At 41.8% G+C, this 288,358-nt stretch overlaps 5 protein-coding genes and 5 pseudogenes across 8 annotated transcripts in view; 2 read left to right on the top strand and 8 right to left on the bottom strand.

Moving 5' to 3' along the window:
* Positions 1–14,063, bottom strand: part of LOC148101104 (uncharacterized) — a 164,441-nt pseudogene extending 150,378 nt beyond the window's left edge. The window contains exons 1-2 of the transcript XR_015719593.1: positions 13,908–14,063; positions 12,703–12,808 (exon numbers count right to left, since the gene is read on the bottom strand). The product of XR_015719593.1 is annotated as an uncharacterized LOC148101104 (transcript). The remainder of the gene's footprint in view (positions 1–12,702; positions 12,809–13,907) is intronic.
* On the bottom strand, positions 9,111–10,687 carry LOC148101105 (uncharacterized). The gene is made up of 2 exons (XM_087845696.1): positions 9,871–10,687; positions 9,111–9,262 (listed from the first exon to the last, which is right to left on the bottom strand). Exon 1 carries the CDS (start codon positions 10,685–10,687, stop codon positions 9,872–9,874), a length of 816 nt encoding a protein of 271 aa, XP_087701822.1. The 3' UTR covers positions 9,111–9,262; position 9,871.
* Positions 14,064–22,692: 8,629 nt separating the features above from the next.
* On the bottom strand, positions 22,693–31,106 carry LOC148101103 (V-set domain-containing T-cell activation inhibitor 1-like; annotated as a pseudogene). The gene is made up of 6 exons (XR_015719594.1): positions 31,024–31,106; positions 29,791–30,105; positions 29,390–29,656; positions 26,350–26,645; positions 25,045–25,138; positions 22,693–23,589 (listed from the first exon to the last, which is right to left on the bottom strand). The product of XR_015719594.1 is annotated as a V-set domain-containing T-cell activation inhibitor 1-like (transcript).
* Positions 31,107–33,072: 1,966 nt separating this feature from the next.
* On the bottom strand, positions 33,073–40,235 carry LOC148101102 (uncharacterized). Its single transcript, XM_087845730.1, has 5 exons — positions 40,133–40,235; positions 39,108–39,168; positions 38,438–38,765; positions 34,940–35,951; positions 33,073–34,574 (listed from the first exon to the last, which is right to left on the bottom strand). Exons 1-4 carry the CDS (start codon positions 40,233–40,235, stop codon positions 34,941–34,943), a joined length of 1,503 nt encoding a protein of 500 aa, XP_087701856.1. The 3' UTR covers positions 33,073–34,574; position 34,940.
* A 14,020-nt stretch (positions 40,236–54,255) lies between these two features.
* On the bottom strand, positions 54,256–72,913 carry LOC148101100 (uncharacterized; annotated as a pseudogene). The gene is made up of 4 exons (XR_015719592.1): positions 72,757–72,913; positions 71,544–71,649; positions 56,217–57,387; positions 54,256–55,851 (listed from the first exon to the last, which is right to left on the bottom strand). The product of XR_015719592.1 is annotated as an uncharacterized LOC148101100 (transcript).
* On the bottom strand, positions 67,952–69,528 carry LOC148101101 (uncharacterized). Its single transcript, XM_087845695.1, has 2 exons — positions 68,712–69,528; positions 67,952–68,103 (listed from the first exon to the last, which is right to left on the bottom strand). The coding sequence occupies exon 1, from the start codon at positions 69,526–69,528 to the stop codon at positions 68,713–68,715; it is 816 nt and encodes a 271-aa protein (XP_087701821.1). The 3' UTR covers positions 67,952–68,103; position 68,712.
* Positions 72,914–93,384: 20,471 nt separating the features above from the next.
* On the top strand, positions 93,385–96,850 carry LOC148101099 (zinc finger MYM-type protein 1-like; annotated as a pseudogene).
* Positions 96,851–100,861: 4,011 nt separating this feature from the next.
* plppr4b (phospholipid phosphatase related 4b) lies at positions 100,862–156,947 on the bottom strand. The gene is made up of 7 exons (XM_006805164.3): positions 156,622–156,947; positions 131,233–131,418; positions 120,041–120,170; positions 119,058–119,253; positions 107,316–107,373; positions 105,113–105,286; positions 100,862–104,561 (listed from the first exon to the last, which is right to left on the bottom strand). The coding sequence occupies exons 1-7, from the start codon at positions 156,691–156,693 to the stop codon at positions 102,864–102,866; spliced, it is 2,514 nt and encodes an 837-aa protein (XP_006805227.1). The 5' UTR covers positions 156,694–156,947; the 3' UTR covers positions 100,862–102,863.
* Positions 156,948–163,779: 6,832 nt separating this feature from the next.
* Positions 163,780–165,702, bottom strand: LOC148101098 (uncharacterized; annotated as a pseudogene).
* A 4,852-nt stretch (positions 165,703–170,554) lies between these two features.
* Positions 170,555–274,944, top strand: plppr5b (phospholipid phosphatase related 5b). Its single transcript, XM_087845808.1, has 9 exons — positions 170,555–170,739; positions 172,057–172,145; positions 177,797–177,985; positions 192,348–192,480; positions 216,827–217,077; positions 251,142–251,318; positions 253,324–253,458; positions 261,914–262,020; positions 271,805–274,944. Exons 2-9 carry the CDS (start codon positions 172,083–172,085, stop codon positions 271,899–271,901), a joined length of 1,152 nt encoding a protein of 383 aa, XP_087701934.1. The 5' UTR covers positions 170,555–170,739; positions 172,057–172,082; the 3' UTR covers positions 271,902–274,944.
* Positions 274,945–288,358: the final 13,414 nt, after the last annotated feature.

Genomic DNA, 288,358 nt, shown 5'->3' with positions numbered 1-288,358 from the left:
CTCGCTTGCAAGAGCGAGTTAGTAGTCTGGCTGCTGCGTTTTGTACAGAGATGATTTATCCAAGCTGGTAAACAGGGAATTACAACAGTCTAAACGTGATGACACACATGCATGGACAATTTTTTCCAGTTCAGCTAAGGAGACCATATGTCGCAGTTTAGAAATGTTCCTTAAATGAAAGAAACAGGAACGAGACAGAGATTTTATGTGTGAGTCAATGCCCACAGAAGAGTCAAATATTACTCCAAGATTTTGAATATTTGGCTTAGCAGAAGAACAGAAAGGGGCAAGAACCTGACTGATTTTAGAATATAGATCAGGAGATGCTATGATCATGGTCTCTGTCTTGTTCATGTTTAAAACAATGTAATTGTTAGAAAGCCAATCAGAAACCTGGGTTGAGCACTGGACTGGGGTGGACAGCGTATCCAGCTGATTAGGCTTAAAGGACATATACAGCTGAATGTCATCAGCATAGAAATGATAAGACAGGTCACTAAAAGACTGAATAATGCAGCTAAAGGAAGCATGTAAAAGAAAATACTAATGGACCCAAAACTGAACCCTGTGGAACTCCGCAGGTTAGGGCAACAGTGTTAGAGGAGAACCTATCAGTCCTAACAGAAAAGGTCCTGTCTGACAAATAGAGATTGAAAATGTGACGTCATTCCGGGGTAAAACCGCAAAGGATTGTGGGTATGAGTGGCAAGCGGTACTAGCGCACGCAGGCTTTCACATGAAAACAGTCACACAGCGATAAAAAGAAACACAAAAAATGGCAAGAAGCTGTTGTATTATTAACTGCAATAGCCAGTCACATGACAGCCACGGGAGGCCGACGGGTAGAGAGATCGGTTTTTATCGGATTACATCGTGGAAGAGAAATTGTTTAAGCCATGTTTCTGAAGTAACAAAGAGCCGACGGATGGCCTGGATTGCAGCCATTCAAAGATCAAATATAACGTCCCAGAACACTCCACCTCACATGTTAGTCTGCTCCAAGCATTCCTTCAAAGGTACGTCTTCAGTTGTACTTATTACGTAATTTATCATAACATAATTGTTGATGTAGGTTACAAATAAGTCTTATATTGATTTGAATCGAATTCATTGTGCTATGCTGCTTTGTTCCCAGGCTAATGTTTGTTGTGTTTTGTAGGAAAACCAGCCTACAAAATGCAGGAATGCATCCAGATGGGCCCCCTCAATCAACCTGGACCGAGTTTAAAGCTGCTACCACAGCCAGATTTGATCGGTTAAGAGAGAGAGCGAGATCAAAACAGCCACAAAAAGTCCCGCATATATGTGTCCAAGTGTTGTATTGATGCAATTAATCTGCCTTCCTGGAAAGCATCATGACCTTCTCCATCACCTGCTGGTTCCACTCCCTCAGCCTTCAGAACAGGAACAGACTGCAGCACACTGCATCAGTGTGCTCTAAAATCATTGGACTGCCTGTCAGAGCTCTGGCACAGGTTTTCAGCCAACAGGCCCTTAGACAAGCAGCCAGAATCATCTATGACCCCTCTCACATTCTTCACCCAGCATTTCAGTGGTTCCCCTCTGGGCAACGCCTCCCTGAATTACGAAACACTTATTTTATTTCTATTAGATCTGAAAAATGTTGTGTAACACTACAACCTGAAATGACAAATAGATTGTGTTTGCCTGTACAGGATCACCTGTTGAGAGAAAAAGAAGAGAAAACAAGCAAAAAACACAAAGCAACATACTAAACACAACACCATCGCATTAATCTAGCTAATTGTAAACAGCAGTAAATACTAAATATTGAATGTTGTTGTGCAGCACGCAGGACCGACAGCGCACAATGTGCTTTGAGGTAGCAGCCAAGAAAGGTGTAGTTTATGTCTATGAACAGTGAACACCTGTGTGCACACCTGTGTGGATCAGCGCGCTTGTATTCAAAAGGTTTCCCCATGTAATGGTCTGCTAGCCGATGTAGAGAGCCATAGCCCTGTCCCACAGGGCATGAAACAGGCATGGAGGAGATCCAGGCTCCAGACATCCAGAGGCCCCAGAGTGCGAGAGCCCAAGGAAGACCACCGGAGGGGCATCCGTGCCACCCTCCTGGGAAGAGCTGAGGAGATCCCCAGACGAGGGGTCACCCAGTAGCCACAGAGCAGAAGCCAGAGGGGGCTGCACTGGCGTGCCCGCCGGCTCTGCCGGCAGCCAGCTGGGCCAGAGTAAGCCGAGCCGCAGGCCCAGAGGCCGGAGGCCTGAGGGCCCCCTTTGCCCCGGAAGAGGCCTGACTGGGCAACAGGCGCCAGGCCCCGCCAAGTAGTCACCGGGAGTGAGCTGGTACATACCTGAGTGCCCAGCCCTGGACACCAAGAACCACCAACGCACCGACCCCTGAGGGCACCAGTCACCGGCAGGGATTGTGGTGAGGGAAGATAGGCCTCCATACTTTGGAGGGCCTGGGAGTTCCCAGAGAGGTGGAGACTAAGACCCGACCTGACATATAGACACAGACAAACAGGCACACACAGACACAAACATGCATTCCCACCCTCATGCACACATATACAAACACTCAGCACTCACCCAACATAAGAATAGACATAAATGAACATGTACACACAATCACACTCCCCAAACATACTCTATACCCCGGGTCCAGGTACCCTCTCCCCCAAAGGGGGAAACGGCACCCAGACCCAAGAGATGTTACCCTTTCCCCCAGGGTGGAGGCAAGCAGACCGCCCCAGGCTCCGCAGCAGTAGGGAGGCCAATTGGACGGCCAACACCTCCTCCCAGCCCTCCTGCCCCGATGGCCAGCAGAGAACGGGGGTGTGTGAAGACCCCATACCTCCCTCCTCCCGCTCATGTGTAGTGTTGCTGCATGTTGTTCTAAAGTGCATTCAAAACAAGGGAGAGCATGGTGCTGCTGCCAGAGAGCAGCAGGTGTTAGCACGGCCCCTCCCGAGAACCCTCAATGTCTACATGGATTTAAAATTGAGAGGTGGGTACCGGCGCCAGAGGTGGGGTTGAATACACAGACCGTCTGGACGCCGTTAACGTGCCCACCCTGAAGGCCCTATATATATATGTGTGTTATTAGAGTGTGAGTAATGCGGATGTCTAAGTTGTGGAATAAAATTGAGGTACAGGTGGCTAGAAGGGGACAGAGGGGAGGGTGGGGGGGAATTCCTCCCCTGCTCCCTGGTGACACACCCGCACCCCAAGGCCCTACTTGTATGGGTGGGTGTGTTGGAGCGGGAAGAGGGAGGCAGCTGGGGATGGGGAGGAAAAGAAGGGAGGGGCAAGATGCCCCTCCCTAGGGCCAGCTGCCACGCTGACCCCAGTAGGCACCCCCGTCCTCTGGCACCCACCAAGGCAAGGGAGCCAGGCCCATCCAGACCGGGGCCTATGGCAGCAGCACCGCCCAGCCCCTCAGGACCCGGGGCAGCCCACCTGACCCCACCGCAGAGGAAACTGTACCCACCCCAACATTCAATCATCTCCCAGACTACACAAGACAATAGACACCCGGGTTAAGTTTATTCTCCACCTCTCCTATGTCTCTCCCCCACCTGCAGAGTGGACTCCTGCAAGGATGGAACAACCTCCATGCCAGTTGAAGAGCCCTTTAGTTAGGCCAATGCACCAGAGGACCCCTGTGCCAGGGCTGAGCCCCGTGCACCCAGCCGCCCACAACCTCTGTGACACACCAACAAGGACCGAAGCCCCCAAGGCCCTGCCAGAGCCCTAGCATGGAGGCGAAGCACCCCCGAACCCCAAGCCCCCACGCCTGCCCCGGATCCACTCAGGGGCAGCCAGGCTACCAGGCCAGTAACCTACGTCCGCTAGCACAGACCCTCCCCCAGCCCTGCTGCACACAGCCACAAGGAGAACACCCTCTAAGAGCAACCAGAGCCACTAACCAGGTTATGACCACAACTCCTGGGTTAAGCCCTCCAGGCATAACTCCAGGGATGATGTTTGAGCTGATAAATGGTAGGTTTGAAATTTCTAGATTATTGCATAGTGCCTGTTCAACATCTAGCAAGGGCTCATCTAAGAAGGTACATTTTAACCATCCTGAGATGAACTGAAGCCTGTTGGCTAAGAAATATTGTTGAAAATTGGGCAGATCTAATCCTCCTTTATCCTTGGTTCTTTGAAGGTTTTTTAAGCTTATACGCGGGGGTTTCTCTTTCCAAAGGAATTTAGAAACAAGATCATCATTTTTATAGTGGCGACCCTTTCCATGGTTGATATGGGTAGAGATTTCCATCTAGTCAGATCGCCTTCTACTTTCTTTAGAAGTGGGATGTGGTTTAATTTAGTTAAGTCTGAAAGCTTAGGAGAGACATTAATACCTAAATATTTAATATTTCCAGATTATAGTGGGGCAGAAGAAGAATTATGGAAGGAGCAGTTAATTGGAAGAACTGTAGATTTTGACCAGTTAATTGAATAATCTGAAACTCTTGAAAACCAGTTTATTAAAGTAATTACCTCAGAAAGGTTGGTTTGTGAGTTTTGGAGACAAAGCAACACATCATCAGCATAGTGACTGATTTTATGTTCTACATTCTTGCATTGTATGCCCTTAATTGTTGTAGCCGTTCTAATTGCTGCTGCTAGTGGTTCAATAAAAATTGCAAACAGTGAAGGGGAGAGTGGGCATCCCTGCCTGGTGCCCCTCAGGAGACAGAAGCTGGAGGATGTTTGGTCATTTGTTCTGATACGAGCTGTTGGGGAATTATATAATATTCTTAGCCAGTTTATGAAAGAGTTTCCAAAACCAAGTCTTTGATGGTGGTGATGGCTCTGTGCTGGTGGGAGTGGGTTGGTGAGGGGATGATGGACCAAAGTGTCTCTATTGTTGGGGAAGGTGGAGGTGTCAAGGCAGTTTGATGGCTCATGAAACCAGCAGTAAAAGTCGTTGAGGGTGTTGGCCAACAGCAAGTCGTCAGTGGAGTGGGGCTGTGTGCTTCCTGAAGCGAAAATCTGCAATTTAAAGATGAATGGGAAAAAAATTGCTCACAGCTGACTAATGAACATTTGCATGCTTAAGAGTTGCACCGACCCCATTTCACCCAAAGTTTAAAATTCTTGCTTCAAATGTCTATGAAACTGTCTCCCACTGAAATGAGAGCCAGCTCTGTCTTGCTGTATGATTTAAGTTACATTGTGTTAAGTTTGTCAAACCTGTTTACTGCACAGTTCAAAGATCTTCTTAATTTTCCTGGATATTTAGTCTTTTTGTGGTGAATTGTTTGTACCTAAATATTCTCCCAAAATAGTTGATTCTGTACCATTCACAGAGAGTTGGGGAATGGCTGCAATCCCAGCATTGTAAGATGGTGAATGATGTACGCTTAGACCCCCTCCTCGATTCAGAGATGGTTCTTCTATTTTCACGTACTTCTTCAGAAGTCACTTGGATGAGTGACGAAGTGTTACCTCCAGATGAATAGAATCAACATTTTGGGATTTACTTACGTGGATGACTGACCATGCATCAAGACACCTTAATGTTGCATGTGCAACAGATGTGGTAAAAAGTATTGCATAATGTTATTGTTAAATTGTATTCTGCTTATAGTTAGTACTTGAAGTGGATTGTCTGTTCAGCAGATGATTTAATGGGTAAATGAATAATTGATCAGGAGTTTCCAGACAAAAATATATATTGCTAAATAAATGTTATATAAAAATGAAAGAAGATATTTCTGTTGGTTCATTTAAACTGTTCAGACCCCAGATTTATTGGATCATGGAGGTAGTGGACCTCCTGCTACTTTAGTTGGGGACCCCTGCCCTACTATAATACATACAAATAAATCCAACAATCCCTTTGGTGACAACGGGAAAGAAAATCTCCCTTTTAACAGGTGACTGAAAGGTGACTGAGGAAGGAATACTCAATGCATCATGGGAAACCCCCAGCAGCCTACACCTATTACAGCATAACTAAGGGAAGATTCAGGGTCACCTGTCTAGTCATAACTATATGTTTTAGTAAAAGGGAAAGTTTTAAGTCTAATCTTAAAAGTAGACACAGGGTCTGCCTCACCAATCCCAACTGGAAGACAGAGGGGCCTAAAAAAGCAGAGGGGCTTGGGAAATCTTTTTGTAGTGTAAGCCTGCTTTAAATTTCTCAATAACTTTATCCCTGACCTGTCTGGTGTGTTCTTTGGGCTTCATGGTGTTTTTGCTCCCAATATTCTCTCAGACAACCTCTGAGGCCGTCACAGAGCAGCTGTATTTGTACTGACATTAGATTACACACAGGTGCACTCTATTTAGTCATTAGCACTCATCAGGCAACGTCTATGGGCAACTGACTGCACTCAGACCAAAGGGGCTGAATAATTATGCACACCCCACTTTGCAGTTATTTATTTGTAACAAATGTTTGGAATTATGTATGATTTTCGTTCCACTTCTCACGTGTACACCACTTTGTGTTGGTCTTTCACGTGGACTTCCAATACAATTGATTCATGTTTGTGGCTGTAATGTGACAAAATGTGGGAAAGTTCAAGGGGGCCGAATACTTTTGCAAGACACTGTATTAGCAAAAGAGAAGAGTGGGTTTACAGGAAACACTGTTAAATGTTCAGTTTCTATGCCATATGCTAAAACAAGTTCTAGAGTGTGATTAACGTGATGGGTGGGTTCTTTTACATTCAAGATCAACGAAAGTGGTCAAGAAAAGATTGAGACCCATCAGACCAGGCAACATTTTTCAATCTCTGCAACATTCAGATTTTAGGGGCAGAATTTGTCTTAAACAACATAAAGCATGGATCCATCCTGCTGCTGGTGTAATAGCGTGGAGATATTTGGTTGGCACAATGTGGGTCCCTTAGTACCAACGGACATCATTTACAGGCCACAGCCTACCTGAGTCTCAGTTAGGGCTGTGCGATATATCGAGTTTTTTAAAAATATCGATATATTTTATACAAGATATAAGATGTGACAATATCCTTTATATCGATATAGTCTATGTTACGTTATAATTATAGTTGTGGAGCCACAAGTTTGCCTCTCTTTCGTCCACTTTTGTCTCTACGCAACGTTACTCGACCTCGCCTCTCTCCTTAACTGAACACAACTCCCCCTCCTCCCCCATCGCTTCACCTGCAGACAGCGACAAGATGGACACGGCAAATCTCCTTTAACGAGTTACTGTGCATCGCCCTGTACAGCGTCAACGTATTAACGAGCTAACCACGCTAACGCCATGCAGCCCAGAGCGGCTGCACAGCCTAAAATCCTTTCATTCTCTTAAAAGTTGACAGCGCGCCTTTTGTATGAATTCTGGTTTTGCTTGATGACCGCGAACCGATTTTATGTGGAACACAGCGCTCAGCAATCTGTCAAAAAATGTTTTAGTACGACTTTGGTAAGCTACGGAGCTGCACCGCTTGATGGATTGTTGGAGCATTAAGGCTACCGATGAGCCTCGCGTAGTAATACGTACTCTGCTTCAATGTAATATTACCGTATTGTGTGTGTATAAGGACCATAAATGGCACCTGTTAAGAAACATGGTTACGAAGATGATTTCAAACTCCAGCCTGTCAGTCACACAGTAGAAGTTGGGAACAGAGCAGCTGTGAAATCTGTCTTTGTTATTATGCTCAGCGTCTGCTAGTTTACATTTTGACTGCACAATTGTGAGCTCTTTGTTATGCCCAAAAACAACAGTTTTCTTTTATTTATGGAGCATTATTATTTAATAAATGCTCTTAATTCATTTTTGAGTAGTTTTTTTCATGTACATCTATGCTGTATGTTGATAAAAGTGCCTGTGTGACATCTGGGACACAGCTTTGACTAAGAACTCTTTTTGTTCTTACTTTAAAAAAAATATTGCGATATATCGAGATATGAATTTTGGGTCATATCGCCCAGCCCTAGTCTCAGTCCAATAGAGCACCTTTGGGATGTGGTGAAATAAGATTCACATCATGGATGTCCAGCTGAAAAATCTGCTGTCATGTCAATATAGACCAACAACTTCTGAAGAGAGGCAGTGCCAACAAAGGAAGCAGTGATAAACGGAGCAAGTCAAACCACAACTTTAAATGATTATTTTCCAAAACTAATCTTTTTTATATCTCAAACACAAATCAGAATTTTTAATACCTACAGCAACTTTGTTAAAATCTAAAAGATTTTAAAGATCTTATTTTTTCATAAATTTCAGGTCAGGATTTTCAGTAAGCTGCAGGAACCCTGTTCAGTGTGAGAACAGCCAAGTCTCCTCCTCTGATAAACCTCCATCTGTGTCACTGAGAACATTTGTCACTTCAGTTTTTGGTTTGATATACAGGAAATGACATCATGGATCACACTTGTAGTCATTAAACTATTTCTTTATTTAACATTTAAAAGTTTGGTTTAACTGTTAAAGGATTTCATAACACAAACAACCTGAACAAAAAAAACCCAACAAAAAATATCTGCAGAACACATGGATCAAAATACATTCAATAAAAACATAATAAGAGGAAACAGATTTTTTGATTCAACTACAGTAGAACAGTTTAGGAAGCTTAAAATGTAACAAGGCACATTTTCATTCATAGCTGCCTCATTAGATGTTTTCAGGAGACTCCACCTGAACTCTGTGGAGCCTGATCTCAAGGGTTTAAGTCTGACCCTGAAACCAGAAGAGGATCTTTCTGTCTCTTCAGATTCACCGTGATCCAGAGATGGGAGTGATTTCAGTCCTGGATGATCACGCTGATGTTTGCATAGAGCAGACAATGAGGTGAATGTTTTGGCACATTGGTAACAGTGAAACAGTTTATTAGTAACGTGGGATTGTTTGTGTTCGGAGTATGAACTGAAATTCCTGAAGCTCTTGCCACACTGGTCACAGCTGTAGTTTCCTTTCATGTGTGTACGTTCATGATAGTTACGATTACCTGATTGTGAGAAGCTTTTGTCACAGTGTCTGCACTTGTATGGTTTCTCTCCTGTGTGGACTAATTTGTGTTTTTTAAGCTGATTTGCAGTAGTGAAGGATGACCCACACTGATCACAGAGATGCTTTTTGACCCCACTGTGAATAAGTTCATGTTGTTTTAACTCACTTGTTGTGGGGAAGCCTCTCCCATATTCTTTGCAGTAGTTCGTGTGTCTACGTTGATGTCTTTTTAGGGTGATTTGATATCTGAAACTTTTCCCACAAAAGGTCACAATGAAAGTGTTTCCCACCACCACAGCGATGACAGGGTTGAGAACTGGATCCAACTGTGTCGCTCTGCTTCTAAACAAAGACACAAAGACAGCGTAAGTCAGTCCTTCAACATTTTTATTGCGAACGTCGCCTGAAAAACAAAAAACAAAACATCATCTGTGTCAACATCCAGGACTAAGAAAAGACAAGACATAAAATAACATCCATTTACTGTTTGCTTTATAATACTCAGCTTAATGTGTTGCAAAAACTATAATAGGCAAGGCAAGGCAAGTTTATTTGTATAGCACAATTCAACAACAAGGTGATTCAAAGTGCTTTACAGAGACATTAGAAACAAAAACAAATAAAAAGCATGATTTAAAATTGATTAAAACAAGCAAACAAACTAACTAATTAACAAACAAACAAACAAAACAGTATATAAAATCAAAACAGATAAAATCAGAACAGTAGATAAAATCAGTAGTTAAAGTGTAAGTTTTGAGTGCGGATTTGGTGCTTTAGAAACAATTAATAGAAACAATACTACAGTAACACTAATGTAATTCTCAACTGCTACCACTAAAATACTGTAATTCAAATCTGAATAATCACTCAGAGCTGCTTTTCCATGCAGCAAACAGTTGTTTCTGACAGTCAGAGTAAAATCACAAGATAAAATACAAAATACATACCTCACAGTAACTGCACTTGGAAAGTCTTTCTGGTGTGGATCTGTTGGTGTCGTCTCAGGTAATGTGGCGTTTTAAAAGTCTTCTCACACAGGTCACATTTATAAGGTCTCTCCTCAGAGTGGGTAAACATGTGATGTTGTAACTCTGAGCCTGTTAAACATAGTTTATCACACTGATCACAGCAGTATACATCATGTCTGGTGTGAATGCGTCGGTGAGTATTTCTGTACCATACATGGCTGAAAGTTTTTCCACAAATGTCACAGCTGTATGCCTTAATTCCAGAGTGGGTAACTAAATGACTCCTTAAGCTGTTACTGTGAGCAAAAGCTCTGCCACACTGATCACAGCTGTACGCTTTAACTCCACTGTGGATGAGTTGGTGTCTTTTTAGGGCTTTCTTCCAGGAAAAAGACTTTCCACACAAGTCACAGCTGAACGGTCTCTCTCCAGTGTGGATGACCTGATGGATTTGTAGTGAATACTTCTTAAGAAAATCCTTCCCACACTCTTCACAGCTGTATGGTTTAACTCCACCGTGGAGGAATTGGTGTATTTTTAAGCTTCCAGACTGTGTAAAAGACTTCCCACAGTCGTCACAGCTGAATGGTCTCTCTCCACTGTGGATGAGTTGGTGTCTTTTTAGGGAAATCGCCCAGGGAAAATCTTTCCCACACTCGTCACAGGTGTATTTCTTCTTCCCCTTTGTTCTGTGAGGTTTGTCGGCCTCCTGAGAGCACCGACTTCTCACTCCATATTGGTCCTGCAGTGACAGATATACAAACACAGGCAGTGAGTGAAATGTAGGGCTGGGCATCGTCACTGATTTCGATTCGGGGAAATTTTGCCCCAGACAATCAGAAATATTAGAATTCTGATCACTACCTATCAGTACATATCCATATTTTATATTTCTAAAACGAAAGCTGACTCTTGTGAGACTGAGAGAGAAATATTCTGCAGTGGATCAAACACGAAAGAAAACCATGAATCAACATATGAACATTACCTGATGCTGCTGAAGTGAAGCAGAGCAAAGTTACAGAGGGTTTATCAGAGGCACAGCTAAACGTTTTGCATAATTTTAAAAAGTTTACATTTGTTCTGTATTGAACAGCAGAAATGAGGTTTTGTTGCTGGAAGGGAAAAAAAGGAAGAAAGAAACAAAACCAAAAAAGAAACAGCGCCCGACAGCGCTGTAAACAACAGTCTTCTTTTGCTGCTGGTTCAGTCAATTATGTTTGGAGAGTGACAAAACCTGCAGCTTCAGAATCTAGCGCCAAAAAAGATGTAAACATAAGAGGCGGACCCGCCGACACATCAGAATCAGTGAGCTGCTGGCTTTCAGCCCCGACGTCTTTGTTTACGTCTTTGTGCAGAATCCGTGTAACTGCTCTCATTTACTGTTTTAGCTGTTTGGTGGTTGTTGAAATTTTGAGACTCTGGCGTTTCGGGTAAAATTTATTCATATTTAAAAATCGTTTCAGGATTTTAATAAATCAATATCACGTTATCCAACCTAGAATCGATTTTAATCGATAATCAAAACCTTCCCCCAGTGAAATGCAGTCGTGGAACAAACTGTCATTACTTTTCAACACAGTTCTCTTTGGTGACATCTGCTGGTCAAAATATGAAGCGCAGCTTGAATCTACAAATTATAATGAAGCGCTTCATTATGTTTAATATCATGTGACAGTTCTGTCTGATATATCGGGCTGCTGTTGTGGTGCTTTGCACATGTATTTTTTGTGTGATTAAAAAGGTTTTGAAATTTGATGAATAAATAATTTTGATGAATATCCTTATGGTGGTAGACTTCTGCAGGCACAAGCATTCTCCACTGCAACCACTGAACATCCAAGGTATGGACATTGAGGCTGTGGACAGCTACAGGTACCTTGGTGTTCATCTGAACAACAGACTGGACTGGACTCATAATTCAGACGCCCTCTACAGGAAAGGGCAGAGAAGGCTGTACCTGCTGCAGAGACTCAGGTCTTTTGGAGTGGAGGGCCCACTCCTGAAGACCTTCTATGACTCTGTGGTGGCCTCTGCTATCTCTTATGGTGTGGTCTGCTGGGGCGGCAGCATCTCTGCTGGGGACAGGAAGAGACTGAACAGGCTGATCCGAAGGGCCAGCTCTGTTCTTGGATGCCCTCTGGACCCAGTGGAGTTGGTGAGTGACAGGAGAATGGCGGCTAAGCTGTCATCACTTTTGGACAACATCTCCCACCCCATGCAGGAGACTCTTGACAGCACTGAGCAGCTCCTTCAGTGGGAGACTGCGGCACCCACGGTGTGGGACGGAGAGATTTCACAGGTCTTTCCTCCCCACTGCTGTCAGACTCCACAACAAAGACTTTAACTGATCAAACACATCCACAAACGTGCAATAATCTTTTCTGGCATCGTTGTATTTTTACTCAGTTGTATACAGCATTTGTATTCTATTTTTATCTTATTGTATATTTTATTCTATTTTATTCTACTGTATATAGTATTTTATTTTATTCTATTCTGTACAGTTGTGTACTGTATTTATTCTTATTGTATTCTAATTTTTGCTTCATAACTTTTGCACTGTCCACTTCCTGCTGTGACAAAACAAATTTCCCACGTGTGGGACTAATAAAGGTTATCTTATCTTATGTCAACATGTGCTATGGTGTGGTCTCCCTTTGCTTGTGACTTCTTGATGTTTGTAAACATAATAGGTATAAAATAAAATCATAGCATACAATAAAATACAACACAGTCATATAACAGGTTGGGAGGATGAGAGTTTTAGACGTGACTGATTATTTGGTGAAACTGTGATATTTTCCTCACCTTCTGTGTTGAGCTCATTGTTTCCTCTGTAGTGACTCAGCTGAGTCCAGATGGCTGAAAATGTTCCTCTGCTGCTCCGTCAGACTCTTCTCCTCCTGCTGATCAGCTGGGACACAAAACAGATCTTTGTTAGGCTCCACACTGCACTGAAGAGTCAAAGTGTCTCATATGTTCATCTGACAACACAAAGTACAAATTTCACTCTGATTGGTTGCAGAAATCTTGTGAGACGTGTTGTGCTGCAAAGTGAGGAAACTCTCAGTCACTTATACTTCAGGAGGAACTTTGTGACATTGGCTCTAATATTGTAAGCAGCCCTTTACTATGACAGGGCTAGGAAGTCCTATTTGAAGGTTTGGGAGAAGGACCATGTTAAAGGTGGATTGGGGTTTATACACTTTGTTATGATACAGGTAAGGCTGTGAGAGCCTGAGAAGGTGTCCTGAATGAACCTCTAAAACCAGTTTTCAGCTAACGACTCTGCTTCAGTCTGGAAAACAGCAACTACGAGTTTAAAGACTCCATCAACAATTCACACCCAGCAACAGCCTGAACAGCTCCTCCTGTGGTTACCCCCCCACCCCCCCACCCCACACTTTCAACTGCTTCAGCCCCCCACCATTCATAATAACAGGGGCCCATACCTGATCACCACTTCACAAGTCTCTCCAGCCCCAATGATGCCTCTCTCCAAACTCCACCATCCCCCAAAGTTTGATTCTGTTCATCTGGAAGTTTTCAGTGGGAGAAATTTTTATCACTGATCCAGGTGACTTCTTCAGTCTCAGCTGACTCCAACCTTATAAACACCACATTTACATAATGACTGAAACTAGCACCACTGAAGGAACAATGGCCTGGGAGGTCAGTTCCTTCGTCATTAATATGCAAATTCTCATGACCATTGATCAACAACCAGCTATTTGACAAATGCTGTGATTGCAGCCATTCCCCAAACTGTTCGTGAAAGGTACTCATGGTCATTGATCAATGAGCTTTTATCAGTGAAAAGACTTTTCTGCTCCAACTTCTCCCAGCATGCTGAGCTAATGATTAGTTGGTGTTTTTCTCCAAACACTCTCTCACTCTTCTCTCAACGTGTTCACAATAAACTGTGAACAGACAGAGGAGAGCAGCAGAAGACCTCATTCAGGAGCTAAACTCAGCACGAACTGAACTCACAGTAAAGTTAGCTCGGTGCTTACCTTTAGATGAGCCCACAAACCGAGAGAAACTCCGTGATGAAGCTGGAACTCTTTCCAAACACAGGAAACAGATCAGGGAGCAGAGACCCACGTGGTTCACGCTGATCTCAGCTACGATCCAGGAGACAAGGGTGGGCGGATCGATGCAGATATCGATCCAGACATTGGTAGTGGTTTATTCTTTACTCGCTGTGGATGAAAAAGCAGCTCTGTCTGTGCGAACACCTCCTCTCATGTGGTAGACGCACTTTGCCCCGCCCCCTTCTTCCTGCCCTGCTGGGATTTGTTACTGTGAGGTCACGTGACTCGGCTGCGCACAGAAAATGCATTTTTGCTGCAGAGAGAGTGGTGATGGGATTTCTGGCTCTTTTTAGAGAACCGGCTCTTTCGGCTCGACTCACTAAAAAGAACCGACTCTTTCGACTCCGAACCGGCTCTTCAGGTTGTTTTGTTGCCTTAATTAATTTATTATTAACAATAATATAAAATTATGCTGAAAAGTAATTACTAATGTAAAAACAAGTAGTTTTATTTATATATGTTTTTATATAAATATATGTGGTGGCCCCTAGAGACAAAGCACGTACAAACTCCAAAACACATAATACAAAAAACAAATATTTACATTTCGACTTTTAACTATTTAAATGTTCAGCTTTTTCCTTTTAAAGAAATTTAAAGTGAAACAACACAAAACACTGCAAACCACAACACAATTAAATATAAATTAAAATATGAAAACAAAAAGAAGATGCATATTCTCTGTCATATGGACCTGCATGAATAAACTTTCTGAATCCTTTATCATCTGCAACTGAAAATAGTTGTGGATGATTACTATACCTTTCTAATGTGACGTTGTTGTCCCTGGCTCTCTCTCTCTCTCTCTCCCTCCCGCTCTGTTCCTGTGCTACTGCGACTGTAACTACCGCCCCTCCCCCCTCTGCCCAGCGCAAAGCACAAGGCTCGTGAGAGAAAGAAAAAACAAACAAACCACGGCTCGCAATAAGTAGCCGGCTCGCGTCGTTCACGTCAAAGATCGGGCTCTAAGAGCCATTTCGTTCGCGACCGACACATCACTAAGACAGAGAGAAAGAGGAGCAATGTGTGGAGATATTTTATGGATGTAAATGAAAATGCTGGAGAACAGCTGGAAGGCATGTCAGCGCCTAAAGCCAGAGGGGACCACAACAAGCTGTAGAGTTCAACTTTCAGCTCGTTTGTTTGCAGGGTTGTAAAATGGGCAGCATAGTGGCTCAGGCCTGACAGGAGGAATGAGCCACTCAGCCTCTTCCTGTGAGCAGTTTGCATGTTCTCCTTATATTTCTCAGTTTTCTGTGGGTACTTTTTCAGCTATCCAAAAACATGCACCTGAACTGGAAACTCAAAGTGAAAAGCTGACTTAGTTTGAAAATAAAAGAGATCATTTAAAGATTTAACCAATGCTAATTTTTGATTTTATCCAAAACATGTCTAGTTGATGGTAAAGGACTGAACAGGTCTCCAGTAAATCTAATCAACTTCTACATGGATGTTTTACTGGATAGATTTGACACAAAGGAGCACAGTAGTTCCATAACCCAGTTGTCCTCCAATAATTTCCACCTACACTGATATGATTTTTAGGTTGATTCCACATCCTTTCTGTCACTCCTCAGCGTGCTGAAAACGTAAAGATAGCAACAAAAAAAAAAAGATCCCTGCTGGGATTTGAAACTAGGATCGCTCTCAATCATTTTAACGAGTTTGTTTGCAGAGAGTGTCAGGAATTCATCAGAGGTGGCGATGACATCCTCGAAATGGTTCAGTATGAAGAGGAAGGCCTTAGCTGTGGGTTGTAGTAGAGGTCTGTAAACCCCCAGATGCCGATGCAGTTCTGTGGGGCCATTTGCTTCTCCCAGAAGTCGCTGCAGGCTTGTGCGATACCTGTTATTCCAAACCTGTCTGCTGCTATTAAAAGCTCTTGCACATTATCTGTTCTCACAGGAAGAACCCCAGTGTAGACACATTCAATGATGAGCTCTATGGTACCAGGTGTCATATCGGCAATGTCAACGACCCGACAGTCTGGGGCTGAGCAGTTCACAAAGAGAGCTCTGTGAGATGAGGGGAAAAAGTATTAATATGATATCTTCCCTTATTTACTTCCCTGCGCAAAGACCACAGCATCACTGTTTTACCAGCTGATAAGGGAAGATGCACCGTGGTCCTAAACACTACAGATTACCACACAAAGATCACTACTCTCCTCAGTGACAACAATACCTACGAAGCCTTAAAGCGAGACCCCACAAGCAGCTACAAAAAGAAAGTTATAGCTTGCCTTCAAGACTTGGAAAAGGACAAAATCATTGACCGCCTTACTTATCACCGCCTTTACCCAGGGGATGCCATACCCTGCATTTACGGACTTCCAAAAATCCACAAGGAAGCTGTCCCACTCAGACCCATAGTCAGTAGCATAAACTCAGCCACTTATAACATTGCAAAACATCTTGCTACCATCCTTGCTCCTCTCGTGGGGAACACCCCACACCACATCAAGAACTCCACCGACTTCACTGACAAGGTCCAGAAACTTACCCTGGATCCAGATGAAACCATGGTGTCCTTTGATGTAGTCTCTCTCTTCACGTGCATACCCACCACGGAGGCCGTGGAGACTGTCAGAAAACGACTACAAGAAGACAACTCCTTGGAGGACATGACCAACTTCACACCCGATCAGATCTGCACACTGTTAGACCTCTGCCTCACCACTACATATTTCAAATACAACGAAGGCTATTACAGACAAAAACATGGCTGTGCTATGGGCTCCCCCGTGTCACCTATTGTAGCCAACCTTTACATGGAGGAAGTGGAAAGGAAGGCTCTTGGCTCTTTCAAAGGAAGAGTACCCAGCCACTGGTACAGATATGTAGACGACACCTGGGTCAAAATCAAGACACAAGAAGTGGAATCCTTCACTGCGCACATCAACGCTGTGGATAAAAACATCAAGTTCACCAGGGAAGACACAAAGGACGACTGTTTGCCTTTCCTGGACTGCGCTGTGCACATTGAAGAGAATGGCAACCTCAACATCGAAGTTTACCGGAAGCCCACACATGGACCAGTACCTCCTGTTTGACTCCCATCACCCTCTGGAACACAAACTTGGAGTAATTAGGACCCTACACCACCGGGCAGAACATGTTCCCTCTAAGCCTGAAGGGAAAAAGAAGGAACACACACATGTAAAGGAAGCACTCAAAACGTGCGGCTATCCTAAATGGGCGTTCTTAAAGTCAGCAAAGAGGCACAGAAAAGAAGATCAGACACCAGCGAGGGAGGATAAGAAGGACAGACGCAACAACATTGTCATCCCCTATGTAGCCGGTGTATCAGAGAAACTCAGGAGGGTTTTCTCCAAGCATGACATCCCGGTGTACTTCAGACCCAGCAACACACTCAGACAAAAACTGGTTCACCCGAAAGACAAAACGCCAAAACACAGACTTAACAATGTGGTGTATGCTGTACAGCAGCGAGGAATGCCCAGACCTTTACATTGGAGAGACCAAACAGCCACTTCACAAGTGCATGGCACAACACAGAAGAGTCACCTCCACAGGACAAGACTCAGCAGTTCATCTGCATCTTAAGGTCAAAGGTCACTCTTTCGAGGATGCCAATGTTCACATTTTGGACAGAGAGGACAGATGGTTTGAAAGAGGAGTGAAAGAAGCATCTATATCCACTGTGAGCGACCATCTTTGAACAGAGGCGGTGGTTTACGACACCAACTCTCTGCCATCTATAATCCAGTTTTGAGATCCCTCCCCAGACGCCTTAAGGCCCACTCACATCCTGGGCCATCTGACCTCAGGAATTCGCATGATAAGGTGGGGCCAGGTTTCACAATGAACTCATCCAAAACTCTGGCTGATTGGGACCCACACCCAGTTTCATAATAAGAATAAGGTTGAAAATGGTTTATCTTTTCATTCTTTCCCAACCTGGAAGCAACATGAGGCAGCTCGTGTATCGATGTTAGCAAACAAAGGCGTCTAGCAGCTGTGAGACGAGCTGATATCCAGTTCTCTTCCATCTCCAAATATCTGTTGGTGCTCCAGACATTTTCATTCCGGTAAGTTCTAAATATGTTCATATCACTCTGTATAGCCAATTAGTTTTATTTACGATGCGCTCTGAGCTCATAGCAAATTAGAACAAACATCCTACTGAGGGATTTTGCAGAACTACCTTCTATTTATAGAGATGTTAATTATTTGGCATTATTGCAGCAAACCAGCCTATGAAATGGATGAAACATCATGACTGAGTTCCAGCGCTACACAAGGGACCTGCTTCAAACAAACCACCATGCAATCAGATTACTACTTCCATGTGAGGGTGAAGAGGTGACCCTTCTGGATAAGATGGTGAAGGTTTGCTGCATTTGGTGAACAGTGTGATAATAAAACCAGGGAAAATGAAACCTGCTCCTGTTGGCTAAATGATCTTTGCCTTCTTGCAGATTTTAAGGTTGACCGGTGCCTTAAACCTTCTAATTTTGGAGATGTTGCTTCTGCTCAGTTACATCACTTCGCAGATGCAAGCGAGGAGGGTTATGGCACAGTCACTTATCTGTTGTTGCGCAGCACCCAGAATCAAGTGCATTGTGCGTTTATAATGGGTAAAGCAAGAGTGGCTCCATTGAAACAAACTTCCATTCCTCGCATGGAGTTGACAGCTGCCTTAGTTGTGAGTAGAATGGATAAGATGTGGAGAAAAGAGCTGCAAATGCATTTGCAGGAGTCAGTATTTTGGACTGATAGTACCTCGGTGTTAAAGTATATCAGAAATGAAACCTCAAGGTTTAAAGTATTTGTAGCAAACCGGGTGACCGAGATACTTAAAGTGTCCAAACCTTCTCAGTGGAGATATGTTAATACATCATGCAATCCTGCTGATCTAGCTTCTAGGGGAGTTAAGGTGCAATCCTTTTTGAAGAATGATTCCTGGTTGACAGGGCCAAAGTTTCTTGTTGAGCCAGAAATTAATTGGCCAGTGAACCTTGATTTTGGGAAGATCTCTTTAAATGATCCAGAGATTAAAATGGCCGTTTTAGTTAATGCTGTTGATGCAAATGAACACAAGAGTGCATCAATCAGGGACATCAAGAAGGCCTACAGAAAGCTGGCTTTGCAGTTACACCCCGACAGAAACCACAACGACCCGCAAGCCCTGGACAAGTTCGCAGACTTGGGGGCAGCCTATGAGGTCCTCTCAGATAAGGAGAAAAGGAAACAGTATGACATGTATGGAGAGTACGGGCTCAAAGAGGGTCACCACAGCTTTCACAGCGATATCTTCTCCAGTTTCTTTGGTGACTTTGGGTTCATGTTCGGTGGCAACCGACAGCAACAGGACAGGAATATTCCCAGAGGAAATGACGTAATACTGGACCAGGAGGTTACACTGGAAGAAGTGTGCTCTGTGAACTTTGTGGGTGGTGAACGTGAGTTGAAAGAGGCAGTGGAAGGATGGAATTGGGCACAGATTCATGAGATGCTGCTGCAAAAGGGCATAAAGTGGATTTTTAATCCTCCTGCTGGTTCCCATCATAGCGGTGTTTGGGAACGTCTCATAAGGTCTGTCAGGAAGGTGTTAAATTCCATCTTGAAAGTGCAGAATTTGGACGAAGAAGACCTTTGGTTATTGGTCTACTGTTCACAATAGCCTCTGCCTCACAAAGAACTGTACAAAGCCTCTAATGATTTGGAGGCCTTGACTCCTAACCATCTGTTGCTGCTTAAGACCAAGCCATTGATACCACCAGGAGTGTTTCAGAAGGGGGACGTGTATGAACGACGTCGATGGAGGCAAGTACAGTACATGTCTGACCTGTTCTGGAAGCGCTGGGTTAAGGAGTACCTGCCCCAGCTTCAAGAGCGTCAGAAGTGGCAGAGAATCAGACGGAACTTCATCCCTGGGGATGTGGTTATCGCTGTCGATGATACTGCGCCTCCTAACTCTTGGGTGACTGGAAGGATTGTGGAAGCAATTTCTGACGGTAAAGGACTTGTACGTCAGGTTCGTGTTAAAACAAAGACTGGTTGTTTGGACAGGCCGATCACTAAAGTGTCTTCTACAGGAAGCAGAAGAGTCATAAAGATTGACTTTTTCAAATGTCTTAATGTATTAATGTGTATTTCATTATTTTGAATTAAAAATTGTATCTTTGAATGTTTGATAAAGGATAGATCATGTTTCTCAATATGTCTCCTACATGGTAAGCATGATGTAATTATTGCTTTAAAATAATTAGGGGCCGGTATGTAGGAGCCATATGAGTTGTTCCTTTTTGATTAAGTGGGTTGGTTTAAATGGACTCACTGTATTGGTGCACGGGTGTGGGGTGTGTCTCATGGGTGTGGTAGATAATAAATGTGGTTGCACTCACCTGTTCACAGCACCTGATGTTGATGAGCAGAAAGGTAGGGTGAGCATGAGGCAGAACTTTCTGTTGATCGCAGCTTGAGCACAGCTTGAATTATTTTGATGTATTTTAACTGGAACTTGATGGTTTTGTATATTTGTGCACTAATTGATGCCATAGGCCAATGTTGTAATTTGGCATAGTAGTCAGTGCAGTTATTGGTGAGTTGCAGTTATTTGTTTGTGGTCTGTGCATTTGTTTAATAAGTTAATCCCAGGCACTGATTTGTATATTGGACAGTTGCATGTGGAATAAAAGGAGCAAATGGTACAGAAGTGTATCTTGTGTTCATTGTTGTGCGTCATCTGTGTCATGTTTAGCCTGCCGCGGCCATAGGTTGGAGGAGCCGCAACAACTATCTTCCTGATAGACGGGCAGCAGCAGGTGAGGCTGAAGCGCATCACATCCCACACATGGACCATTAACACCGGCCTCCCACAGGGGTGCACTCTCTACCCGCTGCTCTTCTCCAGCAGAATCATCTGCAAAACCATCAACGGCACCACCATCATGGTTCTGATCTAGGATGATGATGAGGATGCCTGCAGACAGGAGGTGGACCAGCTGGTGCAGTCAGAACCACCTGGAGCTGAACCCGCTGTGGACTTGGAGAACCTGCCCCCTTCCATATTTTTTTTTTTTTTTTTTTTTTTTTTTTTTAAAAGCAAAACCATAATTTTTTCCCCCACACACTTTATTTTTTACCGGCTATACCACAAACATTTTTGATATATGTGGAAAACTTGCTGGAACTAAAACACAAGAAGAGATGACGTTTCTGGACTGGACTGTGTCAGCCCTTTAACGCCTGAACCAGGAAATAATTGCCAAAAAATTCAAAGGTTTTTAAAGTGGAATGTTTATTAAACCACCAGACAGATATGACAGTGATGATGTAATGTGATGAAAAAATAAAGTCTCAGTTCTTCACTTACATATACATTATGACAGAAATCTTTATTGGCTTGCGACCACTGTTTTTTAATTAAGACATTTACAGAAATTCACATTTTCATTCAAATCAACTGTGCAAATATCAGCAAATTACAAACATACCAATCGAAAAGGCGTTTTTGAAGTTTTTTTTTAAAGGGGAAACATTTCAGTGTTAAACATTAGGCCAGAAAAACGTCAGCCCCTCGTCAGAGCGTGACGTCCCCCCGCTCTATAGAGGTCTGCATCAGCAGTTTAGATGCTGAACCTGATCTGTTTAGCTGTGTTGTGATCATAGTGATCATAATACTGTCAGAGTATTGGCCAAAAATGTTTTCTAGACTAAACAACATAAAAAAACTAAGCGCTGAAAACTAATAATTAACATTATTTTAGCTGTTAGCTTACACACACAAACTAACAGCTAAACTGACAGTTGGTCACATTTTCACTGGGATGTTTTCACTTCAGGTAAGAATAAAACTGGAGACAATTCTTGAAAGAAAAGGAATAAATTGAAGCATAAACACATTCAGCACATCCTTTAAACACAACAGATTGTCAAAGGCAAGACTGCTGCTTTACAAACGGTGTTTTCAAGAGTTCTCAGTGATGGTCCTTCATCAAACATCTTTGAACAGACAGAGATGCTTATGGTCCATTTCCCCACCTCTAATAATACTGATACAGCATGTTTATCACTTGTTTCGTAGACTAAACAAGTACGAGTCAAGTTGAACTAGTTCTTGTAATTAAGACCTTGTCCACCAGGGGTCAGCATTTTTCAAATCACAGCAGCGTCTGATCTGAGCTGACTGCATACAGAGACTGTTGGTGAAAACAGCCTAATGGTTAACTCTACGTCACTATGTTTTTACTTTGTTCTTCATCAGGTAGTAAAATAAGGTTTCTGTTTGTTGGGACTCTGAACAAAACAGACTCCATCCTGGTTTGTGACGACCAGAGATGGGCTTGTAACGCGTTACTGTAACCCGATTACTTTTTTCAAGTAACGAGTAAAGTAAGGGATTACTATTGCAAAAACGGTAATTAGATCACCGTTACTTTCCTGTAGGAACACTGCGTTACTAAAACCGTGATTTTTTGCGAGAATGTCTCATGACAGTGACGTAAGCGAGTGCGACGTTCGTGACAACAGCTGTGTGTAGATCAACAATGGATCATATATCGAGTGTGGAGAGAGTATGAGCGTGCAGCGTTTAAAGCGTGGAAGTACTGACCTTACTTTGAGTTTGATTCCATAAAAAGTGACAAAAACATTAGTGTCCGTTGTGCGTGGGAAGAAAACTTCTTTTTACAGCGAAAAAAAACTCCCCTAAACTTCCAAACAAGCACCAAGTAGCTACGACGTAATGGGAAACTCACAGAGAAACTCGCGGATTCTTCCACTGACCGCTGCACACCTGCACCAGGGTAAACCTCCGCCTACCCTACTCCTGCTTTACAGGTGAAAATAGAGCAACAGGACCGCTAGTCTTTGACTTTATTTATTTTCTGCTGTGTTTTACTTGCATCTATTTGAAAGACTGAGTGTAAACACACAAAAAAATATATTTTATGTGCTGGAATGTGCAGAAAATAGGTTTAAATATTAAACAAATTTCTTCCAGTCAGAGAATGTTGCAGATAATTAAATTTTTGCTTGATGCATAAAGTTAAAAGATTAAAACTAATAAAACAAGTTTTAAAAAGAGACTTTTCCATTTGATTACATTTTGTATGATGATTATGCAGAAAAAGTAGAATTGGCTGAAAGATCTGTTTTTAAAAAGTAACAAGTAATTAATTACTTTTGAAAATAAGTAATCAGTAAAGTAACGGGATTACTTTTTTGGGGAAGTAATCAGTAATTAGTTACTGATTATGTTTTTCAACTAACTTGACCAACAGCCGCGTGTCTGTAGCGCGTTAGCAGCAGTGGGTAGCTGTATATTGTAATACACAGAAAAAGAAGGCTCATGTGATTATTGCTGTTCTAACTGTCCTGCAGATGACTGAATCCTTTCTTAACTTCCTGATTATTACATTTAGTACAATTAATGAAGCAATGTAATATTACATTACAGCGTCCCACAAAAAAGTAATGTGATTATAGTGTTACTAGCTGATATGGAATTGGATTATTTAAAATCAGAAAACAAAGGTTAACTATGTATTAGAGACGTTGGCAATGATGAGGTAAACTCAACTGATGCCATGAACAAAGGTTATAGATGAGGCTCGGCTTCATTACACGGTCACCTGCAAAATAAAAAGTCAGTAAGACACCGATTCGTCCTCAGAATAAGAAGGTCAGAAAGTCATTCATGTCTAATCTACAGTAGCTGTTACATCATATCAAGTAGAAAAATTATTTAGATTTTTTAAAATCTATTTATAGGATCCGTTAGTTTAGTATTAATTTTTCTGTATCCACAATGGATTCGTTTATTTCCTGTTTCATTAAGTTGTTTGTTTCTTGTTATATTTGTTATACATTTTTATTGTTTTTGTACTTCACTGATGTTTTTGGTGCTTTCTTTTCACTCTATTGTAAAAAACCCTGAGAGTGTCATCGTCTTGATGCATGCTCAATCATCCAGGTAAGTAAATCTCCAAAAGTTGATTCTGCTCGTAGCGTTTTGTGGGAGCAGACGTGCACCGTAAACCTACACATACGGATCAGTATTTAAGGTTTGACTCTCATCATCCACTGGAGCACAAACTGGGTGTCATCAGGACGCTACAACACAGAGCGAACACCATCCCCACTGACACAGCAGCCAGGGAGGCAGAAGAAAGCACATCAAGAAGGCCCTGAGTAGATGTGGTTATCCCAGCTGGACTTTTGTCAAAGCAGGGAAGGCGCCAAAAAAAAACAAACAGAGAATGACAACCGCTGCGTAAGCAAAAACTTGTAGTGATCCCATATATGTCAGGAGCATTGGAGCAGTTGAGACGCATTTTTTCTAAACAACGCGTCTCTGTGGCTTTTAAACCCCAAAACACGCTGCGCCAAAAATTGATGGACAGAGTAACATAGTTCCTGAGTTCCTTCATCTAAACCATAGGTGTCAAACTCTGGCCCGCGGGCCAAATTTGGCCCGCAGCCTAATTACATTTGGTCCGCGAAGCCATACCAAATTATTATTAGAGCTGGCCTACTGGTATTATACAGCTAATATATATATATTGTTTAGTATTAAGCTTTGCTTGTTCCATATTCAGTTTTTCAGCAAAACGTGTTTGAGTCCATAAGAAAAGATTCATTCTTATATGCCCCCTGATCTAAACTCTCTGATTAAGATTAAGGAACTGACCTCACAGCCCTTTGTTCCTTCAGTGGGCTGGTTTCAGTCATTATGCAAATGTACTGTTTATAAGATTGAAACCTGCAGTCAGCTGAGACTGAAGACGTCACTTGGATGAGTGACGAAACGTTTCTCCCACAAAACGCTACGTCCAGATGAACAGAATCAACTTTTGGAGATTTCTCTGAGATCTTTTCTTTTCTTTTTTACTTGAACAAAAGTACCAGCTGTTCAATATTTATCAGCTCAAAGTGTGACATGAACAGATTCGTTTCCCTCATGATGGCAGAACGATGCAGCACAAACAAATGCCATCACACTCTATGGTGTGTAGACACTGCAGTGATTCAACCCTGGACTATAAACAACTCAAAGTCAAACAAAGTAATCAAAGTGTAGCACAGACCTCCTGATGGAGATTAGGGCAGCGATCGACAGGCCGATCAATACCAGTCCACACATAACAGCTGTAGTAATGACTGCAGTGTTAGAGCGAGCCCCTGTGGAAAAATGTGTAATGAAAGTACAGTTACTACTCATAATGTTGGCGATTATCAAAGAATGTACATGATCTTTATAAGTACAAACACAGCTGACTTAATACTTCATATTTGCTGGTTTGCGCACCAGAATATTACTGTAATCCTGACAGGCTTGTTTTACTGCTGAATTATTCAAAAACTGAAGTGCATGATGACTAAGTGACAGTAAAACTTGCTGCTGCATCAGGATTAGTTATGTTTTCTATTTTGGTTCAACTGACAGATTCACTTCCTCAATAAGCTTCAACTCGTTAACTGAACCATGAAGAGAGAAACCTGTAAAAAAGAAAAAGGTCCATTTCCCCTCCAATTGTTCTCCTCACAGTCGCTCACATGTCTTATTTTAGGAAATTATGAGTAAAGCTCACATGCAGTAATAACACGAGGTCATAGCTGCAGAAACACTGATAGGTTCACTTCTGATACGGTTACACTGAATCTTTACTTTTACGTTATTGGTCTGTGTAGTTATGTTTCAGCAGCAAACATCTGATGAGTAGAATAAGTCTTTGTCTGGCTGAATGTCCCCACTTTACAAATGCAATAATAAAAGCTCTGGCAGGTGCACGGCTACACATTTAGTCAGGACTCTACAGGTAAGAAGTTATTTGTTATGAGAAGTTGAGATTTTGGGTCATGTTTCACTTTTTAAATCAATGCAAAGAAAATGTCCAAAATACACATTTAGTAGTTTATTTTATGCTTTTGTCCAATTATCCAAATTTATTTGCATTTTGCGATTGAAAACTGATTAATTATATCAATGGTAAATGGCCTGTATTTGTAAAGCGCTTTTCTAGTCCCTAAGGACCCCAAAGCGCTTTACACAACCAGTCATCCACACATTCACACACTGGTGATGGCAGCTACATTGTAGCCACAGCCACCCTGGGGCACACTGACAGAGGCGAGGCTGCCGGACACTGGTGCCACCGGGCCCTCTGACCACCACCAGTAGGCGGTAAGTGAAGTGTCTTGCCCAAGGACACAACGACCGAGACTGTCCAAGCCGGGGCTCGAACCAGCAACCTTCCGATTACAAGGCGAACTCCCAACTCTTGAGCCACGATCGCCCCAATCATTAATTAATTTCTTTAGAAATCTGGCTTTATCTGGTCATCAGCTGGGCAAGTTTCTCCCTGCAGTGTTTTATATCAGCTCGATCTTACCTTCAGTTATTCTCAGGTGGATGTGGGTAATGTGCGTCTCCTCAGCATTACTGAGCTTACAGGTGTACATCCCCTCCTGCTTGTGGATAAGTCCTTTAGCATGAGGCTGCCTGACTTGGACACATTCTCCACCTTCTGCCTCCACCCGTCTGACACCGAGTAGGTGACGTCGGTCCAGGACTGGCTCAGGATGGTCTGAGTGTGGTTGAACCTCCAGAGGAGGGTGAAGTTGGTGAGTGAAGTGTTTGAGGGGGTGCAGGGGATTGTCACACCAGTGCTGGGACCACTGATATCAGCTGAAGGCATACAATGTAAATGATTAACAACAATATTAAAAACTACAGTCTTGGGAAATTACTAGGAGGTCCACGCAGCCCCAAGCAACACCGAGCCGAGGCGAGCACTCCCACACAGAGCATCATGTATCCATGGTAACCACATAGTGAACCCTCACCAGCCAAAAGACCCCAGCAAAGAGTGTTGTCCAGTACTCATCAGTGATGTGATATTTGCTTGAGTTTTCAGGTTCTGTTGCCACAGCATCTTACTGGACGCGGCAATGCAGAGAAGACAGAACGCAATTGGACGAGAAGCGAAACTTAAACTCACCGACAAAAGTTAAGGATACAAAGTTTGTGTTTGGTGATTTTAATTCTGTAACAAAAAGCAGGAAAAATGGTAAAGAAGAGGAGTCCTGACTCTGAGGGACTCTCAGACAGCCATCAATTCGTAGACATGACATGTCATCACACACCCACTGTTGTGCTTCACTTCTAGAACAAAAGTCAATATCCTCAGATATTTGCAACAGGGTATCAGACTGATCCATGCTGCACTGTTCCTCCTGAAGCTTTGAGTCTTCCTAAAAGTATCGTAGCACGGATCTTCCCTGGATGGCTGAGAAATGTGAACCCTCTGGTTCCTCTGTGGATCCAGAGCACCAATCCGAAGGAGCTGTCCCCAAACCCCCACTGATGTCACCCAGGAGAAGCCTACAAGACCCAAAGCCTAAAAGAACTTGGGTTGAAGTCAAAGGAGCTTGCAAAGAAAAGCGTCTGGACTTCTTTAAGTTACTTGAAGACGTTTCACCTCTCATCCGAGAGGCTTCTTCAGTTCTAAGGTCAAATGGTGGGGAGTCCCAGATATAAACCTGGTGGGAGTGTCCCCCCACAGAGGGACAAAAGGACCCCCTGATGTTCCTCTAATCGCCTGAGCCAAGGTGTGGAACTGGGTGTGGGTCCCAATCAGCCAGAGTTTCGGGTGAGTTCATTGTGAAACCTGGCCCCACCTTATCATGCGAATTCCTGAAGTCAGATGGCCCAGGGTGTGAGTGGGCCTTAAGGCGTCTGGGAAGGGATCTCAAAACTGGATTATAGATGGCAGAGAGTTGGTGTCGTAAACCACCGCCTCTGTTCAAAGATGGTCGCTCACAGTGGACATAGATGCTTCTTTCACTCCTCTTTCAAACCATCTGTCCTCTCTGTCCAAAATGTGAACATTGGCATCCTCGAAAGAGTGTCCTTTATCCTTAAGATGCAGATGGACAGCTGAATCTTGTCCTGTGGAGGTCGCTCTTCTGTGTTGCGCCATGCGCTTGTGAAGTGGCTGTTTGGTCTCTCCAATGTAGAGGTCTGGGCATTCCTCGCTGCACTGTACAGCATACACCACATTGTTAAGTCTGTGTTTTGGCGTTTTGTCTTTCGGGTGAACCAGTTTTTGTCTGAGTGTGTTGCTGGGTCTGAAGTACACCGGGATGTCATGCTTGGAGAAAACCCTCCTGAGTTTCTCTGATACACCGGCTACATAGGGGATGACAATGTTGTTGCGTCTGTCCTTCTTATCCTCCCTCGCTGGTGTCTGATCTTCTTTTCTGCGCCTCTTTGCTGACTTTAAGAACGCCCATTTAGGATAGCCGCACGTTTTGAGTGCTTCCTTTACATGTGTGTGTTCCTTCTTTTTCCCTTCAGGCTTAGAGGGAACATGTTCTGCCCGGTGGTGTAGGGTCCTAATTACTCCAAGTTTGTGTTCCAAAGGGTGATGGGAGTCAAACAGGAGGTACTGGTCTGTGTGTGTGGGCTTCCGGTAAACTTCGATGTTGAGGTTTCCATTCTCTTCAATGTGCACAGCGCAGTCCAGGAAAGGCAAACAGTCGTCCTTTGTGTCTTCCCTGGCCAGGTTTCACAATGAACTCACCCGAAACTCTGGCTGATTGGGACCCACACCCAGTTCCACACCTTGGCTCAGGTGATTAGAGGAACATCAGGGGGTCCTTTTGTCCCTCTGTGGGGGGACACTCCCACCAGGTTTATATCTGTGACTCCCCACCATTTGACCTTAGAACTGAAGAAGCCTCTCGGATGAGAGGTGAAACGTCTTCAAGTAACTTAAAGAAGTCCAGACGCTTTTCTTTGCAAGCTCCTTTGACTACAATGACCTGGATGACTGAGAACCTTCACAGACAACTTGGGTTGAATTTCATCCACCTCAGTGCACCAACCACCTAACAGCTTAATAAATCCCTCAGTGACCTCTGCCCCGCTGGCAGGCCAATCTTCCTTGCACTGCCCATGTTCTCACTGAGCTCATATATACCTCTGCAGCTGAGCCCCAAACCGCACCCCTCCACATACTGATATATGCATGTTATTACTGATATTTAAAGAAATTCACGCATTTTCTTACAGTGTTTTGATGAGAGAGAGCTCAACAGTTTTTTCTTCTTTTTTGCATAAACCACATCCAAAGTCCGCCTTTAACTTTTCTGCTTTTTGATCATTCTGGTGCACCTTGTTCATCTTGACACATTTTAAAGATCCACAGTCTTTGTGTGGATGCTGCATTTTATCTGAAAGTGCAAGGTGACGAAGATACATCACGGATAGAGATTTCCTTGCATTGTTTCATAGTTAAACAGGTTTTGTGTTTTTTGTTTGTTTGTTTTAATTTTACAGAAAACATATTTAATGCAGTTTTCCTTCATATTTTTCTCCAGTTATCTACGTCCCATCTGCAGTTCTCCTAGTTTGGTTGAAATACTCACATAGTCTCTGCAGCGTGGCTCTCCTCCTGTTCCTGCGAGCGCTGATGGTGCAGATAAAGAGCAGGTCATAAACACCGGCTGAAAGCATCTGAGAGCTGCTGATGTTGTAAAGCAGCTGCTCAGTCCGCTCGACTGTGGTGGTGTTTGTGAAGGTGATGTTGGATGGAGGGCTGGTGGACCAGGTGAGCTGAGGTTCAGGGTAGATCCCCTCTGACCTGCAGCTGATCCTGTTTTCAACCTGATTCATTTTGACCTTATTAACTGGAGCTGCAACAAAAGAAAATCACGGATCAAAAACTCATCATTAATCTGATGAAAAAAATGAAGACAAAATCTTTAAAATCCATTCATTTGACAGTGCACGGAGAACTGAGCTGATGTTTACTGCAAGTTTCTCCTACCGTCCACTTTTAGGTTGACAAATGACTCCTGGTTTCCCTTGATGGTGCTGGTGTGGCACTTATATCTGCCCTCATCCTGAACCTCCACACTTGTCAGCTGGAGTGAGGCATTTCCACTGGAGATCTGGTCCTTGAACAGTGAAGTCCTGTTTCTGTAGTACTGGTCCTGGTTTCCAAGCTGGTCTCTGCTGTAGTAGAATGAGTGGACATGAAGGTCTCTTGGTGTCTTAAACCAGTGGATGACGATTTCATTCCCAATCTTGAAACTGCACGGTAAGACGCATCTCTCCATAAAAACACAGGAAACCTCAGTATCTGAAACATCAGAACAGACAAACACTAAAACTAAACACATACAGTGGTTTGCAAAAGTATTTGTCCCCTTGAACTTTCCCACATTTTGTCACATTACAGCCACAAACGTGAATCAATTTTATTGGAATTCCACGTGAAAGAGCAACACAAAGTGGTGAACACGTGAGAAATGGAACGAAAATCAGACATGATTCCAAACATTTTTTACAAATAAATAAATGCAAAGTGGGCTGTGCGTAATTTGATTTGATTTGAACATCCGTTTGATGTGCCGTCCAGACTTTGGCTACGAATAAAAGCCGAGATTTGCTTTTGCTGCTGTCCCATTGTAGTCGCTCAGGAAGAGGACGTCTCCCACCCAGCCCGACCGTTAACTTCTCCACTTTAAAAGCATTTCCAGTCCCACTGATAAATACGACGCATTACCCAAATCCTGACTGCGACATCATGTCTACGTTTAGGTTTTTGTTCAGCCTGCTGAGATTTTCAGGGCTTTCCCTCCGTCGCAGGAAATCCCGTGTAGTCGGACTGAGTTTGTTTCCTGATTTTTAATTTTTTTAATTATAAAGTTTATGCATCTTTTGAAGAACACAGACGTCAAAAACATTTGTTGGATAGACCTGAGTGTGAGCTTATTATCACAGCCTGTACTCTGTTAAGATGGTTATTGTAGATCTTTATTTTCGTTACTTCTGAGCAAAAGTTCGTTGGTTCAGTTCCAGCCAGGGATAATAAATAAATAGATAAATGAACAAACCCCGCCTTGTCACGAGGGAGCAGTAAGTGCCTTCACGAAACGTCCAAAGAAGTCCAAAGAGTCGCAGAGCCAAAGCGTAAAAACTGAATACAGTGAAAAGTTTCGACCAAGTTCCCTAAAATGTTTTTTACAGATCAACTGACAGCAAACATCTCCCTCACCTCCATCTACAATCGTCAGAAAGATCCAGATCAACAAATACGAGCTCCGTTTACCCACCATTACTGTTACATTCTCCGCTGTGTCCCGCCTCCTCCTCACCGCAGGGACCTACTGTCCACAGTTTGAATAAACGCTTTTACATGAGGTGGATAAAGTCAAACACAAAGCTGCCTGTAGTCAAAGTTTTTTTCATTAATGTTTTCATTAAAATCATTAAAGTTATGGTGCAGTGAGTTTTTTTATGTTTCTTTTTTAAATTCAGAACCATAATTCCTGCTGCAAAGGTTAAAAAAGGGGCGTGTTTACACGTGAAAGTGAAGTTACGGGCATGAAATACACTTCAGACTGTGTTACAGGTCAAAATGAATAATATGTGATATTCAACTCAAAAACAAACTTATAAAATCTGCGGGGGTTTTTTGTAACTTGTGGTGTATATTGTTATTTTCTGTTGAACACCCATTTGCATATTTTGTCACCAAAAACTCTCCCAAACAAACCTGAAAATGTTGCAGGATCATCGGATCAAACATGTAACTGGTTTTCAAAGCTGTGGGACAAATGTGCAACAGAAACAAGAAAAATGATTTAATGTGATGGGTCCTGCAACACTGACGCACCGACGCACGTATCAAGCTCACACAGCAAAGCCTGCGTGCGTCGCTTTAAGAAAAGGTCACGTGATCGACACAGCTGCTGTATCGCTCATTGCCAACGCGCCAAACTGTGTTTAAAAGGTACCGCATCCGCATCTGTCAACGGAATGAGTCGCCACCAAAAAAACACAAAATTACTCTCGCAAAGATAAAAAACAACAACAACACATCTCTCTCCATAACAAAATGGAGCCCGAAAGAAAAAGAAATGTTTCTGCTGTGTGGGATCATTTTGATCTTTTAACTGCAAATAAGGTAACTGTTTGTCTGTCTTTGTTTCAGTGTAACCTATCAGAATAGGAAAAACAGCAATGTGACTTGAAGTGTAAATTATTTATTTCATTTTATGCAGGTTAAATGTCGCATCTGTTCTGCGGAGCTTTATTTCTTACACAAACAAAAGCACCTCCTCAGTGTTTAGGCATTACAGAGCCAAACGTGAAAATGAGGAGACAAACACACCGAGGATGAACACTGGTAGGCCTATATTGACACTGAACAGCTTTATCATCTTTTTTTTTTAATTAATATGTGTTTTATTATTTTGAAATCAAGCATCTAGGAAGACTGTTCTGGACCAGGCAGTCCTGGATTTTATTATAAAGGACTGCCAACCCCTTAGTGTTGTGGAGAGTGTCGGAGAGAAAAATTCCAAGATCAGAGGATCGTTTAACGTACTGGGGGAAAAGGAAGACATCTTATCAGAACCTTTTCCACCTGCTTTACAGCTTTTGTGTACCCCAGCTTCATCTGTGCCTGTGAGTTTTCCAAAGCTGGGGAAATGGTGTAAAAAATGCAATAGACTGAATGCAAAAACATTGGATAAACTTATTTTTCTGAATAGAAATTTATAATAAACTCTGAGTCAAATGGGTGATATTACATTCACAATACTTTCATTTTAATTTTCACTTAATGTCATTCACAATATATTTGTAGAGTATAAAATAAAGATGTCTAAAATATTTGTATGTAAAAGATATAAAATGATTCCATGGAAAGTACAACACCTTACAGTGTACAAGTATGACTTGGTCATTGAATCAGTGTCTGTTGTGAGTCTCAAGTAAGTTGCCTGCAATGATATTTAAGGTCCAGCAGGTGTCAGCATGGAGCAAAACAGCAACACTGTGTCGACACAGCATGGATACAGTTTGTGCTGAAACGCTTCACGAGGCCTCATCTAGCCATCGCTACACGAAACCGAACATGACCGTATTCAGTCATAGTCCCCTGACCTGTAAAGCATCATCGATGCAAGCAGCACGTAAATTCAAAAGAGGGCATAATATCATTTTACCTCTTTTCTTCGTCCAGTGCAGAACCACACCAGCTGCTGTCACTGATAATGCAATGACCAAAATGTGCTTTTGGTACATAGGTTTTGCCTTCTGCACTCAAGATGCGTTTAGATGAGGCCTGCTGGCTTTTAATTCAATAACCATTTTCTGCACAGCTGTCACATGACTACACTCAGACATCACGCAGACTTCATTACAGGGAGATAAAAGATTAAAGATCTGCTTAAATCTTCTTTGGCTCTCAGAGGAGGCGGACGCACTTTTTCTCCTCTCCCTTATCTTCCCTGCTTATGTCCTTGTCTAGTCTCGTGTTTTTTTTGTATCGTCCCTGGAACCTTTTCTCACAGTCTGTTCTCTAAAACCTAAAAGAGGAATTATGGATTTGATCAACTGGTCCCTAAATGCAATTGACACCCCTTTCTCAACGAGAAGTCTGGGCTCGGGTGAGCCTGAGTGCTGAAGATATCTACCTATTCGGAACCATGACATCACGGCTCAAACTCTTTGTCACTAAACCATTTCTTTATTTAACATATAAAATTTTGGTTTAACTGTTGTAGGATTTCATAACAAACAAGCTGAAAAAAACCCTGCAGAAAACATGGATTGATGCATTCAATAAAAACATGATAACAGGAAACAAGATTGAGCTAACCACTCAACACAAACACTACAGTAGAACAGTTTAGAAAGCTTAAAATGTAACGAGGCACATTTTCATTAATAGTTGCCTCATCAGATCAGGAGACTCTACCTGAACTCTGTGGAGCCTGATCTCAAGGGTTTAAGTCTGACCCTGAAACCAGAAGAGGATCTTTCTGTCTCTTCAGATTCACTGTGATCCAGGGATGCCAATGATTTCAGTCCTGCATCACGCTGATGTTTGCACAGAGGAGATCATTTAGTAAATGTTTTTGAACATTGGTAACAGTAAAACAAGTTCCTTCATAATCATTATGCAAATTTTTACTCTGTGAATGGTACTCATGGCCATTGACCAGTGGTTGTTGATCAATGGTCATAAGAATTTGCTTATTAATGTTCAAGAAATTGACCTCACAGCCCATTGTTCATTCATTGGACTGGTTTCAGGTGTTATGCAAATGTACTGTTTACAAGATATACTTAAAAGCAGGAATCGAGACGTAACAGGTTATTCGTAACATGGAATTGTTTGTGAGTGGAGTATGAACTGAGATTACTCAAACTCTTTCACAGATGAAGTTCTCTTTCATGCTTAGTATGATCACATGATTGTGAAAAAGTTTTGTCACAGTGTCTGCACTTGTATGGTTTCTCCCATGTGTGGACTCGCTTTTGAAGCTGATGTGCACGGATGAAGGATGACCCACACTGATCGCAGACATGCTTTTTAACCCCACTGTGAAGGAGTTCATATTGTTTGAAGTCCTTTGAAGTGGTGAAGCGTCTCCCACATTCTTTACAGTAGTTGATTTTGTCTCCAGTGTGTCTACGTTGATGTATTTTCAGAGTCCTGCGATGACTGAAAGTTTTTCCACAAAGGTCACAACAAAAGTCTTTCTCACAGCGATGACAGGGTTGAGAACTGGATCCATCTGTGTCGCTCTGCTTCTAAACAAAGACACAAACACAGTGTAAGTCAGTCCTTCAACATTTTCATCCTGAACATAAATCCTGAAATAAAGAGCATCTCTGCCAAAGTCCAATTACATTTTACTGTTTACATTATCAAACTCAGCTCAATATAATGTGCTATAAAGACGATAAGAGTAAAAACATTACATTAATACTAGTTTAATGCTACAATAACAGTAATATAATCCTCAAACACTATCACTAAAAACCTGTGATTAGAGTCTGAATAATCATTCAGAGCTGCCTTTCCATGCAGTAGAATTGCTAACATGCTAACACAATTTGATGAGCAGAGTTGTTTCAAACAGTCGGGCTGACAAGATAAAAATAAAAATACATACCTCACAGTAACTGCACTTGTAGAGTCTTTCTGGTGTGGATCTGTTGGTGTGCTTTCAGGTAATATGGAGATTTAAAAGTCTTCTCACACAGGTCACATTTATAAGGTCTTTCCTCAGAGTGGGTAAACATGTGATGTTGTAACTGTGTGCCTGTTAAACATAGTTTACCACACTGATCACAGCTGTACACATCATGTCTGGTGTGAATGCGTAGGTGTGTATTTCGGCTCCCTATCTGGCTGAAGGTTTTTCCAAAAATGTCACAGCTGTATGCTTTAATTCCAGAGTGGGTAACTAGATGACTCTGTAAGCTGCTACTGTGAGTAAAAGTTCTGCCACACTGATCACAGCTGTACGCTTTAACTCCACTGTGGATGAGTTGGTGTGTTTTTAAGCTTCCAGACTGGGTAAAAGACTTTCCACAGTCTCCACAGCTGAACGGTCTCTCTCCAGTGTGGATGAGTTGGTGTGATTTTAAGCTTCCAGACTCAGTAAACGACTTTCCACACTCATCACAGCTGAACAGTCTCTCTCCAGTGTGGATGAGTTGGTGTTTTTTTAAGTTTCCAGATTGGGTAAAAGACTTTCCACAGTCTCCACAGCTGAACGGTCTCTCTCCAGTGTGGATGAGTTGGTGTGTTTTTAAGCTTCCAGACTCATTAAACGACTTTCCACAGTCTCCACAGATGAACGTTCTCTCTCCAGTGTGGATGAGTTGGTGTGTTTTTAAGATTCCAGACTGGGTAAAAGACTTTCCACAGTCTCCACAGCTGAACGGTCTCTCTCCAGTGTGGATGAGTTGGTGTCTTTTTAAGCTTCCAGACTTGGTGAAAGACTTTCCACAGTCTCCACAGCTGAACGGTCTCTCTCCAGTGTGGATGACCTGATGCATTTTTAGGGAAGCTTTTACGGTAAAATCCTTCCCACACTCGTCACAGCTGTGTTTTTTCTCTCTCTTTCTTCTGTGAGGTTTGTCGGCCTCCTGAGAGCGCTGACTCGCTCCACGTTGGTCCTGCAGTGACAGAAACAAACAGAGGCAGTGAGTGAAATGCAGTCGTGGAACAAACTGAACCTTCAAACTCTCTCCATTAACACTAGTTTTAAACCCGAGGTAGTGATGTGTCGTTCATGAACGAGTTTGCTCTAAGAGCCGATTCTTTGTAGCGAAGAAGATGAACAGGCTTCTATCTGGGGGAACCAAATAATCTCTCTCAGCTCTGCTGAAAATTCATGCAGGCAGACTTTAGACTTTAGGTTGACGGCTCACCATGCAGCAAATCACATACTAAGACAACCTAGCATCATATGATGCACATATATACACACACACACACATATACATATACACATACATATATATACATACATACATACACATACATACATACATACATATATATATATATATATATATATATATATATATATACATATATATATATATATATATATATATATACATATATATATATATATATATATATATATGTATACACACATACATATATATACATACATACATACACATACATACATACATATATATATATATATATATATATATATATACACACAACATAGCAACTAGTAATGTAACGAAGTTACTAATTTAAAGTAACTTAACCAACACTGAATTTAAGTGATCTTGGTAGCTCTGTTTTGGAAGTCCAGTTAACGCTAGAAATGTGTTTTGGAGTTTGTAGTTCTTTGTCTCTAGGGGCCACCGCATATATTTATATGTAAACATATATAAATAAAACCACTTCTTTTACATTAGCAATTCCTTTTGTGCATACTTTTATATTGTTGTTAATAATAAATTAATTAAAGCAACAAAACAAGCTAAAGACCCGGTTCGGATCCGAAAGACCCGGTTCTGAGCCGAAAAAGCCGGTTCTTTTTAGTGAGCCGAGCCGAAAGGTTCTCTAAAAAGAGCGGGCAATCTCATCACTAGCTGGCTTCATCTCCACCGCAAAAGCAAAAGCAAATGTGTCAGGCCACAAAGACAAAGGGTGGTTTGCGCAACAAAAGCAGGAGAATCGAGCATATGACCTGTAAAATTATCAGCAGGGGTGATTAACACCTCGGGACTTGCACCAGAAAATAAAAAAGTCAGCGATTTTAGTAGGCGTTGGGTTCAAGGGAGTTACGCAAATTTGCAAAGGGTTAGTAAATCTAGTGTTGAGGTTAGCTCGGTGCTTACCTTTAGATGAGCCCACAAACCGAGAGAAACTCCGTGGTGAAGCTGGAACTCTTTCCAAACAAAGGAAACAGATCAGGGAGCAGAGACCCACGTGGTTCACGCTGATCGCAGCTACGATCCAGGAGACAAGGGTGGGCAGATCGATGCAGATATCGATCCAAACGTTGGTAGTTGTTTATGATCGATACTTTGTTTGTTTCTCTTCTCTGAGTTCACTATTTTACTCGCTGCGGATGAAGAAGCAGCTCTGTCTGTGCGAACACCTCTTCTTACACGGCAGACTCACTTTGCTCCGCACCCTTCTTCTGCCCTGCTGGGATTTGATACTGTGCCGTCACGTGACTCGGCTGCACACGGAAAACGCATTTGGACTGAAGAGAGAGAGAGAAAGAGGAACAACACATGGAGATATTTTACGGCTGTAAATGAAAATGCTGGAGAACAGAAGGAAGGCTTGTCAGCACCTAAAGCCACAGGGCACCACACAAGCTGTAGAGTTCAGCTTATTTTTTCACACCTCAGTTAAATGTTTTGACTGAATTCTCACTGCACACACTCAAACTTAGTGTTTGTGTACACTGTGGACATTATAACCTGACACTGATCAGTGCTGCTCTGACGATCACAATCACATCCATGTAATCATTTAACTGGGATGATCTGGATTTACTGCACAATGCTGAATGTGTCCTTACAGTACAGGGAATAACTCTCTCTGTGTTCCTGTAGAGAAACTCTGGGTTTGTGTGCTGACGAGCATCACTCACAGTAAGATACAAAGGCTCACTCATACCTTTCCAGATGTGACAAATTCAAAAAGATGCTGAAACCTTTGGAACATCATAAACTACACATTGTTGTACTCTTTTAGGATGGACAGGTTTCACATTTATTTACTCTTAAAGAATAAAAGATGCTTTTAAGAAATTTGCATTCAAGAGGAGAATGTTTAAATAAGTCATGTAAATGAGAATTACAAAGTTGGTGGCTGCAGTATATACAAATTGGTGTATCTCAAAAATAAAACTATGAAGACACTCAAAATTAATTTCATCTGGTTGGAAACTGTTTTATGCAACTTTTTTACATTTACAATTTTGAGGGATGAACATCTGAAATGTCTTTAACTAGAAATGTGTGTAAAAATACCACTTTTGCAATTTATTACTGTTGACTTAATGCATACATATGATTAAAATTTGGGATATAATGGTTGTATTGATGTATAGCAACTTGAAATACTCCCAAAAATGGAAGTACAACATGTAAAAATATAAAGATAAGCTCAGGCAGACTTGGTTCTGTGGTAGGTCTAAAGGGTTAAACTGCTTCCTCATATCTGCTTCATGAATATGAAGGGTTGTAGCGGGAGAAGGTGGTGTGAAATCCTCATAGCTGTGGAGTGAGGAGGGGGCTCCTGTGGCTCTGTGCTGGTGGGAGTGGGGGAGGTGTGGGGGATGATGGACCAAAGTGTCTCTATTGTTGGGGAAGGTGGAGGTGTCAAGGCTGCTTGATGTCTCATCAAACCGGCAGTAAAAGTCGTTGAGGGTGTTGGCCAGCAGTAGGTCGTCAGTGGAGTGGGGCTGTGTGCTTATATCCTTACTCTCATTTCTCTTAGCGTATCTGTAACATGCAACTTCTGTCGGTGATGTGCTACTGGAAACTGAATTTCCCGGAGGAACCGACCCGAGGGATTAATAAAGGTCCATCCATCCATCGGACATTTGCACACATGCTTAAGAATTGCATTGACCCCATTTCCTCCAAAGTAAAATTCTAGCTGCACATGTCCATGAAAACTTCTCCCACTGAAATGAGAGCCAGCACTGTTTTGCAGTATGTTTTAAGTTACATTGTTTTGAGTTTGTCATACATATTTACTGCACAGTTTAAAGCTTTCCTGAATATTGAGTCTTTTTGTGGTGAATTGTTTGTACCAAAATAATTGATTCTGTTCATCTAGACGTGGCGTTTTCAGTGTTGCAAGTGACTTCTTCAATCTCAGCTGACTGCAGGTTTCCCAAACCTAGAAAACAGTACATTTGCACAATGACGAAAACAGCCCACTGAATGAACAATGAGCTGTAAGATAAGTTTCTTCATCATTAATATGCAAATCATGACCATTGATCAACAGCCACTGATCAAATTCCATGAGTACCCCTCACAGAGAGTTGGGGAATGGCTGCAATCCCAGCATTGTAAGATGGTGAAAGATGTACCCTTAGGATTAGTGGCTCCAGATTGGATCATGGAGGTAGTGGACCCCCCCTTGTGTTAGTCTTTCACCAATAAAATTGATTCATGTTTGCAGCTGTAATGTGACAAAATGTGGAAATGTTCAATGGGGCCGAATATTTATGCCACTATTAAAAGCCTCTAGAAGTGAAGTCAGAGTAGAAATCTTAGAGTTCTATTGTGAAGGTGGAGAAGAATGAACATCCACCATGTGCCATTTCTCAGTATGACAGTGGATCCAAACTAACTGCCAAACTGCACCCGAGCCTGAACCTCAACGTTATTAAAGCAGAAAATTTGGCAGAAAACAGAACAAAAGGCAGCCAACATCCAAACAAGAGCTTTAAATCTGCTTCAAGAAGCCTGGTGAAATATTCCTGAAGACTACTTTAAAATATTAGAAATAAGCTTGCCTAAGAGTTCAGCTGTGTTGAAGAATAAATATGGTTAAACCAAATGTTGACTTTCAAGCATGTTACAGTTGTGTAAATGCCGATTTTGCCCTATATGCTGTATTTCCATGAATGTTTACAAATTCCTCAATTTTTCTAGTGAATTATAAAAACATGAGTGGTGGCTCAAAACTTTTACACAGCACTGTATACGTAACAGCTGCAGCATTTCTTCCTGCAAAGTTTACATGTTGTAACTTCGTACTGTTAGTAGAGGAGAGCTTAAAAATTGTGTTGGACAGCCATTATTTCTGTCTTAATGGACAACTCCCACTAGGGTTTAAATAGTGGGAGATTTACCTGAGGCAGTGACCAGAGGGCAGCAGTCAAACAGGTAGTGGACGGGGTGCGAGAGGTCACCTGAGATAGTCCTGCTTTTACGGAGACAGGAGGATCTGGCCATGGCCTCCAGGGGTCGCAGAGGGCAGCCAGAGATTTTAGGGCAGTGTTAATTACCCTCTGAGCAGCCTGTTCTCAGTCGTGGCCCCTGCACATCTAGCTCCAAACACCCAGGCAGGAGGAGAGCACGCTCTCCACTGAGGAGCGTTAGAAGGCCAGCAGCAGCTTCTGGTCCAGGTTGTGCTTCCCCATTACACAGAAGAAGTGCAGCTGCTGCTGGGCCTTCTTAACCATGAGGTTGGTGTTGGGGCTCCAGTTGAGATTAGCGGAGATGTGGGTTCCCAAAAACCTGAAGGTGGAGACAGATTCCACCCGTTTACAATGAAAGGGGAGGGGAGTGAACCTATCTGTCCTGAAGTCCATTAAGAGTCATTTGGACGTTCAGCTTCGGGTTATTTTCTTTTTTTAAATGTTTATTTATAAGATTTTAAGTTCAAAGTTACATAACAGCACACCAGACAAAGGACATAAATGCTATTGTTTTTGAATCTTAAGCACAGAAAAAGAAAAAAAAGGAAAAAAAAGAAAAAACAGAAACCAAACACAACAAAAAAAAACCCAAACAAGAAAACAGGAAAGAAAAGGAAGAAAAAAAACAAAAACAAAAACAAAAAAACAAAAAAAAATAAATTAATAAATAAATAAATAAATAAAAATACACCAGTTAGCCAGTACAAATCAAAAGTTCAAAAGAAACACCATTGTCCAAAGAAGATGATCTTCTGTGTGAGGTTAGACAGGGCAACAGAGAGTTCACCAAGACCAGAAGATGTGGGAAACATGTCCAGGAAGGAACCAGGGTCCGGCAGAGGTGCAGTTTCACACAAAAACAAAGTGCAGTCAAATGGGTTAAAGTTTATGTTAAATTCCCATTGATATGATTGAGAAAAGGGCCCCAGATTTCGACAAACTTAAAATGGGTGTCAGCCAAACGATAACGAACCTCTTCAATATACAAACAAGCAATCATCTCACGTAGCCAAACCCTGAACAGTGGAGGAGATGGTGATTTCCAGGCTCTAAGAATAAGTCTTTTTAGCTACAATCATGCCAAACATTAAGGCTTTCTGAAGAGGACGTCTGAGTGCCAATGAGGTTAGGGAGCAGCCTAGCACTGCAAGTACACCATCCGGCTCTAATTTTAAGTCATAAATCCGGTTATATATATTAAATATCTCTGCCCAGAAACTCCTGAGTGTGGGGCAAGACCAGAAAAGGTGACCAAGGGTTCCATCCATTGCTTTGCATCTGTCACACAAAGACGAAATAGACGGAAAAATGCTGCATAGCTTTGTTTTAGAAAAATGCAAACGATGAAGGACCTTGAACTGTATAAGTTGTAGTCTGGCATTAACAGAGCATTCTTTAATCTTCTTCAACCCATTGGCCCACAAAGCATCCGATATGTCTACTTCCAAGACCTTAACCCAAGCATCCTTGATGTGATTAGTAGGTGGTATAAGTGTAAAAAGTGTAGTAAATTGGCTGGTTAGGTGTTTGGAAGTGGGATTTTTAATCAAATAATCATAAAACTCACTATGAGCAGGGGGCTTATCCAGATGGGTAAAAGAGTGTTTAACAAAATTCCTAATTTGTAAGTATCTAAATAAATGAGCGGAGGGGAGCATAAATTTTGATTGCAACTGAGCAAATGAAGCAAAACAATTGTCGATGTAGAGATCCTTAATAGTGTGAAGACCTAATGCTGACCAATGCTTAAACACAGGGTCCATCAAGCCAGGTGAAAAAGAAAGGTTTTCAGTTATGGGAGCAAAAATGGATAGGTCTGGAAGGCACAAAGCACCCCTAACTTGCTTTAAGATCCTAAGAGAATGACCTAGGACAAAATCATTACTTAAAAGTTTGGTATGTATGTTGGGCTTAGAAAACAGAATACCATCAAGTGATATACCAAAAATTGATTTAGCATTGTGTGCCTCTATCAAAGGCCAAGAAGGACTGCCTCCCTTCTGAACAGCAGAAACAGCTGAAACACTGTTCCAGAAAACCCATGTTCTGGCATTGCAAGCCCAATAGTAGTGCCTGAAAACTGGAAGGCCTAATCCGCCCTCAGAGGAGGGTTTCTGCAAGTGTGCCTTTGAAATTCTATGGGGTTTATTTGCCCAGATGAAAGACAAAATGATAGAGTCGATAGTTTTAAAAAAGGATGAGGTGAGAAAAATGGGTATGTTTTGGAAAAGATGAATAAATTTTAATAATATTGACACGTCCAATTAAAGAAAGTGGGAGAAGAGTCCATTTATCTATCTTAGCTTTAATACTATCAATAAGTACCTGAAAGTTCAATTTAAATAGCAGCTTACGGTTTCTGGGAATGTTAAGACCTAGGTATTTAAAGTGACTGCTGGTGGTTTTAAAAGGTAAGCTAGAGATGAAGCTAGAGTCGAGCCCATCTGCCAGTGGCATAAAAATGGACTTGTCCCAATTAATTGTGAAACCAGAGAGTTGTCCAAATTTGTTAATGAGATGAAGCAGGGGAGGCAAAGAGAGCCTAGCATCAGACAGTGTTAGAGCCACATCATCTGCATATAGAGTTATAGTGGATTTGACAGGACCACAAGATATACCTACAATATCAGAGCTGCTTCTAACTGCAATGGCCAGAGGCTCCATAGCTAGAGCAAAGAGCAGTGGAGATAAACAGCAACCCTGCCTAGTCCCCCGGTGGAGTAGAAACGGATGTGATCTATCAAAATTTGTCAGTACCGATGATCTTGGCCGTGCATACAGCATACGTACCAAAGTTGTAAAATTACTACCAAAGCCAAATTTCTCAAGTGTAGCAAACAGGTATTTCCACTCAATTTGATCGAAAGCTTGTTGTGCATCTAATTCAATTCAATTCAATTCAATTTTATTTATATAGCGCCAAATCACAACAAATGTCGCCTCAAGGCGCTTCATAGATACAGAGAAAAGCCCAACAATCATATGACCCCCTATGAGCAAGCACTTTGGCGACAGTGGGAAGGAAAAACTCCCTTTTAACAGGAAGAAACCTCCGGCAGAACCAGGCTCAGGGAGGGGCGGCCATCTGCTGCGACCGGTTGGGGTGAGAGAAGGAAGACAGGATAAAGACATGCTGTGGAAGAGAGACAGAGATTAATAACAAATACGATTCAATACAGAGAGGTCTGTTAATACATAGTGAGTGAGAAAGGTGACTGGAAAGGAAAAACTCAATGCATCATGGGAATCCCCCGGCAGCCTACATCTATTGCAGCATAACTAAGGGAGGATTCAGGGTCACCTGGTCCAGCCCTAACTATATGCTTTAGCAAAAAGGAAAGTTTTAAGCCTAATCTTAAAAGTAGAGATAGTGTCTGTCTCCCGAATCCAAACTGGAAGCTGGTTCCACAGAAGAGGGGCCTGAAAACTGAAGGCTCTGCCTCCCATTCTACTTTTAAATACTCTAGGAACAACAAGTAGGCCTGCAGAGCGAGAGCGAAGTGCTCTAATAGGGTGATATGGTACTACAAGGTCATTAAGATAAGATGGGGCCTGATTATTTAAGACCTTGTATGTGAGGAGCAGGATTTTGAATTCAATTCTGGATTTAACAGGAAGCCAATGAAGGGAAGCCAAAACAGGAGAAATATGCTCTCTCTTTCTAGTCCCTGTCAGTACTCTTGCTGCAGCATTTTGGATTAACTGAAGGCTTTTCAGTGAGTTTTTTGGACATCCTGATAATAATGAATTGCAGTAGTCCAGCCTGGAAGTAATAAATGCATGAACTAGTTTTTCAGCGTCACTCTGAGACAGGATATTTCTAATTTTAGAGATGTTGCGCAAATGGAAGAACGCAGTCTTACATATTTGTTTAATATGTGCGTTGAAGGACATATCCTGGTCAAAAATGACTCCAAGGTTCCTCACAGTGTTACTGGAGGCCAAGGTAATGCCATCCAGAGTAAGAATCTGGTTAGATACCAAATTTCTAAGCTTTTCAGCGCCGAGTACAATGACCTCAGTTTTATCTGAGTTGAGAAGCAGAAAGTTAGTGGCCATCCAAGTCTTTATGTCTTTAAGACATTCCTGCAGTTTAACTAATTGGTGTGTGTTATCTGGCTTCATGGACAGATAGAGCTGGGTGTCATCTGCATAGCAGTGAAAATGTATGCTATGTCTTCTAATGATGCTGCCTAGGGGAAGCATGTATAATGTAAACAGAATTGGTCCTAGCACTGAACCCTGTGGAACTCCATAATTAACCTCAGTGTGTGAAGAGGACTCTCCATTTACATGCACAAATTGGAGTCTATTAGATAGATATGATACAAACCACTGCAGTGCAATACCTGTAATACCTACAGCATGTTCTAATCGCTCTAATAGAATATTATGGTCAACAGTATCGAATGCTGCACTAAGGTCAAGAAGGACAAGCACAGAGATGAGTCCACTGTCAGAGGCCATAAGAAGATCATTTGTAACCTTCACTAAAGCTGTTTCTGTGCTGTGATGAGCTCTGAAACCTGACTGAAACTCTTCAAATAAACCATTCCTCTGCAGATGATCTGTTAGCTGTTTGACAACTACTCTTTCAAGGATTTTTGATATGAAAGGAAGGTTGGAGATTGGCCTATAATTAGCTAAGACTGCTGGGTCTAGAGATGGCTTTTTGAGTAAAGGTTTAACTGCAGCCACCTTGAAGGCCTGTGGTACATAGCCGATTATTAGAGATAGGTTGATCATATATAAGACCGAAGAATTAATCAATGGCAGAACTTCTTTGAGCAGTTTTGTAGGAATGGGGTCTAAAAGACACGTTGATGGTTTGGAGGAAGTAATTATTGACGTTAACTCAGAAAGATCGATTGGAAAAAAAGAGTCTAACTTAACATCAATGGAACTACAAGTAGCTGTAGATAATATTACATCTGTGGGATGATTATTGGTAATTTTTTCTCTAATGATAAAAATTTTATTTGTGAAGAAGTTCATGAAGTCATCACTAGTTAACGTTAAAGGGATGGTTGGCTCAAAAGAGCTCTGGCTTTTTGTCAGCCTGGCTACAGTGCTGAAGAGAAACCTGGGGTTGTTCTTATTTTCTTCAATCAGTGACGAATAGTAAGCTGTTCTGGCTTTGCGGAGGGCTTTCTTATAAAGCAACAAACTATTTCTCCAGGCTAAATGATGATCCTCTAAATTTGTGACACGCCATTTCCTCTCCAGATTACGAGTCGTCTGCTTGAGGGTACGTGTTTGAGAATTATACCACGGGGTCATGTACTTCTGATTAGAGACCTTAGTTTTCACTGGAGCTACAGTATCCAGAGTCGTACGTAGTGAGGAGGTGAAATTATTAACAAGATAATCGACCTCTGTTGGGGTAGCGTTCAGATAGCTGCTCTGCTCTGTGTTGGTATAGGGCATTGACGATGATAACAGTGGCTGGATTATATTCTTAAACTTAGTTACAGCGCTTTCAGAAAGACATCTACTTTGATAAAGTCCACTCTCCACTGCTGCGTAATCAATTATTGTAAATGTAAATTTTATCAAGAAATGATCAGACAGGAGAGGGTTTTCAGGAAACACTGTTAAATGTTCAGTTTCTATGCCATATGTTAAAACCAGATCTAGAGTGTGATTAAAGTGGTGGGTGGGTTCTTTTACATTTTGAGAGAAACCAATTGAGTCTAACAACAGATTAAATGCCATGTTGAGGCTGTCATTTTTAGCATCTACATGGATGTTAAAATCACCCACAATAATTATTTTATCTGAGCTCAGAACTAAATCAGATATAAAGTCTGAGAAATCAGACAGAAACTCTGTGTAAGGCCCAGGTGGACGATAGATGATAACAAGTAAGACTGGTTTCTGAGTTTCACAGCTGGGGTGGATAATGTTAAGCATCAGGCTTTCAAATGAATTAAAAGTCTGTCTTGGTCTTTCATTAATTAATAGACTGGTGTGAAAAATTGCTGCCACACCGCCCCCTCGACCTGTGCTTCGAGATTTCTGGTAGTTAGAATGACTCGGGGGTGTTGATTCATTTAAGCTAACATAATCATCCTGCTGCAACCAGGTTTCTGTAAGGCAGAGTAAATCAATTTGTTGATCATTTATTAAGTCATGTACTAACAGAGACTTGGAAGAGAGAGACCTAATATTTAATAATCCACATTTCACTGTTTTACTCTTTGGTTCAGATGTGGATACTGTATTGTTCTTTCTTTGTAAATGTTTAAGTTGTTTGTTGCTGGTTTTTAGTTTGTTTTTTGTCTTTTTGGAAGCAGACACAGTCTCTATGGAGATGGGTTTTTGGGGGGGTAGCAGGAGGAGAGAAGCTGCAGAGAGGCGTGTAAGACTGCAACTCTGCTTCCTGGTCCCAACTCTGGATAGTCATGTTTTGAGGGGTTTAATAAATTTGTCCATATTTCTAGAAATGAGAGCTGCTCCATCCAAAGTGGGATGGATGCCATCTCTCCTAACAAGACCAGGTTTCCTCCAGAAGGTTTGCCAATTATCTATGAAGCCCACATCGTTTCTGGGACACCACTCAGACAGCCAGCAATTTAAGGAGAACATGCGGCTAAACATGTCACTCCTGGTCTGATTGGGGAGGGGACCAGAGAAAACTACAGAGTCCGACATTGTTTTGGCAAAGTTGCACACCGATTCAATATTGATTTTAGTGACCTCCGATTGGCGTAACCGGGTGTCATTACTGCCGACGTGAATTATGATTTTATTGAATTTACGTTTACCCTTAGCCAGCAGTTTTAAATTTCCTTCAATGTCGCCTGCTCTGGCCCCTGGAAGACAATTGACTATGGTTGCCGGTGTCTCTAGCTTCACATGTCTGAGAACAGAATCACCAATTACCAGAGTTTGACCCCCAGCGGGTGTGTCACCGAGTGGGGAAAAACGGTTAGACACATGAACGGGTTGGTGGTGTACCTGGGGCTTCTGTTTAGGACTACGCTTCCTCCTCACCGTTACCCAGCCTTTCCCCAGCTGCTTGGGGTCTGCCGGGGAACAGCTAGCGGGGCCTACGCTATCTTCGGCTGCACCAGCTACAGGGGCCTGGCTAGCTAAGGGTGAGTGCAAGGTGCGAAGCCGAGTCTCCAGATCAGTAATCCTGGCCTCCAGAGCTGCAAATATGCTACATTTGTTACAGATATCATTACTGCTAAAGGAGGCCGAGGAGTAACTAAACATCTGACACAATGAGCAAGAAAGTGCAGAAGGGACAGGTGAAGTAGCCATGGTGCTAACGGGTTGGCTACGAGCTAAGCTAGCGAAACAGTACAGAGACAGTGAGTGACAGTGAGTGAATACTTTGGCTATAAATTAGGTAGTGAGTACACAGAAAGTGTGCTTCGGATGAAGCACGTGAAGATTATACTGTGAAAAAAAGAATGTATTTAGAAGTTGTTAATTAAACTGCTAAGCAAATAAGCTACTCAGAACACCACTGTGTTTGAGCAGGAACAGGAAGTGATACTATACCACAGAGCGAGCGAACACCAAGTGACAGCGCCACCGACAGGAACAGCCAGATACGCCCAGGAAAACCTGTATCCTCCTTGGTGTCTTGTAGGGCACCAGGTTCAATGAATGATAATGAAATAACAGCTGAATTTGGAGGATTTATTCCATACAGTACATTCAATAGACGACGGGTATTAGAGAAAGCAAATCTGTCTGGGATAAACCCAGTTTGATCGTGTTGAATTAAAGTGCCCAAAACTTTATTAAGGCGTGAAGACAAGACTTTTGCAATGATTTTTTGATCACAGTTTAATAAACTAAGTGGGCGATATGAAGTCACATTGGTGGGGTCTCTGTCCTTCTTAGGGAGAAGACAAACGTGGGCATCATATATGCTATCAGGGAAAGAGCCCCGTGCAATAGAGCAGTTCACCATTCTGAGTAAAAGTGGAGCGATTATATCAATATGGGCTTTATAAAATTCTATGTTGAACCCATCCGGTCCGCAGGCTTTACCGCTAAGGAAAGAAAGGATAGCAGCTTTGACTTCTGTGATGCTGAAGTCAGCTTCAAGTGCTTGGGTGGCAGATTCTGTAAGGGTTGGAATACTCAGAGAGTTAAGAAAGCTAAAAAGCTCAGAGTCAGTGGCGTTCGATTTAGAAGAGTACAGTGTGCTGAAAAACTCAACAAATCTGTCATTAATCAGCTTAGGATCAGTAATTAATTCACCGGTAGAGGAGGCAATTTTGTGTATGGTGCGATGGGCTTGCACATCTTTTAATTGTCTGGCAAGTAATTTATGGGGTTTATCTCCCAACTTAAAGTGTCTTTGTTTCAATTTAATAATATTGCTACCGACTTGGGTTCCCAAAATATGATTGTATTCGAGTTTCAGTTTTAGAATAGCATTAGATATGTCCCCAGTATCAGATTGGTGAAGTGCCTCCTCTAATGTTGATAATTCAGACTCAATTTGGAACAGACGATTTAATCTAGTTCTTTTCGAAAATGTTTGAAAGGAGATGATCTTGCCACGCAATACTGCCTTAAAAGATTCCCAAAGAGTGGAATCAGAGACCTCACCGTTGTCGTTATGTTTTAAGAAATCTGAAATCTCTGTGGAAACATAAGTGGAGAAAGTTTTGTCTGACAGAAGGGTAGAATTGAATTTCCAATTGAAAATTTGAGGTTGTAAATTAAAATCTATTTTCATGGTAAGTGGGGCATGATCAGAAATCAAGATTTGATGATAAGCAGAGCTGATAATACTGGGTAATAGTCTAGAATCTGTAACAAAGTAATCTATTCTGGTAAAGCTACGATGTACAGGTGAAAAAAAGGAATATTGCCTGTCATTTGGATGCTGAAGCCTCCAAACGTCTACCATGTTGTGTGATTTTACCAGATTGTTCAAAACTGCCGTGGATCTAGTAGTGGGGGCTGTTTTTGTAGACGATCTATCCAAAACAGGATCAAAATAGCAGTTAAAATCACCACCAATTATTATATTAGACATATTATATTCAGAAATTAGGTCAAATATTTTGGAAAAGAAGTCAGGACAGTCAAAATTAGGGGCATAGATATTTAGCAAGACCAGTGGAAAAGAGTTAATGGACCCAGAGACCAAAACAAATCTCCCACAGTCACGACGGATCCAAATATAAATGGAGTGGTTTTCCACCTCTGGCCTTAGATGTGAAAGTGGACTGGTAAACCTGCGACACCCAATTTGCTCTTAAACGTCTCTGTTCATTGGAGTGAATATGAGTTTCCTGAAGAAAAATGATATCAGAAGATAAATGCTTCAAATGTGACATAACCTTCCCACGTTTCAAAGCTCTGCCTAGGCCCTTGCAATTCCAAGATGTAAACGTCAAAGGACATGTTCCTAAACCAGTAGCATTGTTACCCCGCATCTAAATGAGAGGTGGTATGACATATGGACTGGTGAAAAATAATACAAAGGACTGGCATAAAAAAGGTTAAAGCAAAATTAACAACAAGAACACTGAACCCCACCCCCCAAAAAGAAAAAGGCCGCAAAAAAGAACAAGAACCACTGCGGCCCATCCCAGCGTGCATTAAGGGGACTGCCGGGAAGAGGAGCACAAAAACACAAAAAGAAAAGGAGAAAAAAATATCCTCCGTATACGGCAGCTCCGCACCAGACTCCATTAATCAAAACAATAGTTACACCCATAAATCGACTGATTGGGTAAAAAAAGAAAAAAAAGACGCAAACATAGAAAATGACTTGTGTATAACCAAAGTTATAATATAAACGTTCTCAGTACTTCACGACAGAGAAAAGTTTTAAGACATCATAGCAAAAAAACAAAGCACAAACAATGATAGAAAGCTATCACCACAGAAGCATTCAAAAAACGATTGAATGAATTGCGACTCTCACTATAGGAAGAGAAGAGTGAGAATGTTCAAAAATACAGCCGCATCAACAACATGAACAAATATATTACCAGGTCACGATTACAGTGAGTCCGCAAAACGTTCAGCTTCAGCAGGAGACTTGAACATGTTAGTGATGTTGTTGTGAACTACCCGAAGCTGGGCCGGGTAGCGCAGACTGCACGTCGCTCCGGAGGCGCTAAGCTTTTACCTGACCGCATTGAAGGCCATCCGCTGCGCAAGGACCTCCGCAGTGTAGTTGGGGAAGATGGACAGATTCTCTCCATCGCAGCTCAACGGAGCATGTTGGCGTGCCAGACGCAGGACATGCCACACGTCTTTCTCATGATGCAACTTGGCTATAATAGCCCTCGGTCGCTGGCCAGCCGTTGGTTTTGGTCTAAGGGTGCGGTGTGCCCTCTCCACTTTTATCGGCTTAATAAAGTTGTCTTTCCCCAACACATCCAGCAGCAGGGATGAAACAAAGTCCGCAGGCTTACCGCCCTCAGCACCTTCCTTCACTCTAACAATCCTAATGTTGGCCCGACGCGAGCGCGCCTCCATCTGGCCTAGCTTGCCACACAGGTTATCGGTGGCCGCCATTAGTTCCTTGCATGTAGCTTCAAGCATACAAACACGGCCATCCATTGTAGTAAGCGACTCATCAATAACATCTAGACGCTGTTTGGATGACCGGATATCTGCCTGGAGCTTAGACAGAGTAGACTCAATTGTGTCAAGGCGGGTCTCCATAGAAGTTTTTAGGCTAGCGATAGCTGCTAGTATGGCGTCGGTGCTCGCAGAATTTTCAGCTACTGCTTTCTGGCAGTGTGTTGCGTCTTTTTTAGGCGGCATGTCGTCCAGTATTTATCGTAGTCGATGCAAAGAAGTAGTGCTGTTGACCACTTAAGTAAAGAGTCAGGGTGTCGCGTCAAATTGTTTGAAAAAAAGAAGAAAAGTGCGGAGCTGAGAAGAGTGCGTCCTACTCCATCAGTGTACACGAGCGCCCCCCAGCTTCGGGTTATTTTCTGACCAACAGTGGAACTAGATCTCTAGAACTAGAACTAGAACTTTTTGACTGTAGGTCTCAGACATTATTAACATTGTGTCTAACCCTGAGTGTGAGCTTATTATTACAGCCTGTACTCTCTTAATTATTGTAGATCTTTAGCTATGTTGTGTTTCGATATGCTGTATTTTTACAACCTAAATGACAGAATTTAGACTTCTGTTTAGAATTTAATATTTTGTAAGTAAAACAGGGCGGACTGATTGGAAAGTAAACTGAAATGTTTAAACTACTTAGAATGAGGTTTTCAGAAGAGGAAGGGAAAAAGGAAGTAACATTGATACTTGATCTTCGCAAATATTCAGACCCACTAAAGACACAAGGACTTCAGTTACTGATTATATTTACATGATTAACAGGCACAGTGATGCATGTCTCCTCTGCTCTAAGCCCCAATAACCAAACTACAGTTTCCTCTAATAATCAAAGTTAACTATGGAGCCCATTCACTGACGTGCCGTCCAGACTCGTGTAACTGGCTTTGGCTATGAATAAAAGCCGAGATTTGCTTTTGCTGCTGTCCCATTGTAGTCGCTCAGGAAGAGGACGTCTCCCACCCAGCCCGACCGTTAACTTCTCCACTTTAAAAGCATTTCCAGTCCCACTGATAAATACGATGCATTACCCAAATCCTGACTGCGACATCATGTCTACGTTTAGATTTTTGTTCAGCCTGCTGAGATTTTCAGGGCTTTCCCTCCGTCGCAGGAAATCCCGTGTAGTCGGACTGAGTTTGTTTCCTGATTTTTAATTTTTTTAATTATAAAGTTTATGCATCTTTTGAAGAACACAGACGTCAAAAACATTTGTTGGATAGACCTGAGTGTGAGCTTATTATCACAGCCTGTACTTTGTTAAGATGGTTATTGTAGATCTTTATTTTCGTTACTTCTGAGCAAAAGTTCGTTGGTTCAGTTCCAGCCAGGGATAATAAATAAATAGATAAATGAACAAACCCCGCCTTGTCACGAGGGAGCAGTAAGTGCCTTCACGAAACGTCCAAAGAAGTCCAAAGAGTCGCAGAGCCAAAGCGTAAAAACTGAATACAGTGAAAAGTTTCGACCAAGTTCCCTAAAATGTTTTTTACAGATCAACTGACAGCAAACATCTCCCTCACCTCCATCTACAATCGTCAGAAAGATCCAGATCAACAAATACGAGCTCCGTTTACCCACCATTACTGTTACATTCTCCGCTGTGTCCCGCCTCCTCCTCACCGCAGGGACCTACTGTCCACAGTTTGAATAAACGCTTTTACATGAGGTGGATAAAGTCAAACACAAAGCTGCCTGTAGTCAAAGTTTTTTTCATGAACGTTTTCATTAAAATCATAAAAGTTATGGTGCAGTGAGTTTTTTTATGTTTCTTTTTTAAATTCAGAACCATAATTCCTGCTGCAAAGGTTAAAAAAGGGGCGTGTTTACACGTGAAAGTGAAGTTACGGGCATGAAATACACTTCAGACTGTGTTACAGGTCAAAATGAATAATATGCGATGTTCAACTCAAAAACAAACTTATTAAATCTGCGGGGTTTTTTGTAACTTGTCGTGTATATTGTTATTTTCTGTTGAACACCCATTTGCATATTTTGTCACCAAAAACTCTCCCAAACAAACCTGAAAATGTTGCAGGATCATCGGATCAAACATGTAACTGGTTTTCAAAGCTGTGGGACAAATGTGCAACAGAAACAAGAAAAATGATTTAATGTGATGGGTCCTGCAACACTGACGCACCGACGCATGTATCAAGCTCACGCAGCAAAGCCTGCGTGCGTCGCTTTAAGAAAAGGTCACGTGATCGACACAGCTGCTGTATCGCTCATTGCCAACGTGTCAAACTGTGTTTAAAAGGTACCGCATCCGCATCTGTCAACGGAATGAGTCGCCACCAAAAAAACACAAAATTACTCTCGCAAAGATAAAAAAACAACAACAACACATCTCTCTCCATAACAAAATGGAGCCCGAAAGAAAAAGAAATGTTTCTGCTGTGTGGGATCATTTTGATCTTTTAACTGCAAATAAGGTAACTGTTTGTCTGTCTTTGTTTCAGTGTAACCTATCAGAATAGGAAAAACAGCAATGTGACTTGAAGTGTAAATTATTTATTTCATTTTATGCAGGTTAAATGTCGCATCTGTTCTGCGGAGCTTTATTTCTTACACAAACAAAAGCACCTCCTCAGTGTTTAGGCATTACAGAGCCAAACGTGAAAATGAGGAGACAAACACACCGAGGATGAACACTGGTAGGCCTATATTGACACTGAACAGCTTTATCATCATTTTTTTTTTAATTAATATGTGTTTTATTATTTTGAAATCAAGCATCTAGGAAGACTGTTCTGGACCAGGCAGTCCTGGATTTTATTATAAAGGACTGCCAACCCCTTAGTGTTGTGGAGAGTGTCGGAGAGAAAAATTCCAAGATCAGAGGATCGTTTAACGTACTGGGGGAAAAGGAAGACATCTTATCAGAACCTTTCCCACCTGGCTTTACAGCTTTTGTGTACCCCAGCTTCATCTGTGCCTGTGAGTTTTCCAAAGCTGGGGAAATGGTGTAAAAAATGCAATAGACTGAATGCAAAAACATTGGATAAACTTATTTTTCTGAATAGAAATTTATAATAAACTCTGAGTCAAATGGGTAATATTACATTCACAATACTTTCATTTTAATTTTCACTTAATGTCATTCACAATATATTTGTAGAGTATAAAATGAAGATGTCTAAAATATTTGTATGTAAAAGATATAAAATGATTCCATGGAAAGTACAACACCTTACAGTGTATGACTTGGTCATTGAATCAGTGTCTGTTGTGAGTCTCAAGTAAGTTGCCTGCAATGATATTTAAGGTCCAGCAGGTGTCAGCATGGAGCAAAACAGCAACACTGTGTCGACACAGCATGGATACAGTTTGTGCTGAAACGCTTCACGAGGCCTCATCTCGCCATCGCTACACGAAACCGAACATGACCGTATTCAGTCATAGTCCCCTGACCTGTAAAGCATCATCGATGCAAGCAGCACGTAAATTCAGAAGAGGGCATAATATCATTTTACCTCTTTTCTTCGTCCAGTGCAGAACCACACCAGCTGCTGTCGCTGATAATGCAATGACCAAAATGTGCTTTTGGTACATAGGTTTTGCCTTCTGCACTTAAGATGCGTTTAGATGAGGCCTGCTGGCTTTTACTTCAATAACCATTTTCTGCACAGCTGTCACATGACTACACTCAGACATCACGCAGACTTCATTACAGGGAGATAAAAGATTAAAGATCTGCTTAAATCTTCTTTGGCTCTCAGAGGAGGCGGACGCACTTTTTCTCCTCTCCCTTATCTTCCCTGCTTATGTCCTTGTCTAGTCTCGTGTTTTTTTTGTATCGTCCCTGGAACCTTTTCTCACAGTCTGTTCTCTAAAACCTAAAAGAGGAATTATGGATTTGATCAACTGGTCCCTAAATGCAATTGACACCCCTTTCTCAACGAGAAGTCTGGGCTCGGGTGAGCCTGAGTGCTGAAGATATCTACCTATTCGGAACCATGACATCACGGCTCAAACTCTTTGTCACTAAACCATTTCTTTATTTAACATATAAAATTTTGGTTTAACTGTTGTAGGATTTCATTACACAAACTGCTGAAAAAAACCCTGCAGAAAACATGGATTGATGCATTCAATAAAAACATGATAACAGGAAACAAGATTGAGCTAACCACTCAACACAAACACTACAGTAGAACAGTTTAGAAAGCTTAAAATGTAACGAGGCACATTTTCATTAATAGTTGCCTCATCAGGTCAGGAGACTCCACCTGAACTCTGTGGAGCCTGATCTCAAGGGTTTAAGTCTGACCCTGAAACCAGAAGAGGATCTTTCTGTCTCTTCAGATTCACTGTGATCCAGAGATGCCAATGATTTCAGTCCTGCATCACGCTGATGTTTGCACAGAGGAGATCATTTAGTAAATGTTTTTGAACATTGGTAACAGTAAAACAAGTTCCTTCATAATCATTATGCAAATTTTTACTCTGTGAATGGTACTCATGGCCATTGACCAGTGGTTGTTGATCAATGGTCATAAGAATTTGCTTATTAATGTTCAAGAAACTGACCTCACAGCCCATTGTTCATTCATTGGACTGGTTTCAGGTGTTATGCAAATGTACTGTTTACAAGTACATTTAAAAGCAGGAATCAAGATGTAACAGGTTATTTGTAACATGGAATCGTTTGTGAGTGGAGTATGAACTGAGATTACTCAAACTCTTTCACAGATGAAGTTCTCTTTCATGTGTCTGCGTTCATGTTTAGTATGATCACATGATTGTGAAAAAGTTTTGTCACAGTGTCTGCACTTGTATGGTTTCTCCCATGTGTGGACTCGCTTTTGAAGCTGATGTGCACGGATGAGGGATGACCCACACTGATCGCAGACGTGCTTTTTAACCCCACTGTGAAGGAGTTCATATTGTTTGAAGTCCTTTGAAGTGGTGAAGCCTCTGCCGCATTCTTTACAGTAGTTGATTTTGTCTCCAGTGTGTCTACGTTGATGTATTTTCAGAGTCCTGCGATGACTGAAAGTTTTTCCACAAAGGTCACAACAAAAGTCTTTCCCACAGCGATGACAGGGTTGAGAACTGGATCCATCTGTGTCGCTCTGCTTCTAAACAAAGACACAAACACAGTTTAAGTCAGTCCTTCAACATTTTCATCCTGAACATAAATCCTGAAATAAAGAGCATCTCTGCCAAAGTCATATTACATTTTACTGTTTACATTATCACACTCAGCTCAATTTAATGTGCTATAAAGACGATAAGAGTAAAAACATTAAATTAATACTAGTTTAATGCTACAATAACAGTAATATAATCCTCAAACACTATCACTAAAAACCTGTGATTAGAGTCTGAATAATCATTCAGAGGTGTTTTTCCATGCAGTAAAATTGCTAACATGCTAACACAATTTGATGAGCAGAGTTGTTTCAAACAGTCGGGCTGACAAGATAAAAATAAAAGTACATACCTCACAGTAAATGCACTTGTAGAGTCTTTCTTGTGTGGATCTGTTGGTGTGCTTTCAGGTAATATGGAGATTTAAAAGTCTTCTCACACAGGTCACATTTATAAGGTCTCTCCTCAGAGTGGGTAAACATGTGATGTTGTAACTGTGTGCCTGTTAAACATAGTTTACCACACTGATCACAGCTGTGCACATCATGTCTGGTGTGAATGCGTAGGTGTATATTTCGGGTCGCCATCTGGCTGAAAGTTTTTCCACAAATGTCACAGCTGTATGCCTTAGTCCCAGAGTGGGTAACTAGATGCCTCCTTAAGCTGCTACTGTGAGTAAAATCTCTGCCACACTGATCACAGGTGTACGCTTTAACTCCACTGTGGATGAGTTGGTGTGTTTTTAAGCTTCCAGACTTAGTAAACGACTTTCCACAGTCTCCACAGCTGAACGGTCTCTCTCCAGTGTGGATGAGTTGGTGTGTTTTTAAGTGTCCAGAGTGGGTAAAAGACTTTCCACACTCGTCACAGCTGAATGGTCTCTCTCCAGTGTGGATGAGTTGGTGTGTTTTTAAGTGTCCAGATTCAGTAAACGACTTTCCGCAGTTTCCACAGCTGAACGGTCTCTCTCCAGTGTGGATGAGTTGGTGTGTTTTTAAGTTTCCAGACTGGGTAAAAGACTTTCCACACTCATCACAGCTGAACGGTCTCTCTCCAGTGTGGATGAGTTGGTGTTTTTTTAAGTCTCCAGAGTGGGTAAAAGACTTTCCACAGCTGAACGGTCTCTCTCCAGTGTGGATGAGTTGGTGTCTTTTTAATCTTCCAGACTCAGTAAACGACTTTCCACAGTCGTCACAGCTGAACGGTCTCTCTCCAGTGTGGATGAGTTGGTGTCTTTTTAATCTTCCAGACTCAGTAAAAGACTTTCCACAGTCGTCACAGCTGAACGGTCTCTCTCCAGTGTGGATGAGTTGGTGTGTTTTTAAGCTTCCAGACTTGGTGAAAGACTTTCCACAGTCTCCACAGCTGAACGGTCTCTCTCCAGTGTGGATGACCTGATGCATTTTTAGGGAAGCTTTTACGGTAAAATCCTTCCCACACTCGTCACAGCTGTGTTTTTTCTCTCTCTTTCTTCTGTGAGGTTTGTCGGCCTCCTGAGAGCGCTGACTCGCTCCACGTTGGTCCTGCAGTGACAGAAACAAACAGAGGCAGTGAGTGAAATGCAGTCGTGGAACAAACTGAACCTTCAAACTCCCTCCATTAACACTAGTTTTAAACCCGAGGCTGGTAGTGATGTGTTGTTCATGAACGAGTTTGCTCTGAGAGCCGATTCTTTGTAGCGAAGAAGATGAACAGGCTTCTATCTGGGGGAGCCAAATAATCTCTCTCATTCATGCAGGCAGACTTTAGGTTGACGGCTCACCATGCAGCAAATCACATACTAAGACAACCTAGCATCATATGATGTGTGTATATATATATATATATATATATATATATATATATATATATATATATATATATATGTATATGTATATATATATATGTATATATATATATATATATATATATATATATATATATATATATATATATATATATATATATATATATACACATACACACATATATATATATACATACATACATACATACACACATATATATATATATATACACACAACATAGCAACTAGTAATGTAACGAAGTTACTAATTTAAAGTAACTTAACCAACACTGAATTTAAGTGATCTTGGTAGCTCTGTTTTGGAAGTCCAGTTAACGCTAGAAATGTGTTTTGGAGTTTGTAGTTCTTTGTCTCTAGGGGCCACCGCATATATTTATGTATCAACATATATAAATAAAACCACTTCTTTTACATTAGCAATTCCTTTTGTGCATACTTTTATATTGTTATTAATAATAAATTAATTAAAGCAACAAAACAAGCTAAAGACCCGGTTCGGATCCGAAAGACCCGGTTCGGAGCCGAAAAAGCCGGTTCTTTTTAGTGAACCGAGCCGAAAGGTTCTCTAAAAAGAGCGGGCAATCTCATCACTAGCTGGCTTCATCTCCACCGCAAAAGCAAAAGCAAATGTGCCAGGCCTCAAAGACAATGGGTGCTTTGCACAACAAAAGCAGGATGTGAATCGAGCATATGACCTGACATTTTTTCATTTAGTATGTAGTTGGAGATTTTATTCCTTCCTGTAATCTTGTTTTCTAATTCAAACGTGCTTTTACCATTAAAGACCCCCCCCCCCTTTTTTTTTTTTTAACCTGTGTGTATATTTATAGCATCCTCCTTATGCATTTCATGCATGTGTTATTTTCAGACATATGGGGGTTATGACACCCCCCTCATCAGTAATGAGCTAGTCCGGTATTCACTTGGGCGTGACTTAGCCAGTTAACCAATACCTATCTATTATATGTCAGCTGACCTATTTATGAAGGTTTGACTCGTTAATTTGAAATTTTTTTTATTTCCTATCTTGTATTTAAGCAATTTTTACAATGTTTTACTATGACCCTGATGAAGGCCACAAGCCGAAACGCATTGGTCAATTATTAAAGTTGTTCATCTTCCCTCAAGTGTTGCTGGAGTTCCTGCTTTGTGAATTCTTTCATCCTCTCCATGCACCTTGGAAACAGGTGAAGTTGTGCCAGAAAATTTTTGCGCAGATTTTATTCCTGCCATCTGTTGTGGGCAACTCAGGTTGAATTTCTTCAGCTGCCTCAGGAAGTACATCCTCTGCTTGGCCTTCTTTATAATTATGGTGATGGTGGGCTCCCACTTTAGGTCCTGGGTGATGGTGGTATCCAGGAAGTGGAATGAGTCCACAGTGGTGATGAGGGTGTCAGTCAGGATGATGGGGGGGGCTGTGTGCTTCCTGAAGTTCACAATAATTTCCACTGTCATTGTTTAGCACCAGGTTGTTGCGGCTGCACCAGGACACCCGACGTTCAACCTCCATCCTGTAGGCAGACTCATCCCTGTCCGAGATGAGTCGATAACAGTGGTGTCATCTGCAAACAGGCGTGACGCAGCCTGTAAAATAAATAAATAAAAACAAACATTTAAAAAAGCGAAAAGCAGATTGAAATATACATGAATGCAGGTGATGATCAGTGCATGGGACAGATGCAGTGAACACAGTATAGGTCATGTGTTTGTGGTGGAAACAGTCTTATGTTTATTGCTCATGAGTCCAACAACAGAGGGGAAGAAACTTTTCTTATGGCGAGAGGTTGTGGTCCGAATGGACCGGAGCCTCCTGCCTGAGTGGAGCAGGTCAAACAGACTGTGTCCAGGGTGAGAAAGGTCAGCTGTGAACCGAGCTGCATGCCCCAGTGTCCTGGAGGTGTACAGGTCGTGCAGAGATAGGAGTCTGCAGCCAATCACCTTCTCAGCAGAGCGCACAACACACTGCAGTCTCTGTTTGTAAGAGGTGGCGACTCCAGCGTACCACACGGTGATGGAGGAGGTTAGGATGGACTCGATGATTGCAGTGTAGAATTGCATCATCGTCCGTGTTGGCAGGTTGAATTTCTTCAGCTGCCTCAGGAAGTACATCCTCTGCTTGGCCTTCTTTATAATTATGGTGATGGTGGGCTCCCACTTTAGGTCCTGGGTGATGGTGGTATCCAGGAAGTGGAATGAGTCCACAGTGGTGATGAGGGTGTCAGTCAGGATGATGGGGGGGGGGGGGGGGGGGTGTGCTTCCTGAAGTCCACAATAATTTCCACTGTCATTGTTTAGCACCAGGTTGTTGCGGCTGCACCAGGACACCCGACGTTCAACCTCCATCCTGTAGGCAGACTCATCCCTGTCCGAGATGAGTTGATAACAGTGATGTCATCTGCAAACTTCATTAGCTTGACAGACTGGTGGTTGGAGGTGCAGCAGTTGGTGTAGAGCAGGGGTGGGCAACTCCAGGCCTCGAGGGCTGGTGTCCTGCAGATTGTAGATTTGTCCTTGATCCAACACATCTGATCCAAATGGCTAAATTACTTCCTCAATGTATTTTGTAGTTCTCCAGAGGCCTGGTAATAAACGAATCATTTGATTCAGGTGTGTTGACCCAGGGTGAGATGTAAAACCTGCAGGACACCAGCCCTCGAGGCCTGGAGTTGCCCACCCTGGAGTACAGGGAGAAGAGCAGGGGACAATTAGCGGATGACTATGGTGGAGGACTCATTTTCACAAGAAGTAAAGTTTATTTATTAAGCGCTTTTCATAGACAGGTAGTCACAAAGTGCTGTACACAAAGATTAAATTAAACAGTCCGATAAATAGCAAATTATATACACAATATAGAGGTTAAATGTAAATTAAAAATGTAAAAAGCATTGGTCAACAGAAAGCTTGTTTAAACAGTAAAGTTTTTAACTGCTTTTTAAAGGATTCCACAGAGTCAACCAAACGTAGTTGTAGAGGTAGACTGTTCCACAGCGTTGATGCCACAGACTGAAAGGCTCCGCCCCCTTTCATCTTCAGTCGTGTTCGGGGAGCAACCAACAAACTCTGAGCCTGTGAGCGGAGACAACGAGCAGCAGTGTATTTTGTGAGAAGCTTGGATAAATAATCTGGGGCCTGGCCATGTACTGCTCTGTACGTTAAAACAATAATTTTAAAGCAAATTCTAAAATCTACTGGGAGCCAATGTAAAGAACATAAAATAGGAGTGATGTGAGCTCGCTTGCAAGAGCGAGTTAGTAGTCTGGCTGCTGCGTTTTGTACAGAGATGATTTATCCAAGCTGGTAAACAGGGAATTACAATAGTCTAAACGCGATGACACACATGCATGGACAATTTTTTCCAGTTCAGCTAAGGAGACCATATGTCGCAGTTTAGAAATGTTCCTTAAATGAAAGAAACAGGAACGAGACAGAGATTTTATGTGTGAGTCAAAGCCCAAAGAAGAGTCAAATATTACTCCAAGATTTTGAATATTTGGCTTAGCAGAAGAACAGAAAGGGGCAAGAACCTGACTGATTTTAGAATATAGATCAGGAGATGCTATGATCATGGTCTCTGTCTTGTTCATGTTTAAAACAATGTAATTGTTAGAAAGCCAATCAGAAACCTGGGTTGAGCACTGGACTGGGGTGGACAGCGTATCCAGCTGATTAGGCTTAAAGGACATATACAGCTGAATGTCATCAGCATAGAAATGATAAGACAGGTCACTAAAAGACTGAATAATGCAGCTAAAGGAAGCATGTAAAAGAAAATACTAATGGACCCAAAACTGAACCCTGTGGAACTCTGCAGGTTAGGGCAGCAGTGTTAGAGGAGAACCTATCAGTCCTAACAGAAAAGGTCCTGTCTGACAAATAGAGATTGAAAATGTGACGTCATTCCGGGGTAAAACCGCAAAGGATTGTGGGTACGAGTGGCAAGCGGTACTAGTGCACGCAGGCTTTCACATGAAAACAGTCACACAGCGATAAAAAGAAACACAAAAAATGGCAAGAAGCTGTTGTATTATTAACTGCAATAGCCGGTCACATGACAGCCACGGGAAGCCGACGGGTAAAGAGATCGGTTTTTATCGGATTACATCGTGGAAGAGAAATTGTTTAAGCCATGTTTCTGAAGTAACAAAGAGCCGACGGATGGCCTGGATTCCAGTCATTCAAAGACCAAATATAACGTCCCAGAACACTCCACCTCACATGTTAGTCTGCTCCAAGCATTCCTTCAAAGATACGTCTTCAGTTGTACTTATTACGTAATTTATCATAACATAATTGTTGATGTAGGTTACAAATAAGTCTTATATTGATTTGAATTGAATTCATTGTGCTATGCTGCTTTGTTCCCTGTGGCTTTGCAGGCTAATGTTTGTTGTGTTTTGTAGGAAAACCAGCCTACAAAATGCAGGAATGCATCCAGATAGGCCCCCTCAATCAACCTGGGTCAGACCGAGTTTAAAGCTGCTACCACAGCCAGATTTGATCGGTTAAGAGAGAGAGCGAGATCAAAACAGCCACAAAAAGTCCCGCATATATGTGTCCAAGTGTTGTATTGATGCAATTAATCTGCCTTCCTGGAAAGCATCATGACCTTCTCCATCACCTGCTGGTTCCACTCCCTCAGCCTTCAGAACAGGAACAGACTGCAGCACACTGCATCAGTGTGCTCTAAAATCATTGGACTGCCTGTCAGAGCTCTGGCACAGGTTTTCAGCCAACAGGCCCTTAGACAAGCAGCCAGAATCATCTATGACCCCTCTCACATTCTTCACCCAGCATTTCAGTGGTTCCCCTCTGGGCGACGCCTCCCTGAATTACGAAACACTTATTTTATTTCTATTAGATCTGAAAAATGTTGTGTAACACTACAACCTGAAATGACAAATAGATTGTGTTTGCCTGTACAGGATCACCTGTTGAGAGAAAAAAAAAAGAGAAAACAAGCAAAAAACACAAAGCAACATGCTAAACACAACACCATCGCATTAATCTAGCTAATTGTAAACAGCAGTAAATACTAAATATTGAATGTTGTTGTGCAGCACGCAGGACCGACAGCGCACAATGTGCTTTGAGGTAGCAGCCAAGAAAGGTGTAGTTTATGTCTATGAACAGTGAACACCTGTGTGCACACCTGTGTGGATCAGCGCGCTTGTATTCAAAAGGTTTCCCCATGTAATGGTCTGCAAGAGGATGTAGAGAGCCATAGCCCTGTCCCCAGGGCATGAAGCAGGCATGGAGGAGATCCAGGCCCCAGACATCCAGAGGCCCCAGAGTGCAAGAGCCCAAGGAGGACCACCGGAGGGGCATCCGCGCCACCCTCCTGGGAAGAGCTGAGGAGATCCCCAGACGAGGGGTCACGCAGTAGCCACAGAGCAGAAGCCAGAGGGGGCTGCACTGGCGTGCCCGCTGGCTCTGCCGGCAGCCAGCTGTGCCAGAGTGAGCCGAGCCGCAGGCCCAGAGGCCGGAGGCCTGAGGGCCCCCTTTGCCCCGGAAGAGGCCTGACCGAGCAACAGGCGCCAGGCCAAGAATAGACATAAATGAACATGTACACACAATCACACTCCCCAAACATACTCTATACCCCAGGTCCAGGTACCCTCTCCCCCAAAGGGGGAAATGGCACCCAGACCCACGAGATGTTACCCTTTCCCCCAGGGTGGAGGCAAGCAGACCGCCCCAGGCTCCGCAGCAGCAGGGAGGCCAATTGGACGGCCAACACCTCCTCCCAGCCCTCCTGCCCCGATGGCCAGCAGAGAACGGGGGGGTGTGAAGACCCCATACCTCCCTCCTCCCGCTCATGTGTAGTGTTGCTGCATGTTGTTCTAAAGTGCATTCAAAACAAGGGAGAGCATGGTGCTGCTGCCAGAGAGCAGCAGGTGGTAGCACGGCCCCTCCCGAGAACCCTCAATGTCTACATGGATTTAAAATTGAGAGGTGGGCACCGGCGCCAGAGGTGGGGTTGAATACACAGACCGTCTGGACGCCGTTAACGTGCCCACCCTGAAGGCCCTATATATATATGTGTGTTAATAGAGTGTGAGTAATGCGGATGTCTAAGTTGTGGAATAAAATTGAGGCACAGGTGGCTAGAAGGGGACAGAGGGGAGGGCGGGGGGAATGCCTCCCCTGCACCCTGGTGACACACCCGCACCCCAAGGCCCTACTTGTATGGGTGGGTGTGTTGGAGCGGGAAGAGGGAGGCAGCTGGGGATGGGGAGGAAAAGAAGGGAGGGGCAAGATGCCCATGCTTAAGAGTTGCATTTCACCCAAAGTTTAAAATTCTTGCTGCAAATGTCTATGAAACTGTCTCCCACTGAAATGAGAGCCAGCTCTGTCTTGCTGTATGATTTAAGTTACATTGTGTTAAGTTTGTCAAACCTGTTTACTGCACAGTTCAAAGATCTTCTTAATTTTCCTGGATATTTAGTCTTTTTGTGGTGAATTGTTTGTACCTAAATATTCTCCCAAAATAGTTGATTCTGTACCATTCACAGAGAGTTGGGGAATGGCTGCAATCCCAGCATTGTAAGATGGTGAATGATGTACGCTTAGACCCCCTCCTCGATTCAGAGATGGTTCTTCTATTTTCACGTACTTCTTCAGAAGTCACTTGGATGAGTGACGAAATGTTACCTCCAGATGAATAGAATCAACATTTTGGGATTTACTTACGTGGATGACTGACCATGCATCAAGACACCTTAATGTTGCATGTGCAACAGATGTGGTAAAAAGTATTGCATAATGTTATTGTTAAATTGTATTCTGCTTATAGTTAGTACTTGAAGTGGATTGTCTGTTCAGCAGATGATTTAATGGGTAAATGAATAATTGATCAGGAATTTCCAGACAAAAATATATATTGCTAAATAAATGTTATATAAAAATGAAAGAAGATATTTCTGTTGGTTCATTTAAACTGTTCAGACCCCAGATTTATTGGATCATGGAGGTAGTGGACCTCCTGCTACTTTTGTTGGGGACCCCTGCCCTACTATAATACATACAAATAAATCCAACAATCCCTTTGGTGACAACGGGAAAGAAAATCTCCCTTTTAACAGGTGACTGAAAGGTGACAGAGGAAGAAATACTCAATGCATCATGGGAAACCCCCAGCAGCCTACACCTATTACAGCATAACTAAGGGAAGATTCAGGGTCACCTGTCTAGTCATAACTATATGTTTTAGTAAAAGGGAAAGTTTTAAGTCTAATCTTAAAAGTAGACACAGTGTCTGCCTCACCAATCCCAACTGGAAGACAGAGGGGCCTAAAAAAGCAGAGGGGCTTGGGAAATCTTTTTGTAGCGTAAGCCTGCTTTAAATTTCTCAATAACTTTATCCCTGACCTGTCTGGTGTGTTCTTTGGACTTCATGGTGTTGTTGCTCCCAATATTCTCTCAGACAACCTCTGAGGCCGTCACAGAGCAGCTGTGTTTGTACTGACATTAGATTAATCTCATCAGGCAACGTCTATGGGCAACTGACTGCACTCAGACCAAAGGGGGCTGAATAATTATGCACACCCCACTTTGCAGTTATTTATTTGTAAAAAATGTTTGGAATCATGTATGATTTTTGTTCCACTTCTCACGTGTTCACCACTTTGTGTTGGTCTTTCACGTGGAATTCCAATACAATTGATTCATGTTTGTGGCTGTAATGTGACAAAATGTGGGAAAGTTCAAGGGGGCCGAATACTTTTGCAAGACACTGTATTAGCAAAAGAGAAGAGTGGGTTTACAGGAAACACTGTTAAATGTTCAGTTTCTATGCCATATGTTAAAACAAGTTCTAGAGTGTGATTAAAGTGGTGGGTGGGTTCTTTTACAATCAAGATCAACAAAAGTGGTAAAGAAAAGATTGAGACCCATCAGACCAGGCAACATTTTTCAATCTCTGCAACTTTCAGATTTTAGGGGCAGAATTTGTCTTAAACAACATAAAGCATGGATCCATCCTACTGCTGGTGTAATAGCGTGGAGATATTTGGTTGGCACAATGTGAGTCCCTTAGTACCAACTGACATCATTTACAGACCACAGCCTACCTGAGTCTCAGTTAGGGCTGTGCAATATATCGAGTTTTTTAAAAAGTATAGATATATTTTTATACGAGATATAAGATGTGACAATATCCTTTATATCGATATAGTCTATGTTACATTATAATTATAGTTGTGGAGCCAAAAGCTTGCCTCTCTTTTGTCCACTTTTGTCTCTACGCAACGTTACTCGACCTCGCCTCTCTCCTTAACTGAACACAACTCCCCCTCCTCCCCCATCGCTTCACCTGCAGGCAGCGACAAAATGGACACGGCAAATCTCCTTTAACAAGTTACTGTGCATCTCCCTGTACAGCGTCAACGTATTAACGAGCTAACCACGCTAACGCCATGCAACCCAGAGTGGCTGCACAGCCTAAAATCCTTTCATTCTCTTAAAAGTTGACAGTGCGCCTTTTGTATGAATTCTGGTTGTGCTTGATGACTGTGAACCGATTTTATTTGGAACACAGCGCTCAGCAATCTGTCAAAAAATGTTTTAGTACGACTTTGGTAAGCTACGGAGCTGCACCGCTTGATGGATTGTCAGAGCATTATGGCTACCGAGGAGCCTCGCGTAGTAATACGTACTCTGCTTCAACGTAATATTACCGTATTGTGTGTGTATAAGGACCATAAATGGCACCTGTTAAGAGACGTGGTTACGAAGATGATTTCAAACTCCAGGCTGTCAGTCACACAGTAGAAGTTGGGAACAGAGCAGCTGTGAAATCTGTCTTTGTTATTATGCTCAGCGTCTGTTAGTTTACATTTTGACTGCACAATTGTGAGCTCTTTGTTATGCACAAAAACAACAGTTTTCTTTTATTTATGGAGCATTACTTTTTAATAAATGCTCATAATTTATTTTTGAGTAGTTTTTTTCATGTACATCTATGCTGTACGTTGATAAAAGTGCCTGTGTGACATCTGGGACACAGCTTTGACTAAGAACTCTTTTTGTTCTTACTTTAAAAAAATATTGAGATATATCGAGATATGAATTTTGGGTCATATCGCCCAGCCCTAGTCTCAGTCCAATAGAGCACCTTTGGGATGTGGTGAAATTCACATCATGGATGTCCAGCTGAAAAATCTGCTGTCATGTCAATATAGACCAACAACTTCTGAAGAGAGGCAGTGCCAACAAAGGCAGCAGTGATAAACGGAGCAAGTCAAACCACAAACCACCAAAATTAATCTTTTTTATATCTCAAACACAAATCAGAATTTTTAATACCTACAGCAACTTTGTTAAAATCTAAAAGATTTTAAAGATCTTATTTTTTCATAAATTTCAGGTCAGGATTTTCAGTAAGCTGCAGGAACCCTGTTCAGTGTGAGAACAGCCAAGTCTCCTCCTCTGATAAACCTCCATCTGTGTCACTGAGAACATTTGTCACTTCAGTTTTTGGTTTGATATACAGGAAATGACATCATGGATCACACTTGCAGTCATTAAACTATTTCTTTATTTAACATTTAAAAGTTTGGTTTAACTGTTAAAGGATTTCATAACACAAACAACCTGAACAAAACAAACCCAACAAAAAATATCTGCAGAACACATGGATCAAAATACATTCAATAAAAACATAATAAGAGGAAACAGATTTTTTGATTCAACTACAGTAGAACAGTTTAGGAAGCTTAAAATGTAACGAGGCACATTTTCATTCATAGCTGCCTCATCAGATGTTTGCAGGAGACTCCACCTGAACTCTGTGGAGCCTGATCTCAAGGGTTTAAGTCTGACCCTGAAACCAGAAGAGGATCTTTCTGTCTCTGCAGATTCACCGTGATCCAGAGATGGGAGTGATTTCAGTCCTGTATGATCACACTGATGTTTGCACAGAGCAGACAATGAGGTGAACGTTTTGGCACATTGGTAACAGTGAAACAGTTTATTAGTAACGTGGGATCGTTTGAGTTCGGAGTATGAACTGAAATTCCTGAAGCTCTTGCCACACTGGTCACAGCTGTAGTTTCCTTTCATGTGTGTACGTTCATGATAGTTACGATTACCTGATTGTGAGAAGCTTTTGTCACAGTGTCTGCACTTGTATGGTTTCTCTCCTGTGTGGACTAATTTGTGTTTTTTAAGCTGATTTGCAGTAGTGAAGGATGACCCACACTGATCACAGAGATGCTTTTTGACCCCACTGTGAATAAGTTCATGTTGTTTTAACTCACTTGTTGTGGGGAAGCCTCTCCCATATTCTTTGCAGTAGTTCGTGTGTCTACGTTGATGTCTTTTTAGGGTGATTTGATATCTGAAACTTTTCCCACAAAAGGTCACAATGAAAGTGTTTCCCACCACCACAGCGATGACAGGGTTGAGAACTGGATCCAACTGTGTCGCTCTGCTTCTAAACAAAGACACAAAGACAGCGTAAGTCAGTCCTTCAACATTTTTATTGCGAACGTCGCCTGAAAAACAAAAAACAAAACATCATCTGTGTCAACATCCAGGACTAAGAAAAGACAAGACATAAAATAACATCCATTTACTGTTTGCTTTATAATACTCAGCTTAATGTGTTGCAAAAACTATAATAGGCAAGGCAAGGCAAGTTTATTTGTATAGCACAATTCAACAACAAGGTGATTCAAAGTGCTTTACAGAGACATTAGAAACAAAAACAAATAAAAAGCATGATTTAAAATTGATTAAAACAAGCAAACAAACTAACTAATTAACAAACAAACAAACAAAACAGTATATAAAATCAAAACAGATAAAATCAGAACAGTAGATAAAATCAGTAGTTAAAGTGTAAGTTTTGAGTGCGGATTTGGTGCTTTAGAAACAATTAATAGAAACAATACTACAGTAACACTAATGTAATTCTCAACTGCTACCACTAAAATACTGTAATTCAAATCTGAATAATCACTCAGAGCTGCTTTTCCATGCAGCAAACAGTTGTTTCTGACAGTCAGAGTAAAATCACAAGATAAAATACAAAATACATACCTCACAGTAACTGCACTTGGAAAGTCTTTCTGGTGTGGATCTGTTGGTGTCGTCTCAGGTAATGTGGCGTTTTAAAAGTCTTCTCACACAGGTCACATTTATAAGGTCTCTCCTCAGAGTGGGTAAACATGTGATGTTGTAACTCTGAGCCTGTTAAACATAGTTTATCACACTGATCACAGCAGTATACATCATGTCTGGTGTGAATGCGTCGGTGAGTATTTCTGTACCATACATGGCTGAAAGTTTTTCCACAAATGTCACAGCTGTATGCCTTAATTCCAGAGTGGGTAACTAAATGACTCCTTAAGCTGTTACTGTGAGCAAAAGCTCTGCCACACTGATCACAGCTGTACGCTTTAACTCCACTGTGGATGAGTTGGTGTCTTTTTAGGGCTTTCTTCCAGGAAAAAGACTTTCCACACAAGTCACAGCTGAACGGTCTCTCTCCAGTGTGGATGACCTGATGGATTTGTAGTGAATACTTCTTAAGAAAATCCTTCCCACACTCTTCACAGCTGTATGGTTTAACTCCACCGTGGAGGAATTGGTGTATTTTTAAGCTTCCAGACTGTGTAAAAGACTTCCCACAGTCGTCACAGCTGAATGGTCTCTCTCCACTGTGGATGAGTTGGTGTCTTTTTAGGGAAATCGCCCAGGGAAAATCTTTCCCACACTCGTCACAGGTGTATTTCTTCTTCCCCTTTGTTCTGTGAGGTTTGTCGGCCTCCTGAGAGCACCGACTTCTCGCTCCATATTGGTCCTGCAGTGACAGATATACAAACACAGGCAGTGAGTGAAATGTAGGGCTGGGCATCGTCACTGATTTCGATTCGGGGAAATTTTGCCCCAGACAATCAGAAATATTAGAATTCTGATCACTACCTATCAGTACATATCCATATTTTATATTTCTAAAACGAAAGCTGACTCTTGTGAGACTGAGAGAGAAATATTCTGCAGTGGATCAAACACGAAAGAAAACCATGAATCAACATATGAACATTACCTGATGCTGCTGAAGTGAAGCAGAGCAAAGTTACAGAGGGTTTATCAGAGGCACAGCTAAACGTTTTGCATAATTTTAAAAAGTTTACATTTGTTCTGTATTGAACAGCAGAAATGAGGTTTTGTTGCTGGAAGGGAAAAAAAGGAAGAAAGAAACAAAACCAAAAAAGAAACAGCGCCCGACAGCGCTGTAAACAACAGTCTTCTTTTGCTGCTGGTTCAGTCAATTATGTTTGGAGAGTGACAAAACCTGCAGCTTCAGAATCTAGCGCCAAAAAAGATGTAAACATAAGAGGCGGACCCGCCGACACATCAGAATCAGTGAGCTGCTGGCTTTCAGCCCCGACGTCTTTGTTTACGTCTTTGTGCAGAATCCGTGTAACTGCTCTCATTTACTGTTTTAGCTGTTTGGTGGTTGTTGAAATTTTGAGACTCTGGCGTTTCGGGTAAAATTTATTCATATTTAAAAATCGTTTCAGGATTTTAATAAATCAATATCACGTTATCCAACCTAGAATCGATTTTAATCGATAATCAAAACCTTCCCCCAGTGAAATGCAGTCGTGGAACAAACTGTCATTACTTTTCAACACAGTTCTCTTTGGTGACATCTGCTGGTCAAAATATGAAGCGCAGCTTGAATCTACAAATTATAATGAAGCGCTTCATTATGTTTAATATCATGTGACAGTTCTGTCTGATATATCGGGCTGCTGTTGTGGTGCTTTGCACATGTATTTTTTGTGTGATTAAAAAGGTTTTGAAATTTGATGAATAAATAATTTTGATGAATATCCTTATGGTGGTAGACTTCTGCAGGCACAAGCATTCTCCACTGCAACCACTGAACATCCAAGGTATGGACATTGAGGCTGTGGACAGCTACAGGTACCTTGGTGTTCATCTGAACAACAGACTGGACTGGACTCATAATTCAGACGCCCTCTACAGGAAAGGGCAGAGAAGGCTGTACCTGCTGCAGAGACTCAGGTCTTTTGGAGTGGAGGGCCCACTCCTGAAGACCTTCTATGACTCTGTGGTGGCCTCTGCTATCTCTTATGGTGTGGTCTGCTGGGGCGGCAGCATCTCTGCTGGGGACAGGAAGAGACTGAACAGGCTGATCCGAAGGGCCAGCTCTGTTCTTGGATGCCCTCTGGACCCAGTGGAGTTGGTGAGTGACAGGAGAATGGCGGCTAAGCTGTCATCACTTTTGGACAACATCTCCCACCCCATGCAGGAGACTCTTGACAGCACTGAGCAGCTCCTTCAGTGGGAGACTGCGGCACCCACGGTGTGGGACGGAGAGATTTCACAGGTCTTTCCTCCCCACTGCTGTCAGACTCCACAACAAAGACTTTAACTGATCAAACACATCCACAAACGTGCAATAATCTTTTCTGGCATCGTTGTATTTTTACTCAGTTGTATACAGCATTTGTATTCTATTTTTATCTTATTGTATATTTTATTCTATTTTATTCTACTGTATATAGTATTTTATTTTATTCTATTCTGTACAGTTGTGTACTGTATTTATTCTTATTGTATTCTAATTTTTGCTTCATAACTTTTGCACTGTCCACTTCCTGCTGTGACAAAACAAATTTCCCACGTGTGGGACTAATAAAGGTTATCTTATCTTATGTCAACATGTGCTATGGTGTGGTCTCCCTTTGCTTGTGACTTCTTGATGTTTGTAAACATAATAGGTATAAAATAAAATCATAGCATACAATAAAATACAACACAGTCATATAACAGGTTGGGAGGATGAGAGTTTTAGACGTGACTGATTATTTGGTGAAACTGTGATATTTTCCTCACCTTCTGTGTTGAGCTCATTGTTTCCTCTGTAGTGACTCAGCTGAGTCCAGATGGCTGAAAATGTTCCTCTGCTGCTCCGTCAGACTCTTCTCCTCCTGCTGATCAGCTGGGACACAAAACAGATCTTTGTTAGGCTCCACACTGCACTGAAGAGTCAAAGTGTCTCATATGTTCATCTGACAACACAAAGTACAAATTTCACTCTGATTGGTTGCAGAAATCTTGTGAGACGTGTTGTGCTGCAAAGTCAGGAAACTCTCAGTCACTTATACTTCAGGAGGAACTTTGTGACATTGGCTCTAATATTGTAAGCAGCCCTTTACTATGACAGGGCTAGGAAGTCCTATTTGAAGGTTTGGGAGAAGGACCATGTTAAAGGTGGATTGGGGTTTATACACTTTGTTATGATACAGGTAAGGCTGTGAGAGCCTGAGAAGGTGTCCTGAATGAACCTCTAAAACCAGTTTTCAGCTAACGACTCTGCTTCAGTCTGGAAAACAGCAACTACGAGTTTAAAGACTCCATCAACAATTCACACCCAGCAACAGCCTGAACAGCTCCTCCTGTGGTTACCCCCCCACCCCCCCACCCCCCCACCCCACACTTTCAACTGCTTCAGCCCCCCACCATTCATAATAACAGGGGCCCATACCTGATCACCACTTCACAAGTCTCTCCAGCCCCAATGATGCCTCTCTCCAAACTCCACCATCCCCCAAAGTTTGATTCTGTTCATCTGGAAGTTTTCAGTGGGAGAAATTTTTATCACTGATCCAGGTGACTTCTTCAGTCTCAGCTGACTCCAACCTTATAAACACCACATTTACATAATGACTGAAACTAGCACCACTGAAGGAACAATGGGCTGGGAGGTCAGTTCCTTCGTCATTAATATGCAAATTCTCATGACCATTGATCAACAACCAGCTATTTGACAAATGCTGTGATTGCAGCCATTCCCCAAACTGTTCGTGAAAGGTACTCATGGTCATTGATCAATGAGCTTTTATCAGTGAAAAGACTTTTCTGCTCCAACTTCTCCCAGCATGCTGAGCTAATGATTAGTTGGTGTTTTTCTCCAAACACTCTCTCACTCTTCTCTCAACGTGTTCACAATAAACTGTGAACAGACAGAGGAGAGCAGCAGAAGACCTCATTCAGGAGCTAAACTCAGCACGAACTGAACTCACAGTAAAGTTAGCTCGGTGCTTACCTTTAGATGAGCCCACAAACCGAGAGAAACTCCGTGATGAAGCTGGAACTCTTTCCAAACACAGGAAACAGATCAGGGAGCAGAGACCCACGTGGTTCACGCTGATCTCAGCTACGATCCAGGAGACAAGGGTGGGCGGATCGATGCAGATATCGATCCAGACATTGGTAGTGGTTTATTCTTTACTCGCTGTGGATGAAAAAGCAGCTCTGTCTGTGCGAACACCTCCTCTCATGTGGTAGACGCACTTTGCCCCGCCCCCTTCTTCCTGCCCTGCTGGGATTTGTTACTGTGAGGTCACGTGACTCGGCTGCGCACAGAAAATGCATTTTTGCTGCAGAGAGAGTGGTGATGGGATTTCTGGCTCTTTTTAGAGAACCGGCTCTTTCGGCTCGACTCACTAAAAAGAACCGACTCTTTCGACTCCGAACCGGCTCTTCAGGTTGTTTTGTTGCCTTAATTAATTTATTATTAACAATAATATAAAATTATGCTGAAAAGTAATTACTAATGTAAAAACAAGTAGTTTTATTTATATATGTTTTTATATAAATATATGTGGTGGCCCCTAGAGACAAAGCACGTACAAACTCCAAAACACATAATACAAAAAACAAATATTTACATTTCGACTTTTAACTATTTAAATGTTCAGCTTTTTCCTTTTAAAGAAATTTAAAGTGAAACAACACAAAACACTGCAAACCACAACACAATTAAATATAAATTAAAATATGAAAACAAAAAGAAGATGCATATTCTCTGTCATATGGACCTGCATGAATAAACTTTCTGAATCCTTTATCATCTGCAACTGAAAATAGTTGTGGATGATTACTATACCTTTCTAATGTGACGTTGTTGTCCCTGGCTCTCTCTCTCTCTCTCTCCCTCCCGCTCTGTTCCTGTGCTACTGCGACTGTAACTACCGCCCCTCCCCCCTCTGCCCAGCGCAAAGCACAAGGCTCGTGAGAGAAAGAAAAAACAAACAAACCACGGCTCGCAATAAGTAGCCGGCTCGCGTCGTTCACGTCAAAGATCGGGCTCTAAGAGCCATTTCGTTCGCGACCGACACATCACTAAGACAGAGAGAAAGAGGAGCAATGTGTGGAGATATTTTATGGATGTAAATGAAAATGCTGGAGAACAGCTGGAAGGCATGTCAGCGCCTAAAGCCAGAGGGGACCACAACAAGCTGTAGAGTTCAACTTTCAGCTCGTTTGTTTGCAGGGTTGTAAAATGGGCAGCATAGTGGCTCAGGCCTGACAGGAGGAATGAGCCACTCAGCCTCTTCCTGTGAGCAGTTTGCATGTTCTCCTTATATTTCTCAGTTTTCTGTGGGTACTTTTTCAGCTATCCAAAAACATGCACCTGAACTGGAAACTCAAAGTGAAAAGCTGACTTAGTTTGAAAATAAAAGAGATCATTTAAAGATTTAACCAATGCTAATTTTTGATTTTATCCAAAACATGTCTAGTTGATGGTAAAGGACTGAACAGGTCTCCAGTAAATCTAATCAACTTCTACATGGATGTTTTACTGGATAGATTTGACACAAAGGAGCACAGTAGTTCCATAACCCAGTTGTCCTCCAATAATTTCCACCTACACTGATATGATTTTTAGGTTGATTCCACATCCTTTCTGTCACTCCTCAGCGTGCTGAAAACGTAAAGATAGCAACAACAAAAAAAAAGATCCCTGCTGGGATTTGAAACTAGGATCGCTCTCAATCATTTTAACGAGTTTGTTTGCAGAGAGTGTCAGGAATTCATCAGAGGTGGCGATGACATCCTCGAAATGGTTCAGTATGAAGAGGAAGGCCTTAGCTGTGGGTTGTAGTAGAGGTCTGTAAACCCCCAGATGCCGATGCAGTTCTGTGGGGCCATTTGCTTCTCCCAGAAGTCGCTGCAGGCTTGTGCGATACCTGTTATTCCAAACCTGTCTGCTGCTATTAAAAGCTCTTGCACATTATCTGTTCTCACAGGAAGAACCCCAGTGTAGACACATTCAATGATGAGCTCTATGGTACCAGGTGTCATATCGGCAATGTCAACGACCCGACAGTCTGGGGCTGAGCAGTTCACAAAGAGAGCTCTGTGAGATGAGGGGAAAAAGTATTAATATGATATCTTCCCTTATTTACTTCCCTGAGCAAAGACCACAGCATCACTGTTTTACCAGCGGATAAGGGAAGATGCACCGTGGTCCTAAACACTACAGATTACCACACAAAGATCACTACTCTCCTCAGTGACAACAATACCTACGAAGCCTTAAAGCGAGACCCCACAAGCAGCTACAAAAAGAAAGTTATAGCTTGCCTTCAAGACTTTGAAAAGGACAAAATCATTGACCGCCTTACTTATCACCGCCTTTACCCAGGGGATGCCATACCCTGCATTTACAGACTTCCAAAAATCCACAAGGAAGCTGTCCCACTCAGACCCATAGTCAGTAGCATAAACTCAGCCACTTATAACATTGCAAAACACCTTGCTACCATCCTTGCTCCTCTCGTGGGGAACACCCCACACCACATCAAGAACTCCACCGACTTCACTGACAAGGTCCAGAAACTTACCCTGGATCCAGATGAAACCATGGTGTCCTTTGATGTAGTCTCTCTCTTCACGTGCATACCCACCACGGAGGCAGTGGAGACTGTCAGAAAACGACTACAAGAAGACAACTCCTTGGAGGACAGGACCAACTTCACACCCGATCAGATCTGCACACTGTTAGACCTCTGCCTCACCACCACATATTTCAAATACAACGAAGGCTATTACAGACAAAAACATGGCTGTGCCATGGGCTCCCCCGTGTCACCTATTGTAGCCAACCTTTACATGGAGGAAGTGGAAAGGAAGGCTCTTGGCTCTTTCAAAGGAAGAGTACCCAGCCACTGGTACAGATATGTGGACGACACCTGGGTCAAAATCAAGACACAAGAAGTGGAATCCTTCACTGCGCACATCAACGCTGTGGATAAAAACATCAAGTTCACCAGGGAAGACACAAAGGATGACTGTTTGCCTTTCCTGGACTGCGCTGTGCACATTGAAGTGAACGGCAACCTCAACATCAAAGTTTACCGGAAGCCCACACACACGGACCAGTACCTCCTGTTTGACTCCCATCACCCTCTGGAACACAAACTTGGAGTAATTAGGACCCTACACCACCGGGCAGAACATGTTCCCTCTAAGCCTGAAGGGAAAAAGAAGGAACACACACATGTAAAGGAAGCACTCAAAACGTGCGGCTATCCTAAATGGGCGTTTTTAAAGTCAGCAAAGAGGCGCAGAAAAGAAGATCAGACGCCAGCGAGGGAGGATAAGAAGGACAGGCGCAACAACATTGTCATCCCCTATGTAGCCGGTGTATCAGAGAAACTCAGGAGAGTTTTCTCCAAGCATGACATCCCGGTGTACTTCAGACCTAGCAACACACTCAGACAAAAACTGGTTCACCCGAAAGACAAAACGCCAAAACACAAACTTAACAATGTGGTGTATGCTGTACAGCAGCGAGGAATGCCCAGACCTCTACATTGGAGAGACCAAACAGCCACTTCACAAGCGCATGGCACAACACAGAAGAGCCACCTCCACTGGACAAGACTCAGCAGTTCATCTGCATCTAAAGGTCAAAGGTCACTCTTTCGAGGATGCCAATGTTCACATTTTGGACAGAGAGGACAGATGGTTTGAAAGAGGAGTGAAAGAAGCATCTATGTCCACTGTGAGCGACCATCTTTGAACAGAGGCGGTGGTTTACGACACCAACTCTCTGCCATCTATAATCCAGTTTTGAGATCCTTCCCAGACGCCTTAACTCCCACTCACATCCTGGGCCATCTGACCTCAGGAATTCGCATGATAAGGTGGGGCCAGGTTTCACAATGAACTCATCCAAAACTCTGGCTGATTGGGACCCACACCCAGTTTCATAATAAGAATAAGGTTGAAAATGGTTTATCTTTTCATTCTTTCCCAACCTGGAAGCAACATGAGGCAGCTCGTGTATCGATGTTAGCAAACGAAGGCGTCTAGCAGCTGTGAGACGAGCTGATATCCAGTTCTCTTCCATCTCCAAATATCTGTTGGTGCTCCAGACATTTTCATTCCGGTAAGTTCTAAATATGTTCATATCACTCTGTATAGCCGATTAGTTTTATTTTTGATGCACTCTGAGCTCATAGCAAATTAGAACAAACATCCTACTGAGTGATTTTGCAGAACTACCTTCTATTTATAGAGTTGCTAATTATTTGGCATTATTGCAGCAAACCAGTCTATGAAATGGATGAAACATCGTGACTGGGTTCCAGTGCTACACAAGGGACCTGCTTCAAACAAACCACCATGCAATCAGATTACTACTTCCATGTGAGGGTGAAGAGGTGACCCTTCTGGATAAGATGGTGAAGGTTTGCTGCATTTGGTGAACAGTGTGATAATAAAACCAGGGAAAAATGAAACCTGCTCCTGTTAAACATTCTTAAGTCTTGTGCTGTATAAATAGCGGTATTTTTTTCAAAAGATACAGTAAATAAAGTAATGTTAGTAGTGGGTGATATCATGTAAACACTGTCATGATTTTATGTAAACACTTTGTCACTTGTAAACTATAAATGATATGGATTCTACACTGTAACAGATGTGATTCTATAAAGTGGTTTTAATAATAAAAAAAAAAAGGCAAACATTAGTTTGTTTCTTTATTCAATTTTTGAACAATGGGATTCAGTCAGTACATATTCAGTAAATGCAAATTATTTACACAGCAGTGCACAACAGGCATAAATCTAGACCCCTAGATAAAACATTATGGCATTATAGCAGTGACAACCTTACCACAGTAGCAGGTGGGATTTTTCTTTTTTGAGGACGGCTCCTTTTACCTTTCAATACAGATGGTCTGTTTATGTTTTGATCAAGAGCCTTTTTTGGGCAGCTGAAGAGGAGAAGTCTATCTTATGGCCAACCTCTGGCTGTATCTTGGTCACATGACCCAGCAAAGCCCAGCATGCAGGTTCATCTGTAACAGTCTTTGTGCCATGATCCGCACTGTTGCTTCTACATTAAACAGAAGAGCAGTGACGTGGCTGCAGGTCTCCACGACTCCGGCCTTACAGGTGCAGTGGGCGGCTTCAACCTTCCCTGTGATGCTCACAGTGACCCATGGCTGCAATGCTGGTTCATTCAGTCTTTGAGAGTAACTGAAACACACACAGACAAAGTTAATTTAAAGACAAGAACTGAGCCAAGGCCGACATAAATGTGTTTAATCTACTTTATCATAAATGTAACAAAGTGTTTAGAAAGTTAGCACATACATGTAATTTTTCATTTCTTTATGTGTCCATCTATAGAACGCTGCATGTTATAGTGTAAATCTGCCTGTTCTGTCAGAAACCTGCCTGCAGAAAATGAACCTAAAGTATGTAATGTAAGGATGTCATCACTTTAGAGATGGAGAAAGCATAAAGTGACAATTATGAATCACTTAATATGATAAGGAGATTCTGCAGGTCATTAATCAATGTATAAAGTTAAAATAAGATGTATTTTTAGTGACACAGGATACAAACATGGAAGCAAGATGTATAATTAGAATTATTTATAATAAATATGAATAAATTATTGCAATTTCTTTAACCATAAAGAATAACTAAATCCTTCAGGACAATGTCACATCAGTGCACTGAACTCACTATGTTATCCCTCTAACAGCCTCCACATGTTCTCACTGTGGTTTCCCCTCATGAATGAATTTATGCTGCACTAATCTGAATGTTTGCAGGGAAATCAAACGTATTTCACACGCAGTACTCGAGCTGACTTACCTTTGTTTGAATGACGACTTGTACGCGCTGACTCCACAGACAAGGTAGGAAAATATGTCAGGCTACGTCAGTAGCGGTTGGTCTTCAGGGTTTCTACTCCACGGCCGTGTTTCATACGGGTCCACATTTCCAATGCACGCTATTTTCTGCAAGTACCGCCGCTTCGCCTCTGGGCGCAATCGGTCTCTATACCGTCCGTTTCTTTGGAGCTGCTTTTAAGCATCTTTCTTGTAGTCGTCGTTCCAACACAGTGTCTGTTTTGATTCGTAGACCCCGAACATGGCGCCGCGCTCCCACAATGCATTGCGACGTGACGTCAACTCCAAAGCCCTATATGAGGTTTTCCACTCCCACACCCCCCAGAAGCTCATACAGCATCACAGAGTAGGGGAGACCGGGGATAGTTGTAACATTTTTGACATTTCTGTCTATAAATTAGAGCTCTTTTAAGGTAGTGGATTCAAAATGTAATGCAAAGTATTTACATGTCTCGGCTATTAAATAGTGCAGCTATTTTCTCTGCAGCACAATTACCCATTGCATGGTATGGTCTCAAACACAAAGAGTGAAATGTTACAATTAACCCCATAGTCTGGGTTAGTTGTAACATATCCTGGGGTGAAATGTAACACAATGAAATAAGGGTACTAACAAAACATTAACATGTTTTTTTTGTTTATTCAACACATGAATGCACTTAGAGCCATTTATGTAGCTATGTGTGTGTGTGACAGAATGCAGAAATCTAGCTTTTGAACATATGCCACCCCCCCAAAAAAGACAAATTATGGAATTTTCTGCAACTGAATATTTCATTAATTTTGGTTGGTCTTCCTTGAGTTTGGCCTCGTTGGCTCAGTGGGCATTATAACCTACAACTCTTGCACCAATGAACATAACAATGAAGCTGAAAAAATGTAGTTGTTCACCAGCATCGCAATTCCATTACTTTTTATCATGGCTTACCTTGGTGTGGTTTGCAAAGTGCTTCAGAAAGATGAGGAAATCTGTTTCTTGCACCCATCCTGATTTATTTCCATCACCAGTACTTCCTACTGGTCCATCTCTGACACAGTGGTCTGCATAATGTATGTGTGGGAACACAAACAGTGGAGGAATTGTGTTGCCAATGGCATTAACCGCATATACAAAGATGACCAGTGAACCTCTCTCTGCTGATTTCGTTGCCCAAACTTGTTTAATATAAGTTAAAGTAATAGTGTGGTAAGTTGTAACATCTGCATTATTGTTACAACTGACCCAGACTGTTGCTGTTACAACTGACCCGGACTCCTATAGCCATGAACTAGCTAACATTACAGCCAACGGCTAAAACATTAGCACTAAAGACCTACACAGAATATATCCCCGTAGACATACAAATAACATAATTTAAGTTTGATGAGTTTAACTGCAAAGCAGATAATGCTATTAGAAATTGAAATAAAGTAGAAAAACTTACTTTTTGGTATACAAATTACTTTTTTTCATGTTATATTGTCTGTGTTTGACCAAATGTGCTGATTTTTCACATGTGACAGCAGAAATGAATTGGGCATGCACAGGATGAGTCACATCATTTGAAACTTAGCCCTGATTGGAGATATTGGAAGTGTTACAACTGACCCACGTTACAACTATCCCCGGTCTCCCCTATCACTTTTTGAGACTTCTGCATTTTTTGTAACGCAGACCCCATTATGTGTTGTTGTTCGTTCAAATATAAACAAAGGGTGAGCAAAGTCGAGTTCATCAAAGTTTGGAGCTTGTTTTGTAAGATAGCACTTTCTTCTTCATGGGTAGCTCACAAATAAGTACTTCAACCATGTAGCAATACACATAAAAGTCACACAGTTTTCATATTTCTTCACATATACAGTGTTCTGTGTTCATATAACTCAACTTGTCAACTTCATGAATCAACATTTGCCTTGTTGTCAAACATTTCTCAGCTGGTAATCATTCTGCAGTCATTAACTCACCTGGAATATCGGCTACAGTTACACAAGATTATCTTGTGGACTTGAAATTCTGCGTCGTCCACTCGGATCACGGCGTCACAAAGCTGTTGATTCAAGTGGAGCTCATTATACACCAAACAATTTCTCTTCATTTTTGCTCTTCAGTATGAAACTTTCACTTTTCCTGACTATTAGAACAGCTCTTATCTTTGCAGTGAGCTGAAGCTGAGTGAATGCACAGTGACATCACAGAACGGTTACTGAACATTAAACAGAAATGAGCCAAACTTCCCTGTTATAGTTTAAATAATGCCCATTTGCATGCATTTGTGCAGTGTAGTTTTACTACAGCAGTTTGTGTTGAGGGGGCATATTCGTGTTTTATACTACAGTCAATCTGCACATTGAGAATACCGCTCTTAACCATATTTTATTTTATACACCATAAAATGTTACAACATAAATATTGCTAGAAGCTCAGTTGAAAAAAACACTTTAAGACTTTAAGTCTGAAATAACATTAGAGGTGTTTAAAAAGACAAATCAAGAGGCAAGAACACAAGTATACATGATGATGGCAAATAATAAATAAGTCAAAATTGGACTTGGCCCCTTAAATTGAGTCCTCGTCCTCATCCTGCGACCACATTTCCGCCAAGCAGGAGCCGGGTGAGCTAAGCGGCAAGTAGTGGAACTCTGTGGCCGCGGTGTGGAAACGCCTCTCCCCCGCGGCGAGTGCTGCTGTGCAGCGGACAACTCCGCGGCGAGCTTCCTCCCACCATCCAAAGACATGCCCCACTATGTGTAAAACAACATTTGACACACATGTGATGCCATTACATATGTATATAACTAAGTAACACAGGTGAGATTGTTAAAACATGTAAACAATACTTAAAATTAGAAGAAATTTCCATCACAGAACTGATGTAACTAAACAGAGATCCTAGTGTCAAATCCCTGCAGGGCCCAAATGCTCTGATTCATTGTCATTGCTCTCTTGTTCTAATGAGCAGAGCTCGAGATCTTAAATGAAAGAACTTTTTTTTACAGAAAGTCTCACTCAGCAAACTGTCGTCTGTAGGGATGCTATCTTTACGTGTTCAGCACGCTGAGGAGTGACAAAGAACCATCCTAAAAAATCAGCTTTCATATCAGTGTAGGTGGAAATTATTGGAGGACAACTGGGTTATGGAACTACTGTGCTCCTTTGTGTCAAATCTATCCGGTAAAACATTTTTGAGTAAATTTGATCTCTAACCACAAATCACCATGTAGAAGTTGATTAGATTTACTGGAGACCTGTTCAGTCCTTTATCATTAACTAGACATGTTTTGGATAGATTCAAAAATTAGCATTGGTTGAATCTTTAAATGGTCTTTTTTATTTTCAAACTAAGTCAGTTTTCAGTGGGTGACTTTGAGTTTCCAGTTGAGCTGCATGTTTTTGGATAGCTGGAAAAGTAACTTTTACTTATAGAGTTCGTGCAAAATAAATAAATCAAGTCCGGTTTTACTCTCATATCGTCCAGCTTTCTGATTAGTTGTCTTCTTTCAATATCATACTTCTGACAATGCAATAAAACATGTTGTATTATTTCCTGTTCCCTACTGCAGTCACACTCCCCTGTACAGTGTTTTCCTATTAAAAGTGTGCTATTAAAACCAGTGTGTCCCAATCTAAGTCGAGATATAACCGTCTACTCTCTCCTGTTTCTTCCTGTACTTCTCATGTCTCCCACTTGTAAAACCATCGCCCTTTCCTCTCTTCCCTCCATTGCTTTTGCCACCTTTCCTTCATTTTGTGTTGTATTCTACTCTTAATCTCCGTCCTACTAGCACTAATAATCATATCTGTTACTCCTCTTTCTCACTCTCTGCAGCTCTGTGCCTGCAGATGAGTCACGTGACCGCACAGTAACAAGTCACAGCAGGACAGGAAGAAGGGGAAAAGGGAGTCTACCGCATAAGAAGAGGTGTTTGCACAGGCAGAGCTGCTTTTTCATCCACAGCGAGTAAAGTAGTGAACTCAGAGGAGCGAAACAAACTATTAGTGATGGCCAAATGAAGCTTTCTGAAGCTTGTATTGAAAAACGGTTTATTACTCGAAGCTTTTCAACACAGTCCTCTCTGGTGACATCTGGTGGCCAAAAATATGAAGAGCAGCTTGAATCCACACAATAAAACCAACTGCTTCATTATGATTGCTCACTCTACGGAGCGGTGTCCTGTCTGATATTGGGCCGCCGTTGTGTTGCTTCTAACGTGTATTTTTTGGGGTTAAAAAAATGTGGTTTATTTGTTAAATAAAAAATTTGACCAGCAAATTTTCCTTGTTTAAACATGCACCATGGTGTGGTCTTTCTTTGCGTTTCACTTCTTGATGTTGGTAAATACAATAATTGGAAAACACCACGTTACATATAATATACATATAATAATGTACAACACATGATGGAGCATGTTTCTGCTCTGAGGTCCCGCCTCCATGCACTTATGCAATTAATCGCAATATGGGTGTATTTATCAATAATATTATATTGGGGAAATTTTCCTATACATATTTCTGACCTGGGGGTAGAATTGATTGTGAAATGGAAAATGCTTATGAACTTGCAAATTAAAAACATGATGCTTTTAACAAAAAAAATTGTAACTTGTGTAAATATTTTTTACAAACACACAAATTCTCATCTGTAGATGCACAAACACAAAACTTTAACATATTTTGGTTTACAAGTTTACACAACAAGCATTTGATTTACAAGTATAAAATATTTATGACCACAGTTTGAGCCCACAGAAGTGGTTCAGCTCCTCCACAAGCGCCGCGTTACCCTCAGTCAGGGTTTCTAGTTGGTTAAGTGCTGAACTTCCTGCCATACTGGTCGTGAGTTGTTATTGCTGAAGTAGTCTTCCTCTTGTACGCTGCCTTGGCCTCTCTGATAACTCTTCTCAGCTCAGATCTGGCTGCACTGTACTGCATACCATCACTGGATCTGAAAGCGGGGTCACGCTGCTTCAGCAGGACCTGGACCTCTAGTCATCCAGGGTTTCTGGTTGGAATACGCCCGGAGACGTTTGTCCACAGTGACACTGTTGACACAGAAGTTAATATATGAGAGCACTGATGTTGTGTGCACTTCGAGGTCCTGATGTTCAAACACGCTCCAGTCCTGCAGCTGATGTGATGCACCTTCTGGCCAGGTTTTCATAGTCTTTGTGACTGGGGGGGCTTTGCTCCTGACGGGAGTGTATGCAGGGATCAGCAGCATGGACGTGTGGTCTGACAAACTGAGATGTGGTAGAGGGGTTGCTCTGTAGCCTTCTTGGATGTTGCTGTAGGCTTTATCCAGTGTGTTTCTCCCCCGTGTTGCACATTTAATATGCTGTTTAAATGTGGGGAATACTCACCTTAAATCAGCGTGGCTGAAGTCCCCAGCTATGATGTGCACTGCGTCAGGATGGAGTTCTGCTGACTGCTTATTGTCTTGTGGAGCTCCTCCACGGCTGAGTTAGCATTAGCATCGGGTGGTACATACACGGCTGTTACCATGACAACAGTAAACTTGCGAGGTATGTAGAAGGGTCTGCACTTCACAGTCAAATATTCCAAATCTGGGGAACAGTGGCTGTCTACAGTCTTTGTGTTTTTGCACCAGCTGTCATTGGTGTAGATGCAAAGCCCCTCCTTTGTTCTTACCGGGGTGTGCGGTTCCTGTCGTGACGGAGGACCGGAATTGATGGCTGCAGCCAAGTCTCTGTGAGTAGTACAACGCTGTACACACTTGTTGACTGCAATCTGTAACCTCAGTTCATCGATGTTATGACATGCATAGGTTCTTTCTCTTCAGCACCCTCTGCTGGTCATAGTGAGAATGCTCACCAGCTTTTATTTTGGTGGGGTTTTTCTGTGTTCCTGTGGGTAGAGGAAACAGGAAGCTGGTCGCTTGTTAGCCTGCAGAATATGTTGTGGCTCTTTAAAACGTTTCTGCCTTGGAGAGTTATTGCTTGTGAGTATTAATGTACAACATGTTTACAAGTTTATTTGGTGCATTTCTATTACATAGATTTGTTTAGAAACCAGTTATTTCATTTGCTATGTTTATCTTTGAGGAAGCTAAACTTGCTAAGTTGTATTGTGATCAATACTGAGTTGCTGTTGATTACACATACTTTATAACAGTATAGTTCATATCCTAGAAGTGTGTGTAAAAAGGAAAAGACATCTTGTGACATTTACTTTGTGTTTGTTTTCAGTTTTACGGGAAGAAAAGGATGTCAATCATTGAACCGCTGACGAAGTAAAAAGCCTTAAACTTACTACAATGTTCATTGAAACCGTTAGCTGTCTGTCAAGTTGGGCAAAGGGACGCACAATGAGGACAGAACAATCGATTTTGTTGGTTATGGACCTGACGTTGGAGAGGAAGATATTCGGGAGCGGTGGCTAAATCGTTGTTTCTTTATCCGTGCTGGTGGCCCGCCCTTAAGCCACGCTTTTGCCTCCTTTGTTTACGTTTCCTCTTTGGCTTGCTGCTGGGAAGAACCAACCACGGAGACCCTGGAGTTCTTATTATGTCCTCCAGAAGTGGTGATAGTCCGACGTAATGTTCTTTGCACAGCGCAATCCCAAACTCAGAAGGTCCTGACAACTGTAAGTGGACTCTGCTCGATGTATAATAATAAAACACATCCACACATGTACGTAGAAAAGTAAAAAATAAAGCACAGAACGTGAGGAGCAGTGAGCCGCTGCGTCTGTGCGCGCCGCCATCTTGAATTTTACATACATAAGATTACATTTCTGACAAATGATCCAATATAACAAATTCCTGCTATTGATTGCGGTTCTTTCTAGAATTGGGGCTCCAACTCCCCTGTGGATTAAACAAGTATCGCCTGCGCTTCAGGGCCCAGTGGCTCATCCTTTGCCTCCTCTCGTCATAATAGTCAGTTTTGTTTTGCGTATCCCTCAGGTTTTTTTTCTATGGGCTGCTATGACCCTATAGTGTCGACAGTGGCTAAATTTTTCAAACTTGTGTTTGACGGCTCTTTGTAGAGGTAAGTAAGATGAAGAGTAGGTGGTAATTAAAGGTATGAGACCACTGCGACACCTTGCTTCGACCTCACCCTACAATTGTAATCCAAGGGGAGCGATTGCCCCATGATTCGAACTTAAAAGGTTTCTATTTTTTATGGCCCTAAGAATCTCCTAGAACTCCTACATCTGAGGCTGCAGATAAGGACGGGGATGGAGTCATGGAGATTCTCAGTGCGAGATGCAGTCCTGTGAAATCTAATAATATTTGTACATAACCTGTCGATGTCTATTGTGAACAGGAGAGAGTCAGGTGGCAACTTCATCGGTGGGATCAGTTCGAGGAAAAGGTAAGCGTCTTCCAAAAACGAAGTCAGCATTGACCATCGACCATTATTAATGATAATGTCGTGCTTGCAGCCCTGTGTTTTTATTCATTGTCCCTGTTTCCTAACTGTGGCTTCCATTCTCTACTACTTTGCAAACACAAGATACAAAAACTAACCCCCCCCCCAAAAAAAAACAAACAAACAAACAAACATATAAACTAGGATATCGTGGTTTTCGTGGCAACTATATTTTTCAAAACACAGGGCATAGCTCAAGGCTGGACCCTGATTTAGACTGATGTTATTACACAACTGTACTCTCACTACCTCTAAATTCATTCGTTTTGGGAGAATTTGGCAAGCACTCAAATGTCTACAGGAAACTTATAATGATATCTTGGTGTTCATATAATTTAGACCTATTATTTAGGTCTGGCAGAGAAAGCTTGGAGCACGAAGCCATAGAAAAGCAGTGGTGGACAAGAAAGTTTCTTTTCAAAAAACCTAAATGATGCATACCCCAAAATGCTCACCTGGGAAGTGGTCCCATCTCTTTATCACTTTCTGTTCACCAGATATTTACAAAAACAACCACTTCCTGGTCGCAATGCATTATGGGCCATTAACTAAGGAGAACCAGCAAACACAAGACTCTAATAAAACTAAGGTCAGTTGTATATTAGGGGTTACAAACACAGTTCAAATGCTAGGCAGACGAGGAGGACACTGCATGCTCACGTCAGAGCAGCAGTTCCCCGTAGTGTGAGGGATCTTCAGCCTTTTATACCCACCAGGCAGCCAATCGTCCGCGTGGTCTGGCACACTTTAATCTGCATAAAAGAAGGCCGGCACAGGTCTCCCAGTAACCAATCACCCACGAGTCACTTGGATTTGCATGAACAGAAAAAGGCAGTCTCCCTCCCTCCAAGGCCCAGGGCCGTAACAGACCCCACAGATGTTACATTGCCACAAAGGCCTGTCTGGTGGTATGCATAACTTAATTTCATCTAGAAGTGACATGCATGTATGGCTGTAATGGGTACGTTATCATTCAAAAATCAGGTATAGGAAGCAAATGTGATAAATAGGGCTGTCCTGGTACCAACAACATTTCAACTGCTGAACAGAAGTCACGCAGCCGAGGCTGGGCTCTTTGTTATCTTTTCCCCCTAGTCTCAGCAGACCTAATGTAGAAAACAACATATTCTATCTTTAAATTATTACACAGGCACTTTATCCTTTTGAGTGAAGCAGCTTTTGCATATCCTGTGTGTACTTTTAAATTATTGATTTTACATTTTTTAATTATTCACCATTTACTTGACAGTTTGGTTTGAAACCCTTCTGCAGTACGTTAGATTTTATACAAATGAACTCTTCAAAAGCACAAAATGCATCATTTTTTATCCAGTGGAATAGTAAATGGACTGGTACATTCAAAGTGCTTCTTACTGCAAAATCAGGTTCACCAAATTGCTTATTTATGCTTCCTGGTCTGACTGGTTTGATTCTGGTTTTCTTTCTCTCTTCTTCTACCCTTCTCTATTAATGATTTCTCAGGTGGAACCAGGAAGTATATCAAGAAGAAGTCTGCCAGACTGTATCTGTGAACATGGTGACAACCAGGCCACTTTGGGCTTAGGTCTGTTTAGAACATTTTGCTTACCTGTAATCTCTGTGGCCATGGCCATATTACAATGCTGTGATTGCAGCCATTCCCCAACTCTCTGTGAATGGTACTCATGGCCATTGATCAGTGGGTTTTGGTCAGTGGTTGTTGATCAATGGTCATGAGAATTTGCATAATTATGATGAAGGAACTGACCTCCCAGCCCATTGTTCCTTCAGTGGGCTGGTTTCAGACATTATGCAAATGTGCTGTTTATAAGATTGAAACCTGCAGCCAGCTGAGACTGAAGAAGTCACCTGGATGAGTGACGAAATGTTTCTCCCTCAAAACGCTACGTCCAGATGAACAGAATCAACTTTTGGAGATTTACTTTCCTGGATGATTGAGAATGCATCAAGATGTGGCCATTGTAGTTGTTTACATGGAAGCCTTGCATGAAACTTGTCTGTTTAGAAGGTTTGTTTCCTGCACCATGTGGATTCTGGAGCTCAGCTACCCTCTGGCAGCACTGATGCAGCAAATCCACTCACTTACCTTTTTATCCACCTATCCATCCGTCCATCTTTATAAAACACTTTAAAACAACCACAGGTGATACAAAGTGCTGTATACAGGAACTAAATACAAATATATAAGACCTAAATAAAAAAAAACAAATTTTATAAAAAAAAGGTCAAATAATTAAAAGAAAAAGTAAAAAAAAGTCAAAGCCAAAGAATAAAACTGGGTTTTAAGATGTGTATTAAAAGTGGACAGCAAAGATGCCTCTATAACGTGCAATGGCAAGTTATTCCATAATTTAGGAGAAATTATCTCCTCTGACCATTCTCCTAGATCTCGGCACTTCCAGGATCAGCTGGCTCAGCTAACCTGAGAGGGTGTGTAGGGCTGAAGAAGCTCAGGAATTAAGGCGGTGTGATGATTCGGCAGTGCAGCAGGCAGGAAAAGGAAGAGGGACTTGCAGGAATATGAGTTTAAATAAATAATAATTAAATATAAATAAATATATTCACTTAAATATGATCATAAAACTGTTGGTCGCTTTCACTTTACACTGTTATGGTAGAGTCAGTGCTTCATTATCCAATCCGTTCCAGTTGTTCACAGTGATCGCCCACAGTGATCGCCCACATTACTGAAAATCCACGTTTTCAGTGCTACTTTACGCTCTACTGCATCTACACCGGCGGACGCACTAGCGTACATGCTACACACAGAAAGACAAGAAAGTAAGCCTTCATCACTCCTGGTAGTAACAGTTAGTTAGCTCCAGCTAACAGTAGCAAGTCCCATGTAATTAATGAACCAGGTGCTTTATTTTGATAAACCTAGCTAGCACACTAAGTTAAATTGTTAGCATAATGTTGATTTGTGTCACTTGTTTTAGCTCTGAAAAATCGAGCTGAGCTCATTCAGGTATGGTTGTCATCAGTGGACATTATAATTATACACTAATAATAATCACTCGTCCATCCCTATGAACCTGTAGGAGTCAGGGTAGAAGAGCACAGAGAGTTAGAGGGGAGAGAGTTAAGTAAGATAGTAATTTAGTCATTTTTTTCAGGGCTTTAAATTCAGAAGTACCTGTATAATTCTCAAACACGTACCCTAAAGCAGATGACTCGTAAGCTGGAGAGGAAATGGCGTGTCTAAAATTTAGAGGATCATCATTTAGCCTGGAGAAATAGTTTGCTGCTTTATAAGAAAGCCCTCCGCAAAGCCAAAACATCTTACTATTCATCACTGATTGAAGAAAATAAGAACAACCCCAGGTTTCTCTTCAGCACTGTAGCCAGGCTGACAAACAGTCAGAGCTCTGTTCAGCCAACCATCCCTTTAACGTTAACTAGTAATGACTTCATGAACTTCTTCACAAATAAAATTTTTATCATTAGAGAAAAAATTACCAATAATCATCCCACAGATGTAATATTATCTACAGCTACTCTTAGTACCATTGATGTTAAGTTAGACTCTTTTTCTCCAATTGATCTTTCTGAGTTAACTTCAATAATTACTTCCTCCAAACCATCAACGTGTCTTTTAGACCCCATTCCTACAAAACTGCTCAAAGAAGTCCTGCCATGAATTAATGCATCAATTTTAAATATGATCAACCTATCTCTAATAATCAGCTATGTACCACAGGCCTTCAAGCTGGCTGTAGTTAAACCTTTACTCAAAAAGCCATCTCTAGACCCAGCAGTCTTAGCTAATTATAGGCCAATCTCCAACCTTCCTTTCATATCAAAAATCCTTGAAAGAGTAGTTGTCAAACAGCTAACAGATCATCTGCAGAGGAATGGTTTATTTGAAGAGTTTCAGTCAGGTTTCAGAGTTCATCACAGCACAGAAACAGCTTTAGTGAAGGTTACAAATGATCTTCTTATGGCCTCTGACAGTGGACTCATCTCTGTGCTTGTCCTGCTAGACCTCAGTGCAGCGTTCGATACTGTCGACCATAATATCCTATTAGAGCGATTAGAACATGCTGTAGGTATTACAGGTACTGCACTGCAGTGGTTTGTATCATATCTATCTAATAGACTCCAGTTTGTGCATGTAAATGGAGAGTCCTCTTCACACACTGAAGTTAATTATGGAGTTCCACAGGGTTCAGTGCTAGGACCAATTCTGTTTACATTATACATGCTTCCCTTAAGCAGCATCATTAGAAGACATAGCATACATTTACACTGCTATGCAGATGACACCCAGCTCTATCTGTCCATGAAGCCAGATAACACACACCAATGAGTTAAACTGCAGGAATGTCTTAAAGACATAAAGACCTGGATGGCCGCTAACTTTCTGCTTCTTAATTCAGATCAAACTGAGGTTATTGTACTCGGCCCTGAAAAGCTTAGAAATATGGTATCTAACCAGATTCTTACTCTGGATGGCATTACCTTGGCCTCCAGTAACGCTGTGAGGAACCTTGGAGACATTTTTGACCAGGATATGTCCTTCAACGCACATATTAAACAAATATGTAAGACTGCTTTCTTCCATTTGCGCAACATCTCTAAAGTTAGAAATAATTCCAATAAAATTGAGTCCGAAAACAAGATAACCACAAAAACTGGAGCACAAGGAGCAAATCAAAAACAGTTCGGGAGGTCGACCTGGAGGATGGCAACACAATAGTGCAAAACAGTTCAGTTCAGGAGGCTGACCGTGCGGGCGGCAATGGCGTGGAAACAGTTCCGGGGGCTGACCGTGCGGACGGCGATGGCGGGCAGACAGTTCCGGGGGCTGACCGCGCGGAAGGCAGCGGTGGCGTTTGGGAGGTAGCCCATAGTGGCGATGACGCCCAACAAGCGGCTTGGCAGATGACCGACGATGTTGAGGCAGCAGTATGGGACCCAAAGGCTGCGTGGCCCCCGCAGCACCGGACAAGGCCGAGGCAGAGGTTGGACCAGACGAGGCTGAAGCTAGTGAGGCTGCTGAAGGTGACGCTGAAGCGGATGCAGAGGCTGGACAAGGCGACGCTGAAGCGGATGCGGACGCTGAACGGGCCCCTCGGACCCTCCAGCGGAGACGAGAAAGTGCTGGCCGGGCTCTCCAGAACCCCCAGCAGACAAGGCAGGTGGCAGCGTGGAAGTCGCGGAGTGCTGGATGGGCTCATCTGAGCTTCCAGCAGGAGCTGATGTAGAGCCAGAGGGAATCGGGACCCCTGGCTGACCAGAAGACCAAACTGCTACAAGGGACCGAACCAAAGACTGAACTGCTACAAGGGACTGAACTGATGGCTGTAGTAATGGTTGTGGTGACAGTGGAGTAGGTGGTGGAGTGGACGACTGAGTTAACGGTGACTGTGCTAATGGTTCAGCTAAGGAGTGCATTAATGGCAGGACTACAGGTTGAATGACTGACTGAGCAGCAGCCTGAATGGCTGAGTGTCGTGATGGTTGTGGTGGAAGAGGAGCAGGTGGTAGTGTGGATGATGGAGCTAAGAGCGACTGAGTGGCAGACCGAACTGATGACTGAAGTGATGGTAGAGGTGAAAATTGAGCTTGTGGTGGGGTAGACACAAGAGACGGAGCTAGCGGGGACACAGGAGACGGGGCTACAGATGGGTAGCAAACTGAACTAGTGGTAGTAATGGCGGTTGGGGAGAAGGCTGACTGACTGACTGAGTAGCATCCTGTGCAGCTGAGTGTAATGATGGTTGTGGGAGCGGATGTAGGACGAATGATGAAAGGTGCAGGCACCTGCTGGACACCAGTCGCTCCCACCTGAGGAGTAGGTACAGGTGCAGAGATTGGCTGGGTCCTGGTGGGCCTCACCTCAGCGGTTGGCACAGGTTTCGGCAGGGACTGGGCGGCTGCTGTCCCCACCCGAGGAGCTGATACGGGTGCAGGGACCAGCAGAGCCTCAGCCGACCCGGAAACCGGAACAGGGACCAGCTGGGCGCCAGCCCCCCTCACCTGGGGAACTGAGATAGGTGCAGGGGAGTGCTGGGCCGCAGCTATCCCTAGAACACAAGGGGCCTGGGAGGCAGGCCTAGAAAGAACAGTCTGCAAGAGATTAATTCATTAATTAATGCCCTGAGTGAGCGGATGAGGAACAGCGCTCTGACTTTGTAGCGTTAAGAGTGCTAAAGCTGTAGCTTACAGGCACTAAAGCACCACCTTCAGTGTTTACAGACTCAAGAGAAATGTGATCAGCTGATACACCAACAGTCTTAGAGCTACTTTCTTTGGAGCTAACCATGCTTATACTGTCAGAGGAGGGGTTAATATATAAATAAAACTGAATTGAATTGAAATTGCAACCATTTTAGTCACGTGTGCCCAAAATGTAATCTGTGTAACTTCTAAATATTTGGGAGCAACAAATTACTGTGGTGTGTGAGGAAAAGTCATGACATTAGCCTCTATGTGTCATGCGGCGGCTGTGTGAAGGCAAGAGAGGACCCAAATGCACGGCTCAAGACACACGGGGATGAACTCAAAGGCAGGTCTTTATTAATAGGAACATAAGAAATCATACAAAACTATACTGGGAGAAACTAAAGCTGAGGCGCTGGGAAGACACAGGGGAACGCACACAACTTAGAGGGACGACACAACACGGAACAAAGGGATACTTAGACATAAATACACAGAAGGTAATGAGGGAAGTGGGAACACAGCTGAGGACAATTACTCATGACTGAGCGGGGAGGACACGAAACTGAAAATACTGACACCAAGACGTGGACCTTAAACACAACACAGAGTACACAGAGAGAAGCACAGAGAGAGGCAGAGAACAAGGATGAATACATGAGGGGATGAGGAGAACACAGAACACAAAGGGTGGGAACACGGTACCAGAACAAACACCACAATATAAGCACAGACACAGGGGGAATCCCAATACCAAACCAAACAATCCAATGAACATAAGGAACAAAATACAAAACCACAGGAAAACTAAGAACACTGGGTCAAAATGACCCAGGACCATGACACTATGTTGGATCAGTTATCAATTCAGTATGTCTTAATGTATCTTTAAGGGTGAGGCAGAAGGAGAGGCTGACGGAGAAAAAGCTCAACAGGCAAGTTCAAGTCAGAGAGAGCGAGGAGAGACAGAGGAGCTGCAGCAAATGGATGGAGAGGCAGAGAAAGATCAAGTTATTACAGAGAGAGGAGGGAAGGAGACGGGGACTCCCTCTTCGTGGCCATGATGAAGGTGAAGACAGCACCAACAGAGGGAATTTTCTTGCATGCATGGAGTTTTTTGAAGGAGTTTGATCCTTTTCTTCAAAACATAATCCCCCATCAAATGCACAATATATCATCTCACTGACATCCCAGAATCACATGATTGACTGTTGTACCCAGGAAGATACCAGTGTCATTGTATCTGAAAACGTCTAAAATCTGTGCCATCGTGGCAGGTGAGGCAAGGGATGAAAAGGCAGAGGAGTTAGCTGTTTGTGTCAGGTACGTGTCAGAGGGGCAGTGAAGGAGCGTTTCCTACCATTTGCAGATAAAATCATTTGATGCTCGAATGAGCTTCAGCAGCAGATCCAAAACAATTGCCTCGCAGAGCTTAAGTGTGTAGCACAAACCTATGATGGTGCAGCTGTTATGAGTGGCTCCACTGGAGGTGTTTCCTGAGGCTATCTATGTGCTTGGTTATGCTCATCAACACAACCAGGTTTTGTGCAATACTTGCAAGGCTGTCCCTGAGGCTGTGGAGCTTTTCAGCTTGTATTCTTTCTTCAGCACCTCCCTATGCAATCATCATAAGTTTATGGAGGATCAGTCAAAGCTTGAATTATCAAAAACTGACCTTGTGCAACTTTCAAACACTTGCTGGGCATGTCAGTTGTGATCAATTAGTGCAGTTCTTCAGACATTGACTGCCATTTTGGAGTGCCTGCTACCTGCCGTTGGATCCCCCATAGCTGTTGGTCTCAGAGCAAAGCTCTACAAGTTCTCAGCAGTCTTTGCACTTCTGATGTTTCAGTCCCTTCTGTCTGTAACCGAAGGACTCCACAAGTTCCTGCAGAACGAGACTTTAGACCTGGCAGAAGCTTTTATCTGCAAACAAGCTGTGTGTGACACACTTAAGGGCAAACACTATGTGAAAACCAAGGCCCTGTGCAACACCCACAGTATCCCTGAACCAGGTGCCAAGACAAGGCAAAAACAGAAGAAAAGGGAGGATTTTGTGCTGGAGGCAACTGTGGGTTCATGCACTGAATGGACAACTCAGTCACATCAGAAAGAGTGTTACTTTTCCCTTGTGTGGATCGGATGGTTTGCAAGCTTCCTCAAAGATTTTCCAGTGTAGATGCAGGGCTACTAAAAGGCAACTCTTCTGTTTTCTTTTCACTAAAATTTATAACATTTAAGGCCAAACAAACTCTAATGTCATCTAACATGCCAAGAGTGGGCATCTTTCTGCCTCAGGGGCAAATAAATTTGGCAGTCATCAGCGTAACGATGACATGAGATCGATGCCTTCTACGGATGGAACCCAGAGGCAATAAATACTGCAAAAAAAGCAGCGGCCCTAAAATTAAGCCCTGTGGGTCTAAACCAATTAAATGCAGTGCCACTAAATCACTTATCGAAATATTAAAATATTGTGGTCCAGTGTGTCAACGGCAGCAGTTAGGTCAAGCAACACCAGAACAACGAGGTTACCAGAATCACACGTTGTTATGGATCTTTAATAATGCAGACTCTGTGCTATGAAGGATTTTAAAACCTGATTGAAAAACCTCCAGGATGCTGTTATCATCTAGAAAATATTTCAGTTAACAAAATACAATTTTCTCTAAAATGCTGGAAAGAAAAGCAGTTTGGAAATAGCCCTATAATTAGCCAATAGAATGTGATCGAGGCCAGATTTCTTAAGCAATGGCTGCACTACTGCATGTTTGAAATTTGCAGGAACCACACCAGAGGACAGCTAATAATGGCAAGAACAGAGTGCTCTGTACTAGGACAGGATCACGGTGGGGTGAACCACATCCTCTAAAAGGGAGAAAGTCAACTCAAACAGCAGAGTCAGGAGCCATGGGGATGACAATCTTTTCAAGATTACCTAGCGGTAGTCTTTTGTGTCTGAAATTTGAAATGACACCTTTTTCCATCTGCGTTCTGCTCAGCGACGTTCCCTCTTGGTAGAGCATACAGAGTCTACCCTGTCTTTAATACTCGAATCAATGCTGATGTGAAATCACAACAGGAAATATACTGGTTGGTTTCATTAACAAACATTTATTCAAATAGTTGAGACAGTGCACAGTTTGTCTTCTACCCTGATCATCGTCCTCTGGACACACACAATCCAGTGGTTGATTTTGTGTGCGAGATGCTAGATCCAATGATTTATGCAATCAAAACGTTGTAGTATTTGACTGTTGCACAATATCACAACAAGTGAACTATTATAACTCAGCTGGCTGTAAATGCATTTTTCTGTGTAGAATTCATACAGCTGATCACATCAGAAAACATTTATTCACCCAGGGACAACACAAGAGTCTACACATGGAGAGAGTATTCATTCACAGTTCTACCCACTGGATTTACATTTCTACCCGTGTGTTACATTTACTTTACTTTGGATTTGACCTTTGGGACAGCTAAATCAGGAAATAAAGTAACTAAATTTTGTGTAAATATTCATGTCATTTTTCTTTATGGCCAACTTTTATTTTAATTTATTCAAGAGAGTGAGGATGGGATTGCTTTGACCTAAGCATTTCTCTAAAGAATATAATGTGTAATTCTCACCATCACATCTTTTATATAAAATTTTGTAAACGTGGCAATGTTCAGGTGACATCACACAGGCTGGTTTAATAAATGTCATAAAGGGGGCGGGGCAATTCTGATGTTTTCCTTTGAAGGTTTTAAGAGGCTAATGTAAAATTCATTGGTGCACATTCATTGCTCTGAAAGTGAGAAATTAAATCCTTGTGGAAGTGCCAAAACATGTTGTTCTTCTTAAAGCTAATCCTGGCTGAGTCCCCACAGACTCCCACATTAAAACGACTAAGTGACCCACTCACTTCTGGTGCACTCCAAGGTTCAGCACGTATATTATGAACAGAAGGTGTATTCTCTTCTCTTGGTACCATTTTCCCTAAATGTAATCTTTACTTTCACTGTTTTCTCAATGACACCCACTTATGTGTCTCCTGCAGGCCTCATTCCTCCCTCCCACCTTCTCTAATTTGCTTAAGCTCAAAGAGGATGAAACTGAAATCCTTCTCATCTGCACCAAATCCAACCTACTGAAGGCAAATCATTTCACTCTCACTACTGACAGCTCCACGGTTTCCCGTTCACCTCAGGTAACGAGCCATGGTGTCATCCTAGATAGCTCACTATCCAATAAATCTCACAACAATGATCTCACCCTACTTCCATCTACACCACATTAACCGATTACATTCTCCTCTTTCCACCCAGTCTACGTCCATTCTTGTCCAAAGTCTCGTTACCTCCCGCATTGACTATTGTCTCCCCCAAAAATCCCTCCATAAGCTGCAACTGGTTCAACTGCTTGCTTTATTACCAGAACCCCCTCCTACCAGCACATCAACCCCTTCCATCAGGAACTTCACAGTAGTATTCAAACTTCTGCTCACCTTCAAGGCCCGTCATAACCTCGCTCCTCCTTTCTGACCTGTTAAGCACTACCTCTTCGCTCACTTTGATCTTCCTCTTTCCAAATTCCTGTGCCTTCTTTCCACCTCAGCACGATGGGAAGCAGAGCGTTCAGCGGCTCTGCTCCCAGGCTGTGGAATTCTCTACCCCCTGATATAAGAAACATTGGTTCTCTCCCCCAGTTTTAACTCAAACCTACTGTCCAAGTCTGCATATTCACTATGAACTTATTGTTTATTTTATCTTGTTTTTTATTGTTCTTCATTTTGTCATTGTTCTACTATGTGTTTTACCTCTTTTTTAAGCGTCCTTGGGTGTCTTGAAAGGTGCTTTTAAATAAAATGTATTATTATTATTATTATTATTATTATTATTATTATTATTATTATTATCATTATTATTATGATTGACAGTCCATTTTTCCAAACTTGCAAAATACTCCTTGAGCAGGAGGAAGTCACAGGTTTTTCAGACCCTGGTTCAATTTTGGGAACTTAATCTTTTCTGTTGGTAGGTTTGCAAAATGTACATAGTTGGGTTTAGGAAAGGTTTGTGGTCTTAAGTGTTGTACTTTACCGTAAATATGGAAAAAGATTTAAATGTCATTTTTATGTGGTGCCAATGGGTTCTGAAGATGTGTTCATATGGGGTGGCTGTAGCTCAGGTGGTAGAGCAGGTCACTGTTAGGAGGGTTAGGAGGTTAAGTGGTTAGGTGGTTCGATCCTAGTCTGCTCCAGTCTGCATGCCAAATATTCTTGGGCTACTAACCCCAGGTTGCTTTCCGATGCATCCATCTGTGTGTGAATGTTAGTTAGACAGCACTAAAAATGTAGAAAAGTGCTTGCATGAATGGGTGTGATTGGGTGAATGAATTAGTTGTATAAAGCATTTTGAGTGCTCGGATAGAGTAGAAAAGCGCTATATAAAACCAGCCCATTTACCATATGTGATGTGCCTGAATGGCAATGGCTGGTGAGAACCAGTGAGGTTGAGGGTTTTGTCTTTTTGCAGGATTTGGTGCTAAGAAACAACAGGAAAAATATTTGCAAAAAGTAGCACTGCAGTTGTGCTTTTCACTGAAACCTTTCACCCTCATCACAGACTGGTAACCTGTCCAGAGCGTACCATGGTTGTACAATGGTAACATACAAACAGTGATAGCAAAGATAGAAATGCCCCTCCATGAACAGCAACTTTACCATGGTATAGGGATTTATATGTTCCCTGTGGTAGGGGAACAAAATCCCGGGTCCTGGGTGAGGGGCCAGACTAAGAGCGATTCAGTTGACTGCTGTGACAGGAAAAAAAACAAGGCCAAGACCAACAAAGGCCCCAGTCCGGTAGATCTTCAACTCCCACAGAACAGAACAGTATTCCAGTGGAAGCTGGAACACCAAGGTTATGCAGACCATGTTCTGCATCTCATTTGCTGAGGCAGCTGTAAGGATAATAGATAATTGGTGCCTGTCATGGTGGTAATCCCTGAAGCAGATGGTAGATTGTCCACCAAAGTGGAAACTTCTAAGCAGATCTCTGTTTGTCTTTAATCAACAGTCACAATAACCGTGATAATGGGAGAGATTTCAGAATCACCATGAAATACAATTATTGAGAGAATGTGCATACACTGGCTCCTACACAGTATAGAGTATTAAAGAAAAGTACCTGGATTAGTTTTGATAGAAATAAATTGCTCAATGGCACAAAATAAATTTGCAGCGAACATGATGCTGCAGTTGCATTCGTGGAAAGATTGGTCCACACATTTTACACGCTTAGTCATGTAAAATCACATTTTTTTATTTCATCGTGATAATTATACTGAGGTATTACAATTTTCTTTGAAATTTGTTACACATAGCACCTGTAAATGAGGGTTTTATATATATATATATATATATATATATATATACATACATATGTTGGGCTGTTGGGCAATGCTACAAGTGAATGCCATCCTGACATCCTGAATGACATCCTGTGGGGGCTCTATAAATTTGACATTTTTATTCAATTTTCTTTGTATTTTTGTTGTGTGTGTGTGTGTGTGTGTGTGTATACTGTTGTATATCTAATGTGACTAACTTGAAACGTTCCATGCTTTCATAGTAAATATTCCAGTTGTTGGTCACCAATATTTACAAAAAATAAATAAATCACTAGTCCGGTACCAGGAAAAAAAAACATCTTCAAAAGTGATTGTCATTTAGCAAAACACAGATTGTCACCCATTTTATTCATCTATATCTGCTCTTATGTGGATCGAGCATTCATAACATAAAGTACATACAACTTTTACTTTGTGTGTTTCTTTGTTTCTCCAATATAATCCGGTCTTTAAGTCTGACGTCATTAACCGTGCCTGGGCCCAAACTCTGCTTCAGGCCCCAAAGTCAAACTAACACTGCGGCATCACTGAGAGTTAAAAACTGTTTAAATTCTTTCATCTTTAATAAAATCATCAGCGTTGCTGCTTTACCAGGCGTAACAATTAAGTTTAACATCCAGGCATCCATGAAAACAGGATTTATTAAATTTAACAGAGTTAGAAGTTAGCAGGAAGTTAGCTCGCTAGCTTCCACCTAAACATGACATACCATGTTCTGACTGAGAGATTTCTGAAACAATTCAAACGTACAGCTCTGCTGTCACTTCCAACATAAATGAAGACAGAAAACTAAACAGCAGTGACGTTTGTAGGGTTACTGAACAATGTTCCCTCTAAGTTTTCACGTGTCTAAGCGAACACACAAACTCCCTGAGCGTCCCTTGGACTACTGTGACCAACAGCAGACGTGTGCACTGTGGTCACGCCAGCATCGAATCCATCCAAATTACATGGTTTATTAAAATAATCAAAGCACAGCATTTACATTTATGTTAGACTTTTGTTTTTGTTGTTTTTGCTCACAGGCTTTCGGGCGTTTTCCTTATAAAACTCAGTTTTTACCGTTTCTTCCTGCAGTAAATATAAACAACGACAGTATTCAGGAAGAAAAACAAACATTGCAGATATTTTTATCATAACTCTGGTTTGACGTGGCCGATCAACACAATTTAAAAACTGGTATAAAGTCCACACTTTTCCCGTCAGTTGTTCCGTCTGTCCTGCTCACATCTCCAATGGTTGTACACGTTGTCATTAACGTGGCTTCACTCCACATCAGCCGCTTTGCTAAAACACCGGTGTCTGAATATAAGGACGCTGTCATAGCCTGTCTACCACGTTGAGTAGCTGCGTATATACGAATGTGAATCGCATCATTGGCTGGACTATGGGATAAGGTGGCATCGTTCTAAACAATTACACAGTGTTGGGAAGGTTACTTTTAAAATGTATTCCACTACAGATTACAGATTACATGCCCCAAAATGTATTCTGTAACGTATTCCGTTACGTTACTCAATGAGAGTAACATATTCTGAATACTTTGGATTACTTAATATATTATCATGCTGTTTACAACTACATGAATGTACTATTGCTGTGATTTATTACTGTTACTGAAGGTCCGCGCCTCCGAACCGTAGTAAAGGGACCTCTGGCTAATATGCCGTGTTCCCTGTCGGGCTCGTAGCCGAAAAATAGCTTTACTTTGTTGTCTGGGTCAAGTTTGAGACAGAGAGAGGCGTTGAAAGGCTGCTCCAACAGAACTTATTGTTTCGGAGGAAAACACGAACACGGTGTACAGTCGAGTCTTAATAGCTTACTTACAGCTGGGCTCGTCAGGCTCTCTTCTTGGCTGCAGTGGTTATTATTATATTTACATGCTTCCAGCTCCCGTTTCTGCTCGATGACAGCTCGTACTTTTCCTTTTTCTCCCTCCCTCGCTCACAGACACATAACGGGTATGGCAGTCCATTCTCCCTGCAGCACGGACTACACTGCCCATGATGCTACATTCTTTAGAGCTACACCTGTAGCATTCTGCCTGCTAGCTTAGCACAACAACAACAAAAAGGCCTCTCTCACCCAGGAAACACGCAGAGAGAGAGCGTCACCCTGTAACCATGGCAACCATAACGCTGCCGCCTGGAACAACAGAACGTAGCTGTCAAACAAAACCCAAACAGTCCTGACCTGCCACAATATGAAACAGGGAAGTACCGCCGTGTAATCCATTTATTTCAACAAAGTAACTGTATTCTAAATACCACCTTTTTAAACGGTAACTGTAACGGAATACAGTTACTCATATTTTGTATTTTAAATACGTAACGGCGGTACATGTATTCCGTTACTCCCCAACACTGCCCATACAGGAGCAGCCAGTCACTTACTGACTAACACTGCAAAACAGAATTGTTAAAGTTTTAATTTTAATTTTAATTTCAATTCAGGTTAGATTTTTTTTTTTGTGTGCAACACAGATTTTCTGTGCGCAGAGACCGTGCCAGCAGTGTGCAATTGGGCACGTGCGCAGCTAAGAGGGAACATTGTTACTGAAGTTGGGCTAGCTAGTATATAATGATGTGCTACGTGATCACTAGCTACATAGCTACGTTAGCATAGCATAAACACAGTGAAGCTGGAAGATGAACGCTAATTTTTTTCCATAAAAGTTCCTGATGGTCAGGGACAAATGCAATCGCATGGCAGGATGCTGTAAACGGACCAAACTTCAGTCAGGAGAACAACTGAGATAATCCATCCACGATACGAGGTTAGTCATTAATATACTGCTGCATGGGCTGGGCTGTAGTTACATCCTAAGGGTTTAAAAACTGAGCTTTAAAATGATTAGCGGTAATAAAAATTGAGAGTGATCACTGACTGTTTTTAAGGGCTTGTTGAGATTAAATAGAACAAGATAGAAAGCATTAAAACATGTTAAAAACACAACAGCCTTAATAAATTCAGAGTAGTTTGGGCCCAGAAGCAGGGTTCATCACGTCATCACTTAAAGACCAGATTTGTAAGGTGTCTCTATCTGGTAACGAGACTGTAATTAAAATTACTTTTAGATGTGTTAAATGCAAAATAACCTCAGAAGTTACAATTCAAATTTTAACAAAGGGTACGTGACATTAAAATTAAGGTGCAACACATGCTTTTACACTGCTATAGATCTGTGCCTGAAAATGCATAGGTTTTTTTCCCCTTGTTTTGCTGGGAGATTATGGAGAAAGTGGACAGGAAAGCAGGTCGAGAGAAGGGACACGACATGCAGGAACCTGGAGCAGATTCAAACCCAGGCCTGTGCTGTAGCCTTTTAACATGTGGGCCACCTGCTGAAATGGGTGAGCAATTTAGGGACTGTAGACATGGTTTTTATATCCAAACTCTAGGTGCTGAATATTCTGTTTCTTTATTGTGAACAAAAAGTGTTCCACTAAAAGCTACAAAGATAATTTAAATCAACCTGCCACGTAGGGAAGGAGACTTAAGGTTAATTGCACCTCCTTTTTAAAAATTTACTAATTACCTCTCAGTATAAAGAAGAAGATTTCACCAGTTTGCTGCCTTGTTGTGCTTAGATCTGGGACCCACGTGGAGGTCCAAATATAGGTAGATGATATAAAGACAAAATTGGGGTTAACGATATACGTTGTACAGTAAACACTTATTTCAGTGCAAGTCACAGCATATTTGACGTCATAGCTACAGAAGGAATGCTAAGCACACTTATGGTTTAAACAGTGTTTTGTTGAATATGTGGAATTTGTACAGAAAAGAGACAGAATATAAAAGTTCTCTCTTTCACATGTCATTCTTTAACGCTTTATGAAATATTACATTTTGCATCTATTGGGATTTTACATTATGTCATGTAGTACGTGAACCGTTTTTGGGGGTGTAGCACCATACACAGTATTTACAGTTCAGAGAACGAAACATTGGTTTTACGGCTATGATACAAGTATTTTTAGTAGTCTGCTACACTTTCATTGTTTCTGTGCTACTTTTTTGTGGATGTTTTTATCCAAAACACTATAAAAAAGGTTCCACTGGCAGAGCATCTACATTACAATAGGGAGTGACCACAAAAGTACACAGTGATTTCTACAACACTTAAAAGGTTGTGCTTTAGTGTAAACACTTACAAAAATCATGCTGACTAAAACCCTTTCTTTTATTTTATTATCATATAGACATTGGCAGGTTGTAAATTTGGGGATTCCTTAAAAATATCGTTGCATCTCAACAGTGCTCAGTTTTTATTATTTTAGTCCTTGTAAACAGGAGTAATAGACGTTCCCTTGTAGAAAATATTCCGAGCATTATCTGGGCTGTTGGCTCTCTCTGGAATCAGGATGATGTTATTGACTTTTCTTTGTAGTGTGGACTCTCGACTTGAGGTGACTGAAGGGGTTTCTGAAGCACTCTCTCCACCTTCGCCACTGCCACCACCTCCTCCAGACCCAGAAGTGCTTCCATCACCTGGAGTTACCCTTATAGTAGAGAGGCCCTGTGGTTGAACCCTCTGCTCTGACTGCCCAGTTTTCTGCGTGTGAACTGTAATTATGGGTGGGGTGCTAATGGTGGCGGTGGTAGTAACAATGTGATTGGCACGCTTTCTGTCAATAGATCCTTCACGTATTGAGTCAGAGCTTTCTGAGTCTCTGTTCAGATCATTGAGCTCAAAAGACTGCCTCAAACACCCACTTGATGCTCCCCCTACACCACTCGTCTCAGTACCTCCACCGGCTCCAGTGCCGTGATCCAGGGATCGCCACCTCCATGTTCCACTTCCATCTGTAGATGGAGCTTGGATCACTGGTCTGCTGATTTCGGGGTGTGCTTCTACTCTGACAATTGCACCAGTGCTCCCTGAAATACTGCCTGATGTGCTGCCCAATGAGCTGGGCCCTGTGGTGTTGGTGGGGTCTTGATCAGTAAGTGCCCTGTAGTGAGCAGTGCCTTGGAAACTCCCAGTGTTGTTGCACGCCATGCTGCTTTCATCTAAGCTTTTGGAATGGGTCTGTAGAAGTCCTTGCTGTTTAGACATAGCAATCACTTGCATGATTCGAGGTTGGAGATTCTGCCCATTTTCATTAGTCCTGCAGGTTGCAGTCTTCTCTGCAGCTCTTTGCCAGGCAGCCTGGATAGTGCTGTTTGTTGTTGACATCCCCTCATTTCCTCCTCCTCCTCCCAGTGTCCTGTCAGAGATGGCATAACTTTCATGACCTTCCTCTGGTATGTGGACCAGTTGAGAAGACCCAGGTCGAGGCTGCATGTTTATCCTAGCTCCTCCAGTGATACCACTACAGTTACTGGGTAAAGTGGTACTAGCACCTGTGGCCAGTTTGGACATATATGCATGGGCATCAAAACCACCATTCAGACCCATAGCAGATGGCTCAGAGCTTGATCGGAGTTCCATGCTGCCATGATGGTGTGGATGCTGGGAGGGCGGCCCTGATGACGAGTCTACAGACGAGGAGAATGAATCTGGGACCTGAAGAGAACACTTATGAGTGTTGTTCTTACTTTTCCATTGAGACAAAAGCTGCTTTGAGCGGCTAGAGTCCATGGAGGCATGGTGGAGGGTGGCAGCATGGCGCCTAGCTGCCTCTTCATATGCTGCCATAGCCTGTGGGGTGTGGACCCGAGGGAGAGTGTGACTAAAGGTCATTATGGCATCTTTGCTGTGGGGACTGTGTGGGGATATCACTTCCACATCTGCACTAGAGCGCTTCAGGCTTCCATCGGGCCTCTGCTGCTGAAGACCTCGGTGAAGCAGACCCTCAGAATGGGAGATGGGGATGGTAGGCTCCCCAGATATGCTAGCTTTCATTTGCAGGTGGTTGAGGACAGCTTCCTGGCTAATATGTGGCAAGGAGCAAGGTGGGCAGTGCACAAGTGCAGGAGGACTGCTGCTGGTCTCCTCACTAGACTGAAAATTTCCAACTGCATACAATCCCTGGCAACAGAGAAACAGAGAAACACTTCTAGGTTCTTTTACTTAAAACCTAATATAATATTAATATGATTTCATGCTTGATACCTGGATTCTGATTTTGGATAGGCTAGTGTACTTTGGGCAGGGCCTTGTAACTACAGTAATACTACCCTTTTTATTACAAGCGATTTCAAGTGTGTGTATAAATTAAGGAAAAACAGAAAATACTTCTCATGGGCCTTCAGGATGGGTCTATTGTTGAACTGGATGGATTCAGGTCCCTTAATCCCACCCATAACACTGTGAACAATTTAGTCGGTTCAATGCTTTATACTACATTGAAAGCCCCAGTCTTTCATGAGACTATTTGATCGAGTGCTTTGATGTGAGAAAAAATCCCACTGACTTTGGTGACTGTCTAACTCAATTTGAATCCAACTAAATCTCACACATACCTGATAAAATGTCTAACCTTGATTTAAATTAAGTTGGTTGAAAACTTAAAAGCAGCCAACACATGTGTCTGAGAACATCTGTACCCATAGTGGCAAAAACAACATCTAATTCCATACCAGGTAGACAGCAACAGCACCTCCGAGTAGAAAGCCCAGGTAGACGTCCATTGCGTGGTTCTTGTATTGAATAATCCTGGTCAAGCCACAAATGATGGCACTCATAATGAAAGAAAAGACGAGCAGGGGCTTCAGTAGCTTGGATGAGTCCGTCAGAGTGCTGTTGAAATACATCTGCAACATACGGCAAATACAATACTGATTTTATTTATAGCCTTAAGCTTATTGGGTTTTGTCATATGAGCTTAGGGAGGTAGCATACTGTGGGTCTGTCTCAAAATACTACCATTTCCCCCAAACAATAAAAACAAATTTATGGAGTGCACAGCTAAGGAATGAGCTGAAGCTGATACAATTGATTTTGAACAATTTCAGCACTTTGTACAATATGTCTCATTCACCAATATAAGTGCATTTTTCCTATGTCTAAATACAACAATTTTCACTTTAGCTGCTCAAAGCATCTTCCATGAGGAGTCTAAGGAGCTCGGAAAGAAAAGTGTCTGGACTTCTTTAAGTTTCCTTGAAGATGTCTCATCCGAGAAGCTTCTTCAGTTCTAAGAGCAACTGGTGTAAAGAGTCCCAGATTTAAGCTCCATGGGAGTGTCCCCCCACGAGGGTCATGGACCCCCTAATGATCCTCTCCCTAATCACATGAGCCAAGGTGCGAAAACGGGTGTAGGTCACTGTCACTACCCGATCCGTACCGGAAACCCGATCGGTACCCCGCATGCGCGAAAGGTGTCTACTTCCGGTCGAAGCATTTTACGATAGTTACGGGTCAGAGTATCTGTTAAGATGTTAAGAATAATAAGTATATCTTAAAATGTTTCCGATAATGAAACATTTAATATAATGTAGACAAAAACAAAAAATAAAAAGATAGTTACGGATCAGAACTCCCGATCCTTACTGCGCATGTGTAAAGTCGGACCGTACAAATCGGGTCTACCCGATCCGTACCGCGCAAGTGCAGGGGTTTTCTTCTTCTTCTGTTCGTTTAATGGCAGTTTACTCCCCAGTGTACGAGGATACTGCCACCTGCTGACCGAGCGAATGAACCCTATTGTAAACTGAATTACATCATTACAAACGTGTGTTAAATTTGATTTAGTGATAGTCGAGTGTGTTTATGCTTGTCTGTGTGGAGAGGATTGACTGGAATAGTGATGATGATGTCCGCTATCACTGTCAATTGCCAGTAAACACTTAATCTGGCTGCTGAATCTTCACATGACATATTACAAAGTCTGTATTATTAACTCTGTCATTAGGCACCATTCTTCTTATTTTACGGCGCTGTTGTTCAATCGGGGAACGCTCTCTGTTGAGGAGAAAAGCATAAATTTGTTTATATACGGATTATCCATTGTTTAAATGTCCCGGTAGTTGAAAAGGAGGCAGAGTTGCTGAGAAATGCTAGGAGCTAACTGGGCGCTAACCGTATCATTCAAATATATTGAATGTCGCAATGTTGGCAAAGAGAGGAAGTGACGTAAGATTTGCGCATGCGGGGTACCGATCGGGTTTCCGGTACGGATCGGGTAGTGACAGTCACAATCAGCCATGGCTTTGGGTGAGCTCATTGTGAAACCTAGCCCCACCCCATCATGTGATTTCCTGAGGTCAAAAGCTCTAGGATGTGAGCGGAAGGAAGGATCTCAAAACTGGATTATAGATGGCAGACAGTTGGTGTCGTAAACCACCGCCTCTGTTCAAAGATGGTCGCTCACAGTGGACATAGATGGCTTCTTTCACCCTTCTTTCAAACCATTGGTCTTCTCGGTCCAAAATGTGAACACTGGCGTCCTCAAAAGAGTGACCTTTGTCCTTTAGATGGACAGCTGAGTCTTGTCCCGTCGAGATGGACTCGACTGTCCATCTGCATCTAAAGGACCAAGGTATTTGGTCCTTTCTTTTCAAGCTCCTTAAACTACGATAACCTGGATGACTGAGAACCTTCACAGACATATTCCATGAGGAGAAAAACTCACTACATTTTACATTTTAACTGAAAAGAAAGCCTGTTTGGTTCACAGAAGGTTGAGTTGTTTGTTATGTAACTGATAAAAAAATTAAGAAGATAAGTTGAATTGAAGTTTTTTTGTTAAGTCAAATAGACAACGGTATCCTAAGGAGTTGTGAGGGACTTCTGCTGTAACATTGGGGATTACCGTTTGCATGAGCTCAAAACATCACTCACCGAAACATAGACAGCAGCAAAGGATGCCAGAGTAGCATGCTGTGATGGGAAGGATTTCCTGCAAGAGACAAAAGAACAAAAACAAATTCATCCAAGATTCCCCTCAGCAGGAGAGCAGGAGGTAAAAAGAAACACAACTGGCCTGAAATATCAAAAACAAAATCCTACACACTATCGTAGGGACTAAATGACTGAACCAAAACTGAACCTCATTTCATGTGCTCTGTAACATTGCAGTCATATGTTTACTAATGAAACACATACAAGCATAGAGACAAGGCTTGTCTAAGGCTACTATTGTTGTAAACTGGCCTATATAAACAAATCAGAACCAAATTAAGCTGCAGAGTGCTACAGAAGGAACGTGAATCTGTAGCTTCTCACTCTGCTCCATCCATGACCTACTTATGACAGCTCCTGATATTAAAGCCTCATGCTAACTCCTGACTCTGCATATGTGCACATTGGTAAGTGTTGGTGCATTTATGGAGCTGTATGATTTGTTTGTGTGTTCATCCTGAAAACATAGTTGCACAGTTGCAACATCTGTGGAGTCATACAAATTGCATTAAGGGTTTGAAAACAGATAGCACAGCTTATGTCAGCACTAGAAGTGGGTCAACTCTAGTGCTGACATAACCATTATAATTATATCTGCATTAATCTCATTGTAACACAAGTGTTGCAATGTATGTCAGTTTAAAACTGAGGTTTCAATACAAAACGTAATAAATAATACAAAAGACATGCATAATATTTAAAGCTGGAGTGCAATAATCCTTTTAAGCCTCCTTTAAACCAGTCGTAGTGGTCGCGTCCAAAAAGCACCTCTTTGGCTCTTGGAACACATGCAGGAAGGAACAGACCACTGTCTCTCTCAGAGGGGGGAGAAGTCCGGTTGTAAACTCAGAACAACACATACAGCACATACACACAGTTGTGCTGCTTTAAAAAAAGTTCTGTCAGATACAATATTAGAGAGATTAAATGTTTGTAATGTTCATTCTGTAGAATCTGTCTATTCACCATCTCTTCAGAGAAACTTGTCTCTTCTACTTCAACTTTTGTATTTTCTTTCTAATTAACAATCAGAAAATCATACTTCAGCCTTAGTGTCACGGCAGGGTGCGCCGGTGTGAAGAAGAGGTAGACCCAGATGCAGACACGGTGGAGACAGAACTAGGTTTCCAAAAATAAAGCGAGCCTTTATTGTGGCTGATGGCATGACAAAAACACTAGAGAACACTGAAACTGGGAAAACTAAGGAGACTACGAACACTGTGTAACCTAAAAAGACTATGACACTCTGTGAAAGAACTATGAAGAAACTATGAACACAGAGTAACTAGGCAGGCTATGAAACAGTGACACAATAACGGAAACTATGAAAAGATGAGGTGATAACAGACGATCTAACCCCGACTGAGCAGAAACACACGCATTAAGTACACATAAGGAATGATCAGGGGAAGCGGAATCACATGGGGAAAACAGCTGACAACAATTAACATAATGACGGGACAGGGGACGTGAAGCTAAATACAATAAACAAAAAACACAAGGATCCTTCAAAATAAAACGGGAAACATAACGAGACCCAGACATGACTCGAACTAGACAAACAAAGAAAACTTGGACATGAAACATGACAGATAAACACATGAAGACTTAACACAGAAAACTTCACACAGGGATGAGACAAATGGGGAGCTTGATAAATCATGAATTAAAACTGTAACCTAGGCATGACAGAATGTAACTAGATAAACTGAAATGAAACTAGAGTGAAAGGAACAAAAACATCAAGAAACTCAGAATACTGGGTTACACAACCCAGGACCATGACACTTAGGGGCATATACCTACTGGTGGGGATGGGTATCGAAAACCGGTTCTTGTTGAGAACCGGTTCCCAGTGTTTCAATTCCTTGGAGTTGTTTGCCATTTTTGCAAACGATTCCCTTATCGATTCGGGTCGCCCCGAATGACGTCACCACGTTGCGGAGCGTCATTTACCTAGCAGGAAACACGGCGCCTAAGCGGCTCAAACGCTCAAAAGTTTGGTTACACTTTACGAGAACGGATGACAACAGGGCAACTTGCAATACTTGCAAAGTAGATATTTCATTTAAGGGAGGAAACACTACGAATATGCAAAAGCATTTGCTCACAAAACACGCGATGACCTTAAATGAATGTCGTGTTTTTAATTCCACTCCGGACTCGTGAATCTCAACCCAGCAGCAGCGGTAACGTTTGCACGTCCTCTACCGTTAATGCGGCAGGTAAATAATCAACAACAGTGCATATTGTGTTAGCGCGATCTGCCTTATTACAAACCTGCCATTACTGTGCATTTAGGTGACCATGATGAGACAGACAGAGTCTGGCTGCCTCAGATGCTGGCAGTTCTACCGTTAGCGTCTCCTTTCAGGCCAGGATAGACGAATGTCACCGAGCAGTGACTAAGTTTGTGGTAAAAGGCTTGCACCCATTTGTCACAGTAGATGCCCCCGATTTTCGGTAAGTGAATGTGTTTAATTGTAGGCAGGAACATTACTGGATATTCTTGTGTAATTGCTACAGAAGAATATTTATTGTATTATTTTACATTTACAATTTTCTTTCCTGGGGACCCTGTGACACCCCATTGAAGAGCCATAGGCTGGATCTCTTAAGATCTCACTGTTGGGTTTGTAAGGCCATGTTACTCCTAAATTTTATCTTGTTCAAAGAGAAGATATTAAAAAAAAGTTCTAAGCTATTCGACCTCAGTGTTCTCCTTTTTTAAAAAGAATCGATAAGAGAATCGATAAAGAATCGAATCGTTAAACAGAATCGAAAATGGAATAGGAATCGTGAAAATCTTATCAATACCCATCCCTACCTACTGGTATAGAAGAAAACCATGACATCTGAAAATAAAGTATCCCGTTAAAAACACATAACATCCTAGAAATTGTGTGGTTGTTTTTTTTTGTACATCTTTTGTACAAACAAGTATTTGTTCAAGTTACTTGATTACTGCTAATTGTAATCATGTTGATGACAAATTGATTTTTCCAGTTGTTTTTCCAATTTAAATTGTTTTTTTTCTTCTTGTATAATGACTAGAATATCATTTTTCTTGTCATTACTGCTCAGGGCAGTTCTCATGACATAAATGCTGCATTTTGGGGGGAGTTATTCTCTTCTATACCAACTGGTCAGTAAGAAGTAATGAGCCTGTTTTGAAAATGTAAGGAGTAGAAAGTATATATTTATGTTAAAATGTAGGGAGCAAAAGGAAAAACGTTTGTGTTTATTGTTCAGTTCTACAAATCAGATGTGACGAGACTGTGCACCCTTGTAATGTGAGGCCTCCCACTGCTATGTGGTGTCTATAGCTCAGGAGGCAGAGCAGGTCATCTACCTTATTCGAAGGTTAGTGGTTGGTAGTTCAATCCCTGCATGCTCCAGTCTGCATACCAAATGTCTTTGGCCAAGAAAATAACTACAAGTTGTTCTCTGGTGCATCCATCAGAGTATAAATCTTGCATAGAAAAAAGTGCATGAATGGGTGAATGAGGCAAATTGTATAAAGTACTCAGGTGGAGTAGAAAAGCACTATATAAGAACCAATCCATTTATGCAGTGATACCCCTCCTAACATCTAAAATACTTCTAATCTTTTATAGCTGCATCTTAAAGGACTAAGGTTGTCACATTACTAGATATTCAAACTTCATGCCAATGCCTAGGAAAATACTTGATACTTAATACCATTTTTGATACCACAGGGAAGATTATTACCACATCCTGCAACGACAGAAGTTATTATTAATTAGATTGAATTAAAAAGTATTTAATAAAAAATTATGTCAACAATTTCATTACAGGTTGTGAAGGTGAAATATATTCTAGAACGAGTTGAAATTATTTATTGTAGAAGAAGCACATTATACAAATGGTAATAATGAATTTGTGTGGTATTACTTATGTTACAGTAAAGAGTGCGTTGTGCATTCTTAAAGTCGTACATGTTGAATTGAACTGAGTATGTCATCTGTTCCTCTCCCAGTCAGTGCTGTTCTCCATGCTTGTCTCACTGTACATGATGTTATTAGCACTTTAAAGGTGATCATTTAGGACTCTAACAAGTTGATTTGTTTACATTTGGGCATCTTAATTTTTAAGTGAGATGTGCGTTTTGAGTTTATACACTTTATGCATATTGGCAACTGTTTCCTTTTGCAGTATTTTTGTGTGATGTGTTTTTCCGTGTTTTAACAAAAGGGGAACAAAGCACATTTAAGTCAACCTAAGATGATATTTGTTTATTTTCACATTGTCTTACCTCAGTAAGGCGATGTGAAACATGCTTCTTTTACTCCAAAGCACCGGAGCACTCAAAGCTTTACAGAACTTGCCTCATTCACCTATTAACACAAGCACTTTTTTCTATGGGTATGGATAAGTATGGTATCGGAAATCATGACCAGAAAAGTCCAGGTTCCATCCATTTTAAGCATGTGAATTACAATGTCTTGTCTTACTTATATTGGAATTGAGCATGTACAGATTCCAAAAAGAGGAGGTTGTATCTAATCTAATTTTTTGTCTTACAGTACAAGTGTAGACAGGGCAGTCACTTGAGACTGTGAGACCAGACTGGCCAACCTGCGCACTGCATGAGTAGACTACAACAAAGACTATGACTCAATGCCTCACACATGGATCCTGTAATGCCTTGAACTGTACGAGATCAACAGGAAGGGCCTTCATCAGGAGGATTGGGAAGTGGCGAACAAAGTCAGCCAGATCATTACCAAGACTGGCTACGGATACCAAGTATGGAATGGTGGAGTCTGTTGTAGCAAATGCACTTAGCCAAGAAAATGGACAGGAACAATAGTCTTCATATGAGACTTCAAAAAAAAGGGGGTACAACACAAAAAACCTGACATCAGAGCAAGATATATAATGGCTTCCCAAAAACTTTTCATTTTCTAGCTAAACCTGAGTATATTCCATCTCTACTGCAAAGGATTCTGGGAAATGCAGTTTTCTAATGATAATATGCATAAAATGCTCTTTTTGGTAGAAATTGAAATCCATAATTAACTGGCAATAGATCACTTACAAAATAACCCAAAAAATGCTGTTATCAAATCAAATAGACTGCAATAAAGTTACAACACAGTTGTTAGCCACCTCCTCTACCTGAATGACATCAAACTGTATGCCAGGAGTGAACAAGACATTAACTCACTGATCCATACCACTAGAATTTATAGTAATGACATCGGAAGTCAAAAATAGGGAAGGTAGTCAGAACTGAGAGGATTGCACTACCTGAAGGCAACATTGCAGATACTGAGGTCAGCTACAAGTACTTGCAAATCCTACAGGAAAATAGAAAACCACAAAGAGGCTGCTTGGAAAGCTGAAGTCACCAAATACCTGCAGAGAACAGGGCAAGTCCTGAGGAGTCAGCTGAATGGGAAGAATATGATCTGGGCAATCAACACTTACGCCCTGCCGACTGTCAGATACCCTGCTGGAATAATAGACTGACCAAAGTAGGGAATAGACGCCACATGTAATCAAGACAAGGAAGCTCAAGGGTTACCCTTCAGATCCACCAGTGCCCTTAGACTATATGCTAAGTGGAAGGAAGGTTGCCGAGGACTAGTGACTGTCTGAACTATCCAGCATGAAACAACAAAGATACGTCAATACATCCGGAAGAAGTCCATAACTGATTACAGGATTAGTAAATACAGCAGAAACCCAAGAAAGAAGAGAAGCAAGAGGACCCATCATGAGAGGACAGGGAGAAAGTGGCTGATACAGAGAAATCCTACAAGTGGCTTGACAAAGCTAGACAAAAACACAGCAAAGAGGCACAAACCATGGAAGCACAGGAACAAGCTCAAAGCACAAAACTGATAGAGGCTTGGTTCTGCCACACTGGGCAAGATCCAAGGTGCAGGATATGCAACGATGCCCCTGAGACAATCCAGCACATAACAGCAAGGTGCAAGATGCTAGCAGGCAGGGCATGCATGGAACGCCATAAACAAGTCGCTGGCATCATCTGCGCCAAGAATGGGCTGGAAGTTCCAAGGTCAAAATGGGATACAGCCCCTAGGGTGGTTGAGAATGACTCAGCTAAGATGCTTTGGAAGTTCCAGATACAGACAAACAAACTGGTGATGGCTAACCAATAGGACATAGGAGTATTAGACAAGCAAAGGAAGAAAGCAGTAGTAACATCAGGAACAAAGTTACAAAGTTGCATTGGATTTTTAGATTTTATCAAATATTAGATGAATAGGTTAATGCTGATCATACTCATGTAGGTTCTACATGTAAAAGTGTGAAATTAAAACATTGAATGTAAACATTTCTAAATGCAAATATTTACATTGTAGAAAGGATAGAAATGAAATATACATATCATTGTAGTTTAAAATGTCTTTGTACCTTTATCTTTATTATATAAAGCTGTATATATGTGACTGTTTTAGGAGAATGGACCTATTTTTTTTATCTGGATGGATGGATTTCAGAAGCAGTTGATCATTAACACTTTTTAAGGCAACCAGTTTGCATTCCTTTACTTAGTAATGTGAAATAATTTAAAAATGTACAAATGTACTGAGCACTAAATCAGCTGAAAATCTGATAAGGATAAAATACTAAAGAAAACTTTTAAAGATAAGGCAGACAATAGAATTTGGTCTTTAGTGAAAAAATAGCATATCCTCTGCTGTTAAAATAGGTTAATAATACCTTCATGTAGAACCACTGCAGCAATACATCTATTCATCCTGTTCTTGAAACAAGACCGAAGGAAAAGCTGTCATAGCACTTTCCAACAACCTTAGGCTATCTAGTCCCACTTAAAAACCCTGGGTCTTTAAGTGGGACTTAAAGACCCACTTTAAGTCCCACTTAAAGTGGGTTTGGGCATGATTTTGGATTCCCTGGTTTTGTATTTTTAATTATTCTTGGTGTCATGTTTGTGCATTCTGGGCTGTTGGCATTCTGGCAGAGGAAAATCCAAATAAAACCTATTAGTCAGTAAGATGAATAGCTCTCCTAAGGGGACAGCTGCCAGTTGCTGGTGTTGATCTTATTTTTGGAAACAATTTGGCTGGGAGAAAGGTGTTTCCTGCCACGCCTGAGTCACTGAAAATTCTCCTTCTGATATATGCGTTCATGCCCCCTCTGGGCTCAGTGAGTCCTCTGTTTTTCCATCATGTGCAGCTACTCTTGCCCAGGCTCGGCAGCTTCAAGATGTGGTGGATATTTCACACACATTGTTGAAGGAGCCTGATACTCCTGTTAGCCCTTCTCCTGTTAGCCCTTCTCCTGTTAGCCCTTCTCCGGAAATTAAGAAACAAAATAATTGTTTCATTTTATCTAATAGCAGCTTAATAAATTTCAGCAATCTGATAATACTTTGTCTCCCTGCCTGTCTGTGTCTTACCTTTTTGACCCTTGTGTTTTGCTGTATAAGTGGTTTTCAGTGACTGGAATGGAATATGATGTGGTCACTCAGGTTGTGATGCCAAAAGACCGTCTACAAGTTTAAAGCCTTGCCTGTAGTCACCATCTGTCTGGCCACTTAGGAATTAGGAAAACTTGTAACAGGGTGCTCTGCTATTTTTTTCTGGCCAGGATTGAAAACTGATGTTGCTATTGTCGGTCATCATCACGAACTCACCATAATGTGTGCTGCCACATGTGGTCATCCCGCTGCACTTGTTCAGGGCGAAAGCGGTGGTAAAAGTACTGGTTACATGTTTCTCCACATTTGTCTTGTCAAACGCATTAAAACTGACCAGGGATCAAATTTCATGTCTAGGGTTTTTGCTCAAGTCATCCCAGAGGCGGCTATTAAGGATAAGGTGTCGAGTGTCTATCACCCATGAAGCCGGGGTACGCTGGAGAGATTCCAAAAGATTTTGAAATCCATGCTGCAGATATTTTGGGCTGAGTCTAATTCAGGGTGGGATGAGAGTCTGTCGTTGTTGTCGTTTTGCCATTCATGGAACCACACAAGAGTCCCTGGGATTATGTAAATTCATTTAGGGAGAGGTTACATACCATTTGTGAGCTTACACATAGTTCCCTCTCTAATGCCCAGTTTAAAGTGAATGAAAAATATGACAAGAAAACTCTCAGTCACTACTTTTAGCCTGGAGAACATGTTCTAGTTCTCCTGCCTGTTGTTAGTTCTAGTCTTCAAGCTTGTTTCTCTGGTCCACATGAAGTTGCATCACTGAGCACCAACATGTCAATATGTTGAGGAAATATGTTGACCATGAAAAGCAATCCCAATTGTCTGGCAGATTGGAAGATTGGAAAAATTTTTAAGATCTCGAGGCTCATTTGTCCTACTTAGAAGACCCAGTCAAGCAAAATATTTGCAGTCTGATTTGTAGGTACACCTTGCTTTTTAATGACAAGCCCACTCAAAACAGTTCTTGAGGACGATATAGATGTTGGTGAAGACAAGCCCATTAAGCAGCATGCCTACCATGACAATTAGGAAAGAGATGGAATACCTCTTGGAAAGTGTCTTGATGCATTCTCAATCATCCAGGTAAGTAAATACCAAAAGGTTGAATCTGTTCATTTGGATGTAGTGTTTTCAGAAACGTTTCATCATCATCCACGTGACTTCCTCAGTCTCAGCTGACTGCAGGTTTCCCCCACAACAGTACAATTTTACAATGACTGAAATCCCACTGAAAAAGCAATGGGTTGTGAGGTCATTTCCTTCATCATTAATATATTTAATTTATACATATTAATTTATCCATATTGTCATGACCATTGATCAACAACCACTGATCAAAGACCATTGATCATTGATCCAAGAGCATTGATCAATGGCCATGAGTCCCATTCACAGAGACTTGGGAATGGCTGCAATCACAGCATTGTAAGATGGTGAAAGATGTACCCTTAGACCCCCTCCTCGATTCAGAGGGCGATCAATGGTCATGACAATTTGCTTATTAATGATCAAGGAAGAGACCTCTCAACCCATTGTTCTTTCTTTCTTTCTCTCTCTCTTTCTCTCAACCATTCAGGTCAGGAGGGAACTGAGGAGGATTGGGGCCAAGATGGCATCAGCTCAAGGGTCGTCAGGTCCTGCACAGACCAACTGTGTGTGGTGATCGAGCACCTCTTCAACCTGGGCCTGAGGCTGGGGAGAGGTCTGGAAAACCTCTTGTGTGGTACCAGTGCCTAAGACTTCAGGGAACAGTTCTGGCTCCATTCCTCTTCACTATCTACACTGCAGACTTCTCCCACAACTCCACCCAGTGCTTCCTGCAGAAGTTCTCTGATGACTCTGCAATAGTCGGCCTCATCACTGATGAAAACTGACCTATGGCCTTGTGGACTGGTGTCAGCAGAACTACCTCCAGATCAACACTAGAAAAACCAAGGAACAGGTGGTAGACTTCCACAGGCACAAACATCCTCCACTGCAACCAGTGAACATCCAAGGCATAGACACTGAGGCTGTGGACAGCTACAGGTACCTTGGTGTTGATCTCACCTAAACTTACAAATTATCATACCATTTTTAAACAAAACAAAGAGACAATTATAATTTTATCATCACTCATTCTTACAGACAAATCTCGTCCAAAGCAACAATATTTTAAGGTCCATATCAGGTTAAAACTTTAATATTTCGGCATTACATTCAGCCATCTTGGATGGACTTCCTCTATTTTTCTTTTTCCAAAGCACTTAAAACAATATTACACATCAGTCACTAGAGGGAGCTCTAGTGCAGTGTGCAAAACTGTGTAATCCAGCGTAACTTATAAAAGGCAGAACATGGTACATTGTTAAAAAAAGAATGCACCGGCCAGCTCAGCAACACCAAAAGACCACGATGACCACACAACATGACCTACTCAGTCAAGAAAAATTCTTTGGGTAGGGGAACTCAAGATTAACTTGTAAGAGAAAAGTATAGAGATGGAAAAGAACACCCATGATCTGAAGTATATCACAGCATTATTGCATGGGCATGTATGTTACTAGGTGGAACTGTTTCAGTAATGTTTCTTGATGATGTGACTGCTGATAGAAGTAGCAGAATGAGTTGTGAAGTGTACAGGCTCGTACTTTCTTCTCAGTTTCAGTCATATTCATATTGCAAAAACAGCTCAAGAGTTTCTTAAAGCAAAGAAAGTCATTCACCTGATCATAATTCAAACGAGCATGAAGATAAATTACAGGAAACACAGTATCGTGTGATATTTGTAGGTGGTCATTTAAGGTGGTCATTGGTGGGGCGATCGTGGCTTAAGAGTTGGGAGTTCGCCTTGTAATCGGAAGGTTGCCGGTTCGAGCCCCGGCTTGGATAGTCTCGGTCGTTGTGTCCTTGGGCAAGACACTTCACCCGTTGCCTACTGGTGGTGGTCAGCTACTACAATGTAGCTGCCATCACCAGTGTGTGGATGACTGGCTGTGTAAAGCGCTATGGGGTCCTTAGGGACTAGTAAAAGTGCTATACAAATACAGACCATTGACTCTAAAGGCGTTTTATCCAGATCTAAAAAACAATCCATATTTAAAAGCTTTACTTTGAACATTTGATTTTGAAATATGTGACATGTATTGAAATGGCGACACATCTAAACAATTTGTGCAAAACTTGTGTTAAATCCTTTGATTTAAATCACAAGTCCACATTGTTGATGTAAAAGAGCCAAATGATAAAAGTCTTTCCGAGTGGTGACTTTGCCTGTGTTGCTATTAGCACAGCAGAAATGAAATCCAAACTGAATTTTCATTTGACTTATCTGTGTTTCCCCCTTTGTTCTTTTTTCCTGTTTTCATTAATGTCATGTGTATTGAATTCACTTGTTTCATACACTCTCTCCCTCCCTGGTGTGTAATTAGGCTGTTTTCCTTCCCTCGTTCTCTTTAATTTTCTCATCTTGTCTCTTTCTGGCTCCCTGATCATCTTCGTCTCTCCAGTAGTTTCTTTCTTCTTCTAATGACCTACTTAGTTGCTTCGTGCTTTTCCTGGCATCATTGTCCAGCTTCTGAAGAAGCGTCATCATCCCTTCAGTATACTTTTGCAGAATTGATGATGCATGCAATTGAGTTATTCCCTATAATTTTCTTATAACGGTATTATTGTTGTAATTTGTTGTCATTATCTGTCTTGATGCATGCTCAGTCATCCAGGTAAGTAAGTCATTTTGGGATTGACACTGTTATTATTGTCATTGTTGGTCGTAGTTATTGATTGGGATTATTGGTGGTGATGTTTGGTGTTGCTTTAACTATAATTATTATTATTGTCATAATTCTCTCCTAATTTGCATTAAACCTGGACTGAATAAAATTAACACCCTCACGTTCACTGCACACACTCACAGTCCTGCTGGTATTATTTTTCTTACCAACTCTGTCTTGTCTGTAAGTTTTCTAATCTATCCCTGCTCTGTTCTTTATGTGATATACTTCATAATAATAATATTAAAAAGAAAAAGCCTTTTTTCTCTGCTTTATAAGACAATTGTCTTATATTCCCCTCGAAGAGTGCTAATGTACTTTATAGCTAGTGATATAAAGCATCACAAAGAATCACGTTAAATGATTTTTCTTGACTACAAAACTGATCCACTTATAATTTGTGTGTCGTTTGCGTGAAAGTGTTCAGAAGTCTTTCTGTGTAAAGTGGAGCATATCGAGTGTTTTTTCTTTCCTTACCTGCCCTGGTTGATTGCTGCAGGGTCACTCCCTGAGCAAATATCTTCCATTATGTATGGGTTCTGTTCACAGCTGACGTTTAGGGTGGTGTAATTGGGTTTACACACAGTTAGGAAATATGGTGTTGGGTATCCAGTCATCAGTTGGAGGACGTCTGTGATGAGGGCCGTGGCACAAAGACCGAACGCGTGAACTCCTGAGGATAGATGGTGAGATATATGCTTACCAAGAGGAAAAAGAGTTAGAATATCAGATTTTACAATGTTTAATTTAAATTGTAGGGTATTATTTATAGTACCCTACAATTTATAGTATAGTCTGACGCTGTATTTATGTGGCCATATTTATTAAGTGAAGCAAATAGTGTGACACTGCAATGTGGCTGATGTGCTAATTTATAAAGTGGATGCATTTGGATCATTTCCCATGTAGTAATGACCAGCTTTCCCAAAAATGGTTTAAAAACAAAGTTTGTGTTTGTTACTTTTGGGTATTGCTGGTGATGCTGGAATTATATGATTTTGGTTTAGCACTGTGGATGAATGCATCGTCTTTAGAGACTGAATCAGTTTTAATATCCAATGCTAATAAAGCAAAACCAAAACGAAAAGCATGAATCCATTGAGATGATAGTAATTTTACTGTTAGCAGATGAAACGCACACATAGAGGTGGCTGTGGCTCAGAGAGGGTAGAGCAGGTCTGCTAATCAGAGGTTTGATGGTTTGATTCCTTGCTGCTCCAAGTACCCTTGGGCACCTCCCAATGTATCGAGAGTGTGCGTAAAATAATTATAAAGCACTTGATGGCATAGAATAAAAAACGGCATGTATATGAATAAATTGGGGAGTCTTGTAAAATTCCCATTTTGAGCTCCCATAAGGAGAAAAGTGTCACCACAAAGGTACTCGAATTCTTAACTGGCTACCATGGACTGCCTTTATGTGACATGAGTAAGTGTGCAGTTTAAAAAAATCAACCTACCAACAAATCGGACGGCTCTGCGTATGAAGGAATTGAAGTTGCAGCCAGCTGCGTTGATGTTAGCCTCACCGCCACCGCCGAGCTTTCTCCGAGACAGACAGCAAAACAGGATGGCCTCTCCGATCATTATCTGTCAACACAACAACTCACCTGTTACGTCTGCTCACAGATGAGGAGACACTCAGAAAATCCTGACTATAAATCTCTGCCAAGGTGGTTCTGACATCATCAGCCAGTTTGAGAACATGAACAGGAACTGGCTGCTTTATGTGAGCAATGTGCCACAGCTTGTTCTTTGGATTCCACTCAAAGCTCTCGGATAAACCCAGCCACGTAGCTAACGCACAAATGCACTCTGCATGGGATTACACATCTTTGCAGAACCAGAGGGATGGAAAAAATAAATATTTAGAGATTATTTAGTTTAGTTTAGTTAGTTATACTTATTGTGCCAATATTTATGTAAAAAAAGCATGTTGTATTTTTTTCACTCGATATGACAGCAGTTATTATAGAGGTTTAAGAGCTCAGGAAAGTGATCTGTGTGCCTGTGTCAGTTTGTTTGAAAGATGTGATAAAAACACAAACATTACCACACCATCTAATTGTAAATTTGCTAATCAATGCATTGTGCCAAGCGTGAAGTTTGGTGGAGGGGGATTATCAAGTGGGGTTGTTGTTTAGTTTCACTTAGTTCCAGTGAAATGAACCAAGAACAATTTAGGGATGGCCCCTTCCTTTTCCAACATGACTACAAACTGTTGCACAATTGCACATCATCCATAAAGACATGCATGATGTGGAAGAACTTGAATCCTGACCTCAACCCAATAAAACATCATTCAACTGAATTAAAGCGGCGACTGTAAGCCTTCAACATCACTGTTTGAATTCACCGATCCAGTTCTAGACGAATAGTCGAAAATTCCCATAAGCACACTCATGCTTGTGTGAAGTCTTCCCAGGAAAGTTGAGGCTGTTATAGTTGCAAAGGGGTGAACTGACATCAGATTAAACCCTGTGGATTAAGAATGGGATGTCACTTACGTTCATATGTGTGTGAAGGCAGACGAGCAAATACTTTTGACTAAATGGTGAGAGTAAATAAGGATTTTTGAGAGCTGAGTGGACAGGACAGACTGTGGTACACTATTAGTCTGTGAAGGTTCTCAGTCATTCAGGTCATCGTAGTCAAAGGAGCTTGCAAAGAAAAGCGTCTGGACTTCTTTAAGTTGCTTGAAGACGTTTCACCTTCATCCGAAAAGCTTCTTCAGTTCTAAGGTCAAATGGTGGAGAGTCCCAGATATAAACTTAGTGGGAGTTTCCCCCCACAGAGGGACAAAAGGACCCCCTGATGATCCTCTAATCACCTGAGCCAAGGTGTGAAACTGGGTGTGGGTCCCAATCAGCCAGAGTTTCAGGTGAGCTCATCCTCTCTGTCCAAAACAGAGAGGACAGATGGTTTGAAAGAGGAGTGAAAGAAGCATCTATGTCCACTGTGAGCGACCATCTTTGAACAGAGGCGGTGGTTTACGACACCAACTGTCTGCCATCTATAATCCAGTTTTGAGTTCCCTCCCCAGACGTCTTAACGCCCACTCACATCCTGGGCCATCTGACCTCAGGAATTCGCATGATAAGGTGGGGCCAGGTTTCACAATGAACTCACCCGAAACTCTGGCTGATTGGGACCCACACCCAGTTTCCTTTGGGTACACTATTAGCTTTCCCACATTTTCTTTTTTCACAAATCAGTTTGCAAACTCTAAAATTGTAAACTCTTTGCTGACACACACACAGACACTTACATAGACCCCCAAACTTTGCTCAAAGTTTGCTTGAACATGTTATTTTGGAAACCAGTTTTTATCTTTTGAAAGCATAATGTTCAGGTGAAGTCCAGAGACCTAAAGAATTCATGCCAACATATGAAGCACACGAGAGCCCAATTTATGAATTTAACAAACAGGGGCATCAGTATCGTGTGAATAAATCATACACAGGTAACTAGGTTTGTTGTCTGGGTCGACTTGGCAGAGTGGAGAGAGATGGTGAACAGTATCAGAAAGTTTGCACCACAGAACGGCCCACTTTATGGTCTATCTTTGACATCCCCTGTTATATGGAACTCGACCTAGAGATGGGACTAGGGCTCACTTCAAATAATGCTGCAACCTGGTTTTACAGAACACCAGCTGGACCTATCCATATCAATCAAAAACAGCATGCTTGGAGCCGGGTGCTGTAGCAGGGTCCATGCTGACAGGTGGTGCTAATCATGGAGTTACATCCTGGAGTACGAGAAGCTCAAAACAAGAGTCAGTAGCAGTATAAGTTGTTTGTGGTTAGCAGAGGAGATTTGGCATTTTCTTTGATGGTTGCATGTCACATTATGAATACTGCTGCTCAACCCTCAAATGCTTTTTCCTTACAAGTGTGGTAACATTTACATAAATGGATCAGGAAATATTTTTGTCACAGGAATCTCATATCAAATGATCTCTGTATGTCTGGAGTACTGAACCTGGACCTGGTGTAATTAGTGGAAGCAAGTCGGATGGCCAAAGACTGTGATTACGCCAAATTCCAAAATCTTAATATAACCATAATCTTCACTGCAGGAAATTCTGTAGATATTAAAAGTTCTTTCTCCCCCTTTGAGCTGCAACATTATGATAAGATTTTCAAAAATGCAGAACTGCCCTTTACACAAAGATGCTGCTTCTATGGGCATATGCAAAGTCGTTTTTGGCAGAGAGAACAAAGAGATGAAAAGTGTTTTCCCTAAAGCTTAGAGTCATAAACCGAGACAGAAGCATGCAATACAGGTGTCTCACCAGCATTAGGAAAAACTCAGCTCTCTGTGCACATCACACATGGCTGTTGTCAGGCATGTCAGTCGGAGACAGACTTTCCCGTCACTGTGCCTTTTGCAACTGCTGAGCATTCAAGTGCCTTGGATGTCCCTTCCTATTAGAGCTGCTGCCGACCCCTTAAGCTTTAAAGATAAAATGAGTTCAATTCTAGTTTTTTACTTTGACTTAATTCATGTTTCTCAATGTGTGACCAGAATCTCCAGAAGTCTGGGAAGAAGCAAAAACTGCAACTGCTGCAGTGGAGTTTTAAAAGCCATCTGCTGGGTCTGCATGCATTTCCTTAACATTTAGTACAGTAATGACAGAATGTTGAGTTTGAGGCTCACTTTTTTTATTTGTAGAACTTTAACAAAAGATGAAGGTTGTGGGGAAAATCTGATATAAACAAACTTGTTTCCAAAACGTCTCAAGTGTTCTCGTTGACTAACAGCTGCAGTTAGTGAGCTGATGTAAATGACTGAGGACATAGAAAAAACCTTCAATTGGAACACATCATTTCAGGTAAGAGAACTTTTGTAAAAAAAAAAAATCTGAAGATTGCAATACATGCAATAAAAATGCGAGAAATAAAATTCCAGCCAGGAAATAAAGCTTGCAGAAAGTTTAAAGTAACTTCACACGTTCATTGTCAGCAGTGTAAACTTGTGTAGAAACTGCTAGGAGAAGCAAGACCTGCAATCAAGCATTTGCCCTAAGTGGCGAAGAGTCTTTCACATGACTGTGGAGGTATTTTGATCCAGTTTCTTTACAGAATTGTTGATTCAGCCAGATTGGAGGTTTTTCTGCCATAAAAACTTTTTCTATCACAGAAACTTTGACACCTCTCCGTGAATTGCTACCTTATCGTGGTGGATGAGAGGGTTTGCTCCCTGCGCCTTAGGGGCGGAGAATGGGTCCTGACTGTCATCAGCGCTTGTGCACCAAGTGGCAGTTCAGAGTACCCAGCCTTCTTATGGTCCCTGGGTGGGGTGCTGGAAGGTGCTCCACCTGAAGACTCTGTTGTCCTTCTGGGAGACTTCAATGCTCATGTGGGTAACGACAGCAAGACCTGGAGGGGCGTGACTGGGAGGAACGGCCTCCCTGATCTGAACCCGAGTGGTGTTCTGTTATTGGACTTCTGTGCAAATCACAGTTTGGCCATAACGAACACCTTGTTCGAACATAAGAGTGTCCATAAGAGCACGTGGTACCAGGACGCTCTAGGCCGCAGTTCGATGATCGATTTTGTAATCGTATCAACAGACCTGTGACCATATGTTCTGGACATTCTGGTAAAGAGAGGGGCTGAGTTGTCAACTGATCACCACCGTGAGATCTTCAACGCACACCTCCGGCAGAGCTTCAACAGCATTCCGAGGGAGACTGGGGACATTGAGTACGAATAGACCATGTTCAGTATCTCCATTGCCGAAGCTGCTGCATTGAGCTGCGGCCGCAAGGTGGTTGGTGCCTGTTGTGGTGGTAACCCCCGAACCAAATGGTGGACACCAGAGGTGAAGGGAGCCACCAGGCTGAAGAAGGAGTCTTATCAGGCTTGGTTAGCCTGTGGGACTCCGGAGGCAGTTGACAGGTACTGACAGGCCAAGCGGAATGCAGCTCGGGCAGTGGCTGAAGCAAAAACTCTGGTGTAGGAGGAGTTCAGAGAGGCCATGGAAAAAGACTTTCAGACTGCCTCGAAGAGATTCTGGCAAACCGTCAGGCATCTCAGGAGGGGAAAGCGGTGCTCTACCTGCACTGTGTATAGTGCTGGCGCGGCACTACTGACTTCGATGGAGAAAATTGTAGGGAGGTGGAAGGAATACTTCGAGGACCTCCTTAATCCCACTGACACGTCTTCCGAGGAGGAAGCAGAGTCTCGGGATGAGGGGGATGACCCGCCAATTTCCAGGGGTGAGGTCACAGAGGCAGTTAAACAACTCCTTGGTGGCAGAGCCCCTGGTGTTGATGAGGTCCGCCCCGAGTTCCTGAAGGCTCTGAACGTTGTAGGGCTGTCCTGGTGACACGCCTCTACAATGTTGCGTGGAGAGCAGGGGCAGTACCCCTGGACTGGCAGACCGGGGTGGTGGTCCCCGTCTTTAAGAAGGGGGACCGGAGGGTGTGTTCCAACTACAGGGAGATCACACTCCTCAGCCTCCCTGGGAAAGTCTATGCCAGGGTGCTGAAAAGGAGAGTTCATCCGCTAGTCGAACCTCAAATACAGGAGGAACAATGCGGTTTTAATCCTGGTTGCGGAACACTGGACCAGCTCTTTATACTCTCAAGGATACTTGAGGGTGCATGGGAGTTTGCCCAACCAGTCTGCATGTGTTTTGTGGACTTGGAGAAGGCATTCAACCGTGCCCCTCGCGGGGTCTTGTGGGAGGTGCTACGGGAGTATGGGGTGTCTGGCCCATTGCTATGGGCCATTCGATCGCTATAAAACCATTGCAAGAGCTTGGTTCGCATTGCCGGCAATAAGCCGGACTCGTCCCCGGTGGGTGATGGGCTCCGCCAGGGCTGCCCTTTGTCACCAATTCTGTTCATAATTTTTATGGACAGGATTTCTAGGTGCATCCAAGTGGCGGAGGGCTTTTACTTCGGTGGCCTCAGAATCTCATCTATGCTTTTCGCAGATGATGTGGTTCTGTTGGCTTCATCCGGTGATGGCCTCCAGCTCGCACTGGAATGGTTCACAGCCGAGTGTGAAGCAGCGGGAATGAGGATCAGCACCTCCAAATCTGAGGCCATGGTTCTCAGCCGGAAAATGGTGGAGTGCCCACTCCGGGTTGGGGATGAGTTCCTGCCCCAAGTGGAGGAGTTCAAGTATCTTGGGGTCTTGTTCGCGAGTGATAGGAGAAGGGAGCCGGAGATCGACAGACAGATTGGTGCTGCGGCCGCAGTGATGCGGACGCTGCACTGGTCTGTCGAGGTGAAGAAAGAGCTGAGTGTAAAAGCGAAGCTCTCAATTTACCGGTCGATATACATCCCTACCCTCACCTATGGCCACGAGCTGTGGGTAATGACCGAAAGAACGAGATCGTGGAAACAAGCGGCGTAAATGAGCTTTTTTCAAAGGGTGGCTGGCCTCTCCCTTAGAGATAGGGTGAGAAGTTCAGCCCTCTGGGAGAGGCTCAGAGTAGAGCCGCTGCTCCTCCACATCGAAAGGAGCCAGCTGAGGTGGTTCATGCATCTGAAAAGGGTGCCTCCTGGGCGCCTCCTGGGTGAGGTGTTCCGGGCACGTCCCACTGGGAGGAGGCCCCGGGGCAGGCCCAGGACACGCTGGAGAGCTTATATCTCTCGGCTGGCCTGGGAACGCCTTGGTGTTCCCCCAGATAAGCTAGAGTAGGTGGCTGGGAAGAAGGAAGTCTGGGCTTCCCTGCTTAGGCTGGTGCCCCCGCGACCTGGCCCCAGATAAAGCGGAAGAAGATGGATGGATGGATGGATGGAGAAACTTTGAAGCCACTTTGAAGCCAAGGATTTTCTGGTAGTGGACAGAATTCAGAACAATGCACCGATCAACGCCGACTCTGCATTCACCAACGAGCTGAATCAGTTCTACACCCGTTTTGAGGTTAGCCAGGCGGCTAATGCTATCTACCACCTGACTACCGAGGACAGTGACGTCATCAGCGAGAGACTGGTGACCAGCATCGCGGAGCATGACGTCCGGGCGGCACTGAGGAGAGTGAACACAAGGAAAGCGGCGGGGCCAGACGGCATCACCGGCTGTCTGCTGTGCTGCTATGCTGACCAGCTAGCAGGTGTGTTCACTTCCATCTTCAACGAGTCCCTGGCGAAGTCTGTGGTCCCCACATGCTTCAAAAGATCCACCATCATCCCTGTGCCCAAGAACAGCAAACCCTCATCCCTGAACGATTACCGGCCAGTTGCACTGACCTCGGTAGTAATGAAGGTGTTTGAGAGGCTGCTGAAGAACATCATCTCCTCCTCCATCCCAGACACCACAGATCCGCTCCAGTTCGCCTACCGACCCAACAGATCCACATCGCCCACGTCCTGCACACCACCCTCAGCCACGTGGACAAGAAACAGGGTAACTATGTGAGAATGCTGTTTGTTGATTACAGTTCAGCGTTTAACACAATAGTGCCCAGCAGACTGTTCACAAAGCTCAGGGATCTGGGACTCAACAGCCGTCTGTGTGCGTGGGTGTTGGACTTCCTCACTGGCAGAACTCAGGTGGTGAGGGTGGGTAGATGCATCTCTAACAGCATCACCATCAACACAGGAGCACCACAGGGATGTGTCCTCTCGCCACTGCTCTACTCCCCCTACACTTCAGACTGTGTGGCCACTCATGGCTCCAACACCCTTGTGAAGTTTGCTGACGACACAGTGGTGTTGGGTGCCATCTCCAACAATGATGAGGCGGCCTACATGGACGAAGTGAAGAATCTGGCATCATGGTGCCAGGACAACCACCTCCAGCTGAACGTCGGCAAGACCAAGGAGCTGGTGGTGGACTTCAGAAGGAGTCAGCACAGAGACTACAAGCCCATTATCATAAATGGAGCTCCAGTGGAGAGGGTGCAGTCCTTCAAGTATCTCAGTGTCCACATCTCCTCAGACCTGACATGGTCTGCCCACATTCAGGTCCAGACCAAAAGGGCTAGGCAGCACCTGTACCACCTACGACAACTGAGGAAGTTCAGGGTCTCTCCAAAGATCCTCAGGATTTTCTATACAGGCGCTGTGGAGAGCATCCTCACACAGAACATCACATCGTGGTTTGGGAACAGCTGTGTGAAGGACCAAAAAGCTCTCCAGAGAGTGATCCGTACAGCAGAACGCTGCTGGATTGCCATCCTGGCAACAAACTGTTCCAACTTCTGCAATCTGGTAGAAGGTTCCGCATCATCCGGGCAAGGACAGAGAGACTCAAGAGGAGCTTCTATCCCCTAGCCCGAAACACACACACCCGCCCTCTCACATCATCTATAATTGACTGAGACAGGACTCTCTTCCAGACACTCTAAACCCAGGCACAATGTACATTTCAAATTCCTTTAATTTTAAATATGTTTATATTGTCTATTCTGTCTATTCCCCCTTTTTGCACATGTCGAGGAGCGTGTCAGGTTACATTTCACTGTGTGTTATACTTGTATAACTATGCATGTAACAAAGAAAGAACCTTGAACCTTGAACTCCAATGAACTCAGTGAAGATCTAAGAAGAAAACTTGTAGAATCAAAGTTGGAAAGGTTTCCTGGACCATTTCCAAATAATGTAATATCAGCTGTTCACAGGCACCCACTAGAGTACGCTGGGCCCTCAGGCCCCCCTCATGAAGTCAGTTTCTGATTCCTTGATCAGAGACAGTTTAACATTGTCCTGGGGGTCGTCTCATTGTTGCCACTCTAGCACACATGTTAATTAATACCTGTTAATTTCACCAACACTTCTGCTACTTAACTGAGGTTTAACTGACATGATCCTTCCTTAAATCTGTTTGAGCATTTTATTATTAACAGCTTTTACAGCTCTTTATTGATATATTATGTGTTCGAGTTCTGTATTATTTTGTTTTCTGTTAATAATTTTATTCTGCATTTCCCTGAACTTCTTGTTGTCTTAAGATGATTTTTATTGTATTGTTATTTGTGACTTTAGTTCTTAGTTTTCTGTGACTTCAGCTTTGTTAGATGTCCTCACCCTGTTTTTGGTCATGGTCCCTCATCACATTCCTTGTGTCCTTGTGCTTGTTTGTCTGTGTTTGTGGGCGGGACTCATCACAGGTTCCCGTCTGTGGCCGAACACACCTGCTCTAATCACCCACCTGATGATCTCATCAAGAAGCCACTACTTAACGTAGCGGCTGAGACTTTGTCTTCACTGGACCATCGAGCTAATCGGTTAGTTAAAACCGTGCTCCTGCAACTCCAGAGCCTCCGGGCTAGAACCAGCAGACTGAGAGACAGCTTCGTCCATCAGGCTGTCAGGAAGCTGAAGTCTCTCCCTCCTCCGTCCCTCTCGACTCTCACACACATGAACTCCAGACCTGCATCCAGCTCCTCCCTCTGAATCCAACACCGCCCTTTCACTGACTGCCCCACCCCCACTTGCACATGAACTCTGACACTAGTTGGTGTTTTTATCAGGTAGTATTCATTGCATTTTCCAATTGCACCTGTATGCAATCTTAACTTATATTATTGCATTACTGGAATAATCTTCCAGTTGATATTCCCGTGTCTGAATTTATTCAATCTTTTAAATTACGATCAATAACTTATTTATTTAACTTAGCACTGCCGATTAATTAGCGCTCTGTTTCATCTGGTAGTGTATTTTGCACTTCCTTAAGTGATTTCAATTTTATGTAATTTTAATTTAGTTTCCTACTAATGTATTATTGAGAAGCACTTTGATGTACCTCTGGTCTTTGTGCTACATAAATAAAGTTGTATCGTATTGTAACTGTTGTACATACAGTGGCTTGCAAAAGTATTCGACCCCATTGAACTTTCCCACATTTTGTCACATTACAGCCACAAACATGAATCAATTTTATTGGAATTCCACGTGAAAGACCAACACAAAGTGGTGAACATGAGAGAAGTAGAATAAAAATCATACATGATTCCAAACATTTCTTACAAATAAATAACTGCAAAGTGGGGTGTGCGTAATTATTCAGTCCCCTTTGGTCTGAGTGCAGTCAGTTGCTCATAGACGTTGCCTGATGAGTGCTAATGACTAAATAGAGTGCACCTGTGTGTAATCTAATGTCAGTACAAATACAGCTGCTGTGTGACGGCCTCAGAGGTTGTTTAAGAGAATATTGGGAGCAACAACACCATGAAGTCCAAAGAACACACCAGACAGGTCAGGCATAAAGTTATTGAGAAATTTAAAGCATGCTTAGGCTACAAAAAGATTTCCCTTGAACATCCCACGGAGCACTGTTCAAGCAATCATTCAGGAATGGAAGGAGTATGGCACAACTGTAAACCTACCAAGACAAGGCCGTCCACCTAAACTCACAGGCCGAACAAGGAGCTGATCAGAAATGCAGCCAAGAGGCCCATGGTGACTCTGGACGAGCTGCAGAGATCTACAGCTCAGGTGGGGAATCTGTCCATAGGACAACTATTAGTGGTGCACTGCACAAAGTTGGCCTTAATGGAAGAGTGGCAAGAAGAAAGCCATTGTTAACAGAAACCATAAGAAGTCCCATTTGCACTTTGCCACAAGCCATGTGGGGGACACAGCAAACATGTGGAAGAAGGTGCTCTGGTCACATGAGACCAAAATGGAACTTTTTGGCTAAAATGCAAAACGCTGCACATCACTCTGAACACACCATCCCCACTGTCAGATATGGTGGTGGCAGCATCATGCTCTGGGGGGGCTTCTCTTCAGCAGGGACAGGAAGCTGGTCAGAGTTGATGGGAAGATGGATGGAGCCAAATACAGGACAGCCTTGGAAGAAAACCTCTTGGAGTCTGCAAAAGACTTGAGACTGGGGCAGAGGTTCACCTTCCAGCAGGACAACGACCCTGAACATAAAGCCAGGGCAACAATGGGATGGTTTACAACAAAACATATCCATGTGTTAGAACGGCCCAGTCAAAGTCCAGATCTAAATCCAATCAAGAATCTGTGGCAAGATCTGAAAACTGCTGTTCACAAACGCTGTCCATCTAATCTGACTGAGCTGGAGCTGTTTCAAAGAAGAATGGGCAAAGATTTCAGTCTGTAGATGTGCAAAGCTGGTAGAGACAGACCCTAAAAGACTGGCAGCTGCAACTGCAGCAAAAGGTGGTTCTACAAAGTATCGACTCAGGGGGCTGAATAATTTCGCACACCCCACTTTGCAGTTATTTATTTGTAAAAATGTTTGGAATCATGTCTGATTTTCGTTCCACTTCTCACGTGTTCACCACTTTGTGTTGGTCTTTCACGTGGAATTCCAATAAAATTGATTCATGTTTGTGACTGTAATGTGACAAAATGTGGGAAAGTTCAAGGGGGCTGATTACTTTTGCAAGCCAGTGTATATCACTTCACTGTAAATAAATGCACTGGGCTGTAATCTCCCGAGTCCTGCACTTGAGTTGTCCAGGTCTGGAGTCCCACTGCCTGTTAGCTTTGACAGTTTTCTCAGAGGTTTTCTGGTAATTTGATTTGTGATAAAGATGATGGACACCCAGAGGAAAAAATGCAGATCTCTTCCCCTTCTTTCTAATTTACATTTTACCATGGTTGTGTTTTTATACTATAAAACCTAAGACTAGAGCACCTCCATAATGACTGCTAAAGGCTATTTTGCACTGTTTCAAGACTTAAAATAAGGCAAGTGTGAAGCCTTACTGTGATGGCAGGTCCAGCAAAGGCCAGGCTGAGCAACATCAGGAAGGGGATGACCTCGTGGTTGGGGTCAATGTAGGGCAGGCTTAGGCTGCGGTCATGACAGTTGAAGCCAGACTTCACTGGCTTGAACACATCCGTCCACTCCAGGAAGTACAGACTCACCACAGATGAGACCAGGATGGGCAGCTACACACAGACACAACATGAGCAGACAGAGAAAATGAGGCGTTAGTTCAAAGTCATAAACAGCAAGAGCTTCAGCAGATTGCCACTGAATAGCTAAACAGCCAGTCAAAGCTGCAAATGCCCATATGAACCCGTGGGTCAATGAGCGCATTAACATTTCATTTCATAATAAGAACAACAACATAGAAAGGTCAGGATGGACGGACGGTTATGCAAGATGGCACGTGGACTTAATTCCTCTTATTAATTACATCCCAACAAACAAAATGAGGTCTTAAGACAACATGTTCAGTTCAATCCCAACTATAAAATAAGGTCAGAGTTATAAATGTGGTATTTACTTTTTCAATTCAGCAAATGGAAGTGCTCGCTGTACTCAACCAGTTACATAAATATCTGCTTTACACAGTGAGCTAGGGACATTGTTTTTACCATTCACTCCACTCAAGAGCACTAAGGTAGCAGAACTGTGAAGCTGAGAGGAGGTTTATGTGTGCAAACGGGAGCATACTCGGTTTTCCTTTCGACATTCTTCACCAGAGTCCAACTGCCAGTGCCCAGTACCATAACATCTCGGTGCCCAGCATGGCCCATCTAACCACACTCTGCTTGGCAGATGAGCAGTGGGTTTTACCAAGAAGAAAAACTATAATATGGGGAAAATATGAAGTACCATATTTGATATTGCTTTAGTGTTTTTTGTTTTCTTTCAGTCCATCTGTTTTATGAAACGCCACCGAGTCAGTCTGACTGCATTTAGCTGGATTTGAGCAAATAGTGTGAATCAATCTGTGGTGGGGCGTGGTCTGCGTTGCCGTAAACACTAGTGATGTGTGATACCACTGATTTTCTTTCCGATCCGATACCAAGTAATATCCAGGGTGGTATCGACGATACTGATCCGATACTTTGTACAAAAACTTGTTTTATTTATTGTATCTCAAATTATAGCATCATAATGATTACAGGACATTAGATTACTTGTTCTTATCACTTAATAATGCAGAGTTCATCATATAGAAATAAAAAAACTGAAGTTGTGCTATTTGAACACCTTGCCTGCCTGCAGCACTAAAGGACTCCGTGAGAGACGTCTGTCTCACCCTAGCAGCACCTGTCCCTGTCCTCCTCTTCAGTTCGCCTCAACATACGCTCGTCATATTCTGTGATATGATTTACTCTGAGGTGTTTGACAAGGTTAGTGATGTTGCTACAACCATACATCCCAACCCTCCCGATTTTTCCAGGAGAATACCGAATTTCAGTGCCCCTCCCGAAAATCTCCGGAGCCACCATTCTCCCGAATTTCTCCCGATTTTCCACCCGGACAACAAAATTGAAAAACCATGTTGCAGAATTCATAGAGGGCCCAGCCAACTCCAGTCTCCAACAATGGCGGCAGCGACTTAGTTTTAATATTACTCTTATTTCTCTTTCTGGGTCGCAAAAAAACTTTTAACATATTTTCAGGTGAGAATGTAGCTGTGTAAACTTCAAATATCTGAGCCGACACATCGTTTTCTAACCCCCGCAGTCTTTCGCTACTCGGGTTAAACATGATATATAAGTCACTTTGATAATTAAAAATGCTATTGTTGGGCTTTTTCAGTGTTTTATTTGTTCGTGAGTAAATCGGTTTGGCTGAGATTAAAGTTATTAGATTAGATTAAATTAAACTTTATTAATCTCTTGGGAGGTTCCTCCGGGGTTTTCACACAACTGAATAAACGTCAAACAGAAAATGATTAAACAGAAGAGTCAGCGCCCGGTTATATTTTATACTCTTCGAGCACTTTTTTGCCACATGTATCGCAAACCACGTCTCAGCTATTTGTGGAGGTAAAATAAGTCCGCACGTGACTACGATTACGCTCAACTATTGTTGTGAGTGCGCACGCCAAGGGGCTGCGAGACATTTATACAGCCGTATTTCGCACATGACTATGAAAGGCGGAAGAGGAAGTAGTTCCTTTGAATGTAGACAATCCGAATGTTATAGTTTCTTTCCACTGTGTTCCTGTTAATGATAAACTACAAATTTACTCTAAATTACTAAAATATCGATATTTTAATGTGAGAATCGATTCTAGAACATAAATGATTGGTATCGGAGGAATCGATATTTCAGGATCGATACGCACATCACTAGTCATCACGCCCGCCGAGTTAAAGCACGGGGCCTCAGGTGTGTGGGGGTGTTTTCTGTGGTGAGAAGAGTGAATAAAATGGCTCTGCATGTTGATCTGTGGTCCCGCCGTGCCTTATTCTCACCACACAATCCAGCTGCTTCTGTCCTGTTTCATCAATGAACACTAGTATCCCAGTGCTACTGGTAGCATAAACAAGCCTCATACTACCTCTGCCAGGTTTTAAAGATGATGTGTATATATTCTTTTCTTTGTAGAAAGCAAAGCAGTTCTCCCTGTTTGCAGTTGGAATGACATTCATTCATTCTTGACAATTATTTCTCGTGTTCTTTAATAAAATAACAAGACAGTTACCATCATAAAAGAAGGTGCACAATAAAAACAGATGAATGAGCCATTACAAGTCATTAAAATGCTTGTCTTATTACTTGGCCTGGAAATTTGAGCATCTAATGTTGCTCTGCTGAGATTTTTGTAATCAAGACATAATAAGAAAGAAATGAAAATCCCAACATTAAACACACAAACTCACAAACAACACTCTGAAGGTGTGCTGTGTCAGCAAAACTGAACACACTAACACCAGAACAGGAAGTAAATACAACAGGAAACAAGAGATAAACACAGAGACGCAGACGCTGGAACGAGGACGTAACTCGTCATCATCAGTGGCACGCCAGTGGAGAGAGTGGACAGTTTCCGATACCTGGGTGTCCACATCACTCAGGACCTGTCATGGTCCTGCCACATCCACACTCTGGTTAAGAAAGCCCGTCAGCGTCTCTTCTTCCTCAGAAGACTTAGAGACTTCCATCTGCCACTGAAGGTGCTCAAGAACTTCTACTGCTGCACCATCGAGAGCGTCCTGACGGCAAACATCTGCACCTGGTTTGGGAACAGCACCAAGCAGGACAGACGAGATCTGCAAAGAGTGGTGTGCTCGGCCGAACGCATCATTCAATCAGAGCTCCCTGACCTGCTGTCCATCTACACCAAGCGGTGCAAGTCCAAAGCTAGGAAGATTATGATGGACCTCTCCCATCCCAACAATGGATTCTTCTCACTGTTGAGGTCTGGGAAGCGCTTCCGCTCCCTTAAGGCCAAAACAGAGAGAATGAGGAGGAGCTTCTTCCCCCAGGCTATTCGGGCCTGAACCAGTGTAGGACTGGACTCTCACACACATCACATCACCACACACACCACCACACATTTCCTACAATCCTATAATTCCTATAATTTATAATCTTGATAATCTCTTTCTGCTATTTGCACATTTTTTTTTACTGTAAATTTCTAAGTTAATTTGTAAATTTTGTAGTAACCTGTAAATTGTAAATACTGTAAAACTTTTTTCTGTCATTTAATGGTCGGGCATTGTACAGCTACAAGCATTTCACCCCCGTGTCATACTGTGTATGGTTGTGTGTGTGTGACAAATAAAATTTGAATTTGAATTTGAACTCGATGAGACGTGACACATGAAACGCACAAGAAAGAAGAAATCACAAAATACAAAAGAACTGCAAGAGACTAAACCGTGGAAACATTCATCAAAGAATATTAATCATCAAAAACATAAACACTGGGTCGACAGACCAGGACCAGGACAACCCTTACATGTTCTTTACATGCCTCCAGCATTTTTGGTTCAATTTTGACCAAGTGCACCCTCATACATACACACTTCTATTAAGAATGTATAAATGGATGATTAATCCTTAATTAATGTTTCAGAGACCTGGAAGAGTGTATTGTTTAGCTTTAACAACACTGATTTTTGGATACAAACATCTATTATCAGACAATAATATGTTCTCAATTTATATTGTTTTCAAAGTGTAAGTTGCATAAACATTCTAGAACCATGTATAACAGTTACAATCATTAAACACTGTCCTCTCTTATGTCCACAGGCTCAGAGACACGGTGACCAACTGGCTGCAGCCGGAGAGACAAATGTGACTGTGAATGTGTGAGTGCAGTTTGTGGACGGGCTTCTTTGCTTCTCCTGGACCATCATCATCATCATGGGCCACCACAACCTAGCACATGCAGTAACACCATCGTCAGGTCCCAGAGCAGCTATGGACACTGGTTTCCACTCATAGGCAGGAGTGTTGGAAGTGCTGGAACCTCCTAAAAAATGGAAGGATGAAGAATCCACAGTTTGGTGGACAGAAATGAGCCGGGGCCTGAGGCACCAAATTCATCATTCCTGCCTCACCCTGTTGGGAAAAACCTTCCCACACCAGCCTCCACAGTAGATTTTTCAACAGCATTTGCAGATGACCCCCTGCCCAGTCACACCACACTCACCCAGGTGTGACGGTGCATTCACAGCCCTACAGATTCATGGACATGAAAGATAAATACTTCACAAGGACTTAGCTGCCATGCTGGAGATGGGAATGATGGACGAGTCACACAGGGCATAGTGAAGATGGGTCTATATGCTTGTGTGTGCACTACTGCGAGGTGAATGAGGTATCACACTTTCCCATGCCCGGGTCAACGACCTCCTGCATCTGTGGAGCGCTGCTCAGCGTTTACACCGGTCTGCGCAGAGTGCATTCAAACAAGCTGTGATTAGTGTTTGCTGATTAAAAATAAAAAGACTAATCAGAGCTGTGAAAGCGTCCATCTTCCTTTGATGATGCAGATTAAATATAACATGCTGGGTGAATGAATTAAGGAAGCACAATGCATGCAGGAGTCATCCATGTTTGACAGCGAGCCACCTCCACACACTGAGCTCATCCCTACGTTCCTCCCGACTCCCATTTTCTCGTCTGTTTTCCCAGCCGCTGCCAGCTTCCCTCAGCTTGTGAATATGACAAATATAGGTCAGTGACTCACGTTGCTAACACTGCAGACGAAGCTGCTCCAGGAGAAATACTGTACCCTTCGTTCTTCAAAGCCGATTTTAGCGGAATAATTTATGTCACATGGTCTCATTTCGAGAGTGCAGTATGATTTGCACAGGTCAATAGCAGCTAACTGCATTTGAAACATTTCATAGTGTCATGATTCCTTTCAGCTGTAACACACATCAATGCTTTTTCTTGGCTCACCTCCATTATTTAGAAGTCTCACAAAGGAGGAATGAATCGTACGGTTTATTGTAACCAACCCCTGAAATCAGTAAAGTTCACTGTCCTCTGTGTAATGAACAAACATTTAATTGAATTTCTCTGTTAATTGCCCAACAAAGTAATTAAATGTTTTTCAGATGCTGTGAAACATCGTGAGTTAGATGTATGCCACAAAGGAGAAGGGATGGTGCTGTTGTTCTGTGGCTAAAGCCACGTTGGATTTATTTCATTGTACAGAAATGATCCTCAGTGAATATCAGTAAATGAAGCTGAAAAGTTAAACCAGTAGATTAACTGAAGGCTTTTCAGTGAGTTTTTAGGACATCCTGATAATAATGAATTACAGTCGTCCAGCCTGGAAGTAATGAGTGCATGTTTTTCCAACATCACTCTGGGACAGGATGTTATCTTAGAAATATTCCACAAATGGAAGAAAGCAGTCCTATGTAGTACAGGCGGTCACAGGGCTGTACACAAAGATGAAAACAAACAGAAAGTTAAGTAACAAAATAGACAATATACACAATAACAAATGTTAAATGTAAATGAAAAATGTAAAATTTAGAAAGCGTTGATCAACAAAAGGCTGATTTAAACAGAAAGGTTTTTAACTGCTTTTTAAAGGATTCCACAGAGTCAACCAAACGTAGTTGTGGTGGTTGACTGTTCCACAGCCTTGGTGCCACAGACTGAAGACTGAAGGCTATTTGTGTTTAATATGTGCGCTGAAGGACATGTCCTGGTCAAAAATGACTCCAAGGTTCCTCACAGCGTTACTGGAGGCCAAGGTAATGCCATCCAGAGTAAGAATCTGGTTAGATACCATGTTTCTAAGATTTTCAGGGCCGAGTACAATAACCTCAGTTTGATCTGAATTAAGAAGCAGAAAGTTAGCGGCCATCCAGGTCTTTGTGTCTTTAAGACATTCCTGCAGTTTAACTAATTGGTGTGTGTTATCTGGCTTCATGGACAGATAGAGCTGGGTGTCATCTGCATAGCAGTGTAAATGTATGCTATGTCTTCTGATGCATAAGGCGGCTGTCAAATTCATTTTACACTGTGGGCCACATACAGTCCACTCTGACCTTACGTGGGCTGCACCAGTGACATTCTCCTTTCTGTCAGAGGAAAGAACTTACATGTTGTTTTTCTACATGATTACAAAAAAGATGCTGTGACAGAGAGAGAAATCTGTCAGTGCGACTCTTTGGAAGAAATGTGTAAACAGTTCATTGCCCAGACTGTCCAGTTTTGTTTTGTTTGTAACTGTAGCTATAAAGAAACTGACATTTCTATAGTAGAGAACCTCTGGTACCGAGGGCATTGGGGTTAAACAGGTTAATTTGTGTGGCCATAAGGGAGGTTTTTCTCTGTAGGAAAAGCAGTAAAACTGAAGAAAATACAGTTAAAAGTCCAAAATTTCAGCTTCTGTTTGTGTTTGGTGAGCAGTTAATAATTAAAAATGGCTTCAAGCGCACATTCAGGCCTGTGAGACTCAATTAGACTCTGAGCCATGGCTCTGTGGTACATGCAGATATCTCTGCTAATCAAAGACACCTTCTATCTACTTTATTTTATGTAACACTCAATACTGAACTGTAGATTTTAGACTTTTTCAAGGAAATTTTTTGTTCAGTGTTTTCATAAAAACCTTGTTTCTATGCATTTACGAGGGTAAACAAACATGAAGTTTAAGGCCTGGACAGGTTTTCCACAATGGAAAATGGGTAAAAATAAAAACGGGAGTCACTTCAGTCAGCTCCTAATTTTATAAATTCTGCCCTCAGCTTTGCCGTCTCCGATATCATTGAAATGCAGCCAGATGCTGCTCACTTTATGCTTTCCCTTGTTTCTTCACTTTTCCCCGGCACGCTTGCACTTAAATCCGGCTCCTCCATCTCTCAGTGTACCTGGAATATACCACGACACTTGCTGTCTTCGGGATGGGAATTGACAAGAATTTAGCTATTCCGATTCCATTATTGTTATTACTTATTGATTCTCATTGGGTTCTCACTAGCTCCACTTTAAGAGTTAACACCATTAGTAGGCAGCATATCAAAGACATTACATTTGTGCAAATTAATTGCATGTTGTGTGGTCAAATGTTTGTCACTTGGGGTCCTTGGCTACTTTAGCGTTAGCATGCTGTCTGTGCAGATGCTTGCGAAGAGTGTTAGAAGCATTATGCAGCTGTTTCTGTCCTGCATGCAGTTTGCACATCGATAGGCAAGCAGACTAATGATTCCAAGGACTCTCCATGGATTTTCAGCAGGGATTCAGCTCCCACATACAAACATACCATATCCCGGATATAGTTGTATCATGGGCCACATGTACGTTTGACACCCCTGGCCTAAGGGAAACCTATATAATGTAATGTAACCGTCTCTAAAGCTGTTTTTGTACTGTGACCTCATTGAAACTCTTCAAATAAACCATTCAGATGATCTGTTAGCTGTTTGACAACTACTGTAGGAAGGTTGGAGATTGGCCTATAATTAGCTAAGACTGCTGGGTCTAGAGATGCTTTTTGAGTAAAGGTTTAACTACAGCCAGCTTGAAGGCCTGTGGTACATAGCTGATTATTAGAGATAGTTGATCATATTTAAGATCGAAGAATTAATTAATGGCAGGAGTTCTTTGAGCAGTTTTGTAGGAATGGGGTCTAAAAGACACGTTGATGGTTTGGAGGAAGTAATTATTGAAGTTAACTCAGAAAGATCGATTGGAGAAAAAGAGTCTAATTTAACATCAATGGTACTAAGAGTAGCTGTAGATAATATTACATCTGTGGGATGATTATTGGTAATTTTTTCTCTAATGGTTAAAGTTTTTCTTTAATGCCCACATCAGTGAGAATCTCACCTGGACCATAACACACGGCAGATCATCATGAAGGCTCAACAATAAAATTGTGGATTAACCTCCAAACTTCTCAGCAACTTCTACGGATGCACAGTGGAGCGTATCCTGACAAACTCCATCACAGCGTGGTACGGGAACAGCACCACTCAGGACATTTACAGCACTCGGGTCAGGAAAAGGGCACACAATATCATCAAGGACCGCACCCACCCACAGCACACACTGTTCACCCTCCTGCCGTCTGGCAGACTCTACAGGAGTGTAAAAGCAGGGACAGGCATCGGCATAAACACACAGTACTTACAGAGTTTGAACAGTAATGTACTCACATTTAAAAATAAATATTATAATCATTTAAGGTACAGGATTTCATGAGCTGTAACCCATAATGATCAGAATTTTGGACTTGAAGCATATAAAATCCCTCTTAAAGTTTTTCTGACACAATCCTTCTACTGGCTCGTATGTGCTCCTGGCAGCTCCTTAGTGATTACAGAGATGAGAGCACAGCGTGGAGACAGTGCATTCTGAATAATAGATGTGTAAAAATGGAAAGCAGGCTCCAGTGGGCTTTTCCTGGCAGTTATTTTTGGTGGGTCCTGGGCCAATGGCACCAACAGTCATAGAGCTTTTCGAGTGACTCACTGGTAGTAAGTCCAGTATATCAGCAGAAAGTTAAAAATGTCATAAAGTGTCACACAAAAGTAGAATGGACACAAAGCCTTCATTTCTCAGGACCGTTCCCTTTGGAACCAGCCTCCAGGTTAGAGGGTTAGTGCTGCAGCTGTGATTACCTCCTGCTAGGGGCAGATACCCTCTGTAGCACCACCGTCCACATGTGTCAGTGTAGTTACATAAAGGAGGAGGCACTGATTTAGCCTGAAGCTGCTGAGTGATGCATTTACAGTTTGAAGGAACACCAAACTCGCTATAAGAGGATTCAGCATCAAACGTATAACCCAGCTACAGCGCTATGACAGAGTCTTTACCTCCTTCCTGATTTCTCAGCTTTTTGTCAAACTTAAATGTTTAAGAATGTTTAAAGAAAGGTTGAGCCATTTCATTCCAAGCGTGACTTGGAAAGTGTTATTCACGCCTTTATTACTTCACGTTTGGATTATTGCAATTCTGTTAATAGGGGTTGGGCAGGGCACTTTGTCACGCTTGCAACTAGTGCAAAATGCTGCGGTACGATCTTTAACTGGCAAAAGGAAATTCGACCACATCACTCCGGTTTTGGCCTCTCTACACTGGCTTCCAGTTGAATTTAGGATCCGTTTTAAAGTCCTTTTATTGGTTTTTAAATCTTTAAATAGTCTGGCACCTGTTTATTTGTCTGATTTGTTGAAGCCCCATGTCCCCACTCGTTCCCTTCGGTCAGCTGAGCAGCTGTTGCTTTCGGTCCCAAAGTCACGGCTGAAACGTGGACCGAGCGTTTCCTGTTGCAGCGCCAATGCTTTGGAATAGCCTTCCTCTCCATATTAGACAGGCTACATCAGTGCCAGTTTTTAAGTTCAGATTAAAAACCTATTTTTATTCCCTGGCTTTTAACTCTGTGGGTAACTGACACTTTTATTCATTTTATTGCTATGACTGCTTTTTGCTATTTTATTACTATATTTATATTTGTATTGTACAGCACTTTGGTCTCCCAGGTGTGTTTTTAAAGTGCTATATAAATAAACGCTAATGATGATGATGACGATGATGTTTCAGATCATCAAACTAATTTTAATGTTAGACAAAGATAATTCCATAATTGCTCCTGAATTCCTCCTACATGACCGGTTCAATCTAGATGAAACTTCCTAGAGAACCAAAATTCATAACATCTATAAGGTGACTGATTCAAAATTAAAATGTTTACTATAAAATGTTCTTTTTCCATGTATTGGTATATAAAAACTATACTCTCTCGTTAGGCTGTGGCTGTGGCTCGATCCCACCAGGGGAGTCAAATGTACATGTGACCCGTGATACAATTTTATCCGCCCCGCAGGATAATTTCATATCTCAGTGATTAATGGGCTGCTGGCATGTGAGAGCTGAATCTTCAACCCTGCTGAGAATCCAGGGAGACTCTTTGGAATAGTAGGGCACTTATAGGGCGGATATGGACATTACTTGTATTTTTAAGGACGAGAGCTAATGGTAAAGTGCAAACTGCATCCAGGACAGAAACAACTGTATTATGCTGCTAACACAACTTAGGCTCTTTGCAAGCACCTGCACAGACAGCATGCTAACGCTAAGCTAGCTAAAAACCAAGAGTTACGCTATGAGCAATATAATGAATTATTTTCTCCTTGGAGTGATTAACTAACGTAGTTTGAATAAAAGCACTCTGTGTGATGTGTGTAATACATTTCTCTTTTGAGTAACAACCCAACACTGATCACAACAAAGAGGGAAATACATCCAACACGCACAAACATTTGACAATACAACATGCAGATATTTGCACAAATGTCTTTGAGAGTTACCACCATCACTAAGCAGCATATCAAAGCGGCACTAGTGAGAACCCAGTGACAATCAATAAGTAATATCAATAATGAATCCGACTCGCCAAATTCTTATCAATTCCCATCCCTAGTCAATACATCCTTCAGACGAGGAAGAAACCTGTGTGTTCCTTCCCCAGACTTGTACTTATCTTCATTCGCTGGTGTAAAAGTAAACTCTGTAAATCTTAGTCTTTGTTGCTCTGCTTTTGGTTGCACTTTTCCATAATGGCCTCACCACCCTGACAGAAACTACGTGATCAAGACTAATTTAATTCAATTCAATTCAATTTTGTTTATATAGCGCCAAATCACAACAAAAGTCGCCTCAAGGCGCTTCATAGATACAGAGAAAAACCCAACTTTTTTTTCACATAAATTGAATATCACATTTTTATGTTGATATGCACGTTCCACATATATTTTAACCCATCATTACAGGGTCTAAGTTTTAGGAATTGGCAATGTTTAATCTCCTATAATTCTACACCATTGAAAGACGCCACAACAGATGGCAGAGACAGGGGAGTAATCTTTCTGTAAGTTTGCTTATTATATCCCCTATGAGCAACTGCTTTGGCAACAGTGGGGAGCAAAAACTGCCTTTGAACAGGAAGATACCTCCGGCAGAACCAGGCTCAGGGGCGGCCATCTGCCGTAACTGGGTGGGGTGAGGGGAGGAAGACGAGACGAAGACACGCTGTGGAAGAGAGCCAGAGATTAATGATAACTAATGATCACATGCAGAGTTGTATATAAACACATAGTGACTAAAAAAGAAACACTTCAGGTGGACTTCTGGTGATGCCGGTGAAGCAGCTGAAGTCAATGACTGAAGTCAACAGGCTGTTAAACAGCCAGGTGAACAGAAAACCTATATGAAATGACTATGAACAAAAACAAAGATCTAATGCTGCTGGAAGAACTGCAAAAGCTACATAAAGAGAACCAAGATGGACACAACCACACAAAGATGTCACTCGAAAGACTGGAACAAGAGGTCACAGATACTAGAGACCAACTCGAAGAGCGAATTGGACAAATAGATGAAAGAACTAGCAGAAGACACAGTTATGCGACACCAGAGGGCGCTGTGATTCCTGCTACAAAACAGACTGACACGCAACAACATATGGATTATTCAGATTCCAGAGGGAAGTGAAGGAAATGACATGATCGAAATTAACCGGAAGCTGGATCACTGAAACTCCCAATGGAGATGGGTATCATCATTGAGAGGGTGCATCCTTCACGTGGTCCTCGACCTAAAGACCCCACAACGCCTCCTAGATCTATCATAGTGAGATGATAGATACAGGAATAAAAGACAAGATCATACAGCCAGCATGGAGCCAGAGGCAAGTCTTTTTCCAAGATACACAAATCTTTTTTGACCAAGACTACTCGTCCGACCTACAGAAGAAGAGAAGACGAGCCGAAGGAAGGTTGGACATGCAACAGGAAGAGACAAAGAGACACAGCGTTGTCAACATCAGACCCAAGGGCCCTCATGCAGGAAGAACTTTAGATGAGTTAAATGCTAGAGTGACTTGAAGGTACGCTGATTGACATGTAGAAAAGGAAAAAAGAAAGAAGACAGAGGATATTTGGATATTTGTTTCTGCCAAAGTATAGATGTAAACTGTCACATATTTACAAACATTATGCTTCATAAAGTCCAGGCGGAGGACGTGTAGGATTAATATGAGTGGACCACACTCATTTTTACACAACAGTGGGATATTGGGTATTTGTGCATTAAGCATTTTTCCCACAGAGAAGGAGGGTCACACTTCTCTGCCCCAGTATAAATGGGGTTGTCCACAGTGTGGACGACTGGAAGCGTGGACGCCCTTTTTCTTTCTCTCTGACATGTTACAGAGTTTACATTTTCACTTACAGACTAAACATGTATACATTATACACATGTTAGAACGCAAAGTATGCCATCATGTGGTGAATATGACACATATGAACGTCGTTAGTTATAACGTAAAAAGAATTAATAACCTAATTAAGGGAAAGAAATCCTCGGACGATTAAAGAGACTGCGGTGCTCTGTAGCTCTCATTCAAGAAACATCTGAGACAGAACATCAAGAATATGATGCACCCTGCAGGAGCAGGACGAACAGAGGGGTTGCTGTCCTGTTTAACAAATGTGCTTATTACACTAATGGGAAGGTTTTCCAGGATGACGAAGGCCATTATATGATGGTAACTGGAACAACTGGAGGCTCATATGCTCCAAATGAAGATGAAAAAGATTGCATCCCTTGTGGCAGATAAAGGTGAAGGACTCTTACTTATGGCGGGGACTCCAACACTTTACCTTTCATTAATGCAAAATCTGACAAAAACCTAAAAATACAAAAGGATTGAACAAAACTTACTCTGGAGGCGTGGACAACAATAAAAAAAAAATTGGTGTCTCAAGTGCCATGCCAGTGAGAGGCAATGTAGAGTCCCTGTGTGGATTTAGTAGGTGGCCAATGCAGGCCTTAATACAATAAATCAACTCATTAATGGAACAAGTCATTTAACCAGCTTCAGGAACAATTCCAACTCCCCTCGAAACACGTATATGGATATCTTTAAATAAGACTCTACATCCTGAACCACAAAGAAAGAGCTTTGATTGATGCTAACAGCATAGAAGAAAAACATCTCCCAACTAAGGAACATGTTTCTCATAAATACAAAAGCCTTATATGAGTCCTGCCAAAATACAGGATATATTTAGGAGAAATGGGAACTATTGAGTGTTATTATCACTGATAATGTATCGGAAGAGCTGTGCAACCCCTGTCACAAGGGAATAAATGGTAAATGGTAAATGGCCTGTATTTGTATAGCACTTTACTAGTCCCTAAGGACCCCAAAGCGCTTTACACTACATTCAGTCATTCACACACACATTCACACACTGGTGATGGCAGCTACATTGTAGCCACAGCCACCCTGGGGCGCACTGACAGAGGCGAATAAGCAGTCAACTAGTCAACTGTGGAGAGAATCTGATTGAAAATTTAAAATCAAATGTTTTAATACACCTCTTGTTATCTCCCCATATTATAAAAAACCTAAAATATAGAAATATGTCCGAATCCAAGGATTCTGGATTAGAATCAAAGAAGAAACAGAGAAAATCCTTCTAGTTAATTCTCCACTAAATGAGCTATACCTCGAGAGACATACAGTCCAGTCAAAAACTGTATTCTACAGATACTAATGGAAAGAAACAAGCCCACCGTCCATAACAATGGAAACAGACTGGAAAGAGTTCACACAATGGAGCAAATGACAGCAAGCTTGTAACTGAAAATGTGTGACCAGATACCTGCTGAATGAACAAGAATCCTGGAATGCTGTATTACATTATTATAAGCTTGTAAATTCCCTTTATGATATCTTATTTCATCGATCTTGGTCTGGGATATGTTTGTTCTTTATGCTCCTTCGTCAGAGAATGTTAACGTTGTGTTTCTGTTGGATTATCACAAAAATGAATAAAAACAAAACAAAGTAACACTTCCAGTGACATCACGGAAGCTAATTTAGCAAAACAGTGGTGCTCCACCAAACAATGAGAAAAATAAGTGACATTATACATAATAGCAGCAAAAAATAAATACACTCCTACAAAATGACTACAACCATGAGACAATAACTCTGTGTAAAGATACTTGGAAAGAAAAGGAAGATAAACAGAGAGCACCAAGCCAGCCTGACCTAATGCTACTCAAAGAGTTGAAAACGCTGCATAAAGTATATCGAGATGGGCATAATTACACAAAAATGTCTTGAGCGGTTGCAGATATTAAAGACCAAATTGCTAAACACGAAGGAAAAACTGGACAAATAGAGGAAAGAGCTTGCACAGTCAAAGACAGGGATTTTGCACCATACCAGATTCACCATGATATGGACCTCTCCACAAACTGCAAGGATCTCCAAATCAGACTGAGATGCAACAACATTAGCATCTTTCAGAGTGAAGATCCTAATGTTTGATGTGAAGACTTTTCCAAGCTCCTTATTCCAGAGTGAAGATATGATCGGATTTGTGAAGCTGCTTCGGTAGAAAGTGACACAACTACCAGAAAAGGAGTCAAAGGAGCTTGCAAAGAAAAGCGTCTGGACTTCTTTAAGTTGCTTGAAGACGTTTCACCTTCATCCGAGAAGCTTCTTCAGTTCTAAGGTCAAATGGTGGAGAGTCCCAGATTTAAACCTAGTGGGAGTTTCCCCCCACAGAGGGACAAAAGGACCCCCTGATGATCCTCTAATCGCCTGAGCCAAGGTGTGAAACTGGGTGTGGGTCACAATCAGCCAGAGTTTCAGGTGAGTTCATTGTGAAACCTGGCCCCACCTTATCATGTGATTTCCTGAGGTCAGATGGCCCAGGATGTGAGTGGGCGTTAAGGCGTCTGGGGAGGGAACTCAAAACTGGATTATAGATGGCAGAGAGTTGGTGTCGTAAACCACCGCCTCTGTTCAAAGATGGTCGCTCACAGTGGACATAGATGCTTCTTTCACTCCTCTTTCAAACCATCTGTCCTCTCTGTCCAAAATGTGAACAATGGCATCCTGGAAAGAGTGTCCTTTATCCTTAAGATGCAGATGGACAGGATATCCTTTATCTTAAGGATAAAGGATATGCAAAAGTGCAAATAAAACTGGACACCATCTTTGCAGCACTAACAGAGGCCTCGCTGCAGCTGAAGCAGCTCTGAGCTGAGACGGACTGAGGAGAAAGAGGGCTGAAGGAAGGCTGGAGGAGCAACGTTAGGACTAGAGGGACACAGTATTAAGGCCCGTTCCAAGAAGAAATATAGAGGTATGCTGAGTGAACTGAAAAAAAAAAAAAAAAAGACACAACAGCAATTGAACCAATCACTATTTCTGACTATACCCAGTTGTCATCAACATTAATATAGGACTACGTGACCATTTTAGGCTAAATGTTTCATTACTAACAGATACTCGGGTTAAACAAGAACTACAAGCTGCTTTACTTGATTACTTTGCTCGATGAAGGTAATGTTTTCCCTTGATGTGGGATGAAGTAAGGCCACAGTAAGCTTCTCTCTATTGGATCTAGAATAAAGAAACAGAGGCTCAAAAACCAGCAACAACTGGAAAATGAAATTAAAAAGAGAGAGGGAGCATAAGCAATATAGAAGGAAGATACATTTAAATAGCGATAAGAAACTACACAATAATTAGATGAGTCCCTAACATATAAGGCAGACGGGGTCTCAGATAATTTAATAGAAAATATTATGAAAAGTGAAATAGAAAGTAGAAAAATCAGAGACCACTCTCGTATATCTTGGGACCGCCCAATAATGCAAACTGAAGGAAAATAGAACAACCATCCATAACTCCATGGGTACAGAGACTGAAAAAGGTCTGCAATTAAAAATGGACTTTTTCCAACAGAGGTGGAGCTGTGCTACACTGTAGCTGGACTGATCCAGGGATACAGGTTATTGTAACAAAACTAAGTATTGTAACTGAAGAGTAAGGAAGGGTTCCTTTCTGAACTTGATACAGTATCGTCACAAACTCACCTTTTTGTATTTGGCTTTGAATTCAGTTGATTTTTTTCTTGTATCATTTTAATTTGAGAGGTACTGTGTCAGTGAAATTTACTGTTTTGTGGAAAAACAAACAAACACAATAAGTGGCTTAAAAATACACTTAGTGCATCACAGGCTGCAAATAGTTGCTTCAAACAGCGTGTGTATCCATTCAGTTGTTTGAGGTAAAGTATTGCCAGTCATCTCTGTCAGGTTTCTGTATATACAATTAAAAACTCCTGTTATTCATTGTAATGTGTGGGTTAATGTCTGACTTGTAGCAAAATGTTGAAAGTCATGGCTGTGACCTTCAGGATTGTCTGATAGAGAGCAGAATTCATGGTTCCATCAGTAGAGGCGAAGCAGCAAAGCAGCCCCAAACCATCATGCTACCACCGCCATGTTTGATGCTTCCAGCAAATGTGTTAGTTTTAAGACACTAATGTAATGGATGTAAGTTCCAAAGTTGAACTTTTTGGAAGTTGTACATTCAAAAAGTTCCACTTTTGTCAATATTGGCCCAAAAGTCTTAGAGATTATTTTTGGAAAATTTGAGTCTTTTTGTCAGCTGTGGTTTTCTCCTTTGAACACTGCCATCAACGCCACTTGTCCAGTCTCCTTCTTGTTGTTGAACAAAGAACTTTGACCTTAACTGAGACAAACAGCCTGCAGGTTAATGATGTTTGGATTGTTTTCTTGCCTTCGGATTAGTTGCACTTGTGCAGTAATTTTGGTAGGCTGGCTATATTTTCTCCTTTTATGGATTCTGACTGTCACTGTGGTTCACGCCTTAGAGATGGCTTTGTAACCCTTTCCAGACGGATAGATTTCAATTACTTATTTCAACAACACATTTGTACATGGATGGAGAGTTCTGGGCAAACTGGTACTATGGATATTCTCCGTTTCTCAGAGAATAAATAGAAAAGAAAAAACAACATTTTCTAAAGCATCTAAAGCATCTGAAGCACTCGACTTGACACATATCTCAAAAACAGGCTTGGCTGTTGTACAGCATCCAGAGGCAAAGGCTTTTCACACTCAGCTGGAAGACAGTTACTTAGTGCTGATGAAGGTGCACACAAACAGAAGAGTGTTACCATTTTAGTGATAGGCTAGTTTACCCAAGTAATGACTATTTGACTGAATACCTAATGAACACAATTATTTTACAGACAGTGATTAGTGAGTCAACCAGTGCTGTCAGAATGGAAGATTACCAGAGAGATCGGAGCCAGGACTGTCTTGCATTGCTTATGCTGCCTTTCTCTGAAAAGCCTCGTCTCCTGTGGGAAAGCTCAGCCCAGCAGAGATCCTCCGTTGGCCTACATATGCAAACACTCGCTGCCAGCCTACTTTGTGTCTCATTGCTCTTTTCTTTTTGTCATATCATTAGTTTTATTTCAAAACTGCAGATAAAATTGATTGTGCCTTGCATTTTTTCTCAAAGTCTTATTTAGGAGCAAACTCATGACTGAACAACAGCAATGGTTTCTGGCACAACTTCACCTACTTCCAAGATGCATTAAAAAAAGCCTGTCACCATGACCCTGATGAAGGGCACAAGATGAAATGTGTCAGTCGAACAACAGAGTTGTTCTTTATCCTACAAGTGTGAAGCTTTCCTGTGGCTGTCAGCTGTGTTTGTTCTGGCTCAGCTGCAGAAGGAAGAAGTGTGGCTGTGATTTAGCTGAGAATCTCCTCTCCTTAGATAACACATGTAGGCCCACGACATGCACATGGAGGCGGAGCAGTGCACACAGTTCAGTTCAATTCATTTTTAATTACCCAGTGCCAAATCACGGTGCTCTTTATATTGTAAGGTTAAGACCCTACAATAAAACAGAGAAAAGCCCAACAATCAAACGATCCCCTCTGAGAAAGCACTTCATGACAGTGAGGAGGAAAAACCGTCTTTAATAAGAAGAAACCTCTGACAGAGGCTCAGGGGCCAGTTTGGGGTAACAGGAGGAGAACATGCTGTCAAAGAGAGAGATTAGCTCTGTAGCTAGATACGAAGAATAACTAATGAGTCTGTGAGAATCTCCACAGAGAGACTGCTCCTTGGCTGGGTCATATATGCACCCAGCAGTATTAGGTATGCATGCAAAAAGTAACTGAACTGTACAAAACAGTGAAGTGCTCTCACTCTTATTGAGGACAACCCACAGTAGCTGAATGAATGAATGAATGCTTTATTGGCCACATGCAGGTTGCCCCGCAAAGGAATAGAACCCCCCCGACTTACACACACAACATAGACATCACATGGGAATACAGTCGGAGATCGGCAGCGTTACAGGAAAACACTGAAAATGTACACTACAATGGGAAAGTACAAGAGGAAAAAAAGAGACTCTACTCATGCTGGGCTCCTGGGAGGACAGCATGAGAACAGGAAACAAAAAAACTCCTCTGCACAGAGAGCACATAAATGTCCACAGTACAACATTGGAGTACGTGACCAGCAACAGGGTTGGGTAGGGGGTGAGGAGTAATCCGAAGGAAACACAGCAGTCATCCTGCACAGCGCCACCATTTCAGCGCGGCACACAGACCCGTCTTCCCCCACAGGAAACAAGCATCGAAGGCGTTTGGAAAGGGAGGGGATAGTTGCTACAGTATCCAATCACCAAACTCTGCAGGCAGCATGATTACATTAGTTGCAGCTTCCTTAAACTTTGAAAAGGGCTCAAGCTCAGACTAAAAATACCTTCATATATACTTACTTATACTTATATATATACTTTTTGATTTTTGTCTGTGTTCCCGTAAATATTGCTTGGCAGTCACAGTATTACAGGAATCAAACATTAATCTTTTAAAATCCACGAGGCTTAGTGAAACTTCCTGCTAATAATGACTCACATCTCCAGGAGAACATTCGAAACAGGTTGAATCTGTTTATGTTCACAGCCCACTTTCAGTTTACTGTCAAATAACATTTGGAACAGAAGTCCAGCTGCTGTCAGCTGATGCAAAATAATATCTGAAACAGAACAGGAAAAGCAAATCAGATGTCACTGCCAACAACAGTAAACTAAGGAGGTGGAGCTGTTCTTATTGTGACAAGAAAAAGAATATTGCTGCAACTTCAATCAACTCAACTTTGTTCCTCGTCTCCAAGTTTTGTGTCTTAACAATAATATTCAGTTCATATGTAGCTTGTACTGATGTCTGTGTCATGTTTGCTTGCACAAACCTCCAGGCCTGTGCTGTTCTCTAACATTGAGGCTAACAAATGTTAGCTTGAAAAGACGTGCAAATTAGATTAAAATACCCATAAAAGGGCAACAGTGCTCATAAACTGAAGGCTTGGAAGCTTGAACTGTCCCAGTGTAATATGTTGAGTTATGGACTGTGGATTCACACCAGTTAGCTCAGGGGTGTCAAACTCAAATACACAGTGGGCCAAAATTCAAAACTGGAACAAAGTCGCGGGCTAACATTAATATTTATTGAAAAAAAAAAATCTACTCCAGATATAAGAATGAATCTTTTCTTATGGACTCAAACAAGTTTTGCTGAAAAACTGAATATGGAACAAGCAAAGCTTAATACTAAACAATATATATATTAGCTGTATAATACCAGTAGGCCAGCTCTAATAGTCATTTGGTATGGCTTCGCGGGCCAAATGTAATTGGGCTGCGGGCCAAATTTGGCCCGTGGGCCAGAGTTTGACACCTATGAGTCAGCTGAACCAAACCTCAGCGATATTTACATCTACATTAACTTGTTAATATTCAGTAATCCTCACTGACATCCTGTAGGAAATATTTAATAAGCACCGTGTGTGTTTGAGCTCAGTGCGTCCAGTCCCCACACTGGCCCAAGCTGGATAAGCAGTGAAGATGAATGGATGAAGGGCTAAATAGACTGTTTCCACCTCATTCTGCTCTGTGTGTTCCTATTATTAGACCAACAGATGAAGCAAGCTGTTTGAAAGCACGGGGGTGTCAGGTGCGACTGGGTGGCGACGCCAACTGTTTCCATGGCTGATGTACAAGAGCCTCTTGGCTGCAGTAAGTCAGGACGAGCTGTGTGAAGTGCACACTTTTAATGGCACAGAAAATAAATGTTGGCAGCTTTTCCTTCACACATACGCTCAGGACATCTGTCTAAAACAACAAGCTCTGTTTTTAGCCACTGAACCACAGAAACATGTCAGTTTTTATCTGAGAAACCTTTGGGGCGAACTTAAAAGACCGTGTGAAGCACGTGTTAGACTAAAGCCGTGATAAAGCTGACTATGTATAATTATTATCATATATCATTTTTATTGAATGAATATTGAGGGAAATACTTGATAACATCAAAGCTCAATGAATCCAGATAGTTTGCTGTTTGACAAGCAGCCACATAAAAGCTTTGCTGTGTTTGCAGAAATAAACAGTCGAGTGGAAGAAAAGAAACGAGGGCTGAGAAAACAGCAGAGCACAGAGTCAGGCTCAGTTCGTCACACAGTGGAAGATTCTCTGTTCATCACACTAAACAAGCTGTAAGACAAACACATGTATGAGGAGCTTCTCCAGTGTTACACAACCAGAATAAACACCACACTCTCCTCTCAGGTGTCCTGGCACACACATCGGGTTCCCGGGGAGCCTGACGAGTGTGATCCATGCTCTAGTTGGAAATAGAGCTGAAACGATTCATCGAGTGTTTCCAATAATTTGATAATAAAAAATTCTCGACACAAACTCTTTTCTTCGCTGCTTCACTGAAGGCACGGCTCTGTGACGCGCTGTTTAAACAGAAACACTGATAACACAACAGCAGCAGACGTGATGACACTTTCACAGTTTGACATGGAGTCGGCGTTTGTTTACACACCGTGAAGAACAAAGAGGCGGAGCCATTACTGAGACCGTGATCTCAAGCAGATTGAAGAAAACATGTTTCTAGCCTCCAAAGCAGTCGCGCTGTTGCTGTGCTCACCATTAAAAACGCTAACAGGACTCCTTCATCACCTGATCCACCAGCGTTTGTTTCACACAGAGAAAACCTGCAGCAAAGCCTCCAGAGCTGCATTAAAACACGCAGACGAACTGTGATTCTCTTATAATTGCACAAAACTGACTCACTCGATTAGCAGTGATGCCCTGCTCACTGTCTGACCCTCAAATGATTTTTCCTGGGGTAGAATGATTGTACAGTATTCATGTTTAAAAAGAACAAGGTTCACTTTATTTTAGATTTATTCTAATCCAGCGGTCCCCAACCCCCGGGACACGGACCGGTCCTGGTCCGTGAGCCGTTTAGTACCGGGCCGCGAGAGCTGAGGCTCATTAACTCGGTTTCCCTGGGTCTTTTCCCATCTGTTATGAATAAATCTTCTTCTTTTTTGGTACCGGTGCTGGTTTTATTTTGTTGTACTTATCTGCGACACCTTAAAGGGCGGTGCGTGAAAATATTGTCAGACATAAACCGGTCTGTTTACTGATCTAATCCACACAGGGTCAGAAGTATACATACAAATATATACATGCATTCAAACCTTTCAGTAAGTGGTGCTACAGGATCTACTGTGTCTTCTAACTTGACCAAAGTCTATTAACTGCTCATTATTTACCACAACTACTTGTTTCTCTTTGCAGCGTAGCAAGGATTTAACAACAGTCGTTGGACTGACTGGTATTCACAACAAAAGTCAAGTCAAAGAAGTAGAATTACAAATTTACACTAGTTGGTCTTTTGAAACTATTCCTAAACAACTGCAGATTCCAAGATAATGAGTTCAGACAAATGTACACAAGCATCAAACTGCAAACTGCTCCAAAATCCTCCAAGCTCAACTGAATATTTGCAGTTCTAACGATGAGACGAGAAGTAAAGACTGCTGGTGTCAAAGAACCTGAGGTGATTATTGATGCTTTTATGTCTTCTTGTTTGGATTATTGTAACGGTCTTTTTACTTGTTTCACATCAGCTTCAGACTGTACAGAACGCTCCAGAATCCAGTTTTGGCTTCTCTTCATTGGTTGTCAGTAAATTTTAGGTTTCGTTTTAAAATTGTAGTTTTATCTTTTAGAGCTCTGCACGCTGAAGCTCCCCAGTTTATCTCTGACCTGCTGAAACTTCATCCTGAGCACTTAGGTCGTCAGGTCAGAGGTCACTGTTGCACCAAGCACCAAGGCTGTGGAGCTCTGTTGTCTTTACGCTGTACAGACGCCATCGACTCTTTTAAAAGCAGCTGAAGACATTTCTATACAAACAAGCTTTTAATTAATTTTCTCATTGTTTTATATTATTATTTATATTTCTGGTTGTATTGTGAATCACTTTAATGACATATAAATACATTTAACTCACTCACTGTTTTGCTCCCAGTAGGATCATGCTCTGGGGCTGTTTTGCTCTCAGTGGTACATTGCACAAAGTAAACAGGAGGAGGACTGCCTCCAAATTCTTCAACTTCACCTCAAATCAACAGCTAGATGTTTTAAGCTTTTGGGCACATGTGAATTAGAGGAACTCCAACATTAACTAAAACTTGTGCAATTGTTGTAGTTTTAAGTATTTAAGGTGAATGCTGCACAATCAGTCCACCCTGCAAAGACAAGACTTCAAAGAAATCATGTGAAGCTCACATTAGCATGACATGCATGCCCACGATCAGTGCACACATCATTCTCACCACAACAATAAGTACAAGGGACTTTGTTCTTTGGGCACAGTAAACTTTCAGCGCTGACCTACTTTAAATGCCTCCTGCTGTTTGCAAAAATAGAAACGCAAAAATCCTTCAGTGAGCTGCTTCAGTGATTCTAAAAAGCTCGAGGCTGACTTTCACTGTTCTGCCACATTAACTGCAGTGAGGTCGCACTGCTGTGTGAATGAAAGATTCCCAAAACAAAATCCAGGGAATCCCCTGACAATGTCACTGCTGAGAGAGACGTTCGTGGAAATGTTGCAGTCATTCCAGAAATACCTATCACACAGTATTAAATGGAGTCATATATTATACATAAAGCTGTATAAGTGTGGAGCCAAAGGCCAGCAGTGAATTAGGGCATGCATAAAGATAGCAGTGGGGCAATGAAGCTGCATGCAGCGCTTCAGTGTTTGAAATCATCAGTTCATTTTCATTACCTTGTAACCGACCTTTTAACCTGATATAAATATATGTGAAAATAAAGATGCATCGCTACACTGTCGGCCTTCATCTGCTTCTGTCATGGCTGCACTAAATGCACTAATGTGTCACCTAAAAATGGTAAAAAAGAAAGTGCACCCCCTTTGAGTTCTAAGGTTTTACTATCAGGACATAACAAGAAATTACAAAATTTGATAGATTAGGTAAATACAACCTGAGAACAGCAACACAAGTGAAATTACACTGTGTCACTTTAACAAAAACTAAGACACCGTGCAGGGATGAACAACTAAATACACCATAATCCAGTAGCTTGCAGAACTCTTCCTTTCAAGTAGTTGTTTTCTATTCAGTTCATTTTAATGTTATATATACAGTGCAAATTATAACAACAGTCGCCTTATATTGTAAGGCAAAGACCCTCCAATAATACAAAGAGAACAGAGAAAAGCCCAACAATCATATGACCCCCTATGAGCAGCACTTTGGTGACAGTGGGAAGGAAAAACTCCCTTTTAACAGGAAGAAACCTCCAGCAGAACCAGGCTCAGGGAGGGGCGGGGCCATGTGCTGTGATTGGTTGGGGTGAGAGAAGGAAGACAGGATAAAGACATGCTGTGGAAGAGAGACAGAGGTTAATAGTAACTAATAATTAATTAAACTAATAATTAAATGCAGAGAGGTGTATAAACACTCATTTTGATCCACTGTTCTTTAAAACTCTCTAGTTTATCCACAGCTTTCTTGACTCCTCACCACAGCGTTTGAGCCCTGAACGAACCTCGTAATACCTCGATTCTTTCCATTATCTGATGCCAGTGTGCTTCAGATCGTGGTATTATTCCTGAGAAGTAAAGACTTAGAATTGGCAGGTGTACTTTCTTTTTACTGACTAAACTTTACAGCTTCCTAACATGCACTTATATACTTTTTCCATAATATTCTGCTTAAAGCATTTTTGCGTAGACCCTGCAACTTGACATTTTGACTCTGATCTCCTTTTGTTACAGTAGGCAGGAGACTAATTCCAGGTCCTTAGACAAAGGTCTTTTTGGTTTAGGGTATATTATACGTCTAATGATTCCCTTAGACGTATACTCACAGCCTGAAAACTATCCAGCAACTAAAATGTTTTAAATTGAGTTAAAACCAGCGTGTTTGCATTTTGTATTTTGGGGGTTGGCTGGAAAAACAAATAGCAGATGGACGATTCTAAGTTGGGCTAAAAACAGCAGCTAAATGTGAGAATGTGCAATGATTTCTGATGATTATGATATGTATCATTCAAAAAGCAAAAATCACATATTTCAGAAATGTTGAGGTCTCATAATTGATGCTCATGAACACTTAAAATGTAATTTAAAAACATGTGTTTTCGTTGTTTGCATTTTGCTTTCTATTGGATCCAACAGAAAGCAGAAAAAATTACAAATAAATAAAAAAATGATGCTACGTTGTGATATTGTGTGTATTACCACGGTTGATTGTTGAGATGTCAGTGTTTTACTGTGTGAGCAGCTAATATCATACATATTAGAAATATAAAATCCAATAGCTGCAGCTGCATAGCTACTTAAAAAATAGAAAAGAGCAGCAGCCCTTTGGTTTCTACTTGACCTATTTTGATAATGAGAACAGGTGGCTGTGCCGAGCACAAGCAGAGAGGCGATGCTGCGCTTTATCACATACTTTAAGTGGATGAAAATCTCGATGAAAACGTGCGCGCCATTTGCTCATCACTATTGCATTTTAATGCTGACCAATTAGAATTACCTATTTTTATATAGCTTCATATAACGCACCGACTAATAGAGGCTCGTGTATAATAACGCAGCTCTGATATAAATACGATCAAATCAAATGACATCCTCGCTGTAGCGTTTGATGGAGTACAAAGCAAAGCCTGACTCACCTCCACGAAATAGAAGCAGGGCAGCAGGCTAACACTGTCTTTAGTCTGGATCCTCTTCTCTCGTACAGACATGGTCGGCCTCTGAACGTCCAAACAGATCCGAGATGTAACGAGGGAAGAATGGCTGCGCTCCTCCAGGCGTCCTGCTGGAATCAGGAGCGCTCCATACCGCTGTAGCAGTATGCAACAACCGCTCAGTGTTCAGCACGGGGACCCGATGCTCCCTCCAGCGCGACCCTTTATACCTGCTGGTGAGCTGCTGGGAGCGCGGTTCTGTGTTTCTCTCCGCTTGCTGTCAGGTAGAGAACAGCGCCTGAGCAACAGAGCGAGAGGAGGACAGAGCGGGGGGAGAGAGCGCAGACGCACTGAGGAGGGCTGACGGTGGACCACCAGAGTGGATGTGCATGCAAAAACGTCTGTTTCACATATTCTTAAACATCATTTGAATGCTGTTTTGCCACACGCTGCTCACGCTTCGGTGTTATCATCATTTGTGGTGATTATGGCGCATAAGCAGCGCTTATCTGTGCGACTGTTCCTCTGCGTTTAAAACACATCGTGAAGGTTTCCCTCTTTGCTTTCCTCGTATTTAACGTCACATCAGCAGCGATATCAGAGGCAACTTTATGTATCTGAAAGCTGTTCCTAAATAATGCCAAAACTGCCATTTCCAACGTACGTCCCCCAAAATTAAATTAAGCCCGATATCGGCTCCGGATATCGGTTAAATTCACGTTATATTTTTGTACTATTGACGGATATTTTCCGTTTATATTAACATTTAGAGGGACTTCTTTTTACTGTAACTCATTAAATGTACGTCTTTATATCCTTAAACACAATTACAACCCAATGCACCATTTGCTCACAAATTCTTAAATGTAAACTTCTTAAATTAAGCTTTGTAAACAGCAACATTTGTACAATTAATGTTAAATATCCTTATATAGTTCTTGAGTTGCAGATATCAGATTTCAGTGTTGATTCAACAGAATTGCCAAATACTGATTTAACATTGTTTCAATCAGTATTTGATATCTGGGATACTAAACTATAACGACATCATCCACCTCGTCATAAAACGAGTAAACAGCGAACACATGGACAAAATAACTCATCTTTAAAATTTGAGCGTTTTTATGTTCCTTGAAATAAATGTTTCTTTATGTGAATATGTTGATATACATTCATTTAAGTGGCTCCGACGTATTTTCTTCAAACAGGATATCCGACAATCCGAACATTTACCAATATAATAAAAATAATATACTATAGATATAATAACATCCAGAGTAGCTTTAAGGTAGGATCACTGCCTTGTGGTTGTTGAGCTGATGACACAGTATATGTAGTCAGTTTTTAAACTCACCTTTTATTCCCAAATGAAATCAGAGTGAGCATGTGTGCTAGACTAACACTGGAGGGTCTTTACCTTACAACAGCCTCCAGACAACATTTGTTGACAGCTAAGTGGTGATATATGAATATGAATAAAACTGAACAGCTCCAAAGGTGTTCCTGAAATTTGGGTTTATTAGAACAGAACAGATCTCAGCAGAAGGCTGACAGGACTTTTACCCATAAAATAAACATAAAGTACAGAGAAAAAATAACATTTAAATAAAAAGAGATGAGGACAGAAAAAACTACACCAAACCATAAAAACATGTTTAAGGATTTGTTGTGTCAGGGGTGGAACACTTCAAAGAGACCCTGAATCAGTGTCCCCCTAGATTCTCTTCCCTTATTTAAGTCACAGCTCAAAACATAGTGGGCTGCAAAAGTATTCGGCCCCCATGAACTTTCCCACATTTTGTCACATTACAGCCACAAACATGAATCAGTTTTATTGGACTTCCACATGAAAGACCAACACAAAGTGGTGAACACGTGAGAAGTTGAACGAAAATCATACATGACTCCAAACATTTTTTACAAATAAATAACTGCAAAGTGGGGTGTGTGTAATTATTCAGCCCCTGAGTCAATACTTTGTAGAACCAGCTTTTGCTGCAGTTCCAGCTGCCAGTCTTTTAGGGTCTGTCTCTACCAGCTTTGCACATCTAGAGACTGAAATCTTTGCCCATTCTTCTTTGAAACAGCTCCAGCTCAGTCAGATTAGATGGACAGCGTTTGTGAACAGCAGTTTTCAGATCTTGCATCGCGGGCAAAATCGGCAAAAAAAAAAAACAAACAAAAATTGCTCGTAGTCATGCTGCCCCGACATCAGCCAGCGCATATCGGGAATGTCACAGGCACCGATCGGTTTTCTATCGCCCATTTCCTGGGAGTAAGGGCGCCCTCCGTTTGCGAGGTGCGCCTGCTGCTGGCGGTACAGGGAGGAGAGGGCGGGGGATTCTCTGGTGGCTGGAGCAGCGTCTAATAACCAACTCGCAAAATAAAACAAAATAAAAACAAACCAATAAACACGAAAACATCAGACATCATGATACAGACTTATAATTTGCACCGATGTTTTTTCTAAATTCTACACGTTATCGGTGGATGTTTACAAAGTGCAAACAACACGGCATTGCGATCAGGAAAGAAGACATCAGGATCCTCATCTCTTTACTGGAACCAGTAGGTTCCCAGGTTCGCCAGCAATATTTTGCTCAGGGGCCTAACTTTGTGTGGCACATAGACTCTTATGACAAACTAAAGCCATATGGGATATGTATTAATGGATGCATCGCAACATCCTTTGGCTGCGGGCCGCACACACTAACAGTGACCCAAAGGTTATCGGAGGTTACTTTGTGGAAGCAGTGGAGAGTCGTGGGGGTTTCCCCAGGCTTGTACGAACTGACATGGGCACTGAGAAGGTGTTGGTCAGAGACCTCCAGCGTTATTTACGGAGAAATGACGGGGATGATAGAGCAGGAGACAGAAGCTACGTCACAGGAGCAAGTACCGCAAACCAGAGAATTGAGAGCTGGTGGGGAGTGATGAGAAAAGAAGGAGTCGAGCCATGGATCACGCTTCTAGGAGAACTGAAGGACGAAGGATTCTTCTTTGGGGATTTCATTGACAAAGCTCTGTCCCAGTTCTGCTTCATGCCAATCATTCAGGTAAATGGCCCATATTATGATAACCAGTGGTGGTAATTAATTACATTAAATTACGCTGTTTTAGCAGTAAGGGTAACAAAATTATCGTTTACATCGTTAAAACGACGTTACCTTTACCGAACGGTAAGGCAAGGCAAGTTTATTTGTATAGCACAATTCAACAACAAGGTGATTCAAAGTGCTTTACAGAGACATTAGAAACAAAAACAAATAAAAAGCATGATTTAAAATTGATTAAAACAAGCAAACAAACAAGCAAACAAACAAACAAACAAACAAACAAACAAACAAAACAGTATATAAAATCAAAACAGATAAAATCAGAACAGTAGATAAAATCAGTAGTTAAAATGTAAGTTTTGAAATTTAAGCTTAAGTGTAGATTTGGTGCTTTATTCAAAAGCTGAGAACAGGTGAGTCTTCAACCTGGATTTAAATAAACTGAGTGTTTCAGCTGATCTGAGGCTTTCTGGGAGTTTGTTCCAGATATAAGGAGCATAAAAGCTGAATGCAGCTTCTCCGTGTCTGGTTCTGACTCTGGGAACTGATAAAAGACCGGATCCAGATGACCTGAGGGATCTGGAAGGTTCATACTGGGTCAGGAGGTCACTAAATGCAATGTATTCCTAACGTTGTGGAAGTAGGTCAACTGCGCTCTGTATGTGCGTAATGGAGGCTGAAGCATCAACCCAGCCAAAGTTTTGAAATCAGGGAACACTTTGCCAATTGAACTGATCAGAAATCAGCACGACTTAAATGTTTTTTTTCTGATTCTGCATCAGCAGTTATGCTGCAGCTACCGATGTGTCACTGCCAGTCTGTCAAAAGCAGTCAGAGGCTTCAGTAACTCTTCAGCGCTCTATCGGTACATTCAGGTCTGAGATGATATTGGATCCCCTCATGGGATTGAAAAATATTGATTTTGTCACCTGTATTATGCGCATAAAGTTGAAAAGTTTTGCGCATCCGCACCAAGATTAGTATTAGTATTAGTATAAAGCCCAGATCCCACAACTCAGTGGTTTGCCTGGTGTGGTTCTTTCTTTTCTTTTTTTTTGCCATCACTCCCTGGTTCTGACTTTGGTTTTCATTAAACTGCATCCAAACATTGCTGCTTTTCAATTCATTTAAGGATGCACCACACTTATTTTAGGCCATAATGACATTTTTAAAAAATGCCTTGTATTACAGCTCTGACCTAATTCTTGTTTCTTCATCAGGAGGTATTGAGTGACATCCGGAGTGTTTGGAATGCTCACCGTATAAGGCCCTCAAAGAATAACAACGTGCCCTGTGGGATACCTGATGTCATGGCCCCTCACCTTTGGGGTGCAGAAGACTGTCTCGCTCCACTGACAGAAGATTTGACCTTGTGTAAAAATAGCTGCACTTTTGTTAGTTCAGTCCCATGTGATGTGCAAGTGTTTGATTTGTGCACAATAATAATGGAGGAATCAAGCTTGGAATTCCCATCTACCATGTCCCAGGCCCTTGATTTATATTTTCATCTCAGGGATACAGTTCGTTCACAGTTATTTGAGGCTACTTAAATGGACACAAACATACAAATTTAGTACATTTTGTACTTCAGTATGTATTCCTACAGCTTAATGTACTTATTATTAAGTAATTATTTTTCTCCAGTGTGTAGTTATCTTGTCTTTGTATCAAAATTATCAGAAAAGACTGACTGTACATAATTTTCATTTTATCCATGTCAGTAAATTTACTCATCATGAAGTGTTGCTTGCTCTTGGTAGCTACAGAGCGTGGAGTATTAAACCAATACTTTTGGGATTGAGTTAAACTTATCACACTGTTAAAGCATCAAAAGTTGTTCATAATAGTATTTGGTAGCAAAAATGTGTTCATTTCTAACAAAAACAAGAGCACCTTGGATAACGACCACATAGACTGGCAATATATCTAATGTTGTGATCAATTTGACAAGACGACCAAGTAGGCTAAAGTGTAGAATCATAGTTGTGTCACCAATGCTCCAAATGTTTCTTGAGCCTATAATTTTGTTATTGTGGAATAGATTAAAGCAATCCCACGTTTGATAAAGAACGGCTTCTTTTCTTAAAAATCACAGCACGTGTATGACCTTATAGAATGAGTAGTTAAATAACTTTCAGCGGTGTCATTAGACATGTTCATGTTTAAAGATGTATAGAATGTAACAGAGAGGACAATGTTTTGTACAAATGAGAATGGTTTACTGGTGTCTTTCAAAATACACCATACTCAAAAACAGGTTGTATTTTGCATATAATAACAGGATAACATAACAGTTATTTCTAAAATGTTATACAAACCTCTTTACAATGTAACCAATCTCTGTAACTGACAACTTTTCTTCTAAACCCATTAGGAACATAAAGGTTCACATTCTTGTTTCTATTAAGATTTCTGCAAACATCTGAAATACTTTAATATAGAACATGGTTAATCAGTTGGAATATGGTATTTGTAATGGTGTTGTACTTATGTTTGTATATACAGTAGACAGCACTCAGCAATCTTCCAGTTTGTAGAACTGTTACTGTATGCTATATTGGAAATATTTGTTACTCTTTCTGTAGTAAAAAAGTATTAGAATGTTAAAATTAGTAATTTATTTTGGCACTAACCAGAAACACAGTAACAATGTGTGCAGCAGGAACAGATGCACTTCTATGTTTAGTGTACGGATTCCTACCAGGTGAAGCACTGAAAATATTATTTAAATATGTATATGTATTTTCAACTGGTGTTGTTTTGTGGTCTCATTCCCCAAGCAATTTGTTGCCTTATTCTGTCCCCAACACTCACTGCTGCTTCTGCAAAGTCAGAGTGCTAAGTGCTGTCTACTACAGGTAACTCCACTTCAAAAAACCTGAACATTCCCTTTAGCTGACTATTTTAATTGGGGGGAGAAACTAAGAAAGCACTTACAGACCAGATGAAAAAAAAGGCTGCACATGAAAAAGGCACAACGGGCTACACTGAGAACTTCATCACCCAGTCTATTGAACATTCACATTCATTCCTTCATGTTACTGTTAACTACGCCCGTGTTTCTATGAACTGTTAAGGTGGAAAACCTAAAACATGTAGGGCAGAGTGCCTTGAGGACCAAGGTTGGAAAACACTGACCTACACCCAGTGTTGGGAAGGTTACTTTTAAAATGTATTCCATTACAGATTACAGATTACATGCCCCAAAATGTATTCTGTAACGTATTCCGTTACATTACTCAATGAGAGTAACGTATTCTGAATACTTTGGATTACTTAATATATTATCATGCTGTTTACAACTACATGAATGTACTATTGCTGTGATTTATTACTGTTACTGAAGGTCCGCGGCTCCAAACCGTAGTAAAGGGACCTCTGGCTAATACGGTGGGTTCTGTGTCGGCTCGTAGCCGAAAAATAGCTTTACTTTGTTGTCTGGGTCAAGTTTGAGACAGAGAGAGGCGTTGAAAGGCTGCTCCAACAGAACTTATTGTTTCAGAGGAAAACACGAACACGGTGTACAGTCGAGTCTTAATAGCTTACTTACAGCTGGGCTCGTCAGGCTCTCTTCTTGGCTGCAGTGGTTATTATTATATTTACATGCTTCCAGCTCCCGTTTCTGCTCGATGACAGCTCGTACTTTTCCTTTTTCTCCCTCCCTCGCTCACAGACACATAACGGGTATGGCAGTCCATTCTCCCTGCAGCACGGACTACACTGCCCATGATGCTACATTCTTTAGAGCTATACCTGTAGCATTCTGCCTGTTAGCTTAGCACAACAACAAAAAGGCCTCTCTCACCCAGGAAACACGCAGAGAGAAAGCGTCACCCTGTAACCATGGCAACTGTAACGCTGCCACCTGGAACAACAGAACGTAGCTGTCAAACAAAACCCAAACAGTCCTGACCCGCCACAATATGAAACAGGGAAGTACCGCCGTGTAATCCATTTATTTCAACAAAGTAACTGTATTCTAAATACCACCTTTTTAAACGGTAACTGTAACGGAATACAGTTACTCATATTTTGTATTTTAAATACGTAACGGCGGCACATGTATTCCGTTACTCCCCAACACTGCCTACACCACATCCATCACCCACATAGAGCTTGCGAGAATGCTGTTAAATTCACTGCGAAAGTCTGGATAGCTGTGATAACCAAGGGGCAGCTTTAGTACACATCCACATGTGTGGGATTGTGGTCTGCGGAGGAAATCTGTAGTTTCTATGAACTCAATTAGTATGGCTTTATCCAACAGATTGGATCCTGTACAGAACCGCAGGAAAAGCTGAAGATAATTGAAATCAATTTCTCCAATGTACCTTTTCAGGTAACGAGAAACTTGACTGGGCAGCTGTCATCTCCTCTGGAAACATTAGAAGCTCCTTCACTGTTTTTACAGTTGGTTTTTTTTCTGCAATGAAATGATGCAGTCCTTCTGGTGGGAGTAAACCAGCTACAGAACCCACAACGGGACGCCAGCACTTGATTACAAACATTGGGGCCTGAATAAGTACTTTGTGTCCTATCTGTGCCAAAACAGGGAGCAGTGTGTCCTTGGTAGGAACCTGCTTGCACTCATGTGCATCAAGTACTTCCAGCAATTCATCTGTATCCACTGAATTGAAGTCATCCAAAGCCTTCAGGTGAACAGATCGCTCTTCTTGTGAGACGTACAAAAGAAAGGAATCTTTTAAATTACTCGTTGTCGAGCCGTACAATATCTCCTCCAGAAAGGGTATTGCAAGCTTCACTGGGAAGTAACCAGCTTGTTTCCACCCTACAAAAAACACTCTAGCTATAGCCTGCCATTCTTCACACTGAAAGTCATGCCGGATGAATGGGACTTTCACCTCAACTCCCAATGTGCAGCTGTCATAGAAATCCATCCAAAATTCTGTCAGGCAGTCCCGCAAAACACCACTTCCTTCCCCCTGTTCAAGCTCTCCATTTGGTAACAACATTTTGATATTGACCTCAGATGAAATAATGTTTGAGTCCTTAAAGGCTCTGATCAAATCAGTAAGACAATGACCTCTTCTAACCGTCAGTATTACGGGACAAGATCGTGGTTCAGGGGGTGCTTGGTCAGGAATATTGGCCTCTCCTGTCAGCTCCGGTGAGAGAGACAATGTGTGATGAGGTGGATCAGACTCTTTTTCTGTAAACAGTGTTTCAGGGTTTAGTTCAACCACACTAATATCCACCCTGTTATCCCCACTAATAATAACAACTGCATCAGAATCTTCACTTTCACCTACATTTGGCAGACCATCCCATGGTAATGTGTCATTCAGTTCCAAATATCCACTTATGGAAGCTCCATCATTAATTACAAAGTGGTTTGATGGTTCTGAATTTATGTTTTCCACCAACAGATCATCAGCAGCCTGATTAGGTTCATTGTCAGTGAGATCTACCACAGAGGGCTGGGTTATTGCATGATCGGCTCTACGTCTTGGGGCTGCTGTTGTGTTTTCTTTCTGGTACACAGATAAAGTCGCAGAATTTTGACCTTACTTTGCTTATACAACTCATCAACTGTACTGGAAGCATCCACATGCATCTGTGAGCTCTCAATATGAGTTGAATAGTGTGAAAGACTTTTGGGGTTTTTTGAGATGCCATTGGAGAAAAACAGATTTTCAGCCATAAGTTTGATATTTGACACTGTTTCATTTTTATCTACAGATAAATGCCTTGTTCCACCACCACTTACAGACTTCACCTGTTTGAACCCACCCTTCTCCTCATCAAAATCTATCCAGCCAACCTCAATTCGTCTCACTGTTCGTTTTGCATTTGTATTTTCTGCCCACTGAGACAATTTCTTTTTAGGAGGCATTCCCTCAGCTCCTGTCAGTCTTTGTCGTAGCCTTGAGAGTATAGATTCTTTCCTGGATGGTGACGTCCGTGACAGTGTTGCTTGTCTGCAGAAGGCCACGGTGGAGACTCTATCGCCAACTTTGGGGATGTACTTTGCCAGGTCACTGTCTGTCATTAAGGGAATGACAGTTTCATCAATCTGAAAAATATAAATAACAAATTAATAAAATTGTCAATATTTAAAAAAAACAATAAAAACATACAACTGCATATTTTTGAGTTGTTTTTTGCTATCTACTTTTGATAACAGATACTTTTGGTATTGTGTTACACATTTGTCCAACATAAGATGAACAAAAGTTATTTTTTAAACATATCGTGTCATTAATTAATGTCATTGATTAAACAAAAATATGAAATTCAATACATTTTTTTAGAATGTGCATAGTAAATCGTGGATTGCGGCTCTCCATTCAAAAACAAACACACAGACACACACGCACGCACACAGCAACAGCCGCAGTGGCTTACATTCTCATCTTCAAGTTTCTTGATCACATCTTCTTCAACTTTACGCTCTGTTAAAAGTATCCATAGCAGACCTCTAAACCACATGAAAATGAAATTAGTATTTTTACACTCAGTTATAAATTTTATGTAGCAGATTTTTACATGATAGCCTACCTATAAAATCACTTTATCTATGACAAATCAGAATTTGATAATGATTGTTTCATTACTTAGATATTATCTATGGTAATGAGGAATGGAGCGATTGTCTACTTGGAGTTTAAGTAGTTCCGTATGAGCAATGACAACCTGCATCAATACAAAATCATTCCGATCACTGTATGCTTTATTAGTTCCCTTGGCAACGTGAGCTACTGTAACTGCAAGGCTTCATCCGGTGATGCATTGAAAGCTACGGCTCATTTAGCATGTATTACCTTAACAAGTGTGACTCACATGATGCTACTTTCAAAGGAGATGTTCAGCGAAAAAAAGAGGCAATTTTAAGATGCTTTCCATCTAAAACTGTTATTATTGTCCAGACCAGATTAGTTGCACCAGCTAGTATGGTGATGTGGCCAGGGTAAAAGAGAGACATCTTCGAGACACAGAGAACTCAGGTTTTATGTTGAACATACCTCGTTTATTAGTAGCCTTCAGCCTTGCTCTACTTTGAAAGTGTGCTGCGGGGCCGCCGCACGTCCTACAGTTAAAAATGAGTTTACCGGTGCACCTGCTCGCTGCTGAAGTCAGAGTAAACTTTATTGTCATCTCCGCTACATACAGTCCAGTATATAGAGAGACGAGACGACGAGGCTCCAGTTACAGCAGTGCAAGTAAATAAACAATAAGAAGAGTAAGATAATAAATATAAACGTTAGGACTCGGGGTAAAGGGATCAATAACAATTTAAAATTTATAATTTACAGTTTGATGATTTAAAGTCTCACACACAAGGTGTCGAAAGGGGAGCGGGGGGCTGCTTCCAAATAGAGCACATTTCATTCATAATGATGTAAATCTGAGCCCATTATTGATTCATGATTTGAATCCTGGGTTGTGCGAAATCCCAGAAATAAACCTTAGACAAAGTGAATCTGTGAACTAAGGTGTAGGTCTATTAGATCATGTTGTGGTGATCCTCGAGTTGGGGAATTTGTGTTCATACTGGAGTGCAAAATGAAAACCAATGGAAGATGGACAAGAAAAGTTCAAAGCCATCATGTCTTCAGTTTAGAAAAAAGAGAAAAGAAGAGGAGGAGAAACAAAAGATGCAGGTAAGCAGATGTGTGATTGGATAATGGCAGGTCATCCTGAACCAATCAGAATCAGAATACTTTATTAATCGCTCAGGAAATTATGTGGGTTACAGTTGCTCCAAGAAGAAATGGTAAAAATAGCAACAGTAACAGACTAAACTCCAAACAATACATCATGTTACAGATTTTAATATTAATTAGTCATTGTCAGTTGTTGATTCGTCCTGTTCTCATTGTATGAGGAATTATGATGGCTGTTTGGTAGCTGTTTGCATACTATGCTATGTGTGTGTTTCTCTGGTGAAATTCAGTATGGTTCCGACAACAGTTTTATGTGAATGTACAATCCTTGTGTTTTATGTGTGTGTGTGTGTGTGGGGGGTGGGGGGGGGGGGGGGGGCGCAGAGGGAGTGTTCTTGACCAGGTACCAAAGCAAATCATTCGTACTGTACAAATAATGTAAATATGACGATGTATCACGAAAGATTGATATCAAACTGATCATTTGACCCATATTACGTTACTTGTTCTTCGAGTGCATCGACAAATGACGAAATGAAAAGCCGAACAACAACAAAGCTGTTTCTTTAGAGAGTCTTAGCTTACATGTGTGTTTATTTCATATTTTCAGTTGTTTCCCTCCACGGCTAAACAAAGATCTCTAAATCAGTTTCAGTTATGTACTGATGAACACAACAATGGACCCCAAAGCGCTTCACACATCCAGTCATCCACAAATTCACACACACATGGCAGCTACATTGTAACCACAGCCACCCTGGGGTGCACTGACAGAGGCGAGGCTGCCGGACACTGGCGCCACCGGGCCCTCTGACCACCACCAGTAGGCAACGGGTGAAGTGTCCAAGGACACAACGACCGAGACTGTCCAAGCCGGGGCTCGAACCAGCAACCTTCCGATTACAAGGCGAACTCCCAACTCTTGAGCCACGATCGGCCCGTAACAATGGACATGAGGAGCTTCTTTCAAAGAAAAAACTCTGGTAGATGTTATTTTATATATTATGCTTTGTATGTTGTTCAGTATATTTCTATGCAAAACAAGAGGAATTTCAACACACAGCAGTATATTCACAGTTGAAACTAGATATTTACACTTTAGGGAGAAAACATAAAAACTTTTTTTTTTTTACTGTTAAACATCAATTTAGAGTAAACGTTTATGTTTTAGATAAATGAATATATAAATATCTTTTGAATTAGTTAAATGTCAGAATAAAAAGAGGGAGCTGTCTATTTTTATCACTTTCATCAAATTTAGGAGTACATATACACTAAGTTTATGGTTAATTAATAAGAAAACTCCAGATGATTCCATTCTGAGCTGAAGAAGCTTCTGATTGGTTAGCTGTGCCACCAATTTACTCACATGGACTCTCCATGTGAGTAAATTGGTGGCACAGCTGTGGATGCATATAAGGCAAAACACAGAGGCTGTTTCTGTGACATGGGAACATCAAGACATGTCAACAAAACAGCAGGAAAAGAATTGTGGAGCTCCATAAGTGTGGCTCAGTTTGAATACAATTTGGTGCCATTTACAATTAAGAAATACAGACAGTTTCTCTCTTTACTCAGTTAACAAATGTGTTTTTATATTTATCAATCTAAAAAATAAACATTTAGTCTGATTTGATGTTACAATTAAAAAAGTGTTTTTATCTGAAGAGTTTGTAAATATCTGGTTTCAACTGAATATTTGATGATGTTGGTGTTTGGCTTGATTGTCAGCACAGAGAGAGAGAGAGAGAGCAACAGAGATGAACAAGAGCAGGTGAGACACACATGTTAGTCACATGGTTGTTCGCCAAAACTCATCAGAACATGTTTCTAGTGCCTAGTGTTTGTTTTTAGGTTTGTTACTTTTCAAATTCTATATTTATTAAGTTTTGCAGCTTGTTTGCACAACAAGGCTAAATAGTTATATAAACGTTTCTGAATCTAAATAGTGGACTTTGGTAGAATTAAAAACTAATATGGTATAAACTAGCATCTCATCACATTATCTATGGAAAAGGAATACTTGAATAATATTGACCCTGAAAATGTCACTGATAGGTTCACAAAACTCAAGCCTCGAAGATACAGCCTCAATAAAGAGGTGTTGTCAGTGTCGTGCAGGTCTATGATGATTTTAGTGCTGCTATCATCTCGTTCTGATTCTGGTTCTGTTTTGGTTAAATCCTCAGTAGTCCTGATTTTGAACTGTTGTAGTCCTGTTTTAATTCTGGATCAGTTCTGGGTCTGGTTGAATCGGGGTTTAGTCCTCGTGTGTTGATGCAGCCCGACTTTGTTCTGCTTTGCTGCTTAATTAAAAAACTAGTTTAAGGTGTCCTGCATATGTGATATATAAGTTACAAGTTACAAAACTCAAAACACAGCCTAATAAATCTTCAACTTCACAGCATGTTTTTCAGTCATTTCTAACCCCCCCCCCCCCCCCCCCTCCGCCCCCCCCCTCACAGAGCTACAGAATGAGACTCAGCTTTGATGCTTCAGCTTCTTCCCAGCGTTACATGACTGCTGGCGTGGTAAGCTGACACCACACGCACACTGTGTGAGACGGTGTCACCAGAACTCCTGTTACTGTTGTTGGAACAGATACAAGTTACAGCAAAGGTAATGCTGCCTTCATGTCCGGAGGAAACACCAAACTTTTGACTTTTTTTTAAGTGAAACCAAAACTGTTTGAGTTTGTAATAAACAACATGTTCTGGAGAGGAAAATGAAATAAAAAGGAGTTTGGAAGCCAATAAACATAGATTGCATGTAGATATATAGTCTTTTATGCAGAGTCTTTACTGGTCACAATAAAACTTTATTATCATCAAAGCTGTGAATGAATAGGTTTTCATGAAAAAATTAAAATAATTGACATTATCAGTGCAGCTTTTATGACTATGGCTCCTCAGCATTCAGCATTATTCATGTTTTATGAATTAGATGTGGGAAAAAACTTCCATTGATTAAAAATGTACAATATAGTTAAGTGGTAACCACCATCCACCTTCGTATTATTTTTCATTTAAATGGTAGAAACGCAAAAGGACGATTGTTGCATTAAAACAATGTTTTTGTTTATTTACTTGTTTGTTTTTGCTATAATATAATGAGCTTTCTTTTCTTTTCTTGGCATCTCTCTCTCTTTTCTTTTTTTTTCTGACACTACGTGAAGGCAACATTCTTCTCCCCGACGGGCGAAGTAAGCTGCGCATGCGTCTCACCAACAGAATCTGCGATCGTGCAGCACTGTGGGTCCCGTTACTAAAAGGAAAATCCCAGGAAGTGTGACGGGATAAGGTGGCTGGCGGAGCCGGGGGGCCTGGGCGTTGTGTCAGCTGCAGACACCGGACAGCGCTGCGCTCCGACGGTTAACCACAGAGGCTCCAGAGAGACTGCGCGAACTCTTGGAGCTGGCCAAGGTACGAGTCTCCGCGTCTGCTGCCGCTGGTCTCCACCGAGGTGACAGAAAGCCTTGATAACATCAGACTTAACAGATCACTCGATGTAGAGCAGTGACACAAACCACGGAGGCCCAGAAGAGTGCCGTCAAACGACGAGTTTATTAACACACAGGAGAGAAAACATCAGCATTTGTCTTCTGACAAAAACACATGTTGTGAACACTTTTAAAGCAGTGAGGTATCCGCCCCTCCAACGCGTAAAAATAGGTTAAAGGCGTTAGTTACAGTAAACGGTGCATCTTAGATGCTATAAACAGACATAGAACTTCTCTTTTCTATAACACCTTCCAAACAAGGCAATAACTTCAAGCCTTCAGGGTCTCTGAGGGCTGGTTGTTGACTCCGGTCATCTGTTACCAAGTAGAACAAAACGCCACAGGTTGCAACAAGAAGCTGAATACATTTGGGCCTCTGCTCAGGCCTGTTCCTGGATCATATGTGTATTGTAAGCATGTCTGCAATTATCCTTCTATGCTTTAGTCCTTGACACAATAAATTGTGAAGACTCACACTTCACAAAGCTAATGCAACAACTCTGAATGAGCACAAATATGCAATGTGTGTGAAATACTTCTGGCCGTACCTGTAATAAAAGTTAACATAAGGATCCTCAAATGAACATCTTCAATAAACAACTTTAATGCAACATCAATACTGTGAGAAATATTATTAGATGGAATAATGCTGTAAAGAATGTTATCAATGCAGTTATAATGATGCAGGTTATATGACAGCAATAAAAGAATTTCTGTATCTGCACAACATCATACTGAGATATAATCATGACTGGAAACTGTGGCTGACTCATCATCGTATATATTAGTGACAGAGATGTGCAGAGCAGCCGGTATTTGTATTTGTTGAGGGGGGAAAGTATTTGTATTTGTATTTGAGTAAAATCAAAATCTGCAGGCTCTCTGCATGTGTGCCTGTCCGTCTTGTAACCTTTGAAACAGTAACATTTCAAAAAGGTGAGCACAGGTTTATCTCACTTTACTGCATTTAATGGAACTGAAACTAATTGCTGTAGTTTTGGAAACATTCTTGTTGTCTTGATGGCAAAGTTTTGGGCTTTCACCAATCATATTGCAAATTTCACTCTGAAATGCTTTTATCTAGTTCCCAGATACTTTCTCACAGTGGTCAGGTTTCTCCATGGAGTACAGCTGCTCCAGGCTTTAGAACTGTAGATGCAATATGTTGCAATGTTTCTGAAGCTTTGTAATGAAAGAAATTTGGATCATTTCTTCTCTGATCTTTTTTGTCTCTCTTTAGTTGCCCTGGTAAGAAGAGAAGTCGACATGCCTTCAAAACCACCAAGTAGAAAAGAGCGAAGGAAGTGGATCACCTCTCTGACAGGGGAGGTAAGACGTGTTTCATGAAGGTACGAGTAGATGGGATTGATGGATACTTTCAGTTGCATCAGAAAACTTTGTTTTAAGTGTTGTCCTATTAAAACAATGAGACTACTCTGACTAGTTTAAGTGTGTGTTGTTCACAATCTCACCAGTGTATATATCTATATATCTATATATCTATATATATATTACAACGATACCTGAGTCAACTTACTGGAGAGTTGTGAATCAGTATGTCTGGCTTGGTTGTTATGTTATGGCTATTCAGTGCTGAGATTTTGTACCTTTCTAACACAATCCAAAGATGATCTTTGCATTTCACTCAGATTGGAAGTAACCACTTTCATGATCTGCAGCTTTTGTTGATACTGTTGTAGCTACAGAGCTCCTTTTGTGCCAGGTGTTATCTTTGGTGTTACAGAAGTGTTCTGTCACCATCTGGTGGCAACAGGATCAGATCACACGTCTCAGCAAGTCGGCAACTGATAGTCTTTGTGAATTTGTGTAGAGCTTACTCGTTTGCTTTTATCGGTGTGTTGGGACTCCTTTCAGTAAAACAGAACCCTGTGATTAACTTTGAACAGATTTAGTAGCTTTGATCAGACATTTCTATTTGTTTTTATTTTATTTTATTTTTTGCTGTGGAAGAAGAGTTACTTGTACTGGTCATGGACTTATTTAATTATTATAATTATTATAATTATAATCTAATAATAATTAAAATTATATAATTATAGTCTAATTATAATTATATTAATCATAATATAATATAATATAATATAATATAATATAATATAATATAATATAATATAATATTATTTTTAAATTCCTGCTTTAAGTTTCTGCAGAAGGCAGATAGTAATAAACACAGGCGCGTAAGACGTGAAACATCTGCTGTCTGAACTGTACAGAATAAATGTTAGAAAGTGAATACTGCTAACATTTATATATACAGTGGTCCCTCGCTATAACGCCGTTCACTTTTCGCAGCCTCACTGTTTCGCGGATTTGTTTTGTTTGCAATTTTGCATGATTTTTTTCTTACAGTGCATTGTGTTCTGCATCCTGATTGGCTGTAGACCGTTGTCAGTTAATCTTGTGTAACAGTCAGATAAGTCAAACTTTACTCAACTCATTCTTCTTGCTTCCTCTACTCCTGTACCACTGATTTATTAATGCTGAATCCTCTGCAGCTGCTCTATTCCCATGTTCTGGACCTGAAAACAGGGTTTGATCTTTGCTTTCTATAATACTGAACTTATTTTTCTACAAAGGTTTGAACTTGAGAGTTTAAACAAGAGAGAAAAGTGTGAAAATGTCCATGCCTGTCTGAGAAAAGTGTATAAAGTGTGTAGTGAGGGGTTTCACAGCCGTAAAACATCTATAATAATTGTAAAAAATAAAGTTGGCTACTTCGTTGATTTCACCTGTTTTTAGAACGTAACCCCCGCAATAAACAGGGACCACTGTACTTATAAATGTTGGAAGTATACTTAACATTTATATACTTATGCTTACTAGGAAAGTATACTGACCATTAAAGCATCAAATAAAAAGTATAGAGCCAGAAAGGACTATGCCCACATCTCTTCTGCTTCCTGAACTCCACAAAGGATGTCATCACTCCTCATAACTGGGTGTAAAACAGCAACAATCGAACGTATCGGCCTTTCACTGCGTGGTCTTGTTTAGCTGCTCTCTCTGGTGTGAAGTGTTGAAAGGAAGGTGGACAATGATGTCATCATTGAATTTCACAGCATTGGAAAGTGGAAGTGATGCAAAAGAACAGTCTGACAGCCAAACACGTGGGAAAGCAGACAGATGAGTGAAGAAAGTGAGGATTTGTTGATATACAAAATTCAACTGATGTGATGGCCCCTCACAGCAGAATCCAAGCAGTGATAGAAATTACAGCAGAAGAAAAAAAGCAATCTTGCTGTTGCAGGAAGTTCCTTCCTGTTAAAGAACAGATGTTAGCGTCGCAGAGGCGCACGGTCAGACATGAATAAACAGGCATCATGATGAGTTAGAAGACTTAGGGAGGGCTCCGGAGAGCAAAGGCATGAAGGAAAGCAGAGACTGAGCCTGCAGTACAGCTCAGGGGCCACTTCAGGGCAGGAGAGTGCAGAGTCTGAGATAAGGCAGATACTGAAGCTAAGGCAGATACAGAGTCTGAGATAAGGCAAGGTGTAGGCGAAGGACAGGACATGAGAAAGCCTGCATTACAGCTCAAGGATGCTGATGGATTCCTGACTGAACATAATCTTTGCACTAGATTAGCATAGTGCAGATTAGCAATTGGAGTTTAAAAAGAAGTCAAGGAATCAATTTATAGACCAAAATGTATTCAGACGTTTCACTCATCAAAGTAGCCACGGGATATAACAGCTGGACACACCTGGAGTCGTGTCTCATCATCAAAACACTCCACAGATCCTGCCGGTGATTCACGTCCTTATAAACCATTGAATCAGGTTCTTTCCATTGTGATTCCCATTATATTTGTGAAGGATTGTATTCCCAAGGTATTGTGTTGCTGCGTTCCTGTTGGATTATATCAGCGTGGAACACAGAGATAAGTTTGGCTTTTGCTCCTGATAAATTGTTTTAAACTGTGGACATTCCCTTTTTAAGCGTTTGTGAAACAATAAAGGTAAAAACCTGCATATTATTATTATTATTACATTATTATGACGCCACACATACAAAAACACATGCAGAAGAAAAACATTGACAATCAATACAATAAATATGCACATTAAGAGACATAACACTCAAACTACAGACAGACAGCAGAGGACAGACTGCATGGCTACAGTGTGATTTTATTTACACTGTCAAACGTTTTAGCACGCCCCATTTATTCCAGTTTTTTATTGAAAATGATGCAGTTTAGTGTCTCATTAAGTTTTGTTTCCTTTTCTAAACACTGTATAATTTCCTGTTTTAAGATTTGTGTCTAGTTATAGAGGATCTCATTAGTTCCCTTTGGTGTTGTTCCTGTTCCCTTACTCTTGTCTCTTTGTTTTGTCCTCCTGAGACCTGAACTCTTTCATGGCAGCTTTTCTAATTTCTCTTCAATCTTTGGGCTGACTGGGACCTGATGAATGTAAAAACAAAACATTACCTGATTTTTGTTTCTGAGAAAAACGAGATCCACATATGAGGACATTTGCTGTAAATGTTGATAGAGCAGTGGCAGGATAACGTCCTCGTAAGTGGATATCAGGCCCTTGTAGAGCACAATTTAGTACTTTGGTCCTTCTCAATGAATCATTCAACCCAGCAAAATGAGCAGAAAAAGCCAAAACTCCAAAACTTGAGTTTGATCCTTCTTCATGTCTCTGCTGGAGTTTCCAATGGTGGACGTCGAGATCTTGTGAACTGCTCGTTCCCAGAAGACGAAGCGAACGACACAGAACGTCTCCAGAAATGTCCAGTTCATGCTCTGATCTTACATAAAGACACTGATATCTACCCACAGCACATTATCCTCTCCATCACCCAACGTTCAGCTAATTTAAGGTATTTAAGTTCAGCTTTTAATTTTATGCTATTTTACTTCAGTTGGATTTGTCTTTAGCAAATTCTCACATCGCCTCACATCATCGTAACTCTCAAGGCTGTTTCAGTTAGGCCTGTCTTTAGAATCATTATTACATGTTTGCATTGCTCAATGTGGTAGGACTCGACTTAAGCGGTCAAAGAAGTGCAGGAGACTGATGCTGTCCAGTGTAGCCAGTGATTTATTCACCATTTTGTGAGAAACTCAACTCTATAATTAACTCAGTTCAAATAATCATAACTGAACTTAAATCAACGGAAATTAAGGTCGTAAATTAAATTAAATTACGGTGTAATCAATACATATTACAACAATAAATCTATTTCTTCATAAATCCTCTAAAATCAACTTTATTAAATTATAAGAGTTCTTCCCCGTCTGCACTTGGTCTCTTCCTGTGACCTCAGATGAACCCAGAAGCTATAAAGCAGGAAGTAAAACTACATTTCCTCCTTTTGTTTCTGGAAGACAGGTCGGTAAGGTAAGTTTAAACAATACAAATTAACAGTTGAAATAAAGAACATGTTAACTTAACAAACTTGTAGGAATTGATTTAAACTAAGATGTTATATAATCTGTAAAAGTGCAAAACATAAACAGTAGATGTTTGCCTATTGCAGACTATATATGAAATATGGTTAAATCAAAACAAGAATGTTAACTAAGAATATGGACAAATGGTCTTCTCACCTACTTTGTCACACTCAACTTAAACACAATTATATCTACCTGAGTATGTTCTGATTGGCACTAAGTATAGTTAACGATCAGCAAAATCACATGTGAATCGTGTTTAACATTACAACATTTCAAACTACTGACAGGTTGGTTACACAGTTCTGATCTGATGAATATAAAGGTCAGTGATCATGTCCACACCTCAAACATTTTTACTACTCAAATTACATTTGATTATATGCTTGATTAACAATAAAGAATAAAGTTACTATTAACAAAAGCACACACAGACAAGAGTGCTTTAACACTTTATAAATCACATATAACACTCGATGGTGAGTCTTATATGATCCACGAGTGTTTGTTTGTCTCCTGCTCTGCATCAGCTTTTTAAAGACGACAGATGTTCAGTTTGTTCAAAGTGCAGATGAGCTCTTTGTTCAGGAGCGTCTGAGAAAAATAACAATCTTGGCTGATTACAGTTATTTTTTTAAAGCCACTACATAATCATAACAATTACATGACTCCCCCTTACTGAACGGTGTTGCTCATGAGTCTCCGTTTTCTCCATGAAGACTTAGTGAAATGCTTGTTTTTACTTGATTTTTAAATTTCTCCTTTTGTTGAATTTTAAAGTTTAGCTGAAAAGTTTTGTAAAAAAAAAAAAAGCTTTCATGTGTTATATGTCATTTTTTATTCATAATTCTAAACAGATACAAACAGTGATACGCCGGTGCTGTTGCATGTTGCTGCAGCAGACTCCTGTGAAGATGCTCCTCCTGTGACTCATAAAGCTGTGATTTGCACTCTTTCACTAAAGTTCTGAATCTTTCTTTCAGCAGCGCCGACAGGAAGTGAGCCGCCATATGTGCCACAGAGAACATCTGCATCCCTCCAGATGGAGACTCTGCATCATGCACCTTCTTCTCATTCACTTCTATTTATCTCCTCATTTCCCTGAGCAGTCTCATGACGTCCATGGCCCCTCCCTGCGCATAATTCCGTCTCTCCGTTCTCTCCAGCTGATCCTTTCTCTGCTAAACACACGTCCGGGTTTACGCACACATGTGCTTTACACACACACACACACACACACACACACACACACACACACACACACACGTGGATCACGTCAAGCCTTTAGCCAAGCCTTCTCCGCTCTTACGCGCAGACACACCCTCACACGCGTCGCTCGCCCCCACACCTCCCCTCCAGTCTCGCAGTCAGTGTGCGGCGGCAGCAGCGGAGGGTGGAGGACGCGCTGAACGCAGTCACGGAGGCTTCTGGCGCACAGCCGAGCCGTCATGAGCCGCTCAGCGGAAGTGGACGCCGCTGCGGAGGAGGAGGGGGCTGAATAGACCGTGTTCTGATTAAATGTCTCACGCTCTCCGTGTGCATCATGCTGTATTTCCAGCTGGTGATCATGGCCGGGACCGTCATGTTGGCCTACTACTTCGAATACACCGACACCTTCACCGTGCACGTGCAGGGCTTCTTCTGCTACGACACCACGTACACCAAACCGTACCTGGGGCCGGAGGACAGCAGCGCCGTCCCACCCGTGCTGCTGTACGCCGCGGTGGCCGGCCTGCCCACGCTGCTGGTGAGTGCACACCTGACCTGGCCGCAACACGCCTCACTGACACTGATTGTGCTGTGACGCTGTGGACGGCTGGCTGCTGCTGTGCTGCTGTAGCTGTACGCTGGAGTCACGCAGCGCAGGATGAAAGATGAACTGATGAAACGCATCAGTGCGGTTTGTTTCTCTGCCGCTTTGAGTTTGGAGAATAAGAGCCTTTAGAAAGTCACTCTAGCTTACGGGACTTTCAAGATAATCAAGGATTATTAGAATATACGCTAATGCTCACTGATCAGTCTCATTCATATTCACAGAACGAGATGTAACAAGTTTTGGGTGTTTTCAGCTTCCATGTAGCAACACCGCCTACAGCTCGATCTTTAGTGCAAATTATAATACAAAATCTGAAAGGAGCGGTTCCCCAAATCATAAAATGCAGCATTTGAGTCATTATTTTCCAGACTTGTGATTCTTTCATGTTTATTACGTCTCATCATAGAATGAATGAGCATCGGACCACCTTTTCTCAGCCTGGGTATTTTATTTATTTTCAAATTTCAATGGTTTTATTAATTATAAGAAAGAAAGCAAACAAAACAATGAACATCATGAAGGTTAGAAATGTTATAACACTCTCACCAAGGACAAACGCTCAGTGTTGTGCGTGGACCCCACTTTAATGTTTATAGTGCCGATTTTTTTATCTTATCGTTGCTACTTTTGACTGTTTCAGCCACGTCTGCAGGGACGTCTGAAATAAGCAAAAGCTAAACCGTAATAAAGAAGCTGAAGTGAGAAATCACTGTGCAGTCAACAGACTCAAATATAGCAGCTGCTGCAGTTCCTCTCTACCCGCATCACAAGCATCAGTGTGATGAACTCTTATCAGCTTATGTCGTTATGTTAGCGTAGCTCTTTGGCTCAGCTCAGCTACTGACACTAACTCTGTCTGTCGGTTGGTAAAAACAAAAGAAAAACAAGCTCACCCTGTGAATAACATAAATATAAATAGTTATTTGTTATCTTATGTGCAGCACTTTGTGATTCTGTGTAGAAAAGTGCTATATAAATAAAATTGTATTTATTATTATTTATTTAGGGCAGCACGGTGGTTAGCACTGTTGCCGCACAGCAAGAAGGTCCTGAGTTCAATTCCACCATCAGGTCTTTCTGTGTGGAGTTTGCATGTTCTCCCCGTGTTTGTGTGGGTTCCCTCCGGGTACTCCAGCTTCCTCCCACCGTCCAAAGACATGCAGCTTGTGGGGATAGGTTAATTGGATAATCCAAATTGCCACTAGGTGTGAATGTGCGAGTGAATCTGAGTGTGAATGGTTGTCAGTCTCTGTGTGTTGGCCCTGCGACAGACTGGCGACCTGTCCAGGGTGTACCCTGCCTCTCGCCCTATGACAGCTGGGATAGGCTCCAGCGCCCCCCGCGACCCTGAAAAGGATAAGCGGAAGCGAATGGATGGATTATTTATTTATAGTTTACACGGTCATTTTTTCTGTCTTTGAATTACAGACTGGTGTAGCTTTAAGACTAATCTGCTTGATGGATTAAAGCTATGTTCACTGATACAGTATATAACAACATCATAGATGATCATCCCTGTCAGACCTCAGTCAGGAAGTTAAAAGGTGACAATTTTGCAAGGTTATTAAACCTGGGAATCATCTGGGAGAGAAGGAGATAGTACATACTTCACTCTTTGATGCTCTCACGTCTCAGATGCAGCTCCTGCAGCTTCCTGCTTGATCTTAACCTTTCCTTAGTATCTGACTCACAGTAGACGTTACCGTGCTTCCTGGCTAATGTCCAACGGCTCTTTCATCAGCTTTTCAATTACAAGCCGACTGTGCACTGAAGTTATCAAATGCAAACCTGAGCAGAGCAGCATGAATGTTAAATGCAGTTATTACTGCTGCAGTCGCTGATGGTGCTGAGCTTACAGCTCTGGATACACACAGGACTCTGCAAGCCACGAACCCTGCTTCAGCTGCTACACACACACACACACACACACACACACACACACACACACACACTCACGCAAACGAACAAACACACACACACACACACACACGCAAACACACACACACACACACACACACACACACGCACACACACACACACACACGCAAACACACACACACACACACACACGCAAACACACACACACACACACACACACACACACACACGCAAACACACACACACACACACACACACACACACACGCAAACACACACACACACACACACGCAAACACACACACACACACACACACACACACACGCAAACACACACACACACACACGCAAACACACACACACACGGTAGTGTGTTTTATCAGTCTGTTGCTCACAACAGACTGATAAAACGTACAGAGCAAACTGCAGAGGGTCTTGTGACTTACTCACCATAACCTTCATAATATGAGAGGTCAGTCTTCCAGGGCTGTAGTCAGTTTGGTGCCACTGGATGATTCTTCGTAGCACTGGGACCAGGCCTGTGTTCTCTCTCTGGAGGTGCAGGCTCAGGTTGTATAGGCGTAGGAGTACTCCACACAGCTGGCTAGCACAGGCCGTTGTCGGGTCCTGCTGCTTTCCCCTGTCTGAGCCTCTCTAGCTCTCTTCTCATTTACGTGGATGTGCAGGCTGGTCTGGCTGATGAAGATGAAAAAGAAAAGGAAAAAAAAGCAACAGAAACATTAAAGACACTAAAGAACGTTACAAAGAACTGCTACAGCAGGCTGCCACTACAAGGAGCCATCTGTAAACCATCTTCATGTATTTATTTCATTCTGTTTGGTGTCTCTAGCAGGAAAATATCTTTTCAGAAACGTTTTGCATAAGTGTAGTTTTCACTCAGAGGAAGGAAACCGGTAATGTTTTTCTATATGAAGGCATTCAACTAAGTGATTTTCCTCTACTTGATGCAGTGGATGGGAGGACATGAAGGCAAAAGGGTCCCAGTGATAGTGGGGGCCTGATACTATTAATGGGCTCACAGTACATAAGGACGAGCAGATTTGTGTAATGTTAAACTTGTGTGGATGAAGATGCTTCTTCTCAAAATGCACCAGAGGAAAAACAGTCAGACAGACTGGAACCTGTTGATTGTGTCAGGCATCAGAAGAAAAGGAAAAGCCTCTTTGACAGATCACATGGGTATCTGCAACAGTTCAGATTGTTTATTATGACATTTCCTTTTGTGTTACTTCTGCAGAAGAGAGTAACACAAAAGGATTTCAGGCCAGGGGAACAGAAAAAAAACAAGGACAGCAGACGATGTTACAATAAATGTTACATTTTGCAAAGCTACCAGTTTAAATAACATGCTTATTTGTATCATTCTGGTTCAAATAGGATGAGATTTAGTGGCTTGCAGTAGACTGGTGTGTATATACACGTTATGCTTTTCTGCTCTCCCTGATCTATCATGCACACACTTGGATATGCACCCCTCTTTAAAAACACAGCATAAAAAAGACGGGCGTCACTGCCACTACTTCATGAGGATTTGCATCAGAGCTTCAGCTGGCACCATCCAGATCCAGAAACATTATCCTTCCTGCAGCCGCTAGATTGCAGCAATGCAAAGATGGATGCAAACAGGCCAAACACAGTAATTAAGTAACGTACTGTATTACTTTTAATAAAAGTGTTCTCTGTAATATGTGTAATAGATTACTTTTTTTGAGTAATGACCCAACACTGATCACAACGAAGAGAGGAAATCCCTCCAACATGTATAAACATGCAGTTAATTTGCACAAATGTAATGTCTTTGATATGCTGCTTAGTGATGCTGGTAGCTCTCAGACTGCAGCTAGTTAGGACACAACGAGAATCAATAAGAGAATTGATCAGGAATCGAATCACTAAATTCTTAGCTGCTATGTAAAGTGAAACGATAACCATAACAGCTGATCTATTGATCTGTCTTTGCTAAGAAGAGAAGGGAATAATAAACAAAACAAGATGTTTGAGCTTGTCAAAAAGAGGAGAGACAGAGAAGCAAAAAACTTGCATGAAAAGCACAGACAGCGGCTGCAGTCGTTGTTTTTAACACTTTGTTTCACTTCAGCTCTCTTCACTTGTACTAAAGCAGAATGGATCCCTGCACTGGAGCACACAATGAACGCAGCAGCAGTGCTGGACCATACTCCAGTGTTGTCTTTAATCTTTGTGAGGGTGACTTTGACCCATCTAAGGCAGCAAGAGGTGGCGATCTCCTCCAGGTGGGGGAGGGGGCAGCTAATTTTTTATTTTTTTTGGCTAGCTGAACTTCCTGCAAGGCTATGATGCAGTATGTGAGTACACTCTCAATGGTTATTGTGTAGAACGCCACCAGTAGCTTCTGCTTCTGCTTCAGGACCCTCAGAAAGTGTGAGGGGGGGCGAGTTTTACACGCTGTGGTCGGTTTAAAAGAATTTCACTCGCTGGGCCCACGTCCTCATTTTAGGTTTGACAGCGTTTTAGTAGGTAAAGGTGATGCTTGGCCATGAACTGAGCTGCGGTTTGGGGAAGGCCTCGAAGGGGACTGGCGGCGGCTCCCGGGCCTGGCAGATCCCCGTGTACTAAATAGAAATGAAGAAGTTAAAAAATTGAGAACAAGGAGGGAGGGAGGGTGGGGCATGTAAACGAGAATGTACAGCTTGCAGAACTGGGGAAACCTATGTAGATGACAACCGGAAGGAGCGTGTTTGGAGGTGTGGTCCTGCTCCACATAATCTCCAAGTCTTTAATCCAGGTACAGGCTGAATGTGGGAGCTTCAGGTCCAGCACTCTCTGCACTACGATGTCCGGCATACTGAATGCTTACCTGTAACCTATTTACCTCCTGTAGCGGGTTGAATTGTGCTGGGACATATCCAGTATTCCCAGTATTAAAGGCAGATCTGTAGAGACTGTGACTTGGAAAGTAAAGTGATTTGTTAGTTGTTATTTTGTCCCAGCACAGAGTGCTGGCATTCATCTCCATGAAGCCATGCCAGTGCGTTTGCATAGAGGTGTAAGGAACAAACAAGATGTTTTTCCAACACTGATGCTCGTCACAGATCTGGTTAACACTGCTATGTTTGGTGTTGCACAGTCTGGCTTTTAGACAGATTTGCTCTGATGCTCACTGGGCTTAGTCAGAAAGGCCCATGCTCTGCATATCAGCCCAGAGGTGGTGCAGCTGGTTTTATGCTGCACACAGACCCTCAGCCTCCTGTTAATATTACAGACAGGTCGGAATAGTTATTAATAGTTTTTTTGTTTATGTTATGTACCATGCCACACAACATGCCATTTACAGCCTACGGTAGTTTGCAACAGCCATTTCTTTTGCATCCATTCCATTCTTCTTATCCCTGTTGGCAGGAGGGGGATGAAGCAGACCCCCTGGACAGGTCGCCAGTCTGTCGCAGGACTAACACATAGAGACAGACTCACATTCACAGCTATGGGCACTGACACTCTGACGCTCTGTTCTCTGAAAAAGACCTTTTGTATAATTCTGAAATGTACATTATTTTTCAGTTTTGGGTAACCCTACCCTTTTGTAACCTCTGGCAGTTAAACCAGTTAAGTCACCGCTTACCTTTGTACCATCAAGCTATTCACTGGACTCGAACCACTTGAATAGCAAAAAAAACCAGAAAAATGAGGGTGTTGTAAAACGTTTGACAGGTGGTGTACCTGTCGGACTGAAAACACCTCAATTTTAAGATTTTGACACATCAAACACGGTTGTTTGATATGTTGCAGGCACTTCCAGTTTTATAATGGGGAAAGGCTCTCCTTCTGTTTCTGCACTGGTCTCATGTGCTGCTGTTTGGGTTGAAAATGCAAACTCATCATAGTTTAAAGATTCAACATTAAATCTTAAAGGTTGATTTTAATTTTAATTTCATTCATACAAGTTTTATGCTACTCTTCATGTCCCCACAGAAATATAAATGACTGAATAAGTGAGTAACCATGCTGTGGTTGGGGTATGTTTTAGTTTATTAAAAAGGTTCACAGACCCCTGAGCAGCCATAACAATCACTTTCATAATTCATCTTACAAAGGAACAAAAAGGAAAACACTGTTGCTTATGTTGGAGAGAAAACAGATGTGTCATTGTTAGGCGACTTGGTTTGGTTGAAGCGACATCTGCTTTGGAACTTTTTTCTTCAATACATGAATCTGAGCACATAACTTGCTCTTTGGCTCTCAGAGGAGGCGGACGCACTTTTTCTCCTCTCCCTTATCTTCCCTGCTTATGTCCTTGTCTAGTCTCGTGTTTTTTATATTACTTTCCCTCGAACAGTCTCTCACAGTCTGTGTCTAAAACCTAAAGACAATTATGGATTTGATCAACTGGTCTCTGAATGCTATTGACACCCTTTTCTCAACGAGAAGTCTGGGCTCAGGAGAGCCCGAGTGCCCTGGAGGGACTTTCCCTGCCGGATACACGATGGACGGGTGGCAGAAATGGAGGATCGTGTACCTGGCGGGACTGTCGATCGAGGACGCTGAAGACATCTACCTATTCGGAACCATGATAACAGGGTTCTTGCTGATCGGAGCTGGCTTGGCCCTGACTTATCGGAGAATTAAGAGAGCAGAACCGGCTGTTCAAACCCCCCCAAGGCTGCCCGCTGGGATTGAAACGATGGGACGAGGCGCGACTTCTCAGAACGGGCTCGAAAGCAGAATGGTTAAAATAAATAAATGGTAAATGGCCTGTATTTGTATAGCGCTTTACTAGTCCCTAAGGACCCCAAAGCGCTTTACACAACCAGTCACACACACGTGATGGCAGCTACATTGTAGCCACAGCCACCCTGGGGCGCACTGACAGAGGCGAGGCTGCCGGACACCGGCGCCACTGACCACCACCAGTAGGCAACAGGTGAAGTGTCTTGCCCAAGGACACAACGACCGAGACTGACCAAGCCGGGGCTCGAACCGGCAACCTTCCGATTACAAGACGAACTTCCAACTCTTGAGCCACGATCGCCCACATGGTTAAGAGCTTGGAGACGCTTACAGCTGCTGTAAATACTCAGAATAACACCTCTGAACGTATATTGGGATACATCAAGGAGAGGCCTGCTTAAAATAACACCCTTGAGTGAAAGTTGGATTGCATCGCAGAACAGCTGACTGCAGTTGTGAGTTCTCAGAATCGTCTCTCTGAGCACAAGAATGACAACACCAGCAAGTTTGATACCATCATGGGGAAGCTCGCGGTTCTCCAACAGGAGATTGAGAGACCAGTGTCGGAGTGTTAAAGAACAGCTTTGAAATTCTCATGAGTTGTGGCAAAAGAAAAATTACCATCATAATCCGGCTACCCCTTCGGCGCCAGCTGTGGGCTCAAGGCTGGAGCTGAACAACAACACCCTGATATCGACTGTGTTTAGTCTATGTGCACACACATACATATACTGATAAGCACTCACTGACGCATCATCCTCCCTACCCCGGATCCAACGCCACCTCCAACGCTTACCTACGGTCGGCAAGGTCTGTCATCTCTGTTGTGGGCAAGAGACCTGCAACTGACAAATAAAGGCTATCTCATCATCTCATCATCTCATCATCTCAACTTAGTTTGATGCCAATATTTAGACCTCACTCACCTTTTTTCACTCATTATGTATTTATACACCACTCTGCATTTAATCATTAGTTATTATTTATCTCTAGCCATCTTACTCTGTGTTCTGTTTTCTGTTAAAAGGAAACTCTTTGAATGCACAACCTTACATATGAAAACACTCCCTGATCAGCACAGCCATCATCATTCTGAACCACACAGGCGTTTCTAAATTCCTGCATGCTTCTATGCCTAAAATATGTCTCTCTGAGTCTTAAGAGAGGGTTCTGCAACCTTTTCTAGCAAGATGAGCATCAACAGCTCTTCATGCCACGAGTACTGCATCATGCCCCGTGGTGGCCAGTCATTGATGGGACTGCTTGTTTTGGGCCACTGCTCATAGCCTCCTTTTAAATGACTGCTGTGTACAAATGCATACCACACAGACGAGAGGCTTCAGTGTCTAAAAATGTCCTGGGAATCTCTTGGTGTCAGCATGCTCAAATCGTCTTCTATTTACAAGCTCGGTCTCACTGTTCTGGTAAAATGGATTGCCACTGCAAACCCAATTATTGGCATTGAAAGAATGGAGACGTATTGAGACACTGGTTCAGTGTAAGTGGATTCTGTCTTACTGATGAACAGAGCTCAGTGCTTTGATATAGACTGGTGTGAAATTAAATAAGCAAGATTCAAAGAGAAGAGACTGAAAGAGGTGAGCAAGTTCATCCCTGACTGAGGAGCTGCTGAGGTCACCCTGGCCTTGTCAACATGACTTAACCAATGGCGTATAGCTCTACAGTGAGGAGGATAAGGACAGAGAGAGGGCAGAGAGGTGGTTAAGGGACGAAACAAGTAGCACATTGTCACTGTGGACCTGTCAGCTTGTGTTACAGCCAATGAGAAAGTGGGACAAAGTGCTGCTCAGGCTTTTTGGAAATCAGGCAGCCCCTTAGCCATTTCTTGCCATTCTCAGTGATGATCACAGGCAATACACTGTGGCTGCTAAAGGGTCTGGCTAACCCTAGCATACAAGACTTTTAATAATAACCCCCGAAGTGGTAACTTACGGTAATAACATGTCCGTGATCAACAATCTGAAGACCATGAGCCAAAATGTGTCTGTTAGAAAAAGATGTCCTTGATGCCTCGCGTGGATAAGGAACAGAATATGGCACACTGAAATGGCATTATGTCCCACAGTTCTCCTATCTCTTGTTCTGAACATCCAATATCATTAAAATGTGGTTTTGTTTATAAACCTGGGGGCAAAAATGAAAGCTGTGAAACAACGTAGAACAGGATATTTCTGTCTCTCTGACAAACAGACCAGCTCCCAGTTTTACAACATACTGAGCTATAGGCAAGCTAGAGAGTACATAGACCTTTTTTCAGTTCTAACATTTAAAAAAATAAATCATCTGATCCTTACCAGGTAAATGTAGTCAAATAAAACCAAGTGAAATTATTTATTTAACTAAATGTAAGGAATTCTGGCCCACTGTTTTTCCACAAATGCTTCAGTTTCGTGACGTTTGTGGTCATTCCTTTATGCACAGCTCTCTTGAGGTCCTACCACAGCATTTCAAGGTCTGGACATTGACTGGGCCACACCTCTGACTCAGTGAATGTGGAGTACCCAGGTGACCAGCATCTCCACTCATGTCTCATCTGTTCAGAGAACTTTGTTCCAAAAGTCTTGTTTGTTCAGCTTCCCACCTCCAAACATATTTCCTCAGTGTCTTTCTAACTGTACTGTCATGAACTTTAATATTTAATGTGCTAATTACAGCCCACAGGGTCTGAGATGGAGCTCTTGGGATTTCGCAGTTTCTCTTAGCATTGCATGGTGAGCTGAGCTCAGGTGAATTTCTGGGACTTGAACCATCTTTAATTTTCCAACTTGTGAATGATATTTCTTACTGTAGATTATTCTAAGATAATACTGTAAACTATTTCATAACCTAGATAATTATGCATGGGCTACAAAAATGATGTAGTGGGAATATGATATTGTAGCAGCTCCGTGTGTAGCACAGTGAGAAGCATGTTTGTGTTCTTTGCTGATGTTCTAATGATGTTTGATTCCTTGGAAAGTGATTCTGTCACTACTTAAAGTGTGCTTGTAGCCGTAAAGCAAAGTGATCCACCCACGATGCAGCAGTGTGGCCATGTATGCAGAATACATTTAACATTAAGCATGAAATAAACTCTAAGGTCTGTCGCAGTCGTGTAAGAACCGTGTTGCAGTCCTGACAGCACATATGTATGTGGGGGACATGTAAGAACAGAGATGTGCTGAGCATGTGGAGCCTACTCCTCCGTGTCTTTTGTTGTTCCTCATAATAAAATGAGTGAAACCATGGCAACAAGTTTCTCCCATAATAAAAACAGCAGATTTATCTTTTGTCCCTTTTTTACTTGTCACACTGCTTTACTGTGACATTTGCAGCCTAGCAATGGCACCTGATGATATCTGAGATGGCAGTAGTTATTATTACTTATTTTAATTCTAAAAATGCAAAAATAAATGGACGGATGGAACGTCACCACATTTCTCCCCGGGTACTCCCACTTCCTCCAACAGTCCAAAGACGTGCAGTTTGTGGGGATAGGTTAACTGATCTAAGTTGCCCAATGGTTGTTTGTGTCTGTGTGTTAGCCCTGCGACAGACTGGCGACCTGTCCAGGGTCTACCCTGCCTCTCACCCTGTGACAGCTCCAGGCTCCAGCGCCCTCCCGACCCTGAAAAGGATAAGCAGAAGCGAATGGATGGATATATGTATATATACATATATATTAGAGGTGGGAATCACCATACATCCCACGATACGATATTATTGCAATTTTTAAAAATATTTTGCGATATTCAGATTCTGTACATAAAGGTAAACTTTATCAATATTCATTTTCTCTAATATCAAAGTCTCACACTCAGTCTTTCTCTCATTTCAGTTTGATTGTTGACAAACTGAACGGTTTGTATTACAGTCTAGTCCAACTTAACTGAATCAACCATCTGGTACAATTATAGCTATTCTGAACTATGCAGTTTATGAAAACTATGCAGCCCCTTCAGCAACTGAAGAATTTGAAAGTAAATTAAAACAAAATATAATTTTACATTAAATAAAAGTTTTAAACTTAATTAAAATAAAACATGTCTTAAATTAAAATAAGTAAACTGTCATGTTTATTGCTGCCAAAAACAAGTGAAACACATTTGGACAGTGAAGGAATGTCAGGATTCTTGCTCAGAAAAAGGATCAACATGCTCTGAAGTCAGAGCACAAAAACCTTTTTGTAACAAAATATTGATTTCTGCTGTCCCTGTATCCATACATTATTAGCAAACAAAATATCACCATGCTACACAGTATCCATTTTTCCCCCACCCCTAATATATATATTAGTGCTGTTAGCGTTAATCTCGTTAAAATGACATTAATGCCATAACCGCATTAACGCGGCAAATTAGCACACATCGCCCTGTGCTGGGGCTACACATGTTAACGAGCTAACCGTGCTAACGAGTTTACGCCGTGCAGCCACATGCTGCTATATATATATTTATATTTGTTAATTTGAGTTTATTACAGTTTAGGTTTTATTTTAGTTTTCCCAGCTTGCCTTGTTTCAACCATCTTTAGTCCAGTGGCTGAAATGAATATTGATTTTCTTTCTATTCACTTTTTATGTGTTTATGTATGCAAGAGAGCGTATAAGTAACTTTTGATTTTAGGATCACAAATAGTTCTTTCAGGTTATATTTGACTATTTAGCATTTGTACATCATCTCTGTCCTTATTGTGTCTTTCTTCATGCCTTCTCCTCCACTACTCTTCCTCCTCTCTCATTTCCACGTCATTGTCTTCCTCTTAAAGCTTTATCTTCTGAACTGAAGTCAGGAGATGAGGCTCTAAAAATAGTATCATTACTACAATGAACTGGCTTGTAGAAGACATCTTGAGGTTTTAATTACTAACTATACTGGTGTGGTTAAAGGTTTCCATACAGTCACAATGGGCATGAATGTCATGGTGATTTGAGGCTTTTAATGATTTCTTTGAGCTCTTCTCTTTCCAGGTAAACACTTTTTATTGTAAGTTATAAAAACAGGATTGATTGGTCAAAAACTTGGGGGAGAACTTTTGGTCTAGCAGAGTCAACATCAAGGTTTTGTACCTTCTGGTGCCAACAACAGTCCAGGCAGATCATCCCCCTCAAACTCCTCAGAGAGGGGGAATTCTCCCTGCTGTTAGTGTCTGAGTGCAACCGTCTATTCTACAAGACATATATGTGTACAATAAAGGATAAAACAGTGACTTTTAGCCAGCATAGTTTGATCCTCATCATCGTCTGCTTGAAAAACAGGCTTTAAAGTTGTCAGTGCAGCATATACGTGTTACTGAGCACAGTGCAGGCCCTGCATTCTTTTACTGATGTTACGACTATCACGGTGTGCAGTGTATTTCATCCCAGTACATCCCTACCAGTGTCACCATGGAAATACAGCTCCTCATATCAATGATGAGTAGCTGACGTGGTCATCAGTTCCACTCCACCTGGTGCCAGTCGTGTTGGTGTTGAGTTTTATTTGGTTATATTTTCTCAGTTGTCTAATGTAAGAGATGTATTGTGTGGACTCTTTCAGTGGCTCCAGAGTGCGATGCTTTACATTCAGCTAATAAGTGAAAGCAGCCTGGAGGAGACAAATACACTGCTTAGTTAACTGTCCCAACAGACTGGGTATAAAGTATTTGCAGGGAAAAACTTGGACATATGAGAGAAAGTGAGTTATGGCTCTATGATTTATGACAGAGGAAGTAAGAAAAGAATTGGCTCGGTTTGTCCCCAGTATACCTTTTTTTGCATTCTTCTGACCAGTGCTTGTGCTAGGTCCTCATCGGGGTCAGAGTTTCTCCAGGACCAGGTCACACTGACTGCTTTGTCCTTTCACATATGTATCTATTGCTATTACGCTGCACGCTCACTCACAGCATGGCTGTTATGTCATTTCTTCTTCGTCTTCTTCTGTTTTACTGGCAGCTGGCAACCCATTTAATTAGAGCAGGTAGTTGTACTGCCCTCTAGTGGAAGAGAATGGAATTGTTCTGCCCGATACCCACACCCATCGCTTAGATTACTAATCAGGTGGAACCAGATAATCTTCCACGGCACACCTGATCATTTCTCACGGCACACCTATGTGCCGCGGTGCAGTGGTTGGGAAACACTGCCTTAGCTGAAGAGGAGCGACTGCGTCAGCCACCGTACCTGTTTTTACTGCTCACCTTGGGTTTCTACTAGGGCTGCACGATTTTGCATAAAATGAGAATCACGATTTTTTGCTTAGAATTGAGATCACGATTTTCTCACGATTTTCTTTTCCAGCATAAATATTTATTGCACTTATTAACTGCACATCAACTTCATAACAGTTGAGACTGAACATAAAAACAATAAATAAACATAAAAACAACAAATGTCTCACGTTTTGTCGTTGCAACAAAATGTTGTACTGCTTGAAATTGCGTCTCCACCGTTGCTCGACGCTGCGTGTATAGAGCAGCTAGTGCAACAATAGAACAATAGTTGCGGGACGGCACTGTGTAGCGTTTGTCTAGGGTGTTGATCATTCTCCTAAATCCCTCGTTTTGCACAGTGTTGATGGAGCCATATCTTTGGTCAGGTGATAAGTAATAGCCTCCGTAATTTCTTTGTGCCTGCGGGAGTTCGACGGGTATGGGGAAGCGCTGTATAAGGTTCCCGTTATTGATGTTTGGGTGGTTGACCGGGACGGATTTTCTCCTGTCACTTTCTCGTCATCCCTGACGTGCTCTCCGTTGTTTTTTCCTGCTAATTTTAGCAGCCAGCTTCTGTATCACGTGGTATAAGGCTCCGCCCTCGTCATTTGTTGAGCAGGAAGAGTGAGCGCTTGTTTTCACGCAGATTACGTCCCGGATCAAAATGCGGTACAATTGTCGTCGTCTTTTTTTTTTTTTAATCGTTGTCATTTGGAAATGAGGTCGCACATAAGTATGAATTGAGATCGCGATTTTCTAACGATTAATCGTGCAGGCCTAGTTTCTATCACTTTTCACTGGCTCCCTAAGCCACAGTAGTTTTTGTTATGTTCTCTAGTGGCATGATCTTTCATATTTTTCTCCTCATGAAGAGAAATCCCACATCCAGCCCCAAACATGAGTGTCTGCTAACAGGAACTGTGTGTTTAATAAAGTGTGATATTACTCGGTGCCACACACATGTCAGTGATTCAGGTGTTACACTGTTACACTGTTCTTTCATTCCACAAACACACACTGGCTTCTTTTGCATCAGTTACACATTCACCATGCTGCTGCTCACCGGCATCAGTGTCTGAAAATAATAACAAATACAGTATATTTATAATTAATGTTAATGTTGCATTGAAGCTGCCTGACGTAAACAGCTGTTTAGAAAAATCACTTGTTTGAAAAGTTTCCATCCATCCCTGATATAGACGTTTGCTCCAGCTTTTCAGACCTTCTTTCTTTCCTTTCTTTGGCTAATAGTCAACTTTAGAGAGCATCAGAGTTGTGTAGGAAGTGGGCTAGGTCCTGTTTTCAAAAGCATACATATTTGCACATAGACAGGCTTGAGTCCTTTTGTGTATTCAGCAGCTGGAGCCCACTAAGAGAGCACTGGTATCAATAACTGACAAAATAACACCACCCACACTAGCAGCACCCACTCACAGGTAAAGTGCTGCTCCTTTCAGTAATCTGTTTTCTTTCTTTGTGTATGTGGTTCCTATCTCTCCTAGATCACAGTGACAGAGACTGTGCTGTTTCTGGTCCAGTACACGTCCAAGGAGTTTGACCGTTTAGAGAAGACGGTGGCCACCGGAGACTGCTGTTACCTCAACCCGCTGGTACGCAGGACATTCCGCTTCCTCGGTAAGTTTTAGGCGTGTGCATGCTTGTTTCTGTTACTTCACCTGTCAAAGCTGAATGTTTTTCTATAAGTCTGTGAGAAAACTGGCCACATGTGACATTCACATAATAAACTAGTTAGTTGAGTTTGTTGGTCAGGTCCTTTGATCAACAAACTCACTTTTTCCCACTAAATTGAAAAACTAAGATCGACTACAGGAACAGCACTGATGTTTTGGACGCTAGAAACAACTTTTCTTTCACTCAACCTGAACTAATCGTCTCAGTAAAGCTCCACCTGTTTGCTCTTTGCATTGTGTAACTGTGCCAGCGTCATCATTGCTGCTGCTGTTGGGTTATAAGTGTTTCTGATTAAAACTGGATACGTTTGTGTTGCAGGTCGGTTTCTAGTGGCAAATGTGGGTGCGTTTGCATTTCCACAGTGACAGTGGTGCTCTACAGAGCCGTGCCTTAGACGAAGCATTAAAGCAATTAAGCTTATTTTTATTTAATAAAAACACAATTGTCAGAGGAACAACGCAGGAAGTGGAATATTTTGATATGCAAGGAAGTCACCTTGTTTTGTTCCTACTTGTGATGAATATTAAAAATGTAGCACAATAGTGTGTTTTAGTTTTTTTGTGGTTATCTAGCTGTGGTGTGAATAAGGCACGGCGCGTTTCATCTGGTTTAAGTTTCTGGACCTTGAGGGAACAGAGAGGGAACACACACATGTAAAGGAAGCTCTTAAAACATGTTCTTATCCCAACTGGGCTTTCATTAGGTCAGCAACGATGCAAGAAAAGAAGATCAGACACCAGCGAGGGAGGATCAGAAAGACAGACGCAACAACATTGTCATCCCCTATGTAGCCGGTGTATCAGAAAGACTCAGGAGAGTCTTCTCCAAGCACGACATCCCAGTTTACTTCAGACCCAGCAACACACTCACACACAAACTGGTTCATCCCAAAGACAAAACTTCGGGGGACACTTAAAATCTGGGACTCTCCACCATTTGACCTTAGAACTGAAGAAGCTTTTTGGATGAAACTTCAAGTCAAGACGCTTTTTTTCCTTAGATTGTGATGTTCAGTTAAAGCATACTAACGCTAAATTGTTATGAAATAGCATTTGGTATTGTAACTGTTTTAATGTGTTTAGAAGCTCATTGATTACTAACTGAACAGAAGTGCAGATGTTTATTCTGTTTATAGCTCAGTTTGAGTGAAGTGGCAATAAGTTTTAGGCCTCACAGCACCCGAACCTTGAAACAGATCTGCAACGAATACTACGATTCAGGTTTCCTTCTTCTCCAAATAAATATCTGATGAGGAACACGTTTTGTGTGAGTTACAGTTGTGGTGGTCCTTAATAATCTAATTAGAGGGTATTAGTATACATATAGTAGTAGTAAAATGAACCCAGGCCCAGTATCATTGTACTATACACGCTAGCTTTTACCATAGCTACGTGGGACCTGGGTTACATGTGCATCAGTGAATCGATGTCTTGTTCAGCCTTGTTCTTGTTGCATAAAGCTTGATGTCATCTATGTAGAGAAGGTGGCCGACAATTCCTCCCCTCCGTAGTCGATATCTGTAGCCAGTCATATCGTGGAGAAAAATGGAGAACAGCAGTGGGGACAGAGCATCTCCTTGGTAGATCCTGCACTGTTATAAGCTTGAAGTTGGCCTCCAGTGTTGTTAGCCACATCCCCATTGAGTTCCTGATTATCTTTAATAGTTCTAGGCGTTCCAGGATCCAGGGGTGGGGCATAGAGTCAAAGGCTTTCTTGTCCGGGTAGTGCACAAGTTGGTAAGTCTGGTCCGTCCACCAGTAGCTGGTGTTTCACTCCTTTGGTATTCTTGCCAATTCAAAGTCAAAGTCAGCTTTATGACATTGCAGTACACTCACAGCCTCCAGTGTTACACTAAAATAACATAAAAAATAAAAAGGATAAAAATCTTACAAAAACAACAGAGTCCAACACAATCCGAGTTTTTTGGGCAAGAGTTTGTGTGGAAGTGGGTTGGGGGAATCAGTGAAAAGTGATGGTGGGGTTCAGAGTTTTGTATGTCTTGGGGGGAGGAGCTTCAGAGGGAAAAGGTCTGGAGTTTGTGTGTGTGAGAGTCGAGCAGGAAGAACATTTCAGCCTCCTGACAGCCTGATGGACGAAGCTATCTCTCATTCTGCTGGTTCTAGCCCTCCAGTCTCCTTTCTGATGGCAGCAACCTGAAAAAGCTGTTGGATGAGTGGATCACCTGTAATGCTTTTCCAGTGAGGCTCATGCAGTAGCTGTTGTGGAGGGAGAGAAAACAAACACTCACAATCCTCTCCACTGCTCTCACTAATCGTTGTAGCTTTTTCCGGCAGGGCCCATTGCAACAGCCATACCACACAGTGATGCAGCTGGTGAGGATACTCTCAACGGTGCCTCTGTAGAAGGTGTTCATAATCAATCAATATCAATCAATATTTTATTTCTATAGCACATTTAAAAAGGGCAGTGTCCATCAGAGTGCTTCAAACTAGGTAGCAAAGCAGATTACAACAAAGGCAACAAAAACAGTTAAAAATAATTAAAACCAGTTACAGTGACAGCACGACTGCAGACTGGGAGGAAGTCCAAACTAATTCAAAAGCTGGATGGAACAGGTGAGTTTTTAAACGTGATTTAAATGATTGAATGGATTCTGACATGCACACATCGATTGGAAGATTATTCCAGAGTTTAGGTGCAGCAAACGCTCGGTCCCTCCAGTCTTTCGTCAGGGTTTGGTTGCAGTAAGATCAGTTGGTTAGAGGATCAGAGCGCTCTCTTGGGGCTATACACGTCAAGAATGTCTGTTAGGTAACTGGGCGCCAAGTTATTTAAAATGTTAAAAGTATACAGAAGGATTTTAAAAACGATGCGGTATTTAACAGGGAGCCAGTGTAGATTGCCTAGAACTGGGGTGATGTGATCATGCCTTCTGGTGCCAGTTAAGAGGCATGCTGTGGCATTTTGAACTGAAAAATGCTGGAAAAGAGAGAATTGGAGGCCCATGTACAGAGAATTGCAATAGTCTAGTCTCGAAGTAATGAAGGCATGGATAAGCTTTTCAAGGTCTTTATGTGGAATATAGGGCTTTCCCTTGGAGATTTCACGTAGCTGGTAAAAACTCGTTTTCACAACTGAGACAACTTGTTTGTCTAACTTGAGTGAGCTGTCCAGGACCACTCCAAGATTTCTAAGAGAGAAGGCTAGCATAGGATCCCAGTGTATTAGTTAGCTGGTCCAGGGGAGTGGGACTGTCAAAAACAATACTTTCTGTTTTATTTTCATTTAGAGTTAGAGAGTTTTGTAATGGCCAATCTTTAACTTCCCGCAGACAACTGAACAAAGGCACTAATGAGGACTGGACATCCCGATTCAGGGGGAAGTAGATTTGGATGTCATCGGCATAGCAGTGAAACGAGATATTATGCTTTTTGAAAAGAACTCCCAAGGGCAGCATGTATAAAGAAAATAACGTATGAGATAGCACCCTGAGGCTCACCACAATGGAAAGGGGCAGAAGAGGAGGAGTATTTCCCCATTGTGACAGAGAAAGACCTCTTGGATAAGTATGATTTAAACCATGAAAGGACATTATCTTTAAGTCCAACTACATGTTCTAGCCTTGCCAGGAGAATATTGTGATCAACCGTAGGGCTGTGCGATTAGACCAAAGTCTCATTTCCCGATATAAGACATCTATCGTCCCGATAACGATATAAATCACAAAAATTTAACATTTTCTGTAAATTCTGTGAATCTCGGGCAGATTGACTTCCATGAAGTGTTTCCAGCTGGGCGTCGTGTAGCTGGAGTCAAGTGTTTTAACCGATGCATGAAACAATACATTTATAGACATAAGTTGTAACGGCCGTCGTTTTCTTTGTGAGTATTTATTACACAGCGTGCTGCGGGGAAAAGCCTGTTCTAACGTTTGAGTCTAAGGTTGATTTTTTAGCACCCGATGGCTCTTTTTTACTTCTCATCCATAAATACTCTCCATACTCTTTCATGGGATTTAGTTTATTTTGAAAAGTCTCAACAGGATTTTGAGCTTTATTGTGAAAGGTATGCAAAACAAACAAGCAGACGGCGGAGCCACGCCATTGTTTTACCGTCTTGGTTGCTAACGACAACGCGTAAAAACAGTCGCTTGTCCGTCCGTAGTGTGGTAAATATAAGAGAAAGAGAGAACTTTAAGAAATTAATATAGCCACTACAGTGACATCAGAACATGAAAAAATATTGCCGTAAACAGTTTATTTTGCGACACCACAAAACAAATGATAGCGTAAAATGAAACAATAGACGTTTTTATATTGTCAGCTGATATATATCGTTATATCAAACAGCCCTAATCAACCGTATCGTTAAGTCTAATAAAACGCCCTGAATCAGCAGTTAAAAGGAGGTCATTAAAAACTCTTAATAGCGCTGTCTCGGTGCTGTGGCGTGGTTTAAACCCAGATTGGAATTTCTCGCTGATTCCATTAGTCTCTAACAAGGTCAGCAACTGATGAAGGACTATTTTTTCCAAGATTTTCCAATAATGGCGGTTGAGGCTGTGATGCTGTGTTCTTTGACCAGGAGAGATCTTCTGAGATGTGCACACACAGGAACTTTGTGCTGCTTACCCTCTCCACAGCAGCACTATTGATGGTTAGTGGGGTGTGCAGGGTGTGAGTTCTCCTGAGGTCTCCTTAGTCTTCTCCACATTCAGGGAAAGGTTGTTGTTGCTGCACCACTCAGCCAGATGGTAAACTTCACTCCTCTATGTCTCATCGTTGTTGCTGATGTGACACAGCTGTGTCATCTGCCAACTTCATGCAGCTGTGTGATGGTGTGCAGTTGAGAAGGGGGCTCAACATACATCATTGGGAGTCCACTTATTCAGTGTTCTTGAGCTAAAGGTGTTGCTGCCGACCCGTACTATTTGCTGTCTTCCTGTCAGGAAATCCAGCAGCCAGTTACACAGCGAGGTGCTGAGCCCCACCAGATACAGTTTGTTAATGAGTTGCTGGGGAATGATTGTGTTGAATGCTGAAGTCAATGAACAGCACTCTAACATGAATCAGATGTGTGAGGGCTGAGTGAAGGCAGTTAAAATTACATCATTAATTTAGCGGTTTGACCCGTATGGACTGGCAGGAATGATTTCTTGTGCTGTTCAGTGGTGCATTTGGGTAAGTTCAGTCTCTCACTGAACACCCTCCTGTGACAGGCCAGGATGTCATAGTGTGGGCGGGAGGTATTGTCCACCATTGAGCTTGCCTTGGACATCATAAGGGAGTCCAGCTCCATCCCCACAACATTGCTGGCTTTCCAGATCAGTTTATCGCGTTTGTTGTGACCATTGGCACCCTCGTCTCCTGGACTGGGGCAGGATGTCTCAGGACGGGTGATGCGGAACACCCACTTCACCTCCAATAACGGGCAGTCCTGGCGGATGTGCACTAGTCGCCCACATCTCCAGCACTCTTGCTCTGATGCTTGTGCTGCTCCAATGAGCTGAGCACAACTTCCATAGCCCTCATGACCTGCAGAGAAACAACAGAGGAGAAGGGGTTAGAGAAGGGGTTGGTAGCCATTTCCAGTGGGAGGAAATGGCTAGAGCTCCATAACCACTGGCCGGGCTGGTGATGCCACTGGGTGCCTCTTCCTTTGGGCCAGGACTGGTCAGTTGGGCGCTGCTTGCCCCAGCTGCCCCCATGGTGGTTCCACCCAAGCTGCTTGAGGCCAGCCAGTGACAGTGAACTCGACAAACTGCTCCTGGACGACAGTGTTGAGCAGCTGAGCCTTACTTAGGGCTGCAGCTTCCTGGCCGTGGCTTCATGCAGTCGCCTCACTTAAGCGAAGGGCTGTCAGCAACCCCATCAAACTGTTCCGGAACCAGCACCAATGGTCTATCCAGTCTTGGATGGTCCATCTAACGTAGGAAGGAAGCCCTTGCTGTTGTGTGGAGGCTCATAACTGCCACCTGGGCCTCCTCCAGTCAGCAAGGAGCCAGAACAAGTGATGAGGTTTTCCAATACTGTCTGCTGCTTGGTCCAGGCATGCACCTCCTCCAACTGCTTCAGATGCACAGCTGCCAGGTCAGACACCATCTGGGCCAGTGCCCCCATCAGCTACACAGGTCAGGGCTCTGTCATGCCAGCCTGGGTTTCAACACCACTGTAAAAAGAACCTGGCACGACCCATACATGGCTTCTTCAGTGTCTCTCTGGCAGCTCGATTCCCATTGCACTCCTGTTAGCTGCCTCAATCAGCTGCTTTCTTAGACAGACACCAAGATCCCAACATGAGCTGAAGATGTTCATTTGGACTGAGCAGCATGGGCAGGATAAGCAAAGAGGACATCAGGGGGACAGCTCAAAGTTAAAGAGGTTGAGATGGTTTGGAGATGTGCAGAGGAAGGATACTGAATGGTGGACGAAGGATGATGAAGATGGACCGGAAGGGCAGGAGGGGAAGACCTCAGAGGAGGTTCATGGATGTAGTGAAGGAGGACATACAGAGGGATGGCCACTAAAGGATGCAGCCAAAGAGAAGAAGAAAAAGAAGAAGAAGAAGAACCCATGCGATAATATCCAACTTCAATGCAATATTTTTCTCACACGTCACACAAAGGGGCTAAGGAGAAGATCAGAGTAACAGAGTCAGTGTGTAAGAATCATTCACCGCAGGTTGGCCTCTTCTCTCTGATGGTTAATTGAGAGACGGAGATAAGACTGAGGATTATTACATAGTTCCTTAGGGCTGAATGCACTTGGGGGCCTGGCTTTATCCTTGCATTTACACATTCAGCACACTATTCATGCTGCTCCTTAACATTAACAGTCCTCTCATTGCAGACTAAAGCTCCTTTTATCCCTTTATCTTATATTGGAATTGGTTGTCTTGCGTTAAACAGTGCCAGAGTGTATCAGAATAAGGCTCATGTCTTAGTGTTAATTGATGTCAGTTATAAAAGTGCTCCACACTGACTTTATGCTAATGTTGTCTTTTCCCAGCAACATGGAGAAGAAGGATGAAGAGCTTTAGCTGCAGAGGGGTTTTGTAAAGTAATGAGAGTGTGCCACATTAAGAATCAACACCATCCCCGCTAGAAGAAGGACTTTAATGCAGATTCAGAATTGCTTTACCCTAAAACCGAGGCTCTGGCTCGAAGACGAGAACTAACTGCCACAAAAACAATATTTTATCCAACAAAGGAAAAGCTGTTCTAAAAGCAAGAAGAAAGAACTTCATTGTTATGAAGCACACGTCATTAGCACAATGTAGAGGCTATAGAACGGAGATAGATAGCTTAACTAAAAGCCTCACTTTAACTCTGCTACAAGGTACAAAATTGTCTTAAGCAAATGGCAGCTCAATTATACAAATAAAACAAGACGAGGATAGTGCTTTGCCCTCTGAAAAACTACTAATCACTGCGCCTGGCAAAAGAAAAGGCTTGTCAGAGGAAGCAGCAAGGAACTCAACCAAAAGTAAAATAAGATCAAATGAAATATAAATCCATGGAGGGCTGAGAGGGTGAAATATGACATGCTGTTATTTTGAATTAAGCCTATTTGGTTCCTTTCTCAGCTCAATCTCATAGTAAAATTTAGAACAGCTACACTTGTGAACAGTGAAAATTATAGCACAATCCTATTTCCAAAACAGTTGGAAAATGTAAATAAAAGATTCTCATAAACCCACATCTCAATCAGAGGGCTTGATAGAACTAGAATCCCTAGAATAACTAGCACAATTCTTGAGTGGGTTGGAGGTGGGAGAATATGTCTGTGAAGGTTCTCAGTCAGGTGGGAGAAGCACTCAAACTACTTTGGTGTTTCAGCCCTTATGTGACAATGTGATTCTTCATTTAGACTGACATGACCACTCGTCGCCGATACGAGACATCATCAGTTGTGTAACCCCGATTCATTGGGTGTTTCGTCAACAACCATCTGCTATCTATGAAGGGAAAATGTACCATAGCAACATCCCAAAAAAGAAAAACAGGAACGAGGAAATGACAACAGGCAGTATGGTGGTTCACCCCCACTCTCGTCACAGGCACCTGACTCACCAGAGCCCAAACACCAACACCTATGGTGGTGAGAGAATGCCCCATGAACTCAGAGACCCTAAGCAGCCGCAACAATGAACATCAAGATCAAGCCACAGTGCACCAGCATGTAGAATCACAAAATGCACAGGAAGGAGCCCACAGCTCATCAACCAAGGTCTAAAAGAGAATAGATGGCTCATCCCAGACCCACCATAGCAACATAAAGACTGGAAGGAGCCTGCAGCAGACGATGTACTGCACAAAGACCCACAGAGGACACCTGCCAGCACAACCAGAGCGCTGAAGCACAACCCCAGTTGCATGGGCCCACCCAGCCACCCACCACTCCTGCCATTCCCCGATGGAGCAGAAGGTGCCCACTCCAGACAGCCGGATGCAGGGACCAGGCATTGGACCCCAGGAGGACCCCAGCACAAGGCAGAGATTAAGGGAAGAACCCCCATCCATCTCCTGCCTCATCACCTCCAAACGCCAGATTGAATTGAAATTGAAACATCTTTTACATGTGTTAGTGCAGCGGTCCCCAACCATTTTTACGCCACGGACCGGTTTATGCCCGACAATATTTTCATGGACCGGCCTTTAAGGTGTTGCGGATAAATACAACAAAATAAAACTAGTACCGGTACCAAAAAAGAAAATTTATTCATAACACACGTGAAAAGTCCCAGGAAAACCGAGTAAACGATAAAAACGATAACAAAATAACGCTGAAAACCGATAAAAACCCTGAAAACCATACATTTCACACCTGAGCCTCAACTCTCGCGGCCCGGTACCAAACGACTCACGGCCTGGTACCGGTCCGAGGCCCGGGGGTTGGGGACCGCTGTGTTAGTGGTTGTAAAGGGCTGTGGAGTAGGACATTTTTGTCTTAACTGTGTTCTTTAGTTGTTGTTGTTAAACAGATTACTGGCTGATAGAACCTTACAGAGGTTTTATTTTGGGTTTGTGATTTCAAGGGTTTTCACCAGGCCGTTAAGGTGCAGAAGATCAAAGGGTTTTTGAGGCAGTTATGGCGTTTAACTGAAGCGGTAATAAAGGGGAAGTCTGAAAGTTTCGTTCCATCGATTGTGTGCTTCATTCTGGTGAATCCATCTTATGATATATTTTATTCGGTTAGCTAAATAGTAACACAGTCTAAGGACTGAAAACATTTTGATGGAATCATTAAGGAAAAATTATTAATTTGGAGTAAGTGAGTGATAATTTGGGGGAGGTAATTATACCTAGCTATTTGATAATGCCTATGGTGAAGGAAAAGTTCAAATCTTGGTCTGCAGGAATCATTGAGTTCAACATTATTGGAAGTATTATTAATAATTCATTTTGACCAATCTGATGTTTGTGAAAAATTTGTAATGACATGAAATATGTCCTTTATTGAATTAGTTGGTTCATGTAGACACAGTAATATATCATCAGCATATAAATGAATTTTGTGTTCTTATATAGAGGTTTGATTACCTTTGATATTTCAGACGTATTGTGGAATGGCGAGTGGTTCTAAGAAAACTGCGAATTATTAGGGTGACAGTGGGGATCCTTGTCTTGTCCCTCTCTCCACGCTTAAACATTGAGATACGATCCCATTAGTGGTGACCTTGGCCTGTGATGGGGTATAGAGACTGGTTATCTAATAATCAAAAATGCTGGGTACCCTTTAATATAGGTGACAGAGATCCTCTGGATTGTTCTGGGAAGATGATTCACTTGGGTATGAAACTTGTGGACTGTTGTTTTAGTTTAAGGAATTAGGTTTATTATAGGTCGTGTTCAAATTTACCTGCTCTGCCTCGGGGTGTCTAGAGGCAAGAATCAAGCGCACCCTGTGCTGAGCATGCAGAGTGGACATGCCTAAAGGAGCTGCAGTTTTGTGTGATTGAGTTGTGCCTTAATGAATCAGTAAGTGTTATTAATGAATCAGTAAGTGTTATTCCTTTGGCAAGTTAATTGGCATGATGCTGCTTGTAACTGTTCGTGCATGTTGAAATTATGTGTCTCAGTACATTGATACTATGTTGGTAAGATTATTTAGCACTAAGATAACAGCAGTGGCCATAATCTGTTCAATAATTACATCCAGTTGTATCCGGAATTAAGTTAAAGGACTTTTTTGCTGTTTAGTTTAACTGTTGCTAGCTTTGCCATCGTGCCTTACTATTAGCAACTTGTATGACATGTGCTATGGAGCAAATGTATGGTCCACAGTGACCCCTTATGGACACTGGGAGTATTGCTGGTGTCAGATAGATGACGTTATTGTGATTGTGATTACACTGATGTAAACAATTCTTCCGTGGGACTTTATTAAAGACAATCAACCCAACGTCTGGACTGCTGCAGTGTTTCTGACTTGTATGCCCAGTGTTCCAATATGTCCTCTGCAGGTCGTTTGTGTCACGGGGTCGGTGAGCCAGTGTTTTGAGTTTCTTGTGTCTCTGAGTTTTTGTATTATGCTCTAAGTTCTTTGTTGTTATTCTATAGTCTCGTGTCTTAGTTTGGCCTTCTTGTATCCTGTTTAGTTCTCTGAGTAGTTAGTAGCTGCCCTCTGTTGTTTTCTGTGTTTCTTAGTTGCTCTGTCTCCCCTAGTCTAGTTTTTATCTGTGCTACTTCCTGTTTTACTTTGAAGGTCTGTGTCTATGTGAGTGTATCCTACTTTGCTCCCTTGTCTCGTCAGTTCTGATTTCTCCTTCTGTGTCTCATTCCCCTCGTTACTTCCCAGTGTATTTGAGCCCTGTTTTTCTCTGTGTCAGTGTTGCGATCTCCGTCATGCTGTGTGTGTTTTGTTAGATTCTTCTCAGTTTAGGTTTTGTAGACGTTCTTTGTTCAGCAATCAAAGCTGCCATTTTGAGTTCAATCCCGTTTCTAGTGAGTTTGCGTTTGGGTCCAATTCCTGCCTGCACACAGCCGAAACATGACAGTTAGGTTATCATCTGTCCTTAACTGACTTGAGCTGGTAGTGCTTTCTACAATCTAGGTTGTGGATTGACCCAGGAGCTACATTTCCTCCTTTGCCAGGCACCCTCAAAATCTATTTATTTTTTTTAAAGGGTAGAAATAAGGTTTTTGCTGCTATCATCTAATGGGTCTCGGGGCCGTCAGTTTCTCTTTACAGTAACATTAGTAGCAGCTGTTATTCCAAATTATAAAGTACTCTTTAAAATACACAATCTGGAAATCCCATTTTATGCAGCATGCCTGCCTGCGTCGATTATGGTGCATTTTATGCATGAGTATGGAGAAGTACTTTGGGCAGGCTTGTTGGCACAGTGAGTAATGAATCCCAGAAAGACTCTGCTGTGCTGTGCTGTAATGAAGGCTCCACGTCGCCCGTTTGCTTGGTCCTGCCTGAATCTCTGAGCCTCAACGCCAAAGATTCCTGAGTTGATTTAACTTTTAAGCTGAGGAGTTGCTTTATTAAAAGGTATCAGTGTTAAAGAGTGAAGCAAGATAGAGACCTGTTAGCTCCACTTTTTAGTTTTCCACTTTTTATTTTGGTTCTGATACATAAATAACGTCAAGATATATGACATGTGTCTCCACATTACTGAAAGAAACACATTTCTGATTGGTCAGTGTCAGCATGAAAGGCTTCCATCTGGGACTGCAGCGAAGGCTGAAGCATCTTTCAGCTTGAATTATTCTATAACAACCAACGCTTGTTTCCAAAACAAGACGATGCATAATATAGCAAGTTTGGTGATAAAGTTCTGAGTGAAGCTCACATTCACACAGATGGGACGGCAGATGGGCAAATGAACAGCTGTGTGTTGTACGGGACATCACCTCCCATCTCTGGCAGTTTGCCTCCTTGAAACATTCACTTTACTCACCGCACCTGCTGTAAAACCGATCTAGGCACATGTTACTGACTATAAATCACTGCATCTCTAACTTTACTTTAACCTTTCCTACCACACGTGTAAAAAGTCGGTATTTGCAACATCTTTTTGAGATTTTAAAGTGCGATATCAGGGACGAGTCAAATAAAGAAAGAAATGAGGTAAATATGAATCTTAAATACATAAGGAAACAGTAACACTGTATTATCTAAGTTGAATGAAGAATAATAAGTACACTGACTGGTTGTCCTATGCTTACTACACCTTACGCCTACAAAAGGACTGTTGGACCATGGAGACCCATTTGGTCTCAATGGTTTTTGGTCTTTGAGGCTTTGGTGACTTTTTGGCATTTTCCACCTCAGCAGTTGGTGAAACCGCTCAGTGATTTTCCATGGTCTCCATGCTGTGGTTCCTAAATGCTTCCAGGGGGGTTCGGACTCATTATTTACATGCTTGGCTGGATGCTTGACTTTATGCAGTGGGACTCAAAACACCTGAATTTAAAGTTTAAGAGATCTATTCCAATATAGCATAGCACAACTAATCAACTAATCACTAATACCTCTGTATAAATTTTACATGATTTAAGGAGAGGCCTCATCATGATGATATTTCTGTAGCAACACCATGTGTTAATGTGAACACGAGACAGACCCAGAGATGTCTGACACTGACTACTGTGTGTCCACCTCTGATAAAGGTTCAGTAAAAAGGGAGCTACTTCAACAGTGATCTGTACAATATGTGAGAAAAGTCTTTCTGGTAAATCTGGAAATGGAGTGCAGGGAGAGAGAGGACCCAAAAGTAGACACTCTCAGCAGACTGAGTGAGCCTTTTACTGGCTGATGAAAGGAAACTGAAAGCAACTGGAATAACAGCCAGGAAGCATTGGAACTTGGAAAAATGAAGGGTGGATAAGCTGAAGTTTGAGCAAGAGACAAAGAGAGTCTGGGACAATACATATGAGTGAAGTGGAACGATAACACACACGAGATTAGACTAAATACAGCGATGGAAGAAAAAACTGGGACAGGAGCTAAACTAAGGCTACGTTCACACTGCAGGTCTTGATGCTCAATTCCAATTTTTTGATCAAATCCGATTTTTTTGTCTGCTTCTTCACACTACAAATAAAATGTGACAGCAAACGCGCTCTAGTGTGAACGCTCAAAGCGCCCGCATGCGCAAAAGAAGACGTCACACACAACGCGCTCTGTTTAGACCCAGAGCAACAGTATTGTTTGACTGATGGACCTTAATATAAAGACTTCGGACTTTACGTTTGCCAATTTTTGCTTCAAGTTATTTTGTTATTTACATAATAATGTAAATAACCTAATAATGATCCTTATTGCTGTTTTAGAGGAGCGCTGCTTCAAAGGATAGTTGCAGATTTCTGTCAGAATCTGCAGATTATACAGTACAAATAAAATGTTCTCGTTTCTCCAACGTTGTCTTCCCAACAGTTTCACTGACATCTGTACTGGATGGGCAGGAAGTGTTCGTGATGTCTTCTCCGGCGCTAATAACTGGCATCTGTCTTGTGTCGGTGACGTAAAAGACGGATTTAATGCGACATGACCATCAAACAGCAGCTTTCTAAAACATCAGATATGTATCGGATTCAGGACCACATACGAAAGTGACCCAGATCGGATTTGAAAATATCAGATTTGCACCGTTCACACTGTCATACCATGATCGGATATGGGTAGCACAGGGTCAAAAAAATCGGATTTTATGCGCTTTCGCCTGCAGTGTGAACGTAGCCTAAGAAGGGACAAAACTAACACACATTTTTCAGTTTTATTGAGCAGCTCCTGATGAGTTGCAAGGTTACTTTAGAAGTTGTTAAACTGAAGTGTTACACAGTTACGTTTGTACTTCTCCATCCATCCATGTTCTTCCACTTAACCCCGGATAAGCTAAAGAAAATGGATGGAAAGATTCCCAGGCCAACCGAGACATACAACCTCTCCTCGGGGCCTCCTTCCAAACAGCGTCCAGGGAAATCATTACTTTTCTGCTCACAGTTGGCTTGTGCTGTGGCACTATATTGCTGCAAATTAGGCAGAGTGCCATCAGTGACAATAGCTTATTTGAAAAGGACACAATAACATTTTCCTTGCAATATTGGGATGGAAGGGGACCATGATGGTACCTTTATTGTGCACCACTGACAGGCAAGATTAGGACCCATAATGCAGAATTCAGCAAGTCAGACACAAGTTTAAAACTTAGCTCTTACTGATGGTGATTCACAGGTAAACAATCCAGTCACGGATCAGGGCAGGAACAAACAAACTGAAAACACAGACTCAAGGAGAGCTTGTGCATGAAAGAACACACACACAACACTAAGTCAAATCCATTTTGGCTGTAACAAGACCAAATGTGGAGCAAATGAAAGCTTTGATGCACTGTACACCTGTGTTTGTAGTGTGATGAAGAAAAACTATGAAGCAGCATCAGTTTCCTCTGTGTTTGTCACAGACCAGCTCACCTTGGTCAGCACAGTGGCTCCTGCAGGTTTTCTTTTGTATTCTTGCGTCTTTACAAATATTAGAGCGTACTAGTATTCACACGTGACAGATTCCATGTGTTTGCATTTCTGCATGTGTGCCTGAGTGCATCTGTTCATGTGCATAAGTATGCATGCTCGCACATGTTTGTTGCCAACATTTGCATGATGTGAACCAAGCCGTCTTGCAGCTCCATAGCCTTCCCTTAACACTCAGGCCAGGCGTAGCTTTGCATAATGACTCACAGGCTGTGCTGTTCAGGGAAGAGTATATTTAGAACACAGCCGAGGGTCGTGGTGCACTTGTGCACTCATCTTCAGGAGTCTGTTTTACCTCTGTTGCTTTGCTTGTTGAACTTTACATTTATAAAGTTCATGCTCAGCCTACTCTGTAAGTGACATTATGTAAAACAGTGCAGATAACATCAATATTTAAAAGTTTTGAGCCCGTTGGGAACACACTGCACTGCAGCTTTAACCTTTTTTTAAGTGCACCACTGCTGCTTACAAAGGTATTTTCTTTTCAGCTAAAGTCTCTTGAAGTCTTCCCTAAACTTCTGGAATTTGATGGAGCAATGTGTGAAGAAAGCACTGATGTCAGCATCATCTGTAGCTGTTGGGCAGACTGCAGTATTGCTCATGTTTGTGTGCTGCTCATGCTCACACGATGCAGTGTATCGGCTAAAACATTGCTCAAACATGTTGATTCTGTTCATGTAGACGTTGTCAGTGGCTCATCCGAGTGTGACGCGATCATACTCTAAAGTACCTAATTTTCCTAATAGAGCAATTTGCTCTCAGGCTTACTCATGGTTCCTAGATGGTAAGTGGTTAATGGACTGGTTCCTATATAATGTTTTTTCTTCTTTACTTCAGCACTTTGAGTGCTCATTGAGATAATTAAAAGTAGAATGGGAGGAAGAGCTTTCAGTTTTCTGTGGAACCAGCTCCAGTTTGGATTTAGGAGACAGACACTATCTCTACTTTTAAGATTAGGCTTCAAACTTTCCTTTTTGCTAAAACGTATAGTTAGGGCTGGATCAGGTGACCCCTGCTAGTTACACTGCAATAGGCCTAGGCTGCCGGGGCTTCCCATGATGCACTGAGTGTTTCTTCTTCACTCTAGACATGGGGTGTCCAACTCCAGGCCTCGAGGGCTGGTGTCCTGCAGGTTTTAGATTCTTTCAATTTTATTTATACAGTGCCAAATCACAACAACAGTTGCCTCAAGGCGCTTGAAAGTAGAGATAGAAAAAAATAAACTGGAAGCTGGTTCCACAGAAGAGGGGCCTGAAAACTAGCGGCCATCCAAGACTTTATGTCTTTAAGACATTCCTGCAGTTTAACTAATTGGTGTGTGTTATCTGGCTTCATGGACAGATAGAGCTGGGTGTCATCTGCATAGCAGTGAAAATGTATGCTATGTCTTCTAATGATGCTGCCTAGGGGAAGCATGTATAATGTAAACAGAATTGGTCCTAGCACTGAACCCTGTGGAACTCCATAATTAACCTCAGTGTGTGAAGAGGACTCTCCATTTACATGCACAAACTGGAGTCTATTAGATAGATATGATACAAACCACTGCAGCACAGTACCTGTAATACCTACAGCATGTTCTAATCACTCTAATAGGATATTATGGTTGACAGTATCGAACGCTGCACTGAGGTCTAGCAGGACAAGCACAGAGATGAGTCCACTATCAGGCCTCTGGAGAAGTTCAGGACATGTTGAGGAGGTCACTGAGCCATTTGAATCAGCTGTGTTGGATCAAGGACATGTCTAAAACCTGCAGGACACCGGCCCTCGAGGCCTGGAGTTGGACACCCCTACTCTAGACGTTTGATTCCCACTATTGCATGTAAATAACTTTTGTCTAAACTCTCCTGCATTGTGTGCTGTGTGTTGTTTGCTGTTTATGGTCTTTCCTTTCTTCGTTGAAGAAGATGCTGCTGCTGTCTGAGCTCCTTGTTTCTGTGTTATTTGACACACACTGGACTAAATTTAGAGATTATTTTCAAACCTTGGACCTCTGTTATGTATGTAGTGTTATTCATTCATACAAATAATCATTATTTTCTATTCAGCTTTTGTTTTTCTGATCCTTTAGCAGCTTTCCTGCATGTCTTCAGTGAACACTGTTGCTTTTCTTTCCCTTGCCAGCGCAAAGGATTTGTGCACTAATTCTTTCATATCAGACCGGAAAGGCTGATTGTCTTAATAATGCCTGCTGGTGAAGCTTAACAGCAGTTTGAATTGTAAGGGGCTGTTCTCAAAAGCAGCTATAGAAACACAAACAGGAGAGTAAAAGAGCCCTCAGAGAGATTTGTGATATTGTTGCTGCTGTGAAAAACTCATTTTCAAAGATTAAACGCTGATTAGAATGTGATATCGCCTGCAGCGGGTCGGAAACAGAATAAGAAAAACATTCTTGTGCTATTTATTAGAACTTTATTCAAATTAGAGGACTGTCTCCTTACTGTGCGTTGTAAAGAGTAATTGTGTAGTGAGCTAGTTTGATTTGTGTTTAATTTAGTGTAGGAACATGAAAGTAGATGTTGGTCTGACTGGATCAGACCTGTCACATACTGTTTGCTTTGCCCTTACTCCTGTATTCTTAGATTCTTTGCTAACTCTAACCCTTTGTTTAGCTTGAACAATGTTTTCCACAAGCCCTCTAACTCAGTTAAAGTCAATGCCTTGAAGCTGTTCAACATCGGGGAGAAAAACAGGACATATAAGTAGAAGTGGCAGTTGCTAACGTAAATGTTAACGAGCTTCCGTGCTTATGTGTTCTTCAGTACTGACGAATTCTTCACAATTACTCAACGAGCTTCACGGGGAAAAATGAAACTGAAGTTCAGTCTCTGTCCAATAAATACATTTCACAGTTAAATCAACACTTTCACACTGTGTCACATTGCGTATTGCTGTTGCATCTTTGTATTTAACACTGTGTCCAGTATTAGGACTTAGGGTGGGCGATATAAACGATATACGATAGAAACGATATACGATAGAAACGATATAAATTTGGCCAACGATAGAGATTTTGACTATATCGCTCTATCGCGATAGCACATGTTGATGATGTCATCAAGCTGCGCCTGTTTTGGTCGAAAGCATCGCAGCGGCTACAACCATTATCATCTGCAAATTATGGCGGGCGACAGTCATAGCAAAGAGATGAAGCGCTTTTAAAATATGGGGAAAGCCAAAAACTGCGCTTCCTCCACTTCCGTAACATTGATTCATTAATGTTGAATTCTCTCGCAGCTGCTCTGTTCCCATGTTGTTGCAGTATATTAATAACTAACCTCGTATTGTGGATGAATAATCTCAGTTGTTCTACTGACTGAAGTTTGGCGATTGCATTTGTCCCTGACCACCAGAATCCCTCACGTTAACTTTTAATGAGTGGAAAAAAAGTTAGCGTTCATCCTCCAGCTTCACTGTGCTAATGTTATGCTAACATAGCTGTGTCGCTAGCAGTCACGTAGCACAACATTATATACCAGGTAGTCCAACTTCAGTAACCCTGCAAACACCACTGCTGTTTAGTTTTCTGTCTTCATTTATGTTGGAAGTGGTAGCAGAGCTGTACGTTTGAATTAGCTTCAAAAATCTCTGTCAGAACATGGTATAAAATGTTTAGGTGGAAGCTAGCGAGCTAACTTCCTGTTAACTTCTAACTCCGTTAAATTTAATAAATCCTGTTTTCATGGATGCCTGGATGTTAAACTTAATTGTTACACCTGGTAAAGCAGCAACGCTGATGATTTAATTAAAGATGAAAGAATTTAGACAGTTTTTAACTTTTAGTGTTCGTTTGACTTTGGGACCTGAAGCTGACGGAGTTTTGGACCCAGATTACTCCGCGAAGCTCCTCACTACGGCAGCCGTAATGCTCTGACAATCCATCAAAACATTTTTTAACAGATTTCTGCAGCCAAAATCGGTTCGAGGTCAGTAAGCACAACCAGAATTCATACATAAGGCACTCTCTCGATTTTTGAGGAAATTAAAGGATTTTAAGTGTGCCTTATAGTGTGGAAAATACGTTATACAGGAGAAAAGAATATATCCCGATATATATCGTTACCGCACGTGCTTCAAATTATATCGCGATTATGGATTTTAGGCTATATCGCCCAGCCCTATTAGGACTTCTACCAGCTTACTACAGCTGAGCACTCCAAAGTGTTTCTTATGAACTTGGGGGAAACTGTGATAACAGTGGGTTTGCTGCACATCACACTGCAGCACTTTGGAGATCAAATAAGAGGTGCACTGCCTCAACCGTGCTCACCCTCCGACACACAGATATGCACCAAGAGAGGAGAGACTACACAGAACAAACAAACTATACAGCGGCTCTGCGGCAGATCATGGCATTGTTTGAAGCAGGCATTAGATTTATGCCCTAATAAGCAATTTTGATCATCTCTCTCTGTGTTCCCTACAACAGAGAGGAAGAAGGGGGGATGGGTTCGCTGTAAGCGCATCCACATTTTCCACACTCGCATCAGAAAGTGGGACAGAGTCAAAACGATGCGTTGTGCGGTGAGCACTTGGTGAGTGAGTCACATGATGCTTGACAAAACCTATTTGATGCTTATTAAGAAAATGACCTGTCGGCAGTAAGCCTCTGTGGCTCATGGGGGATGACAAAGGAACGGCAATGAGTCACGCAGTGACATTTAAAACCAGAGTCCGTGAAAGAAGAAGAGAGATACGGCACACTAAACTGTTGCAGTGCCGCCTGTCTGTTAACGTCTCTCTGCACACTTCATAGCCTCGGCTAAATGAGTTTTGCAGCAGCACAGACACTTGACAATGATTGGAAAAGCTTCTGTGGGTGACCCAGCAACACATCATGGAACCCCGTATACATATGTGTGTTTTTGTGTGGTAAACACCTCTTTCAGTGTGTGTGTAAGAAGCGGTTGTCCGACTCGGTGTCAGCAGGTAATTTATTTCAGCGGCTCCTGTACGAGGGAAGCTGTTGTTTCCGTTAAAGCCCTCCAGCTTGGTTGGTTTGGTTAGGAGCAGCGTGAATGGACAGCGGCACCTGGGTGATGGTCACAGTGGGTGTGTGATGGTGAGCAGCAGGGGGTTTTGTTCCAGGCCGGCTGTGTGCAGACTCACATAGGAGTGAGGAACAGAGATGAACAGGCTGCTTACAGAGGGAATTATTCACACTGACAGTACAAGTAAGCTGAATGATTTATGTCGTGTCCTTGTTATTTTATGGAGCACTTTGCCAGTGTCGCAACACCGTCGTTCTGTTGGAAGATAAGGCACAGACAGAAGAGGCAGCGCAACGAGGTTACTTGTGCGAATCACACATTTTTCTTATTGCAAATGCCATTTATTATGTTTTGCTATAATATATATATATATATATATATATATATTATATGTGTGTGTGTGTGTGTCTGTGTGTGTGTGTGTGTGTGTGTGTGTGTGTGTGTGTGTGTGTGTAAAATTAGCTACAATAATTTTAAATGTATGGATTTTTTGGCAAACAGTGGTGACTGGAATGGATTTAGATGGACCTGTGGAAGAAGTTCTGAGTTTTGACAGCCCACGGGTAGAAGGTGTTCTTTAGTCTGTTGGTTTTGCATCTGATGGATCTGAACAGGATGCAGGTGGTCTTTTGTAATAGCCCTGGCTCTGGAGAGACATCTAGAGCTGGCAATCCAGTCCAGGGAGGGGCGTGGACAGCTGATCACCTTCTCTGAAGTTCTGGTGATTGTGATTGGTCAGTAAGAAAGCTTTCGATCCATGCACGTGTAGTGGGGGAAGTCCAAGTTTACCAGCTTGGCTATAAGTCTGTCTGGCATGATGGCATTGAAAGTCGAGCTGAAATCAATGAAGAGCATCGTTACTGAAGTCCCAGGATTCTCCAGGTGATGCAGAGCAGAGTGGACGGCAGTGGGATTTGCGTCCTCGGTGGACCTGTTTGCCTTATAAGCAAACTGGTGGGGGTCGAAGCTGGGTGGGAGGCAGTCCTTTATGTGCTTCATTTTGCAACCACTGGCATCAGTGCAATAGGTCTGTAGTCATTGAGGCCACTGATGGTGGTGGACTTGGGAACCAGGTCTATTGTTGCTGATTTCAGGCAGTGAGGGACAGTGGCATGTGACAGGGAGGGGTTGAATAGTCAGGGCCAGCAGCTTTCCTTTGATATAGTGCTCTGAACACCTGATGTTCTTGGAGGGTAAATGTGGGCTGAACTCAGAAGTGGCCATGGGCAGGGCGGTGTGCATGGTAGGGGTGTCTGCAGTCTGGGCAAAGAAGTGGTACTGATTAGGATCCAGAGTGGGTGGGAGGCCAGCCTGTGGTTAAGCATCAGTCTCTCAAGACACTTCATGGTTACTGATGCCACTGGCCTGTAATCATTTAGAGAACTGGCACTATGGTGGATGTCTTCAGGCATGTGAGGACAGAGGAGAGATAGGTTGAAGATATTTGTGAATACCTCAGCTAACTTTGCAGCAACATACTGGTTCCAGTGCATCCATCAGAGTATGAATGTATGTAAATGTTAGATAAAAAGCACCTGCATAGAAAGTGCATGGAAAAAGTGCTTGTGCGAATGAGGCAAGTTTTGTAAAACTCTTTGAGTGCTCGGAGTAGAAAAGCACTGTGAAGGAACCAGTCCATTTACACCACGTTTTTATGATTAGGCTAAAGCCACCCAGCCTACAGACTGTGCAATTTTAGCAGTTTTATAAATTCTTTACAAGCCACACTGTCTACTGTCTGTCTGGTAAATTTAAGTAGGACATCAGGTTTGATGCATTTAGACTATATGATGTAATTTGAAGTGAGTCGGGGCCAAACATGAAGCTGTTATTCCTGTTTGTCTCCAGGCTGTATCCTCATTGGTGCAGTCACAGTAGCAACTGGAGGAGACAGATTGAGAAATCCAGAAGCTGATGGAAATCTCAATCACACACACACACACACACACACACACACACACACATTATAAAGGAACTGGTAGGAGTGTCAACATTATATAACAATAAAATTCTGTCAGTGTTACAGTTTTGTATTAATGCAAAAAGAATATATTGTCAACTGATTAAATTCTAAAATGTAATATTATCCCGACTTAAACACCAAAACACAATTTTGCATTTTGCCTTTGTTTAATTTTATTTATCTAATTTATTTTAATGTGACATTGTGAAGGCAACATTGCAGACACTGGGGACAGCTAGAAATACCTGCTGCAATCATAAGCTGGCAAAAAAATCCAGCACCCTGAGACTGTACACTAAGCGAAAGAAAAGAGCCTGACGACTAGTGAGTGTCCGAGCAACTATCCAGGATGAGACGATGAACATCCGTGAGTCCATCAGGAAGATGGCCACATCTGATCGTGTGCTTAGTGAATACCTCAGGCAGAAGAAACCCAAGAAGGAAGAAGGGCAAGGAGAAAAAGAACTATCATGTATACCTGATAGGTTTGCAGCTTAAACCTATTCGCTGGAACGTTCAAGATAATTTAATTACACAGCAAAGCAAGACACGAGTAGGCAAAGTTCTTCATGTTTCTCGTGCACGGGAGAGAACCAGACAAACGCCGTTCCTTCGCTCGACCCCAGTTGCTCTCGTCCGCTCCCCCGTAACACTGCTCTTTTATTGAGGTTACATGAATATACATAGGTTCATTAACATACGACGTCTACATACAAACAAAGAGTACCTTACCTGTGCGTTGTGTAAGTATGTGTGTGTGGGGTCAAGATGTGACCCCGTGAAGATTCCCCAAAGCTGGTGCCAGGAGTCTAGCGGTCCATCTAAACAAAAGGCTCTTAGCCTAAAACTGACATAGCTACGTTTATCCTACCATAAAACAATAAGACAAGTTACGACCTCTCCCATGCTCCCAGGATGTGGGTGTGAATGCCACACAAAGCCTTTGCAGACTATTAAGGATCACACATCCTATCACTACACAATCGATTATACACCTCTAAGCATATATCGTTAAATATTTCTAAGCATAAATGACAACAAACAATACAAATCTAACAATACCCATACATGGTATACACCACCGGCAGATAGAGGAAGTGGTTACATCCAGTTCCTATCAGTGGTTGGACAAAGCTGGACTGAAGGAACACACAGAGGCACTAATCACGGCAGCACAGGAACAAGCTCTGAGTACAAGATCCATAGAGATCTCCAACCTTCCTTTCATATCAAACATCCTTGAAAGAGTAGTTGTCAAACAGCTAACAGATCATCTGCAGAGGAATGGTTTATTTGAAGAGTTTCAGTCAGGTTTCAGAGCTCATCACAGCACAGAAACAGCTTTATGGCCTCTGACAGTGGACTCATCTCTGTGCTTGTCCTTCTAGACCTCAGTGCAGCGTTCGATACTTTCGACCATAATATCCTATTAGAGCGATTAGAACATGCTGTAGGTATTACAGGTACTGCACTGCAGTGGTTTGTATCATATCTATCTAATAGACTCCAGTTTGTGCATGTAAATGGAGAGTCCTCTTCACACACTGAGGTTAATTATGGAGTTCCACAGGGTTCAGTGCTAGGACCAATTCTGTTTACATTATACATGCTTCCCTTAGGCAGCATCATTAGAAGACATAGCATACATTTTCACTGCTATGCAGATGACACCCAGCTCTATCTGTCCATGAAGCCAGATAACACACACCAATGAGTTAAACTGCAGGAATATCTTAAAGACATAAAGACCTGGATGGCCGCTAACTTTCTGCTTCTTAATTCAGATAAAACTGAGGTTGTTGTACTCGGCCCTGAAAATCTTAAATCTTTAAATATGGTATCTAACCAGATGCTTATTCTGAATGGAATTACTTTGGCCTCCAGTAACACTGTGAGGAATTTGTTTTTGACCAGGACATCCTTCAATGCACATAATAAACAAATATGTAGGACTGCTTTCTTCCATTTGGGCAACATCTCTAAAGTTAGGAAAATGAAGTGAATGATGCTGAAAAGGTAGTTCATGCATTTATTACTTCTGAACTACTGTAATTCATTATTATTGGGATGTCCTAAAAACCAACCTTTAGTTAATCCAAAATGCTGCAGCAAGAGTCCTGACAGGGACTAGAAAGAGAGAGCAGATTGTATTGGCTTCCTGTTAAATCCAGAATTGAATTTAAAATTCTTCTCATCATATATAAGGTCTTGAATAATCAGGTCCCAACATATCTTCATGACCTTCAGTTTTCAGGCCCCTCTTCTGTGGAACCAGCTTCCAGTTTGGATTCAGGAGACAGACACTATCTCTACTTTCAAGATTAGGCTTCAAACTTTCCTTTTTGCTAAAGCATATAGTTAGGGCTGGACCAGGTGATGTTGTAATAGACGTAGGCTGCTGGGGGACTCCCATGATGCAGTGATGTGAGTGTTTCATTCACTATGTGTTTATACACCTCTCTGCATTTAATTATTAGTTATTATTAATCTCTGGCTCTCTTCCACAACATGTCTTTGTCCTGTCTTCCTCCCTGAACCCCAACCGGTCGCGGCAGATGGCCGTCCCTCCCTCAGCCTGGTTCTGCTGAAGGTGTCTTTCTGAGAAAAGGGAGTTTTCTCATTCCCATTTGCTCAAAGGGTTCATTTGATTGTTGGGGTTTTCTCTTTTTTTTCTTTGTAATATTGTAGGGTCACCTTAAAATATAAAGCGCCTTGAAAAATAAAATTATATTGAGTTGTGTTGAACTGAGGAATATCAAGTTTCACAAAATCTGACTGTATCTCATTAATATTAATCAGCACCTCACTTTTCAGTCTCGGTACTATCTATGTTGCTGCTAACAGCAGTATTTCTCTCGTCAGTCTTAACATTTGTTTGTTTGTTTCCAGGAGTCTACACCTTTGGCCTCTTCACTGTTGACATCTTTGTCAACGCAGGGCAGGTAGTGACAGGAAACCTGGCACCATACTTCCTGACTGTCTGTAAGCCAAACTACACAGCACTGGGTTGCCAGCAGGCCCTGCGCTACATCAGCCACCAGGAGGCCTGCACAGGAAACCAGGACGACATCCTACGTGCCCGCAAGACTTTCCCGTCCAAAGAGGCTGCGCTTAGCGTCTATGCTGCACTCTACCTAGCTGTGAGTTGTTCTTACATCCAGCCATATGTGTTTCGTATAATCCTTTTGTTGTCTCTGATTGTATCACCTCCATTTTGTTTGCGAGGGATCTGGTGTCGGTGAGAAAGATGGATGAAAACAGGGTTTGTTTTGTTGTTTTCGCTGCTGGGTGTGATAGCCCCGCTCTGCATCCCTGCTTTTATTTCCTTGTTACCTATCTCTGCACAGTCTGTGTCGCTTGCTGTTCCCAACAGTAACCCATAGGGCGCCTGGTGGTCTCACAATCTCAGGTGGGTTACTGGTATGCAGCAGAATTCATGGTTCCATTTACCACAGCAAGTCTTCGAGGTCCTGAGCCAGCAAAACAGCCCCAGATCATCACAATACCACCACCATATGTGACTGTTGGTGTGATGGTCCTTTTGTGAAATACATTTTGGAAGAGGTGACTTCCAAAAAGTTCAGCTTTGTCTCGTCAGTCCACAGAATATTTTCCCCAAAAGTCTTGGAGATAAGAGATGTTTTTTGGCACATGTAACACTGTTGTGTTCTTTTTGGTTAGCAGTGGTTTTCTCCTTGAGCTCTCCCATGGATCCCATGTTGCCCAGTCTCTTTCTTATTGTTGAATCATGACCTCTGACCTTAGACATGTGAAGCCTGTGGTTCCTTAATTATGTTCTGGGTTCTTTTGTGACCTCCTGGATGATTGGTTGACGTGCTCTTGGAGTAACTTTGGTAGACCAGTCCCATTTTATTTATATAGCGCTAAATCACAACAACGGTTGCCTCAAGGTGCTTGTGCAGTGAGATAGCCACAGGCAGGAATGATTTCCTGTGTTGTTGAGTGGTGCATTTGGGCAATCTTAGTCTTTAAGTGAACATGCCCTGGCTGGCTAGCACCTCATGGAGTGGGTGGGAGGCATTTTGCAGCATTGTCCTTATCTTGGAAACCATGAAACAGCATAGAGGATGGCATTGGTCACACAGACCCAAAGAATATCCTGAGCATTGTCCGATGTTAAAAGACCTCAGCTACCTTGGCTCTGGCCTGTCCTGCACTGTGCACTGATGCTTTTTTACCCGTCCAGTTTATTGTTTATCAAACTTACCTCATACAAACACATTTTCCATGCTTTTTTGCTCAAGTGCTTTCAGTCTAACATTCACACACATACATACACTGATAGATGCATCGGAGAGCAACTTGGGGTTAGTATGTGACCGAAGAATATTTGGTCCTGGAGACTGAAGCAGCAACAACCTTCCAATTACTAGATGACCTGCTCTACCTCCTACAGCCATCCCGTGTGACTGTTGATTTATCCTTTAAGCAAAGCATAAAAATGAAACCTTTCAAAAAAGCTTCCGATGCTTTCTGATGATCTGATTTGTTTGATTTTCTGTGTCAGAGCCAATGTGTACCAAAGTGCCCATAAGTGATCGATGCATGGCTTTGGACGATCACTGCCTGCCTGCATGGTGAGGAGAACAGATTGTCTCTGTTATATAGGTCATTTAGCACAAGCCAATGTGTGTGTCCAGGACATACAGGCAGTTTGCACACACTGACACACAAAAGTCCTCACACACACAATACTGCAACTGCAAGAAGATGATGAAAATTATTCCTCTTGTTGTCTTAGTCACTACAGCAATGCCAGGGTCTGTTGAATCAGCTGTAATTGCTCCTAGAGAAGGGCAATATGACCAAAAATATTTATCACGATACACATTTGAAAATTTGCGATAACGATATAACTGACGATATAATTGACACAAAATACTTTACAACTCCACAACTTTATTAGTGCAAAAAAAACCAACCCATCAATGTATTTTCACTTAAATAAGCAGCTGTTTTTTATCTGCATTAAAGTTATATAAAATGTAACAGTGCAAATGCAAATTCCTCGCTGACAGTTTAACCAAAAGGCATTTCCAGTGGAAACTGGCCGACATATCCTCAGCATAACCATGTATAATATCCACAAACTTAAAAAGAGGTTATACACACACAATACGGTAATATTATGTTGAAGCAGAGTACGTATCACTCCGCGAGGCTCCGCCTATGATAGCCGTAATGCTCCGACAATCCATCAAGCGGTGCGGCTTCGTAGCTTAGCAAAGTCGTACTGAAACATTTGACAGATTTTCGAGCGCCGTGTACATAAAATCGTCTCGAGGTAAATGGCCTGTATTTATATAGCGCTTTCCTAGTCCCTACGGACCCCAAAGCGCTTTACATATCCAGTCATCCACCCATTCACACACACATTCACACACTGGTGATGGCAGCTACATTGTAGCCACAGCCACCCAGGATGCACTGACAGAGGCGAGGCTGCCGGACACTGGCGCCACCGGGCCCTCTGACCACCACCAGTAGGCAACGGGTAAAGTGTCTTGCCCAAGGACACAATGACCGAGACTGTCCAAGCCGGGGCTCGAACCGGCAACCTTCCGATTACAAGGCGAACTCCCAACTCTTGAGCCACGATCGCCCCAGGTCAGTAAACACAACCAGAGTTCATACATAAGGCACACGGGATTATAAGGGGCTCTGTCGACTTTCAGAAAAATCAAAGGATTGATTTTAAGTGTCGTATTTTCCAAACAACACGGTAATAACGACGGCCCGCTAGCATGCTCTACCAAAAATAGTGCTTTGTTGTTTATGTGCATTAAAGCTATATAAAAATTTAACAGTGCAAATGCAAATCCCTTGCTGAAAGTTTAACCAAAAGGCATTTATCTATTTATTGGAGCAGGTGAATGAACAAAGCAGGAACGGCAAGACTGACTAACTGACTGAATGGCTGGCTGAATAACTGAATACAAACGGGAACGACAATACTGGCAACATCAACATCAATGACACGACAAAGAACTGGTGAAACCGAGGAACTTAAATACACAGGTTGGAGTCCGAAACAAAGTAGTTCTGATGGGTGGCCACGCCGGCGGCAGTGGCGACTACTGAGCAGGTCCGGTGGGTGGCCACGCCGGTGGGTGGGTGGCCACGCCACTCACCGGCCAATGCTAATGCTAGCCATAGCTAGCATTAGCATTGGCACTGATGAGAATTAATTGGTGTCTCTTTTGATTATCATATAATATAGTGCAGCAAGATCAGGTGCTGGCATAGCTCACAAAGTTGAGTGGGTAACCCACATGCTGGAGGGCTTAAGCAGAGGCCTGGGTTCAAGTCTGCTCCAAGGCAATTTATTGTACATGTTCCCCCTGCTCTGCCTCCTGGCATTGCTTTTGTTTTTTGTTTTTTTCGCCTGTCCCATTTGGTTCTTTTGCATCAGAATTATTGTCTAAAGGCGGAGAAAGATGCCCAACGGATTTACTCTACCAAATGGACCATCCCAGCCTTGTCGTAATGGTCTATTTGATTCACCTTTTATTGTTTATTTTATTATTTTTTTATTTTCACTTGCTAGATACGGGACAGATTTGAATGAGGAAAAGAAAAGGGAGAAAGAAAGAGGGAAAGAAAAACAGTGGAGAAGAGGGACGGGGATAAAGGGCAAAAAACAAAACAAAACCCAACAAAATAAGCAGACAAAAAATCCATATATCAATCACCTGGATCACCTGTTGAGAAAGAAAAAAGAGAAAACAAGCAGAAGAAAAAAAAGAGCATAATAAACAACATCACAATGATATATGTGAATATAACAGTAAATACTAAATATTAAACATTATTGTGCAGCACGTGAGCTCGACAGCACAGTGTGCTTTGAGGTAGGAGCCAAAAAGGGTGTAGTTTGTGTGTGTGAGCACCCGTGTGTACACCTGTGAGCATGGACGCGCTTGTTTTTAAAAGGTTCCTTCATGTAATGATCTGCTAGAGGGTGTGGGGGGGCCACTGCCCCGTCCTCCAGGGCATGAAGCAGGTATGGAGGAGATCAAGACTCCAGACATCCAGAGGTCCCCAGAACACAAGAGACCAAGGAAGACCAACAGAGGGGCAGCTGCACCACTGTCCCAGAAAGAGCTGAGGAGAGCCCCAGATGAGGGGTCACTCAGCAGCCGCGGAGCAGAAGCCAGGGGGGGTTGCAGTGACGTGCCCGTGAGCTCCGCCGGCAGCCAGCTGTGCCTGAGTGAGCGAGCCCCAGGCCCAAAGGCCGAGGGCACCCCACCCCCGAAGTGGCCCGAGCGAGCCCCAGGCTCCAGGCCCCGATAAGCAGCCACCAAGGAGTGAGCCGGTGTGTACCTGGGCGCCCATCCCCGGACACAAAGAACCACCAACGCACCGATGTCTGAGGGCGTCTACCACCGGCAGGGGAAGTGGTGGGGGGAGATAGGCCTCCAAACCTTGGAGGTCCTGAGATGTCCCCAGAGAGGTGGCGTCTGATACCCAACCTGACATATAGACACAGACATACAGGCACACACTGATACAAACATCCATTCCCACCCTCATGCTCTCATATGCAATTACTCAAAAATCACCCAACATGGAGACAGACATAGAGAGACGCTGTACACACAATCACACTCCCCAAGCGTACTCTAAGTCTAGGTACCCTTGACCCTGGAGGGGGAAACTGCACCCAGACCCAGGTGGTGTTACCCTTTTCCCTGTGGTGGAGAGAAGCAGACCGCCCCGACTCCGCAGCAGCAGGGAGGCCCCACATTCCAGACTCCAGTCGGACGGCCAACCTTGCCCCCCGCTCCAGCAGGTCGCAGAGAACGGGGGTGTGTGAAGACTCCAAACCTCCGTCCGCCCGCTCATATGTAGTGTTGATGCATGTGTGTTCTAAGGAGCATTTAAAACCCAGGACGGCATGGAGCTACCTGCCAGAGAGCAGCAGGTAAGCGCATAGCCCCTCCTGATAGCCCTCAATGTCTACGTGTATTTAAAATTGAGAGGTGGGCAACAGCACCAGGGGTGAGGTTGTACACCCTGATGGTAATTGGGATTCCATGTAGCGTGCCCACCCCCAAGGTCCTATATGCATGTGTTATGAGAGTGTGAGTAATGTGAATGTCTAAGTTGTGGGATAAAATTGAGGCACAGGCAGCCAGAAGGGGACGGGGGTGCCTCCCCTGCACCCTGGTGACACACCTTTACCCCAAGGCCCTGCATGTGTGGGTGATTGTGGTGGAGCGGGAGGAGGGAGGCAGCTGTGACAGACTGTTTGTCTTTTAAAATCTCCCTTTTGTACCCAGCAGTGATTCTGTACTGTGCTCTGGCATCTTTCTAGGGTTTGTTTTCATATACAAGCGACGGTCAGATTTGAAGATGAGTGCTGTCTGCTTCATTAGTACTTGATACTCAAGAAGTAGCTACTCAGTTTGTTCCATGTTCTTTATGTGTGAAGTATTTATAATTTCCATCGAGTAACGTCACACACTTTTTTTTTTACTTTAGTTTCTGTGTCATAGCTTAGCTTCAACAAATTAACATTTACACAAAATCGTGGTTTTCTATAAAATATTAATTTTACAAATAATATTTCACAAAACTTCTCTAGCATTTCCACAGACACAATAACAGCAGAACAGTCACTGTGTTTATTTAGGATGATTCCCATTGAACACTATAGTACACTACAATCTGTATATTGTGTGGTCTGCAGTGCCGCTGCAGGGGAGGCAGATGCACCTAAGCGCCTTCTGCAATCACGCCTCGCCAGCATAAAGAGTCTATACTAGGTCCTGTCAGCTGTTGTGTTCGGCTGGCGGCTGGAAAGCTGAGGTGGAGGCGTCCGGGGGACCGGCTTGGCCTGAGCCGGAGGTTGAAGCACCAGATCAGCCTGACCCGGTGGAGGTCGAAGCACGCCAGGAACCTACTTGGCTGGAGCTGGCGGTCAGAGCAAGGGAGAGCCCTCCGCAGATAAAGCCTGAGGTCACCGTGCCAGAGACCAGCATGCTTTCGGGACCTGCCCCATCTCCACCAGAGGCCAGCATGCAGTGGGGTCCTGCGCACCGCCTGCCTTTCATGGCACCTGTGAGCCCCAGCTCACGTCCACACCTGCTGTGTGGTTCTGCCAGAGGTTTCTTCCTGTTAAAAGGGAGTTTTTCTTTCCCACTGTCGCCAAAGTGCTCTTAGGGGTCACGTGATTGTTGGGTTTTTCTCTGTATGTATTCTTGTAGGGTCACCTTACAATATAAAGCACCTTGAGGCGACTGTTGTTGTGATTTGGCGCTGTGTAAGTAAAACTGAATTGAATTGAAACATTGAGCAAAGGCTGTGAAAACTTTTGTGCATGTTATATTTTTGTTTTTTTATTTTTAATAAATTTGCAATAATTTTAAGCAAACCTTTTTCACCTTGTCATGCCCTTGGCCTTCAATTTGAAGATGGTACTAGCCTTCACTCTAAATAATGCTGCAACTTCATTTTGAAGAACTCTAGCTTGAAGTTGATTTATGGCACAGGCCCTGTTTAGATCTGTCAAATGTGGCATGCTTAGAGCAGACGCCGTCTGACCGCTGTAGCAGGGTCCATGCTCACAGGTGCTGCTAAACAGGCACCAATCAGGCACCTGATTGTCAGGGTGTCAGAACAAGGTGCATTCAACTCTGCTGTTTAACCCATCCATCCATCCATCCATCCACCATCCATCCATCCATCCATCCATCCACCATCCATCCATCCATCCATCCATCCATCCACCATCCATCCATCCATCCATCCATCCATCCATCCTTCCATCCACTATCCATCCTTCCATCCACCATCCATCCATCCATCCACCATCCATCCATCCATCCACCATCCATCCATCCATCCATCCATCCACCATCCATCCATCCATCCATCCATCCTTCCATCCACCATCCATCCATCCACTATCCATCCATCCATCCATCCATCCATCCATCCACCATCCATCCATCCATCCATCCATCCATCCATCCATCCATCCATCCATCCACCATCCATCCATCCATCCATCCACCATCCATCCATCCATCCATCCATCCACCATCCATCCATCCATCCATCCATCCTTCCATCCACCATCCTTCCATCCACTATCCATCCATCCATCCACCATCCATCCATCCATCCATCCATCCATCCACCATCCATCCATCCATCCATCCACCATCCATCCATCCATCCATCCATCCCTCCACCATCCATCCATCCATACATCCATCCACCATCCATCCATCCATCCATCCTTCCATCCACTATCCATCCTTCCATCCACCATCCATCCATCCATCCATCCATCCACCATCCATCCATCCATCCTTCCATCCACCATCCATCCATCCACCATCCATCCTTCCATCCACTATCCATCCATCCATCCACCATCCATCCATCCATCCATCCATCCACCATCCATCCATCCATCCATCCATCCTTCCATCCACCATCCATCCATCCACCATCCATCCATCCATCCATCCATCCATCCATCCATCCACCATCCATCCATCCACCATCCATCCATCATGCACAAAAAAGGTCTATTGTTAATACTCTCACTCAGATTTCTGGCAGTCTGTTTGATGAATGCTTCAGTAATAGCATTAGATATAAAATGCCAAACACAAATGAACAGATCCTCCTAAGTAATAACACAGGAAGCCATTTAAACTTGGCACGGCAGAGAGATTGATGTCTGAAACCATCTCTCTGCCTCTCCGTACTCTACATGTCTCACTCTCCATTTTGCTGACAGGCCTCTGCAGACTGCTGCCAATGTCTGTGATTAAAAAGGAAATGTAGGGCTTGACAATGAAACACTCACCAAGACACTTCAGAGTAATCAAATAAAGGAAATCTGCACCCAGACACCTAAGTTATATTATACAGGGTGTATGTATTTTACAGTAGAGATAGCAGGTTGTTCTGTTGATATAATTATAAAGTTGATAGTATTTTGTGTGATGGAAAATCACCCTACCTCAGTGAAGGACAGGCATACACATTCAGCAGGTAAAATAAAATAATTTATTTAATACTGCGTACAAAAACAGCTTCAAGACCCCTCCTGTATGAAGAAACAAGTCGCATGCACTGCTCAGGTGTGAATTCGACTCATTCTTCCACACAGTCAGTAGGCCTCTTCTATGAGATCTGACTGGTAGTTCTTTCCATAGATTTTCAGTTGGATTCAGGTCAGGTGATTTGCTTCTATTCAATTCAATTCAATTCAATTCAATTTTATTTATATAGCGCCAAATCACAACAAATGTCGCCTCAAGGCGCTTCATAGATACAGAGAAAAGCCCAACAATCATATGACCCCCTATGAGCAAGCACTTTGGCGACAGTGGGAAGGAAAAACTCCCTTTTAACAGGAAGAAACCTCCAGCAGAACCAGGCTCAGGGAGGGGCGGCCATCTGCTGCGACCGGTTGGGGTGAGAGAAGGAAGACAGGATAAAGACATGCTGTGGAAGAGAGACAGAGATTAATAACAGATACGATTCAATACAGAGAGGTCTATTAACACATAGTGAGTGAGAAAGGTGACTGGAAAGGAAAAACTCAATGCATCATGGGAATCCCCCGGCAGCCTACATCTATTGCAGCATAACTAAGGGAGGATTCAGGGTCACCTGGTCCAGCCCTAACTATATGCTTTAGCAAAAAGGAAAGTTTTAAGCCTAATCTTAAAAGTAGAGATAGTGTCTGTCTCCCGAATCCAAACTGGAAGCTGGTTCCACAGAAGAGGGGCCTGAAAACTGAAGGCTCTCCCTCCCATTCTACTTTTAAATACTCTAAGAACAACAAGTAGGCCTGCAGAGTGGGAGCGAAGTGCTCTAATAGGGTGATATGGTACTACAAGGTCATTAAGATAAGATGGGGCCTGATTATTTAAGACCTTGTATGTGAGGAGCAGGATTTTGAATTCAATTCTGGATTTAACAGGAAGCCAATGAAGGGAAGCCAAAACAGGAGAAATATGCTCTCTCTTTCTAGTCCCTGTCAGTACTCTTGCTGCAGCATTTTGGATTAACTGAAGGCTTTTCAGTGAGTTTTTTGGACATCCTGATAATAATGAATTGCAGTCGTCCAGCCTGGAAGTAATAAATGCATGAACTAGTTTTTCAGCATCACTCTGAGACAGGATATTTCTAATTTTAGAGATGTTGCGCAAATGGAAGAACGCAGTCTTACATATTTGTTTAATATGTGCGTTGAAGGACATATCCTGGTCAAAAATGACTCCAAGATTCCTCACAGTGTTACTGGAGGCCAAGGTAATGCCATCCAGAGTAAGAATCTGGTTAGATACCATATTTCTAAGCTTTTCAGCGCCGAGTACAATGACCTCAGTTTTATCTGAGTTAAGAAGCAGAAAGTTAGTGGCCATCCAAGTCTTTATGTCTTTAAGACATTCCTGCAGTTTAACTAATTGGTGTGTGTTATCTGGCTTTATGGACAGATAGAGCTGGGTGTCATCTGCATAGCAGTGAAAATGTATGCTATGTCTTCTAATGATGCTGCCTAGGGGAAGCATGTATAATGTAAACAGAATTGGTCCTAGCACTGAACCCTGTGGAACTCCATAATTAACCTCAGTGTGTGAAGAGGACTCTCCATTTACATGCACAAATTGGAGTCTATTAGATAGATATGATACAAACCACTGCAGTGCAATACCTGTAATACCTACAGCATGTTCTAATCGCTCTAACAGGATATTATGGTCAACAGTATCGAATGCTGCACTAAGGTCAAGAAGGACAAGCACAGAGATGAGTCCACTGTCAGAGGCCATAAGAAGATCATTTGTAACCTTCACTAAAGCTGTTTCTGTGCTGTGATGAACTCTGAAACCTGACTGAAACTCTTCAAATAAACCATTCCTCTGCAGATGAGCTGTTAGCTGTTTGACAACTACTCTTTCAAGGATTTTTGATATGAAAGGAAGGTTGGAGATTGGCCTATAATTAGCTAAGACTGCTGGGTCTAGAGATGGCTTTTTGAGTAAAGGTTTAACTGCAGCCACCTTGAAGGCCTGTGGTACATAGCCGATTATTAGAGATAGGTTGATCATATATAAGATCGAAGAATTAATCAATGGCAGGACTTCTTTGAGCAGTTTTGTAGGAATGGGGTCTAAAAGACACGTTGATGGTTTGGAGGAAGTAATTATTGAAGTTAACTCAGAAAGATCGATTGGAGAAAAAGAGTCTAACTTAACATCAATGGTACTAAGAGTAGCTGTAGATAATATTACATCTGTGGGATGATTATTGGTCATTTTTTCTCTAATGATAAAAATTTTATTTGTAAAGAAGTTCATGAAGTCATTACTAGTTAACGTTAAAGGGATGGTTGGCTCAAAAGAGCTCTGACTTTTTGTCAGCCTGGCTACAGTGCTGAAGAGAAACCTGGGGTTGTTCTTATTTTCTTCAATCAGTGATGAGTAGTAAGCTGTTCTGGCTTTGCGGAGGGCTTTCTTATAAAGCAACAAACTATTTCTCCAGGCTAAATGATGATCCTCTAAATTTGTGACATGCCATTTCCTCTCCAGATTACGAGTCATCTGCTTTAGGGTACGTGTTTGAGAATTATACCACGGGGTCAGGTACTTCTGATTAGAGACCTTAGTTTTCACTGGAGCTACAGTATCCAGAGTCGTACGTAGTGAGGAGGTGAAATTATTAACAAGATAATCGACTTCTGTTGGGGTAGCGTTCAGATAGCTGCTCTGCTCTGTGTTGGTACAGGGCATTGACGATGATAACAGTGGCTGGATTATATTCTTAAACTTAGTTACAGCGCTTTCAGAAAGACATCTACTTTGATAAAGTCCACTCTCCACTGCTGCGTAATTAATTATTGTAAATGTAAATGTTATCAAGAAATGATCAGACAGGAGAGGGTTTTCAGGAAACACTGTTAAATGTTCAGTTTCTATGCCATATGTTAAAACAAGATCTAGAGTGTGATTAAAGTGGTGGGTGGGTTCTTTTACATTTTGAGAGAAACCAATTGAGTCTAACAACAGATTAAATGCCATGTTGAGGCTGTCATTTTTAGCATCTACATGGATGTTAAAATCACCCACAATAATTATTTTATCTGAGCTCAGAACTAAATTAGATATAAAGTCTGAGAAATCAGACAGAAACTCTGTGTAAGGCCCAGGTGGACGATAGATGATAACAAGTAAGACTGGTTTCTGAGTTTCACAGCTGGGGTGGACAATGTTAAGCATCAGGCTTTCAAATGAATTAAAAGTCTGTCTTGGTCTTTCATTAATTAATAGACTGGTGTGAAAAATTGCTGCCACACCACCCCCTCGACCTGTGCTTCGAGATTTCTGGTAGTTAGAATGACTCGGGGGTGTTGATTCATTTAAACTAACATAATCATCCTGCTGCAACCAGGTTTCTGTAAGGCAGAGTAAATCAATTTGTTGATCAATTATTAAGTCATGTACTAACAGAGACTTGGAGGAGAGAGACCTAATATTTAATAATCCACATTTCACTGTTTTACTCTTTGGTTCAGATGTGGATACTGTATTGTTCTTTCTTTGTAAATGTTTAAGTTGTTTGTTGCTGGTTTTTAGTTTGTTTTTTGTCTTTTTGGAAGCAGACACAGTCTCTATGGAGATGGGTTTTTGGGGGGGGGTAGCAGGAGGAGAGAAGCTGCAGAGAGGCGTGTAAGACTGCAACTCTGCTTCCTGGTCCCAACTCTGGATAGTCATGTTTTGAGGGGTTTAATAAATTTGTCGATATTTCTAGAAATGAGAGCTGCTCCATCCAAAGTGGGATGGATGCCATCTCTCCTAACAAGACCAGGTTTCCTCCAGAAGGTTTGCCAATTATCTATGAAGCCCACATCATTTCTGGGACACCACTCAGACAGCCAGCAATTTAAGGAGAACATGCGGCTAAACATGTCACTCCTGGTCTGATTGGGGAGGGGACCAGAGAAAACTACAGAGTCCGACATTGTTTTGGCAAAGTTACACACCGATTCAATATTGATTTTAGTGACCTCCGATTGGCGTAACCGGGTGTCATTACTGCCGACGTGAATTATGATTTTATTGAATTTACGTTTACCCTTAGCCAGCAGTTTTAAATTTCCTTCAATGTCGCCTGCTCTGGCCCCTGGAAGACAATTGACTATGGTTGCCGGTGTCTCTAGCTTCACATGTCTGAGAACAGAATCACCAATTACCAGAGTTTGACCCCCAGCGGGTGTGTCACCGAGTGGGGAAAAACGGTTAGACACATGAACGGGTTGGTGGTGTACCTGGGGCTTCTGTTTAGGACTATGCTTCCTCCTCACCGTTATCCAGCCGCCTTCTTTCCGCAGCTGCTTGGGATTTGCCGGGGAACAGCTAGCGGGGCCTACGCTATCTTCGGCTGCACCAGCTACAGGGTCCTGGCTAGCTAAGGGTGAGAGAAGGGTGCGGAGCCGAGTCTCCAGTTCAGTAATCCTGGCCTCCAGAGCTGCAAATATGCTACATTTGTTACAGATATCATTACTGCTAAAGGAGACCGAGGAGTAACTAAACATCTGACACAATGAGCAAGAAAGTGCAGAAGGGACAGGTGAAGTAGCCATGGTGCTAACGGGTCGGCTACGAGCTAAGCTAGCGAAACAGTACAGAGACAGTGAGTGAATACTTTGGCTATAAATTAGGTAGTGAGTACACAGAAAGTGTGCTTCGGATGAAGCACGTGAAGATTATACTGTGGAAAAAAAAGAATGTATTTAAAAGTTGTTAATTAAACTGCTAAGCAAATAAGCTACTCAGAAACACCACTGTGTTTGAGCAGGAACAGGAAGCGATACTATACCACAGAACGAGCGAACACCAAGTGACAGCGCCACCGACAGGACAGGAGAAGAGAGCAAAGCTATAAGCTTCTAATAGCTTTATTTTCTTTCTTGGAAACCAATTCAGAGTTTTCTTGCCCGTGTGTTTGGGATGATCCCGATTTCAACTTCATAATCCTGGAAGATGGCATCAGATTTTGATCAAGACCGTCTCTGTACATGTTGTTCCCACCTCCAGACTTCACTGTTCATATGATGTTTTTGGAGTGATATGCAGCACCTTTTGTCCTCCAAACATGGTGTGTATTATGCCATCCAAAGAGTTCAAGTTTGGCCCGTCTGACCAGACTATGTTAAACAGGCCATTGTGGTTGAGTCCATTACTATTGTTCTCTTTGAAACAATGGCACCTGCTGATTTCAGGAGAACTGTGAAGAGCTATCTTTCTGTAGCTCCCTACAAGTGGTCCTTGGATCTCGCACAACTCTTCTGATAATTGTTGTCACTCCTCTATCTGAAATCTCCTGGAGAGCACCTGGTTGTGGCCAGGTTATGGTGACATTTATTTAATTTGAAATAATCCAAATTCAATTTATCATTCTGCAGTGGATGAGTTAGAAGTAAAATTTGTTGTTAATATCCCAAAACGTTGATTCTGTTCATCTGGAAGTAGGTTTTTCAGTCAAGAAACGTTTCAAGAAAGCTCCAGCCGATCCAGGAGAGAAGAACAACTGCCGACTAAGCGAAAACCCACAGTGATCCCTTATGTGTCAGGAATATTGGAATAGTTAAGACACGTTTTCTCTAAAAAAAAAACCCAAAACACGCCGAACCAAAAATTGGTCCACCCCAAGGATCGGGTCCCCCGACACAAACAGAGTAACATAGTGTACGCTGTTAAGTGCAGGAGGATTGCCAGGATTTATACATCAAAGAAACCAAAGAACCTCTGGCGAAGCTTTTTTATTTTTTATTGTTAAGCACTTTGTGCAGCATCGTCTGTCTGTAAATGTGTTATATAAATAAATTTGACCTTGACCTTGACAGAGGGTCTCGGGTGCTCAGCAGTCCTGGCTCTGCTTTGTCCAATATTTGTATATAACAGAAACGGAAACAAGAGCCGAAAACGTTTGTGCTGGAATACAAATGATTAAATTTCATATTATGAGTACTTCACAAAGACACAAGACTTCCATACATCTGTGCACTAATAATCCACAGGTTTGTTGATGGAAACATGACTTCTGAAGAATAGTGTGTACCTATCTCCACCATGTAGTCAGGCCAACAACAACTTGACCAAAGTACTGCCTGCAGCTCTAACTGTGTTTCAGACAGGTGTGTGTGGCTGCAGTGATATCATTTAAAAGGTTAGTGATTCAAACTTTGGCAGAAACTAACTGAAAGTGATTCCACAAATGAACAAATGTATATTCAATAAATATCCTGTAGACTGCATCTTACTGAAGGAGATATGTTCAGTGTCTAAACGCAACAATTGTCACTTCAGCATCATGAAAACACAAAGAAAACGTCTTCATTTATCCAGTCATAGAAAAGAACTGCACAACATAGCCTAGCAAAGCACCACTCTGCTCGCAAATATTTACACTCAAAGTTGGAAAGCATGAGATTTTTAAAGTCCTGATTAACCCTTTAAAACCGGTCAGAGCAGCACGCTCTGTTTTGCGTAACTATTTTTAAATCCTTGTAGCTCTGCAACCACGTAAGCTAGCGCAGCAATTGTTTTTTGCATATGAAACCGGAGAAGTTGTACTTACATCTTATGCCATCAGCTTGTCCTCGGTCACAGTTTCCTTCCACATATAGCTTTGCAAAAACTGCATAAAAAGCACTTGCAGCAACAAAAACATAATATTCCAGAAACATGCTTTGCTGATCCGATCAGCTGTTTGTAACACTTCCTACGTTGGAATAGACGTCAGTGCAAACTATCGCATGTCCGCCATGACCTGCCCGAAACCAGAAGTGACGTCATTTTGCAGAAATGTAGTTTTTTACCATCAGGGCCTCATGAGCCTATACTGGTGTTTTTAAAAGTTATCTTTGACTTTATGACTTTCTGTGTGGTTTCTGGGATGCTTAGGACTCATATTGCACTGCTGGAAATAGTTTATTTTGATGCATATGCTGCTTTTTTGCAAATTTGCACAATAATATTTATTTTTGTTTTTCCTGCAGTGTATAAAAATTGGTGTATTTCAAAAATAAAACTATGAAGACACTCAAAATAAATTTCCTGTGGTGGGAAACTATTTTGTGCAACTTTTTTGTATTTACAGTTTTGAGGGATAAGCCTCTTAAATTTCTCTAACTAGAAATATATGTTAAAAAAACAAAAACGATTTTAAATTTTTTTGTAGTTTATTGCACTTTTTTGCAATTTATGTAATTACTATGCACTTAACGCAGACATATTATTAAAATTTAGGCTGTAATGGTTGTATATCAACTTGAAATGCTCCCAAAAACGGCTCCACAGCATGTAAAAATATAATATAAGCTCTGGCGGACTTGGTTCTATGGTAGGTCTTAAAGGGTTAATAAAAAAAAGATAAAGAATAATGAAAGAGAAGGAAATAGAACTGTTTGGTCCATTGTGTGTGTGTGTGTGTGTGTGTGTGTGTGTGTGTGTGTGTGTGTGTGTGTGTGTGTGTAGGTGTGTGTGTGTGTTAATAGAAAGTACAGTTAGACCCTTGGAGGCTAACAGATGCGAGAGTGAAGCTAAACACAGACATGCCTCCTCTCATCTATACGAGTCTGTTTCTCTCGTTCTCTCTACCCATCTTTTTCCTGTCTGATCCAAGGGTGATGGTGGCACCAAAACAAGGCCATAATTAGATATTAACATACATATGTTACACGGTTGTTGTCCAGGAAACAGCTCCAGTGTGTATGGGTGCTCAAATATCTTTAGGCCGTCCTCATTTAAGTAACTGCATTAGAAAAAAACAGACTTCTACATTTATTAAAACAAAATACAGTTTAACCGTTTAAAAGAAGAATGAAGTCTGTGTGAGGACGGGGTTGGCAACATGAAGCCTTTCAGGTTTGGATCTGTAACACATGCTACCCAGTCTAGCTTTGCTTAGTATAGAGGAAGTCATCCCAGTCAGGAGTGCAGCTATTTGACAAAATACATTTTGCAAATGATTAAGTGACTAAACAGTAAAGTCATGTGTGTCTGTTTTCTGTGGTGCAGTTGTTCCACTTACAGAGCTGCAGGCTGTTGGCGGCATTTCTGCAGACAGAGCATCAGCTAACGGTGCCAGAGGCTCCTCACCTTTGTCCTCCTAAAATGTCAAGTGATTTCTCACACACTTCAAGAGACTGCACATTTCAAATCAGTTCCCTATAGTATGGTGGTGCACTGCTTAGTACTGTGTGGGGGCGTGGTCAGCGGCGCAGCTGCGGTGGAGGTGGACGCACTTGAGCGGCATCCACTCGCCAGCTTAAAAGTCTGTACTGGGTCTTTGTTTTTGTTGGTGTGTGTTTGGCTGGTGCCTGAAAAGCTGCAGCGTGAACAAGCAGCCGTAATAAAGAAAGTGTGCCGAAGAGCGGTGAGATGTGGTCGGGTCGTGGATTTGTTACACGCCGTCACCCCAGAGAAAGAGGGGTCATGATTCAAGCTCTAGCTGGGGCTGGTTGTGAGGAGGTTGTATATTCTACTGGTACCTCTGAGGTACCCTACCTTCTTCAAGAGTCCAACTATAATGCTATACACTATACATTTATTTAGTACTGACTGAACTGAACTGTAACCAAAGAGCACAAAGTCTGCAAGGTGTCTTCTTACATCTACACCACCAGCAGCCTGAACCATTGATACAAGGCAGGATAGGTCCATACTTTCATACTGATTATGCCAATTTCTGACCCTACTGTTACGTTCTTAGTCTAGGCGAGTATTGAACGCAACAAGAAGTTGGCCCACTCACACACCACCCAAGCAACAACACCAACAACAATATCTTTTAAAGTGCTAAGCAGCCATTTATTTTCTTCAGCAGTGAGCAGTGCCAAAAATAACAAACAAAACTCCCTAATGGTTCCTACGCTTTCCTACACAAAATGAAAACCAAACAAAAGACAATTCACTTACCCAACTTTCTAAATGAAAAACAGGAGAAAACTTAATCAACAAAAATGGCTTCTCACGCCTACTAGGCTGCTGCAGTGAAGAAGATATACAAGGTGAACAAAATACACAATTGCTACTTTATAAAATCTATTTACAGCTATTTACAAAATTAAGATACTAACACCAGACACACACACACACACACACACACACACACACACACACAGGGTTATACTTGCAAATCACTGGGCACAGACACGCTACACAGCAACGAATCAAAAACACATGCTCTTTGTTGGATGGTGGAAGTTAGGAGAGAGGGGACCAGGTGGCTTTCATCTGGTAGTTAAGTACTGGAGGTGATTAGCCAATTATCCAATCCAAGGACAGGAAGAGACTCCACCCAACTACTCAGCAGGCACGCCAAGGTGTCCACCTCCTAAGAGAGAAAGGGGAAAAAACCCACAGCCATCCTCTGGTGGGAGGAGTCACACATAAAACAAACACTGGCAACATTGGATCATAACACTACCGTTCCACTGGTGTACCAGAAATGGAGACCAGCGAGCATTTGTTCCAGTCCTCAGTGGTCCAAATTGTAGCCTCAGTTTCTTGTTGACTGACACGAGTCGTACACTGTTTGGTCTTCTGTTGCTGTCGCTCATCTGTTTACGATGCTGTTCTGCATGCATTAGTTTTAACAAGTGGTTATTTGAGTTCAGGTCTGGCTATTCCCCTCTGACCTCTGGGATCAGTCAGACATCTTTGCACACAGAACTGCTGCTCGCTGGATCTTTTTTCTTTTTCAGACCGTTCTTTGTAAACTCTGAGTAGCTAAGCTGTTTCTGGAATACTCAGCATGTCGAACAGCAAAAACTATGTTTGATTATTTAAATCACGTTTATTTAAATAACCTTTTCTCAGTTTTGAACTTCAGGAGACATTTTGACCTGGTCAGCCTAAATACATTGGATTAAAGCAATGTTCTGACATTCCTCTGGTTCTCACCCCCAGTATGTTGTATGTCTCATGTGCATAATAACCTAACTGAAACTATGTTTTAATCAAGAACCTCTACTAAAAGCTTAATCAAAAGATATAAATGAATAAAAGACAATAATGAACAACCTGGTTATTCAAATAACCTCCAGACAGCTCCTCAAAGTAACACTTTCACAAGCACGCTCTGCAAAATCCTGCACTTCCTGTCTACTTTGCACAGAGTGTACTCAGAGTTAGGCCTTTCTTTTATAATGCAACAGAATCAGCACGTACACGTTTAAAATTATAGATTTAACTCAACAGTTTAACGTGGTTATAACTGCACCTGTAATAAAGGCTAATTGGGTACCAATATGTTTAAACATCTGAATGCAATATCAATATTAATTATTAATGCAATGGTAATGATGATGATTATTAACAATAGCAGCAAAATATTTCTCTAATCCCCACAAAGCATTTTGAGAGTCTGGTGATGAACCACACTGTTTTCACACCCTTCTGCAATTAAGCCGTCCCAGTTTGTATACTAGTCAGATTGACTGGAAATATGGTGTCTAAGAAAGATGATGTCTAACCACATACTTATTTAGACTGCAGACTTCGTCCTCCTCTATAAAGAATCTTGGAATATGTTTTAACCAGGCTGCTTCCTACAGCGTGCAGCTATACAGTCCTGCCTTTATTCATTTGAGCAGCTCCCAGTTTGGATTTGGGAGGCAGGCTTAATGTTTACTTCTTCACCCAACTTATTACACGCTCTGTGTGTTTTATACACCACCACTGTGTTTAATTATTAGTCATAATTTAACTCTTGTCGTGTCTTCCACCCCTCACCCACAACCCTCCTTAAGCCTGTTCTGGAGGTCATGTGATTGTTAGGTCTCCAGGCTCTTTACCTTACAGCAGGAAGTCCCTTTAGATAATTGCTGTTGTGAGCTGGTGCTGTATGAAGGGAGTTTTTCCTTCCCACTGTCGCCAAAGTGCTGCTCATAGGGGGTCATATGATTGTTGGGCTTTTCTCTGTATCTATGAAGCGCCTTGAGGCGACATTTGTTGTGATTTGGCGCTATATAAATAAAATTAAATTGAATTGAATTGAATTGAATCACAGGTTGTAAAGGTTTCTGAATATGTGTAACATACAGTGAATTCCTCTGATGGTTTCAGATGAGTCAGTATCATCAGCTGTGTTAAATGTTCAGATTGCTGACCCAGCGCTGGTGTAATGATTAACAATAATGTGGTTTTACAGTCTGTTGTAACTCAGTCAGCAGACCATATGATACATTATTTACAGCAATTCCTCTGAAGCGCAGATGGTTAGGAGGAAGGGAAGGACAGCAGCTCCAGGCTGTGTCGCTCCACGTGATTCTTTCTCTTCAGTGTGATCAGAGAGTAAAGCTCGATGTTCACTTCTTTTGTCTGCTTTATGGTTAAATAAGAACAACTGTTGGCCCACCAGAGCAAGTTTCTGAGCTTGTTTCTCTTTGCCCGGCACATTAGTAACTGCAGTGGGCTTCACAGGCTCAGATAAGAACCCTGTGCTCAACAATTCATTTTGAGTTGGATCTGTTTTAACCATTGTAACCAGGTCCACTGACATAAAAAGTACTGGCTAAGTAGAAGCTGGTGACACTGAAATGTATTGAATCTGTCATGATCCTGGGCCATGTTGACCCAGCATTCTTAGTTTTCATGTGTTTTTGTATTTTGTTCTTTATTTAGGCCACGGTTCCTGGGTTGCTCTGTTAAGTTGGTCCTTATTTGATTTCCACTTGTGACTTTTACCCCCGTGTGTCCCTCTGTATCTGTGAGTCTCCCCTCCTTGTGTTTTATTCCATGTTTTCCTGTCTCTCTCCTCCTGTCTGCACCTCTGTGTACTTCCTGTTTTACTTTGACAGTCTCCCGTCAGTGTTGTGTTACTCCTGCCGTGTCTTGTTATGATTATCTGTGTCAGCTGTGTTCCCCGTGTGCTCCCACCTCCCTCGTTAACCCTCTGTGTATTTATGTGCATGGCTGCATCCCAATTCAGGGTCTGCAGCCTTAACGGTCCACAAGGGCCGCGTACTGAAAGACCGCTAAGGCCGGAAGTGCGAGGCTCGTGAAATGGGACGGTCTAGCCCCCGCTGCGCTGCCCAGGTTGCCTAGCAACCATGATATTAACAGCTGGAAACGTTTCATACAGCTTTGTTTGACAGAAATGAAGGAGAAAATCTTTTGTTCATTTGTTTGTTTCTACATGAGCTTTGATCATTCTCTGATTAAGCTCAGCTATTGAACGGTGTATATTTTAAAGTAAAGGCTTTAAAACCAAGTTAGTACAAACGTCACTAATGTCACATGACTTTGCCGACATGTGGCCAACAGTAATGTTTTAATGTTCTTCGTTATTAAACATTTGCACATAAATAAGTGACATAATATTCAGTACTTACTTAAAGTTTACTCTTCGCCCCTCATCCGCCGTTTTTTTCTGCAAAATTATCCACACCCACCGCCGCGCTATGCATTCTGGGATATGTTGGGCCACGAAGTCTACACCGCCACATCCTTAAAATTCAGGGAAATGAAGGACGCATTTGAGGGCCGCATTTCGAGCAGCCTTCGGATTGGGACAGCCTTCGTCGCTGTGATGTAATCGGCCTTAAAATGCGGCCTTTGAGGCTGCAGACCCTGAATTGGGACACAGCCAATGTCTCCCTCAGTTCGGTGTTGCGTCATCAACGTCTCCTCCCCGAACCTGTGTGCTTTTCTGTGTTCCCTCGGTCCTCAGTTAGCATTCCCAGTTTAGTTCTGTTTCTTTGTGAAGCCTGCAATAAAGCAGTGATTTTGAGTTCAGCTTTTATGGGTCCTCATCTGCCTCCACGCAGCCAGTTCATGACAGAATCTGTTATGTAGGAAGAAATGAAAGAGAGCTTTAAAGAAAAAACAAAATTTTCTGTTCCCTACATTGTAGAGGGGGACTTTGCATCCACTAAGCAGTGAAATGAGAGCAGTGAGGGGTTAAACTGAGATTCAGCGGTTGGGGGAACCCTGAGATCAGTTGTTGTGGCTAAACATGGAGAGAAGAACCTTACAATCACTCTAATGTGAGCTCCACGTTAGAGCTGACCTGCTGCTCTCTGTGGATTTACAACACGATGTAACAAGATGTTTTTACAAGGCAATTATTATGTCTTTGTACTACTTCCGCACACAGAGGACCTGCAGCTGCTGCTGGGCCTCCTGGGGTTGTCCAGGTGAGATAGGTGGAGAAAACCTGAAGGTGCAGACAGATTCCACCTGTTCTCCATTTATAATGTGAGGGGAGTGGACCTAATAATGACGGTGGGTTGGTGGGTTGGTGTGCAGTCATATGTTTAGGGGGCTGAGAATGAACTCGTATCTCTTCCTGTTCTGCAGACGGCTCAGCGCTCTGTGAAGGGTGATGCTGATGGCAGCCACTGTGGACCGATTTGCTCTGTAAGCAAACTGGTGGGGTCGAGGGTGGGGTGGCAGACACTGATGTGCTGACACTATCGGCTACATGACTACAGATCAGTGAGGTTGGCTGTACCAGTCTTTTGGGGGATGGGGTGATAGCGGAGGCCTTCAGACGGGGGGGGACGTGACATGACTCAGGGAGAGGTTGAACTGCCAGCTGGTCGTCAAATAATGATGTCATAGGACCTCTGTGTACGGGCTATTTATAGTCCAAGTTTATGTGTAGGCTCTGTATGGGTAGAGGCCATGTTTTCTGCAGAGGATTAGCGAACATCTCCATGATGGCGGTTGCAGCTGCACAAAAGATTTGGAGCAGAAATGTCCCCAGCTTCTCACCGACAGTTTGTAAAGTGCGTGCACTGACGAAGCGTGTCGAGGTCATACGTGCACACTTGCACAACTTCTCATACTTTCTGTTGCAACGTCTTTCATAGCAGGCTAGCAGTGACAACATTTCCTTTCTCTTACAAAGCTTTTCACAATAAAACAGGATGCCAGCCTCACTGAAACAAGTGCAAATGCGCTTTTAAACGTAACACGTTGTGACCCAGAATGTTATATTTTATATTTCAACACATTTTAATAAATTACAGTTTTAACCTGGTTACAAACAAATACGTTGATTAATTCAATTAAATAAACCAATTAAAGAAAAGCAGGAAAATCCCATTTTTATCTCTCCTCACTCTTCTCTGTTTTCTTCCTCTGTCTTCAGCTCTCCTCTCACTCGTTTCCCGACACTCTTTGCTTGTTGCCTCACTCAATTGTTTTATTTGGCCATTACTGTCTGTCTCTACTTCCTCTCCTGTATGTCTGTTGTGTTTGGCTGTTTCCTCTTTCGATAAATTTTCTTTTTTCAGTAGTACTGTTGTTCCAGTGGCAGATCTGCCAGCACATCTCTAAATACAGGGAAACAAATAGAAAGATTTAACATATCAGCTCATATTTATAATAATTTTTATTATATTTATATTATATTATATTAATTATATTATATTATAATTAATAATTAATTATATATTATTATTATTATTATATATTATAATTAATTATATTATATTAATTATATATATAATATATATATATATATATATATATATATATATATATATATATTATATATATATATAATTATAAAATATTTATATTTAAATGCAGTCATAGCTGTCTGCTCGGGTTTCACCACACAGGTTAATAAAATGTTGACAGCATAGGAAGCAAACCTCTGAACACTAACAGAAAATCCAAAATAAAGACATCAAGAAGTAGGAAAGCAGACATCTGCACAGTATGACCCAACAAAGCACAACCTGAGGATGCATTCAGTGCATTCTGATTTGAAGGGTTCCTAACTGAGAGACGTGACGCAGAAGTATCTGCGTGGCAGCCATAATAAGATCTGTTCGAATTCTCGAAATTCTAAAGAAGGTTTTCATCCTATAGAGGATACTCTGGACCATCCTGAAAGGAGAGGAGAAAACGCCATCCCATAATTCATTGCAACGGAATAAGCAAAGTGGTGCAGAACGTGTAAATGTTCATTGTAACTGCGTTTTCTGTTCATGACATAACCTGCTGATATATTTAGAATTTTTAACAGCAGCCTGTTAAACTCACAGCTGAACATCACACTGCTGGAATCAAATCTACTTCCTGTTGTTACTGCACGAAGAACACAAACGCTTTATCAGCCTAAGATTAGGATCTATATTAACTGATAAAGGTATGCTTAAGGTTCTGTCTAATCAGTGTTCATTTGTAATGTCCTCAGGATTAGTTTTTACTTCAGTGCAGTTCAACTCGGATAAATGATGAATGGAGGGAAGTTTGCTGCAGTCACAGAAATCCTAAATAGCGAGGAAGAAAGGAGTCACACAGCAGCTAGATTTAAGAAAATAAGGTTAATTTTCTATTCCATGGAAAGATTTAATATGGTAGGCAAATTACTGTGATGTCACAACTGCAGGATGTGATTTATGTGGCTCAAAATCGTGAGCATGATGGAGAACGCTGCAGGCCTGCTAACCAAAGTAATCCAGATAAAGCTCAGGTTACGCAAACAGCGAGGCAACTCAGATAAATGAGATGACGCTGAAGGGAAATCAATATGCTTTTAATATAAGTAACAACTTCTGATAGAAACGACTGAGCAGAGGATTATTAGGACATCGGGCACAGATTCATCAGGTAGTTTCTTTACAAGCTCTTGCACCCTGTAGACATGAAATGTGTCAGATTACAAACCATCTCAGTTACTATGTTGCTGTGCGCAACATTCAGGCTTGACCTGACACAGTAACAGTTTTATTTGTTACACATGCAGCAGAGGGAACACACTCGCTGTGTGCTGAGAAAATGACTTTTCTGCTTTGTTTCATGAAAACAGCATCACTGAGGAACAGTGAGTGGACTCACCTCGAAACACTCAGAGTGCCAAAGTTTTGGTTTCTGAGCCGTCCACGCAAAGTGTGATTAAGCATTTGTTCCAATAACATCTTCTTGCTAATAGGACAGTTTATTTTCAACTATCAAAAACACAAGAGGCATAAAACTTGGATTTCGAGCGATTTGCAGTAAATTGTGTCTTAAAGACTTTGTCATTTACATTTGTGGGACTCATTTAAATATTCCCCTGATAGTGAAACAAATACATATGTCACATATGTTCACAACAGCATTTTTTTTTACATCTAAAGCAGGTTTTGTGCTGCTGTAGACTTTAGCAAATAAGAAGAAGTGTTCCTTCTTCTTTCAAATTCCAGCGATATTTTTCACAGACGATGGGGACACAACATGTGGTGAAGTAAGAAGTGGATTTTGCAGTCCAACTACAGCTTCAATCATGATCATGACTGAGGAATTAATCAATGGCAGGACTTCTTTGAGCAGTTTTGTAGGAATGGGGTCTAAAAGACACGTTGATGGTTTGGAGGAAGTAATTATTGAAGTTAACTCAGAAAGATCGATTGGAGAAAAAGAGTCTAACTTAACATCAATGGTACTAAGAGTAGCTGTAGATAATATTACATCTGTGGGATGATTATTGGTAATTTTTTCTCTAATGATAAAAATTTTATTTGTGAAGAAGTTCATGAAGTCATCACTAGTTAACGTTAAAGGGATGGTTGGCTCAACAGAGCTCTGACTGTTTGTCAGCCTGGCTACAGTGCTGAAGAGAAACCTGGGGTTGTTCTTATTTTCTTCAATCAGTGATGAGTAGTAAGATGTTCTGGCTTTGTGGAGGGCTTTCTTATAAAGCAACAAACTATTTCTCCAGGCTAAATGATGATCCTCTAAATTTGTGACACGCCATTTCCTCTCCAGCCGATGAGTTATCTCAGTGGGCATTTTGACAGTTATACCAGGGAGTCAAGTGCTTCTGATTTGAGGCCTCATTTTTCACAGGAACTAAAGTATCCAGAGTCGTACGTAGTGAGGAGGTAAAATTATTAAGATGACTGACTTCTGTGGGAGTAGTCTGTGATGCATCAGTGAAGGACATTTCACCACAACATGTTTATATTCTTAATGTGAAATAAGCACGAACCACACTGGCTAACTGTTCTGTTCTTGCGGTGAGTTTCCATCTTCAAAGTCAGACACTTCACACTTCTCCAATAAAAACAAGGCGTAACTTTTCTTGACTTTCTTGACGCTTCTCATAACTAATTGTTGCAAAGATCCGTATTAACATTAACAGTCTCCAATTGATCTAAAGCCAAAATACTTTGACTTGAATGACAAAAAAATACAGTCATTGTACCCCCAAATATCAGTTATTTAGGCTTCAATTAAATTTTAACCAACTAAAATTGTTGGTTTAATAACATTTAAAATACTGGGTATACCAAAGAATACTCTCAGACAGATTGTTTCCAAGGCAACAATGTAAAATAATAATTCACAGAGGAACAAGCTAGTCACACAATGTTGTCTTCCAAACCACTGACTACAACTGATTGCACATTCTTAACACCAGAAGGTGGCACTGTGGTTCACAACACCTCTCAAACATTTCCATCCTCTCAGGCTGAGAGCAGAACACAAACGGTCTTTCAGCTAAAGGTACACAGCCTAACAATCGTGTTTTTATAGGGTCATGGTCTCGTGGCAGTAGATACGTCACATACCCATTAAACATAACAGTTTACTCCAGTAAAAATAAAGCGAATTAGAAGATAGAAGATTTTTCATCACATCTCTGTAAAATGATGCTGTTAAAAATGTCTCTAGCTGATAGTTTAGCAGTTGCTAGGCAACTGGAGCATTGAATTGAAGGCTGGACAATCCCATTTAACAGCCCCTTAGTTTGGGCCTTTGCAGTTTTCACATCCTTTGAAGGATGCAGCCCAGGAATTGGGAAGCCCCTACAGTAACTTAGTAGCACAGAGACAAGACCTCAATACCCTCAAACTCGATAAAAAAAACCTAAATAATTAAAAAAACATCACAACCACACACAAACTGTGTTAAGGTTCAAAAGCTGAACTAGCTCAACAGCATTATGAGAGAAAGCAAAACTCAGTGTCGCCCACAATCTCTACCATGTCAATCATAGCCACAAGCTTCAGCCTCATTCCCAGCAACCCTCTGTCCAGCCTTGCCCTCAGTTACCTCCATGATAACACCGCTACACAAGCAAAGTAAATATAGAAATAAATGTGAAAACAACCCCTAACCAGATAATTAATTTAAAATAAAGGGATTGAAACTAAACACTAAAACTCTGTATGCATTTCAACATTGTTGTGAAGGTTATAGTTTGTCACTTTCAGGCTCAGGTTGCTTAGGTAACGGGCTATGTATTTATCACCAGGTCACATGTAAATCACCTATATTCCTCACTCTCATTGACAGTACCCCACCCACTTCCCGTCACCCACGTTTTTTTCGCACAGTCTTCGGAAGTCGTGGAACATCATTCTCTTTCTGTGGTCTTTCATCACTACATCACTGTCTATCACTTCCAGTACGTATGTAGATTAAGACTCAAAATTATCAATGGGAATTAATTCAATTTATTTAAACAGCACCGAATCACAAAAACAGTCAGCTAAAGGTGCTTTATATTATAAGGTAGATCCTATAATAATACATACAGAGAAAAACCCAACAATCATATTACCCCCTATGAGCAAGCACTTTGGCGACAGTGGGAAGGAAAAACTCCCTTTTAACAGGAAGAAACCTCCGGCAGAACCAGGCTCAGGGAGGGGCGGGGCCATCTGCTGTGATTGGTTGGGGTGAGAGAAGGAAGACAGGATAAAGACGTGCTGTGGAAGAGAGACAGAGATTAATAACAGATATGATTCAATGCAGAGAGGTCTGTTAACACATAGTGAGTGAGAAAGGTGACTGGAAAGGAAAAACTCAATGCATCATGGGAATCCCCGGCAGCCTACATCTATTGCAGCATAACTAAGGGAGGATTCGGGGTCACCTGGTCCAGCCCTAACTATATGCTTTAGCAAAAAGGAAAGTTTGAAGCCTAATCTTGAAAGTAGAGATAGTGTCTGTCTCCTGAATCCAAACTGGAAGCTGGTTTCACAGAAGAGGGGCCTGAAAACTGAAGGCTCTGCCTCCCATTCTACTTTTAAATACTCTAGGAACAACAAGTAGGCCTGCAGAGTGGGAGCGAAGTGCTCTAATAGGGTGATATGGTACTACAAGGTCATTAAGATAAGATGGGGCCTGATTATTTAAGACCTTGTATGTGAGGAGCAGGATTTTGAATTCTGGATTTAACAGGAAGCCAATGAAGGGAAGCCAAAACAGGAGAAATATGCTCTCTCTTTCTAGTCCCTGTCAGGACTCTTGCTGCAGCATTTTGGATTAGCTGAAGGCTTTTCAGTGAGTTTTTTGGACATCCTGATAATAATGAATTACAGTCGTCCAGCCTGGAAGTAATAAATGCATGAACTAGTTTTTCAGCGTCACTCTGAGACAGGATATTTCTAATTTTAGAGATGTTGCGCAAATGGAAGAAAGCAGTCTTACATATTTGTTTAATATGTGCGTTGAAGGACATATCCTGGTCAAAAATGACTCCAAGGTTCCTCACAGTGTTACTGGAGGCCAAGGTAATGCCATCCAGAGTAAGAATCTGGTTAGATACCATATTTCTAAGCTTTTCAGGGCCGAGTACAATAACCTCAGTTTGATCTGAATTAAGAAGCAGGAAGTTAGTGGCCATCCAGGTCTTTATGTCTTTAAGACATTCCTGCAGTTTAACTCATTGGTGTGTGTTATCTGGCTTCATGGACAGATAGAGCTGGGTGTCATCTGCATAACAGTGTAAATGTATGCTATGTCTTCTAATGATGCTGCCTAAGGGAAGCATGTATAATGTAAACAGAATTGGTCCTAGCACTGAACCCTGTGGAACTCCATAATTGACCTAAGAAGAGGTTGGATTATTTATTTCTTAACTTGTTATACATAGGGGTGGGTTTTGATTATCGATTTATCGATTAAAATCGATTCTAGCTTGGACAACGTGATATCAATTCATTAAAATCCTGAATAGATTTTTTAATATACATTTATTTTGCCTGAAACGCCAGAATCTCAGGTTAAACCTCACAAAATTTCAACAACCAACAAACAGCTAAAACAGTAAATGAGATCAGGAACACGGATTCTGCACAAAGACGTAAACACACAGCGCGGACCTGCCAACGGATCAGAATCAGTGAGATGTGGCCTTTCTCACCCTAAGGCACGGACACGGTTGAGGCTGAAAGCCGACAGCTCGCTGATTCTGATGCGTCGGCGGGTCCGCACTTTGTGTTTACGCCCTTTTGGTGCTGATTCTGAAGCTGTTAGTTTTATCTCTCTCCAAACAATATTGACTGAACCAGCAGCAAAAGAAGATCCAAACTAAGCTTCACATAAACATCGTCATGGATTCCCTCTGACTTTTGCTGTTTTGCTGCCACCACGATAAAATCACACTTCATGCACAGCTCTCTCTCTGTGTACTTCAAGAACAGTTTCCCGTCTAAAAATCTGTTTTCTGCATTATTCACTTGCTTATTACGCACCAGTCTACCGTTGTTTACAGCGCTGTCGGCCGCTGTTTTTTTTCCTTTTACTTACTTCCGAAAATAAAACCTCATTTCTGCTGTTCAATAGGCTACTAAACAAATTTAAACTTTTAAAATTATGCAAAATTGCAAAACGCTCAGCGGTGTCTCTAATAAAACATCTGTAACTTAGCTCTGCTTCACTTCAGCAGCATCAGGTCATGTTCATATATTGATTAATGGTTTTCTTTTGTTTTTGATCTACTGCAGAAATTTTTTATAAATCCCAGGCCAGGAAAATTGCCTTCATGTTTTTCTGTGTTTTATCCTCAGTTACTTTGACACAAAGGCATCTGCTGTGATGCTCACACCTTTGATAAAGTTTCAAAAGTATCAGCTTCCTTTTTATAGATGAAATGTACTGATGCATGATCTGAATTATAATATTTCTGACTGTCTGAGGCAAAAAGAAGACATTGGTCCAAACACCTGAAAGTCCTGAAAACACATTGTGAATTCTGTCTCGAGTCTACGGATGTATCCGTGTATTTCCGTGGTGCAGCACTGAGCGGACAGCTCCTGAAGCTTTTGAAGTGTTGGAATGTGGAAATTTCAACATTGCTTGAAAAAACTGCCAGCTAGCAACGTCCCTCTCACTGGTAGGCTAAGTTATTTTTAGCCAATTACAAGTTGAATCTGGTAGTTGGGGTTGTTAGCTAAGATACCGTCATTAAGAAGCGGCACAACTAATGTGTCTATGCGAGCTAATTTGCGATGTGCACCGCTGGCCCGGCCATTTATTTTTTAATGCACCTGCTCAGATTAACTCACTGTGTGTCGTGCCCAGGGCTGAACTGGGACAAAAAAAATCAGCCCGGGCATTTTGACTAGAGACCGGCCCCCCAGGTATTAAAGCCATAAAGCCTTTGAATGAAAACAAGCGCTGTTGTGACAGTGATGTACAGTCTTGTTGGTATATTTATGATTTCTATACATTTTACGTCAGATAAAAACTTTGGTTGGAAGATTCAGATAATTATTTATTAAAAGCTAGACATTTTAAATGAGAATACGAAAGTATTTCTTTGTGCCCCCCTCTCCCTGTTAATGCCCTACCTGCCCCCTGGCAAAACATTGCTAGACCCGCCCCTGCACAGTTACCAGCTGTCAGCTACTTAGAAAAGGATCCTGGTGTTATTTGTCTCTCAGAAACAGTTCATAACTTCAACTCATCCATGTCACCTAAAAGGTAAACCTGTTTCTCCATCACCTGTTCAGCTCTGATGATTCAGTAAGGACGTCTCCTGGTTTCATCTTCATGTTTCCCTCTCACCACATATCCAAACCATCATGACCAGCAGCTTTACAGCTGTGGCTCCAGCAAACATCAGCTGATGCTAGAAATTAATATTAAATAAATTCTAACAACAGCTGATCAAGCTTAAACGTGCTGCTGTTGTTTAGCGCGACATCCGCTGGTTTCCTCTTTCTGGCGCAAAGTGGGCGATAAACAAACAAGAGAGACGATCAGCTGATCATTGATCAGTTTCATGATTGAAGTAGAAACAGGAGAGGGAGAGAAGAGAATGAGAGAAGAAGAGGCAGCTGACAGCGTAAAGACAGAATAACTCCAGCTTTGTGTCTTTTTTTCATTGTAGCTGAAGTTTGGGACAAACTGTTCCTTTTCAGCTCAACACGAAACGTGGCATATTTTCTCTGAATGCGAGACGATTCCGCTTTTTACGGGACGGTTGGCAACTCTACTAACTAACCAATCAATCAACTACCCAATATTGAATCAATGTTGAACTCTGACATTGATTTGACGCCAAATTTTGAAACACTGTTAATGTTGAAACAGTGTCAGATTCTGATATTGAATCACTGCACCCTTGGTTACTATTGAAACAACAATAACGTCATGACTAAAAATCAGTACTTAACAGGTATTTGTATCAATACTAATAAATTACAATCAATACTTAAACCTGCAAAAAAGACAATTGTGTATGATCCACAAATAGGAAACCATTATATGGACATAGTCTTACAATTTGTCATGTCCATAATAATATCCATATAATATGAAGCATCTGGCATTATGTAATAATAAAAAAAATGACAGACATCTCTGTATCAATAACAAAGTAATTTATTATATTTAAAAAAGCTTCTTTGTTACATGTATTGGTTACAGGTCACTTTTTTTTAGCTTACTCCAGAGTCAGGCCATCTAGGACACAAACAAACAAAAAGAAGGAAAAAAAGGCCAAATTAGAGCTTAAATATGAATAACCTCTTGTCAATTGTCTTCAGCAGGGTGAAAGCATCTAAACTACTAGGCTGATTAATATGAAAGTCACAAGGCAGAAATCAGCAAACTGCTGCCTCACTTTGATTCTCAATGAGCCATTAGCTGAAAAACTCAAAACCTAAATTTCTAGAGATAAAATGAATAAACCAAACTATTTGCAGTGAAATGCATTTCTATTCCTATTTATTGGATCTTCCAATGATAGCCTGCTGTTGTATATTCAAGCAGAACATACAGGAGAAGGCCATTTTTAAGCAGTTTAACCGAATTTGACAATCTCTAAAGTTCTGGGTTACAAAAGTCCCATAACCTTTAAGAACTTACCATTGCTTTATTCCCCTCCGGTCATTGCAGTTCATCTCATCTATGTTCAGCATCAACAGGGTCAGTGCTGCAGGATTAACCAAAGGCTCTGAACTCTTCACAGAGGGTCCCGACTTCTCTGATCAGCTCTGTTGTCATGATTATGCGTTTTTGGAAGGCCACATGTGTTCAAAAGAACAATAACACAAAGAATACTGGCTTGTGATAAACTGGATAAGCATTGTGATGAGAAAAACAACTATATCCATAAGTGATGGCTTCACATTTTGCATTCAGGTTTAAGTAGTTCAACCTGTTAAAACTGTTTACAATTTAGCCTTTTAACATATAAATGAAATGCTATGTAAAATCTCAAAGTCGAAAGAATTTGCCTCAGACTCTCTGGAATCTAAAAAAGCTAAATATGATATTCAATAGCATAAATTAGTGTTTTGAAGTTAAGATTACAATGAAATTGTGATGCAGCTCAAAGCATACCGTCGTTAGAGAAGGCACTGAACGCAGACTATTTGGTGGGGAGGTTGCATAGCTGTGTAGGTTGGCAAAAGGAGCCAGTAGCTGGCCGAGGCTTCATGATGGTTACTAGTAGTGGGTTGGGGGGCAGACTGCAGAGTGGTGGAGGCTGTTTAGAAAAAAAAAAAAAAATTAAAGATTACATACAACTCGTTTACAAAGGTTCCTGTTCTCACACACACACATATACACACACACTAAACATTACATTATTACCTGGTACTTTCACACATGGTGCCTGGGGAAACCTTTTATTTTGGAGGTTGCTCATCATCAGAGTCTGTAACTGTATAAGGGATTTGGTCTAAAACAAAACAAAACATTAGTATTGAACTGCATTGTGTTTTTTGCTTATTTTGCCTTAAGTTACAGTAAAATTTACAACATCACACAAAAATGGTTAAAAACTAACAATAATTTGAAGACACTGATCTGAATTGAGAAAATGAAAAAAAAAAAGCACAATGTCAATAAAAAGAGGAAAAACATGATATTCTAGATAAGTTCCAGGTAGGGTATGACATGAAAATGTTTTCTTTGTTCAGCGTTGGTATCATCTGTGAAATTTATGCTTTTCTCCTTCTGTTTAAGTCAGCTGTAGAAATATCATACATACGTCGACCTTCAAATAACGAATAACTAAAAATCAACATCAGTTCAATGTCTCCTTGCTATCTGGGTAACCTTATGAATAAAATAAAGTTCACTATCAGTAACATCAAAGCACCACCCAGCTGTATAGAAACTCCGTCATGCTAGCTAGCACGCAGTACAAGTTATTGTAACTGACTGTAAAAAATCAGCACAACGAAAATAAACTCCACCTAAACTTGGTTTATATCTGACCCAGATAGACTGCAGGTCATAACTTCTTACCTGAAGTTCAGTTCACCTGACACTTGGACCGGTGGCCGCCTCAGGTCTCTGCTCCTCCTGCCTCCCCTTTCCCTCATCCACCTGCTGCCTCTGTGGAAGCTCCGCCATAGCCACCACCAAACAACTGACTTATTTTTACACATCTGCCAACGTCTGGCCAATCCACCACCTTTCATTGTTTATACTGTTACTAAAAAAAAAAAATCATCGGCCCATAAAAACGAAAAATCACCATCGGCCCACCAGGCAAATGCCCAGCTGTGGTCTTGCCATCACTGCCATCAGTTAACCCTTTGTGTGCCAGGTGTGGCACGCGTGCCCAGGGTTGCCGACCCCTGAGTTACACTATGAAGCAAGGCAAGTCTGAGGGTCCAGGTCCAACCCTGTACTAATGAAGTGGTAGAGAGTACAGAGGGCCCGGTGGCGCCAGTGTCCGGCAGCCTCGCCTCTGTCAGTGCGCCCCAGGGTGGCTGTGGCTACATAGCTTGCCATCACCAGTGTGTGAATGTGTTTGTGAATGGGTGGATGACTGGTTGTGTAAAGCGCTATACAAATACAGGCCATTTACCATTTACATATCTGTACATAGCATTTTATGTTTGGGGGGCTGTGTGGGGCTGCATGGCATCAACGGATTAGCGTGGTTAGCGTGGTTAGCATGGTTAGCTCGTTAGCACGTTAGCGCCGCGCACAGGGTGATCCACGGTAATTGGCTAACGGAGATTTGCCGCGTTAATGCGATTATGGCGTGAACCTCAACGAGATTAACGCTGACAGCGCTAACATAAGCATAAAAGTATACTGAACAATCACACAAAAGCTGCCTTGGCTGGTTGTCGACCTAGCTTTCAAAGAAGATCCAGGATGGCAGTAAATAACAGGTTGGATGCAAACAGCTCACTCGTGATTCACTTTCAACTTCCATCCATCCATTCTTCATGTTGAGCAAATATTTACCTACAGACAACTTTAAAAGTAAAGAATCTGATTTAGTATGCTTTTTATTAAGTTTGTTTTCAAATACTGACAGAAATATAAACTTTTTTGTTCTGTAGTTTCTTTGTTGTAAATAAATCTCATGGAAAGCCTGTTTATTTCCCCTTCATGGTGCTACATCTATCAGAAAAAATGCATTTGTAGGTTTTAATTAAATTATGTTGTTTGTGCCCATGAAAAACTTGCCAAATCTTCTGTGGCAATGCCAAACGCCTTGTACTGCTATTGACTCATTTTGAGTTTCTCCTAGCCAACTTGCCATAAATCCTGATTGAAGAATAGGATGCCACGTGTGTTTCTTCCACATACTACTCAGGCTTTTGTTTGTTAAATGGATAGATTGTTAAATTGCCAGTCTTGTTTCTTCAGACTTCAATTAGCTAATCCAATAAACAACATCAAACAAGAGTCAGTAACAGAAGAAGCTGTTTGGTATGGGCTGATTTGGCAAGTTTTTCATGGGTGCAGCACACATACTCAACCACCCACTAAGAGGAAATATACAGGCTTTCCCACAAGTATAAGCTTTACTGTGAAAAAAAAAAGTTCTTACAAGAAAGAAATGATCAACCAAATACAAACTTCCGTACTTTTTGTTCCATGTTTAGCTGCATTTTGGGATAATATAGAATGGAGTGAAGCCAGTGATGTTACAAGACATGTCTGATGATTTAATGCTTGCTTCTCTCTGTCCTTGTATGTCTCTTTCCCTGCAGATGTATGTGACGTGTACCGTGCAGGCAAAAGGCACTCGTCTGGCTAAGCCAGTGTTGTCTCTCGGGCTAATGTGTCTGGCCTTCCTCACTGGTTTGAACCGTGTGGCTGAATACCGCAACCACTGGTCAGATGTCATCGCTGGCTTTATCATTGGCACTGCCATTGCCACTTTCCTGGTGAGACTCATACCCAAAGCTCATGTGTACTGTAAACTGATTGAAATAACTGATTTAAGAAAGTTTTTTTATTACTCCTCAGCCATAAAAGGCTGATTGGAGTTTGTGAATGCAATAAAAATAAATAACTAGTCTGTCAAATGGAATAAAGTCTGTTCCTTCAAATATCTTTAATTCCTTTACAACTCCAATCTGGAAAGTTAAACATATTAGTGTTCTGTAGTATATCAGGGTTGTTTCAAATGGGTGTACATTTGTGTGGGATTAATGGAAACTCCCACCATGCTGTCAGAAAGGAGCTGATATATAACAAACTTATAAAGGTTTATCTTACCTTAGGTTTATCTTACATTGATGCTTTTAAAGCATACATGTTGTTTGATGCTTGAGCTAATGAATGGTAGGTCAGAAATCTCTATATTAGTGCGTAGTGCCTGTTCTATGGCCATAACCAGAGGGTATGTTTTAACCATCCTGAGATGTATTGTAGCCTGTTGGCTAAGATGTAGTGGTGAAAGTTAGGCAGATCTAGTTCTCCTTTATCTTTAGTCCTTTGGAGTGTTTTTATGCTAATCCGGGGTGGGTTTATCTTTCCACAGGAATTTAGAAATAGATGAATCCAGAGATCTAAACCACTCTGGTTTGCATAATTTGCACACTGTTAGAACTCTGATCTACCACCACATATTTTAAAAACAACGAGGGTTTTTACAGACAGAAACATGGATGTGCCATCGGCTCCCCTGTGTCACCTATTGTAGTCAACCTTTACATGGAGGAAGTGGGGAAAAAAGGTTCTTGGCTCTTTTAAAGGGTGAGTACCCAGCCACTGGTACAGATATGTAGACGACACCGAGGTCAAAATCAAACCCAAAGATGCAGAATCTTTCACTGCTTACATCAATGCTATGGAGAAAAACATTAAGTTCACCAGGCAAGACTAAAAAAGATAGCTGTTTGATATTCCTGGACTGTGCCGTGCACATGGAAGAGAATGGAAACCTCAGCAATGAAGTACTGGAAGCCCACACACACGGACCAGTACCTCCTCTTTGACTCCCATCACCCTCTCGAACACTAACTTTGAGTAATCAGGACCCTACACCACCGGGCAGAACATGTTCCCTCTAAGCATGAAGGGAAGAAGAAGAAGGAATGTAAAGGAAGCTCTTAAAACATGCGGTTATCCTAACTGGGCTTTTATCAAGTCAGCAAAGAAGCACAGAAAAGAAGATCAGACACCAACTAGGGAGGATAAGAAAGACAAACGCAACAACATTGTCATCTCCTATGTAGCCGGTGTATCTGAAAAAACCAAAAAACTCAGGAGAGTTTTCTCTGCTGTACAGTGCAGCGAGGAATGCCCAGACTTCTACATTGGGGAGACCAAACAGCCACTTCACAAGCGCATGGCACAACATAGAAGAGCCACCTCCACAGGACAAGACTCAGCAGTCCATCTGCATCTAAAGGTCAAAGGTCACTCTTTCGAGGATGCCAATGTTCACATTTTGGACAGAGAGGACAGGTGGTTTGAAAGAGGAGTGAAAGAAGCATCTATGTCCACTGTGAGCGACCATCTTTGAACAGAGGCGGTGGTTTACGACACCAACTGTCTGCCATCATTGGCATCATTGGGGAATAAGTGTGGAGAACAGCCGAACACAAGATCACCCTGGAGGAAAACTCCCCTGCAGCAACCCTGCTCCCTGGAAAATGGTTCAGGTTCTGGGGACACACCGCCGCAGAACAGGGGTAATACCTGAGGTTCAGTGGAGACAGCAACCTGGGATGCAGGACTCTCTGAAGCAGGGGATGAAACTGGCATAGGCATGGTGGATCATTACTTTTCTTAAAAGATGCACAGAAAAGAAGACTAGACACCAACTGGGGAGGGTCAGAAAAACGAACGCAACAACTATATATTCTGTTGGTACTGTGTGTATGTGCCACATTGGCCATAGAACCATACTAATTTAAAGATGTGTTATATTTGCGCTTGTAGGTGGTGTGTGTGGTCCATAACTTCAAAGGGAAGTTACTACTGAGCGAGGAGTCACTAGTGGAGCAGCGGCCCAATATAGCCATGTTAAACATAGGCCAAGGGGAGAGTCCGCTGGAGAAGTACATCACCTCACAGGTTGGTACTGGTTCATCACAATTTCACACTTTAAGAAATTGAAGCTAGTTGTTTAAAAAAGGAAATAAGTTTATAAATCAATGGACAGGAATAAATGTTGGTGTCTTAGTTAAAGACTTGTATGATCAAGAAATATTACCTCCGAAGTCAAACATCAGCCTCAAATGGGGAAAGGAGAAGTTTAATATGCTAAGGTAACCTTAAGAGTTGTAAAAACCGTCAAGACACAATGTTGGATTATACAATCGCTATAAAAATCTAAAGAGTTAGGCTGTGCGACTTTTAAAGATACCACTTTGATAAAGTCAGGAACTTAAATACAATCATATACGACACCCTGGGTAAATGCAGAACATCAAATCAAGCATGTGTTAGATTTTAAATACAGTGATAATGGGACAAGTGTCTTCAACCATCATTGGCAGAACGTTGGAATGTGTGCAAAAGCTGATGCATTTAAATCCACTGTATCTGATGTATGTATTAGTGTAGAAAACATATTTGACTCAGTCTGCATACCAAGCAAAAATACAAGTCATGTGTAGCATGAGTCCAATGTTAGGACACTTTGATCTAACTTCTACTACAGTGTTCTGGATCGTACAGTGCCTTGAGAAGTCCCGTAGCTGATCACACATGTTTCAGATCACCAAAGAAATGTATAATATTATACAAAGATAACACAAGTAAATACAAAATGCAGTTTGTACAACTGGCCTATATGAAAAAGCAGCCCCCCCCCCCCCCCCCCCGTAAAATTAATAACTGGTTGTGTCACTGATGCATATCAAGCAATTTTCACTTTTTCACGTAGAATCTCGTAGGCTTGCATACCTGAGCTTCTTTCCATGAATAAATCAATCATCATTTAAAAACATTTTGTATTTACAAAATGTATTTGCATTAAAATAATGCAAACAACATTCTGGGAGCAATGTTTCATCCTATATTGATCTGCCACTTCCATAAGAAATAAATTAATGAAGGAGGTAGAATCTAAAAATCTGCACTGAAACCCAGACTGTTGATTTGGTACATCTGGTCTGCTTAATAAGAGTTAAATGTGACATGAGAGGAGTCATCTACAATCACTCTGCAGAGTAAATGCATCAAAGTATCAAATTAAAAACATGTTATGCTGCTAACAGTCAGTACAGCACACTGTAGTGCAACAGGAAGTCACCGATTGGGTGAATTCTGTGTGTGGGTTCGTGGTGCATCGGGCTGCACCAACTGACAGTAAATTTTAATCAGGATGACACAGCTCAAGTGGAAATTATTCCATGAAGTGTGTTACGGGAGCCATCAGAGGCTCTACAGGTTCCTCTCCACAGTATGGACAACCTTGTGTCACCCCCACATGCAGCACATATACCATATTTCCCTGTCTGTCGTCAACACACCTCCATACATTGTCCCATCAACTTATTAAACCCTGGCCAATCTATTCCCAGAAACAGGGTAAGCGTTTGGGAGCTAGCAGCAGCCTCAATTCTGTGCTTTCTGTCCTTGTACTTCATTTCCACTGGTACTACAGGATATCAGTGAACATCCCCAATGTACACACTTAATATCCACCTACAAATGCCCCTACCAAAGACCTTCTGGGAACCAGGTTCTGTTGACTCAGGGATTGCCTTTACCCCCTTGTATTCTTTCTTGAACACTGGATATCTCTCCTGGATCAAGGGAAGATATCTGAGACCTGGAGACCTGCACCACCTGGCCATCCTGCATGAGCGGGCACTTATTTCCCTTCTACAGCCACACCACTAATCATACCTCACTGCCATGATGCCCATGTTGAAAATCCTGATTAACCATACATAAATGAGTAAAGCTGCGACATTACATAATAGTCAAAGGAGCTTGCAAAGAAAAGTGTCTGGACTTCTTTAAGTTGCTTGAAGACGTTTCACCTCTCATCCGAGAAGCTTCTTCAGTTCTAAGGTCAAATGGTGGAGAGTCCCAGATATAAACCTAGTGGGAGTTTCCCCCCACAGAGGGACAAAAGGACCCCCTGATGATCCTCTAATCGCCTGAGCCAAGGTGTGGAACTGGGTGTGGGTCCCAATCAGCCAGAGTTTCAGGTGAGTTCATTGTGAAACCTGGCCCCACCTTATCATGCGAATTCCTGAGGTCAGATGGCCCAGGATGTGAGTGGGCGTTAAGGCGTCTGGGGAGGGATCTCAAAACTGGATTATAGATGGCAGAGAGTTGGTGTCGTAAACCACCGCCTCTGTTCAAAGATGGTCGCTCACAGTGGACATAGATGGCTTCTTTCACTCCTCTTTCAAACCATCCATGCGATGGTTTGAAAGAGGAGTGGCTCCTTTTGTCCCTCTGTGGGGGGAAACTCCCACTAGGTTTATATCTGGGACTCTCCACCACTTGACCTTAGAACTGAAGAAGCTTCTCGGATGAAGGTGAAACGTCTTCAAGTAACTTAAAGAAGTCCAGACGCTTTTCTTTGCAAGCTCCTTTGACTACGATGACCTGGATGACTGAGAACCTTCACAGAGACATTACATAATACATAAAAGTTATTTCATGTAATGACTTTTAAAACTATTTGCATCATCTCCGTTTATTGTTAACATGCGTACATCAGCAAATGCTAGCTGTATCAAGGGAACCACCAGGACTCCATCACATGACAGTATATATATATATATATATAATTAAAAACTAGTAACGTGAGGTGATTTAATAAGGAATATAATGAAAAAAAATAACATTAAAGGGAAAACATGAAACATCATATAAAAAAAAGTTCTCAGCAGTTAAATTGCTGCGCCCGCCTCTGGTCATTGTGGTCAGGGGCTCCATGCTGGCTTCTGCCCACCTGCAGCTCATCCTCGACCGGCATTCTTTGCTACATCATATCCTAATCCATAGCATGATCAGCACCTTTGGCTGGTGGTTATGCTTAGGTTAAATCTACTGGCAGAAGAGAGCCAGCTGAGGTGTTTGGCAGAGTGGAGTTAGGCAAGGTTCATTTACTCAATCACAGCAATCAGTGAATGTTCTGCTCCCTCTGTTCCCTAAAGGTTTGCAAACCCCAAGAATTGCTGAAGCTGTATCCTGTTTTGGGGGTACTTCTGAAATTCTGACTCCATGTTCAGACCATGGAAATCAAGAAAATCAGATTTATCCTCTTTTTTTTCTACAAAGAAGAAATCCAGAGAATAGGGACGGATTATACGAGCAGCTAGTGAGTCTGTGGTACTTTCTCCAAAGCCTCTCGTTCATGTTTTATGAGACTGTACACACATCTTGAAAACAACAGAGCATCGGGAAGCAGATCAATAGAGCAGTCATATGGCCGGTATGGAGGGAGAGAGAGAAAGAGCTGTGTTTACTGAAAATGTCAGCTAGCCCATGATATACACCAGGGACAAAAGACAGATCAGGCAGGTAGACAGGCTAGGAACACAAACTAACTTTAAACAGTTTTGGTGACTACTGAGACTCCAGCCAGAGATACAATTATTTTTCCAATCTATATTTGGGCTATGAGTGTTAAGCCAAGAGTCTTCAAGAACCAGGGGAGTGTTAGGATCATTGAAAAGGAAAAAACTAATTTGGTACAATGCTCTAGCTCTAATTTGGCACTTTTTTTACTCTACCTGAGCACTCGAAGCAACTTGCCCCATTCACTCATGCACTTCTTCATATGCTTTTTTTGTTGTTGTTATAAATATGTGCTTTCTATCTAATATTTACGCTCCAATGGATGCAGCCAGGAAATGAACTACCAACCTTGTGATTACTAGATAACCTCTACTACCTGAGCTACAGCCACTCTTTTTTTGAACATGATTGCCAGACAAAGCGAGACAGAGACTGATCAATAAAATTCTGTTCGGCGTCTCAGTCACCAAATTCTTGGACTAAATGGGTGCGATTGTTGACAACTAGTTTAGCAGGCACCAAAAGTCTTGGTAGGGAAGTGTCACTGTTTATTTTGCCCACCAGTATCCCAGCAGTTACTCACAGACAACACACTGGACATCAAACAGGGCTATAGGGTTAAACCACTACCAAACCTGGGGAAGTCTAACCACACATTACTGTTTTTGATCCTGGCATGTATCCCACTCATCAAAACTGCTACAGAAATATCACAAAGACAGTCAAAACTTGGCCAGACGGAGCCTCTTAGCAGTTGTAGGAATGTTTCAGCAAGACATACTGGGATATTTTAGAACACCCGGACCTGGAAGTGTTTTGTGACAGTGTACTATGCTACATCAGGAACTGCATAGACATTGTCACAGAGGATAAACACATTTGAATCCATCCCAACCAGAAGCCCTGGATGATCTGGGAGGTCCAGAGCCTGCTGAAGGAGAGGAACACCGCCTTCAAGTCTGGTGACGTGACTCTATACATCAAAGCCTGTGCCAACCAGAAGAGAAGCATCCATGAGGCAAAGTCAGACTACAAGAAAAAGATTGAAGAACACATGGACAGCAATTAAAGCAAGCAGGTCTGGCAGAGGAACTGACCCTCTACTTTGCCCGGTTTGAGGTGGGATCATAAGAGGCAGCTGGATCCTATCCTGATACCATCAAAAGTCCCATTCTCACAGTGGAGGAGCACAATGTGAGGTGCATGCTGCGTGCTGTCAAACCTCGGAAGGCAGCTGGATCTGACGGCATCTCACGTACTGAAGGACTGTACAGGCAAACTGGAGGGGGTCTTCACGAGGATATTCAACCAGTTCCTGTTTTAGTCGGTTGTCCGACCCTGCTTGAAGTTGTCTGTCATCGTCCCTCTGGTCAAAAAACAAACAATCACCAGTTTCAATGACTACGGGCCAGTAGCTTTGACTCCTGTGGTGATGAAGTACTCATCAGGAACCACATTATGTTCTTCATTTCTACCACATTCAATCCATACCAGTTTGCCTACAGAGATAATAGGTCTACTGATGTTACTGTGGCCACAGCTCTCCATGCTGTTCTGTCCCACTGGCCACACTCCACTTGCCTTTGGCCAATGAGACCACCTACAGGGATGAGGTGGAGCATCTGACAGTGTGGTGTAGAAAACACAACTTGTGCCTATACACTGCAAAAACCAAGGGGCCTGTTGTGGACTTCCGCTTCTTGGGAGTCAACATCAGCGAGGATCTGATCTGGGAAATGCACACTGCTGAGGTAATGAAGAAGGAAAGAGACTGCTTTCTGAGCATTCTCACAAAGAATAACATCCCTGAAAAATGGTTGGTGTCCTTCTATTGCTGCACAGTAGAAAGAATCCTGGCATTTTTTCAAGCTACACAGTAGCACAGAAGAAAGAGCTCCACAGGGTTATCCAGATATAGTCAGCCATCTTCTGCTCTCACTTGAAGAACTGCACAGGTCTCAAGAACATTAATGAAATCCTTTATTAAAGAGACCCAACTTACCCTGGTCATGTACTGTTTGAACATCTACCTTTAGGAGGATACCTAGGTATTTAAAGAAAAATGCACCCTTAGAGAGCAAACGTTTCTTAGGAGGAAAGATGGCCAGAGGTTCTTGTAATCTTCAGGCAGCATTGCATTAAAAACAGGCATGATTCTGTTGTGGATATCACTGCATAGACTCACAAGCATTTTCAGAAATCATTATCTATGATTCGCTGTGCCATTCAAAGGTTAAAGCTCTGTCACACAAAGAAAAAGCCATGTTCAAAAATGATGCTAATCTTTTTTTTATGGTAAATGTTCTATGTTTAATTGTGAAAAGAAGATAGGTTTATGTGATTTTAAAATTATTCTATTATTTGTATTAATATTTTGCACTTAAAAAAGAGTTATGTATTTGCACACTGATCCCCTATAGTTGGAGCAAACCCTGCAGTCCCCCATTTTAAAGATAGGAACCACAATCCCAGTGTGTCAATCCAGAGATGCTGCCCCATATCTCCACGCAACATTGTGGAGGTGTGTCAACCACAACAGCCCTACAACATCCAATCCTCAACTGAAGTCAGAAGTGCTCCAAGCACACTATGCACAATATGGATACAGCACCGCTTTACTCTCTGGAGTCACCTGACAGTTTGCCTGAATCACTTTGAGTCAATCCAAAAGTCTTTTTCTGTGGCCTCACAAAACTTCTCCCCACCCCCGAGTTTCTGCATTAAGTCCTGCCCGAGCAAGGTGCGCTTGGCCTGCTGGTACACATCGGCTGCCTCCGAAGTCCCACAGATTAGCCTTTCTCCACCTGATGCTGCCCTTAATCTGGTTCAGGGGTTACCACCTCAACAGGCACCAACCACCTTGCGGTCGCAGCTCAGTGCAGCAGTACATCAGTAAGGTGCTACACATAGTCCATGGTCCATTCAGATGCAGTTCTGTCTACATCACAATACTGTTGAAGCTCTGCTGGAGGTGGGCGTTAAAGATGTCTCGGACAAGGGGCTCTGCTAGGCATTCCAAGTGCACCTTCACTGTATGTTTAGATGTTTCAGGTCTGTCCAGCATCCTGCCCCGCCACCTGATCCAACTCACCACCAGGTGGGGATCAGCTGACAGTTCAGTCCCTCTCTTCACCAAAGTATCCCGAACATTCGGCCACAGATCTGGTAATAAGAATACAAAATCAATCAACGACCTGCGGCATGGGTTATCCTGGTGATATGTGCATTTGTGGGAAAACTGTGGTTTGCACAGAAGTCCAATAACAGAACACCGCTTGGGTTCTCACCAAGGGCATCTTCAGACTAGGACAGAGTCAAGCCCCAGACTCTCATCCTAACACACTAGCTCAGGCTCTTTCCCCAACAGAAAGGTGACATTCCATATCTCAATCGCAAGCCCTCATGCACCCCAGGGGCTTGGCCACCACAGGGGTTTTGCCCACAAGGATTTGTGACCTGTAGTTAGGATTGGTCCGCCAGGGGCACCGCGCTTTGCTGCCTGGCACATGTTGCACCTGATCCCTACAGCGCCTTCTGCAGGGGATGGGCCTACAGGAGGGTGGGCCTATGCCTCTTCTGCCCCTGACTGGGCCCCATGGGATGAGGCCCAGCCAACAGGCGCTCACCTCCCCAGGCCCATCTCCAAGGCCTGGCACTGGTAACACTATCCCAGGCAGGGCCAACTGTTGTCTTGACGTGACATATATAATCACTGTTTGTCTGGCCCCTCACCCTGGACCCTACCAGGGGGCAAAAGCCCCCCGACCTGGGAACCCAGGGAAACATAAACCCCCTGCACATCCTGTCATGTTCGGGTCAAATCTGAACGATTTACAAATGAAAAAACTCATAAACATTGTGTTTTACATCCGATTGCCTCGAGGCCTTATGACGTCCTCCAAACTATGCACTTGAACATATAAAAGTGATGAGCACCTCTTTCGTTGAATTTTGAGTGTTTTGTCACACCTGTGGTGTTCCCGGTCAAAAGTCACCGCCATAGAAAATGAATGGGAATCCTCCCACCCCCCCTTTGGCCTCTGGCCCCCTGAATGTCCCACTGAATGACCACTGAACGACTCATTGAACTGAGTTTGGTGGTGGAAAATGTCTCTTATGTTTTTTTTAGAGCTGTTAAAACTAACCGGTGAATTTTGACCGGGAACACTAAAGTAAGGGGGTGGGGGTGAACACAACCAGAGGGTTAATAGTAACTGATCTTTAATGTCCTCAAATCAAATGAGAGTAGTATATTTTTTTGTTTCTTAAAGACACTTAATGAATAATTAAAGGAAAAGCTACCACTTCCAGCACTACTGTCACCAAAACCTGTTACAGTAGTTAACTACTAACTAATTCATTTTTAAACTAATGTTTAAAGCAAAGGGCAGATTTGCAGACAGGTGTGAACAAAAATGCAAAGCTTTAGGTAGGCTATTTTCAGAGTCCAGAATTACAGAATCCATTGTAAGGAAACCAAAATACACAACGCTTCTTTAACAGGCAGGGACATGCGGGTTTGATAACAGAAACCGAGACAAAGACTGAGTTGAAGACAACGTTATTTATACACAAAAGGATAATCAGAGCATTGGACAAGGGAGGGTAACAAGGTGCAGCTGAAGATAATCAAATGCGATTTGGGGTGGGGGAGTGGGCAAACCTGACTCATTAGGATAAGAAGAAAACACTGAGGGAACAATATAAACTGTAGTGTAAACTGGAACTAATAAACTAATAAGGCTCAGCATATATGAAAATCTAACAATTAACAAGAACCAAACTAAGAACCAAACAGAGAACATATTAAATAAGGAATTCAAAATCCAGAAATCATGAAATAATCAGCAGCACTGACAGAATTATTCTCTGTTTACACTGTGACCCATTAGTTGTACATTTTGATACAAAAACTAGTATCAAAATCTCAGTGTTGGATGTTGCCATTTGTTTTGTTTTTTTGTTTGTTTGTTTTTTTGCCATTTGTTGCCACTTGTTGCCACACAGACACACACTCATGAACACATTGCTGCTGCTGCAGGAGACGGATGATGAGGATGAAGGCTCTTGCAACATTAAGGAGTGCCTCGAGGCCTTCCTGCGCTGGCTGCGAGGTCTCAGCTGGTTCAAGTGGCTCAGCAACAAAAGGCAAATAAATTACTCTGTGAAGTGATGTGAGCTCTGCCAGATTCAATGTCACACTTCCTTCTGTTCTTTCTTTGGCTAATATTTTGCTGTAGCTATCGTTCAGTCTGAGTGCTTTCTGTTTTACACCTACAATAAAAGAACCTACTTTTGGCTGCCCCCTGTCACAAGAGGTCACTCTGCATGTTTGATGTGTCTGACTGTATGTTTGGGCTTTTCCTTTTGCTACTGTTTGAACTTGGATCTGTTTAGATGCTTCTCCAAATGTGGCCCATACCCACATCTTTCTATGGGCCACACTTGGCCTTCTTTGGTGGCTCACTCATATGAAAAGTGTCTGTTTTTTTTTTGTCTTAAATGTTACAAAGTTCTCTGGTACTTATATTTAGAAAAGTTGCATTGAATCATGTAACACAAAATGTTCCGCATTATTATTGCTGAACTCCATAACCCTCATAAATCCCTCTAAATGCTGTTATTGGATTTATTTATAACATAGTGGTTCTTGTGAATAATGTGGGATTAAGTACCATAGTAGATATTATACACAAGTGGCTATTCCAAGTACACTGAAAATCATTGTATTACAAAAATTTGTGGTGTCCCAACAGAAGTTTTCCAGGATTTACAAAGCTGAACCATTTTCAGCCCACAGAAGCTGTTTAAAGCTGAAGCATGACAGCAGTCGGAATAATTTACTGAGGAAGAAATTTAGGAGTTGCTACAACCCCAGTTCCAGAAACTTAAAATTAAAAGAAAATAAAAATAGTAGAGTGCAGTGATTTTTTTTAATACCATAAAATACCTCTGTGCAACAGGACCAAAAACATTTGGAGCCCCCATGATCTTCAGGGCTCCCTCAGGCAGCAATTCATTTAAAAGGCACTATTCTGCCATGATGCTGCACAGTGGAAAACATAATCCTAATTCGACTTTTAGAGGACAGCAAGAGAAGTGTGCATGTCGGTGGGAGAAGGTAATGTCGAGCAGGGGATATGCATCCATCAAGATAGAAATATGCAATATGGTAGAAAATGCAGAAACCAGATAGACGAGAAGCAGGTCAGACGAGGGGCTCCAAAAGCTGGGAGAGCAACCACAGTGCTGCAGGACCGGGCTGAGTCATCTGAAACAGGTGAGGGATGGAGAAGGTACCCAAACAGATGACCGAGGCAAACAGCAAAACCTTAATGCTTTGCAGCAACTGTTGGAGGTGATATATAAGGGAACTGCCAAGAGCAAGCTCAACAGCCTTTGGAAGTTCATCTTCGAGGTCTGCAGAGAGATGTTTGGTGAGCTTAGGAGGAGTGAGCCCACAGCCCCAAGGAAAGGCAGAAGAGAAAGAGATGGAACAACTGACCAAAGACTGACGCCAACTCCGTGGGAACTGTAGGAAAGCGACACCCCATGACAAAGCCAGCTTGAAGGAGCTGTGGGACAAGCTCAAACAAAATCACGCCAGGTTGCAGAGAGTGGAGAGAATTGGAAAGAGAAGGACAAAGTAAGAGGAAGAGAGAACTAGAGCTTCATCAGGGATCCCTTTGGGCTTGCTTGAGAGTTGCTGGATGAAAAGAGGAGTGGCAACCTAATCATCAATAAGGAGGAGCTAGAGTGATACATCAAGAAGCAGGAACTCCTGCAACACTTGAGGGAAGATGAACAACAACGCGTTTCGGCTTGTGGCCTTCATCAGGGTCATAATAAAACATTGTAAAAAAATTGCTTAAATACAAGACAGGAAACAGAAAAAAATTCAAATTAACCAGTCAAAACTTCATAGATAGATCAGCTGACATACACTCAAAAAAATGAAATTGGGTGGTTGTTAAATTTACAAAATTCAAACTTGTAATGTGAACAAAATAATTTCATGTTTCTGTGGTGAACGTAATTAAATCATGTAGGATCTGCATGAAATCCAGCAACGTAATTTGTTCTTGTTGAGATGACAGGATACAGTAAGAGTGGTTAGTTGCCTGGATTCACAAAATTCACAAGATCACACAAGAGTTCAAACCACAGGAAAATCACTGGGTTAGAAGAGACACACAACCATACACACACTACGTATATGCCTCAGCTATTTATTGTGGTTTTTAAAATTCTATATAAAGCCTTGTAATCATAGTTTCCCTATGTTTTTGAAGTCTAGATTGACAGCTTGGTGGCACAGTGGTTAGCACTGTGGCCTCGCAGCAAGAAGGTCTTGGGTTTGCAGTGGGTTCTCTCTGGGTGCTCTGGTTTCCAGTTAAAGTCATGCAGTAATTAGGGTTAAGTTAATTGGTGTTTTCTAAAATATCTGTGAACATGAGGGCAAATGGTTGTCTGTCTCTCTGTGATAGACTGGTGACCTGTCCAGTACTCTGACTCCCACCCTGTCACTGGGTCCCGGCCTCACTGCAACCCTGGTAAAGATAAGAGAATGGATGAAGTGCAAGTTATTATAAATCCATTAACATTTTATGTTAACCAAACTCTAGACTTTGTTGAACACTCCAAAAAAATAACTCTTTAAATGAACTCAGAATAAATGGATTTCTATCACGAATAAGCATGTTTTGTTGCACTAACGTCATTTGCATGGGTTGGATCAAATCAATTAAATTAAGTTGGACTGTAGTAAAACAGTTGATTCATCATTAATTAATCAAGTTAGTCCAACTCAAGTACATTAAGTTGGAATAACAGAATTGCATAATGCTAAAATAAAGCAATTTAATTATGTGGAAATTCTTTGATTTTTTTTGTTCATTCATAGAGTTATTTTTTTGAGTGTATAATAGGCAAGGCATTTTTTTATTATTATTTTAACCAAAGAAGGAGTAGCGTTCTAGACATCTCCCCCCCCCCTCCTCATCAGTAATGATCTAGTCCGGTATTTACTTGGGCGTGACTTAGCCAATTAACCAATACCTACCTATTATATGTCAGCTGACCTCTCTATGAAGTTCTGACTGGTTAATTTGAATTTTTTTCTGTTTCCTGTCTTGTATTTAAGCAATTTTTACAATGTTTTACTATGACCCTGATGAAGGCCACAAGCCGAAACGCGTTGGTCAATTATTAAAGTTGTTCATCTTCCCTCAAGTGTTGCTGGAGTTCCTGCTTTGTGAATTCTTTCATCCTCTCCATGCATTTTTTTGCTGTGATACATCAAGAGCCAGTACAGTGACGATATCTCCCTGATATCTCCCCTCCTAAACTGCAAGAAGTGGAGGAAAGTTTCACAAGTTTTATAAAAACTGCCCCCAGGTGCCCAGAGCACTGTGGAAGTTGATTAAAAAAAACAGCCAGGAGGGAGCAACAGAAATCGAAGCAACCTGCATAGGTGCTTCACTGTGGAGTGCTTCACGCCATGATGGCAACAGGGACAACAAGGAATAGTTATAAGATATGTCATCTTATGTTCCTGTATACTATGCCGGCCACTTGGTTATGGCGTTCCATGTATGCTGTGCCTGCTAGCATCTTGCACCCTGCTGTTATGTGCTGGATTGTCTCAGGGGCATCTTTACACAGCCTGCACCTGGGGTCTTGCCTGGTGTGATAGGAACAAGCTCTGAGCACAAGCTCCATAGAGGCTGGCGTCTATGCTGCCATGATTAGTGCCTCTGTGCTGTCTTTCAATCCAGCTTTGTCCAGCCACTGGTAGGATTTCTGTCAGCCACCTCCTCTATCTGCTGGTGTTACATACCGTGCAGGGGCCTGTCCTTCCATGATGGTTCCTCCTCTCCCTCCTCTTTCTTGGGTTTCTGCTGCCTGAGGTGTTCACTGAGCACGTGGTCAGTTGGGGCCATCTTCATGATGTATTCGTGGATGTTCGTTGTCTCATCCTGGACCATGGTGCTGACACTCACCAGTCCCCGGCCTCCTTCCTTCCGCTTAGCGTACAGCCTCAGGGTGCTGGACTTGTAGCCAGTCTTGTCAATGATCTCACTGAGGGGGTTCAGGCCTATGCAGAGCAGCAGTGCAGACAGAGCATCTCCTTGGTAGATCGCGCACTTGATGGTGACTTGTGCTATGGGCTTGAAGTTGACCTCCAGTTTGTCCGTCACATCCCCATTGAGTTCCTGATGAAGGCTCTTTTCGTCAACTAGCAGCTGGTTCATTTGTGCCGCTCGGCGCTCATGGAATACAGTCAGCTTCTTCAGCCAGTAGGCGTAAATCATGCGGGTGCCTGGTGCTGTCCAACTCGTCATACTGGAGAACCGTTCTTAGATGTCTGCCACTGTGATGGTTACTGGACTCTGTTCAGGGAGTTTGCTGTGGTCTGCCCTCAGATCCACTAGCCACTGAGCATCGCCGTTATGGGTTGCATCCTTCTCCCATATGCTCTTCCAGTATTGTTCCGTCTCCAGCCTTGGTGGTGCTGTTCTCATATTGTTACCCTGCCACTGAGGATATACTTTGGATGGCTCTTTGGAAAACAGATGGTTTATTCTACTGCCTTCGACCTCTCTGGTGTACCTCTTCAAGCAGCTGGCCAAGGCTGTGAGTCGTTGCTTGGCAGTTTCCAAGGCCTCAGGTACGGACAGCTTCCTGTACATCTTAGTCACCTTCTTTGTCGCACTTTCTGCAGCGCCGATATTTGGATAACCTCCACCGTGCTACTTTGATCCAAGCCTCTAGTCTCCTTCTCCTTGGAGGGTACTGCTTCTTATGGCTGTTTAACTTGTAGCCAAGCATCTCAGTCATTCAGTGATATATGCTGCTGCATATACATATATATATGTATATATGTATGTGTATATGTATATATATATATATATATATACATATACACATTGGTTCCTCGTTTATCGCTGTAGTTACGTTCTAAAAATAACCCTCGATGGGTCGAATCCACGAAGTCCACTGTTATAGAATGAAACCAAAAAGGCACCCACGGCAGCCTTTGGTGGTGCAAACGTTTCATCGACACTGTTGTGTTTGTTGGGGAGAAAATTTACAAACATACAGTGCAGCACTTCAGAGTCACACTGCTAGCAATCGAAGATTTATGTAAATTTGACAAGCTGCACACATTCTGTACTGTACAGGAGACACGGTGCAAGATTGTTTGACAATGGTCTACAGCCAATCAGGACACAGAACACAATAAGCTGTAAAAAAAACCCCCAAAAAAACAGAAAAATAAATCCGCGAAACATTATGCAAATTATGCACAGAATTCGATTTGATTCTTCAGTTTTGATGCGTGTGAGTCTTTTGGGCACGTGTTGAAGTGCACTCACTGAGCTTGCTGTGTCTTTTCATTTCCTCTAAGACACGCATTTAAGAGTGAAATGTAGAATATACACCACCCCTATCTGATGATTCAGTTCACAATTTCCAGCTGAGAGTGTGTACTTGCCTGAGAAAGAGCACCAAATCTCACTCTCTCACCTCAGCCACGACAGCCTCTGCGGAAAATTGCCTGCTCTAAAAATAGCACAGTCTAAAGATGCCTGGAAGCTAAACGAGCCACAATAAACAAAATGCCACTGCAGGAGGCAACCTTTGAGTCGCGGAAATGAGGCCCACGCTTCTCTTTTCTCTTTTGCTTGAATCTTTAAAGCAGTGACATCACTTTAAGTCTGCAACACAGAGAATAATTTACCTCAAAGATAAATGAGTGGAACAGGCTAATATTTTGTCCTGACCTCTAAATCTATGAAAACAGATTACCTTTAGTACAGTATACAAGGGGAATCCTAATTTTATTAGAAACCTGACCGGAGAAAACTACCAGATATCTCCTCCAATATAAATGCTCACAGGTCTCTGTAGTCAAGGAGGATAAAAGAACCATATTAGCTGTACAGTAGAAATGCATCTGTAGGAATGACTGGCTTAGGCTCTGTGTCATAGTCTACTTCCTTAAAGCTCTCCTGGACAGTAACAAGAAGTCTCAGCAGTAATGTTCTAAGCACACTTTATAACAACCAGTCCTCTGGTATCAGACTGACTTTTGATATAATATTAGTCCAATCCAACTTTATTTATATAGCACTTTAAAAACAACAAAGTTGACCAAAGTGCTTTCCAATAATAAATCAGAGACAGCAGTTAAAAACCATACACCAAGCAGACAAAGAAGCAAATATAAATAACAATGAAATAAATACATGAATGAAAAAGAAGATAAAAATAAATCAGTATATATATTAAATAACAAAACATGAGTAAAATAGACAATAAGATATATATATATATAATAAATATGATTAACAAAATAAAAGGATTAAGAGTGACCAACAGCTAAAACTGACTACAGGTTGACTCTGGTACTACTCCTAAAAAGCCTTTGAAAAAAGGTGTGTTTTTAAAGTGATTTAAACATTTCAAGTGTTGGTGCATTTAGGTGCAATTTAACCCCACTTTATCTTTAGGTGAAGTCTTTTTTCCCCAAGCACACCAAACGAGTTTACAAGATAATAGGTCAAAGGTTACCATAGTTGTCATAAGTTTCTTATCCCGACACACTGGGTATCATAATATCATCCGCATCTTCAAAGGGAAGAAGACACATTAGTGTCTTTACGTTTAGGCTTTATTTTTCCTGCTTTTAGCATAAAGTAATCCATTCACTGTGATAATGTCAAGGTGTCTATCAAAACACCTGCTGTCCTAATCGTCTGCCTTTTTTCTTTTGTTCTTCTCAATAATAAGCCAATAATGCTGTTTTCTTGGGAGCACTATCCCCCAACCAACCTACTGCTCTATTCAGTTACACAATGACAGTTTTTTAAATTTGATTCAATTCAATTCTGTTTTATTTATATAACACCAAATAACAACAGTTATATTAATGTATAACTATAAACTATAAAATTCCAGGATCTGGCGAAGTTTAAAACAGTGCAAATAATATATAAGGCAAGGAAAGGGATGCTCCCAATCGAAATAAGTAAATGGTTCTTAGAAAGAGAAGGGAGGTATAATTTTAGAGGGAATTTAAAATTACAAAGAGTAAGAACAACATTGAAAAGGATGTCTATTTCAATAGCGGGAGTTAAATTCTGGAATGAGTTAAAAGAAGAAATAAAGGTCAGTAGTGATAGTGATTGTTTTAGTTGAACATGAGAAAATATTTTTTTGTGATGTTATGTTCTAAGTTGAAGGCGTTGTAACGTTTTTGTTGTTCAAATTTAGATGATGAGGATGTAAACCTGAGGGGGTAGGGCTAAATAAGTATATACTTCTGCCTACTCCTTTTCAAACAACTGCATGGAAAGATTTTATGAAACGTTGGTGAATGTATATGTTTGAAATAAAAAAGAACTGAACTGAACTGAATGTTGTAGGTAAACACTCTACAATAATACACAGAAAACAGAGAAACCTATAACAATCCGATGACCCTCTATAAGCGAGCACTTTGGCGTCTTTTTGGATATGTTTCAAACCACTGCAGCGTAGTACCTTTAATATCTAAAGCACATGCTAATCACCGTATTAAAACATTATGGGCAACAGTATTAGGACAAGCACAGAGATGAGTCCACTGTCAGAGGCCATAAGAAGATCATTTGTAACCTTCACTAAAGCTGTTTCTGTGCTGTGATGGGCTCTGAAACTTTAGCAAAGCAAAAGCTGTGGTCTACCATCACTGCACAAATCAAAATATTATTACACTGGTGTGATCCCACCTCTAAAACACAGTGAATGATACCAGATGTTTATATACAGGCTATATTACGAACATATGGAAATGGTAATTAAACCAAACAGATATGATGACAGGTTTGAAGGAAGAGCTCTCAAACCATTAGAGTAACTTCTGGGCTAGAAAAGCAGGATTCTGTCTCCAACTAACAACTTACTATCATCAAAAAATCTGAGAATTATTATAGATTCAGCAAACCTCTTATTCATTTGTTCATAAATCCTTATGGAGCAAATTGTAAAAGGGGAATAATTTCCCAAATTAACAAGTCTCCAGAATATGAAAACACACTCAAAACAAAGAAAGGGAGAAAGAGAAAGATGGGATAGGAGAATTGGGAGAGGTAGGGAGGCCTTACAAAAGCAGACGATGAACAATGGAAGGACATCTGAGTAGTTCAGTGGGAAAGCACAAAACATATACATGGAAAGAATTTAGCTTGAACAATGTAGCCAAATTATTGTATTACTCCCCAGATGAATGTGCACAATAAAAAAGGTCCAAACTGCAAACCAAAACAAATACAAAACTATTGGATTGAAATACACAAGCAACTAGAAAAGCTATAAATACTTAGCAGAGTTTACAACTGACATTATTCTTTACCAGAAAGAAAAGATATCAGTAAATATATACTGTTTATTCTAATAGCAGCAGCTTTTTTTTTAATTGGTTGGTTTTGGTTTTTGGATTTTTGTATTCACTTGTTGGAGTGACACGTGTTTGAAGTCAGGAAAAGTCAGGAAAGGATAAAATCCCGACAGCTACTGCTAAAAATTAGGAGTTTGGAATTACTGCCCTGTTGCACTAATCTCGTGTCACGTCATGCAAATATACCATCTGTTCTATCAGATCTGCAAGACTGATGGAGAATCATTTATAGAGCAGCATCTCTTTTTGTTTAGATGAGAAACATGTAATTCTGTATATCCACTGTGTTTAGTGAGATTTGCGGGACAAACCCAGCCTTAAACACAGAAGAGAAAATCATTTAGTCAGAACCACTATAGACAAAAGAAAATAGTTTTTTCCCAACTGTAGAAATGTGTCTTTGGGGACGTAGCTCTGTTCTGGAGAGAGCAGTAGCAAAAGCCTAGCACAGTACACACCAGGCAATGAATGTGGGGGGTGGGTGGGTTGCAAAGCAGTTTGCAGATGTGCAACATTTGTATGCAAGCTAACACAGCTTAAATAGCATGCTGTGTATGGAATTTGGCAATCGAATATATAGACGGGTATCAGCTGAACCATCAGCTTCTGCAGACTTGCACTGAGCTGTTCTGCACTGTGCACCAAACTGACTTTGTGACCTGCCTGAACTCACCTGACCTTTACAACCACTGTGGCTCATCAGCCTGGATAGCTGAGGTGAGGTTAGCTTAAAGGCGTGGAGGAAAATCATCACTGCATGAGAAGGTTTAGTTTAACATCTGGATTAATAGTTAGTGAAATCATTTTCCTGACTATGAAAGTCTGAGTTGTGCACCCTGTCCCCTGATTAGCTGTGTGGAAAAAAATCATTATGTAGCCGTCCACTTTTTCCGGTGCTCCATAACTAAACATTAGAAAATCCACTTTGCTTGTGGAGAAACTAATTATCTAAATCAAATCTCAACCATCCACTACTTAATCGTTTTAATGCTTCAGTGGTTCCTAAACAGTGCAGGACTCTATGATATACATTTAGAACCTAATGAGAAGTATTGGAGTTAATGAGGTCATTTTAAGAGAACAACCTAAACATCCTACACCAGGAAAAGCTTTGCAGGCTCATGAATCAGTCATTTACTAATCATGGTAAATTAATTGCAACTGAAATAACTCTTTTACTCAATTGGAGCTCTCCAATTGCTTCGACACATGGACACAGTGAGCCAGGGATCAAGCCTTCTGACTACTAGACGTCCCACAATGTCAACCACCTAATGAATATGAGCCAAAATAAACTTAAATGATCACATATAATGGCTAACTTCACAGGCATTTACTTACATTCAGGTCAAATGCCATTTGTGATGTCTTCTCCGATTTCTACATGTGTATTTAGGAATGCCAAACCAGGTTTATTTTTGAGGCATTCGCCAATTTTTACATCTTTTGTCCTGATTTAGTTTTTTCGCTCTTCCTGCCCCTTTATAGAATCACATCGCCTTCGCTGAGGTCACATGATGTGGAATCGGCTGTGTGGCAGACCCACTGGACGTCCACTGTCTTCACCGTCCAATCCAATTATTAAGAGTGCAGCGCTAAACCCATTCTTAGTGTGTGTCTGGTCTGTGGTATGTTGTTCTTTGTTGTCTTCATCAGGCCCCTGTTTTCACTCGCAATTTCTTGTACTCAAAGAAAAAAGGTTTCTTCTGCTTCCATCTATGCACTTATTCTGAATCGTTGTTGGACTCTCGCCTCCCAAATGAAGCCGAGCAGACTGGGAGACTAGACGATCATGTGACGGACTGGACTGGATACAACATCAGTGCTGCTCAAGTCAAGTACATCATTATTTTATATGTGAAAAAGTATTTTTCCAATAAGATGGTTATAAGGAAAAACTCTCTCTTTCTATATTTTATTACTTCCTTGTGTTGCATCACATTTCTAAAGCAATGCTGTGAGTATTAGAGTGTAACTACTGAGCCTGTATTTATCAAATTAATCACAGTGAAATTTTCAACTTAAATCAGTGATAGAAAATAAACAGACTAAAGAGGAAAGATATACTTTACCAATTCTGATTGCATAAACAAAGTTTCTGAGTATTTAAGACAGTAGAATGATTGACAGATGCAGCATAAAACTGCTAACGTAGCCCCCACAGTGTCTAAAGAGCAGGGTAATGGTGTTTGGGGGATGTTCTCTCATGCTAGTTTCCAACATTTGGGAAGTCCAGTGCTTTGTTGGACCACACATGAAAATTCTCAGAACTTTGATGAATACAGGCTGAAGTCAAAGGAGCAAATAAGGAAAACTGAAGTGTTTTTCATCATGTCTGACTTCTCCAGCCATCCTTAAGGGTTTAAGGTACAACAGTCTATGTGTTTATACAGTATACAGTCAGCTGCAACCAATGACAACAATATACACTCTGACAAAAGTATTTAGGCTTTCTCAGCTGCACCAGACAATCACCCCTCCCTCTGTTTTTGTTTTGTGTCTCTTTGCCTTCGACTTCTCGACTGCTGCTTTGACTTTCTCCTATAAAACTTTGTGATATCGTTTTCAAACCTGCCCTCAACACTTGAAAAGTTCCCAGGAGCTGATATACAAAGCAGAAGAGTTTCAAAAAGACTTAGTCCATAACTGACTAAGATGATGAGCAAACTAAATTTTAAGTTATTATTGTTGAAATGCCCAAGTTTTTCTTTGTTTCTTGTAATTGTAACCAAATTTAGTACGGTGCCTCCATTTATTTCATAGCAAAGTCAGCCACCAAAGCAAAAGCAACATGTCATTACAAGATTGGATAAGTAGAAGAAAATGGATGGTAATGATTGATGATTAAGTAGTAAATATTTGGCATTTAGGCTTAATGAATGAAAGGCGTACATCTGCATTAACTGCTGACTGTCACATGCAAATTTTGATAAAGACATACTTGAAATGATAAAATATCTAAAGATATCTGTTTTCCTTAACAATACTTAAAATAAATCATTAATCTTGTCCCACTTCTGCAGTATTGTAGGTCAGCGTTGTATCCAAGTCCCATTTTTCATCGGTGTTGTCATTGCGGTGTCATTTGTGTTGGGACTCGTTCTTCTTTGTAGCAAAACCATTTCGGGCTTTCTTTGGCATTAAAACACACAAAAATCTTTTGGCCCTTCAAATCTCTATTTTTGTAGTGACGACTAAAGTACTTATTGATGAAGACTGTGAATAAGAACGTTCACAAAACAGCACTTTAAATCAAGCTATGACTTCCCTCGTTGCTAATGAAATGGCCACAAATTTCATAACTGCTTGAAAACAAATCACACAGAATATTTGAGATTTTAAGGAAAAAAACCTGCTCAAATGTATCAGAAGAGCTGCAACACTGTCCCAGTATGCCAAAGGTTGATTCTGTTCATCTGGACGTTTTCAGTGGGAGAAACGTTTCATCTAGGGATGCAACGATACCAATTTTTTCAAACCGATACGATACCGATACTTCGATCTGAGTACTTGCCGATACTGAGTACAAAAACCGATACTTCTACCACACACACACACACACACACACACACACACACACACACACACACACTGCCCGTGGATTTTCTCTTGACATTTTTCATCGCTTTTCCAAAACCTGAGTTAAAGTTGGCTGTTCCACACTGCTGACATTTTGTTTAGCCTAGCTACAGCAGCCTCCAGTTTCTCTTTTTTATCTGGAGCTGCCAGTCTCACTCGCCTAACCCTGTGCCTGTTTAGCATGGGATGTCCCCCTAGTGGCCAATCTAAAAAACTACAACAGAAATGACAAGCCACCCTCTGACTAATGAAATAAGTTAGTATCGGTTCATGGTATCGGTTAACTTTTACGAGTATGAGTACACACACATTTTACAGTATCGGCCCCGATACCCGATACCAGTATCGGTATCGGTGCATCCCTAGTTTCATCACTCATCCAGGTGACTTCTTCAGTCTCAGCTGACTGCAAGGGTGGACCAATTTTTTGGTGCAGCGTGTTTTGGGGTTTCAAAGACAAAAAAACTCAAATGTTGCGATACTCCTGACACATAAAGGGTTTTTGCATAGGCAGCGAGCTGAGGTAACGCAAACATTTCCCCGTCGTGGGATCAATAAAGTCTTATCTTATCTCTTATCTTCTCTACTAGATCATCTGGAGCTTTCTTTAGGCGCCTTTCCAGCTTTGACAAAAGTCCAGCTGGGATAACCACATGTACTCAGGGCCTTCTTGATGTTCTTCTGCCTCCCTGGCTGCTGTGTCAGTGGAGATGGTGTTCGCTCTGTGTTGTAGCGTCCTGATGACGCCCAGTTTGTGCTCCAGTGGATGATGAGAGTCAAACCTTAGATACTGATCCGTATGCGTAGGTTTACGGTACACGTCAGCTTTTAGATTCAATTCAATTCAATTCAATTTTATTTATATAGCGCCAAATCACAACAAATGTCGCCTCAAGGCGCTTCATAGATACAGAGAAAAGCCCAACAATCATATGACCCCCTATGAGCAAGCACTTTGGCGACAGTGGGAAGGAAAAACTCCCTTTTAACAGGAAGAAACCTCCGGCAGAACCAGGCTCAGGGAGGGGCGGGGCCATCTGCTGTGATTGGTTGGGGTGAGAGAAGGAAGACAGGATAAAAGACATGCTGTGGAAGAGAGACAGAGATTAATAACAGACATGATTCAATACAGAGAGGTCTATTAACACATAGTGAGTGAGAAAGGTGACTGGAAAGGAAAAACTCAATGCATCATGGGAATCCCCCGGCAGCCTACATCTATTGCAGCATAACTAAGGGAGGATTCAGGGTCACCTGGTCCCGCCCTAACTATATGCTTTAGCAAAAAGGAAAGTTTGAAGCCTAATCTTAAAAGTAGAGATAGTGTCTGTCTCCTGAATCCAAACTGGAAGCTGGTTCCACAGAAAAGGGGCCTGAAAACTGAAGGATCTCCCTCCCATTCTACTTTTAAATACTCTAGGAACAACAAGTAGGCCTGCAGAGTGGGAGCGAAGTGCTCTAATAGGGTAATATGGTACTACAAGGTCATTAAGATAAGATGGGGCCTGATTATTTAAGACCTTGTATGTGAGGAGCAGGATTTTGAATTCAATTCTGGATTTAACAGGAAGCCAATGAAGGGAAGCCAAAACAGGAGAAATATGCTCTCTCTTTCTAGTCCCTGTCAGTACTCTTGCTGCAGCATTTTGGATTAACTGAAGGCTTTTCAGTGAGTTTTTTGGACATCCTGATAATAATGAATTGCAGTAGTCCAGCCTGGAAGTAATAAATGCATGAACTAGTTTTTCAGCATCACTCTGAGACAAGATATTTCTAATTTTAGAGATGTTGCGCAAATGGAAGAACGCAGTCTTACATATTTGTTTAATATGTGCGTTGAAGGACATATCCTGATCAAAAATGACTCCAAGGTTCCTCACAGTGTTACTGGAGGCCAAGGTAATGCCATCCAGAGTAAGAATCTGGTTAGATACCATATTTCTAAGCTTTTCAGCGCCGAGTACAATGACCTCAGTTTTATCTGAGTTAAGAAGCAGAAAGTTAGTGGCCATCCAAGTCTTTATGTCTTTAAGACATTCCTGCAGTTTAACTAATTGGTGTGTGTTATCTGGCTTTATGGACAGATAGAGCTGGGTGTCATCTGCATAGCAGTGAAAATGTATGCTATGTCTTCTAATGATGCTGCCTAGGGGAAGCATGTATAATGTAAACAGAATTGGTCCTAGCACTGAACCCTGTGGAACTCCATAATTAACCTCAGTGTGTGAAGAGGACTCTCCATTTACATGCACAAATTGGAGTCTATTAGATAGATATGATACAAACCACTGCAGTGCAATACCTGTAATACCTACAGCATGTTCTAATCGCTCTAACAGGATATTATGGTCAACAGTATCGAATGCTGCACTAAGGTCAAGAAGGACAAGCACAGAGATGAGTCCACTGTCAGAGGCCATAAGAAGATCATTTGTAACCTTCACTAAAGCTGTTTCTGTGCTGTGATGAGCTCTGAAACCTGACTGAAACTCTTCAAATAAACCATTCCTCTGCAGATGATCTGTTAGCTGTTTGACAACTACTCTTTCAAGGATGTTTGATATGAAAGGAAGGTTGGAGATTGGCCTATAATTAGCTAAGACTGCTGGGTCTAGAGATGGCTTTTTGAGTAAAGGTTTAACTGCAGCCACCTTGAAGGCCTGTGGTACATAGCCGATTATTATGTCCCCCATTACTGATATTCCCCAACTCTCTGTGAATGGTACTCATGGCTATTGATCAGTGGTCTCTGATCAGTGGTTGTTGATCAATGCTCATGACAATTTGCATATTAATGATCAAGGTACTGACCTCCCAGCCTATTGTTCATCGGTGGGCTGGTTTCAGTCACCTGGATGATGACGAAACGTTTCTCCCACTGAAAACAACCAGATGAACAAAATCAACCTTTTGGGATTTACTTACCTGGATGACTGAGCGTGCATCCATACTATCCCAGCATATTCAAAACAAAAGAGAACTGTAAAAATATGTTAAAACTACAAAAAATGCTTATATGTATATCCTTTCAGTCATATTGTACATTACTGCTTATCTATTTTCTTATGACTGTGCATTGTGTGTGGGTGCGTTCACAATAGATGTTTATTTTATCTCCCAGATAGCTGTTATTGCTTCTTTATCTTATTTAAGTAAAACAGAGTATGTTTCATGTTAATGTTCAAAATTACACTTACATTTTTATACTCTCTGTTCTATTTATATTTCAGTTCTACTGTGTATCCCATTCCTTAAATGACCTTTTTCTGACAAGGGTTACAACCTTTTCTAAACTTGTGATTTTTACCTTTCTCCTCCATGCTGTAGTGATTCTTTACTTCTGGTGGACTACTTTGTATGGACGTCATTGCACCTCTTCAAGTTATTTTTTATATTATTCATGTTCTTCTTTTCAAAACTCTATTCAATTCTTTTCAGATTTTAAGTTAAAACTGTGACCTTTTACACTATAGAAGAAGTTGTTTACAGCCTTTGAATAAAAAACACTAAAAGGACTCAAATCCCCATCTCTTTTTTCGGTTAGGTCTTAATCGTTTTTAATAAAGTATTAATGGTCATACTTGATTAATCATACTTGATTAAGACTTTCCTTCAGAGCTTTAATTTTTAAAGACACTTAACTGATAATTATTTTTTCATCCAGTCCTTGAATCTGCAAGAAAAAGTGTTTTCAAGCGAATATTAATTATATTCAGTTTAACCTCTAGGAAGGCAGGGGGGTGCAGGAAATATGGATGTTCTCTGTCCACTTTCTTCATTTGTCCTTCCTGTGTACATTTTGACTATGTGCGTGCATCAAGGACTTGCTAATGACTAAAGGCTTCGGCCTGGGAGGAGCGAGGCAGACTGGGACCTGGCATCACGGCATCCAAGCTGAAGGTGTGACCTCTGTCGTGCTGGGCAGTTGGATTTCTGTTGCAAAAGGTACCAGCAGTGAGACTGCTGAGTGATTGATGGGCAGCCGGGACTGAGACAGGAGACTGCTGTTGCAGTATGAAACTGGACAGTGAGATCATGCTGTCATAGCTGCTGGGAATCGAGAACTGGTTTTTGTAGCGAACCAGTTCCTGGTAGTTGAAATCCTTGGAATCGATAGTCTGCTTCGATCCCACTTACCGGTTCTTGTGCTCGCGCTACAATTTACTGATTTCCGTTATCAGAGGACAAACATAGTAGGGCAGAGTGGATATTACTTTTATTTTTATTGTACAAAAGCATAATGGTAAAGTGCAAACTGCATCCAGGACAGAAACAACTGTATTATGCTGCTAACACAACTTCAGCTCTGTGAAAGTACAGAAAACATGCTAAAGCTAAGCTAGCCAAAACCCAGAGTGACGCTAAAGCTGAGTGAATGTTGATCCCAGCCTAGGAGTAGGAGTATCATATGTGTGTCCTTGTCATATGTATGGACTCAAATTGTGGTCATAAATATTTTGTACTTGTAAATCAGGATTTTTATGTGTAAAAAATAATTTGTGTGTGTGTAAAAAAGATTTGTATGTGGACTTAGCCAAAAAATATGTGTGAAACTCTGCACTCACTGTTGTGGAAATGACAGTCTTCACTAGTGGGGATCAGTGTTGCCAACTCCTCAGTAAGGAAAATCTCTATTGGTTGTCCTAAAAGTCGCTAGAAGCCGCTAAATGATGTCATCGCCTAATTTGCATAATTGGTCATGCTAATGTAATTGTAACCTACATTGTTGGAGAGAGAAATAACATCGTGGAAGAGACATAAAGTGAGTAAAAAACGTCCTAAATGCATTTAGAGTTTATTTAGAATTACGAGTTAAATTTATTTTAGCAATTATTGTTTTCTTTAATGTCACAATTCCAACCCTGCTCCTTTATCCGGGCCTGGACCGGCAAAGATGACCCGAAATAGGCACTCTGGTGGAGTTACTTTATGTGTGTGTGTGTTTATAAGTAGTTTTAAAACTTGTGATCCACAAAACAGCATAAGAGTAAAAGAAGAACTGACTGCGTTACAGTCAGTGTGAGAGCAGCGGCTTCGCTCATGCGTGATTCATTTGCAGTTTGGATGCACAGGTGTGAACGTCTCCTGCCCTGATAGCAGCTGGGGGAGGACTATCCTCCGCCCGTGAGCGCTTTGGCACGGGTGAGGTGCCCACGGCAGCACCGCTGCTTGTTCACAGTATGAGCGATACGCACTTTCACGTCAAAAAGTCGTCATAAATAAGTCTCCAATAACACCAGAAAAAGTTGCCAGATTTGTCGCTTTTTTTTTCTTTTCTTTTTCGCTAAGGGTCTGAAAACTCGCTAAATATAGCAACAAAGTCGCTAAGTTGGCAACACTGGTGGAGATAGTTACAAAGCTTTCTTCGTTATGAATTAGCGATTCATGTTTTTATTGAACATTTGAAGATAAAAAAACAAACTCTTGTAGAGGATATGAAGTCAGAGATAGAAACGACAAGGAGCAGGTGCATCTAGCACAGGTAGAGCTGCTACAAAAACCCACAGAGCTCAGCAGCCAGCAACAAATTCTGGATCCTTGGCTTTTAGTTAGCAGTTAGCATTAGCAGCACATGCTGCGTCCGATGTGAAAGGACCTTTATGCTGCGCACTGTGACTCACAACAATGGTCCCGGGTCAGCCCTGACTTTGTGTTAAACTAATCCTAAAGTGATAATGGTATTTCTAACCACTGATATAGCACAACTTTATCCTTTCAACAACTACTAACAGTTAGGGGAGCTAGCTTTTATCAGATATTAACATAGAGATCCTCCAGCTTCAAACTGTCTTACCCTTCAAGGACCTGCAGTTCAAAAAAGCGTCCCTTCAACAGCCAAACCCATCTGTTCTCTGATTGGATTGTTAAATTTGTGATTGACATGACATTGACCAATCAGATGAAAGGAAGAAAAATCGGGTCAAAATTCGTACTTGTAACTTGAAACTTGAGTGCAGAGTTTCACACGTATTTTTTGGCTAAGTCCACACACAAATCGTTTTTACGCACACACAAATTCTTTTTACACATACAAAACTGATTTACAAGTACAAAATATCTATATATATTTATATATGGATAGGGATTTGTCATGGTGTGTGGGACTCTAGCATCAGGTTTATATATATATATATATATGAATATATATATATATATATATAGTTAGCTCAGTCAAGAAAGAAACAATTCAGTTTTTGTTCTTTTGTTTTTTCAGTTTTAAGAATATTTGTCCTATAGAAAGTTTTTTTGTTATGTGGGAAATCTAAATTAAGGTGTAGAATCTTAAAGTAAGCAAATAATTCTTGAAAACAGCTTGTTCAAGAAAGCATAATACTCATTTTAGGTACAGATTTGTGTCTTTTCTTATAATAAGTCACATTTTCTTCAATTAAGCATAAAGTTAAAGTTAAAAGGCATACAGCAGTTAGATTAATTTACTAGTTTTAAGAATTCTAGTTGAGCAACTTCTGCTTTCCCCATTGGCAGAATTTTTCCATCAAAACAAGAAAATTCTGTCACATTTATGAATATTTGGCTTGTTTCAAGTATAGCTGTTTTTGCAGTGTAGTTAAATGGTAATGATGAGACACTTTGTTTCAGGTCATTTTATAGAGTAAGATGAAAGTAATGTTATGAGGAGTACAATGAATCATTTTCTCCCTGGAGTAATTAAGTAATGTACTGCATTACTTTTAATAAAAGTGTTCTGTGTAATATGTGTAATACATTACTTTTTTGAGGAATGACCCAACACTGAACTGAACCACAACGAAGAAAGGAAATACATCCAACATGCACAAACATTTGACCACAAAACATGCATCAATTTGTACAAATGTAATGTCTTTGCTATGCTCACTCTCAAAGTGAAGCTAGTGAGAACACAATGAGAATCAATAAGAGAACTGATTAGGTATTGAATCAATAAGTAATATCAATAATGGAATCGGAATCACTAAATTCTTACCCTGCAACGCTGGGCAGAAAACACTCCCTTTAAGCCATAAGGATGTAATGATGTATTAAATCTCCAGTTCCTAATTGGTGTTGGGAATCTTGTGTTTCATAGAGATAGACACTGGTGCATGATTAATTTCTCTGTCAATTTCTGGATTAAATACCAGGTGGAAGTCTCCTCCTATTATTATGGTGTCAGAGTGATCTGAAAGTGAAGTGCTCACAGGTTTGAGTCTATCACCCCTATTCTCACTGGCTTCCAATTAAATACCGCATTGATTTCAAAATCCTACTGCTTATCTTTAAAATCATAAATAATATTGCACCGAGCTGCCTTATTGATCTCCTTAGCATGTATACTCCCAGTAGAACACTGAGATCATCTGACCAATTGCTTTTGGTGCAACCTGGGTCACGGCTGAAAACCAGAGATGACCGTGCCTTCAGTCGCACCGAACCTCTGGAATAACTTTCCTCATACTATTCGCGCGTCTGACTCGATCCAGGCCTTCAAGTCTCGATTGAAAACCCAACTTTTTAGCTTAGCCTTCCCGGCCTCCTAGAGCAGGCCTTTTAAGTGTACTTTCTTGCCCTCCCCTTTCCTCTCTTTTGCTTATATTGTTTTATCGATTTTATGGTTAAGTCTTAATGCTTATCTGCGTACTTGTATGCTTGGTTAATCAATGCCTCCCACCTGCTAGCTTATCTGTTTTTGTATTTTACTACTGTTTCATTGGATTATGTGGAGCGCTTCGGCTACCTCTGGTTTTAAATGTGCTATACAAATAAAGTTGTATTGTAAGTGAAGAATGTATGAAAAAAGAAGAGGTCATCAACATTTGGTCCATATATACTAATGATACACGGATCTATATTTTAAACACATATATTCCAGACTAACCTAAAAATAACAAGAAAAGCAAAGAGACAGGTTATGCCTCCTTGGATAAACCTTTTTCGCATCGGGAACAGGAACTTGCGTCGCTCTAGGATCTCCCTAGGAAACTGGTCATTGACCCTGAAGTCTGTTCCTCTCAGCTCACGACTGCGGCTCTTCACCAGCTCTTTCTGTTTAAAATGTCAATGTCTGGGAATTTTAGGTGGGTTTGGATTAAATGTCTCGCCGTTATTTCCAGATCCTCTTCTGCCTTGTCTGGTATTCCTGAAAACATCTAGTTGTACCTCTTGCTTCTTTTAGCTCAACAGTTTCTTTGATTTTTTATTTTGTTTTCTTCTGAGAGGTGGGTCATTCTCTCATTGACGCATTTCACCGACTCTCTGAGAGTTTTCAGCAGCACGTGTTGGAATAAACTGGCAGAGAAAATTAGTGGCTGAAAGGTTTTCAATCAGTTTCGTACCATGTTCAGTGCTGCATCTCATGCTACTACAGCATTGCTCTTCTCACTTACCTGTCTCAGAGCGAATGAGAGGTACAGAACTCCTTCCACACTTGTTATATAAAGTGAGGTTCACAGTCTGAAACGATGTCCATGGAAATTCTGTGAAGGCGGAAGACATGGTTCATAATAAGCTCGACAGTCTCCAGTAGTTCAGCAGTTTCAGTTGGGTGACAACATGAGCAGCTTCGGAGAAAAAATCCACAATAATTAATGTAACTGTGATAAAATCCAGAACAATATGAGACCAGGAATATCCAAGTGCAGGTTGAGGTCAGTGGAGTCCTGAGGGAGGAGAACAAACTGCCTTGTTATGGGCACATATCTGACAGGCAGAACATCTTTCACAAGAGTTGGTCAACAGAATAAATGCTGAAGGACAGAGAGAGTGTGGTTTTTACCTGGGTAGCTGTATGACTGAATGGATGACTTGCAAATGGACTGGGGAAGGGACATATAGACAGCTGACATGTCCATTACCTGGCTTGGGTTCATCCTGCCGAGCGTTCCAGAGTAACGACTCAATTTCCTGTCACAGCGAACCGCTAATACAAGACCGGTGGGGGCAAGATTGTTGCTTCTTCAACAGTGGCATCAGACATGGAGAACTGACCGGATAAAGTGTCTGGGTTCACATTCAGGGAACCAGGTCTATAAGTGAAGAAGAGACCCCACCTGGTTTGTCCGGAGTTCAGTCGTTTGGTGGCTTTGAGGTAAGCAAGGTTTTTATGGTCTCTCCACACAAAGAACTGATGGTCAGCTTCCTCTAACTAGTGCCTTCACTCCTCAAAGGACATCTTTACTGCCTCCAGCTGTTGGTCCCCAACATTATAAATGCCTTCATCTGGAGAGAGACAGTGAGGGAAAATGGCACAGGGTTGCATTTCACCTTCTTTGGATTAGGATAGGACAGCTTTGACCCTATAATCAGAGGCGTCCACCTCCACGATGAACTGGTGTGATGTGTCTGGCTGGGTGAGGACGGAAGCTGAGGTCTTTGAGTGTGGAAAAGACCTTTCCTCCTGCGTCCTCCCCCTGGAAAGCAACTTTAGGAGAGGTGAGGTTGGAGAGCGGGAGAGTAATTTTGCTAAAGTTGCAAATGAACTGGCAATAAAAGTTTGCAAACCCAAGGAAGTGTTGAAGGTGCTCCCCAGTGTTGCCCAATCTAGTACCACCTGGATCTTTTCCAGGTCTGCCCTAACCTGTCCTCACTCTACCATGTATCCAAATAAGGAAATGGAGTCAGTGTGATACTCACAATTCTCACCTTTGATAAACAGTTAATTTTCCAACAGACACTGCAACACCAGACAAATCTGAGACTCGTGTTCATAAAGTGATTTTGAAAAGATTAGGATGTTGTCAAGACAGTAAAGGACGAAGACAAACCTGTTGAGACAATCTCGAAGGACGCCATTCACCATGGGTGTATGACCAGATACTCAAAATGACCAAGGTGAGTATTGAATGCAGTTTTCCATTCATCCAATAATTTGATTTCAACCAGGTGGTAAGCATAGCAAAGGTCCAATTTAATGAAGAATGTTTAACCCTTTAAAGCGGGCACGCTCTGTTTTGCATAACTATTTTTAAATCCCGGTAGCTCTGCAACCACGTAAGCTAGCGCAATAATTTTTTTTGCATATGAAACCGGAGGAGCTATATGTGGAGGAGTCCTTCCACATATAGCTTTGCAAAAACTGCATAAAAAGCACTTGCAGCAACAAAAACATAATATTCCAGAAACACGCTTTGCTGATCTGATCAGCTGTTCATAACACTTCCTACGTCCATCAGCGCGAACTATCACATGTCCACCATGACCTGCCCGAAACCGGAAGTGACGTCATTTTGCGGAAATGTAGTTTTTTACTATCAGGGCCTCATGAGCCTATACTGGTGTTTTTAAAAGTTATGTTTGACTTTATGACTTTCTGTGTTGTTTCTGGGATGTTTAGGACTCATATTGCACTGCTGGAAATAGTTTATTTTGATGCATATGCTGCTTTTTTGCAAATTTGCATTGTAATATTTATTTTTGTTTTTCCTGCAGTATATAAAAATTGGTGTATTCCAAAAATAAAACTATGAAGACGCTCAAAATAAATTTCCTGTGGTGGGAAACTATTTTGTGCAACTTTTTTGTATTTACAGTTTTGAGGGATAAGCCTCTTAAATTTCTCTAACTAGAAATAAATGTTAAAAAAACAAAAACGATTTTAAATTTTTTGTAGTTTATTGCACTTTTTTGCAATTTATGTAATTACTATGCACTTAATGCAGACATATTATTAAAATTTGGGCTATAATGGTTGTAATGATGTATATCAACTTGAAATGCTCCCAAAAATGGCTCCACAGCATGTAAACATATAATATAAGCTCTGGCGGACTTGGTTCTTTGGTAGGTCTTAAAGGGTTAAACAGAGGAGAGAAGAGGTAAAGGGTACTTATTCTTAACAGACATTCAAGCCACAAAGGTTGATGTATAGTCATAAGGTTTTGTCCTTCTTCTCCACAAAGAAAAAAACGGCTCTTAGAGGGGAGGGAGATGGGCCAGAGAGTCCTTTGTGTATTTTTCCATGGCTCTGTATTCTAGTTTAGCTTGGCTATACAACCTGCTAGTGGGAAGAAGAGCCCCAGGGAGGACGTCCATCATGCAGTCGTATGGCCAGTGTGGAGAAATTGAAGGGGCCACGTCCCTATGAAAAATCCACCTATGGCCTCCTTTTCCAATGAATTCGGGTGTTGTTTTTGCTTAACCAGGGGTGTCCTAGAACCAGAGGAGTGTTGGGAGCTTCGAGAAAAAGTAAGAAGGTCATGGGCAGGGTTCGGTGACTTATGCCAAAAAGACGGGAACAATCACCTAAACTAGACGGGAGCAACTCTCCAACTCAGATCACATCATGAAACGAAAAAGTGCAATAAACTACAAAAAATTGAAAATCGTTTTTGTTTTTTTAACATATATTTCTAGTTAGAGAAATTTAAGAGGCTTATCCCTCAAAACTGTAAATACAAAAAAGTTGCACAAAATAGTTTCCCACCACAGGAAATTTATTTTGAGTGTCTTCATAGTTTTATTTTTGAAATACACCAATTTTTATACACTGCAGGAAAAACGAAAATAAATATTATAATGCAAATTTGCAAAAAAGCAGCATATGCATCAAAATAAACTATTTCCAGCAGTGCAATATGAGTCCTAAGCATCCCAGAAACGACACAGAAAGTCATAAAGTCAAACATAACTTTTAAAAACACCAGTATAGGCTCATGAGGCCCTGATGGTAAAAAACTACATTTCTGCGAAAATGACGTCACTTCGGGAAGGTCATGGCGGACATGCGATAGTTCGTGCTGATGGACGTAGGAAGTGTTATGAACAGCTGATCGGATCGGCAAAGCGTGTTTCTGGAATTTTATGTTTTTGTTGCTGCAAGTGCTTTTTATGCAGTTTTTGCAAAGCTATATGTGGAAGGAAACTGTGACCGAGGACAAGCTGATGGCATAAGATGTAAGTACAACTCCTCCAGTTTCATATGCAAAAACAATTGTTGCGCTAGCTTACGTGGTTGCAGAGCTACTGGGATTTAAAAATAGTTACGCAAAACGGAGCGTGCCCACTCTGACCGGTTTTAAAGGGTTAAATGTCACTTCAGCTTTAATTGAGAAGCTGTAAAAGAGGTGAAAAAATAGCTTTAATCTTCACAGTTAGGGTTTTAATACTAATTGATTAAACTGATTAACATTATCAAACAGTGATAACTGTGGTAGACTACTTTGCTGAAATATCGTCTGTCATCAGTGCTATTTTTTATATTTTTATTTTATCATCTAATCTTGTAAAGAAATATTTGTAAGAAAACACTCTCCTTATAAATAAATTATTAGAATAGTGGCAGTCAGTATTGTACATAAACATATTCTGAAATACTACAGCAGGGGAAATTAACAGAATGTATATTATATGATTCCTTTGTTGTCTAAATCTGAACAAGATAAAATGTTCACAGAAATGAATGATCACTTTTTTCTGAAATATCTCCAACACTGATGGGCTAGCCTGTTCGTTCTATTCCTGACATCATGTGAACACTGCATCCCACGCACTGCGCCCTGAGACCAGTGGAGTTCCAGACTGAGGACAAATGTGACATAATAGGACTTAATGACCGTGGCCCACTCTGATACGACCCAGGCAGCACCGCTTCTCCCTGTTATCTTCTTCTCATTTCATTTGCCTCTTCTGACCCTGTTCATGTGTCAGTGTTATTTGTGTGTGAGTCTCTGTCTCCACTACCTAAAACGTGCCTTTTGTTCTTAGCTGTGATAAGATTTGTATCTCTCTTGTCTGCAAAAATCATCAGCCTCAGAACCTTGACAGTTGACAAAACAAGTGAGATTGTGTAGACTGGATATGGATCCAAGTGTTACTGAGTGAGATCAATACATACAGCCTGTGACTCACCAGACTCAGAGCTCTCGGGGACAAATGACCTCACTGAAAATCTAGATGAGCAGACAGAAAACAAGAGAATTTGTTACTTCCCCTCGTAATGGAATTTGATAACTCGTGGCCCTGTTAGAGTTGCTCTATCAAGACAGAATTACATTTATATCGTCCATGATTCAGAGACAGAGAAGAAAACCATCATCTCCAGTGTTTTGTGTGCATAAAACTGAACTTTTATTTAAATAAATTTAACATTCATGCAAAATTATACATGATTTACCAAGATAAGTTAATGTTAGGCATGTTAATGTCTGTGCATGAAACAGCTTGCATACCTTAGGCCAGACGTTCCCAAAGTGTGGGGCCTGCCCCCTAGGGGGGGCGCAGAGCAATTGCAGGGGGGGCGCAGTATGAAGTACCACAAAAAAAAAAAAAAGAACTCTGCTAGCTAGCATAATGGACAGGTTTTTGACGGGGCTGGCACACAAACGAAAAGCAGAAGATGAAGCATCACCAAATATGCATACAGGCCCACTTCCTTCCAAACCAAAAAGCAGAAAATATGACGAAGCATACCTCGCGCTTGGCTTCACTTGCGCAACGGTGGGTAATGAGGAGAGGCCGCACTGTGTTGTCTGTCTTAAAGTGCTAGCTAGTGACAGTTTAAAGCCTAACAAGCTAAGACGCCACTTGGAGACAAAACATCCAGAGCACAAAGACAAATCAGTGGACTTTTTCAGACAAAAACTTCGAAATTGTCGTGGTCAACAGTGTCACTTTACTAAAGCTGCATCTGTTTCGGCAAATGGTCTCCTCAGCTTCTATAAAGTTGCCTACCGAGTGGCTCAGTGTAAAAAGCCGCACACAATTGCAGAGGAATTAATACTTCCCTGTGCTATGGATATGGTTTGATTGACGACGCAGCAGCCAGCAAACTACGGAATATTCCTCTGTCCAATAATACCATCTGCAGGCGCACTTATGATATGTCAAAGGACATAGAGGAGCAACTTAATAATAAGGTGCGTGACAGCCGCTTTTCTCTGCAGATGGATGAAGCCACTGATAGTATCAAAGACTGCTTACTGATAACGTATGTCAGATTCATTGATGGAGATGAGATGAGGGAGGAATTACTTTTCTGCAAAGAAGTTCCTACCAGAGCCACTGCAGAAGAACTGTTTAAAATCATTCAATTCAATTCAATTCAATTTTATTTATATAGCGCCAAATCACAACAAAAGTCGCCTCAAGGTGCTTCATAGATACAGAGAAAAACCCAACAATCATATGACCCCCTATGAGCAGCACTTTGGCGACAGTGGGAAGGAAAAACTCCCTTTTAACAGGAAGAAACCTCTGGCAGAACCAGGCTCAGGGAGGGGCGGGGCCATCTGCTGTGATTGGTTGGGGTGAGAGAAGGAAGACAGGATAAAGACATGCTGTGGAAGAGAGACAGAGATTAATAACAGATATGATTCAATGCAGAGAGGTCTGTTAATACATAGTGAGTGAGAAAGGTGACTGGAAAGGAAAAACTCAATGCATCATGGGAATCCCCCGGCAGCCTACATCTATTGCAGCATAACTAAGGGAGGATTCAGGGTCACCTGGTCCAGCCCTAACTATATGCTTTAGCAAAAAGGAAAGTTT

Source organism: Neolamprologus brichardi, chromosome 9 (genome assembly GCF_056152115.1).
Source record: "Neolamprologus brichardi isolate AB-2024 chromosome 9, ASM5615211v1, whole genome shotgun sequence".
Classification (NCBI taxonomy): Eukaryota; Metazoa; Chordata; class Actinopteri; order Cichliformes; family Cichlidae; genus Neolamprologus; species Neolamprologus brichardi.
The sequence above is the reverse complement of the archived record's forward strand: the minus strand, read 5'-3'. Positions and strand labels throughout refer to the sequence as shown.

Bases quoted from the DNA above. Each gene is read 5' to 3' on its own strand.
- LOC148101105 (XM_087845696.1), bottom strand. From the start codon at position 10,687: ATGCCCAGCCCTACATTTCACTCACTGCCTGTGTTTGTATATCTGTCA.
- LOC148101102 (XM_087845730.1), bottom strand. From the start codon at position 40,235: ATGGCCAGATCCTCCTGTCTCCGTAAAAGCAGGACTATCTCAGGTGAC. The intron at 38,766-39,107 runs GTCTAGATGAAC...TGCATGTTACAG, and splicing joins TGCAACACTGAAAACGCCAC to ATACGCTAAGAGAAATGAGA. The intron at 35,952-38,437 runs GTCTGCCTGAGC...CTGTCACTGCAG, and splicing joins TAGACCTACCACAGAACCAA to GACCAACGTGGAGCGAGTCA.
- LOC148101101 (XM_087845695.1), bottom strand. From the start codon at position 69,528: ATGCCCAGCCCTACATTTCACTCACTGCCTGTGTTTGTATATCTGTCA.
- plppr4b (XM_006805164.3), bottom strand. From the start codon at position 156,693: ATGTCTGTACGAGAGAAGAGGATCCAGACTAAAGACAGTGTTAGCCTG. The intron at 131,419-156,621 runs GTGAGTCAGGCT...GTCTGTGTGTAG, and splicing joins CCTGCTTCTATTTCGTGGAG to CTGCCCATCCTGGTCTCATC. The intron at 104,562-105,112 runs GTATGGAATTAG...CTCTGTTGCCAG, and splicing joins GTGCTGTTGCTGTCTACCTG to GGATTGTATGCAGTTGGAAA.
- plppr5b (XM_087845808.1), top strand. From the start codon at position 172,083: ATGCCTTCAAAACCACCAAGTAGAAAAGAGCGAAGGAAGTGGATCACC. The intron at 177,986-192,347 runs GTGAGTGCACAC...TATCTCTCCTAG, and splicing joins CCGGCCTGCCCACGCTGCTG to ATCACAGTGACAGAGACTGT. The intron at 217,078-251,141 runs GTGAGTTGTTCT...CTTTCCCTGCAG, and splicing joins ATGCTGCACTCTACCTAGCT to ATGTATGTGACGTGTACCGT.